Genomic DNA, 248081 nt, shown 5'->3' with positions numbered 1-248081 from the left:
GGGCAATTTTCCCGCCTTTCCAGCCTTGGATGAGGCTCCTGTTTCCGGGCCCAGTTGATGCATTATGCATCAGGGCTGCCGGCAACTGACAGCCCCTCAGCCAGCGTCTACTTGAAAAGCAATGGTGCTAATCAAAGTCGACACATTTGAATGTCCAGACACACACACAGAGAAATTTACTAATCAAAAAGTGTATTTCCTAGGGCTGTCTCCAGAGAAATCCGCAGGAAGAAATTGGAATAATTTATTAGCTTACAAGTTTTCGTTGACAGTTAGCCCAAGGCTATTTATCTCTGTAATAGAGAACGTCTCCAATGTGGCAAAATTGACCAAATCAAACAGCTTTGATCAGAAAATGAATCTGGCAAGGCTGTCTGTCTGTGGGTCCCAGGGGAAAGGTGGGAAACAAACAAAAAGATTTAACAAGTGGTCAATAGGAGAAAGAGAGAGAGAGAATTTTCAGCCTGGAAAGTCAGAAGCCTGCAAAATCTTCACACACAAACACTGATATGAATTACTGGAGAAATAAATTATGTCTCACATCATAACATCTAACGTTGTGCTTGTGCATAATCGGAGCTATGGAACCCAATGTGATTCTTGCATTAAGGTTATGATAAATAACTGCAGGAGGGGGAAAATGTCTTAACTTCTTAAAGGAAAACAAAATAGAGCTGACTCCATATCTTCACAAGAACACTGGCACCTTCACTGCAATTTACACTTACTATCCGTTACTAATACCTGCTTTGTCACCAAGAGTCAGATGTCCGATAGACCCAAGTACATTGAAAGCCACCACAAAGGTCACACTAAATTCAGCTTCAGGGGAAGAGACATGTTTCAGCTGTTTCACTGCATAATCCAGACATGAGTTTGACCATCTTCCTGCTGATCACAAAAGGCTTTTAGCTGTAAAATAATAAAAAATAAGGACTTCTAGGGATAAGATTAAAAGACAAACTTACAAGTACAGAACTTTATTTTATGTAATAAACTAGACCCGCCTTCTCCTGGAAAGAAAATCTTTACCCATCGGACATCATCTGACAATAGGGAATATGAAGGAAAAAGTTCAGGACAACAATCAGAAGCTTTTACTTTGCCACAGTTCTTCTATTTTTATAGTATTTAGTACTCTCTGTTTCTAGTCATCCATATGAAATATGGGATAATAATAGCTATGAGTGAAAAACCTCATTCTTGTTTGAAATTAAACAGCTTTGTGATCTTTAGGTATAGATGTTTCAGATGCCCATTACATTATTATGCTATATTCTCAATGCTACTGCCTCACAGAGAACAGAATGACAAAGGACCATATGCTGATTCCCTTTTGCTAGGAATTACAGCACTTGTCCCCAGGTGAGAAATGTCTTTATTTATTCAGATTCTTTGCTACTGGCTTTAAGCAGGAAAAGGTAGAAATAATGTGTGTGTCCCCCCCTAATCAATGTTTCTAAATTATGTGGAAGAAATAAAAGTGCAAGCCCATCTTAACTTAATAACAAAAGAACAGCAATTTTGTTTTGTTTGTATTGGTGAATTGAATAAGAAACCTGCAAACTGAAGCGCTCAAACAGGTTGAGATTGAAAGCACTCCAGAAAGCAACTGGGCAGCCTAGTCAGATATCCAGCAGGAAACTGAAGCCGACAGGCTACCTTTTCACATCTTTCCAGGCCATTTGATGGGACTGTAAGTCCTCACACCTGATCTATATTGTTATGTATGTTTAGAGAAATCAGTAGGGAATAGCCTCGGAATTTATTTATTTATCACTGTTTGAGGTGATAAATTTATCAATATTTGAGGAGAAAAGAGAGGCTGGCCTCTTGAACATTGTTCATCAAATTGAATTTTGAATGGTTTTGTATTGTTATATGAAATCTCCAACATGAGCTCTTTTTGTCCTTGGAAAAATGGAAACCCAGCTTATTGATAGGCTGAAGATGACTGGCATTCATATAAGGTATGCTATAAGGTATGCTTTGATGTCACTGGGCTGAATCATGAACGTCATGATTTCTTAGGCTTTTGGGAAACAAGGGGACTTTTGCCTTATTAAGAAATTGGGGGTATTTTATATTTGCTTTATAGTATGTTTCTTTTAGAGACTAAATTAATATAAAAATGGCTTAATTAGAGTTTCTATGTAATAAGACAAAGTTCAGCATTTTCATGCTGTGGCAATATAACAGGCAGGATGGTCTGAATGATAAAGCCAAACATTATGTTTCCAATCCCATCTCCTTTACTAGCTTACTGTTTTACATACAGTAAGTCTTCTAAGCTTTCTAGGACCCAAGGAACATGAATATCTGAACTGCTGAATTTTCACCATTGCAACTGAAGTCAATATAGTCTTTAGACACACAGCTTCTCCTGTGAGAAGCAGGTCTTCTATCTCAAGATCTGCATCCTGAATTTGGAGATATTTAAAAATGTATTGCCCTGTGCAACTCTTCACTTGAATTTCCCTATTTGTAAAATGGGATCATATACTTGTCCTTTAAATGGCTGCCACACATGAAAAGTATCACATGGGCCTTCACCCAGCCCCACCTAGAAAACAAGAGTTTTTCCACCAGCTTTTGCAGAGTTTAGATCAAGATCTATAACTACTAAGCATTATTTTAAAAGCTGCATTCAAGATGGTGCAGATTTTCCCCATATATATGTGGTAGGATGGAGATACATGCTAGAGGTGAATGCAATAAAATTTTTGTGATATAATATACAATGATGAACCTTATTATGCTTCAAGACATTCTGAAAGCATCATAGTATATCAGCAGCCTGGCAAAAGCCAGGAATGGGATTCATTTAGTCAACTGCAGATATCTGCTTCTGTTCTGGAGAAACAGGCACATTTTAGGTTTGAGTCATCATAAAGCAACAGTCTAAAAGATGTTGGGTGAATTGTAAAAAGAAGCTGTGTTGACTATCAGAGATACAGGTATTCAAGGAGTAGATCTTGAAAGTTAATCAAGTCCAACTGAGTGGAAATGATTTACAATGGGATCAACACAGAGTCTGCTGATGACAGCTGTATTCTCCGCCATAGTTGCAGTGAGTAGCTAGTGTAAGACTGGTTGGAATGGGATCACACCTTTTATGGTCCAGTAGGCAGAGTTCTGAAAGGTCTTGGTCTTCTATGCCCTTGCCCTTTCCATGTGCAATGTATTCAAAGCTCTTTGAGGTATCCCTGGAAGTCACACTAGAGACAGATGTTGCCCAATGCTCTAGATAGATTGGAGCATTGGGCTGTGATTAATGGGATGAAATTTATCAGGTCCAAATGCCAGATTCTGCACCTGGGACAGAGTAATGCTGGGCACAGGTGTAAATTGGGAAGGGGGTGGCTGGAGAGCAGCCCTGCAGAAAGGGATCTGGGGGTGCTGGTTTGAGGCTAAGCTCAGTATGAGTCAGCAGTGTGCCCTGGCAGCCAAGAGGGCAAACCACATCCTGGGGTGCATCCAACACAGCATAACCAGCTGGTCAAAAGAGGGGATTATCTCACTGTATTCAGTGTTGGTGCATCCTTGAGTGCTGCATGCAGTGCTGGGCCCCACAATTTAAGAAGGATGTGAAGGTCCTTGAATACGTCCAGAGGAGGGCAACAAAGCTGGTGAAAGGCCTGGAAGGCATGTCCTCTGAGGAGTGGCTGAGGACTCTGGGTTTGTCTAGTTTGGAGAAGAGGAGGCCTCATCGCTCTCTGCAGCTTCCTGAGGTGGACAAGTGGAGAGGGAGGTGCTGATCTCTTCTCCCTGGGATCCAGTAGCAGGATGCGTGGGAACGGTTCAAAGTTGTGCCAGGGGAGGTTTAGACTGGACATGAGGACACATTTCTTTACCAAGAGGGTGGTCAAACACTGGAACCAGCTTCCTAGAGAGGTGGTTGATGCCCCAAGCCTGTCAATGTTTAAGAGGTATTTGGACAATGCCCTTAATAATATGCTTTAATTTTTGGTCAGCTCTGAATTGGTCAGGCAATTGGACTAGATGATTGTTGTAGGTCCCTTCCAACTGAAATCTATTCTATTCTATTCTATTCTATTCTATTCTATTCTATTCTATTCTATTCTATTCTATTCTATTCTATTCTATTCTATTCTATTCTATTCTATTCTATTCTATTCTATTCTATTCTATTCTATTCTATTCTATTCTATTCTATCCTATATATACTGATATATACTTAAACCCTTAAAGCAGCAAGAGTCTTGTAAGACCTGTAGTTTAATTTCTGAGTGCAGTTCAAGTGCTAAAGATAATCTTTGGAGACCTGGATGGTATGAGACTCTGCTAAAGAGAGTACACATCACCACATACCCCAGTGAAAACTGTGTTGCAAGAGGATTCTGCCAGTTCATAGGCAGAACACCATCACATACAGGTTTTCCATTTCTGTACTCTTCCCTTTGCTAAGTTTGCCATACCCTTTTCTGCAAAGGATGAAAATTAATTAGAAGAAGAACTAGAAGTATCTGCTGCCTACTTATTCTCATTTATGGTGGCTCTTCAGGCTATGCGCTGTCAGTCACAGATCAGGCATCACAGCTGGGACTTCTGAAGAGGAAACTCACGCTGTTTCCAAAATGCCAATATTTTCTTTTGTAAAGCTGCTACATTATCTCCCACCACCTAACATCTTTTGCACCCTAAAAAGGCCACTGTGCAGAAGACAAAAGCACAGCTTATTTCCAAGTACACTTATACCAATTTTTGTGTGTGTGCAAGCAGAGGCAAGCCAAATATAAACTATGGTACATTTGAACAGAATTTGCTTCCAAATTATGCTGTGACCTTGAAGACTTCAGGTAACAAGTCTTCACTTTTTTGCTCCTCTTTTTTTTCTGGATAAATATCATCACTGACCACAACTCCTCTGACCTCCCACAGATTTCATGAAATGAAACTTCTGAAATGCTTTGCTCTAGGGAGGCGAGAAACTGAAGAAAAATAAAGATACCAAAAAAAAAAAAAAAGCACCATCTCTGTGTTGACACAGTTAAGAAACTTTAGAATGGGGAATGTAAGTTGAAAAGCTGGCAGCTTTCTCTTTTTCTTTCTTTCAAACTAATTTTTTTCTAGAAACAACCTCTCTTACATAATCAAGTTTCTAAGGATACTAGTAAATGGCACAGTACAAAAACCTACACAGAATTAGAGTATTTGTCCTCTGTTACTGCTGGCAGTTCTGCCCAACCCAAACTTTACCTGGCACATTCCTCTGTGCTCCTCTGGTGGAAGTGGCATGGCCAGTACAGCACTGTAAACTGCAATGTTTTTAACCTACAGAAATCCATTGCATACTTTCTATTTCTTGTCAGAACAGAAATGCACATTGTCAGATATCAGCCGGAAGTTTCCCATTTTGTCTCTTATTTCTGTTGACATCAATTATGTTAATGCTTTTTCTATTCCCTTCTGGACTGAAGAAAAAGGAGAACTGTCTATGGCTGGAAGTGTCTTCTTACTCTACATAAAAGGTTGATTTTCTTTTAACCTGACTGTGTGGAGCTTAGTGTTCCCTTTAGTTTGCAGATGAATGTTTTCTTGGCAGTGTTGTCTTTGAATTTCTTTTCTTTTATTAATATTCTTCCACCCCCCCAGATATTAATCTTCATCAGGATGCCCTTGGTACTGGGTCTTAGGCTCTGGTGCATACCAGAAAGGGTCTATGAAAACCTGAGCTAGGCAATACTAGATGATATCAAAAATAGTGGCTGTTCTGTAAAGTGCTGGGGTTAGCAGGCTATGCACAGCCTTAATATAATTTTTATTTTAGTTTACCTTGCTTTATTATTTTATTTTATTGAAGCCATTTGTAGAAAGGGCTTGCCTAAGTTTGCACTGGTTTTGAGAGAAGACAATTTTGAATGACTATCAGTTTCTCCCGTTCTGATTTTACACAGCAATATTATCTAGATAAATTGCTAAGTTATGGAAAATGTCTTAATTTATGTTTTGATCTGATCCACCTAACACTGAAAGGCTTTTAAGTACATGTTCCCTTATTATTCTAAAACAAAAATGCTGTTCTAAAAAAAGCAACTGTAAAAATTTACCTCCTGAGAAATTTTGTGACTTCTAGTAAGGGACATTCAAATAGACTTTAGCCAAAACTGTTGTGATCAAATACCATATCACTCCCAAATTAGCTGTTGTAGAATCCCACAGGCATATGGTTAGGGTTATTCCATACATCCAAATTAAACTACCAGTAACCTTGAAGAACCAAAATATTCCAGGACTGGGCCACCAATCAGATGCTGGGAGTGCAGAGAAAGCCATAATACTTCTCAGATGGCTCATAAAGGCAGACCTGTGTTCTGCAACCCCTTACAAACAGCAAAACCTTTGTATTTATCAGCTGTTATCTTCTGTCGGGTCACGCAGCAAGGCCAAGTTGTCCTTATGAGTTAAGCATACGCACAGAGAAAACGTGCATGTAACACATTTTGATATTTTTTCATGTAAGTTATGTTACACCAGATTGATACTGTGGTAGCCTGGGAACAGAGAGGATTTCTGAGGGATAGTCTTATAGTGACTTGTGAGTTAGTTCAGACTTGATGGACCTGTGGGACTCTGGAAAGTCTTTTTTCTTACAGGGGTCCGTGCTGCTTTCCCGCACTGAATACCTCTTTCTGTTTTTCCCTTGTCCCTGGCCATCCTGACATGTCTTAAGCAGGGATTCCAGATGTTTTTGGAAACACTAAAATGCAGTGCCCAACTTCCTGTGCACCTATAGGATTTCCCAGCTGAAGGCCCTTGAGATGAAAATTTCCTTCCCATCACACTTCAGTAGAGCATTAGGTCTAACATGCTTTTGGGTGTGATATAAGACACAGACCCTGTGTAGGCTCTTGTCCTTCACAGTAGAGAACAAGTTAAGCAAAACTCATTTTGAATCCAATGACACAGCCAGTCCCAAGTGGTCTCATCACTGGGACACAGGGCAGTGAGGCAGGTACAAGCATTCAGTGATAGGCAGAGCTTGTATATCTGCAGGTCTGAGTGCCCATACTGGGAAGGCATTTTTCCTCACTGGTCTTGCAGGAAGGCAATGCAGACACAGCAGAACAAGCACTCACTGCCTACTCCTCCAGTGGCATTTTACAGGAAGATAGCGAAGCCAGTTGCCTCTGCATCATTGACTCACCATGGATTCCCACCACCTCTGAGACACAGGGTGCAGAGATGTTTTGTAGGAATAGGAACAGATAAATATACACAAGAGGGGATGCTCCCTGCACTTCTCTCTACATGGCATGTGTTTCAGTAGAATGAAAATGAATTTATTTGACTAAACTTTATTTGGCCCAATTTTGGATTCTGTGTGTTTATTTGTTTACATTTGTTTCTGTCTTTCATGTTATTAATGTACTTCCACTTCATTAGCAAATGCTCAGACCTTCAGAGGCACTAATGATATATGGATCTTTTTTCTTGTACTTTTAGTCTGCTTTCCTAAGCATTCCAGGAGACATGACAGGTTTTCAGACACAGTTTATGTTGGTGTTTTCTACATGTAAACCAAAAGAGAACTGTTCTAGTGAAAGCTTTCCTTACAAAAAGGAAATAGGACTTCTGTTTCATTCTATTTTAAAATAAACTTTAAAATGTATTGTATTCACATAAGCAAGACTTCTCCCATGTCTTCCATGTACCCCTGGCAGCAGATGCTTTCCTGGCAGCGTCTTTCTCAGACCTTTGGTCATTATCCTCCAATGTCACCCAGCTAACTATCACCACAGGCTGGAAATCACTCATGAATCATGACTTCTGCGAGTCTCTAGGACCTCAGATCTCCTCTGACCTTAAGCACTCTCTTCAATGCCATTAAATAAATTAAATGTTTAAATTACCTATATTAGCTTTAATTGTATAATTATAGAGTCAACGAGAAATAAATCTATAAAGGGGAAAGTCTAATCTAAAAAAGGACTTACCCTCACTTTGAAGTGGATGAATGTGCCAGTGGAAATGATAAGAGACTGTAACCTCTGTAGGAAAGCCAGCTCATTTCAAGATTTCCTCAACTACATTCATGTAATAGAAACAATACCAGACTGCGTAGTTGAGGGCAAATGTTCTCATGTTATCTCAGAGCTTTAGAGTCATATCAAGGAGAAAACAGAAGCTTTCCAGGTATGTGTTGGGACGGGGAGATACGGAGAGCCTTTCTCTGAGACACACATAGACTGCAGGCAGAGATCAGGGGAAATGAACAAAAAATAGGAAAATTTTAATACTACTAAAAATCTCTTAAAATAAATCTGAATTGTTTTCAATGTGAACAGTGTAACTGGAAGCTTAATTTAATGTAGTTAAATTTAATTAAGTTTTATTAACTTAGCTTTAACTTAGTTTAACTATGCCCTTTCGCAATGTCAACAGCAGTCTCGCGTATCTCCACTTACCTGTAAAATGTCCCCATGAATAAAGGCAATTTTATCCAATTTCATAGTGCCTTGGCATTCACTTTTAGGAGATTGAATGTGGGCTAAAACAGACTAAAACTGTTTTCCTGTGTATAAGGCTCTAGGTGCAGGTGCATCCCAGGGAGCAATGGGGAAATTACGCTTTGGCAAAGGCAACTTGCAGAGGGTGACAGGAGCTCAGTCCTTTGCCTTTGTAATTTCCCCTCTGCGGTTCAAGACCACTTTGCAGGATGATAGGAGCTGTCAGAGGCCTGTGCCTTCGGGCAGCCTGCGGAGCACAGGATCAAGTGGGTGAGAGTGACATGCCTTGCGAGAGCCAGCGGCAATACCTCTGTAGTTTCCAAATGGTATTTGTCTTCAGTTTTCTCCTGTTATGCTAGGGACTTAGTGCAGCTGGCCTCCATGTCTGAGTGGTTAATAAAGTTGATTTACACTGCTTATTTCTGTCAGGAGTCCATCAGGCATATTTTATTTTGCCTCCAGTAAGTCCCCGATTTGTTACTCTGTAGTCTGCTTCCCGAGACTCATCGATTCCATAAAAAGAAAAACATCATTACAACATACAGCTAAACTAGCCATTCACAGAGGAAAGAAGTGTATTTATTATTAGCACCTACTAACAGTTAACTCTGTTTCTGTTGGCATTACCCTTTCATTGGTACAATATACATGGAAGGTGTGTGTAATGTACAGCCCATGCTGATTACAGCGATTTTGACTTAAAAGTCAGTGTGCGGTGCCATAGCTTGCTTTGCCACTCAGTTTAACTAAAAATTGTGTTAGGGAGGTAAAAAGGTCTCTTTCCCTTCCCCATCAAGTCTTTTCACCATTAGTTAAAATTTCTTACAAAAGGGTTTCCTTTTTTGTCTTAGCTCTGCTGCAGATTTTGGCTGATAATCTTCCCTATTGCCATACTCCCACCCGCCAGGAAGAGTGGAAAAAACACCCCCCACAGAGAAAGAGGAGAGAAGAGTTACTTCTCACACCTGCAAAGCTGGGAATCACAGTTGCCAAGACATCCTGTAGCAACAGGGGAGAAGAAACTTTCTTGCCTCCCCCTACCCTGCAGCTCCTGGGAATGAGGATCACAGTTTTATAAAGACAAACTGTTGTTGCATCACATATACTGAAAAACAAATTGCAGGGAAGCTGGGCTATGAATTGATTGTCATTGACTAAATTCTCATCTTGGTGTGCTGGAATAGTGTGGAAGATCCAAAGGATCCTGTTGCATGACAGTGCTACCTAAATTCAACAATTTATGTCAGTGCTTTATAGAGAACCTTAGAAGTATCCAGTTTTGGGTTTTCGATTTGAATATAAAACTAGGTCTGATTTTCAGAGGAAACATGAGTTAAAGCCTCAATTAAGACTCAAAATCAGTGGGGCTGTCATTACTCTTACAGAAGTCTCCCAGGTGTCCAGGGTGATGTTTTTGGCAAATAAGATAATAAATGGAATAGGGAGAGTTTTAAGAAAAAAAAAAAAAAAAGTTAGTTTAGATCTCAGAAAGCAAAATCTAGGAGATTTGTCCACATAGTTTGAATGACCTATGTGCAAAGGACACCTAAATTTTTGAGATGTGGGAGACATGTATAGGAGAGCTCACCTAAAGAATACCTTTCCACATAAATTCAGCTGCCATATCCAGCTAACTCATGGCCTCTCCACTTGAGACCAACAGACAAGCATCCAAAATAAAACATGCACATATCCGAAGACCACAACAAAGAATGCTGCAGAGATCTCCAAGTGAGCTCTGATGGAAACCAGTGAGTCCATATGACACAACACCATAAAGCCCTATCACTTTAGGTGCGGAAGAATGTAGCCCTCAGTATACTGTGCCTTCACCTCTCACATCACCTACAGCGTCATTCCTTATGGAAGTCCCTTAGCTTAAACACAGCAAGGCCAAGCTCTAAAACCTAAGTTGTATTTTTTAAAGCTAAAGGTGTATTTGTCATAGTTGTTTTTGAGGATAGCTTACTACGTTCTGTGGGAATTGTAAGATACTGATACATATCAATACCAGCAAGACTTCATCAGAGCTTTAGCCAGTGCTGCCCCTCAAGTGATGATGGACACTCACCATCCACCCTCATACTGTGCTGCACAATTCTCTTGTGCTGGGATGCCAACAAACAAACTTGACAATGTTCAAGCTACTAATGGATGAGTTGATCACCCTGATCAACACTACATGGCTCTTTTTCGTTGTCCATGGTAAAATTAATGTTTTATCTAGACTGTATTCTTCCTGGAGACCTATGCTTCTGCTTTTGTACAGGTTCTGCACACTGGAATCCTGGTGCTATATTATTACAAGGAGTGCAGATGCTACATTATAAAAAGGAATAAATATCAACAACAGTAAATAGATTCAAATGAAAAATAACTGAAAGCAGAATGAAAATTATATTCTAGAAAGCTGAAGGAGCAAATGTTAACATGGTGGAGTTGACTAAACTTAACCAACAGTGGATGATTAAATTGTATTTTTAGCAAGCCAAGGGCACATTTGTCACCGTTGTTTTTGAAGATAGTTTACTGCCTTCTGTAGGAGCTGGAAGATACTGATATATGTAAATACCAGCAAGACTTTGTCAAAACAAAGGCTGATTTTATCTATTATGGAAAAAATGTTGATTCCATTGCAATGAAAAAAACCCCAACCAAACAATAGAATGCTTGAACATTTAATGCTCTAAAAAGACACAGGATAAAGACTGCAATGCTGTCATCAACCTGTCACAGATTCAGAGGTTCTGTGATTTCTCTAGCTTCTCAAGAAAATGTCAGTCTCATATGAACTATGAATATTCTTATTTAAAAAAAGATGGACCTGGAAGAATTCCATCAGCATTTTGTCTTACACAATGAGCCATGTATCAGTTATTGGCAGTCAGAAAATCCATGGATATTTGCCACACATTTCCGTGTTTGGTGGTGGTGAAATCATTAGTGAAGAGAAAGGTTGCTTTTGTTCTGGAAAAATTACTTGATACATTAACTTTTTTGTGTTTGTGTGACAGAGAAGACACTCTACTATGTGTTGAGGTTTTGTGTTTTGAGTTCTATTGCAAACAGAACTGTGTAGTCTTGGGAAGGTTCAGTGTGTAAATTAAAGTCACTTCAGAACAGCTCTAACTTGCATGATTGCTCACTTAACCAGTCACCAAACGCCTTCCAGGTGCTGGCAGCTTCACAGAAGGTAGATTTTCCAACTCAAATTGGCTTTTCTTGAATTAGTAGGCTAATGAAGTAGACTCAAATAGGCAAAAGAAAAATCATAGACTTAAAAAATGAAGGACTAGTTAATTTTTTCAGAAAAAAAAGGAAGATGTTTTTATTTTTAATAAACATACAACTGTGTTCTATGAGAAGGTTTAAATTCTAGTTTAAAAAAATCCCACACCTGATAATTCAAACATATCAGTTCAGACATGTCACCAGTGTGCTCCATTACTGCTCAGTTGCCAAATGTCCCACCTGTTCCCTAGATTTTCTGGCCTCGGTATGTCTCCCACAGTATGTAGCACCTGGGCGTTCCCATGATACAATCCCTTCCTTTGCTTGGAAGAGAGCTCCTAGTGCATCACATTCTGTGTGAGGACAAGTTTATAAGGGGAAACACGATCAGGAAACTCCCATAGAGCATAAAATACTTGTGCTGCTTTCAGTTGGACTAATTTGGGTTTCTGATCAAAGTCTTATCTTCCATTTTTCACCAGAATTTAAATGCTGACCTGCTTTAGCAAACAAATACCTTTTGCTTAACTATCAGAAATGGATGTCTTATCTTTACCTTGTTTCTAAAAATAACATACTGACTGTAGCCAAGCCTGGATCAGCCTAACTTCTAGATCATATTTTTGATGGTAACCTTTATATAGCAGCAGTGTATAAGAATTTGTGTCACATCTTTCATTTTGACAATTTTCTTTGTGATTCCACAGTTGCAACAACTCAGACAGTATTTCTGGATCCTTTTATAAACACTTCTTTTCTTTTCCTTGGGGATGCTTGCTATTCACAGTTTAATACATAAAATTACAGAATGTGCTCATTTTATTTTGCTCGCATTCCTATATTCACACTTGTTTCATAAGATGGGACAAATTACATTGTCCAAATTTGCTATGAACAACATAGACGGTGGGTAGGATTTGGAGGTACTAGAGGGAGAGAAAAGGTGTGAGGAAGAACAGTGGCAAATGCAGCATAACTGTAGGGTAGATGGGGAGTTTGAAGACAAAAGGAACAGGACTGGAGGAGTCCGGGATGCTGAAGGAAGGACAAAAGCAAAGGAGAACTTATTTGCGCGTGGAGGGAGGTTCTATGAACAGGAAGGGGATGGAGGTAGGGGATTTCCATGGGCAAGCAAAAGATGATCACCTGAGGGAGCAAAGCTGTAGGGCAGATTAGTGTATGAACTGGCTGTGAGAAGTCTGTAAGTGAAAGGCAAAGGAAGAGGGAGAAGGAGACAGGATATTTAGGACAGTAAAACAGATTGATGACATGTACCTATCAAAACTCCTCTAGGAAAACCATTTTGATTTGCCCCTTTTTCCCAAACCACTCTACATTGCATATTGCCAGTTTAAAACTTGGGAAAATTTGCCTGGCTGACAAAGAGACTCCGGAAGATCTTTGACAGGCCAACATTAATTCTGGTTAATAGCTGCTGCTGCATAAGTGCACCATTCAACCAACCTAAAATCCAAATCACTCTCCAAAAGGCCACTTTCCCATTTCAAAAAGGAACACCTGAACAGGTTATGAGCTCTATCATCATGTCGTCTATGCATATCAAGCAGTCCAGAGAAATGCTTATATAAAATTGTGTATCTAATGAATCTTCTGAGGAAGTAAGTCGAAAAAAGTAGAAGTTGTGAGTGATTTTGGATAGATTACTTTTGGAATTCTCAGTGGAAAAGAGCTTAAAAAGAGAAGATGTTGAAAAGAAATGTTGCCAGTCAAGTCCTCTTCACAAACCAGTCAGGAAGATTTAGAAAGCTGAGGCTTAGTATCTAAAATTTGAATAATTTACAATCTCTATCTACTTCTGAAAATTCTGTCCAAAGTGTTTTCTTAAAAGTGTATTAGCTTCACCAATACAATTGGTACTTTGTGTTTTAGTATTTTTATGAAACGTTATTGACAAAGCCATAATATTCCACCCATGGTTAACATGGCAGCATATACTAAGAAAAAAACCTTAAATGGAGAGTGAGTGGTCACTGTAGTTTTTGACCCTGTGGAGGAGCAAACCCCCCTGCTCCCAACCCAAAAAATTCATAATCTGGAAGAAGATTTTTCCTTCATCTTTCTCAGAACCCCTCTGTTTTATAGTACTCCTAGTGTCTGGGCTATTGTTACAGCAATATTTAATTTCTTTCCAAAGAATGGACCTGTCTGTGAATAGAAAAAGGGAGGAATGAAGTGCCCTTGTGCTGAAGACTTTGTGGGATTGTACCACATCATATCCATGTGGTGTGGGCTCCAAGGCAGTGGTGTCAGATGATCATCCCTGCTACTGCATACTGTTTCCTGGGACAGTTGGAAGGATATGAATTGCAAATGCAGAGAACACCATTTGATCACAGTGATGAGGGGCCTGGCAAAATCTTAAACCCCCCAGTCAAAAATTAAATGTGAGCTGAATTATCTCTTTTTGTGTTGAGTCATTGTTAGAGACCTCATCCAAGGATGATAAGTCAGGGAGAAGAAACCTCAAATTTTACTAACTTCAGTGTTGGGTTAAATGTAGACATTAGTGATTCTCCACTTTCTACTAACGCTTATCATAGAAACGTTACAATATCATTCGAGTCTTTTGGATATGGACATGAAGACAGACTCATGTATATGCATGGAAACCATCACCATGATTAATGGGAAACAAATCCTCCATGGTTTGTTTATGTCATATTTGTATCCAGTGCAGTAGTATCAGAGTAGCACAGACCAATGTTTCATTTTTAAAGAGGAAGAAGTGAGAAGAGCAGCCAGCCTCTGTTTAATCAACATTGCCCAGTAATGACCACTGGTCAAACTTTTGCAATGCAGGAAGGCAAGATATGTGCCACACTGGTAATCTCACAGTCCACTCATTCAAAGCACAGGGGAACAAATGCCATAAGTTTCTGATGGACTAAACCAGGAAGCCAAAGATGAAGCGAGGAGCATTTCTGAAGTTAACTAATATGCTTTGCTTTGCTGCAGTATTCTTTATGTCTTTGGTAGGGAAAATGCACAGCAGAGTGAGGAGGGAGTTTTGTATGCCTAGTACTTGTCTGTTTTATTCAGTTATTACTTTTCTTAATCTTCTTTGTCTCTCAAAAAATGCTTGATTTATGCTTTTAGAGAAAAGGTGACAATTAGTCTATGTGGTTCACAGGTTGTAAGTAAGAAGTAAAGATACTATTATGATTTACAGTACACAAATTGTCCTGGCTACTATTTGAACAATATTTGGTCTACTTTAGGGAAATAGACTTGTCTTTGAAGAGGAACAGTGAGAAGTGTCCTTAACTTAGGAGATTTTTTAGTTTAAATAATAAGGAAGAAGTATAAAGGCAAAGAAAAATATCAAGCATAAAATCAAGTGGATGAAGACAGGTTGAAATAAGAATTTATCATTAGCAGAAATGTTTATGGCTAGATGTGACAATTATTGTGATATGAAGAAACCTGTTTTTGCTAAAGAGCAAGAAAGTAGACTACCTGATTCTCCTTGAAGCTAACATCTAAATATTTATGAAGATGCAGTCAAGGTTCTGTGAAAATATAATAAGGTAGTGGAAGTCGTTTGGGTGCCTTTGGCGAAAAGATTGTTCATTAATGTTATTGATGTACACTGGAAGACATCTGATGTGAAGTTCGTAATTGAAATGTTACAAACACTTCAGCATATGGATCCTTCACATTCACTTAATTGCCAGTTTAGTAATAATTTTATGTAATGAGGAATTATTAATAATACGTGAAATACTAAATTGACGTAATCACCAAAAAACGTAATATGACATCCACTATGCAAAGGATGTTATAATTCCAGGTGTCTTGGTTATATTTTAAACAAGGAATATAACTGGCCAAATTCATCTTTCAAAACTATTGACTCTATAAAGTTTTAATAATTCTTTATATAATTGTGTTTAAAGGTAAGGCTATTAATCAGACATTTTTTCTCCTCATTCTTAATATCCCTTATTAGCATCCAGTTATGACAAAAAACTTGACAAATGATCATTAACAAACTGCCTTACAGTTTTGTGGCACAAGTCCCACTGTGAAATATACCTTTATATGCTGTTTCTTTGATTATGTAGGCAAAACCAATACCCTGTTCAGGTAGGTAATGAAAGAAAAATTTGTCTCTTTCCTAGTTGCAGTTTAGTCATTGTGGAAGATTGTGGTATTGGGACAAGAGATCTTTTATCTCCAGCACACCAATAAAAATCTTCCCTAAGTTTGCAATTACTGAAAGTCAATAGCCTATTGGTATGAGAAATGTACTGTTTGAGGACAAATGTCCACAACACAGTTATCACACCTATTGCCACACAGAACAGATTGAGCGGGCATGGAGAATGTCAGGCACCTCCCCAGGTAATCCTTGTCACGGCAGGATCAGCGCACACTGATGTGAGGACCAGTGAAGTGTGCAAGGCCGCTCATTCTCTGGGAGCCTTGTCTAGTCTATGACTTCATTTTCCTGAGTCATTATTCTGACACATCTCATGGGCAACATCTTCAGTGAGAGAAAAGAGCCAATATGAGTTTTTACTTATACTGGTATAAATCAAGAGAAATCCTACTGAAGCCAATGACTTTCTATACAAAACCATAAAAGCAAGAGGTAAACTGAAGCTATTAATGAACAGCAAAATAGAAAACAAAGTCTTCAATTTCATTTTACCTCACTTCAGGTTTAAGTGAGAGACAACAGAATTGAAGTTCTCTGGTTCACCCGATCTGGGAGCTGGAATTGTGAGACTTAGACTTTTGCTTATAAATATATTGTGTGGCAAATGTCCAGTTACAAAATTCATATACCTGAGTGACCTTATGCAGAATTACTACACATGCTTTTAGCTCTTCTGCTACTTTTTCATAAATCTAACATCAGTGATGAGCTTCGCTTTAAATCAAAAGGATGAAGATCAGTATATTTACTGGAAGAAGGCATTTTGCAAACAACATTTAAAGAAACAAGATGAAAAACATGAAAATATAAATTAGAGGTCAATTTTGTTTCAGTTTTAGGTGGACACTGCTCTCAAGAGTTAATAATGCTTTGGTAAAGGAGATCCCAATTAGTACCTAAGGAATGGCCCATTCCAGATGTTACTCTGACTGATCAGTGAGTCTTCACAGGGCAACAGCTCTATGGAGAAAGTCTCATGACTGGAGTTTATTCATTATTTCATGCTTACCTGAACATATTTTAATCAAATCTTATCACAAAATATGAGGTTTAGTACTTCCATTACCTTTCAAAATACTAAATTATGGGATCTGAATAGTTGCTTTCTTATTTTCTTCCTGGAAGACTGTATCTGGGAATTACATAAACTATATTCAACAGCAAATAGGACTCAGCCTTTAGAGAGATCATGCACATGAGATCATGCACATTTCATATGGGAGATAAAATGAGCTATTTGTACATCATACTATAACAAGTAAAGAATTTCTCAAGCTGTGTAAAAAGTCTGTGCTCTTTGGGTGATACAACTTCAATGCCAGTACATATGCTATGACTTGATGAATTGCAATAATTACTATGTGCATTGTACTCTTCCCTTCTTGTTTTCACATTTGTAGATTTTTTTCTGTGAGGCTCACTAATGGCTTGTGTTTTAACCAATTTAATGCCTCTTTTCTTAAAGTATTTAGAAGCATTTGTTTATATAAATAAATTGTTGTTGAACAGGCAAAAAGGATCTATTTTAATATTTTAGAAATCAGCAAAATAGTACCAAAGAAAAACAAAGCATTACATATTTTGAGAAATGGTACAACAGAGTATCTTATTTCTTGTAAAACATATTAAGCAATAGCAATCATTTTAGGCAAATGTTTATTTTATATTTGATCGCTAAGCAAGAGAGAGTATCATTCATCTTCATTTTCGCATTTTTAAGTCCACATAATTTAGTTCACACTGAAGCACAATGCTGAATGTTAATAATTTTTCTTTCTGTATTGTATTAAGTGAAAGACAAATTATTTTTCTCTTGGTTTTTTTTTGGTTTTGTTTTGAGCTTTTTTTGGCTCTGTATATAGCCAGGGGAGCATGATATGCAGGAAGATGAGAAGCCCCTTACCCTACCATCTACATCAAAAGTAACAGTAGGAGATGGCAATAATGTTCTTTCTCCCCTTGTGAAAGAGGACGGGAGAACTCAGAAAGAGTAAAAGGAAGCAGCTGACAAGCTGGAAAAGGGTGGGGGGGAATTCTGAAAACTCATTTTCAGATGTGGTTTGATTCCTGGTAGTCTAGGATTACAATTAATGTGATTTATTTAGTGAAGCTCTTCTCCTTTCTAAATTCTCTGTCCTGAGCTGTAAGATTTGTATTCCAATTAAAATCAGAGGATGATACTCTTGCTTATATTAAATAATCCCTTGAACTGTAAGGAGTCCCACTGAAAGAAAACGGCAACCCATACTGAGTAATGACACCACAATCTAGCAAATTCCCTGCAGCCTTTTTTATCTTAAATACAATTCTATAGAATATAGTAATGAAGTGCATGAAGTAAAAAATATGAGCAATGAAAAACATAATTAAATGCTGTATATTTCATCCAGCTCATCAAGAAAAAACTCTAAGATGACACAAGTGGGAGAGTAGGCACAATTTTCTAAAAGTGTAACCTATAACAACTACAGGAGGAAAATCTAAACTAGCAAGAATTAGTGATTAGGGATCCAGTCCTAAGGGTACCAAGCAATCTCAAATTTTATTTAAGTCCATGGGAGCCCTAGGTGCTTGAACCTCTATGAAGCATGCCCTAGACAACAAGCTAAGAATTTCATCTCATAAGAAACCAGGAACAATGAATATTATCCTTATAGAAATGACAGTGACACTGGGAGGTTTTTTACATTAGAGCTGAGTGAACATTTTATTTGCTGAAAATTATTCTGCAGATGTTACCTTTATTTCTCTTTGTAAACCACCCACAAAGAGACAGTAACATTGTAAAATTCTCAGAAGTATTTCTTATTCAAAATTAGTCACACACTTCTCCAGTGAATTTTCTCTTCAAAATCTGCTTTTGGTGAATATTTGAGCTTGCATTCACTTTTTCATGAGTTATTCATACTAATAAAGCTTGAGCACTCAAGTGTTCCTGGAAAGCAAACGTGAAAGCATTGCAAACATGGTCTAATTGAAATCCACTTTCCACTTTGAGCAAATATTCGCGAAACATTTTTCCTACTATTCACTTCGTTTTAGTTGACATTATGGGCTAAAATCTCACTGATGTGCACTAAAGAGAGACGTCACAGCAGAACCCTCTTCAATAATACAGGTGCAATATTCCTGGAACAGGCAGTCTCTTGAACAGGCGTAGCATGATTTAACCTGCTCTGTCCTTTTGTTTTGTTCAGAGGGCAGCCTTAAAGTAGACTGTTCAATGGCTAAACAAACTCTCCTTAGTGTTTCAGCCACACATCAAAATATAAGAGCTCGTGCTGAACCTCTCCCTAAGCTCCCCTTCAGAGCTAATCAATAAAGTTATTCATCTAGCTTCTTTCATAATTACCAGTGATCAGCTTATTGCTGGTGTAAGATAGGCTTCTTCAGAACATATATTTGTTACTGACATGAGAGGTCACCATACAAGCAGTGACCAGTGGTGTAACTTCTTTTATATTTATACTATATATAGAGAGAGATAGATAAAGCTATTGCCCCTGAAACATCTTACTCTTTGGAAACTGGCAAAAGCGGTCAATCCAGATCTACCCAACCTTCCTGTAGACACTCACCTCAGACACACTTCTGTGCATGAGGAACCTCATTCCTCCTAGGAGCAACAGGAGCCTCCAGAGGGCAATTCCGGTCCTGGGTGGTCAGAACTACTTTCTGGATATGCCCATCTTTCCCCATAAAGAAGAAGGAGGCCCTACAGTGACAAAATGCCCAGTGGAAGTGCTTCAGAAAAGTGTCTGTGTTGGGAGAGACAAATCCAGACCCTGCAGTCTCCAGTGTCAGATTCATAAGAATTTCCACAGTTCTGCTATCAAACTCTTTTGTAAAAATCATCATCTTCCTTGTATTCTCCTTGAGATGTAGAAAAGTCTAGTGAGAATCACTCTTTCATGCTAACAATTCCCCGCTACTTTGATTGCCTTTTAAGCTCATCTCCTCTTATTTGCTCATTCATTACAGACTGTTAAGCAAAACACTGAAAGGACTAGGAGGTATTACAGTTCCTACAGAACCCTCAGAGGAAGAAAACTTTAAAAAGTTTGTTACAAGTTGTGCTTATATCTCTCAGTGTAAAAACTGCATTGCTAATGTCACAAAGCCTATTGGCAGGTTTTTTTTTTTCTTAAAACCAGGCTCATCAGGTTTCTCTGACAACCTGGTGAACATCATCTTTCTATTACTTCACACATGGCCCCTCCAGGTCACTGCTCAGCCACTTAGATGAGTGTCCTTATGTCTCTTCAGACTACACACAAAATCAAGCCACTGGCTGGTATGAAACAAATAAAAAGTAATTTCTCATAATTCTCAACATAGTATATACATAACCTATAGGTACAAACCAGTTAATTGTAGCATGCAGTATACACCCTTACTGTTGTACAACTTTGTGGGTACCAAAACCTTTTTTTTATTGACATGCTATCACTCCAAAACCTTTTTATTGCTATGCTATCACTCCAAATGTATCCGTTGACTACAAGCAGATAATAAAAAATCTTTACTGGAATAATTCTTCCTTCAATACGACATATCTCATTGCAAGGAATCTTCTTCAACAGGGCTGTGAGACATGAAATCGTCTCTCTCTCTAGCTGTTTTTTTCTTTTGGTTTCTGACTACTCGGTGCTTAAAAATAGTTTCCTGCATACTAAATTGTGGCACCCGGTCATTTTCATATAGTTAAAATAAAGCACTACAGCTTGGATTTTAGGTCCAATGGTCACACCATAAGAATACAATTCATTCACTAATTAAATGCCCACTACCTCCATCACTAGCGCCTGCCAACTCCAAATTTATATTGCAAAGAACTTTCATTTTATATGATGCATAGAAAAGAAGAAGGAGAAGGGGGAAAAAAAGACCAAGAATATTAATATGTAAGAAATTTCTTCCTTAAGGTCAGGAGCACCTCAAACTGTACCACAGATAGAGCCACAAGAAAGGATAAGGACACTCTTAGATTTGTAATAATATAGTAACTATATAAATAATAGCTCTGACTTTATATATTACAAATAGCTAGTTGACATGCTTTTGATGCCACTCTGCTACTACTGGTTTATTGCCCTATTGGATGGGGGCAGAAAGGCATGTCATTTTTATGTGGGTTATTGTCATAGTGTGCATAAAGCTAGATTAGGCTGTGTTCTCATTATGCTTGCTCCTCCCTTGCAGCAGAGCTACATACTATTGTTCCTAGACATAAGTGTGAAAATTAATATGAATATTTATTTTAAGACCAAACTGCAGTTTCCCTCCATCGCTACTATCTCTACATATTCATACACATACCTTATTTAGTTACCTTTTTAGAGGTTGTCTTTATATTTTTAATTGTTTGGTATACTTAGGATATGTAACAATGGATAACTGTGCAATACATTAAATACTTATGGGTATGTTGTGCCTTCTGTTATAATATAAAATCCATCTATTCTGGTTGATGGGTTTTAACCTCACACAGAATACTTTAAACTCCATTTGGACTTGTGCCTACAATCACCTTAGCAAAGTCTCTTAAGTAACTGCGCACAGCCTAATTAGTATGCATTATCAATTAACAAACTTAATAGCCAGCAGATTGATTAGATCCTCTGTTGCAGGGGCAGAGCTGAAGCGAAACAGAATGAAAAATCATTGCACGCATACACTGCTGCTTTGTTATTTTCTCAGATCCCCTCCTCCTTTTCCACATTCCTTTGATGCATACATATGGTCCTGAATATCTTGTAAACTAGAGCTTGCTCTAACTCTTCAATAAAACTCACTCATAGATGAGAGACCCATAGTCCATGCCTTATTTATTTCGGGCTGAAAACATAAACCATTCGTTTTCACCCAGGTCTTTCCCCTCTAAATGGTGCAAGTTTCAGAGATCTGCTGCTTCTAAGCTGCTTGTTTTCACAGTGACTGATAGGGAAAAACAAGTAAGTTGGAGCTCTGTGCACCACTTCAGATAACCTGCAGCTGAGAAGATGGGTTACGCATCACATGGATGGTATGTTGACACATATCACAAGGTGGATTCCACAATTATTGTTAAAAAAAAAAAGAATAGCACAAAACATGGTATATCATTTTTTATACTGTTAAATTGATGAGCTGGAAAATAAGAATAGAAGAAGAAAAATCTTCCTACTTGGAAAGCAGAAATTAGACTAAAAATGTTTGCAGTAAATTTTAGGTAAGATTTTGGTGTTAGATAGGATTTGTATCTTTAAGAGTAATTTGATGCAAACCCCTCGAAGACTACTGAAAACAACACGGAAGACTATCAGTTGCTGCCTTGCAGTGGTGGCAAGGTCTATCCCTGGGCAAAGCCTATTAGCCTTTATACACTGGGAAAGAAAGTAGTGCTTAGCATGGTGATGTGAGCACTAGCAACAAGTTGCAGAGTTAATAACTATTTAGCATTTATATATCATTTACATATGCAAATTACTAAAGAAATATTAGCTAATTAATCCACACAACAGAGTGGTGGGGCAGGTCCTGTAAAAATATCCATGGTTGTTGATATGGTTACATCCAATAAAGGCACAAAATTACTTTCCCAAAGGCATAAAATATGCTGTTGTTGAGACCTAGATCAGTGCTCAGGACCCCCTGATTTACATGTCTGCATCCCATAATGAGGGTGCACTGGCACAATTGTTAGCATTTTCATAACCACAGAATCACACAATCCAACAGTTGAGGTTGGAAGGGACCTCTGGAGGTCATCTGGTCCAAGCCCCCTACTCAGGTGACATCTGTTACCTGAAAGGAGAGTAGTGTTATCAAAATGCCATGAAGAATGATTGCTGCTCTGAGCAGTTGTATCTGAAGAAGCTGATGGTTATAGCTTCATCTTCATAAAAAGGCACTGAAGGACTGAATTCCCTAGCTGAGAAAATGGCAACAATTAAGGGTGATGTGCCAAACCACATTTTTCTTTCCCAATGAGAAGTTGAGCACGCTGATAAAAACTAAGTGAGACACTCTGCTAGTACCTTGCCAAGAGGAAAGCTCATGTTTATCACTGGATTGAGACCACTCTACTTCCAAAAAAGTAGGAATTCAGGACTTTCTCCAGGCCAGGAGATGCTGCCTTTCTCAAATTTTGACACTTAAAGAGTTCCTGCTACTCCACTGTCCCATTGCAAGCCATTCAACGTCTTTCCATAGGTGTTTTTCTCTCCAATGCCGTAGATTTCTCTAGCTCACCATTCTTTGCTTTGTAAGCATGTTCTCCTAAACAAGCAGACCAAAAGAGGCATAAAGCATGTGGAAGCAATCTCCACTCTGTACTGCCTCTATAGTCTATCACTGTGCCTTGGCATGGCTTTTTTTTCCCATGTTTAAAAGACAAACACAAAGTTATAGAAACTATTTTTACTCTGAGGTGAAAAGAAAGCTATGTGATTTAAATAAAACCAACTCAACTGAAGTTAGAGACTATCCTCCCTCCAGGTCCTGCTGATGTCACTTGTGTTTTATGAAAAGGGTCACACACAGTCTCATCCCGCTCTACTCTATTCTCAAACTCAAGTAATTCAGACTCTTTCCATTGCTATGCAGATTTTTCCTTTTTCCTTCTTTTTTTTTTTTTTTTTTTCCCCCCCATCAACTGGCCTGCTACTGCTGAAATGGAAGTGATTTTGCAAAAACACACAGAAGATACTGCTGTGTATTTTAGAATTAAAACAACCACAGAGATTCAGAAATGCAATTAAAAATATTTTACATCAAAAATAAACTTCTTTGAATTCTAAAGAAATCTGAAATACTGCTAGAGGAAACAATAATATCTGAAATATCAAGGATATAACTTCCCCCTGAAAAAGGCTTCCCTCATTTAAAAAAAAAAAATACCTTAAGTAATAAGAAGACTGAAATTCCTTTGAGTCTAGGTAAGGATGGAGCATTAATTAGCTGCCAGAATATGGTCTCTCAACACTGCAGTAAGAAATATGCCTCTAATTCTCATTATGTGACCCAAGAGAGGGGCATTAGGTCTGTAACCAGTGAAACTAAAATGTGAAAACTTTTTTTTTTAATGATTGGACTACTCAGAGACCAAGGGGTGAATAATCACCTGCTATCAAAGTATTCTCTACTCTGGATTAGCAGTGACTCCATACAGCCCGTTTCTCCTCACCTGAAACTGATTGTACTCTGTTCAAGGCAGATCACTTTATTCAACATATGATTTCTGAAAAAGTAAAAAGATCATAAAAAATACAACAGATGGGCTAATACATAAAAGTCAAAAGTCAATGCAGCAGCTTTCTATTATGTCTCTGAGTATTGTTACAGTTGTTCTGTAGTCCTACAACTGTTCTACAGCACTCTGAAGCTGTTTGAGTTACAGCTGTATTATTCAATACATATAATGTACTCTCCTTGTAACACCAGGTCCTTGAAAGATTCTCGTATTAGACTGGTATTCCTTCTTCTTCAACTCAAGTCTAACTCAGTTCTAAAATAATTAATCCCCCAAGAACTGTATATACTTTTAGGTGTTCCTTTTTTGCCAGAAATCCTCTTTCAAATAATGAAGAAATGTGTGTGATTTTTGTTGTCCTATGCTGTACTTTGCTCTTACTACCTATGCTTTTGACAGGTGTCTGAAACTGAGCACAGTATTCCAGTACTCTCTGTGCCATGCTGAAGGCATGAACTGGTAACCAATTTGATTTTAGTATCCCATTCCTTTGATCCAAAATATATTTTGCACCTTCTCTTCCAAGTGGCATTCTAGAAAACATAGCAATAAACACAAAAATATTTTAATGTTTTATCTGTCTCTTTATACTCCTTACTAGACTGATGTTAAGTGATGTATCACTTCATTGATAAGATTTGGCTCTGTTAGGGTCTGGTTGTGCTACATGTTCTTTATCTCCTTTATGCTAGTGTCTACTATGTAACACAACTTATTTTCAACTACTTTTTCCTATATGTAATGTTACTATTCATATTCCTAGGGAAAGATTACGTTGACTCATATCTTCTTATATTTTTAAGGATTTATCATGCAAAAGAAGCAACTGGACATCCTTTAATATGAACATTACCAAACTTGACAGGATAAACAACAACATGCTCTCACATATCTGAGAGCAAACACATAGCATATTGCAAAATGATTTATCTACATTTTGAAGACACTTCACTACATTTGTATTAGTTTATGTCCAATGTTTAAAAAATCACACTTGGATTACTCATCTGCCATAGACTTAATGATACTAGTATTTTAAGCATAATTTTTCAAAGTAACTACTAATTCTGGCTACTTAACATTTGGAAGGAGCCCAGATTTAAAAGGGTAGATGTTCAGCACTTTCTGAAAATCAGTCCATTTTATATGTCAAATGAAATTATTCCTGCATTTCTTGTGGAGAATTTTCTCTACCTCTTATAGCAGCAAATGGACCTTGAGAGGAAGAGTGGAAGAGGTGGTGGAACAAGGAACAGAGAAAACTAGCAAAAACCACCAACAGACAATATTATACAAACCCCACAGCTGGCTTATCATCTGTTTCTACTCCAGAAATTTTGGCTCAGTAACTTATAAAATGAGTTTCACCTGTTCTGAAAACAAGAAGCAACTTCAGGCAATCCAGTTAGACTGGCCGCATGAGAATATTTTTCCTTTCAGGGGGCACTACCAGGCAGCTGAAAGACGTTCAAGGATTGCCCTTCAGTTAAAGAAATGTCCACCTCCAAAACTGAAGAGACATGATCTGGTTTTCAACGCCGTGCTAAAACAAGACCATTTGAAGAAAACCCCACCAGCTCATTATTTAAATCACAGTTCAGAGACATGTTCATATCAATCAACATAGGCTCCAGCTACTCTTTCAACACTGACTACAACAGGAACACAAGAAATTCAACTAATTAATTGAGCAGAGGTAATTCAGTACCCAGTGTGAGAAGTGCCATTTTCTCCTCCTCTTCCCCAAGACTACAAACTGTAAACTGGCTAGAATAGGGCCTCAACATTCTCTCTACAGCTGACTTTTCAGACCTCTGAGAAGCACAGACCTCTCCCCTGATTTGGCTTTTGTCTGCTGCTGCATCAACAGGAAGCTATTTCCAATAATTGCACTGAGATAGGTCAATGAGCCACATGACTATGATGGGTAAACCATAGGACCCTGAGGGCACAGACAAGATCACAGCTGTCTTGCTCACTTTGGGGACTCCTATCTGGTACAGCTGCATTTTTTACCCCCCCGTGACAAGGCTTTAGGAAGGGGTGCTGTACAGGGACCTCAGGTGCTGCAGCGCTGGGAGACCCCAGGCTTTGAACATTCTGTGCAGACATGGTGCTGCTGTAGCAAAAGGGGAAATACAGCAGACATCTTGGGTTTTAACTACTGCTGTTACACTGAAAAAGACTTAAAAACAAACTTAAAGCTGTGGCGTATCTAATTTTAACTGGACATGAAGCCCGTATAAGTAGCTGTTCTACATTCTTCTTGTTTCCATTATTATGATGTGTAAAAAATGAGAAAATTGTATCTCAGAACTTCCCAGTCCAAAACTCCTTATGTCAGGAATGTGTTCAGGCCATATGATCATGACTGAAAAGACTACAACAAAGGGTTCCTCTGTAAATTAGATCTATCTCCTTTATAAGAATACATGATGATAGTTATTAATTACAAGATAACGTACTTATTTCTACAGGAACCAGGTCTCATTCAATGTGCTGAATGCATGGCTGTTCATTATTGCTGCTCATTATTTCTTTTATTCTCATCAGTCTGTGACTTCTTGCATTATTTACTATAAACCATTCAAAGCCAGTCCTGAATACACTATTATTAATTTCCTTCTGAGCTTGTTATACAATGCTCCTACAGTATTTTCCTTGGGATTTACAAACACAGATGAATTTACCTTCACAAAACCCCTGTGAGGTGAGAAAGTGTGCTGATTTGCATGTTATAGATAGGAAACATGCCACGGAGGTTGAAGCAAGACACGAAGTAATTTTGGGTACCTGATCTGAAAAAGGTGGGACCTAATTCTTCAGAGTAAAAAATATTTCAAAAGTACTGTATCTGTTCATAAGAAAGTTCCCATTGAGCTTGGGTTCAATTATAAATGCTGCCTGTTTCTTCAAATCAGAGGGCTTATTCTGCATACCCAGAAAGTGAAGATCATGCATATAATCCCTCCAGTCATATAACAGGAGACATGATCTCTGTTTCAGAGTATATGACCTAATGCAGTGGATGGAGCTGAGACTAGAGCCACGGTCCTCACACCCGCTTCATTTTCTTCTGTGATGTTATGAGTGGATAAATGGGAGTCAGACAACCACCTCACTCCTTCCCATTGCCCTGTATGAGGTAGATTGCTGCAGACAAAGGTGTTAAGTAGCAAAGCAACTGTAAAAATTGAAATAAATTCATACTGGACAGCCAACCTTCTTCAGATGTTTTCAGAATATTTTGTATGCTCAATTTTATAAGAATGGTAATGTATTTATTTCACAATATGTTTTTTTTTTTCACCAGACATAACAGCAGCCTTTGGTAACAGAGTTTTATTGCTGTAACCTTTTCTCTTTCCCCAGACAGATTCCACTCTTCTGTTATTTCCCTCCTGCCTCATGCAAGTTCTTTGATGCAGAATATGCTTTGCTTCCTTTTAACATAGTTGAATACGGAGCACACTTCTGAGTTGTGAATAATTCATAACAAGGAATCCCTATTAGGAAATTTGTACCCAGTATCTGCAGAAGACACAAGAAATCACATCATCTATGACCTCTTGATAGAGGAACTGCTTTAGAAATTATTGAGTTATTCTGACCATAACCTAAATGCACTGACTTTTTCCCATAAGGAACTGGGAAATGCCACCCATTTAATTTTTTTTAATACGGAGGTACAATCAATATTCTTCTCTCTCTTTCTGTGGGAGACCCTTTATTCATGATTCCAAGCCTAGCTAAATAATAGGTAGGCCAATGATTTATTTTTAATATGAAAATCTTCTTATCTATCGAATACTTTAGCCCCACAAATGTCAAGTCATTTATTCAATTGTTAAGGTGACTGCTCATTTTCCATATTTTCAATGGAATTATTTCCACTTCAGTGCTAAAATATACTAAGCTTGAAGTAAATCAATTCCCTCCTTGTGCTAAAAATTAGCATAGCACAAACTAATCAATGCTATCAAACACTAGTGCAAAAGCTGTGACAATAACCGTATCAGTGAGGAAGTAAATTGCTTATTATGCCAAACTGGGAAAAAAGCCTCATCAGTCACAAACCGTCTGATTCACAAAAATACGGGCTGTGGGTCTATTGTTCTTAGAGTGGGCAAGTTTGTTCTCCACATTATTTGAAATATGCCTCCTGTAATAACGCAGGCCCCTGCAACTTTTCGTGCAGCAGCACCTTCCCCATGCACTAGTACAAACGCTCAGAAATATTTATTGAGCAAACATTATATGGACATACAGTAGGCTGCAGCACCCATTCTCTGCTATGCACCAGCTCTTGTGTGGTGGAACCCTTGTTATCACTCGGACGAGACGGGGAGATGACATTACAGTTAGGGTTGAATCGGGAGAGCAGGACATAGTGCTCACCTTTGTCTCCAACTTCTTGCATGACTAAGTACAGCTGCTCTATACCTCTGCTCCTCCATCTGCAGACAGGGGTAAATATGTCCCTGCTGACTAGTAGTGTTGTGAGGACAGTATGACTAATATCTGTAAAGCATTCGTGTGCTTGAATGTAGGGTTATAATAGAAAACCTGTGTAATAGTTCATTAAGGCAGGGCTGCTTCCACGCCTGTCTAACAAGACTGTCAGCAAGGATGGCAATTAGTGCCAGTGACTGGACCAAGACCACCAACTCGTTTCCTCTGGGCCCCCAAGCAGCCATCTGATGATAATAATTTTGGGTCTTTACCAGGCAGGGATGGACATGAACGGATGAGCTAGAAGGGAGAGGTTCTATGTTCCATTACTAATATCCTGAGCCATCCAGTCCTACTATAAAAATTCACTTTTATTAAAAGGTTATTTCTGTCACTTGCTATAGTATCGCTATCATTCTCTGGGAGAGGAATGATGAAATATCATTTTAAATGTTATCAATGCAATATTTAAACAGCTTTTTTTACCCTTAGAGAAAGTGCTTTGAAAAGACATCCCCTCCAGCATGTGTTAGTTCTTAATGGGAGCCAACGTTTTTTAATCTCACTGTTCCTTACACGTTGTAGGGAGAAGTAAAAGAACTATTCTGCAGTATTTTCCACTAGGTTAAAGGTTGTACTTCTTGTGGTCTGAAGGGACACTTCTTTATTTATCCTTAATAAATTGTCACACACAAACAGAAGTTACTGAAGTATGTGGATATTGATTTCCAGTAATACAATGACATTGAAATAAAATGGATGTAATTTTAATAATAATACCTTACACTTATAATAATACCTTTTGTCCCAGAAGGATGTTTTTTGGGGGATCACCTCATTCCTGGCTGTTGTGAAATGGCTCTGATGTGGCTTAGCATTTGTTTCCTTCTAAAGGACAACCCTCTGTGATACTTCTTGGCCATTCACAGCTAGAAGTGACTACCATTGCCCAGATGAAGTTGTAGACAACAAGTAAATATACATGTTACAGTTTTTAAGATCCTGGAGCTGACACTCACACACTTGCCTCCCTTTTTGCCTGTGGAAGTGATGAATGCGAGCTAGCAGGACTTGGCCTTATGCTCTTCTACAGATAGGACTTCTGCTAATAACACGCATGGATTTCCATTACGTTCTGATTCAGCAGAAAATTGTATCATCAGCATCACTTGTGCAACTGAGATTATAGGAGTAATCCAGGGGATTGAAACACACAGCTTCCATTAAAATTAATTAGATACTTTAAAAATTCAGCCGAAGTGCTTCCTGGAAATGGACCTTCAAGTCACTGGCCCAGTCCAGTTCTCTGTAAGAGACAATATGTACTTCAGGGAAGAAGGTGTGGTGGAGTTCAAAGAGGACAACCATAAAACAGATTACAGCAAGTCAGGAGTTCTTTGCAAGAGAAAGGACCTTAATTTATGGCAGAATATTCCAAAACATTGTGTCTTACAAAACCACTATATTATGTAGTGTAATTACTCAGTGTCTGCCTTTGCTATATTTCACATGCTGTGGTGTGGAGTCTGTTTAATGTTCTCCATTTATGTAGAACACAAGGGTACTGATTATTTTTAGGGCTTCTGCTAAAAGACAACATAACAGCATAAAAATTAATAATGCTATTTTTTAAGAAAGGTTTAAATAGAAAGTTTCTCAGGCCAACTATAGCCATTGCTGAGGAAAGCACAGTTTTGCAATTACAAATGTTGCTAAGTAAGAGAATAAAATCCTTGAGATGTGAATCTAATTTACTACAGTGCTCTAAGATATAGTTAAATCACCCTGGTAATGAATATGCTAATCTCTGTTTTTTTAGATGAACTTAAACTGATGACTTTGATTGTGAAAGAATAAAATTGTTCTCTTCAGGAAAAATGATAGCAGCACTAAATCAAGTGTCTAATACAAAAATATAATTCTACAGATCCTTCCAATATAAATGTCTTTCGATATGATGTGCAAAGTGCAGCAGTCCCCTTAAGGCTCGCTCTTGTAATTCGCAAGGCACTGGGAGGTTTGCTATTAGCTTGGTTCAGAGTGTGGTAAGAACAGATACGAGGAAGGAAATGCTGTCTATTTGGGTGTCATGAGTATGCATGCAAATGTTTCTGCTGTTATTCACAGACTTGATCCATGGCAAAATTTCACTATTTTCAGTAATACTCGTAGCTTATCAGAGTACATATATCTAGACAGTACATCCATAAATAATTCTTTGTAGCACAAACTTTCTATCAAAAAAACCAAAACCCCATCTGCAGCAAGGTGAACTTTTTTCAACAGGATCCGCAAAAACATTTTTTTTAGTTCACATGTGAGGTGACAATATCATCAAGGCCTGGAGTGCCCCAGTAGATTTTACCTATCCTAACCATCTTAATTTGGGACCTCCAACCATGCACTCTATGGACAATGGGACCAGGGAGCTCCACTAAAGCTCAGACCTGAACACTTAGATCCTGCTTGAGCTACACCATAGCTACATCTGTGTCCAGACCTGTCTCCTGCTGTGCTGACTGACTGGCTGCTCTTCTTGCATGATCTCAGACCTACCCTGTGGTCCTGTCCCCCAGGGGGACCTCAGGTTCATGTTGTCTGGCCCGTCTCCAGCTGCTTCTGGCAGGACCCCAGAGCTGACACGCTGCCTCACCTTGCCCAAGACTGCCAAACAGCTCAGCACTGCTTGAGGGTGGTGGGATGCTGACTGTTGTCAGGGATGCTGCCTGTGCTGGGGTCACCCTCAGCTCTGGTCTGTCTTCCCTCATGGAGCAGCCCCGGCAAATACTGACATTCATCAACCTTCCAGATCTTCTTACATCAAAATAACTGACAGGGTTGCGAAGTCAAAAGAAGTAAACTCATGTTAGAGACTTATAACTGAGTACTGTGAAAATACAATTACTCAGTAAATAGTCTTAAAATGTCAGGAAATCCTCACAGGAAAAAGATTTACCCATGTGTGTAAAGACACATAAGAGCAGGCAACAGCTCATCTGTGGTCTGTTAGGTGTTATGCAGATTTACAGTCCAGGACGTGAAGCAAAATTTGATTAACCCTTTGGTTTTGCATAGGTAGCTCCCATTGTAATCAGAAAAATTAACAGAATATAACACAAGGGAGCCTGGCAGTCTCAGAGAGAGCAAGAGTGGGTGGATACTGCTCTCCATGTCATCCTTCTTCTGTGCACATGTAAAAGATACCCACTTACGGTGCTACCTGCCTGGTATCTATCACAGACCCTAAACTCACTCCCCAGCAGGGAGAGTATTAACATTTATGTGGTTATTTATGCAACAGACAAAAGTACAGTACAAGTAAGTATGACAGAAAGAGTTACCGAGTGAACATGCAGCTAATCAATGCATGTGAACAGATCTGCCATACTTATTCATAAATGTGTAAATGTTGTAAGTAATGAACACACAAAATATGAACACACTCATTTGTCTACTTATGAAGAATCAATTATTTCCTTATCATTTTCTCTATTCCAGCCCATACTGCAGAGGATCATTTTGTCTTACTTCACTGAAAATATAATAAATCTTCAATATATTCCTAAGCCTAACAAATTACTACAAATCTTTCAGCATTCTTTATTTTCTTATCTAAAAAGGACATTTGCAAGACCAAACCTCCAAAGCGACCCATCTCTTGCTTCTTAGTTCAAGTTCATTTTATAAATTCATTACTCCTTGCATGTAAAATTACTTCCCTTGATGTTTTAAAACACACTTTTTCTGATTTCACTGCATTCATTCAAATATTTCCACAGAAACAGGATACTAAACCCAAATCTGGTCCCTGTTAACTAAGAGCTAGATTTCCAATTTAATTTATTAGTAGTAAGACTTGTAGTGCTTCATGTAGTATTAGACTTGATCTCCTCTGTTTTGCCATGTTGTTTGAAGACCTTCTGTCCTGTAAATCTATCTATAAATCTAAATCACAGAAAAATCTAAATCAGAAACATACAGTAAAACTATACAAAATATGGACCCATCCTCGGCTATTTCAGGAGGATTTTAAAATATGATTCCCAAAGTTCTCTAGAAAAAGGAAATCTTGTAAGAATTTGGTACAATAAACTAATATTTCTTAATAAGAGTTGTATTTTGAAATGAATTAGGTAATAACACAAGTGACATGCCTAGCTAAATTCATCATCATCCCTTTGGTACCTGTACATCTATCTATACACCTGCTCTTATAACACAGGAAAATCTCATTATTGTTTTCTCTGTGTTTCCTTCATGTTGCAAGGACTTTTCTATTTATTTATGGTTTTGCATGCAGTATGGTTCCTGACCAGAATGACCCTGGTAGAACTCAATCAAAGAAATGGATTTCATATTTTGATCTACAAACGTTTTGGCTATCCTGATCTCTTCTACAGTCATGAGGCAGTGGCTACACCACCACTGTCTTCCACATAATGTGTTTTTCTCCTTGAAGGTGACAGTTTTAGGAGAAAGACCTTCCCAGTGGAGCTTGCAGAAGGATGCCTAGCATTGAAGCTGAGCTCACAAACATCACTATATCACGTATCACATTGCAAAATTAAATGTTATACTCAGAAGTATAGCCAGGAGGGTTGTGTCTGAGCCAGGAATAAGCTTTTTGGTCTGTTCAGAACTCATAGGGTGGCATGGATTTTGGGCAGGTAGTGTCCCATCCAGATACCAGTTTGGATGATTGCATGTGGCTGCATCTACACATGTGGAAGTGTAATCAGTTCATACCCGGAAGAGACTCTTGATTTCTGCTCTCCCATAGCACTCTTGTTTTAGCAACAAAGGCAGATTAAGAAGTGGCAACTCCTCCTGCCACTGGCTGCTTGTCACCATCTTTAATGTCACAGTTCCTCCTCCCAGCAGTTGTGCCAATACAGCTCAATAAAATAAGAAGGGAAGAAATAAATTTAAGAAGTTTAAAACACAATAAGAAATAAACTTAGAAATGTGCATTAAATTTACCTGAGCACAGAGGATTTATTCTTTCTTTTCATTTTTTCATTATCATAATTTACTCAAACATAATTTCCAAGAGTTTCTCTTTATGATTGACCTTGGGATGGCTGCTGAGTTTCTTACTGTCAAGTGTCTCTTCTCCTCTGTTGGAGCTTTGTGCCATGCTGCAAAAAATACTCAGCTTCTCATGAAGTATCTGCTGAATCTCCATAGTTTACAGTCTGCTATTCCAACAGAAACAGGCATAGGTTTTAATTTCCCTTGATATGGCAGTCTATAATTCACAGGAAGTCAGGATCTGACATACAAGCTGCAAGGTGGGTTGTGCAGACACAGAAGCAATTCCATCTACACCAGAATTAGAGTCCTTAGACACAAACTCTAGACTTGTAAAGATAAAGGCAATTATTCACCTGTTAGAGAAGCAGGTCTACCTAGGCAAATTGTAAGTCTCTTTACAGTTGAAAAAAGACCCTCTTTTTAGATGATTTAGATAATTTTCCTTCAAAATAAAGAATACATTTCTCATCCTAAAATGTATATAAATTAATATAAAATTCACTGTGTATAAATTCATAACCAAAATGGCATTTGATATTAGTATTTAATATTAATAAGAATAATCTAAAATGCAATCTGGAGGTATGTCTGCTTCTGCCTTCATGTTTGTTATATCACCAAAAGTATGACTGTATCAAGTTCTGTGCAGCCAGGCTCTACTCTCATTAATTTGAGTAAGAATAACATGAAACACAAGCCACCATAGACTTCAGCCTAAACTAGGAATTAAACAGCCTACACTAAAAACTTTGCAATGGAGTCTTCAGCGCAGCTGTTTCCTGAAATATGTAGTGCTGATATATTGACCAATATCTCAGGGTAATTAGTCATCCCATGACAATCACATAGGCATCTTCTTAAGAACAGGTAACATGTACAGTATCATGTAATATCAAAGAAATTGTGCTTGTTTGCTGAATCCAACTGTAGCTCTTGCACCATGGTTTTTTAAATTGTGTCACTAAGTGACCATCCACACAGTATTTTTGGCCAATAATAGCATCATTTCTAATACGGGAAAAAATAAGGAAGAAAATTATGAACAATTCTTGTGATAATGGTGAAAGAAGTCCAAGAACGTCATTCACGAACACAAGACAAGCATAAACTTTTTTTAAATGTCCTAACAAACTCTAAATTAACTAGATCACTGCAAAGGAAACTTAGCTTGGAACACCTTACTTCTCCTTTATGAGAACACAGAATAAATCAAGTCTGCCAATTATTCTCTTACATCCTTCTTTTTTCTTTTCCATATATGAATAGGTACATATACAAAGATACATTCTCCATCATACAATTGCTATGATTATAAACTGGCACTGTCCACTTGTACAACACATTGTACAAAGCAGCATGAACCATTAATTGGCCTGCTGCTCTCTACAATATAAACAAATGCATGAAACTCACATTTCTATGTGTTTTGTCCAAAAATATGAAGAAACAGGTATTGAAATATAATGTTTCAATAGTAATTTTCAACCACAAAACTTCTTCAGTAAATTTCTTTTCTACATGTTGCACTGGAATTTTTCCTTTACATATGAGAGTTTCTATTTGCCCTGGTGGATCTCAGTTTCTACCCTCACAGTCTGCTTCTCAGAAAATCCAAACATACAGAACAAGTAGTTCTGAAGGAAATGGAGATAAGGGAAGCAGACCCTACTTTACTTCAATCAGTTGTCACTCTCTCCTCTGGCTGAGATTATCATCATCACTAAGGACTTAACTCAGTTTGACAGCATTCGCATTTGTACATGTTGGTCTTCATCTTTTCTGGTTAAAGCCTTGAGTCTGCTTATTTTGTTTTGATACTCATAAAAGATAGAAAACTTGCAAAGAAAGCCTGGCTTCACCAGTATCTAGAGTGCCAGCGGAACACACAGTCTCTGCTGAAGATCATCTTTCAGTTGAAAGGAAGATGGTGAACATCTTCAAGAAGAGCCTAGATTTTGCACCATTCTGCTCAACAGTGCTGAATTTCATGCCAATGAGCAGATGTTAAAGGCTTCCGTTTGTGCACACTATAATATGAAGCAGATTATTTTGCATACTTAATTGGCCATTGAAAACTTTTTTTTTAAAAAAAAAACTTGCCATGAGAATGTGGCAAACTCCTTTTTCCTGTCAGGTTTAAGGAACAGAACTTCTTTACTTGCTTGACCTGTTCATTTCCGTTCAGTAATGCTGCTGTCAACTGTCATCCACAGTGTCTGAGCCCGCACTAGCTTCAGCCACTTGCATTAGTAGTGCTAGAAACCACAGACTCAGCAATAAGGATGTCATCAGCATACCTGAGATTACAACATCTCCTTCTGCCAATGTTAATACCACTATGGCAACCATCAACAGCAATACACGTTATTATTTCACTATAAATATTGAACAGATGTGACAGCCTTGTCAAACTCCTTTCCTGGTGTCCAACCACTCCGTTATACCTTTTGCTGCTTTGACTACTCTTCTCTGGCCATGAAAAGAGATGGCACAAGTTGACCATCTGTGCAGGAACACACTTTTACAACATCCACTACTGGTCCATATTTCTGTGCAACATACTAAAATAAAACTTTTAAATACAGTTGCTAAAATATAACTGCAATAGATTACCACTTTTGTTTTTTTCTATAGTAACTTTGTGATTAAAATCAATGTATATTATGCAGATTTTCACTAGTTTCACCAAGTGATCAAGATGTAACCCAGATACTATAGGGCTCCTATTATAGCCAATAACTTGCTGACTTTGTTTTCACCATTTTTGCCTGAGATTATTAACTTTCTTGAAAGATAAACAAAAAATGAAAATTGTGTCACAGTTCTTGTTTAACAATTTATGTACATTCACCGCATTAATCTTTCTGCTTAATTTTAAATACTGTAAGAATGTTCTTGCTGATTAGTCAGAAAAAATTAAGTTCACACAGACTGGGAAATTGTTACTTATTGTTCTTTTTAAGAAGGGTTTGTAGTATCTCACCTAGGGAAGATGACTGGGGACCCATAAATGAGAAGTGGGAGTTAACTTATCCCAAGAACAGGTCAGTAGGAGAATGAGAAACAGGCAGGAACAACCTAATCCAATTTTCCATCTATTTTCCTGCTCAACAACATACCATTCAAAAAAACACCAAAAGGTTATTCAACATCTAATTTTGTAGGCATTAGCCTTTAAATCAGAGCAAAGTAACTCAAAGAACCTGGGGAACGACCTGCCGAGTTCTGCTTCACCTCCACAGGCATAGGTTTTCTCTCTGAGGGCTTCAGAAGAAGCAACATAATGGCTATGTAAGAGCATGCCTTTATCCTGTAAAACTTACTCAGTATGTGTTGAAAAAGGGAGTCTGACCGTGTTCTAGGTGTGACTGTCTTGAAGAAACCAGTGTTTCATCCAGCAGTTCTGATTTGGTTTTTTTGTTCCTTTTGAGTTGACATCTGTGGCAGATGGAATTGTCACCTTATGATGAAAAGAGAGATGTGAAAACTGGGCAGACTTGATAGTGCTGGAGACAGGTAGCAGAAGGTGAGAGCTGAATCCAAGGGCTAGATATAGATGTTCTATCCTGAGCTAAGAATTATGCATTGCAGAAGCTAATATAAGTGTTTTATGTGGAAGAAGAAGTAGGCAGACTGTATACACTCTCCATTGTTAAATCAATAATGTTGTGGTGTACTGCCGAAATCCAGCTGCATGTCTGGTTTTTTTTTCACCTCTAGGTCTAATCAATAAAGAAAAGGTGAAGAGGAAAGGCACAAACAATAGTTGGAAGCTACTTTGATTCTCATTGATGATGTTCTCTTTAATTTGGGCGACGTCAGACTCTTAGAAGAAAATTCTGGAGATATTTGCTGGCAATCATAAGACAGCTCCTTTCTGAAAAGGCTTCAACCTTTGTGTGGCCTCCTCTCCACCCATAAAATCAGTGACAAAGCCTCTGATTTGATGCAAAAGCGTTATCTTTGGTTTGTTGTTATTATTACTATTAGTATTTATTATACAGGTATTTGACACATTTGAGTGTTGTTTCCCTTGAAGAAAGCTCTAAGGAATCATTTACTGGAAGTAGGAGAAACATGTGATAGCTCCAAGGCTGATGAGTCATCACATGATGATGCTCAATACAAAAGACAAAACCAAAGCGTAAGAGTACAATAGCATTTGAGCAGTCATATTCTAGCATCATCTGGATGTTGCTGAAAAGGAAATGGGACTGTTTTGCTATTTTTTAAGGATAGTCAGTGTTTTATTGCTTTGTCTTGCAATCTTTTTCCTTAAGTGACTCCTAAATACTTCACAGAACTCATTGACTTTACACTGCTTAATCTTAAATGCATTCAGAAGGACCCATTAATATATACATATAAAATGCCAATGAAGGAACAAAGCTAAAAAATTCCATCCTAAATTAAAAAATGTGCACAGCCATTTATTTTTTGGGAAAAAAGTCTCATTACAGCTCAAGAGATGATAAAGACAAGGACTTTGAACATATGTGACAATCTCAATTTGGACAAAAATCTCTAAACCTGCTACTTTAGTTATAGCTTTGTGTAACTAAAGACAAAGCAGGTATGATCGGGTTAGTTTCTGCATTTGGACAGTTCTTTGTCATAGTGCAACAGAGGAGAGTAAGGGACTTTCTGCATCTTCCCACTCTTCCATTTGAGAACAACAATAATAACTATCACTATGCTGCATACTAGCCTCCTTCAGGTCAAGATCCTCCCAGTGCTTCACAAAGACAAATTAATCATGCCTCAGAAACACACCTGAGCTGCAAGTATTTAGCACTTATTTCAGCCCAGCCCTGTTTTAAATGTCTTACAAATCCCACTCATTATATTCTTATGTGACCAGCTGTGAACAGGGACAGCATATCCAACAAACCACAGGTCCTGGTTAATTTTAAGCAAAAGTAGTTTCTCTGAAGCTAGTGAGACCCCTCACATCCTCAGAAACAATACAACAGGTGTTCTCAGTGTCGTGTTCTTTGAGGGCCCCTTAATGGCTTGGACAGTAGGCTGGGGACCACATAAAGAAATTCATTTACTATGTAACATGTTCAGAAGATATCAGATGAAGAAAAGTCCCCTTGTGAGCCATGTGCAAAAACCTTTCTAAGTTATAGGTGGCTGTGGACTGCACTATGGGAGACCTTGATATAACAGAAAGTAAACCATTTCGCTGTTGACATAGAATAATTATATACTGCAACAGAATAATGGTTCATCTATATGTAACTTCTAGGGTAATTCAAACTTGGGTTGGTTGAACCTAGTAAAGATGCAGATTTTGTGAATCTCTAAGGCTAATATTTGAGGCTAATATTCATAAAACCAGTTTGGAGTCTTTCAGACTTTCCATTCCTGATGCTTAATACTATAGGTTTTTTTCCCTCTAAATGATATTAAATTAAAGAGAAAGTACAACACCTTACTCTCCAGTCAAGAGGAAGTTTATGCTATTTATCAAGCTTAGGGAATAAAGCCACTGTTGCATTTGAATGAAAGGAAAACTCCCAGTTGTTTGCACTAGGGACCAGGATTTTACCTTCTGAAAAAATGAGTCCTCTGGTATCTTCACAGTAGTACTGATTAGGACATGTTATATAGGGTATATATCACCCTCAGGTTTTCACTACAGATAATGTCTATACCTTTTTCTTACTTTCCCTCTGAATTTTGTTTTTTCCCCATACCTTCTTTGTCCTTTTTCCTCCTTTCTCCCTCTCTCTCTCCTCCCTCCTTCTCCCCCCCACCCCTGCTTTTCTTTAGGTTTCTTCCGCTATCCCTCCTACTCCTTTCACAGCATCCCCAATGCAGAATGCAAACCCATAAAATTAACATTCCAGTTAAACTTTCAAGCTTTCAGCATCTGAATGGGTTTGAATAGAGTCAATGCCACTAAGTAACCCTTTTGGTATAAAATGGTGACAACAGTAGCAGTGGGACAATTGCCCCCAGAGCAGGGTGTTCAGGAGATTATAAAACTTACATTTGGCTTCTGCTATCTTTTTATTTTTCATTCTCTAAAATAAAATATGAGAGGAACTTCCTTAATTTTCACATCAGTGTTTGCAGCTCAGGACTCCATTAATGCACCCCTCTCCCCGCTGCTGTTCTGTGCCCTAGTTTGCAGTCAGTTCATTCTGCACTGATGTATATTTCATTGCCCAAGGCTTAATTTTGATTTATTGTCCATCCATAAATTAGAAAAATATGCTCTGGAATTCCATCCCGCTGAAAAGCTGTGCCTGATGTCAGGGGACTGGGTGATATTTAAGATGTCAGAAATACATATTGGATTAGTGTGCTTTGTTTCCCCACAACAGCAGGTGTTTAATCATAGCTGATGGCTGAAGTTAAATGCATTAGGACAGGATCAGCCAAGAAGATGGAGTTTTTCTAAACCATACAAACTCCAGATAAATAACTCAAAACTAATTGTGTGTCCACATCTTAGATACATTTTTATTTACTTTAATACATTAAACAATGAAAATAGCCCCTGGCACTTAACTCCTCATTTAAGATCTGTACAAATTCTTGATGCTAATGAGTGAGTAGTTTTTACACAGTATTACACTGTCCCTTCTTGGCCCTTCAACGGCTTAAGATATTTTCTGAAGGAAAGATAACTAAGAAAGAAATGAAAAGGAGTAAGGCAGCTATAGACATGGTACATAATTTTTTTTTGAGCTTGGGGACTTATTCCCATAGAAAATTCAAGATGTGAATGTAAAAAAAATCACTTAGTATACACAGGACCCTAAATAACACAGACCACATTCTGCATCCAAGGGTTCTCTTGAATTTTCTCTTTCTACTGCTGATTTTTGTTTGCTGCAGTTAAGCTTGCTGCTCTGTTTATGTTAATGAGAATTCTCTGTGTATAGAAAAATGATCAGGCCTGGTCTTGAGCAATTTAGCTGGAGGCCGAAGAGAAGACGCTTAGGAGAGCAAACATTTTCAAGGTCAACCGGTGAACTGTAACAAGCCAGTGAGATTCATGGCGAGAATTGTATATTTTGACACAACAGCGATTTGATTAAAAGAGAAAGTAATGGGTTTAAACAGTCGCTATGAGGATGTAGCCAGACTTTGTTAGCTTTTCGCAAATTACTTAACAGAGCAGTGATGGAACTGGAAATAGGGCTGTTTTGTGTAAGGTAAAGAAAACAGGGTTACATTTGAAACAGGAGTAATAAAGGATGCTAATGTTTAGTGTTAAAAGTATTTCACTTCATTCACCTTGCAATGATTTCTAGGAAGTTTAGAACATTATAAATGTTATAGACAGCTATAATAAAGTTGACAGGTTTTTTAAGTTTTCTGATATTCAAAACACAGTTGCTCTTACCGCATTTATAAAACCTCAGCCTTCTATGAATAAATAATTCTCTGCACGTATAGGAACCTTCTCATAGAGATATCAAATGACTGCAAAGGCAGGCAATGGGAGCTACCGTTCACTTCATATGCTGCACAGAGAAACTGAGGCAGAGAGGCTGTGACTTGTGCAAAAGGAATGAGACAGAGGGAAACGTATGATACAGGGCCCCATTTCCCAGTTTTAGATTTATGGCCTGATTGCACATGATATTTAAGCATGAGCTTGTAGCCTAATATCTAGTTACTCCAAAATACAGTTAGGCACATCTTTCAAACCTTTGCTGTATCTGCATGCCAGCAAAGAGAAAACACTAATCCAAAAAAAGAGATATTTACTATATTGACATTGTGCCTCTCTTGTCCTTCTGTTTTAAACATATTTGTAACAGAATTTTGAAACCGTGGTCCAAATAAAACACTTATCTCGCAACAAAGTGAACGATAGTTTGCACATGTTCCAGAACAGACTCTCTTTCACAGGCAGATTCCACCCTGCCTCAAAGAAGAGACTTCCCAGAGTCTAAACCTCACGCAGAACAGTAAAATTTTATGTGAAAACAGCATTACAAGCATTTCATCAGGCTGGATGTTTTGCAATTAGAGCTGCAGTGAGTGTCCACTGGAGACTCGTACTCTAACAAAAAATTATCCCTTTCCTTTTCCTATTATGTCTGCATCTACTGTTGTTGACTTTGCTTCTTTGTACACACACAGGTTATGTGATGGTTTGAGGGCAGATCTGTTTAAAAACAACTCAGTTGCTTTAAAAAAGCCCAACCAGTAAACAGAAAAATTCTTATTAATGATGAAAGACTGCTGCCTTACAAGAACAGAGTAGGAGTAAGTGCTGGAATCTTCCCTGGCATGCAGGCTGGAAGAGAAGACCATGAAAGCAGGGTATCAGAAATGATTGAACATGACCGTAAACTCCAGAATCATCATCTCTGTGGCTGCAGGTTGTATTTCATAAATAATTTGTTCAAAAAAAAGTTACGTTTTCTTGATTGGTATTGCTTAAGCTCCCAGTATTTAGGGTATATTATCAAGCTGTGAGGTGAAGTTTCATGGCTGGATTAAGGCCATCTCAGGCCACGCTGCCATCAAAAAGGGCTAGTCATGCCTTACTGAGTACCTTGTGCCAGTGCTATCTAGAGTGGGACCACACAGAGAGTCAAACCAGTTGTCTAACCTGGTTGAAATTAAATTTTCTTGGTGGTCAGCTGGGTCACTGAGTTGATCCAATTCACCATGTGATGATATGATCACTACTAGTTACCCTCAGGAAGCAGTGGGAACATGTTGTTGGGGCTTAGACAGGGGCCAGGACTGAAGAGCAGCAGGCTGACCACTGACAAACTTTTCTAAAATTACCTTTGAGTTTGGTTCTGACATTCCAGGATGACTTCAAGATTTGTCCTCCTTTGTCTTAATGCACAAGAAGAAGATGAGGAAAACCCGCTAAAGATTAAGGTTTGGATGGGAATCATCAAATAATATGGCTTCAGTTGCTCTCAAATTTTCTGTTTAGACACATGTGATGATGTAGCTGTCCTCAGCACACAGGATTTGTTAATAAATGCCCTCTGTACTAAGGCTGAATGAGGTTGAACTCGTTGCAAGGATTCCATAGCAGGAGAAGATGACTGTTATTTTGACAAAAATATAAATTCCCAATTCTGTGCCATTTATCCAGCCAAAAATCCCACTGAATTGCTACCAGTAAATAAGAGCTTGAGGATATCGCCCTAATTCAGATTTCCTGGGAGTATTAGAGAATGTAATTCACAAATTAATGCAAAAATAATTTTTAGTCTAAAGAGCTGATTGGAGACTGGGAGGCAAAGGCTGATGGGAAACCATATTTAAAAATACATAAATATTAAATCACAGCTTATCTTTAGTGGGAAAAAATCCAGTATGACCATCAACATCTTTCAAATAACTAGTTAGTTTAACCGGAAAAATATTAACAACAGTAAAACTGAATACCCATAAGAACTGACCAAGGAATATTCCAGATTATTCCTCTATGCAAAAACAAACTACATCTAGCTTCATTTGATCTTCAGATTCAATCTTTTGCAATTTAATACCAGCTGAAAGAGCTTTCGGCTAATAAGTCCTTTAACCTCTACAACCCAGAATATTCTGCCCCTTAGTATACATAGTGGATTCCTTCAGTTGTCACCAGTCTTGAGAACTATTTTACAGGGGAAGATTTTAGGTTGAGAAGGGTATTTATCAGGAGCCACAATTCCTGATTTCTTAGCTCTTCTATGGACTCCTTGTCTGACTTTGAATAAGTCACACACTTCCATTTCCATCTCTGAACAAAGGGTATCCTACTTATTTATCTCTCAGGGGCCTTGTGTGTCTTAATCAATCAATATTTTTCATGACATTTTGAGATCCACAGATAATTAGAGATTCTATGACAATAAAACTTGGGTGTTGTATACAGCTTATGAGCTGTTTTTTTCTCCCCTAGTGTCTTTTAACTCCAGTGGGACTGATGAATATCTGTACATGTTTTTAGTGTGCATTGAAAGGAGATAACTTACTAAAAAAACCCCAAACAAAAGTCACAAACATTTCTCCTATTTGATTATCCAAGATGTCCCATGAAGGAAAACAGAAATTCTGATGAGCTCTGACCTCTGACTCCACCTGTAGAGTTACAATAGCAAAAGGAAAGTGACTTATCCTTTTAAAAAGAAAGCACAGAAAGTTCGATCATGCTGGAAGTCTAATGTTAAACATAAAGTTGATTGAACAAGTTCTTAGGAGAACTGCCAGTTAAATTCTCTCAAACAGTAGTATTGTACAACATTTCTTTGGGGGGAATACACAGGGAGGGTCCCACTGTTGATGTGGTCAGACACTAGGTGTTTCAGTGAGATCTGTAATTAAATGATAAATGATATTGTGGTCTCCTATGTTTCCACTTGCTCTAGTAATAAATCATTGGGACATTGAAATGTCCTAGGTTTTGCTGCTACCAGGTCTCTTTCTTCTTTCATGTATGTGGCAGAACTTTGAACTATGAATTTTCTTATCTGCATCAGATACTTTACATTTCATATGCAAGAAAGAAGGGCAAAGTTTCATACGTAAGTTTACCCAGACACTATTTATCCTGTAGAACTGTAGTTACATACTTTATGCTGTAGGGTCAGCATGAGACAGAGGTCTTGGACAATTCACAGAAAAAACAAGCAAAATATTTCTGACTAGTCACATATTACATCACATCATAGTGCCACATTTAATTGGAACTGAAAATATGCATCAGAAACACAAACCATTATCAGAGTTTTTGCCTTTTGGAGTCCTGTCCACCTAAGAGTCTGAAACAATTATCTTTGTGTCCAAGATTAAAAAGAACCTGGATCCCAACTGAGTTGAGATGATAAAAGTAAAATTTTAGTTCTAGCCCTAAGCAAAACTATGTTCTTCATTGTTAACTTGGCAATTTCTCTATTTGGAATAGCTGAATTTAATAACGACAACAGTGATGATAATAAAGTCATACCTATTATTCCAGACTGAAGACAAAGAAATGACTGTAGATAATGAAAAGTAAGATGCGTATTTTTTCTCTATTGGTTTGAAAATTGTAGTAATAATGAGCTGTTTAAATTATCAAAGGAAGCTCATCACTTTCTGGATATGCTTCTAGTCACATTTGCAAGCTTCTAAATATTTAGTAACTAATTGGTCTTTCACATTTTCTAGTGGTGCAATCGCTACTTTAAATTTTATTTGAAGCGGTTACTGCTAATGCAGACATGACAGCACTAAGATAAGACCATTCACAAATATGCATGTCATCCATTCCAAAATGCAAGTGCCTAAAATGCACTCCTCTCAGAAAAGTCAATTAGGATAGTCAGACATCAATGGTTAATTGATTTATTCATTTAAAAATACCAAACAGACCCCAAACTTGAATGGTTTATTATTTCATTTATTATTTAATGCTCTAATTGCATATCTATAAATATGGTCATTTTGCTAGTCCCATATATTTTAAAGTAGGGCCTTTGTTCCACCAAAGTTCTGCTGACAACAGTCACAGACTAGAACTATCTCTGCAGCAGGTTAGTCATCTGTTTTCAAATCATGCAAATAGCAGAATGCATTTGGCCTGATGGATGCAAATCTTTCAAGATTTCATTTTAAATCAGATTAAATTTGACTACTTCGAGAATTTTGTCACAAGTCCAAAACTCAGATGAAATTTATGGATGTCATAAGTATTAAACTTGACCCAAAATGTGGTTTTGCATAGAAAACTCATACCATTAAGTTTTGATTGAAATCAAGCTAAACTTTCCAAGGCTGGAAGGTTTTTTTTACTAGCCAAAATTTGGCAGAATCTATCGGGTTACGGTTGAATTTTATTTGGACGTTGTTATTACTCTCTAGAACTGAGATTCAAACCATCTAAGGAAATGGGAATCCTTGCAAACAGAAATGGATAATAAATTAAAAATTTAATGTTTCACGCACCTCTGGTTTTACCTGACAGAGCATGACAATTTCAGAGGAGTATTTATAGTTCTTCAACTAAAGATTACAGAGAAAACACTGTTCTTCCCCCGCTGTGTCTCTTACTACAGCTGGAACTAGTGACACCCCCAATTATTTCCTCTACACACTGCACAAAACCATCCTTCATTTCTAAGCTTTGTGAGGGAGGAGTATGTTTTCTTTCATGGTTAGACAGCTCTATAGTAAGTTGGAAATGCAGAAGTCAGTGAGGAGCACAGATCAGTCTACAGAGTGAGAGTAGCACCTATAGCTTTTCCTTCTTCTTGGAGAATTTATTAATCAAAACCAGAACTTCTATGTTGCACAAATGTAAACATACAGCCCCCACATATCTACTTCATCATATTAGACTCATCTATTTCTGCTTAGCATATGGAGCTTATCAAAGGACCATGACTCCCTTCTGTCTTTATACTGGCTATGTTAATCTCTACAGTTTCACTTCAAGCGCATGTTTGGAAGAACCTCAAGTACCGATGAGGGCAAAGGGGGTGGTCATAGGCATGGCAAGTCTTCCACACAAAGAGATTTCAACTTGGAAAAGAGACAACTGAGGAAGGAGGTGGTGAAGACAAGTAAAATCAGGAGCTGATGAGCAGATGAATACAGAATGACAACCAGGGTCAAGCAACTAGAAGATCAGGCACTAGGTTTAAAACAAAGTACCTTTTCATGGAGCAGGAACATAACCTGTGAACAAGCTGTTGTGGAAGCACCAAGTATATATGTATTTAAAAGGAGATTAGACACATTCATGACAAGTAGAGCTACAAACGGTGAATAAATACATTGTTCCAACACAGTTCTAAATCCCTAAAGAAGAGGGATCACAATACTTTGCCTTTAAACTTTCCATAAGCAAGTGCATCTGGCCACTGTTGGAGAGTAAAATACACCAGACAGATCCTTCAAAGAGATCTTCTCATGTATTTTGCATTAGCTAATGTAGTTTGGTGTATAAACTGAAAACATCCCTAATCTGAAAAGTTTACAATCCTTGACCAAATCCAAGAAGAGCTCAGAACAAGATTTTGCAAGACGACAACAAGTCCTACAAAGTTGCTTTCACAGGACTATGATCTAACACTCTCCACCAGTCGACAGAAGTAAACAGCAGCCGAGACGTCTCATCTGGGAGTGGTTTGCTCCTGCTCTTCAGACAAACACGCTACAGGTGATCACTCTGCTGCTGCACCTTACACATAAAGTTAATGAATGGGGAAGGTAAAATAAGTCTGACCTGCATACCAGGACTTATCTTAGGACTCTTCTCCCTGTAGCCCTCCTGGATCTGCTGTAAACCTGACTTGCAGCCCTGTAAATGTGGTCCTCCTCCCACCAATCTCAGGATTATCTCTGAGGTGATCTGTACGTACCATATTTTGATGGTGTCACAGGAATAGTGAGGATTTCCATGGCATGAAAATGTGGCCCTGGGTGCTTTTTCAACTCAGTGAGCAACCTTGCACTACCAACCCACATTATGGCTTTTCACAGGAAAGAAACAAAGTGCTGGTCAGAAGAACATCTGCAGAAGTCTGATCAGAGAATAAAGAGACCTGAAAGTTATCCTACCTGAGGGAAATCCTTGTTTCTATGTGCAGTCCTGTTCTTGGCAAAATACTCTACTACTGTTTAAGGCTCTCCTTCTCCTTTTATTGTTATTAATTATCACCTCAAGAGCTGCATACATCCAGAAGGGGGAATTAACTTGACTCAGTCATGTGCCCTCCCTCAAAACTGGATGCTGTACCCCTGTGGGGTACCTCTGATGGTGCCAGGAAGGCTGAAGAGGAGGGTAACATGGGCATGGTCCCTGCAAGTCAGGGTCATCATAATGGGGCACATACGTAGTCAGAGAGCCCATGGCTCAGTGCTGCTGCTTTCTCCTTATTTATGTTTTTTATCATTACTCAGTTCAGCCACACAAGGCAAATTGTGTTTAATAAATTAGCCTAATGGATTCCGCAAGTGGTTTGTGAGCAGGGTGCTTCCTCTGGTTAAGGAAAACATTTATATTCCCTCTCCCTTTGCTTTTCACAAGGATGAGGGTAAGCAGAGGGCAGGGGACAGTGAGGAGGGGGGAGCGAGCCTGCCTGTCATCCCCGGGGCCAGCGCACCATCAGGGCCAGCCCCAGAGGAGGTGCGGTGAGCCCGGGGCGCCGGCGCTCTTTGTCTCCCCGCCGGTGGCCGGGCAGCCCGGGGCTGCGGTACCTACCACAGCTTCCTCGGCAGGCAGCTCCCTCCCCTTCCCCGTGCTGCACATTAAACTCTTCCAGAGGGGCCTCTTTAACAGCTCCCCATGAAATAATAATTCATTATGTCACTAGGAGGGAAGAAAGGGAGTGTAAGTGTCTTGATGGGATTAGCGGAAACCCCCGCAGAGATGATTTAGGAGCCGTGATAATTCATTTAATAGGGGCCTGGGGTAAATTGCTAGACAGGGAAATGTAACTGAACCAGCTTAGAAAGGGCGCATTACAGGTCTGTATATGATAACTGGCTTCATTAGCAATATTTAAGAGATTTCATTTAAGAATGAGTCATAAAATGCAGAACTATTTCATCCACCTGGTTTGGTGGCCTTTAGCTTTACCCTGTCTGAATATTAAATTGGAAATGGCACTACAGCAACACATTTTGGAAACTGTTCTTTTGGCTGTTATTTGTATGGTTGGTTTAGCTTCTCATTTGTTAACCTTTTAAAATGAGTATCATCGAAGCAGCTAACGGTACATCCAGAACTCAGAGAGATGAGGAAGGCTCCAGCGGCTGAGAACAGAGTGCTTCGAAACTTAGTAAAATCTCCAGGTTCCCACTGCTGTACACAAACGAGTCCAGAAAGTGTCAGCAAATGGCAAATGATTTCCATGAAGCTTGGTAAGCTAGCTCCTTTCCCATTGAATACATCTGATTATGCAACAGCTTGGATGGGTGGAACTACAAGCACACATACAGAAATAATCAGCTGGACTTTGGGAAGCCTACCATCCTGTACCATGGAGTTGCCTCAAATGCTATTATTAGCAAATGCTGGGTTTGGTTTTGGAACAGAACAGGTAGATATGATAGTTTTCTCCCACTTACCAACATTTTAAAATCAGTAATCCTGAAAAAATTCTGCTTTTTTTAAAACATGGTCCAAATTATTTTTTTAAGCATGGCCCAAATAACTGACTAGAGATTCCTACTCAGTGTAAATGAGTAAATACTAAAATTTATCAAATGAGATTAGAGACATAAAGAACCAAGTTCTGTACAGCCTTGCGTCTTCAGTAACTCCTCCAGGGCTATGAGATGTAAACAACGGCAGAAGTTGGCCTGGAACTTGTGTGGTGTGGATGTGTGTGTGGTGATGTTCATTATTTGTGTAAAAGGCATTGTTCAGGATAAAAGCTATTATAAAGTGTTTTATTCATCCTTAATATTGTGCTCGCATGCTTGTCAAGTAGTATTTCAGAAATACTTGTCACCAGTACTTGTGAGTTACATACTTTGGCTTTTTAAAATCATTATTTAGAACACGATTTTAATCCTTTGTCCCCTTGGATGCATTTTAGGAGACAAGACGCACTTCAAGATCTGGGCAAATATTTAACAAATACCAAGAAGTGAGTCATAAGCCTATGAGCCTTTTCAGTGTCCCCTTCTTATTTGTCAGTGGTTCATTTTTTTTATCACTGAAAACAAAGGAAATGCACTCCTAAGGAAACACCGACAAATAATTAAAGCAATTCTGTCGTAACAATGTGTGCTGCTTATTCTTCTCCTGAAATATCAAAATAGTGAGATTTTAATATCACTGTATAGGATTAGAGTAAGATTGGCTGATCGTATTTTATCGGGGGTGTTGCCAGTTGAATTGTATTGTAATTCGCTGTGCAAACTACTGTCACAGAAAAACAAATAACTGAAATCCTTTTAGCCCTCACACAAAGTGTAGATGCATTAATAAACTCTTCTAATCAAAAAAGACAAGTAATTATACATAAAATGATGTTATTACACATATAGGGTTGTACAACTAAAGGATGAACCAGATTTTCTTTAGATTACTAAAATTTAGCAAAAACTCCTGTTCTGTCTGTGTACCACAGAAAGCCCAGTGATATTATCATCAGTTTTTTTCCAGCTTTGAAATCCCACAGTAAAGAGGTTGCATTTGATATAATATTGTAAACCATTTTGAAATATGGCAAGCAGTATCTTTATCAAAGGTAGCTAAAGATATTAATAACCACGACTGTCAATTGTAGGAATAAGACAAGTGTTTTAATAAATCTTCACTAATACTCCATACAAATATAAAAGAATGACTAGCTTTCTCTCCGTCCCTTTCCCTAGTGACCACTGCCCGTTATGACTTTGAATGATTCCCTCTAATGGAAGACAGCCAATACTGTCCATTATTCCAGATGGTCAGCTTGACTGCAAAGTTCTGCTAACGCTTCTCAGCATTCAGATGTATCCCGCCAGCATTTTTTTTTTCCCTTTCCATTATAATCCAGTCCAAGATCAGCCATGTAAGAGCTGGCAGACAAAATCTGGGCTATCTTGCCGATTAGTTACAAAATCCATTTTGGTATTCATGTTAGAAAGTGCACAGTGGTTTCCTGTTCAGTTCATATTAAAAGAAAGACAAAACAGACCAACAGCTTTATAATAGCCAGTAAGTAATACATTAATCACTTGCTGCTGCACAACTAAGAGGTGACAGGAAAAAATATAAGCAGACTTTGCAGGCACATTCTGAACTGGGCTGTACCAGCACAATAATCCTGCCTGTTACCACAGTTTGCACTAAACACAGACAGGAAGGATTTGGTCCAGTATCTTCCATGTAGCAAGCATTGCTGTTTCATGTACTGTGGATATTTGATGTGCTCTGTCCTGATTTCTGTAAAAGCAATTCAAATCATGCAAATATTTCATGCTCTAATCAGCAGAATGTAGATAAGTACTGGCCTGTGCATGCAATTTACCAAAGTTCAACTAATTTTTCAGTTAGTAGATAATGGCTGGGTATTATAAAGTAATGCTCATCACTTCACATGAACAGCATTTGCTTATTGCTGTTCTCTGTTAATACAAAGAGGCATTAGCAGACACTTGTAAATTTTCCTATGTACAGCTTACATAAAAACTAATGACAACAACAACAAATGACAACAACCGCTCCCATTTAAAGGCACTGCACCTAGAATAAATATTGTAGGTGTCCTTGGGGACAAATATTTCAGATGCTTAGATATCTTTCTAGTATGCCTTCTAGCATCCTGCCATCTGCAAGAGCATGCTACAAAAAGTGGGTTTACACACTACTTACATGATTTTCTGTAATGGGAAGCTTACAATGCTGCATTTCTGGCCTGAAAATTAAAATGATTTGATTAATTTTGCAAACCCAGAATAGCTCTAGTAAAAACAGACTCGTTGTTTTGACACTGAATTACATGGACTTGCTCCAGGTTTTTACCCTTGCACAGGAATACAAATTGGGCTGATAATTGTGCATTTCATTGCAATAAAATCCATTGTTTAGTTGACATATTTTGTTTCAGGCAATCATATGTTTCAAAATATTCAGGGAACATTCAGCTAAAAGGCACCAGTATTTGATTTTTTAAATAAAATTGTTTTCAAGAGAAAACTAACTACATATTTGACGTCCCTGCTTTTTTCAGAAAAGATTATCCCTATAGCACTAGCAGTACTTTCAATAAAATCAAGTTTAACTTGTGTTTGAAACACACATTACAAATAGATGTATAGTTGGACGAGATATTGAGAAAAGGAATAGTACAGATTATGAATATTAAGATTTATATTAATCTATAAGCCTATTAAAGTACAGTAAAACCTGTCCTTCAGACCACCTTTTTAAAGATATCACCTCCCTGATGGGACCACTAAATTTCGGGCCAAATTATTTTCCCATAAAGAACAATGAAAAGAAAATGATTATATTAAGACTACTTCTACTATGGTTTCTTTTCATTGTTCCGCCAAAAATGATTCCAAACAGTAAAATAACATTGATTTTGACCTTGTTAATGAACCTGAAGAACTTCAAGGCATATTTGACCATAGATTTCCCTTTAAACAGGAAAAAACTGACATGTAGCCACCATAATTTCATTAACCTTGGCCGAAGATATGTAATTTCACTGGTATTTTGGATAGGCAGCTTGTCTTGATATTGTTAATGTTCCACAGGGACAGAAGCATGGGCTTTTTCTTCATACCAACACTCTTAAATGATTCTGTAATTTGTATAACATTGATTAGGTCTTCTGAGAGTTAGGAATATTTTAAAAGACTGTGTTGTACAGATTTATATACTATTATGGATTAATTTAATTTTTCCAAGATGTCCATCTTCCCTATGGTAGGAACTTGCCAGCGGTGTCTCACTGGGACTTCCTCACTCCCTTTAGGAGGGCTACACCTAGTCAGTGTAAAATGTAGACAGTTTCTTTTCTATTAATATGAAGGGTCCCAGACACTACAAGTCCCAAAGTACAATGTCCCACCTTGATTTGAGCAGCCTTCCCTAGGCTGTGACCTCCAAACAAGACCCATGTCTGGAGTAGGACAGTTCAAAATATCAGTTGCACAAAGCAGGTTGGTCCACAGCACACTATCATTGCTAGCTACTGCCTGTTTTACCTTGCTGTCTGTATGCACATACAAAATCTGATGTGTTCCTCACATGTCTTTGCTACGCAGTTTTTTATATGTTTGTATTAGTGTATTTACATCCTTACATCATTACTTTATGTGGAGGATCAGCATCCTAACCGCTGCTGTTACTGGGAAGCTTACACTTTGGCCTTTACAGGTATTACACTAACAGCTTGTTATGTTCTAGATGGACTTTTTCTAAGGCAGTGAAAAAACACAGCTGAAAAACAAGTAAGCAACCTCTTCCAAACTCAGAATACAGTAGAATTTTTCTTTTGCATATAACCTCAGTTTTCCTGGAAGTAAAATAAGCATTTCTAATGCTAAAAAAGCAAATCCAAATTCAGATCATTAGGACTATTATGCTAGCAGTTAGAGCACTGGATGATTTTGTTACTGTTTGGAGTCCCTGTCTTGCTGTAAAGGTACCCAGGGATTTGCTGATGCTCATAGATATAAGCAGACAGGAAAGACCTCACATGCGTTTAGAGAAGAGCTAGAGTTTGCCTTCATCAGAATTCCTTTGGCCTCCCAGTAGTGGGACATGTTCTTTCCAGGTAGCTACAGCTCTCCTACCCAGAAGGGAACACATAAGTGAATTGTTTGAGACTTGACATGGGATAATTTAAGACAAAAGGCTCTGTATACCTCAGTAGTTTCAGTAGAATAACCGGTTCATCTGAACTGGGTGTTCCCAGAGGACCTTACGCTGGTGCCCCATTCAGTCAAAACTGCTCCACTGTGGTTGGCAATACAGGGTGGTTTCTACACCTTGACTTATTTTCACTAGTCAACATGAGATTCAAATAAATTATTATTCTGCTAGATAAGGCACAGTCTACCAAGCTGTCACTTATCTTTAATCCAATGCTTTTACTGGACTTGTTTTGCCCTATTGCCTCCAATTCACAAACAACTCATTGTGAATGTTAATAGTAATTTTGCATTTGCATTGGTGGTCGTGGGGCAAGAATGCTTCAAATTGGTCTTGTCACCAGACCCTTCATACAACAAAATTACAATCCAGAGCTGCAGTTGTAGAAGTAGCTGTGCCTGTCTCCTGGTTTGCTGATTCCCAAAGAGGCAGATCTTGATCCCTCTCCCGCTAGTCCTTTCTTCTCTCCTCCTTCCTCTGCCTCTCGATCTTGGCCACATGGTCCCACAACCTGTCTTGCACCATCTCCTTTGCTCATCAGAACCTCCTTTCTTTTCTTTCAGCTCATTCACCCAGCAGAAAATCACCCCCTTTTAGCTGCATTAGTTTTCTGCAGGGTTGGCAAGCTGAATCAGCTCTCAGAGGAGCCTGGGGAGGGTTAGTGAACATGGCAAGTGGCAGAAGTGCCTGGCTGGGAGCAGGGCGAGAGGGAAAGGGGAAACGGAGTGGGAGCAGGACCTCCCCTTGCTGGTGGCCGTGGACTGGCTGGTTGATTGGCTTATCCCATCATATTGAAGCAGCCCAAAATACCAGGGCACTTTACAGGATGCAGTAATTGAATTGATAGATTTCTCACATTTCTTTTAATGGATGTTCAACCTCACTGGTAAATTCTGCTTCGTTAACTCACATTATTAACCCTTCTAATTGCAGCAGCACTTCTTTTGTTAGTAAAGAAACAGTTGCAACTTACAGTTAACAGGCTAGTGCTGTTAACAGAATGGTAAGAAAAACAAAGATTAATAAAAAAACTGATTCACTGAAATGAAACTGCAATTTAGGTCTTCCGTGCTGAGATGTTGATTTATGTCATGGCATTTTGTTGCATACAGATGCACGATAGGGCCAAGCCTGTGTTCCTGCTTCAGCACACCTTTCTGTAATAGCAGTTTTGGCAGAGTAATTTGGCAGCCTTACAGTACTCAAAAGGCTGGTTTTTTCTTGTGCTTTTTATGCAGCAGTCCCCCTTTTTGTTAAAATGAGATTTTTCTTGAAACCTGTCATAATTTAAACCAACCCTCAACTCATATTCATCCAAACACATATTTTAATGTGATGTTTAAAATGTTTGTGTAGGCATGTTAACACCCCTCATATATTTGGGCTAAAAGGCAAACCATTATTTTCATTTTGTTTCATTACTAGTATTTGATGTGTGACACAAATTCATGACTGGTTAATGAGCAAACGTTAGCATGGCACAGCTATGTCTGTTACAGAGCAATCAGTGTCTCAATAAGGGTTTGTTAAAGCCAGGGTTTTATTGTTTTTCCTTCCTCCACAGTTCAGTGAACTAAATGCAATTTATTGTCTTCTCACTTTTTTCTCATTCCTCCCGAAACTTTCCAGTGTTTTCCTTGCTGCATCTGTATTGGGAGCCATGAGCATCTCTTTATTATTATCATCCATACAGCATGATAGATGCACTTGGATGATTTATAAATAAACAAACCGAAGTCTTTGCCCAGAGGAGCCTACAATCTAGTGCCTGAATGCTGCAATCACTATCATGTGGGTGGGATTGCTGTGTCCATGTGTTATCAACTTGAAAATTGTGGCTGAAAGCTTTAATTCTGCAGTCAGCTCTGCTAGTGAGGAATAGATTCAGGCCCCAGTCCTGCAGTTGGCTGTGCTGGCCGGGAGCCCGGTGCCTGTGCGGAGCATGGCAGCAGGCTTCACCAGCAGACAGGACAATGCAGTGTGGTCCTTGACTACTGGATTTAGCTTGTTACCACTGCAAATCAACTCAATTTTTTGACTTTTCTCTTTCCACAGGAAGGGCTCTAAATTCTCAGACCTAATGTCCTATTCAGGTTTGTGGGCGAGACATGGGCATTTTCTTTTGGGCAACACTATTCAGAGCTACTTGGTGCAAAACACTCTGACTGGCATGCTTCACTGCTAATTGTGCAGTCCATGTTCAGGCACAATTCCTGTTCTCTCCAGTGGGCACTTTGCCCAAGTAAGGAAACAGGCCCCATTTTACAACAGTCTGTATAAATGAGTGTCTTCCAGCTCTAAGCTGTTTCAAATAGTTCATTGGCTACGAATGGACATACATGGATCTATATGACTGAAGGACATTAACTGGCAGATTTTATGTAATTAAAATATAAAGTATCAACATTACATACAGTTAAGAAAAACTATCCTTTGATTTATGAGTCTTTACTGATATATTGAACAGTATGGCCATTTTGTGATATATATCTGTAGTAATCATATATTACAGGGTTGTATAGCTTTTTGAAACAGCAAAATGTGAAATGTATATTTAGAGCCTTTGGTCATCTATTGGGAGTGATGTTAATTATGATTTGTGAATTATTTTCTGCATGAAATCACAATCTTTACAATAACAATATATAGATTATGAACTTCTCAGAAAGCCTAATGCCTGTGGGTGATATTTTGGTTGTTTAAGTACTGTCATTCTGGCAGAGCATTAATTTAGATTTTCATGCTCTAGTCAGCACCTTGGATGTCCTTAGAGTTTTACACTTGGATTAAAAATACATTGAATTCATCAAGCATATTGTTAATAAAATGAACTTGGGACTTCCCTGTTGCAAACCCAGTTTTATGATTTTCTGATTCTAAATAAACTAAGAGAAAACCAGAAATGTTTGCAATTTCGCAGTATAAACCTTTTCTCCCTACCCTTGTGCAGCTTTGAATCTCTGAAATAAACTGTGTGTAAATAGCTATTGGACTGGTTTCAATATTGAAAATTGATCCCATTCCTTCTCCAAATATGCCAATAGCAAGAGCACCACTTCCTGGAAATCATTAAGCAGAGTAGATCAGATATGCAGCTGGTTCAATCACAGAGATAGATATTTGAAACATTTCTAAATGAATCTACAGAAAGTTCAAAGCTCACACACCCAAGTACTGTCACGCGCAAAAAAATCCTCGCTAAAAGGCAGGGAAGATCAGGATGCAAGAGAAATAAGGAGAATTTTCACCAAAGTACATTATATTGTGGTACAAAAGAAATAAATCATATGTGTATGAAAATCATAAGCTTTAAGCTTTGGAGAGAGTTGTGCAATTGACAATCAAATGGAGCTTAAAGGAAATTACGAGGTTTTACACTAAAGTCCTGAAATAAAGAAAGTAATATTTTACAGCAAAAAATTGCAAATGTCAAGATTAAATCATAAGACTTTGCACCATTGAGCTACTAGCTAGCTCTATAGCTTCTTCAGTTCTTAACACAGGGAAAGACCAACTTTCATGGTCAATAAAACTTAAGAACTTTAGAAATACATTTAGAGACATAAATCATATATTTGTGACTTTTCCTCCTTCAATAGCTAATTAGGGAAAAAAATGATTGAATATGTGAACTCCTTGGCTGCTAATCTATTCTTGCATTTGTTTTTAGGCTTGTTTTTAATCGCTTTTGTTTGTTCCAAGGAAATGATGCTAATTTCTCAGCTTAAAAGAAGGCATCCACTGTAAATGAACAGCACGGGGGTTTTTTTGTCTGTCTTACCTCCAAAGAATTTATCAGTAGTAGTGAGATCTCAGATAGAAATACCTTTGAGCAAGCAAGCCAAACCAGATTCAGAAGTGGAAAAAACAGAGCTCAGATGCCCAAACTGCTTCCTCTGGTCCAAAGCTGGACAGGTGGCGACCCAGATTGAATCAGTTGTTGTGGGAATGGTTTGATTCACAAACAGGGTTATAAAATTTTATATGGAGATGCCAGTGAAAGTCACAAGATCATAGAGCAAAAGACCTTATTCACATAAATTACCTGGATGGCTATGAAGCATAAAGGAAATAAATTGAACAATATTGCCTGTACTTAGTTTACAGGCATATGGTATGTAGCTTCACATGATATACATACTAACAACAGGCATATTTGTGAACCCCATATAATAATGGGGATACATACCTCCTTTAATAATTTAAAGAATGAAACAGTTCTAATGCACATGAATTCACACATATGGATTATGTATTTTACTATGTAAGGAAGGGTTTCTGAGCTCAGATGCTTGTCCTTCTTTTCTCACACAGCATCAGCTGGTCTAATAAAATATATTACCTTTCCTTACAAGCCTTGCCTCTTTTATTACAGATACAGTCACACACACACACTGGGCATCTTCATAAGAGATTAATTTTTGGGAGTCTGGGGGTATTCAAAGGGGGGCATGGATTTCTGGAGGGGGAGCCTCTGCTGGTACCTGGCAGTACAACACATGCATACACATACGGTTCACACCTGGCACAAAAACTAATCTTTTTTTTTTTCTTTTTTATAGCTAGCTCCACGCTTGTACCGTATGTAAATACATACAACAGCAAAATATTCCAGCCCTGTCTACCCAGCTGATGCATTGATCTCAGCAGATTCTGAGATATAAACTTCAATTTGGCCCCCAGTCACTTAGTGGACACTGCCACCAGCAGCTCTGACACCGGGTTATTTGTTGTTGCTGTTTGCTGTCCCTGTTTGCACATTAATCCAGTGACAATTAGGTGTCAGCGAGCGTTGTTTCTGCTCGCTGATAGCCTTGGGCTCTGTGCTTGAAGCCCTAATCAGGAGTGTAAACTCTGCTATATTTCAATTTGGAGAAGCGCTCTTCCGCTAAGAGGCCCCTGGCACTGCGATAAATAAAACGCCTATTTACTCTATTGCCACACTTAGACATCTAATGCACTTACTACCAGCCCCCTAATCATGGCCCACAGTTAAATCCGCCTATAAATCACTCCATTCTCATCCTGCAGATTAGCGAGGCCATTTTCCCCAAACCCCACAATGAGCACTGTTTCCTTTTCTTGTTAGTCAAAAGCGAGATGATTTTTATTAGGTTAAAGACAAGCTCACAGATGGTAAATCGTGTGGAGGGAAATGAGTTGGAGAGTCCAGTGGCCCAGTGGGGGTGGCAGGTGGGACAGTGGGGGTAGAGACCCCCATAGGCCCCCCTGGCAGTGCATCATCCCATGGCACTGGACTCTGGTGATGACTCTCCGCACATTGCACAAAATGGCAGCGGCCCCCACAGGTGCATTGAATGTGTCTGGCCTCAGCTGCCAGCGGCACGGGTGGAGGCGAAAAGGGGGCTGTGGGGGATCTTCTCATTTTGTAACCACTGCTGGCTGAGTTTATCCACAGAGGCTTCTGGATGTGCACAACTGGAACTGGCACAGAGCAAGGTCTGGAGAAATACCACGTACCATCCATACAGTCCCATCAGGCACAAGTCCAGCTTTATCCTCTCAGCACTGCTACTCGTGGTGGGAACAAACACACACTGACACAGAGCATTTCATACAATCACACTGTGCTTAGATCTCCTTAAAAACAGGGCCCTGTCTCAAACATTGTTTATAGACCTTTGGATAAGTAGCGCTACCTTGTATACAGCTGTGTTAGCAGAGCCAGGCACATAATGTAACTATAATGAGTAATACGACATATTTTGCATTTTTATTCTCAGGAGCTGGTAAGGAAGATATTCTGATTTTTTTTTAAAGTAAGTTCATTATTCTCAACCATTCACTGAATAATTTCTGTGAACAATTCCCAGTCTTGTTCAGGTGGAGTCTGTTGGTAGTAAAGGATATTTTAAATTCTACCTGGGTTAATTGGTTACTTAGGTCACACGTTTGTCTGCATATCCTTGATTGAAGGAGCACAGTGCTGAGATATCAGATTTCCTGTGCAATAACTATAATAAATTCAAAATTCATTATCCATAAATATTCTGCAACATTTGCTTAAAATTTTGGCACAAGCTCCTGCTAGCAGATCCCTGTATTAGGAGAGCCATGGAAAGCAAACGCAAAAGAGAAGCAAAACACATCCTGATCAAAAGTCTTTAAGTGATTGAAAGAAATTATTGGGAATCTTTTTATTTTTACAGAACTAGTCCGTTATCTTTGATATGTGTCAGAATTGCATACCCTTTCTCAGTAGGGAAGCTTTCATGTTACATATGTAAAAGCCAGCCAGAGGGGTGTCAGATATTTACATCACCTATGGAACACTATTTACATCATACACGAACATGCACCCATATGGGACATTGAAGGGAAAGCAGCAGCTGTCATTGTGGTGTCATGGGAGGCCCACACCACCGTGGCCTCTGCAAATTCACCCTCCGCCACCGAATCCCTGCTGCATACCCAACGGCTGCTAGGGAAAGCTGCAGCCCCTTTTCTCAGCTTTCTCTCCCTATTCCTTACTTTTCAGACTCTAAACAGGGTGGATTACAGTGAAGAGCTCCCCGTAATCTATGTTTAACTATTTCCGTACGACAACAGCTTTGGATCTCTGCAGCCTGATGAAAAGGCCAGAAGCCCTGGCTCTGCTGGGGGGTGTCCCTCGGGAAACATATGTAAACAAAGCCCAGCTCTGTAGCCTTTTGCACCTCACTCTCTTCTCCTATTCTTGCTTGGATCTCAGGTGGAATTAAAGGGATTAAAGCTGAGCGTAAATGAGGCGAGTGTGTAAAATGACTCCTTTCTGAACCAAACGGCATGTTCCGTGCTGAGGAAATGAGATGCCCATTTAAATCTCATCCATCCACCGCCTGTGGCCACCACCATGTACCTGCCTACTTAGCCCAAGGGTTAATTAATTGAGGCTTCAATGCACTATTGCAAGAGCATTATTGCATTTGATACTCTACATCTGTGATTTAAAACTCTTTCAGTCCCTTGTCAGCAAGGGAGGGTTTTAACTAGGAAATTAGCATTCAGATAAGGGTACGCTCTATTTGCTTCTGAAAGGAAGGAAATATTAAGGATGCTGGTGCACAAACCAAGCTGTAATATCCTGTCCCATCCTAGAAAGGGCTCTTGGGCCCCACTTCCCATGGGGACACTCTGTACGAGGGGAATGGGACATAGAAAAAGGAATTACAATCTTCAGTGGAAATGCCATATAGTAGAAACCAGACAACTGAATGTGTTTTATTTTTCAGAAACTTGCCTTTATACCATGATAATTATAGGTTTCCTGTCTTGACACATGGCTCATTTTAAATACCCAATCACCCAGCCAGGTTATTTCCATACTATATTTCAGGCTTCTCATGGAGTTCAAATATTAACATTTATTCCCCATCTAGTTATGAAGATGTTAATAATCACTTTCATTTTCTCTAGATAAGCAGAAAAATAATAATTCCTTACATTCACATAATGTCCTTGCATTACACTCAATGGCATGTGTGTGTAATCCCCAATCGCTGAAATGAAACACACATTTTCCAGCAATAAAACACAATAGTTTGGGATATGAAGTGACAAAGGAAGTATCCAACTGAAACAACAGGAAGAATTAAAGGTAGAAAGAATGTGATTTCCCCAACCTTGAGCCTAGCTACCAAACCTCAAAACTGTGAGAAAAGTGGAAGCCACACATGAGCTATGCTGATTCACACAGTGGGTCACCTTGCTGCAAATTTCTCCTTGTAAGAGGACTGGTTACCTCACACAGTTTCACTCATGTCTGCCATGGAAAGGGCCACTTGCACAAGAAGGGAATTTCAGAATTAGGCATCAATGTTTTTTATCTAGAACCCCACCAAAATCACTGCATGCTCTTGCTCTGCCTCTCCAGTTGAGCTAAAAACCTAGGACTGAATTTGGCCAAGCAGGAGGCCTGCAGTGGGATGGGCAGCCACAACCACCTGCTCCAGGGGATGGTCCATAAGGCATTGCGCCTTGTATAGATTAGTTACTCATGTGGCTCAGCAGGACGTCCCACCAAATAATTGCTGCTACTGTTTGCTGGTGTTGCAACCATCAGTCTCTTTTGAAGAGTGCATTCCCTCTCCAATGTCACACAATTTGGTAGGAAATGCAGGGTACAATTGTGCTGTCTCCTCCACACTCCTTGGAGCACCAGTGTGGCCATACGCAGTTCAGTCCATCTGTATGGGCTGTCACTGGAGCAGGGCCACCCTGGGATGAAGTGCAGTGGCTGTATGTCCGAGCACAGCAACAGTTGCACAGCTACCTAAAACAGGAAGTGCAGATTAACTTGTCCAGTTGAAACTACAGAGGGAATTTAGGAAGACAGAATGCAATCAGCCAGGACACTGAGGTTAACACAGTTAATCTTGTGGAAAGTGCAATGGGACCTTTAATAACTGCAACTGGTCAAGGCCTCAGTTTTATGTCTCATCCCAAAGATGGCACTTCCCTGTGAGTGGTGGGGCTGTGTGACTGGAGGAGGGGAACAGTGCCACCTACCGCAACACTGTCACCTCTCCCAACAACTGGGATCACCTGAAAGGTGTCACCAGCATGCTGGATTGTCTGAAAAATTAGAGCGCTAGGTTTTTTCCAGGTTTTCATTTGTAGATGGTTTGTTCTTCCTCAGGACACTCCCTGTCTATTAGTTATGACGTCTGACCTTGGCAAACAGAGTTGTTATTCTGGGGAATGTCCAAGCACTCTATCTGAGGGCTAATCCATTATCCCACCAGGCATGGGGTTGGGGGCAATCAGCACTCTTTTTGACCAAGTCATGTCACTTTTATTTGGGCTTCTTGACAGACAGCTCTTGAGTATTTTTTGCAGGGCGAATTGTCATTGGCTTAGGAAGCTTGTTAGATGTTTGCACAAAGGTTTTTATCCTTTAACTATTAAACTTTGAACTACAGAGCTTAATAAGGCACTATGAACTCCACCACAGTATTTTAACAATGCATTGAGATTGCTATATGCAGTTCAGGTTTATGAACAATGACCCAGGACTTTATTTAACAGGAGGCAGTCTATCCACTGTAAATCAAATATCTCTGAGCCAGCCTCAGAACGGTGATGGGCATAAATCAATGTGTTGTCAAGTAGGCCGTATCTAGTCTCAAAGACATATGTCTGTTCCGTATCTTTCTTTGGTCCATGGGGCATTCATATTGTTTTACTACAAGGAGAATTTCATGAGCCTAAATCCCTTAGAGTAATAATTCTGTTCCTGGAATAGGTCTTCAAAGTAGAACTATCTTTTAAGCTCTGCAAATATATGCATATTTTCTGATACCAACTGGTCATTAGCAGCAGTGCAGAGGATAGATACACGAAAGCTTCAATGTGAGGAATACTGCAGAAGGCTTAAAACCAACAGGAATGTTGTATATTCACTCCCCTCAGATGCTGAGAAGACATCAACATATTTACATCACATATTTACCACAGAGGTTAAAAAGAAGACATCATGCTTGAAAACAGAGGTGTTTTAAAAAATGAGGACCTAAGGCCTGGTCCCACAAGGGCTTAAAAATGCTCTCAATTGCAACTGAAAAAGAGAGAAAATTGAAGAAGCTCAGCATGCTGTATGATTGCATTCTTAGATAAGGTATAATTAAGAGAAGAGAAACCAATAGAGGTTATCAGATAAAGATCCACATTCTGGGGCTTTATCAAGCATGGGGGACAGTGGAAAGTATCTAATACTCCAGAGATGAAATGGTTTCATGAGAGCCACACCCCCAAAGTTGCCTTTTTAGCAAGTGTAATAGGACTTTTTCAGTTTCATAAAGTATCTTGATAACTGGAAAGTGCCAGTTAATGGTACAATGTTCCAACTATGAATTTTACAAAGATTAATCTACCCCTTTAGGATCCAAAGGAGCCAATCAAAGGCCGCCCAGTCTTTGATGTTTTACAGTCTCTGTGGGCACAAAGCTCAGCTGAAACTACCGTTCAACATCCTAAACTGTCATCTTCATCTTCTTCTAGCATAAAAATACATATTTTTCCCCATAATAAAGATTTTTTATAATAGCAATAAAGTAACTCTAGAGAACATGGTTGTCTTGAGATAGCTTAACTGTGTGTGGCACCTCATAACGCCCTGGGGACCCAGACACCTCATAATAATCTCTTTCTTTACCATGCCTTGCTTAATAAGGAGTGAAGCCAAAAGGTCAATGCAGGATAAAAATGTAAATCTCAAAGTTTTCATCTGGACCCTAACGCCATATCATAAAACATATATAGTGTGCTCATCACAAAGCTTAGTACATTAGGAGATAGAAAGTGGAATATGCTTTATGTGCTCAAAATTCTCATGTTTTAGTGAGACAACAAATAAGAGCTTTAGATCCTTATGTATAAAATTGTGTCTTTCTCCTCCAAAGGATAATTACTAAGTTATTCATTTATTCCTTATGTAAGGAGTCTTCTTTAGCCTTGTTCCTCTCTTTTATAAATATGATATATATGATAAATATGATAGTTTTACAGTCTTTGGTTGGACCTAACATTTCTTTTATTTTGCCTACATATACCCAGTACTGTGCATTCTACTCTAGAGAGACAGACAATATGGTATTACAGTCTTCTCATTGTTATTCCAGGTCTCCAATGAAAGCAAACATAATTTTAATTCCAAATCTTATTACTACATTGGAATATTGATGTCATAATGGGCAACATGTTTTGGCAGCTGTTTATCTTGTTGGTTCCTCAATCATTTGCTGTGTTGCTTTCCAATCACCACCTGATGTTAAAAATACACCTGCATTCAAACTGTACATATTTCTGACACAGTTAGATATACATTTAAACTCAAGTCTCAGCTCCTAACCTGTTTTTATCATAAATGATAGTTGCAGAACAATAAATATTTATTTAACTTTGAGTAACGGAGCATTCAGATTTCATTCATGGCTTCAATAATCAATCTAACGGTGTCATTCTGTTAGGGAACCAGTTATGTGTTTTCCCCTTCTCTGATTCTAGGTAAGTAAGACGACAAGACATTGTTGTCTTGACTGACATTTGATTAGTTGATCTGGATTTATATCAGATGGACAATATAAGAAATACAATGATTTTTCTCTGCAGTGCAAATGAAGCTCTTAATCTCCCTTCTTTACAATAGCAACACTATTCTAACAAAGCTTATTTACTCTCACAACACATGAACATGCTTTGTTGGATGGATATTTAATTGTGAAACATTTGTTACTTTTATTTTTGCATGGAATCATTGCTATCAGTGACACACTTACAAATCTGTACCGGGACCCAGAAGACTTTTTATTAGGCAGTATACTGAAGTATGTACAACTGTAGCTGTTTCCTGGATTTGCTCTAAAGTAAGGGAACATACTTCCCCTCTTGGTTCAGTTCCTTCTTAGGGACTAAACAGCTACCTTTACAGTTTTTATATAGGTTTTCCTGACAGCCAAAGTTAAGTGGATGTAGCACTCTGGCTGGATGTTTATATGCTTGTTTCATCTATTATTCAGATACATCACTTATATAATGCTTTCCATAACAAGATGTGCTTGAGATGTTTGTACACCACTTTTGTACAATCAGTCAAAGTCAAAGATAATAAGGAGACTAAAGGGACAGAGAACTGATTTTTATTTATTTATTATTAAATCTTTCTTTCCTGTTTGGCCTGCAATAGATTGCCTACTGGACACCCTAGTGTTGGAAGATTTGCCTTCTCCAGTAGTTAGAGTGAGTTCACTGTGAGAATTACTACAAGGTCCATAAAGTTCAGAGCATCTTCTCACTATGTGAGGTGCTGCCAAGTTGTCCGGGAGGATTTTATGGGTTATGAAGTTACCAGATGTGCTCAGGCAAGTGCAAATTCATTCCTTATTTAAGGTAGATTTAACACTTTCTAGCATTGTCAAATCCATCCTCTTGAGATGCAGACTGTATACTAAGCAATGGAAAATATTCTAGTGAGTGTCAGAATGGGCAGTTCTAGAATCTACTTGCCAAATGTTAGCTGCCATGCTGTTATGAGTCTGCAAGTTTCTTCGATTCAAAACTTTTAGATCCTTCATGATCAAATTCCTATTCGTATTCACAAGGAGAGCAGTCTGCAATCACATAGGCGTCCTTAATGGACCTCAGCTCTGAACTGAAGGAGGCCACATTCTGTTCAGTCACTCCATATCCACGTCCTCTAAATTGCTATGCAGTATGATAATTGTTTCTTACAGAGTCGACAGCTGCTCCACTGGAAACTGAAATGATACTTCAAATGGTTTGGAAGAGGCCACCAAGCCTGTTTACCAGCTGCGGGATTGGTAGCAACAGAGAAGGCTAGAAGTTCACTGCTAGAAGGCTAGGAACTCCCCAGACTCTTTGGAGCTTTCCATTCAACACACAGAATGATTTCAGCCCTTGCCTGCAGTTTTAACGTTGAGAAATTTTAAAACTGTAAATCATGTACCCCCTGTTCTGCTGGCTTTGCGTTCTGATGTGCTGACAAGCAGAAATATTCTAGCAATGCTAGAATAGGAAGAGGTTTCAATAATTAAAGCAAGTAGGTGGAAGACAGCTAGAAAGAATTCCTTCCGTTCCCCAAACAGTAAAAGACAATAATGGTGTTGGAAAAATAAAACATCTAAAGATTTATCACAAAAAACCCAAGATACTTCAAACACACATGCACATCCAAATGCATTTCTTGAAAGAATCTTTAAAAATGGTGTGAACATCCCTCTGAATTTCAGCTCAGGGCAAACTGTTCCACCCACAAAATTATTTTTGTGTCCTTTTATACTCATCTCTTCTTTTAGAAAGACCAAACCCAACCAATAAAATTGTAAAGCAAAGCAGAAGTTAATGAAAGAAAACCCCACACCAACACCAACATCCCTCCGCCTGGACTCTATTCAGGTGTTAAATTATTTTTGTTATGCTTCCTAAGCAGATCAAAATGTAACAGAGGGATCAAAATATAACAGAGGTTATTCTTTGTGCATTTTTGCTTACAAGTACAAGATAAAGAAGGTCTGAAGCATTAGGACCAGTTAGTTTGGCACTAGCAGGGTTATCACAGATTATGATGGCACTTCTACTGGTGGATTTCACTTTTTTGGTACTGGTGAGGTGATGGTCCGTCTGCACCTCAAGTTTGCCATATTGTCCCTCAAGAAAAGCAAAGCAGAGCAAAACCTGAACTCCAAACAATTCCTAGTGATTCAGTGCATCTATCTCTAAAAGAGTCAACACACCAGCACAGTTGTATTTGTTCCCTCCTTTTCAAGGGATATGTCTTTGAAATCAAACCATTATCTTCACAACCCAAAGTATAAAGCCTATCAGATAGTTACTGTACGGTGGCAGGTCATCCTCCTAACTCCAGTCAACAGTGGCTTGTTACACATTGTTTCCCAGAAGTTAATTACTCTTAGGTGTGGTTGAGAAATTAGGATTCCAGTTGCATTTCATGGGCAATGGGAACAGTGTCTCTTGGCTAATTAAAATCCTTTTTTGTAATGCAGAACACAAGAAGAAAATAGGCCTCTGATTTGATTTGAAGGCCACTGATCTCTTGTGTGAGGATCTGATAGGGAGTTGGTATATGTTTAGAAGCATATTCATCAGGTACAGGAGATGAATTTGCATAAAACTTGCTTAAATTAAATGTGTGCACCCTGGAGTACCTACATGTTTGAGAACAAAGAGCTGAAAGAAAGTGAAAATATCCTATTAAGCCCCATTTAAGAACTGCTTTAGCATTTCTGAAGGGTAGGGCCTCATTAAAGCCACCATTCCTGGAATCCAGGCAAAACACTTTGCACAATTCAATTGTTGTTTCTACAACTAATTATTTTTATTTTCTAATAAATGCCCTGTGCCATGAGCAAAGAACAGATTTTTTTTTTCCCCTTTCATTTAGCACAGCTTCAAATGCTTACAATAAAGGTGAGTGCATTTTACTGCTCTTTGGCTTCAGCTAATTTTGTTCTATAACAAAATCAATTAGACTGGTGTAGTCCTAATTTTTTTCCGCTCATTTCCAGCTGCTGAACTTGAATCTCTCTCAAAAGTACTTTCTGCCTTAGCCACAATATTTTTTTTAATGTCATAATAAATTGATTGTTGTTTGGTTTAAATAGAAGAGATGAGAAAGCAACCAAACAGGCAGCTTCAGAACAGAAATTGGAACATGAAGAGACACTTCAAGCCTTTGCTTTTCTACTGATGAGGCATTTCTTATTTATGAAAAATAAATTAATTCCCTGCTTACATTTGCTGTTTTCCTAGTTATATGTATTTTCACCATTAATTAATGGAGAGATGAGAGACTGCAGCACAACAAGCCCTAAGCCATATGAATGGATGCTTGGGTTGACTGAATAGCTTTTCTCCTTCAAGCATTGTTTTAGGTGGTGGCTGCATCAAGGAAAAGACTCCTTCCCTTTTTTTGTGATGCATCCTGAGCAGCCGCTAGAGACCTGGCCATGCATCTGAATAAAGGGTAGGAATCTTACCAACATACAAATCATTAACAAGGCAGAGAATACAATGTTCTACATGGAAAAAGACAGCAAACCCTTTTTTTGCTTATTTAATGCAAAAAAAATTCTCTAGAGAGACTGTAAGAGAGAGGAAAGTCCTTTCTAGCTGTCCAGCTCCAGTGAGCATTTACTGCAAATGGTTATGTTTGAGTACTGGCTCAGATTATGAACTGTCTTGAAAGTCCTCCTCTGTAGGGTTTTTGTCTGGTTTAGATGTTAATTTCTTGTGCTGAGACATTGTCTTATGTTAGAAGTGCAGGGGGTCAGAGAGACAGCAACCAGCCTTTAATCATCCATGTGCATGCTTCATGCTAGTTACTTTTTATAGGATTAAACTATATTTTTGGTAGGTACCAAGTAAACTTCATCCCTCTGTTTGGTTAGGATCTGGCTAAAAGGAGTAAGGAGCTATGGCATCTTCAGATTTTCTGAGAAAACAGAGTAGAATAACTGGAGAGGGGAAAATCCTCCATACTGCTATACCTCATGCTCTCCATGCTAAAAACTTGTCAGGTTTTGAACAGTGTTCCGTATGACGAGGCCTAAATCACAATCCAGACCTTTAGGAATGATAGCATTATTTCTAAAAATCTAATATTAATAATGATAAGAGTATATTCAAGCAGTAGAACAAAGGGAGTTGCGAGCCGCTAGAGAAAGTTCCTTAAAAATGTGAGACTACTTTGATCCACACAAGCTTGTCATGGAGCTATGTAATACAGCTAAGTCATGTGAATTTGTAGTTAAAAGATTAACCAATTAGAGATTGAATAATTTGTGACATAACTGATAACAGGTCAAAGCAAGGTTGTTGCAGGAAATGGACTTGACTTTGCAAAGAACATTGGATATTTGCAGGGCTAGTGAAAACTGCTTCTCAAATTAAAGTGTTAGTAAGCAGTGAAAGAACAGAAGTGCATCTCATTAAAAATAAATATCAGGGCATACAGTCAGAATAATAGACTACAGAAAACAGCCAGTGAAACAAAAACAATATAATGAGGACTGCAATATTACATACATGATCTGAAAGAAACCATATGTTTAGTTTGCATTCAAATGTGGACTTTTCTTAAATAAAGGAAGATGTTTTCACAAACCTTTAGTATTTAAATAACACAAAAACCCAGCAGAAGTAGGCCCAAATTGTGGCTCACTCATTCACAAAACATTCAAAGCTGTCAGTGATATGAGATAGAAAGTCATACTAAATCACCTGCAGCACAAGAGCAATCTCCCATGGTGGGCTTCCAGAAGAATAGTCCTCCCCATGACAAGACAAAACTCGTCTGTGTGGTTTCTTTTGTTGTTTTTTATAAGAAGTGAACAGCAGAGCAACTCCAAAAATTATATAGACAAAGTGCTGGGTCAAAGCTTTCCTAGTCCTAAAGCAGCTCTCTGGCTGTGTCTGCCATGAGAAATGTGTGTCCATAAAAAGGGATCTCCACCTTCTTATGGAACTGATCTTCCACACATGTGGGGAAGAATCCACCATGCTTCCCCCTGCCTGTACATTTTACACACAGTTCAGGACACAAACCCTATAGCCTGTGAGATGACACAAGGGAGGTATAATATAAAAGGACCCTGTATCACATGCAAAAGGCGTGATACTTTTCACTTAAATTCCACAAAAGCACTATCAAAACCTGAAATATATATGTACATTCAAGTATGTCAAAGTACACTTAACATCCTGTCTGTAAATACAAATGGAGAAACCTTCTTTTCCCACAGCTAGGGCTGTGTCATATGAGAAACACAGAGTTCTGAAAATACACTACAGAGCTCTAAATAACACATACTATTTTTCCTTTAAAAAATAAAGTCAGTGAAGGCATTTTATTTCTGATTTAGATTTATTTAGTCACCACATTGACAATTTTTCTCACACTTTTGAGCCATTGGTCCTAGAGCTGCCTATTTTCTTTGCCACATTTGGGTACTGTGCCATCATGATATCACCTTGGTCTGTTTGGCTCTCCCTTAGCTGTACTAGCATGAATGCAGTCAAAACAACAGTTATTTCACATGGAAGAAAGCAAAGAAAACATATGAAACTACAGTGGGTGTGCAGGTGTGTGAGCAGAAGCAAGAGGTTTTCAGCCAAACTGTGTTGGGTTTACATGGCAAGGTTTTGATAGTGGGGGGGCTACAGGGGTGACTTCTGTAAGAAGATGCCAGAAGCTTCCCCCATGTCCAATAGAGCCAATGCCAGCTGGCTCCAAGATGGACCCGCCGGTGGCCAAGGCTGAGCCCATCAGCAGTGCTGGTAGCACCTCTGGGATGACATAGTTAAGAAGGGAAAAAAACTGCTGCACAACAGCAGCTGGGAGAGAGGAGTGAGAATATGAGAGGAACAACTCTGCAGTCAGTGAAGAAGGAGGGGGAGGAGGTGCTCCAGGTACTGGAGCAGAGATTCCCCTGCAGTCCCTGTGCAGCCCATGGTGAGGCAGGCTGTGCCCCTGCAGCCCATGGAGGTCCGTAGTGGAGCAGATCTCCACCTGCAGCCCCTGGAGAACCCCACGCTGGAGCAGGTGGATGCCTGAAGGAATCTGTGACCCTATGGAGAGCCCATGCTGGAGCAGGTTTTTTGGCAGGACTTGAGACCCTGTGGGAGACCCACACTGGAACAGTCTGTTCCTGAGGGACTGTACCCCGTGGAAAGGACCCACACTGGAGCAGTTTGTGATGAACAGCAGCACATGGAAAGGACCCATGTTGGAAAAGTTCATGGAGGTCTGTCTCCTATGGGAGGGAACCCATGCTGGAGCAGAGAAAGAATGTGAGTAGGAAGGAGTGGCAGAAACAATGTGTGATGAACCGACCACAACCCCCATTCTCTGTACCCCTGTGCTGTTCAGGGGCAAGGAGGTAGAGAACTCAGGGCTAAAGTTGAGTCCAGGAGGAAGGAAGGGGTGAGGGGAAGGTGTTTTAAAGATTTGTTTTATTTCTCATTGTCCTACTCTGATTTGATTGGTAAAAAAATAAAATAATTTTCCCCAAGTCAAGTCTGTTTTGCTCATGACAGTAACTGGTGACTGATCTCCCTGTCCTTATCTCGACCCACAAGCCTTTAATTATATTTTCTCTCCTCTGTGCAGCTGACGAGGGGAGTGCTAAAGGAGCTTGGTGGGCACCTGGCATCCAGCTGGTGTCAACCCACCACATAAACCCACTAACTAACTGCAGCTGAAATGAAGCACCAAATGGGAAACACCATACAGCAAATTTCCCTTCAAAGCACGTGCAGAGATAACAGTACATCTTTTCAATAATGCAACTGTGCTGTCCCCTTAGGAGGCGAACCCAGATACTGCAGCACCCTACCAGCCACACCAGTGCTCACTGTGATTTTTACGTTCAGATACTGGGAAGCACTACATTGCCAGCAAGAAGGCTGCTGGAAGCATTTCTCTAGCGACAGCTTTTCTCTTTGCCTTGTGCTCTGCCACTCAGTCAGAGAAGTTGCCTTCAGAAGCAGAGCAATGAACTGAGACTTCCTTGAAAATTCTGGTTACAGCTATTACAACTCCAGAAGGAGAAAATGGTAAGAGAAGATGGATGAATGTGCTCCACAGATTATGAAAATTGAAGGCAAGCTTGAAGTCTTGGAGGAAAATATGCAGTAAAAAACCAACAATGTTAAAGGCACACTGGAAATTCAGACCCAAACTTTCTGCATGGTTAAAAGTAGTACTTTGAAAAAGCCAACATAAATGATGTCTGCCTGACTCTTTAAAAAGAACAGGTTTTTACTTACCCTTTATTTCAAACATACCAAATCCAATGCTTGGTAAACAAACTGCAACTTTTTGAATGGAAAGATGTACAGAAAAGCTGAAACAATCAAAATGGGTGCCAAGCTATAAAGAACTGCTTTGCCAATAGGGCCCCGACAAAGGAAAGTAGCACAGACATGTTGTTGAGAAAGATATGACGGAACACAGCAACAGTGAAATACATGCACATTGGGAAAATTAGTAGCAGAGACCATGTTATGCTACTACTTCATTGTTCATTACAAAGGTTTTACACCTCCTGAAAAGCTTATAGTTGTGACCAGCAAAATAGGCAGATACTGTGCTATAGAGATCTACCACAGAATTGCTTTGTTCCTCTGAAAAGGCAGAGATGACAGCACTTAGTGGTATAAAAATCAGTAGCTGGTGGCTACCACTTAGTAGCAACTCTCTTGAGTACCTGAAAGTAGGTAATCTTATTCCAAAATATATGCAACTTCATATCTTCATAATTTTGTGTTTGACCACTTCACAGACCAGAGAATAAGAAAGGCAAAAACTTGGCCAGAAGATGAGAGCGTGGGAAAGAACAAGGCAGAAAACAACTGAGCAAAACCATTTTTTGTTCCTTAGTGACATTCTCCAACTACATAAACCTAAGCAAGGAGTGCATAGGATGAAAGGTCAACTAGATTTTAAATATTCCTTCCACATTCACAGAAAAAAAAAGGAAAAAAGGACTGGAAATCATTTCATCTGTGTTCTAAAGCTGTATCAACTGTAATATATGTCATTCCTGACAGATTATTTGCTTAACTTGTAATGATTTCTAGTTCTGGAGCCTTCACAACTTCTCCAGCCAGCCTGCTCCGTGGCTGCACTGTCCCTGGTGTCAGCTTTCTTGTGCCCAAACTGAGCCTTGATACATTACCTCCTATCCATCATGGTCATGGGAAACAAACTATCCCTTCATCTTCCTAACCGTCTTTTAGGAATTACACCAATTTGCATGTCACCTAAAGTCTCTTACATCCTCAGTGTAGGAATGATATAGCTGAACCTTTGTGATACCATATACACAGGGTAAGTATTATCTTCCTTGGAGCATACAAGCCTGGTAAGTTAAAATACTGCATGCTGACCGTGAAACTGTCCTTTAGTCCATGGTGCGCTATTGTACATGTGCTTGTGTACAGGTACATGCAGTCAGGTCTGTTCCCTAAATGACAAATCCAGAACTGTTCTTTGGCTGCCATACACAAAATTTCTAAATTGCATAGCCAAAGAGAAAATCTACCCTTGACTGGTTCAACCCCAAAGAAAATAAATTATTGACTTCTTCTCATCTCCACTTATCTATATGAGGGATAAGTAGCAAAGCACAATATGGATGGCTCCATGGCATGTCAAGGTGATACAAATGGAGCGTTCACGATCTCACCTCAAGCTGATAAAATCTGCTTGAGATAATGACATTCCTGACCAAACTTGCAGTGAGATGACTTTCTCTACCTGCAAGTCTTTGGGTACAGATGTATGCAGGCTTCCCATTTGTGTCAGCTTTTAAGGTGTCCAGCAGAGGATGGCCTAGGGACCTGCTTCTCAGAGGACTATGAATTGAACTGAGAAAATGAGGTACTGTCTACAATCTCCAGTGACATGTGATGCATTTAAAATTATTCATTGCTTCTGAAAATGTACCCCATAAACTTTTTCTACATAAATGCCTGTTCTCCATTTGTCAGTTCTTCCTCCTGATGCCACAGTAGGTACGTATCTGTCACATCTCTTAAATTACTTTTAAGAGGATGGGGGATTAATTTTAAAAGCAGAAGAGCAGCTTGATCCCTCCAGATTAGGATTTACTCCTTTTCTTAATTTGTCCCTGTTGTCCCTGATACGTATGTTGTGCAAGATGCTGTTGCAGGATGGTTGCCACACAAAACACTCTTACACTGATACCAAAGATGGTGATATTTTGGATTCTAGAACACAATGTTTCTACATATCGGTTTTGAAAATTTTCCATTTTTTCTAGGTGAGTCATTTGCCCCCTATTTTGGTTTGGATGTTGCTTGTGGCTATGACCCAAAAAGAGGGTACTTGACTTGCCATAATACCAGCCAGCTTTAATTTTAAAGTTATCAGCATATCCTTACAGCCATTTCTAGATGTATTTCTGGTGAATGAAGACTGGCCTTTGGTTGTTTGCCAATGGAAAGAGTTGAAAGGCCTTTTTTTTTTTTTTTTTTTTAAATTTGAGCTGAAGGCAGCCTGATAAAATCTAGTTTCTGCAATTTGTTGAATTATTAAACTATGCAGAAATTATTAATCATTCTAAACATGAGAAATAACTCATGGGCTTCTTCCCTTGGTCTCATTCAACTTCAACTGCCCTCTTTGAATTAATCCCTGAAGACAATTATTATTTATATCACAGCAACACCTAGAGGCTCCTACTGAAATCAGAGTGCTATTGCACAAGATACTGTATACACCCACAGAAAGGCATGATCCTGCCTTATATTCAGTAGTCCAAATTGGTCAGCAAAAGAAAGACGAGCAGAGGAAGCAGTAGGAGCCAAGGCAAGAGGATGCACACACACTCACACAGGTCATAGTGCTGGGATGCACCTTTGGCACTTAAATGTGAACGCAACCATTTCACCATCCTGCTCTCAGACATCATGTCCATGCTGCACTGATGCCAGGAACCAAGTTGCAGGAAGTGGAGTGCTGGGGCAGTTCCCTCTGTCACCTATGGAAGAAAAGCACCTATTAGGGCAAATACCCCCAAGAACCAATGCTATCGCATCCCAGGAGGATTTTTGAGTCCAGCGCAGTGGTTGGAAGGAGTTTGAGGGAGGACAGTGGTTTGGCAGTGGTATTGCTTACCAAAATGTATTGCAACAGCTCTGCTTCTGCTGTTTAGTCCTGTGGTACCTGTTTTGGAACTGACCAATGGAAAAATCTCTGGGCTTGTTTTCTCCTACGCCACTTGGGGTTAAAAAGGGCTACAAAATGTACAAGGTTTGGAAATCACCCAGATGTGTTCATTCATTATTGGCTCCAGCCTTTAATAGTGGAGAGAGCTTCAGGTTTGAGGCTAAATCACTGGTTGGAGAGGACAGAAGCAGACAAAAGGCAAGGGGTAACACATCCGACCTGCAAGTTGGATGTGTAACAAGAACGATTTGGAAATACTGCAAAGAGCAAACTGATCCTGGTGGTAGTGTCAATAGCCTCCCCTGTGAGCACTAATTATATTATTACGAAAACAGACTAACACTAAACTAAAGCAAAGAAACATACATTTAAGTTCTGGCCAGATGCCAGTGTGCTCAAGGCACATTCTTCATACCAGCTGAATTATGATACAGTGTTATTTGTTTTGCTGGAGTTCTCGGGAGCACTAATCATCAGCCTGCATCCTGCCGTGGTCCATGCCATAAAAATGTGGAAGGCCAATACACCACCTGCCCCCGAAAGAGCTCACACTGCACATGCGAGATCAGAGAGGTAGAGACAGCCTAAGATGGTGTAGCCCAGCAAGATGGGTGTTTGTCTTCAAGTATCCATGGTCCAGCTATTGTCAAGGCAGAAAATTTTGAAAGAGGGTTTTGAGAGAGAACAGTATGACTTTACTTGAGATTGTCATTAAGGAGGCATATAGAATTTTTAGTAATTTTCCCTTCTGCCTGCAATCCTCTTATTCCATACCTACCAGGTGAAATGTTCCAAAAGAAATATATTGCAACTATTACAAAGAAACAGGTCACCCAGACAAGCACCAATAGTTGCTTGGGAGCAAATAAGAACATTACAAACAATACATTGGGCCCTTGCTCAATGCTTCAAGTTTAAATAATAGCACTTTACCTTTTCTGGGTTGCAAATAGCAAGTATTTGCTAATAATACCTTAGCAATTCACAAAACAGGGAGGAAGGGTTGAGCCCCCACTTTATTTTTGGCAGATCAGATGATGTTGAAGAATATGTCTGTGTATGTGAGGGGAGTGGGAGGGGGGGCATGGGGCCAGAACCACATGGAAGGGATTTGTATGCAGTGGGAATAAATCTGTGAAAATGTGTAAGTGGAGCTGCAGAAGGAAATCTGCAGCTGCCTGAGCCAGGCGGTTGAATGGCAGAGAGGATGGAGGCTATTTGAATACTGATGTGGCCCTCACTTTCTTCCATTTCCATTAATGACATGCTCATCAAGGGCAAACAATGGGACCGGCTGCCTGCGCCTGTCACACTGTGTGGGTGCTGGGAATGCCAGGCTGTCATCCTGGGGCTGCATTTAGAGTCCTGCACGCTAATAAGAAGTGCTCTGTGCCGTCAATGCAGACAGGTGCTTCCGAGGCTGGGACATGCTCCATTCCCTTCCCCTGAAACCCTCCTTTCCCGGCCCCCTGACAGACACCATGAAATGCACAAATTAACAGCCCCATCATGTTGGGCTGCTGCTGCCTGCGGTGAAAGCAGAAAATCAAGTTGTCACCCAGGGTGCAGTGATAAAGCCACAGCCTCATTTCTCTGTTGGTGCCCTATAATAGCAAACGCCAGACAGCTGGATGGATTGGGAGGTTTTAGATTAGGGTCCTGATGCACTTTGGCCACTGAATTAGCAGTTGCTGTTTTCATGCAGATTATTTGTGTGCAAAGCAAACATCTGGAGAAAGCAAAGGCTCTAGGGTCAGATATTTGATGCTTCTTTCCTCTAATGAAGCAGAAATAACAGAAATTATGCAGTGCTTTTGAAAAAAATCACACCCACACCCCCCTGAAATGAAAAAGCAAAAACCCTCCTGGATTTGCCTTTAGAGACCTTCTCAGCAAAAGACTGTGTTTGCAAGCATTTGCCCATAGCCAAACTGAACAAGCCTCTCAAACCAAGACGAGCTCATAATTTTACAATGAAGGTGGCTGGAGAAAAGTCACAGCAAGTCTTTCTGGGAAGGCAAAGAGGAGGGTGAACTCTCCAAAGGCATTTTATTCCATAGCGCAGCATTCCTCTTTGGCAGCGGGCTCTTCCCAGAGCCACCCAAGACCCACTGCAACAAGAAGGTTTAGCATTTTCATGCGTGAGAACTGATGTCCAGAGTTCAGAATCCAAAGCAGGGCTAAAGCCACCCTGAAACTCCCATTGCCTCCTCACAAAGGCAGGTACCTGCGCTTCTGAATGAAAAACAGAGCCAGAATGGAGCTGAAGAGAGTCATTGACAAGGAAGGTGATGGTGACAGAGACTGACCACACAGCTATTTGCCCCACAGCAGTTGCCACACCAGCGATAAGGAACAGAGGGGCCTTGAGCCCTTCAGACTCCAAGGAGTTTAATGACATAACGGCCTGAGAACTTCAACATAAAACAGGAAGAGCAACTAACGAAACTTACAACATAAAACCCCCCTCCTGTCATTTTTATAGTAATAGTAAAACACTTTATTGAATTTATGAGCTACATAATGACTATGAAGAATGTAACTTGAATTAGAACCAACTCAGAAGTATAATATCAACTATAAACCCTTTTCTATTACCCCATCCCTTTATCATCATCCTATCCAGCTCTTTTTAAATGAAGGAATATTGCATTCTTCAAAATTTAGTTGGAGATCCATCTCCTAAATTCTCAGTAAATCAAGAAAACCCCAAGCATCTGTAATGGACATGGGGCCAAAAAACCGAGGCATGACCCAGAAATAGATTTTATAGCTAGAGTTAAGAAATCATTGACAAACCCAAAAGCAAACAACATTTCTGTGAAGGTTGCACCTGGGAAGGCATGGGGGAATATCCTGAGAGTTTAGGTTGTGAAGCTGTGTAGCAAGGCGAAGCACAGCACTATTAGATGGTTCAGATGCCAAAATGCAAGTCATCAGCACAGACCTTCAAAACAAAAGCACAACTCCATGACACACCCCTGTGCAGGTGGGAAGTCCATTTAGGAGCAGATGCATTAGCAGGACTTTGAAGCACCCTCTCCAGAGCCCTTTCAGTCCCAGGGTTTTGACATGAGCGATAAAATCTGTGCAAAGCCAGAGAATGCATTGAGGGGCTGTTTATATCCAGATCCATTATTTTTGTGGAGGAGTTTGTAAATGAATGATTGCGGGGGAGGGAAATGTACATAACACAGCTAAAGCAGCATGTTTTACTGTGTTTTCTGATTCCATTTTACTCCCTTAGACTCTCTGGTCCCCAAGGATTTTTCTGAAGGGGCGATAAAATAAAATGGGTGAAACAAAGCCATAAGCCAGTTAAGTCTGAAAGACATGTCATCTCATCTAAAAAGAAGAAACGGACCATTTCCATGCCTAGGGCTGACAGCAACGCCTGAGCTAGCAATAGCGCTATTCCATTTGATTTATAGAATAATGGGGTGACAAATGATGACAAAAATAAACTTTTACTGCACTGAACTGCTCCTTTATTTATGAAATTTGGCCAAGTAGTGAAATCTTTTATCTGCAAGTTGTAACATGGAGTGGAAACGAGCGATTATGGTGTGGTAATAGTAATCCAGTGATGGAGGCCGAGTCAGTTGGAAATGGATTGAGGTAAAATAACTACCGCACCATGATAAATGTGAACAGCGCTTTGCTGACAGATGATCTAACAGGTGTTCATAACAACTATATAAGAGGATTTATTTATGACTAGCCACAGCCGCAGCACTGTAAATCAACTCCAGCAGCTGCACACCACTGAAACCAAGTCCCTGATGGAGAAACAGTGCAAGAACCCAAAAGAACACAATTCACTCCAGAATCTTAATCATCAAATAACGTGTGTTTTTAAGCAATTACACCACAGTGCAGAAATCAGAATGACTTTCAATTATGTGAAGCTGAGCCACCAACTAACTCTGCCTAAACCCAGGCATTGGCAAAGGCCTGCAGATCTGGCTGGAGCAGAACAGCTTCTTTTGGACCCAGTGTCAAAGAGGTGCCCTTGTTTTTTTTTTTTTTTTCCTGATAAACGAAGCTACTTTGGTGCTGTTCTGGCATGGTGCCAAGACAGTAAGGGCAAGAGGAATGGAAGGGACTCCTCTCTGCCTCACCAGGGTGTACTCCCTCTTAGCCGTGCTGAACCCAAATGTCTGGAGGGCTGCGCTCTCAGCCCCATCGGTGAAATGATCTGATCACCAAAACCAACCCCAAATCTCACCAAAACGCTGCAGCCTCACAGAAAAGGTTATGAGGTCTCTAAACCCAAATTATTCTGCTGATTTGCTTTAGAGCATGGATCTACAAACATTTGAAGAAAGACAACTGAAAGAGGAATCAACAATACCAAGTGGGACAGATACTTGCTCTTTGCCACGATTGGAAAAAAGAGTCCAAAAAACCCCTGAATTGATAATTCTTTTATCTCTTCTACCTCCCTCACAACTGATGTTTTAGAGTCATATGGAATACCACTTGCTTTCCAAACAGGATTCAGCAAGTGCTAGTACGCTGTGCATTCCTGGTGCACATGCAGAGTGCAACTAAATGCCTAAATATCCTCACGCAAATATACAAAATCAGGGCAAACCAAAATGAAAATGATAGGAAATAATAAATACTGAGGGATCAAAGTATTCTGTGTGTGAAACACCATCTGCAAAGAGAGGGAAATGTCCCTTGTGGTGAGGCAAGTTACGTACAAGCCTCCAGGCAGTGTTTAGGAGAAGATTAAGAGGTCTGCAGTGTCCCAGCGCAGAGCCAGCCACTCCTTGTGAAGCTGCAGCTCTGCTGTGCACTCACATGAGTCTGCTTAGGGTTGCTGGAGCGGAGGCTGTCACTACAGAGAGGCCTCGCACCCAGGCAAAGCCTCCTGGTGACGACTGTGGGCTGCTCAGCTCACACCTTCCCCCTGCTTAGGATTTAACTAAAAACCTCCTAAAAGCTGCAGCCTTTCCTGGAGGCCAGCATCCCACCTGGACTCCTGCCTCTGCAGCCCGCTGAAGGGGGCTCGCTGCCTCTCCTCTGGCACATCTGCCTCCCTCCTTGGCCCAGGCAGGCTGCCGGCACCAGGGGGCCTCTCTGGCACCCTGGTTGTGGACGCAGGCCTAGGCTGAGCACGGGGGAGTGGCTGCAAGGTGAGCAGAGGCTGCTCCACCTGCCCTGTGAAGCTACCAGGCTTCAACTCCAGGGATGCCTGTCACTACTGCTACCTGCCAGCCTCCCTGGCTGCCTAGGCCTCAGAGCTTTGTGAACACGGACGGTCTGTGGCTCATGGTGGTGCTTGGGATCCTGGTGATGAGGGGCAGCTGTGTTGGTCAGATGTGATATGTTGCAGAGAAGAGTCAACGCTGCCTCTCCCAGGGCTCCTGCCCTCTCTGTGTCTCCCTTGCTTGCTCTGCTCCAGCTGCCAGACTTGGGCTGTTGCTGTGAGCCCAAGCTGTCCAAGGCAAGGCTGAAGCTCTGCAGGGCAGCTGGAAGCACCAGGGTGCTCCCTGACTTTTACTGGCCATCTCGTTCACCCACTGCCATTTGCCATGGCTAGCAGCCAAAGGGCTGCTAGTTGTGGCTGGTACAAGCAGAGGCCTTTCACCACCTTTCCACCACCTGTCCAGAGCCCACCAGCATTTTTACAGGTTGGGGGGGTGAGAAGGACTGAAGCACTCTGACAGCTCTTGCTCTTTCTTGAAGGAGCAGGGTGATTTGTCATCTGTTTTTACAAGGCTTAGTCTAAATCCTTTCCATCAAGGAGAAAAAACAGGTCTGGGTTGAGCCAGGGAGGGGCATGGAGAAGTGGATGGTGACTCACAATGTATATGCTCCATCAGATGGTGCTAAGGGCAGAGTTGCTGTCCCCCTCCCTCTCCTCTGAAAGCCACAACTGGGAAGGTGGGCAGAGGAGGCAAGTTGCCAGGAGCAGGGTGAGAGCAGGCTGGGACCTGGAGAGGACTGGAAAAGCAGTGGTAGAAGCCAGCAAAACTCATTTTGCTCTCTCTCTTATACACGCACAATGGGAAAAAGGACTTTAGAATAAGCTTATTAGAATAAGCTATTTGTAAAGATATGTATGTGTACCAGACTGTACACAGGGATTTAAGTGGAGTAGGATTTGGGACAGTACAGTCACACCATGTGCTCAGAGCTACCAGCCACTGAAGAGTAGTTTACTTTGCACCTTCTGAAGCAAAACCAGTTAGCTGTGGCACTGGAAATGCAGCGGTGTTCACCATCTCTTTCTCTTCCAAAGAGGTTCACTGGACTGTGCTACACAAAGCACAACAAGTATACCAGGTAAGAGGAAAATAACCTGAACAGAAGCATTGCTTTTATCAGGATTGTGCACAAAGGGTCCTATCAGCAATGAAACTACACTATGCAAACACAGCAAAGCCTGGTGTCTGCACCACAAAACATTTAATATAACACATGTGTTATAAAAACACACACTTTATGATAAAACAATCAAAAATATGGGGAAGGGGAGGAACACAAACTGTCAGAAAATGAAGGGAACAGAGTCTGATCCTTATATGCTTGTTTCAGGTACACAGGTACACACTGAAAGTCAGATGAGGGCGTGGGAGGATTCAACTTACCAGAATCCTTGTTGGGGCATTTCAGTGCCAAGTTAAAACTGATTCATGTAAGATACTGTATGCAAAACTAGACAGATCAGTAATTGAATATTTTAAAAAAAGAATTAATACTAATTATGGTAATGGATCATTGCAAAACTAAGGGTGCAAATGGGTATCATCCTCTCACCAAATATCAGTAACTAGCCTATGCCTCAGATCAAGAGGATTTATGTTCTTCTGTATCCTATCCAGTACATATCTGCATATTCCTTTGCTAATGTACATTTCCAGTTTTGCTCCACTTTTAGTAAACATCATATTATCTTGTGACAGCAGAAGACCAGAGCTTAAGCACATGTTGTGTTTAAAAACAGGGGGAAAAAGTTAATTCCTTCCTCTAATTTACATATATTGCTTTAGAAATGTTTCAGAATGCCACCTTGTTCCTGAGTTAGTAGAAAAGATTATGAGGAAAGCCCAATTTATCTTTTCTATGCCATTCATTATTTCATATACTCTATCATGTCCCTGCTCTAAAAACACTTCCATTATTTCCACTATCCTTTCACACAGTATTCTATTTATATCTTCCATTATTTTGTTCCTAGCTCTAGACCCATTTCTATTTCTGCTATTTTTCTTCAGAAATTAGTTACTAGAATTAAAGCAGGGTATGCAGGAGAAAAATATATTGTCCTTTTATACAACATCATAAAATGTGAAAGGAAAATAATAAGAAAAAAAGATTATGTTATTTGACTGTCAGGTATCAAGCCTATGTTTATATTCTGCCATCCACAGTAACATAACAACTCTTCACCCTACCCTTTTCTTTCCAAATGATTTATTTTGGAAAAACTGAATTTGAAAATTCAGTTATTTTAAAAAAAAAAACCACCTTCCTCTTCACAAGGGGGAATATGTGTGTGTGGAAACAACCAGGAAGCAAAGAAGAGGTAAACTGTCAATCTCTCACTATGCAGAATCCTTCTCATCTGTCCTTGTTCTTGTTCCATAATTCTTCAATTCATAATTACCAGCATCAGTTTTAAAGTTTGGACTAGATCACAATAATCTTGGAGCCTCTTCGAGTTTTACTCACCTTGGGCATGAGTGAATTAAACAGTTAATAAAATTATATCCAAATTTCCTACTTATGATAATTCAGTTTGTAGTTGTTACTGGTTTTCCTATGCTTCTGCAGGTTCTGTGGCATTTGAACCCTTCACAATTTAAGTAATTAACACTGACCTCCCGCTCCCTAAACTAGATCTCGATAACTACCTACCATCTTAACAAAACCCACCTCACCATTCCTCCAATAGAATGCCTTAGCCTTGCCTGGCTATTTAAAATAGCCTAGCTTTAGCCTGAGTCGCACATGCAGGTCCATTCGAAGGCTGTTCAGGTCTCAATTTTGGCCAAAGCCAAGTGGTTCTCAGTGCGCAGCTCCTGGCTGAAAAGCCTGCCCACAGAGGTAGGAGCTGCTGCTACCTGGTACAAGCAAATCACTCTGAAGTGAATTCGAGATTGCAATTTAGACTACTCACCTACTTCATACCCTAATAACCTTTAATATGTCTCTATAAATAATGAAAAGTATAGAAGAAAGTGAATAAAAATGTTATATAGCAAAACCAAGAAACTATTGTTAACTACTGCTAACTGGCTGAATCATGACTGAATGCAACTTCCACTACTGATGTAAGACATGTACATGTGGTCATGTTTAGATTCCTGAAGAGCTGAGCTTTATTGCATGCAGATATATTTTACTATTTAAATATCTATCTTTAAGAAAGTTTCTCTCCAAATTACTATTTGGGGAAGGCAGCATAAATTTTTAAATCACACCATCAGCCCAGACACCTGTATCAAGAGTTATTGAACCACTGGACTAAGTCATAAAGTGTTGAAAAATGTAAATTAACACCAGAAACTCCCCTAATGTCCTTACTATACATGTTTCTGGGCTTCATTATTAAAGTGTATAAAGTATTCCAGGAAAGCAGAAATTACTCAGCAATGTGTGTGACTTACATAGCATCAATATGCTTTCCTTTGATTTATACTGTGGTACAAGAAATAATTCTTGTTTGTTTTCCCCTTTACAAACATGGCTAAAGGTTTTGCAGTTCAGTCTTTTTTCAGAAAGCATGGTTCTGCACTTTTTGCTCACCACCTTCTTACTGAGTCTTAAAATCAAATAGCATCTTGGCCAACTGGCATTTTCTCTGAGATGATGGTATTTTCTACAGTGAATAATTTTTAATCTGTTTGAATAACTTTTACACCACACTTTAAAACCGTAATTCAAGAAAAAAAACTTACTGCAGGATTAGGACTTCAGAAAATAACATATATGTTGATTAAGAACATGTACATTTCTATTGAGGGCACGAGATTCTTGTTTCTTTGTCTGAGAAATACCAGTATATTTTGGGTGCTAGCAAAACCTAGAACTGCATTTCTTACAGAAGTGCAACTTAAATACATAAAAAAGCCTAACCCTCTTTAGAATTTGCCAACAAACTCTGCTACATATTGGAGCTACCTTTTAGTTCTACCAAATTTTAGTAGAAAATTTTAGAATTTTCCAGTGTGCAGTAATGCAATATTTCTGATGAAGCAGTATTTCCTATCATCCAGAAAGCTAAACCAAAACAGCACCACTTAATCAGCATCAAAGGACCATGCAAGAGTCCTGCTGACCAAGCAAGGGTACAGTTATCTAAACTTCTTTTCTGTGTCATGAAAACACCTGTAGCAGAGCCATAAGTTACTAGGAAAAGCCATGTTGGAAGTAAGGAGAACTGATATGAAATGACAAAGCTCAGCATCTTCAGTCCTACCATGTAACCAGATTGTGAAGGGAAGGTCAAGATCAGTGATACCCAGGCTACAGGTAGAAAACTGCGTGCAACAAAGGTTGCACGGCTGGTGGTCTTCTCAGCCCTGGTTCAGTAGATATGGCTATGAATTTCTCTTTGCCTCGAGCCCTGGTTTATGCACAGGTGGGAGACGTTTCAATCTCAGTTTACAAAATAAATTTGAAGCAAAGATCTAAATACTTTATTAAGCTAGATGACAGTATTTGCCACAATAGTCTAATAATCAGTATTTCATATAATACTAATTTCTAATAATTCAATCAGTAGTTTATGAATGGGCCAATTTGAAAATAGGCAGTTACTAGCTTTGTTTGTTAATAAAAATGAAACTGTGTAGCAGAAAATTATGACAGGACCACAAACACTGGCTACTTTCACAAGGCCAGTTTGCTGATGCATATGTAGTGTCCAAACCTGTTAGTATTTACTTTAATTAACCAGTAATATACAATACTGGTGATCATTGTTATCAGTTCTTTACCAAAGCAAGAAAGAGGAAGCCTCTGCTCATAGCACTACTTTATTGGCATTTTAACAGAAATATTTGAGAAAATGGCAGTTGGTGGGAACATTGTTCTTAATAGACGAGTTCAGGTTTACAAGCGTTTCCAGAAAGCAAACACCATTTTGCTGTACCTATTGTATTTTCACACTTATGCAACAAAATCTCTCTGAATCACATAGTTGTATATGTTGCTGGAACCTACCTGCCATTTTAACTCAGTGATTTCCCTTGAACTTTATTATCTAGTATTTATCCACTACAGTGGGGAAAAGTGGTGAGGAAGAAAGGTCACAGGGGAAGGGAGCTTAGAGGGAAGGACTAGGGTACAACAAATGGGAAATACATCTAAAAGCACAGATAACTGACAGTAAAATATATGTTCTTTGGTTAGCAAGCAGAAAAAAAGGAAAGGACTTGCATACATGATAGATACCCACTAGCATTCTAAAGCAGAAGACAAGAATGTCAAGAGTGTATTCTTCCCCCACTGCCAGATGGAAGGGCTATTATTATAAATGAAAGGCAGCAGTAGTGGATGCCAGGCACTTTTGTTGTGTGCCAGATTCTGAAGTCCAGATGTAAGCAGGTTACCCCTGGGACAAGACAGGCTTCAGCTCCCGCAGCAGAACAGAACCAATCACGGTTTTCTCAGTGTTTATGACGAGCTGTGCTGTAGAGCTCTCCTTCAGCTCCACTGTGACTAGCATCAGTGACCCACTGTGCACAGTCTTCGCTGCAAACCTGGAGGGGGAAGAAAAAATAAAAAATAAAAATAAAAATCACTGAGGATCTTACGGTCAAAGACTGCTAATATTTCTTTCTGAAAAAGTTAAATGAGCTCAAATATAATAAAATGCCTTCAATTTCATTAATGCATTTCAGGGGATAAACCATAAAAACCACCATAAATTCTTCAGACAGAATTTGTTCGACATTGTGTAAATACTATTGCATTTAAGAAAGACAAAAAACTATAATGTGAAATTCTGTATTTAATAGTACAAACTAAACTCTTAAATAAAATTTTTATGTAAATTCTGATTCTTCAGTTCATCTACAATACTCATGCACACTGGTAACTTGAATTCAGCTGTATGGAGTTTTCCATGGATAACTATCATTATTTGGTGCCTCAAAGAAAATGCAACTATGTTAAACATAGTAGAACGCTTCCAAAAAGCCAAATTGTTCTATTTTCAGAAAAGTGCATCCTCCTGCCATCTCAGCAATTAACTAAAACTAAAAATAGTCAAAGTTATACACAGCCAGCACAATCATTTGAAATAATGGTAACACATAAGACACCAAATAATTTGATCTGTGAATTTATGTTCAGAATATTTAATCATAAAAATGTGACCAATATTTCTAAATATTTTATAATTATTAAAAAACCTACAAAACAAAAAAACCCATCCCCAACCAATTAGATAAACAAAAGTTAGGACTAATGCACCATTACTAAATTCCAGGACATGAAGAACCCACTAATTACATGGAATTAAAAGCAAAACTAGCCTTTTAAGCACCACAATTGACTGAAAAGCCATTTTAGGCACAATGAACTTCTGTCAATCCTGTTAATTCATTCTGCATGCACGGCCAGGCCCAAGAGATGGGAAGGAAGAGGATGGCAACAGAAGAGGATGGCAACAGCCTCACCTTCCATCTTCCACAAGGAGCACACCATGCTTTTTTTTTTGTCTTTTTTTTTTTTTTCTTCTTCCCCTTGGTTACTTGACAACAACAAAGTTGCTGCACATGGGCTTTTGAAAACACTAACAAGTGTGGAGCAGGTCTGTGACCCAGTCTGACCCCACTTTGCAGGGCCAATCTCCTCTCCTCTTTCTGAATGACACGTGTCTGAATCAGAGCCATCTGCCTCAATTTGCGCAACATCTTCAGCCACAATAGGACCCAGTTAGCCCTGACAACAGCTCACAATACAGAAAAATCAAACTGCTGTGCTGACAGCACACTGTGGACTATTCAAGAGCAAACCAACTGGTCAGTGTCTCATGTCTGACAATTAGCATGGGCCTTGCAAAGGCCTATCCAAGCCCTTGGGGATCTGTTTAATTACCATCAACATAAAGGAGGGAGTTTATCAGGAGATACTCAAAAAACTTCACTCCAGACTTAATTAAAATATTAGCCACTTAAGCAGGAAGCAGGTTCTCTTTAAACGAGAAGTAATTTCTGTCTTTTTTCTTTTTAAACTAAGCATATCAAAATCTCATAACACATTATACTAATTAAGGGAACATGAGGCACTTCTCTAATGTCACCCATCACAGGTCAATCTATTTCTTTTGTCCGGATTATAGGTTCATTGAAAGACCTCTCCCTTTAATAGGAGGTTCTAAAACGTTACCACTATAAAAATTATCTACTTAGCTAGTTGTATCAATGATTTCATCTATTTGCACTGCGATGTAGAAGATCACTATTTCTCTTGTTGATTTTGACAGGGGGATAATTATAGAAACAATAGTCTTATTAGTCACTTTATTTACTTAACAGTTGTGTCTTGGGACAACACAGAAGCAGATTATGTCTGACTATGCACATAAATAGGTTGGTAGTTGGCACTCCTGCTGTGTTTCACAGCCCCGAGGCTTGATTTTACCCTTTTTTATTAAAACATGAAAGTGATACAAAGTCAGCATTCTTCGAAAGTCAAGGTAGCCCAAAGCATCAGAGACGAGTTTTGCACTGATATTTTCACATGTGGATTTGGAAAATCACATAGGGGATCAATAGTACTTTTCTATACCTCTGAACAAAACATGTAAGATCAATAAAATGTGAGTTTATATGTGGTTTGCATAGGGTCTGATAATCGGATAATTTTAAACGAAGTGTTAGTATGCATAACTAGCAGTGGCTAACTGGTTTGTACAATGGTCACCGATCTGGAATTGCTAAGTGAAAAAAGAATTGGAACAGAACGGGATGACTTATTTCACCATTAAAAAAGGGTGTATAGAAGAACAACCACACAACGGGTTTACCACTGCTTTTGAACTCCAGAAATTGAAATCTGTTTCTTAAAACAGGGAATATAATTTAGTTTCTGAAGAGAGTTATAACATAAACATGCTTATATGATCTATGAAACTGAATACAGCTATAAAAGGATGAAGCAGTTGACTTTTGATTAGAAGACACTAGCAGCAAAACTGATTTGCCGATTATTTAGATGTTTTAAATATACCATCATTGAAGAATGTGGTTAATAGCTGTTTTTTTAACTAAGTACATGTTGTTGCATTTATATGCTTACTCTTAACATAAGACCATGTGGATTTTCCTAAATGTCTGTTGTGCTCAACTAAATACTTAGACCAGAAAGCCATTAAAAAAAAAATCTTTCAGCAGCAAAAATTATTCACTTTATATAGTAGGTATTTATTCTTTGTGAGAAACTTTCCTTTTTTCCCCCAAGGTCAGTAATTATTTATTAATTTTTCTGAAAGTTGATACTGCCTTAAAGGTTAGAATTTGAATTAAAAAAAATTGAAAAAAGATAATAAAACCAATCAGAATTCATAGACTGAAATAAACCTTGGAAATTGCACTGTCATACAGTAAAATCTAGCTTGTAAATTGGTTGTTTGTAGGTACAAAAGAAAGAATTTTCCTATGGACAACTCTTAACATAAGACATTATATTATGAGCATGGTTCTGTTGCAATAAAGGATGCATCAATGAATATGAAAAAAAAGAAAGTAAATGAGAATACCTTTCAGAAAACAGAACCAAATATTTACTAATAGTTTCAAGATGGCTGTTTCTGCTATACTGCAGTTATTCTGTAGTTTTCTTCCTGTGATAGTATCAATTCTAAACCTGATTTCACATCATTAAAAATATTCAGGAAGATTTGCAGCTGTTAATACTTTTCCCATTTAAAAAAAATCAAGACAGATTAGAAACATAACAATGTGAGATATATTTGCATATTATGAGTTTTCCCAAACATCTTTTCTTTAAAAAGAATGTTAATATTCTGAGGCTATGTGACATGCAAAAAAAAGAGGAGTTCTTAGATTATTTTTACATAAATACAGTACCTGTCAGTAGGTAAGGAAATATATATTAAGAATCAAATTCTAAATCAATATTAATAAAGTACTGTATATTTTTAGAAAGTCATTCAGTCTTTCAAGAGCTAAAAATCAAGTACATATTCTTGGTCACTTTCCATGAAAATAAGACTTGTTAATGATTATCACAGAAATATCTGAGTTATAGTCACGGAGTATCAGATACTACAATGTGACAGCATTTGCCAAACACTGGCTTTGTAATGATGACTACTCTTAACTACAGACTAGCAGTTACTTTTCCTTTATTTGTAGACAGAAGATAGCTACAATATACAGGAGAGGCATTTTTATGGGGAAATGTTATGAAAATTCCATGCCAGTGAATAGACAGCAACAGAGTAATTCACTCAAAATCTGCTCTTTAAAATTCAACATTTGAGAAAGTAAATTTACACCTAAACACTGACTCTCAGGACATTTGTTTACAGCAGAACAGGGTTTGTTATGCATAATTCAACAAGCACTAAAACATACATTCTCACCAGTCGAGAACTCTTCTTCCTTTTTGATTTTTCTGTTCAAGCTGAATTTTCTTCTTTTTCTGTTCTACTGCTTACCAGAAACAGTGACAATGGCCCATGGAGGCTAAAACTTTTTTTCCTCTGCCCTTTCTTTAAATCTTGTACATAAAGCCTTCAATTACTGCCTGCTGAAGCAGACAGAATCCTATTAGTAAGAAAGACGATCAGAAGATGCAATGCCCTGCCCTAGCTATAGAAAAATAATTAGTCCAAAGTTGACAAATGTGTAATCAAGTTATGCAATTAATATATTCAAAGGGGAAAAAATATTGCTGTGAATTAGTCTTCAATTAAATATAAGAATGAACAACTATGAAGTACCTTCCAGTGTATCAGCTGGACAACAAAAATACTTATACTTTAAGTACTTTGAATCTTCACCTTACTCTGATAAATTCTATCTATGTACAGGTTTGACTTTATAATTAACATTTTATCTAAAAATTGGCTAAATTACTAATTACTTGTATTTGTTCTATGAGTAAACCTTAGAAGATGAAAAAGTATTCAGAATAACATGACCATATATTAGTTCTGACCTGGGGATAGGATAAGCTTAATACTAAAACATAAGCAGAAATATACTGACAAAAAGAAGGATCTTTTTCTTAACCTGGTGATTTTAACCTCTCAGAAAAAAACCTTGTGTAACATTGGTTATTAATAATAAAATTAGATTAATATTTACCTTAAAAACCATATTACGATAATCTGATGTTTTCTTTTTTCCATTACATTGCATGCTATTTTAACACTATCTTAGAATAAATATTTCAAAGCACCTAGTTAATTACCATAATGTAATTATTTCCAATATTAACTACTTAAAAAAATTGTAAAATAAATTGCAATCAAATCTGTACTATATTTTTACAATTTTTAGTTCAATACCAAAACAGATTTTGAGTTTGTTCTCAGTTGCCAGTGAGCAGCTGCACTGTACATCTAACAGAAATGCAGGAATGCAAGTGAGTCTTCTGAACTTACTGTCCACTACATAGCACTACTCCACACATTCAAAAAGATGCTGCATGAACTTTTTATCATCTTCCAAATTTACCTTTAGTTCAAAAATTTTAGCATTTTTCTATGTAGGTATTTATACATCCTCCCCAAAACTTCAATAAGCTAAAAGCTTGAATCAAAATATTTGGTCCTCACACCTAGAAAATTATAATTTTAATACTCAATCTATTTTGTCTTCTCATCTAGTCTATTCTTTTTATTTTTGTAAAGAATCAGGCATTTGATATGATAAGTGTCTGAGAATTACATACAGTCCATTTTTAAAACAGGCTATAAATTTTAATTTGCAGAAAAATTATTTAATTCCAAGAAAGTAAGTTACCTTACAGTAAAATATGAAAACATTAAACTTGCTCAGAGATATTTCAAGTCAAAGATATTCATCTGTTTGGTTAGTTCTTTAAGTCGAAAAATGTTTTCTGTTTAAACAACTGGCTGAGAAGGTTCCTGTTTGTTTTTCAAAGAAAATGCTGCACATATTTTTCACTTTACAGCATTCAGATACAAAAGCAGTGCTGTCCTCTAGTGGACAGCAAATAAGGTAGGCTAGAACAATCCATTTTGATTAACCTCATATCTAAAATGACTCACTCATATACTTTTAATGTTAAGCTCAAATTTAATTTCTTTAAGTTATTTTTAAATTTTGCAATCCACATGCAAGACCCTTAAATACAATAATATATTTAAAACATTAAGGCCACAAAATGATGTTGTAGAAAGGCATTCTCTTGATCAAGTAATTTGTATCAGTTAATCGAAATATTCGCATGTGGATAATACGAGTATGAATACATACAGGGTCCTTTTGTTAGCAGGGAAAAAATGTCAAGGTTTTAGAACATTAGGATTTGATTGAGAAATTAAGGAATATCTAGTAGAAACTACTGGATGAGTACTTTCATATTTTAAAATTTCAGTTTTCATTTATTCTAGGAATAAAAAATATTTACCTAAGAATAGTGACTAACCAGAAAGACTTTTAATCCTGGCTGACAAAAGAAATACAAATGGTTAGTCTAGCTGGGCTTTTTTTTTTTTTTTTTTTTTTAAAGCTGGAATTACTTCTATCACAAATCAAGAAAACATTAAGTTTACAAGTTCTGGCTACAATGAAGGCTGAAATACTGTGGACATGGATATACTATTCCATTTAAAATTCTGTCTCCTACAGGTAACCGTTTTGCCTAGGGTATTTAGCTCTCTAATTAATTCCTACTTGAGAAATTAGGAAGCAAAATCAAGGTTGCATGTCTATTACAAGTTTATTTACTCAGCTACCCATTGCAGCTCTCTAGAAGAGCAGAAAAAGACGACTGAGCCCCACAGCTAAGAAACCACAGAAGCAGAACAGTCCACATAACTGCATCAAAGGAGCTACTACTGCCAGAGGTAGATTTCACTTCATTTGAGCTCTCCGACAGGCCACTTGCTTAGTAAAAAATCTTAGGAAAGATTTCTGCATACACACAGAGCAGAAAAGGTCTTTTAAAAAGTCTTCCTGGATTTGTTAAGGCCTGTTTCTCAGTTGCTGAGAACATATGTGTGGACTCAAATGGAATAACTATAAACAATTTCTATTTCTCAGAAATTTCTATACTGTGTTTATACCGAATAGATGGGTGATAGCCCCTCCTTTCTGACATGCTGGAAGCAGATGCAGTTGTTAGTTATGGTAAACTGATGGGGCCAGATCACCAACTTTCTGCCTGAGAATTCTTCCAAATTTAGTACAACTTGGAAGATGCCATACACAGAGAAATTTTCCAGGTGGACCCCTTTAAATGAGGTTTTGTTCAATACAAACCTGCCTACCTACATGAACATCCGCATACGTTTTCTCCACACACTAAGTGTTCCTGGATTAAAAAGATGTGGGAACGATTACTAAACACGCCATTCTCGGATAATCAAAATTGTCTGTAAACAAAACCCTCTTTCCTTTGAGAATCAGTCTGCCAATATACTATAAATGGGACATGACAGGTTGCAAAATGATAAAAAGGGGTGAATACAACCAGACTGTCAGGCTGATGCATGGGGTGGGGAATAAAGGCTAGTGAAAAACAAGTGTTGATCCTTGGATTTCTGTTTTTTAAGCATCTTATGCAAGTTTCTATACTGGGTCTAGTTGCTTTCATGTTCTTCAGGATTTCAATGCTCCATCATTGTAGTGTGCTTACTGTCATATTACATAATGTACACAGAATTATTTTTTTGATTTTGCTAAAGGATAGTAACACAAGCCTCCAAAAGACAGGTGGAAGATATTTTACATCTTGTTCAATAGTCAATCACATAGGTCATGGGTATGTTAAACAATGATAGCACACACAGCAAGCTCTGAACAAACTGGCATATCCATATGGTGCAGTCAAGTGTCCTTAAAAATACAGATCCCAGAAGCAGCATAGTCACTGCATGCAATGCTGTGCTTGAGCTAGTTAGACCTGCCCCATCAATGAGCAGAAGTGCTGTTTTGTGCTTCTTGTTTAAAAGCTAGTTTGTTCGCTGCTAACAGAGGTGTCTACTATGACAACATGATGACATGAGAATTCTCCCTCTGCAAGTTCTGGTGATCTCTAAAAAGAAGAGATGGCTACTAGAATGACCATTTCCGTGATTGTAATGGAGAAGGATATTAAACTCAATACTTCAGAATGTGAAATAGCTGTTCTGAAGCAGATTAAAGCTTCAGTGTTGAAAGAAGCTGAGGTTTGGTTTTCTCCAAAACCTCAGATTGTCCCGTATTGGGTTGCTGAAATTACAGACTGGACCATCTCAAACTAGAAGACTGAAGTTAACGCTGTCATATGTCTCAGAGCTGGTCAATGGTTATGGCCATCCTGATAACTGCAGAATAGAGATAAATAGACGACACCATGCTCACTTTCCGTCCAAACTACAACAGCAGCAACAGACTAGTTCAGTAAACTACTAACAAGTTGAGGTTGACTAAAATTAATTCTTTGTATCCACCCTGATGGGATCTGAGTAGGCAACATGCACGTAAAGTCTTCAAGAATGAAAAACATGGAAAAGGTGGTCTAGCCTGGATTATTTTGTAGAGCTATGGTCATTGAGGGAAATAATCTACTAGAGTACAATGTATCCTGTTTAAGAAATGCTTCAGAAGGTGGAAGGCAGAGAGGTACGCAGTTCAAGATGGCCTGATTCTCCATCCCATTACACAGTATATTCTGACATCAATAAAATCACACAAGCATAAAACAAAGTGCAATAGTGAAGAAGCGAATTCCAGTTTGTGATCCCAGCTCTGAATGGACTTTTCTGCTGTATGCTACTGCCAACACATTAAAAGCTTTTGCACCATATTTCATAGGTAGTGTAAAGAAATGCTTTTTATGTGTATTTCCATTATTTTCTTTCTAAGCCAATTTACCCTGAAATGCCTTTCCTTCATGCAGAGGGCTTGATGTAATAGGAGATAGTTTTTTGACACTTCCAAGAGGATCATAAGACCATTCCAGTCTTTCTAAGATTAAAGTCTGCAACTAGTCTTTTCATTCTATCACCATCTGTTGTCTTTTGTTATATTCAAAGTGAAGAAAATTAAGATTATATATCCTGGTAGGAGGTTATGGAGCTGAAAATGAATAAAGGAGGAAGAGACCTGAGGAACTTTTAGAATATTCATCTGAGTGGAATAAGCAACATATCTTGAAAGTAACACTAGCATGAAGGGCATTTCTGGATAAATAAGGCTCGTGTTGGTTTAAAAGAAAATTACTGAAAATCTTGAGTTGAACAATGTCTTCATCTCATCATATTTTGAAATAGAAGAGAACAGCCTAGAATTATTTATTTTTGATATATAAAGCAATGAATGTTATTGCCCAAGTAGAGACAGGGAACAGAAGTGATGTCCATGGAAGAATCAACTCTGAGGGCATAAATGTCCTCAATTATGTATCATCTTATCTCGAAGATGGAAAAATTCCTGGTAGACTTTCCACTGACAACAAGCAGCAGACATACTTCAAGTGAAAAGTACTTGGTCACTAAATGTAGTTATTCAGACTGATTTAATTCCCTGCAGGAGCAAATATTTTTCTTTAAACATCTTTGTCTTTAGATATTCAAATGATGCCCACAGATGTGGTCTGAATCATAAGACAGAAGCTTGGTGCCTTAGCTGATTCTTTTCGAAATCACTCTGTCAACATCTATGCACTCCTCAACCCACTTCCAACCCTTCATTTCTTAAAATATTTTTAACAAATACAGTTCTCAGAACATTGAAAGAGCTATGTATATTGCAACAATTACCCTAATGACTCATGAAATATTTTAAGAAAAATAATACACCTTTTTTTCTGAAGTTTTCATATTTAAGGAGACATTATACTTCCTGCTCTAAAAAAAATTCTAATTTGAAATGCATTTCACATTTTTGCTTTTAGTAGAAGCCTTTAAAATTGAAGTAACGTTGCCCCTTGAAAACAAAAGCAAGAGATCAACACATAAAATAGTTAAATCCTATTAAGAACATGAGAAGGCACAGTATGTGGCCTTACAAGGCCCAGGAATCTAATAGCCTGTATAAACTCATTTGAAAAGCAGGTAACTACACTTAAGGAAGTGAAATAATACAGCAAATTTATTTTGCAAATATAGGAATATAAATCTGCACCTTTGTGTTCTGATATATATAAATGGGTTATTGAGTTTAAAATTTTTGCAGCCGTGACTTCAAATAAAATAGGTCAGAAAAGAAAAGTCTAAACTATAATCAACTATTATCTGGCATTTTGTTCTACACTCAGTTAACAGTTAAATTATTACATACTAAGGAAATATAAAAATTCAGAAGCCATATGGTAAAAAGAGGAAAAAAAAGCACTTAAGAAAGTGTTGCTATACTGTCATATGGACTGATATATAGCTGATGTATTTGACAGGTTTACATTTATTTCATTTTTCATTGGTGACTACATGCTATTCTGTTGATATTTGTTTCAAGTTATTTATTTTCAAATCTTCATTATATTTGCTCTAAATGTTTTTACTTGGTGCAAAAATACAATCCTAAATAGGGTTATCAATTTAAGGAGCAGTAATTGGGTCCCACCAGCATGACAACATCTTTGTCATGAGTGCAAATATGGTTAGACTGAAAAAAAACAAGAAACACGCACCTGTTCATGTCCATTAGATACACTTGTATTAAACTATACAATTTCATTTTGAATGAGTATATTGCACTACCAGGCAATATAAATTTCTTGGCATTAGCTGTCATTAAGTAGTAATACTCAAGTTGGGGATGACCAACTGAGAGGTTAATATAATTCATGCTGCACAGTGCAGAACATCAGTTTAAAAATATTACTTATTTTCCTTTGTAAAAGGGTATGTACTAAGCACTTCCAAGAAGTGAACTCAAGTAGTCCTCACATGACAAGCTGAAGCAAGTTCTTGTATAAAAATTTTTTCCCCAAATACCATTTGCAATAAAACAAACAAGACAAACTACAATAGTATAGAAAAAGAAAAAAATTAATTTTTAACATATTTTTACTGAATCCATAACTGCTTTGTCAAGGTTAAAGGTGACCATTTATTTTATCATCCTGAAATGGTATATGTGTCACATAAATAAAACATGGCACACTTCCTGCATCCATGAAATTTTCAAGAGGAAACTCCATTTTTGTTTACTCTCATGACAGAGTTGATTTAAACCAAACATCTGTGTACTTTAAAAAAAAAATTATATAAAAATACTTCAGTCATTTGATTCAGAGTTTTGAAAGTATTCATTATCTAATCCGTATCTCAAATATTCATTCATCTAAATCTAGGATTTACTTTAATGATAATGTAGTGCTGTTTAAAAAATGAATAGGTTCATCAGAGTATCAATTATTTAATGTTCCCGTTCCTGTTCTTGGTAAAAACTAGGTGCAATTATGACTACATAATATCTGTGAACTCGAGTTACTTATGGTGAAGCAAATGAAGGGCTATTTTCTAAAAGCTTATCATTGTTGGGCATTTCTGCTAGGCCATTTAAGTTGTTATAAACAATTTTTTTTTGCCTGATGGATGTTATAAATGCAAACTATTCTATAACTACTGTGGCAGACTGAATACATTCTATTCTGAATCAAAAAAAGAAAAGAAGATTTCAGGATGCTCTAAAGCACCCTGAATACTTGTCCAACCAGAACATGCCTTCCACCACTGTCTCTAAACAGTGTGTACCTAACAGGAAGTACATCTTCCATTTATTTACTGTTGGTCACAGACCACTTTGTGGATAACCTCCTTTAAAAAAAAAAAGAGCAACAGAAAGCAAGATCAAATTAGAAACTTGCCTACCATCAGGAAACCTGTGGTTGAGCTAGGAACTAAGCTATTACTTTAGGGAGCCTTTTTGAGACTCAATCACAAAACAATCCATCCCTATGTGATAAGTCTCATGTGATGGATATGGTAATGATGAAGAACACCTGTATACTACAGACACTTCAGTCTCTCTTGATTGATACCTCTCACCTAGCCTATGAACACAGGCTGTATAGATCCCTCAGGGATGCAACAAATGAGGACTCTTTCATGGAGGAGCAGTTGTCAATAGAGACAATCATTTCAGTGCAATTGCACTAGCTGTACCATGTTTTTATGGTGAACCAAAATTTTAACACTGACCATATCAAATACATAGGAAAATCTAGCTGGGTTAATGTTAATGCAATGCAATACAAATGCCCAATGATGTAAAAAAGACTAAATCCAACAATGAGAAATATCAGGCTGTGTAGGCTACAGGTTTCTCACCATTTCAAACGACCATCTCAGTCAGCAAAATTTCAAAGAAAAACATTGTTCTTTGCTTTGAAAGACGACATTTTGCTCTTATTGAAATAGCAAAATTCAGGGGGCTAACCAGATAATTCAGACTCTGGCACAGTTCTAGTACATGCTAGGAGAGAAGTGTGCATTTTCTTATTCCAAGATCAGGTTAACAGCTTTTAATTACGTCTCGCTGTTATTATTTGTGTCCACTCAGTTTTCCACACATGGAAACTTTCCTGTAGCCTTCATGGGACTAAATATTTTGAGTCAATCACATTAAAAGCTGTCGTTAACCAACAGTCACATCAATTCCACTGACATTCTGAACCACAGCTTTTGGATGAAATGGATTAATCTACAAGTAACATCTGGAATTTACACAGGGCCAGTGACTTTCTTGGCTGATCCCTGTTTTTCCTTGCATATATATAAGAAGGACAAGGAAATGTTCAATTTAATGTTCAACCTGCATTTAAAAAGATCTTCAACTGAAAAAGAAAATTGGTTTCTAGGTTTAACTAGCTGGATATCATAGGTCAAAAATTAATGTGGGAAAAACAAGCTGCTTCTCACAGATGATATACCTGAATAAGGCCCCTTACTTTCAGAAACAGAAACAAAAGTCAAATAAACATATAGATACTCTTGAAAGTACCATGTGTTAAATGGCTACCTTTTCCCTCTGCAACAAAACCAGGAAAGGACAACTCCCCCTAACTCTGTACAGTAAAGTCTACATATTTGATTGTCCTATATACATTCAAATAAAGAGCTTAGGCTCAAGTTAGCATCTGCTTAGGATTCTATATTACAGTGTAACTGGGAACCTTATGCATTAAGTGTGGGTAGTAAAATTTTCCCTAATATTATCGAATGCTGATGAATTCTGAACAAATTCATATTAGAAGATGAGTCCACTATGAATGACATGTAATCTTACCTGTGTATGTTATCTTGACCAGAAGGGACTACACCCAGGTTTGCTGCCTTCACTACCTTTTCAATTATTACAAGTCTAGTAGAGTTCTGCGGAGCAACGGCTATTGTGGCAGATGTCTCATTCATTCCTGTCAGCATCCCTGAAATAAGAAATATTTCATTGTGAATACTTTCAGATTTGCTTGCTTATTAAGCATAAAACCAAAATAAGAATCTTTTAAACAAAAAACCACATTTGCATTAAAATTAGATCAATAAAAAATTACATAATTACACTAGTTTAATGTATTACTTGCAATGTCCTATTATTAGAAACAAATTACTAACAACTGAACAATGGCATGTGTGATACTAATGCAACTGTGGAACCAAGACGGTTCTTTTTCACAAAAAGCATAACTTAAAAAAAATAATGTAAACACAGAAATGAAATATCAAGGAAGACTGACTTGGAAATGTCCAGCTTAAGTAAGACCATATACAAAGACACCATCTAATCTTTCAATCATAAAACCATTGCATTTAATTATAATTTCATATACAATTGCTAAAAATAATCTTGAAATTCAGATAGTAGTCATTGGTTCAATTTCATTCTTGAAGGTAAAGTCATCACATTAGAAACTGGGAAATTCAGTTAGTATCCATTTCTCTAAAAATGTCATGATAAATTATTTCATTAAAATAATTTGAATATCACTACAAAATGGAACAGAAATGTCAAGATTATATCCAAACATATGACAAAAAAAAGTAAAGAAGGAAATGTTGTTCAAGGACATTTGAACACCCCCTCCCCATCTTTTCTCTTCTATCAACATCCATTGTTAAGGAGAACGATTTGCCAGATGCTTGTGTTGATTAAAACCCAACAGTAACTACAACCTAACATTGTGTGTGCATTTTTATACCATGTTCAGAAGCTGAAAACATAGACAAACAATGGAGCACAGTGCTTTAGGCAGAAATATGAAGCATCTAAAATCTACAATAACACTAACGATGAAAACAATGCAAAAGTCTCAAAAGACTAATATTTTAGGGCTGCATATACAGTTCTAACACAGAGCAAATGGCACTAAGATGCTTAATAGAGCAATTAAAAAATAAATCCAACATTTTAATGCACTAGAATGTGCATTAGCTGCTGTCACAAAATAAGAAATATCAAAGTAGAAATGGAACGGCTCGTAAGTAAATAACAGGGTATTTTTGAATATGATCTGCTCTTGAAAAGAACAAAAATGAGCATACAACTTCTATAAAGATCAGCTTTATCTTGGGAATAGAACATTTTGTTTCAAATTGTTTAACTTCACTATTAGGCAAAAGCTTTAAAAACTACATATGCAGACTAAAACTGCTTTTAAGCAGAGCACAGGGACTGACATAACACTGCTGAGAGATGTGTGTACTCATTTAGGATTTAAACCTTCTCCATTAAGCTCTATTGAAGAGCAAATGCTGAATAAATGAATGCAACTATGTTTATGTTAAAAGCCTGTTTCCCCCAGCATATAATTAAAGGAAATGTTGTACAAAGCCAGTACTTTTGTCAAGCTCCTGTAAATGGAAAGATGGATAGCACTCAGAGAAGTGAATGCATTGCTTCATATTTAACCTTAACACTCTTGTCATTAATGGTTTGTCTAACTTGTTCTGTAAAAGACAAGGTACTGCTCCATTGAAGTAAAATTAAAAAAATCAACTAAACCATGCTTTTCAGAACAGAAGATTCATTATCGTCGACTAATGTATTGGCATAAAGCAAAGTAACATCCTATCAAGTAAGGCACACATTCAATCTGCCTTTTCACCCCCCTTTATTTTTAACTCATGCTGTTTTATTGTTATAGGCAATTTGTACCACTCAGCATGACAGTGTAAACTGAATCAAGATTAATTTACATGCAAAAGAACACTTAGGAGAGCAGCATGGTAAGCAAATGTATTGTCTCGATTGCTGAGGTGGAAAAGAACCTGGAAAGAAAAAAGGGTGCTCTAATTAAGGGGCATCAAATATGATTGCTTGTGGTAGTCAAGGGCCAGAAAATACTAAATGTCCAACCATTTAAAGAATTAGCATCTTGCTTGTTAGGAAGACAAGTTGGATATATAAATCTTAATAAAATTAGGTAAACAATTTGTTTACTTAACCAAGGTGTTTGGTTTTTGCTTGTTTGTTTGTTTTTTCCTAAATGTGAATCAGGTATACACTTTTCAAAAAAATTTGACAAAATATTTTAAAACATGTCTGTAGGGGGAAAAAATAGTCTTTATACTTTAAGTATAAAGACCGGCTCTTTTAAAATATTTAACCGGCTATTTTAAAAACACCTTCATAAAAATTCTGATTAATATCCAGCTGTAACAATTGCATGCCACCTTTAATATTGCCTGAAACAGGAGAAGCTAAGAAAACTCTAGTCAGTGCACAGAGCAGCAATTAATCTGGGTTAACTAACTGATACAATGGAATAACTGTACACATTTTTAATAATAAAAGGAAATTAAATTGGAAAAATTACACTCGTAGGTAACAAGGTATGTTAGCTACCAGACTAGTGCTATTCTGGCAAGGGGAGTTTTGCTACTAATTTTTAAAAACAGCAGACAAGTAAAAATTTGCATACAGAGTTCCCAACAGTACATGTATCACTCATGTAGAATTCCTGTTACAGAAACTGGACTTTTCACGGAGATGTGATGTAAAACAGTGTATAAAATCCTGAAGCCTGAAGATCAGTAAAAATATTTAACCAGAAAGGTAAAGAGCAGTTTGGCAATACCATTTTTATCCATTGCTTCCAAACTGTCAATCACAACATCAACTGCTAACTCAGCTGCTGCTCTGGGGAATTACCTCACCCGAGGATTCCCCAGCTCAGGAGGGAAGGTAATGGAAGGGAAGACAGTGTAGCAAGGCTAAGCGTATCATGCGCAGCATGTGGATAAATCCAGATTTCGAGGTTCTGCTGCTACCACTAGATAAACCTTCACAGTCATGAATATTCAATAACTTGTCTGTTCTCTCCTTATACCATCAGGAAGAAAATGGACATATACAAATGTAACACACAATGCAAAACAGCAGAGTGTAATTGAGTAAAGATGTGTAGCAATGAATTGTCTTCTACAGAACAGTATAATACCAGCTATTTCCTCTTCAGCATTCTTATTAGGTTACACATGCAATTTAGATGTAAAAATCCTTAAAACCCATACATATTCTCATTCTCCCCCAATATAATCTTGCATGTCTAATATTCTCCTCAGTCCTTCACTATTTTTTACCTATTTGTTTTGGTTGCAAATAAAATAAGGCATCTCCAGGTACAAGACTTGAAACATCTTATGTCCAAAAACAAAAAAAAAGGAAAAAGAAAAAGCATGACAAGTGGAAAACAAGATATATAAATCAGATTCATTTGGAAAATACAGAAAAATTGAAGTTAAACACAAAATAGAATAACATATACCAACTTCTAAATTGCCCCGCATTTATTATTATAATTTGGATTTTTCATTTAGCAAGATCACATAGTAATTCTCCCTGAATGCTAGCTGCTCCTAGATCTTTGTAATAAATACTTCTGTAAAATTTAGAACTGAGACCTCTATTACCACAAATATTCTGAAACAGCTGATATCTATAAGAAAAAAGATGCAATAGAAAAGGTTTTTAAACCTGTGGTAAATTTGCCAACATCAAGTCCTGCATCAAAGAATGAATTCAGGAAGACAGAGAGAGCGATACAGAAATGCCAAGAGACCTTCATGGATTTACAAATACTTCATATAAACAAATTTTCAAATAGCTTTATTCAGAGTAGCCTTTCTGCTCTATTAAACATAGCAAACAGCTGCCAGATTTATTCAGACAAATAATCAACAACCATAGAAGTAAAATGGCAGAAGAAAAAGGAATTTTGGCAACAACTCCACAGAGGACCACAGCTATTCTCCAAGTACACTTCTATGTGCTCATGGTTCTGTATGGCCAGTCAGGAGGAAAAAAAGCCCTCAGTCACAGTAAAATATACAAAAACTCTATAAAAATATCACAAAGCAAGCAAATATAAAAACAGGGAGGGGAAAAAGCAGAGCAACCTGCCTTCCTTTCACTACAACCTCAGCTACAGTTTTTAGAAGGGAACAGTTTAAAATAAATGTGCCACAGCCTCGTTCAATCACTCACCTTGGTTTGCTGAGCAGGTATAAAGCAGAGAGGCAGGCTTTAGTCAGCAAAGGGTAAGAACAGCAAATAAGTATCAATTGGTTAAGAAAACAAAGCACAATCCTAACTTTTCACTGCAGCCATAAGCTTAACTGAAAATGATCTAGGCAATATTTAAACTACTTTCTTAATCATTCAAAAATACAAAAGCAAGGAATGTTCAAAAGCAATAATTAATAATACACAGCATTACTCATTGGTGTTCTTGACTGTTTGATGGATATACCGAGTTTCTGAGCCTTACACAGCAATAAGACAGGATCCCATGGGTATATTCTCATCTCAGTGTGAAGAGATTTACACATGTAAATCCCCATATATTGAGATAGATGAGTAAACACTATTACATTTGAATGCATCCAAAATGTAATAATTTATATTTTAAAATATCCAAGAATCATATCCTAATTAAGGGTAGAAGTATGGACTATTCCATTTAACACATGGTCAAAGCCAAGTACAATTTTCTCTAATTACTTTGTATAAAATATTCAAGTCACTAAGAGATCTTATGGAGGTTTATGTCTGGACCAGCATCAGAAACTTACATTCTTTAAAGACACAACATTAGAAGAACGCAGAAGTATATAAAATATGTCACCTTTCTAAACCAGTATTCCAACAAGAACATTTTTTTATATGAAGTATGTGAAAGCATAAAGATTAAAATCATCTTCAGAGTAGCTGAGGAAAAGGTATACTATAAAAGTAGCCTTGGAATAAAGACTAGTAAAAACAGACACCGTATCAATGTATATTTGGTTTATTTCCTTGAGCTGGGGTTCCAACTTTCTGCTTTACTGCTAGTGAGAAAGACATTCACACTTCATGAAAGAAAGTCAAAACTCTCAGAGCCAAAAGACTGTTTCAGGGTAACGGGTGGGCTTTGCGCTTTTAAAGGCACACTAAAAACCTGCCAGATACCACTGCACATCCTTTTTGAGATATTTTAAAATTAAATCATTAGTATCAGACTGACTACTAACAGAGGCTAACACAAACAGCTACATTGGAAGCACTTGCTGTACACTTGAAAACTGAAGGGCACATAGCCTTCTCATCCAAATATGTTTATTGAAGTTGCTGACATATTTCTCACCTTGCTCCTTCTTAAAGTCTTTCTCTGACATAGTGACAGGCAAAAGCAGTTCTCCAACAGGGGGTTGAATGTTAACATTGAAATGATCATCCTTTGTGCTGGGAAAAGAGAAATTACAGAGAATCAACCAAGTGCTTCAACATAGACTAATATAAACTTATCAGTTCCAAATTTACTATGGAATCTATAAACAGTGCAAGAACTACCTGCATGATTTTTACCTTGTTAATCTAAAAGCCCGCTAATTTCTTACATCAGTAAAACTGGTCCATTTTCTCTAGTACAAATGTAGTATTAATATAGTATGCATGCTCTTGTATTTTGAAAATGTAACCTTTACTCTATATTAATGTTTATTTGCGATCTATAAGTCATCACACTCAAACTAAATGCTTTCAAAGGACAAATTACTATGCATTTCACAATTCCTTTAAAAGAACTGTTATTCACAAATTCTGTCATCACCAACAGCTGTCCCAGAAACAGGGTTAAACCTAGGAAAGGTATAATTTCAGACAAAAAGGATATTATTGTCTGAAAAAAACCCAAACAAATTAAACAATAAATGTGGGAGTAAAAAAGAAGTATCTTTGATCGCTTCAATTTTGCAACATTTTGTATATTTAAAGAACCCCACATGGCATACTGGTTGATGTAAAAGGACACTGGAAAATTGCAGAATTTGAGGCAGTTTCCATAATGACAGAGTTACAAAAATTACTATCAGTAGTGGCATACTACTGTCAAATGCTATACATTCTTCCTTAAGAAATAAATACCATACAGTGAACTTGCACTCTCTATCCATTCAATTCTCTGAGTTTTCAACTATCTTGTCTTTGAGTTCTCCAAGTCTACAGAAACTCAAGACATATTCTATGTTCAATTGACTAACTATACCGTAAGGGATTCAGCTAGCAATTCAAGATCAGTACCTGCAGTCAGAATCTTTGTTAATGCCTTGATGCACGAGAGATTTTTAGAAAAGAACACTTTTTTTTCCTGATGTACCAAATAGTCAATACATATTGATTGCTGATATGCCTCAGATATTCTACTTACATATAATGATACAATTGTTAGAATATAAAATACATTTCATCAATTAATATCCATGGTATTTAAATTAACCTCAAATGTGTTACTGATTTTTTATAACTCTGCAACCTCAAAATTCTGAAATAAGATAGACTGATGGAAAAAACAGCACTAGATCAATAACATAGGAAACCTATGTCTCTTTCTTAAAGATGCAAGATAAGTCACCTGAAAGCATTTTATGGTCCTATTACTTAACATTTTAATATTTACCATAATTACCCAATTTCACAAGCAAATGCTTACGAACTAGTACTTTCTTACTTCTGACTTCTGATGTGTTGTAATTATGCTTATGGATGTGATCTCAAGTATGGGCTTTTCAAATAAAACTAACCATTACTAACTTTGAAAAGTTGAAAATTATTATTTAGAAAACAGAGTGAAACAATCCCTTCAAACCTGGCTAGCATTTCCTTTACAAAGAATCATTTATGAAGTGCTGCTTTAAAAAATTTGCTTAGCTAACAAATTCTCAAATTTTTTTCCTATACTACTTTAAATACTGTCCATCTCTAAAGTCATTAGTATAGACTGAAAAAGCAAGGATTGTTTGACTGGCTGGCTTGATCAAGTGCACTGTAAAATAAGAAACTAATTTTTTTTCTTTAATTTTTCCTTTGAAAACTGATCAAGAACTCCATCAGCTTAAGAGCTGAAAGAAGGATCTTTAATCAACTGCCTCATAACTTTTTACTGTTTATATATACTACTTGGACGATGACTAAAACTTCTATCTTTACTGGTATTTTCAACTGATCGTTCAACCAATGTCATCTTTCATATTTAAGCAAGATGTGTACTACATAATTCAGTGTAAAACAGATAAACAGTTTTGTGTACAATGATTCATGTCCTACATTGACTGGACATGCCATTTGTACATAAACTTGACTTTTAACATCAATGATTAGATTGCTTTGAGATGCTTGTAACAATCCTTTTACAATAAGAAGGAATAAAAGCAACAGCATAGCTTGGGTTTCTTATTTCTCTAACTGCTCAAGAGGACCACTCGACACCTCTACTGTTAAGAAAAATTTTACTTCCCTTTCCCTTAGTGATTAAAAAGCTAATACATGTTCTTTGATAAACCATGAACTCTTCATAGTCTGCAAGCAGGAATTCTGATTGTTAGTTGTTCTTCAAAACAACTTTGTTCTTAATTTCACTTTAGCCAGCATCTGGTTTACTTTGCATTACTTTAATTTTAGCACACTTTAGTAAATTTATTTTTCAGCCAGAGAAAATCATCTTCCCTTTTATCATTCTCTATCACACACTTTATAGGATACAAAAGTAATTTCATAGTTCCACAGAACAATTCAGGTTGGAAGGGACATCTGGAAATCACCTGGTCCTCCTCCTGCTCCACCCAGTGCCACCTTAGTTGACATTGCTCAGAGCCTTGTCCATTTGAGCTCTGAGTATCTCCAAAGATGAAGATTTCATCAGATATCCAATGGATAAGTTTAATAATAAAATTGAATCTTGCAGTTCAGCTACATAATTTCCCCCAATACTTAGTAAACTAATTTCCAGTGTATTTAACTTATTTATTTATATTTTGAATACTATAATTAGTATAAATGATGTTTAAACAAAAAACTGCAGAAGTGGTTTAAAGCTTGAACACTAACATTTAAGAATCTGGCAGAAAATTGGTTCAAGCTGCACTGAAACATTTCTCAGGTGGTGTTGCTCTAATTTTCCTGGAAGATCAAGCTGAAGAAGCTTATCAGAAAAAAAGCAAAGTTTCTGAAGCCAACCAAACATAACTGTTTTAGATTTCAAAAATTAAAGATGCATCTTCTGGTATTAGCAAGTGCAACTGGTAAGTTACATCCTTAGTGGAACATGCATGTTTAATGAGAAGTCTGCAGAAGGAAGCTCTAAAACAATCAAAATCAGGATGTCCAAGAACAGTACCTCACCACCAGTTTGCAAAATCTGGTTTGTATTTAGTTGCAAACTTAGGGGCAAATAATGTTAGACATCATTACTCTTACTGTTGCTTTAATAACTGTTAAACTGTACATACTGTATTTTTAAAAGACTTACACCACTTTCATGATGTATTTCCAAGCATCACATGAATTTATCTTCTGATGTACCCAATTAAGATGAACAAATGAGAGATGATAATGCTTCCACAGCAACACAGGGAGACTTACCATCTCACGATAAATGACACTGCAAAACTAACATTCAGTCCTTTAGAAGATGCAGAGTTTTAACTTTTCTTCAGATGGCTGCAGTGGGAGCAGCTAGCATTTGTCACTTTAAACCAGTGTCCATTTTCCTTATTCCCTCTCTCTTCCCTCTTTTTTTTTTTTTTTATACGATTGGCTCCAAAGTGTTCCTCACAAAGAACTTCTCTGCCATAACAAAAGACTTGAGGACGACGGCAACATCTTCTTTAAAACTAATACAAATAATATTATCACTTGTGAATGAGTTTTTCTAAGATTCCACAATGGCAGTCTTTAAAGTCTTCATTTTCAAAGCTTTTTAAAAATTATTATTCTAATAAGAGGTTAGGGAATATTCTTCTTACTATTTATATTACTATTTTTTGTTTCACTCCTAGTAGCTGCTTGACCCAGAATACGTCTATCCAAAACCAGCTCACTATTTTTGTCTTATATTCAAAAAATCTGCAGAGATGATAAAAAAAAAATGAAAGAGGAAAAGCAACACACTAAGTTCCTGCAAAACATGGAATGGAGAAGTCTAGGAGACTCTGCTCATAGTCTTCCTGAAGAAAGGAAGAAACTGCATCCTGCTTTTACAAGAAAAAAGGCCAGCATGATAGAAGAAATAAGACTAGTTGTTCCTGCCCAGCCTTGCTTTTTCCAGGTCAGTTATCTATCTCGATATAATTTCTTTCTGGAACTGGGCCAACTGACTACTTTAGAGTAATGAAGTAAAGTGAAGACTACCAGATTGCTTGTCTTAATATCCTACATCTGTAAACAACTTGGTGATCTGCTGACAAAGCACTAGGGAAGGAAAGAGCAAGAAACATGTGAAAATTCAAGTGACAGTGATGTGAAGACAGTCCTGCATCTCTTAACATCAGCTTTTAATATATTCCATAACATATCCATAATTTTAATCAGATACTTTTGTGCAAGCATCTACACCTGAATGCATGCTTGCACTCAGTACAAATACTGACTGCTCCCCACGTGATCCTCTTCATTTACAGCAGGTAGAATTTCTGCTTCGGAAGATTCCTACATCTATGCAGAGTGAGGTAAGGGAATTTCATGCTACAAAAAATCTTTTACTTGGAAAACTAAATGTAGAACAAAAGCTTTTATGATAAGGTAGAACCTGCAGTCAGCAGATTGAACAAGGTTTTCAAATCTCATTCACGGAAATTACTTAATTTAAGAAAATGCTAGATTCTTACTGCTACACCAATCTCTTCTGGAGTAATCAGCAAAATGCTCTCTTTATACAGTCCAGGACAGATGAGGTGAACAGTCAGCTTTCTTTTCTATCAGCATAAAACAGCAGAAGAGTATGTACAGGCTCACAGCTCTTCTAAAAACACTGGGATTTACAAAATGCCAGTATAAGGTAACCAGTCCATGCTTGTAAAAACCTCTGTCATATGTCACACTATTTTCCCATGATCTCATTATTCTGAGCAAGAATGGAAGGCATAGAAGTTGTTGCTTTCATTCCATTTCTCTTTCTTCTTGGGAGCTCTGTTTGTACTCTTTGCACTTAAACCTTGAGAAAACTAGAGGAAGAGATGCATAGCATGGACACATTCCCTATGCCAGTCATTTCAGAGAGCTAAACAACATCCTACGTACTTTTCAAAAGAATGGGGAGAAGAAAATGGGTTCTCTGTAAATTAATTTAATCTTCAAAGATGTGGTTCTTTCACGGCTTTGGGAACAGCTAAGAGATTTTGGAAGGAGGGGATGAAAAGGATAGGGAAGAAGAGGTAGGGACAGGCTTCCTTCTCCAGCTCTCTATGTTTTAAAGAGGACATCTCCCCTTCACCTTTAGTCACTCACCAGACACCTACAAAAAGCTGCAGATTTTCCTACTGGGTTTAATAATGCAGACAGGAATCTGAAATGCTAAATACACGTACACAAAATAGGATAAGGGCATGTATATGTTGTAACCCTCTGCTTCTGTAACCTTCCTTGCCTTTCTTCTCTAGGGATTCGAATGTCTTCATTCCAAGGATCCAAGGCCAAATTCTGACATGGCAAAGCTTCCAAATCTTTGCTCAGACACCTAAGGAAACTAGTAAGCTGTGAGAAAGACCTGAGAATATCTGAAAAGACATGCAAGATAATAAAGATAAAATAAGAAACAGTGGTAGGATTGTTAAGATGGTGATTACTAGGAGCTCAGGGATTCCAGAGAAAACACACCAATGTGCAAATATATAAAGGAAAAAAAATAGAATTCCAAAGTTAGTGGAGTACTGCTGTCAGTCTGTAACAGCAAGGATCCATTCCAACCTTTCTTCTCCTCACTGATGGCTACCTGCCTAGCAAAGACTGAGGTCTCTTACTGGGACAGTGAATATCCTAACGCTTAACTAGGATTCAAGAAGCTACCAGACTACCTTGGTGTGAGTTAGCCAATGACAAATTGCTTTATACTTCTAAGTTGTGTATATCCTGCTTGCAGAATCTGAACAAAGTAACCCAAAAAGAAACAGTAATGCTCACAAAAATCTTTTAAAACACTAAGTTCCTCCATTTATTCCTCTTTAACTTTCTGCTTGAAAGGCACTATTGCACAGAACATCAGTGTGGCTGAAGTAGGGTGCCTCTGCAAGGAGATGACACAAGAAAAATAGCAATGAAGAGATGTTCTCTTTACAAGTACATAGTGTGAGCATCCTAATACACATTCTAAATAAATGCATTAGGCAGAGTTTTCAAGTTAAGGTGTTTCAAGTCTTTTTAATTAGATGTGTGATCTTGGTAAGCTTTGCTTAATAAAAATAACATTTATGAGGGAGGTCTTTCAAAGCTTAGCCCTCTGAACCTCTTTCTATAACCCAGTTTCTCCTTCATTGTCCTTGATTTGTACAACAAATTCAGAAAGAGATTAAATATTTTATTACTCGTTAGTTTTTTTCTTTATACAGTTTGTATTTATTGAACCACTAGTACCACAGCACATCCCCAAGCAGAAAGGTAGTGTTTGCTATGCAAAACACACAGTCTATGATTGGCATCTAAGACCAATTGATCTACCCATTACCACTATCTCCCTACCCCCACAAGCTTTACTACAAAGCTATTGATTTAAACACTGCCGATCGGTTTCCATTTTCTGATTTTGGGCAGGCCAATTAAGAAAGTGAGTAATTGTGATTACACTGCTTCAGGATCAATTACATTTGATGCAAGACAAAGCGCTCCTCTTAGAACAACGTAAAGAAAATGATTATGATCAGGAACACTTTACTGCTGAACATGTTTCTAACAAAAATGCAAAATAACTGACAGTGTCTTTCATAAAGATATGTTAGCAGGAAATTCAAGAATATCGACACCTTTGTGTGCACAGTATTTCAACTATATTTTGACAAACTTCTACAAGTCTTTCTGCCTTTTGGATAGAAGCTTTTTAAGAAGTATGACAAGTTAAAAAGGCTGAAGCTGAGTTCTCTCAGACATCGTCCCAAAAACATCACACTGCACAATTTCTTCAATGATATTTAAGATCAGTAGGATTTTGAACTCATGTTTTTAACAGTAAAATAGCAAATTTAATGCAAAGAACATTTTACCTATTTTTATACTATTTTCTAAGAACTAGTGTCAAAGAGACAAGGCCCTATCAATTAGCAAAGGAACAAAATAAGCAATTCATATTCTTAATTTAATTTTAAACTTAGCTTGAGCTTTGTCATTGGACTCACATTGTCCAAATCATTAAAATGAATACACCACTGAGGTCTGAGGCAAATCTATTTACAGTGATGTTACTCATAGTCTGGTCGGTGTTCAGGAATATTGATCTGTCTTGTTTGTCTAATAGGAAAATAATAAACAATTACTAGGCAATGTTGGAGAAAGTAATCAGTTTTTATATATCACTAATACAGCAGACCTCCCAAAACATAAAGGCGATGATCTGCATAAAATCAATGTGTTATGCTACATTGCTTATCCTCATCACTGCTAAGATTCTTAGCAATAAATGGTGTAATTTTGGAATCAAATCATTAGTTTACTGAAAATATGTACTTGATAAAAAATCTGCTCTGTTTAAAAAAGAATGTTCCTGCTTGATAGGTGGTTGGAACTAGACGATCTTTAAGGTCCCTTCCAACCCAAACCATTCTATGATAAACTGAGCATATTTTATTTACAAAAACCCCGAAATATACTTAATGAAAGACAGCCTATCACTTTGAAGGAATTATGAAACTGCATTGCCTAGAAGGGAACTTCCCTTCCCAGACAAAACTAGCAACAAGCAACAGCCGAAAACTGTTTCCAAATTCCAGCAAAGAGCATACAGACGAGCTACAACGTGATACCCATAAACTACATGCTGCACACATTTTGCTGGAGGTACTAATATCTTTAAAATGACTATGCATGAGCATCCATTGTACAGGAAAAGGTTTGAGGAGTGGGAAAAAAAATTCAATAGGAAAACCTCCTTGCCCCAAGAATGAGAAATCTTATTTTAGCAGTGGTTATTTTGGAGTCACTTGGGTACATCTCCATTATTAAGATTTTCCCACTATCTTTAATAACCTGTAAATTGCACAAGCTGTGCTTAGTACACTAAAATTTCTACAGTATTCAAGGAAGGGCTACAGAACTTTCTCAAAGTGCTTTCTTTAAACTGGAATGCTGCAATGTGAATGTCTAATATCCTTTTTTGTACAGAATATAGGAAGTAGTGCTTATTGCAACATAATATGTCAAAAAACATTATTTAAAAATATGTAAAAAAAAAAAGGTCATGCAGATCTATTTAGTGCCCTTGCATAGTTTCAAAGACTATATAAACCCAAAGAGCTTTTAAAAGACGGTGTCTAGATTTCCCCCATCCATTCATTCCTAATGTTTGCACACTGCTACTATAAATTTTCCCTGGTTTCAAATGCTAGTTTATAACAGAGTTCTCACTGGGTGACCAGGTTCCCTGATAGCCTAGAATGCAATGGGAACTTATACAAAGGAAGATCTTGAATGTGCCAATAATGAGCACAAAAAGTGTAAATCAAGTATATAAGACAAAATCTAGTTGGCCAGTCAGTTACTTGTTTTCATTCTCACAGTAATAATTTGAAAGAATCTACAGCATGAAGAATAAGCTTCTTTGGCCAGCAAATCTTGGGGTTGGTTTCACGCACTCACGTAACATAGATCACAAACAGCCATAATAAGCACTTGAAGTAGTAAAACTGCTCACACAATGTGCTTTTTTGTGATTTCTTACAAGGAAGAGCACACACACAACACTGCAGCAGACTAGTCAGACCTGACTCCTCCCTTCAAGGTGGTGTTATTAAGAAGAATCTCAAGAAGAGGGGGAAAAAATAAAACTAAAGCTCAGGAACAGGGAAGTAATTCTAAATCAGAAGAAGAGTTCACACTTTTGCTTGGTACCATTTACACCAAGGGAAAAGCAGGAACTCCCAAACTCAATCTGTCGAAGAGTTTTTAGAGGTACACATGTGATTTCAAACCTAGATTTCAAACCATCAAAGAAGCAAGTGTTAAAAAATTTTGGAAGACTAAACAAACTGATAATCCTTGTAAAACAGAACACGAATTAGGTCTTATTTCTCTAAAAACATCTTGGGTATACATCACGTTGTGAACTGTTGTTCAATTTTTTATTATTTCATAAACAGCAAGTCTGCTACTGCCAAATAAACTTCCAATATACACCACTTTTGCCTTCCAAGAACAAAAAATTACCCTCCCTCCCCATGAACTCACCATAAGTGGAAACTGGCCATCTGAGTAGAATCACAGAAGTCAATACCCATTGAAACGGTAATGGATTCTGCAGGCTCAAGGCATTCTACATGAAAACATTTTGAACAGGTAAAGTACACATGCAAAGTAACAGAAGACCCCAGATTCAAATCCCCAAACTTCATATAATTAGAAAAATATTTAAAAAAGAAAAAGGTCCATAAAAAAGAGACATTACTTCTAGTTTTATTTCAGGTAGGTATCACCCATGTGTCACACTTGCATGTTTAAGTGTCTTGGATCCCTGCTCCTGACAGTCAGTGTACTAGAGCCCCATCATCAGCAAAATAAGGATGTATTAGAAAAGCTATGAAAAATATTTACAGAAAAAAAATATATTGAAGTTACATCCTTTTACTTGTGTACAGATCCAGCACTGAGATTTCATTTTCAGTAACACCAGTTTGCAAATTTAGTTAATAAATAGTAAAAGACAACAAATATTAATAAAATGTACAGTACTACACATAGTAATGGAAAAAGAGCAAAACTTAAAATATTTCATAATTAGTGTGGTTTACTTATTTCTCAATATTCTGCTTGCATTAGTTATGGAAGGAAATAGAAAGATTATGAACCCAGAATGGAAGATAATTTTGTGCTTTACAAGCTGTGCGGACTGAGGCACTTTTCAAATTAAGGTACCAAGAGACATGTTCATTCTTAGTTTCTTGGCTATATCACTATATTATTTCCTCAGTGTCATAAAGATAAGGCTTTGTTTTGGTAGGAAGAAAAGCTGCTTCTTTATGTGAGTAGATGTATTAGAAACAAGCATTGAAGCAGAGTCTGACTTGTCAAAATTACAAGAAAGAAAACCTAAAAGAGAGGAATTCAAATAAAAATGACGGGGCAGGCAGAAAAATGTCTAATTCCCAGTTTTATTTATTCATGTGTCTGACGCTTTTCGGGAACTGAAGAGTAGGAAGCTGCTCCGTGACAAAAGGAAACAAAATTTAACTCTGTCAAGATTAAGTTCTGAAAAATATGGAGAACATGGATGGGAGGTAGTTAGGCAAAGACTAAACTAATGCTAGGGAATGAATAGAAAATGAAGTATGTCAAGAAGTCTGTGTAAAGCATCGTAAGATTACAGGCTCCAGCTCAATTTCAGATTAAACTTTACCAAAGTCTTTGAGCTTAATTTTTTCAAACTGGGTTTCAAAGGCACCTAGCCACAAGAAAAGACTATGCACAGGGACTTAGGTGAAATAATTTGGACCATTTCTACTGGCAAAATCAGGACAATTGCCAACAATAACTGCAGTGATGGAGGCAAATCCAGTAAGAATACCTGTCTACACTGACACTTATTCTTTTGGTTCTGCTGGACAAATTGGATGTGTTTTCCAAAAGCTGGAAACACAAAAGGTAGTAAGAAGAACAGGGCATACAAACCGAGTCCTAGAGAAAGGAACAAAGGATACAGAAAATTTTCATTCAAGCAAGAAAAGCAACACTTTTGGAAGGAACTACAGATGATATACAGCTTATTTTCTGCAGAAGAAACTAACAGCTTAACAGGACAGATACCACAGTAATGTCTGTCTTGGGGAAAAAAAATACTTTAAAGGGTAGGATTGTCTTGTGAACCCAAGAAACATGAATTGGATAACTTATTAATTTCAGATTTTCTCATGTTTTTTACATGAGAGAAGTGAATTCTAACCTTCACTGACTGTTACTGTGAGTACAGTATCTCCTGATCTGATTTATAGTATTACTAGTTTTCTACTTGTAAGCCTTTGTGACTTTATTTCTTTAAATGTGTAAAGGGAGGGATATAAAATTAGGCTGATGGTCAAAACTAACTTGAAATCAGAACTCTGCACTGTAGTTCTTAACTTGAGGAATAAACACCAAACAGTTCACTTAACACAAAAATTAATATATTTTCTAAAAGTAACTGTCTTGAACAAGTATGTACCATTATCAAAATGCAAATCGTTCCAAAATTTAAACTCTGAAATAAACTGTAGCATTGTACAATTGCTTTTGTAGCTATTCGTTGTAAATAAGTAGTCTTTTCAATGCTAAAAAAGTATTTCAATAGCATAAAGCAATTTAATATCAAACATAATTTTAACTACTGAAAACAAAGAATACTCCTTACTTCACTATTGTGCATTAAGAACTTGTTTCTGTGTTCTTCTAATGTGATATGGATTCACATAATAATGTAGCTCACTGAAGAAGAAACACGTCTAAAGTACAGGAGCTTGTGTCAAAAAGGAGCGTGTCTGTCCTTTCCACTGATATTAAGAGACACTTTTGTTCCTTCTGCCTACACCACAATGTCCTAAAGCAAATAACTGCTGAGAAGAGAAAGCCGGTTGCGTACACACGTACCACATTTGAATAAAAGTTGCTATGATCTGTGTTCTTTCTCAGGTTTTCTACTCTTTTCCACTAACAGAGATTTAGCAAAAAACCATTCCTATCAGGACACAGAAAGTGAAACGATTTAGGTTAAGGCTGACTACAGCATTGCTTTCTACCTAGTCTAAGAAGCCACACTTCGTGGAAGTATGGTAGATGCAAATTAGACTAAAACATACACTTCCACTCCACCACCAAAAGCTCACAAGGGAAAAAATGAAAATGCTGTAAGCCACCAAAATAAATAATACATCTACAAATGCTCTTTAAAGCTTGTGAGGAAAATAATTATGAATATATAAACCAAAACCTGATTCTTAATACTAGCCTGTTACAGCTGTTCTGGACTAAGGCAGTAAGAGAATCAAAGTTTATGGGGAGACCAAATTTTATTATATCAACTGGACATAATATAACTGATACTTGAACAAGCAGGTAAGCTTTCAGGCATGGAAGTTCTGATCTAAGAGTTATTTTCAAAGTCAAATGTTCAGGAAAGTTCAGGAAAGCTGAATTAAATTTTTGTTAAAATCAGATTATCTAAGAAAAGACAGTTGCATGAGTGTGTGTGTATACATACATACGTACGTATACATACATATATATGTGTATACATATTACCACGCAAAATCACTTTCCTATATTTGAAATTTTGCAAAAGATTAAGATTCCGTATTTTTAAAGATAGATTACGATTACCTATTGGATTAAACTCATGCACCCTCATGCCTGGAGGTAATTTCTTCTCCTTGATGTGAATATTCTCTATCTTCTGATCAGTTGTATTTGTTACTGTCACTTGCACAGATACCATATGATCACCAAAAATGCCTGGCTGTCTTGAGAAGTGATAATGAGCTGCTAATCCTTTTCCACTCATTCGATGAAGCAGCTCATGTGTTTCTGTTGGCACAGAGACCTGGGTAGTGACCTGTTAAGTACAAAACAACAGTTGGTGAATGTTGTAAGGAAAGAACAGATAAAACAACAATTAAACACTGCGTTTTCCACTCAGCTAGAGCGTCTGTTTTCTAGTCAGGATTTTAGTGAACTAGAAACATGTAAGGACATATTCAAATCCACAAACAAATTGCAGTAATAGATATCAGATAACAGAGCCTAAAAATAACATTTCTGGTGCTGAAAAATAGCAGCTGTAATGGTTGTATTTGCTTCACTTTCCATTACAAATCTGTTTTCAATATTTTAACTCTATAGTTACCCATTAAATTATTGGAAGTCTTTTTAAGAATAACAGTTAAAATAATCCTGTTGTTTCCAACAAGAAGTCTCCTTCCATTCTGTGCATCAGGACTCAAGGGTAGACCCAAGACCACTGCGTACTTGAAAGTACAATGAGAAATTGTCTTCTCCTTCTCTTGTTAAAACCACAAAAAATGTTGCCTAACAATTACACCAGTCAAATATTAAAAACACAGCTGTACAGAGAAGGATGCTGCCATTTTTTCAACAGTCTTGCTGCCACAAGCAATGAGAAAAATCCCAAGGATGTTTGGGTCCATTTTGTCCTGAAAAAGTAGCATGAATAAAAGAACAAATTCTCAGATGATACTGCTGATAAGGAAATCTGTAATCATGAGCTGAAAAGTGTAAAAGTAAGGAATATACAGAAAACTGCAGAAAAGTGAATTTGAATTCTTTAAACAATTTTTAAGGAAAAGCTAGGAAATTACATGAAAAGTAACACCATGCAAACAGAATACAGAGGTTGAAAAAGCCAAATGCTTAGCACAAAAATCCCATTTGTATGGTCAATGCACTATGAGCTACTGAACGTTATAATCTATCTGTTAGATATATCTGTTTATCTGTTTCCACTGATGAGTGTCCATCTTCTCTTGCCCTACCCATAGCCCTAAATGTGTAACTAAGTGAAAGAGACAACTGCAAATAGCAGGACGTTCAAGACTCCAAGCAGCTAAGCGAGGAGAATGGGTTTTTATCTTGCCTTCCCTACAAACTCTTTTAGGTTGATAGATTTTCCTGACTGCCACATTTAACACTGAGGGGCTGATCTGAAGACTCAGTGAACACTTCCAGTAATATCAGAAGCTGGTAAGACCTGGGATTTAAACCCAAAATGTGTTACAGAAATGGGAGAGTATCTGGAAGACATAAGGCTGTAAAGAATTCTGTTGAAAAACTTTAGAAGTTAGAGAGCACATAACAAACTTGATCTTCATTTCTGAGCACCAGTTTCTGAACTGGAAAGCCAGACTAGTAATATCCATCACCTCAGATGAATATCTGTAAAGATCAACTAAGTGTGAGCACTACATTGATGAAAGCTGAAGAAAACTGTATGAAGAACTGAGTGTGTATTCAGAGATGGCTTTGGAAGGTACATTAATTTTCACACATATACTGGATGAGGAACAAATAATGAAGGAAAAAAGGCAGGAAGGTTTCCCATCCCCTCAAAACTCAATCGCTGTGTGACTAATTAGAACAACACATACAGGATGTGATCAAGCAAACACCTCTACAAAAAACTTCCATATCAGATTTCACTTTCAACTTTTACCTAGTATTTCTTTCTCTAATACACAAAACCTCTGGTACCAGTTACCAGTAACCTTCAGTGTGAAGACCAAAGGCAATTTTAGAATACGTCTGAAATAAGGAAACTCCACAACCCCAACTCTGAATCTGTACAATTTAATACTTTTAAAGTAAATTGATTAAGTTCAGGCATTTTCCTCATCCTAAAAAGACAATGTAATGTTCTCAGGGACAACATTTTTAGCTTTTCTCTATGATCAGAAGAAAACACAGCTGTTTACAATAGAGTACATAGCCAAATATTTAAATTTCTGTCCATCTTCAAGTAATAGTAGCAACACCACTTGAAGAATAGATTTTTAAAGAGTCCTTTTTTTTCAGTCCAATTACTGATCTGTGACAAACATGAAAATATCTAATAGTTTTGTCCAATAACACAATTCAGTGAAATTTTACAAAACCCATAATGACCAGGCATGTTTTTACTCCACTGCCATGTTATGTGCATAAATATACGATAAGATTAGGGTTACTTTTATGTGGCTTATCTTTAAATTGTATTTATAAAATAATAACTCCTCTGACATCACATGACCAGATTTCCAGCTAATGCAAAATGAATGGTAAAAGTATGAGTTGTTTGGACCTTCACAGTTCCTCAAAATTCAAAACACCTTTGAATACAAGAAGCAAACTTTAATAGATTAATAGTCTACTTAGATTTCTAGAAATAATTGACAAGGTCAAACTCTCAAAAAACAACTCAGTTGTCAGGAAATAAAAAGGAGGTACTTCAAATAATAAATAGAGAACATAAGAGACAATAGCAGTAAGAGGTTATTAGCAGACTCACACTAGCACCTGCTACTTAAACCTCTGCTGAAATAGCGAATAAAGCTTAAGTTTTAAGATGTAATTTAAATCTTATTTTTAAGTTCAAGCTTAGCCTTTAACCTTTAATATTTAATTTGAGCTGAACATGCATAATGGAAAAGTTATTTCATGAAATGGTTCACCCATTTTTCATTAACAAGCTTAGGAAGTAAGTTTTATTCATGTAAAACAAGTATTTTGAAATACACTAACTTCTCAGTGTTAACATATAGCTGGTTTTACTATTTACTACTAGGTATGAAAACACAAAGTTAACAGTCAAAAGTCCAACATGTAGCTACATATGCATACACATACAGCAAAAATCCCTCACTATGCTTAAATTGTAACACTGACTCAAATTTTACTGACAGCTTCCTGTGATTTTTAGAGATTTTGATCTATGCCCCTTTCAGCATTACTGCTCGTGTTTCAGTCATAATCTCACTCGTGAGCTCATTCACTTTTATTTTCAGTATCATAATATACAGAGCAACAAACATGCAAAGGACAGTCCGAATAATGACATTATGTTTAAACCATCTTCCTTCCCGTAGAACATTAATTTTCAGTTGCATTTAATATAGCAGTATTAGAAATAAATAAACCGTATATATGTTGAACAAAGGAATTTAGTTCTTGAAAATGAGAATTCTCAAGCCCTCTACTAGCTAGCAAGACTTTTGAGCTGGCAAACGTTGGTGTGTCTGTAATGCAGTCTATTTAACAGTTTGGTTAATAGAGTTTGGTAAATAGAGTCGTCTTCTTTTAGTTCTATAATTTTTAATGCATACAATTGCAAAACTTAAACCCATAGCGTAGATACCTGCAATCACTCTGGGGTTAAAATAATCCTCCACGGAGTTTATAGAACAAGAAGCATCTAGTAACCAGGAGATAATCCCCTACAAATCTTACACAGCATGTGTTTAAATAATAGAAGTCGTTTGTGTACCTTTGGATGGTTTATGAAAATAACCAATCAATTCTGCAGACACAACATTATTTCTAAAGGAAATCTATGGGACTCATGATGCCTGCAGATACACAGAGACAAACCACACATATTTTATCAGTTTATTACAGTAAGCAAATAAGCGTGGAATGAGAGTGCACATAACTGTCTACTTAACGCTTACTGAAACATTTATAAGAGCTGTTATCTCCCTAATAACAGACAGACAGTGTGCAATTTTAGAGAGGAGAAAAGCTTCATATTTTTTAACACTTCACTAAAAAGTAACTGAAGAGTGTAAAATGAAAAATACTCTGTGCAGTTAGCTGGTAATGGACCATATTATCAACTCAAGTTAGATTTATAGGATACAAACTAGTCACTAATAGTTATTTTATGACATAGCGTGTCTGCTTTTTTTAGGTGAAGATTATTAAGATTAAACTTGCAAAACTTTTTTTTTTTTGTACATACAGCTGTTTAGAATGACAGAAATAAAAAAAAATTAAAATATACAGACTGTCCTCCCACCCCATTTTGACTGAAAGACACCATGAATTAAAAGTCAGCGTAGGGACTCCACAGTGACATCATATGGGAACACTATTGGTACAAGTCAGACTGGCCCCCACGCTAACTGCACATGTTGAAAGATGATCCATCAACCTAAAACAAGCTGCAAATATTTTTAAACTACTTATATAAGAACAAGAAAGGCAACATTAGGATTTTGCCTTAAAAGTCCCCTACTCATTAACCACGTCAAGCGAAAAGTGTAAGATCACTTTTTGGCCTTCTTTATCACAACAGAGCTGACTAGTTACAAATCACTGAATCCTCTGCACCTGAACATGCTTCTTTTTGCCAGCTCAATAAGTCCTCAATAACTAAGCTTAAGTTAATGCAAAAAACTGTTTCCCATAATTATTTAAAATAAAAAGCACTACAGGGTTTATTAAACCTACAACAGAAAACCGAGCTGGAAAGACTTTCCTGCATGAAGTAAGTATTATTAAGCACAAAATTATGTTTGTTGTCTTTTTTCTTTTGTATTTGTTCCTCAGCTTAATAATGCTGTAATAATAAACATATGATTAATTTTTGATCCTGATTCAGAAAGGTATGTGTTTGGATAAAACATATTATTGGAAAAAGATATTTGCTTCCAAGAATGATGATAATTATAGTTCTATTCCTCTAAATTACAGTCTGTTAAAGCAGTGGACTGAATCATTTAATCTAAGTAGCCCTTCTACTGCCCTCCTATTGGCAATACCCATGACATAATCCAAGAATTACCTACTGAGCTGTGAGAGCTATATCCTCTCTTACACTCACTGTAAGGCTATGCTCCAGTAATTCCGCAACAGCTAAAAGGAGAAGGGCTATCACGTAGCCCAGCCACATTTACATGATCTTTCAACTGAAGCTATGAGAGCAACTTAACTATAATTTTACAGTATTAGGAGAAAGATGGAAAACCAGGCAAACTGGCAGGAAACAGTATATTCATGATCTTTTGCTCCATTACCAGTTACATATTACTCATAGTCACAAGGCAACGTATTCCTTATACAGCTTGTGCAAAAAAAAAGAATTAATAATTCATAAAAAGATATAATAAAAATCAAACAAGGAACTGCAGAAAGTCAACATCCTACTCTGCATTATTTCAAGAGGCTGTAGCAAATACCAAAATTAGAGCATACTTAAGTCACGCTAATATGGATTGCCAAACTAAGGACAGCATCCCTCTGACAGGGGACAGGGAAAACAAACAAGCAAGCAAGCTAGCTCACACCTTCTACAGTCTACAAAAGCAACAGGATACCATGATTCAATCTGGCCTAATTTATCTAGACATACAGATACTTGAGGACATCATGTCAAATTCTGGAAAATACTTAAAATAAACTTTCCACCAAAGGCACATTTAACTGCTCTACATCTACTAAGCACCTTCTAAAAGCCACGTCTGGTAGGAAGTCCTTCAATTTCTAATACATCCTAACTCCTTTTTGCATAGTCACCAACTTTTAGGCTCTACACTTCCTTAAATGATTAATATGTCAATGAGGCTAATTGAAAATTAGCATATTAAATGTTCATATCTTCTAAACCAGTATTGGTTTCAGACGATTTCAGACATTAGAAAGCGAGTTCTGAAAATTCTTACTGACTTTCAACATTGATAGAATAATACTTTTATCTCTAAAAACTTGCAAGGAAAATAAAAATCAAAAAACCCCAAATAACTCCCATTGATTTTGAAATGAGGCAAACCTTAAACAAAAGAGCACTCTTATTGTACTGCCCATAGTCTGTCCCTGTAAGGCTGCCAAAATTAATCCTTTTCTCTGCCTTTTTTTTTTCACTCTAATATTTGTATGGTCTCAAATAGGTATAAGATAACCCTTTCAGAGTAGTGTGTTCAAGGTAATCTGTAAATCTAGACATGATCAAAATCTCCCGCAATATTAAATTATCCCTTTTCCAATATTTTTATGTCCCTTAGATTCTCCTATTGTTCTCTTAAAATATAACCAAGTAGACAGCTTTCCAGTAACCCTGTATCAATAAAAAGTATTGCTCTTAGAGCATAACAATGACTACATGATATAAAGGAACCAGAATTAGGCCTTAACTTGGAGTTCATGAACTGCAGAAAACTCTATTAGTCCCATACCAGATTAATCAAGCACTTTTAAAACTAAGCGTGCACTTGTTTTGTATTTTATGTGTACTGGGGGCCAGTGAGACAGATTGCATTTCGCATGTATAATAGAGCTTAAAGCTTTATATTACAACACATGGTTTTGTTTCAAATTTGGCATCTTTACCTTTTCCTTCTGCTGAGCACAACAAATCACATGAATAATCCAATGAAAATATTAGTGCAATCTTCTAAAACGCCACAAAAGAAAGAATTTCTGTAGCAACAAAATGGGAATATTCTTATGATTAAGTCAGGGTTATTACACAAACATGAAGGAAAGGGTTGAACTCAGTCTCATATTTATGGGCCACAAACCTTGGTGTAAATTCAGAAGTGCACATTCTTCCCCATAGGGTACTCTGGGATCACCAGTGGACTATGAAATGGTCTTAAACAGATACTATGGGAGAATTTTCTTTTAACTGCATTTGCAGAAAATTCCTACACTCAAGGGCTTAAACTGTATCCCAATCCAAGTTTCAAATTCTAAAATAATGGCAACCAAATCAAATTGTCAAATTCATATCTGTGCATGGGAAACCTCAAACTTTACTGTCATTTTGTCTTATGTACGCTTCTACCAAACGAAAAGCAGACAGTCTGGTGGCTGATGCAAGTGTGTGACTTCCATCAAGCAGCATGGTATTTTAAACTCCTTTGCAAGAGTCATTAGGTGTTTCAAGGAAAAGGCATTCTCCCAATATACAAACAAGTCATTTACTTCAATTTAGTGATTTGGCCCTTCCACTGACCACCTGAATAGAAAGTCTGAGGATTACCTGAAGTAGTTTAAGAATTACAAAAACAGAATAAGTTGGCAGCCTCACTTTGCATCCTAATTATGAATTTGAACTAGTGGACACCACCAAGGAATTAATATAGATTTTGGCATTGAGTCTAACAAAGAAGTTCCTACAAATGATTTCTAATATATTATTTTGGCTTTCGCAAACAGCCAGTACTCTAGAGACCTCTAAAGTGAAAACATACTGAACTCTACTGGCTATAATGTATAATTTTACAGTTAGGGTTATACTATAACAACCCCTGCATATTGGTTTCTTCCAGCAGAAGTACCTAGATCAAACTTTCCCCCAGAAAAGGCCCTCTTGTGTCAGAGTGTGTAAGTTGAAACGCTTACACTTACTAAACAGTATTACCTACAAGCCGAAGTGAACTCAGCCTGTTAATAGATTTGAAATCTAGCAGATATTTATGAATGCTAAAATGTAAATTACATCTTTGCCAGCTTAGTACAATTGTATTTGAATCTTGGTCACTACATTTTTGTTCAACAATGTAACATGTTATTTTGATTTCTATCAGGATGGTCTTAATGCACAGTAACCCACCTGCAAGGACAAAAATCCGAAATCAGAACTGAACCCACTGCACATATACATCTGTATTAGCACTTCTTCAATGTGCATGTAGAGTCTCTGCATGTACTGGAATACATCTCTTATACATCATATCAATGTGCTCATTCCCCCCAATTTTTACTTAATTTTACACATAATATTTTAACCTGAAAAAATCCGTATTCCTTAGTTTGTGAAAATTATAGTTCACCTGAGACAATTGCTAAAATACAGCTTTTCTGTGTTTAGTTTTCCTTAAGCTTCACTTTTTGGCCTTAAAAAGAAAGAAAAAAAAAATCTGATACAGTTCGTAGTCTGTAGACAAAGAAGTCTATTTATAACCAGTTACCTTCAGTTTCTTTGTTTAAATTCAAAAGCACACTTCTTTTTTTTTGGACTTGGAAACAAAATTTGTGGCATCAAATGACTTATTCAGCCTCCATGAGGACACTTCTTTTCACACTCATTAAGAAGAAATGCCACTCAATACCATCTACACACAGCTCCGAGAGTTGTAAGCAACAACATGCACAGCATACTGCAAACAAAAACCCTCACCCTGTGGGTATCTCTAATAGAGGTTCTACTGTACAGACACAGATCCCGAATGTAAGCACACAGCTTCACACAGTAGCTGTGGCCATAGTTAAGACTCTCAGTTGATGACTGAAGGCAAATTAGGTAAGTAATTTTTTCTCATCTACTTTTGAAATTACCTTGGTACTAACCAATATAGAGTATTTCTGCTACTATCGCTTAAATTCTCCAAAGACTGTTAGTCAACTGAGCACAAACATATTTAACAATAGTTGAAATTTATGATTTATGTGGTAAGGATATGTTCTAATGCTGTTCTAATGTTACAAAGCTCCTTCAGCGGAAACAGTAGAATGATTTTTAAACATTTTTCATAAAAACATTCCAAACTAATAAGAGTAAAAATTTGTACACAAACTTTCTTTTACAGCCATGAATTCCTAAACTTCACTATACAATTAAAAGATCTATTTTACAGCTCTTACAAATGTACCTTTCTCCAATTCTTCTGGTATCTTCAAATCAAGAACACAGATTCTAGGGACTAGAAATACCAAGTGACACTGTATGCAGCCATATAAAGACAGAAATGTTTCCTAATCCAAGTGAACAAACGTTCAAAATGAAAACTTCCATCAGCTGCACAGCAACCAAAATTAATTCAAGAAGATGCTAGAAAGGCTTTTTTTAGTCTCAGTACGTCAAGGTACTCTTCACCAAGTCATTAGGAGAAAAGCATGCAAAAATAAGGTGAAAGTCTGCCACTAAAGTGAGCTTTTAAAAACTAATCTCTCTGATGATACTATATTTAATCACAGCATCATTCAACAGACTATAAAAGAGTCATCTCTCTCTCCAATATCCTCTAGCATCTATGGCATAAGAGCACTGAAAACATTTCTAAATGATTCTGGTGTGAGAAAACAGCGACACATCACTTACCAACTTTTTAAAAAACAACCTTAACATGAGTTTGAAGGTGGGCAGTGGAGCATATCCCAACTTCCTGCAACTGTTAGCAAGAACATTTAGAGTACATTAAAATACATCTGTATTGACATAATTTAAAAGATTCCAAGTCACCTTATTTTAACAATTGTAATGTCATTGTCTTTCACTTATTTTGTACTGCTAGCCTACAAGTCATGTAGCAACACACTACCGGTCTGTGGAAGGAATGATACTCCCTAACAGCAGCAACACCTCTCAACAAGTTGAGTTAGCCCATGCATAGCTTTTACTTTCAATGACAAAATATTTATTTTCCCAAATAAGTTTTAAGTTATTTTAAACATTTTGGGACAAAATCTCAATATTATAATTTGAACATCAAGTGTTTCATTCCATGTGGTGATGACTCTTCAAGTAACAGTGACAAGATGGAGTCTTACATGGATCAGCCATGACCTAGCTATTTAAATTATTTTTAAAGTATGTCAAGCTAAAAAACGATCACTAACAAACTTCCAGAAATCAAATTATGTTAGTTACAAAACATTTACTCCTGTTTTCATGTATATTTAACAAGTAATTTCAAGGTTTACAGACCCTTAGGACGGTTAGATATATGTATAAATAAGTTATAGGGCAAATTTTGATCCTGATCAGCAAAGTATCTTCCAGTGAAATCTTAGGCTTCCCTTCATATTGCTCTAAATTCTGCTTTTTGTGCAATCCAAGCTTCAGTTATGCACAGCCCAATCAAGAAAAAAGGTGAACAAAAGTAATTTATGTCCATCACAACATCCTTATATGTGAAATAATTACCTGTATTCACAAGCAGTGATTCATATACTTAGAACAGCTTTGAGATCTCACCATCACTGCATATTGAAATCCATAAACTGTCCCCCCACTGAGAAAGAAAGGGAACTTCAATATGGAGCTTTCAGCAGATTCTCTATAAATTCTGAGTGAAGAAATAAAAAAGTCTGTTTCTTCATTTGCAGTTAGCAGAGTATGCCAATAAACATGCTGATAAAGATATGAAATGATGTAATTTAAAATTTTAAAGGACCTTTAAGGTTTTTGACTGTCATTCCTAAGTACAAAAATACAAAAAAACCCCGAACTATAATCAGTCATACAAAAAATCCTGTGCACAATCTGTAGATGCAGCTGAAGGAAGGAGGCTTCTAAAAAATATATGCTACAATAGCATGAATCTTCGAATGCAAAGAATATGAAAAGTTGTATTTTATTAATTTCTAGCTAAGAGCTTTAAATTTTTCTTCCTACTATGACGTACAGCCCTCAGAATATTCACCATAGTCTCACAATGCTGTGCTGCAGATGACACGCAAAAGTCTTAACATCAGGAAACTCAGTTTTCTATTTTATCAGTTTTATATATAATACTGGGCAAACAAATATGAAATATTATAACTTGTTAAACAGCTATCTCATAGGTAGGTTTAAAAAAAGATTCTTGCTTCATCCTAAAAAAAAAGTAATGTATTACGTATACAGTTGTAATGAAGTTGAACTGAGTGTTACATATAGTTAATATATGTTATGCAAGAAAATGGTATGGACAGCCTTCTGGGTGTGGTATAAATTTACATTCTATTTCTATTATAATTCTGCTTTTGCAGTTAAACAAACTTTGTCATTGGATCATCATTTACTGTGACCCTCTGAAAATAAAGAGAACACTGATTAGCACATTTTCTGGCACATGTCGCGTCTCTGTCACTAAACAATGTCTTAATTTTAAATTCTTGTTCAGAATCACTGCTTTGACAACTACTGTCACTGTTCAAGGTCTGCACGAAGCTTCAAACTGCATATTATCACCCATTGACAAACTCGACATTTTATGAAGAGCCCCTTCTCACACTGACTTATCCTCCTTACCCTGTGTAAATAAGTAACAATTCATTTTATAACCTTGACTTTAAAGTCCAGCCCTTCCACCCTCTTTTTTCTTCTTCCTAAACAACTGACAAAGAACAAGGAAGCTGATTGAAGGGGTCCATTATGTATCAACTTAAAGAAAGGCAAAGTGATTGATGAAACTAGCAGTCACCTTCACTGCTAGCTACTGCACCTGTATCCTTTTTGTCAAATGACCTGAAAATCCTGCTGACAGTTTAACATTCACCACAAGGATACACTCTCTAGTACTGTAGTTTTGAATATTTGTATTTGCTCAGAAATTCAGGAGAACATTTTTTAAGATGGACGTGCATATTTAAAATTAGTAGCAATTAGTGTTTTCTTCCCACATATCTTGTGCTTTCTAACAGTTTACTTGACAAAACTATTAAATAATACTTGCCAGTAAGCTGGCAAACCACAGCTCCTCTGCAGGCATCACAGAGTTAAATCATTCACATTATGATCACCATTTCAGTAAAATTTGCCAATAGCGATAAGAGAATCTCAGTTAATTTCTTTATCACAGAAGAAAAGCAGTTGTCAGGTTTCAGACTAAGTTTCAGAGCTTTTCAGCAACAATTGTTTAAAAACAAAACCATACTTTTTTTTTGTTATTATTTTCAGTTTTAAAATAATATCTGGCTACTTTAATACAATTCTGGGTTAGCAGATCAAGTAGAAATTTCTTTTAGCCTCAAAAAGATGATTAAAAATGTCAACCCCAAACCATTCCTATGGTACTGCAGCTGGTCTACTACTCTCTGTGTGAAATAAAATTTTCACTGGGAAAATGACAATTGAGAGGCAGGAAAATCTCAAAAATAATAATAAAAAAAGCTGCTTTACTCTGTCTGGGACACAGCACCATTTCCTTTGGGCATTTATTACCTGTTAAAAACCAATCTTTTGGTGAGTGGCAGTTCAGGGTTTTTGAGAGCAAGCTGCAATATTTCTTCGGGTCTGCAGAGTCATAATTAAAGCTGAACTGAGTGGAATTGGAGAGGGAAGGTCAGTGAGGTGCCGTATGAGAGATGAGGCTGGGCTGATGGGCACCAAATGAACAAATTATGATGGGCCCCACTCAATGTGATGAGGTCAAATGCTTGTTTCTACCCACTGACAGTTCAATTTCCCTGAAATGTCTCTCGGTTCTCTATGAGCTAATTATGAATGAAAAGTTATCAACTGTCCTCACCAAAAAGAGCTTTCTTGGAGCTTTTAATGTCAAAATATTGTTAGAAATGTATGCTGGCCCAACTTTTTAGCCAAACAATACCCAGAATAATCTAAATACCAGTGTTATACTATATACTTTTTACCTGCAATACAGACGTAAAACATTCTTCAACTGCTATTAGATAAAACACATACATAAATTTTATAAAGCAAACCCATATTAATATTATAATTTATTATTAAAAGGTACCATGCTTATAGCTTTGTATAACATAAACCACATAATTTTCAAATATTTCCATATTAATTTCCAATAAAATATTGTTGGATTTTTAGTTTTAAAGTACCAATGTTCAGCTGTATTCCAGCAACAAGATGATACTTCTGCACAACTCTAAAGCAACTCATAAAAATGCATAGTTCTTTCATGGAGCCTCAGTTTTCAGGGCAGTCTCCTGATTGACTTTGTGAAATAAATCTTTTGAAAATTCAAGCACATATGGTTGCATATACTTCCAAAGTTTTAGACAAGCAGTAAACATAGAAATTTTTAAATAGACCAGTACAGAAGCTGGATCTTTGAAGTTAAAAGAGAACAGGAAAGTGAATAGACTTTAAAACTAACAATTGAGGAGTGTCTGAGAAATTCCAGACTACTTATTTGCATAGACAGATAATTTTGAAGACTTTTTTTGCCACAGTTATTCACGACTTCAAAGTTAAGAAATGACAGTAGTCTAATGCTTCGATTTAGAATGTTACCTGGCTTCCTTTCATTACAAAGCTGTTTCTATTTGATATGTTTACTTATAAGTCAGAAATTTTAAAGAAAACACCTTAGAAGAGGTGATCAGAACTTTCCTTTGCAGTGTACTTTTACATTTATACATGTACTACCCATGTACTTGGCACTGCACAAGATGTGACTGCGTGAAATACCAACTTTTAAATTATACCAGTTGATACAACTGCAGCACACACATAGTTACCGTAGGATTTAAAGTCAGAGTGTATCTGATATATATTGATTTATAAACTAGAAGTATTTTTCAGATGTTAAGAATACAACAAAATGAGTGGTGATAATGTGAAGGGAAACTTTTAAGTCAGTGTTTTCTAAAAATTTAATATAAGATTAAGGTTGTTTAAAGAAACTGGCTAAAATATGCAACTGCAAAAGAGTAACACAAATTAATCACAAAGTTCGAAGCAGCCATTTATGTGGCTAGCATATGTAGCTATAATATAAATGTAAGCCTGAAGGTTTTCAGTACAGCACAGTGTTAAATTTATCAATGTAACAGTTGCTGTCATTGTAGTTGGCATACTATCTTATTAGACACACTGTTGATCAAGTGTTATTACAACAACAAAAAAACCCACAACTGTGCTGCACAGGGTCTTCATGTTTAAGTACCACAATTAAAAACAGAGAAGTGCAGTTCATTCATTACAGAACCTTTTCAGGAAGTTGATTTTTTCTAATTCTTATTGTAATTGCATTGTTCTAATCCTGTATTATAAAGGCAGCTGCTTGCCTATCATTTGTACTTTCCTCATTAATCCTGACTCAGTGAATTAACCTTTAATTACAGCCGTTAAAATTGAAATGAGCCTCTTGTCTGGCTGGGGCTGCCCCCTTCCAGTGCATGAGACTGATGAAAATTTTTAGGGTCAATGAATATGTCCCATGTCATGTCTGATAGATGCTAAAAATGTGAGGAGGTAAATGTTACCTTAGAAAGATGTGGTTGAAATTTTTAAGAGCTAGGTTTTATTGACAAAATAAAACAAAAATACAGCTTAGGCTACCTTTCTCTTCTGTCTGAGTTACACAGCATAACACACATACACGACATTCTGTTTTACATACATTACTACACTACATATTTAAAGAATAACTTATGGAATCATCATCATGCATTACACATACTTGTTTTTAAACACTTAGCACCAAATCTGTTTCCAACAGTCTTATTTTGAGAAGCATAATATATGTATTTTTCATGTGGGAAAGAAAAAGAAGCATTACTTTAAATTGTCTCATAGATCTAAGCACTTAATTCTCAAAAAAGTTGGATTAGTTTTAAGGACAGTACTGACTTCTAACAGAAGGCAAAAAAAGATCAAGGGTCTCCTCACAGTAACTTATCTAAAGGAGTTTATTTTTTGAAAGTAACACCCCCTCAATTTACTTTCTATTTTATAAATAGGATTTTAAAATTGTAATTGCACTTTCTTTGCAATTTTACCACTTTTATTTTTAAATTCAGTATTTGAATATTGGTTTAATCTTTTTCACTCCAACATAACAAAACAGCAAAATAGCAGTGAATCATGAGCACTACTGTTAATCAAAGACCTGGTTACTCAGAATAAAATTTAATTAATGTACAAATTGCTAACTAATTAAGTTATATAATTATACATTGCATACAATTTGTAACATACATGTAAATTATATTATGTATACATTATATATAAAAGCATAAACAAAAGACCTAATCTGGAGAACATCTAGTACTAAAATACACAGCAGTCAACTAAATAAATGAGATTATACATAGTAATAATATAATATACCTCTCAGACTGGGCATACTATTATTTGGGCCAATGTCTTGTATTAGAAACTTGTTTCTGACTCAGAAGAAAGATCATGTTTGAGCTTCCAAATTAAATTCTTGGATTTATATAAAAGAAAAGAAGTTGAAGGTTCTTAATTCTTAAGTGTAGAACTTTTTAAGTATTAATGCATTTAATAATCATAAGATGGGTATTTTTAAGGCTTGAACACTAATAATCATCACAAATATTAATAAATGGATTTCTAATGAAAGAATAAAGGTGAAATGACACTTTAAAAAATAGTGTCATAGAAGTGGGTTTTTTTAAAGCTATCATTTTTAAGGGTATGTGGAAGCAGTTTCTGAAAGGACATTATAACTTTCAAATATTTGAGGTAACACATATACTATGTTATCAATTTAAAAACACCCTCTTATGCAGCAAATTTATATAAACACAGAAAAATAAAATTAAGTATGCAGGTCTGTTTCATTCCTTATTCTGTCTTGGCAATGGTTAATATCTGCTGATGAGCAGCTACATTCATTTGCAGATCTCCAAGAGCTTTCCCAAGGTGAGTAAGCATCATTATCCCCATTTTTCAGATGGAAAACTAAAAGATTAACTTACTCCCTCCAGATCACACAGCAAGTAGTAAGCCAAAAATAGAACTCATTTTCCATATGTAACACCCAGTTCTGTATCCACTGGACCACGCTGCTTTCCCACAAGCATCAGTCACACCTAATCAGCTGCATAGCTGAATTTTGGGTGGCACTAGGAGAAAGTTGCTATTTAACTCTTAAATTAAGACTACACCTTTTCACTTGCTTCATAAGTATAAACTTTCCCAGGCACCCTACAAACATACAATATTTCTAAAAAGTGGTTTCAATTAAGCCTTATATTAGTTAAAAATATTGTAGAGCACAGAGTAGGGGAAAATGGAGACAACACAGATACTTTGAACTGCTCCACATGGAAAAGCCACCATCCTAAGCTGGAGAGCAAACAACGCAGAACTCCAAAAACATCTCTGCTCGATGTACAGGTGTGGTCAACAATGCAAACAAGTTATAAGCACACACAGGGACAGGATACATGTAGTCTATCTCGTGGCACACTTCCCCTTTCACCTCCCCCCGCCCCCCAAACCTTCCAATTTCAATCTTTATATAAAAAGGTGGGCTTTAGAAGTATAATGGCAACATTTAACACATAGGTGTTGGAAGTGTGGGAAAAGCAAACCAGCGAAAAATCAGCAAACCACACATTTCCTTAACACATGGTGCCCAGAACAAACACAGGACAGGATGGAGATCCACTGATTTGTGTTGCCATGGCACCACGGAGGAATGCGAAGCGACGTGGAGACCGCGTGGTCCCATTCTTCCACTTTTCTCAGGGAACATTTGACATGACTATGCAGATTTATCTCCTGCTCTTCCCCTTCTCTCAAGGACTGTTTTAGAGTACTCTGTGGACCTTATCTCTCATTCTTCCTCTTTTCCCACAAAAACAGTGCACACCTTGCAGCAAGGAATGCGCAGTGTTGTTACTCAAGAAACAATGGCTTGACCACAGTCCCACCCACTCACACATACACACTTAGATAAATACTACCCTGAGTTTGTATCTAACTTGGAGGGACAATAATCTGACACGACATCGGAGGGACAGATCGATGGGTTTGTGCTTCTCGCCCCACCCCAGAAAGGCCATCTTTTGGTAAGATTTGAGCCCTCGGCTATGCTGATTACCCAGGAACTGTGTGTGATTGCAATTGGTTTTTTGTGTGTAGTGCTATATAGCCAACCTGCAGTTTGTTCATTTATCGTAGGCAATCTTAAAGAATCTGTAGATGTTGCATAAGAATAAACTGTACTATTAGTGAAACTGACTGCTTCTCTTGAATGCAGCTGGACCTACAGCATACAGGCTGTTCGTGCATCTGGTGTCAGGCCTATAGTTACGGCTTCAACTGGCATACCTATGAAGAGATAAGTCCAGCCGCCCCTAGCCCTTCTAATCTCTGAGGACCAGCTAGAACACAAGGGGATTAATCTCTTACCAAATTAATTCATTATCTTAAATGCAACAACAGGAAAAAGCTTTCCTGTGACAAGACACCAAAAGATGAGACATTTCCTACAGGAAACTGAAAAACAGGAGGGCAAATGGTGAACTATAAAAAATAATAAAATGATATTAAGGATACCATAAGCCTGTGTTAGGATAACACAAAACCACAAAAACATCTGATAGAAGAGATGTGTCTAACACTGAAAACCAACTTAAAAGAAACATCTTTTGTCTGAATAAAAAATTTTAGAAGCATCCTAAGAGGGACTGGATATATTTACAGAAATATAAAACTATTTATTTAAAAACCAATGGTAATTGATCAAAATCTCTCTGAGCAACACTGGGCAGAAGAGTATCAAGAATCTAGTTGAACAATCGCATGCAGTCTGTTGCTATCACAAGTGATTGCACTACATCTCTTTCATGACATTAACAAGTTAATGTTTCTTCTCATACAACCATTACTGAGTAAGAACTCAGACCAGAGCTTATATGAATGACAAATGCATCTAGTTAAGTAATAATTATTACTTAAAAAGCTCTGAAAAAATAAAATGCATGAAGTTGAGTGCATACCAACACCTCTTTGGAAGAACTACTATTCATTTCTCTACTGTAGGATTTTGCAAATTTTTAAGCACTCATGCTAACCTTTCCTGCAAGCTGCATACCAGACTAGAGCCATGATATAATCCATTATTGCAGTCCTTGTGTTTCTGGTACTTCTAAGAAGAGAACCTTCACACAGGACAAGAATATACTTCAGAGTCAATCTTAACACTTGCTATAACGGAATCAGAAACAGCCTAAATGGGCAAAGCAACCCAAATGATAAGAAAGTCTTCCCCTGGAAAGGCTACCTCAACAACTTAGAAATTAAAATACCATTTAAGGTGTTCTCCTATTCTGAAAACATCTCTAGTTGAATATTGAGGGAATTCACATTTACTATTTCTCAAGGAATTCTGTAAGGGTGCTCAATTTGGAATTAAATGTATTTATCACCTGGTTTGACAGGTCTGCAGCTCGACCTTGACTTTTGTCAAAAGCTATTATTTCTGCTCCATGCATCACCACTCTAAAGTTCTCAAAGTGGATCTCAGTCAAAAGTTCTGTAGAAGACATGAGACAGAAAACATGATGATTTACTCCTCCCTTCCTAAACAGTTTCTGTGGAACTCCGAGTAGGAGGAAACAATAAAAACGTGTATTGCCAGTAATAACTACTATCAAGAGAATACACTGAACATGTTGAATAAAACCATAGTAAGTAAAGCGGTACCACTTCTACAATTATACCATAATTCCACATGCACAACAATTAATGGCAACACTAAACTGTTGCATCAAATATTTTTATAAGTACCTCCTCACTAAAACAAGTTTTCCCCTCTTCTGCTACACACTTTTATCATGAACTTCTCTTATTCACCTTTGACTTTTTCCCCAAATTATCCTCTATTTGGGGCAGGGGAAACAATCTTCTCCCCTCAAAATATACTCAGCTCAGCCCATACTTCCACACACTTTTTGCCCCATCCAACTGCTGCTACCATCAGAGCTCATATCCAGCTGTCAATTCTTCCTTGTACTAACACTGTTCTAAATCATAACAAACTTCTTGCTACCAAAGCAGTATTTCCTTCTCACTAATTTTATTTTTAAAATTATGTGTCATTTTTACCAGTTAATTGTCATATGCAGCATACTCAGGGCTCTACACATACAGGAGAGCAGTCACCTGTACATCTTTACCATCTAAAATCCTCATGAGAAAAGAACAGGTGGTTTAGATTTTTTTCTCATCAGCTGTGTGATGGGTAGGAACATCTGATCACTCCTGTCTCCTGCTCCTCTCTGATATGATAGCTCTCTCCTCTTCCTCCTCAAAATATTATTTCCTGCAGCACGTTATAACCCTTTCTGTCCTTATGTCATCCATGAGTGTTGCTTTCAATTCTCTCTTCTCTCACTTTATGACCTCTCTTTAGAGGACAACACCTATTTACACTGTTTTCAGAAAACCACTTTACACTGACAGCTTGCAGCTTTCTCTCATGTAGGTTTTCATTGGCACCACATCTTTAAGCCTGCAAATGTATCCATCTAAAACTCAATTGACTCCAAATGCAGAGTTTCCCCAAGCACTTAGGTCTCACTTCCCTTGCATCTACACCCTGAAAAGCCCCACAGCAGCCTCTGGTGACCTCAGTTACCTGGTTTGGTTGAGCCACCTGAAGATGGACTACATGTACCAGGGCAGAAGCGTACACAAGGCTTTACTATGTTGTGCATTCAGTTGGAAAAAAGTTACCCATAAATCACCAGAGAATTTTGTTTTTCCTGGAACAAACTATAATATGCACGTGTAGGTTTATATGAGGGGGAAATGTGCTATATATAAACATGAATCACAAAAACAAATGAGCTGCAGGACAAAGCATCAGGTTGTGCACTGTAGTTTCTATTCAAGGATATTTTGGTTTTGTAGGTTTAAAGAGACCCATACCATTACTGTAAAACCATTCTTGTAGTTATGCTTTCATAATGTTCAGCAGCTAAGAATTTGGAGTTCTAAGTTTTCTAAAAGCTGTATCCAATTACAGTGCTGAATGATTTGAATAATAGACCGCCTGACACATTCAAAATAAGTGGCTGCTACATTTCTTTGATATTAGGGTCATATACTGTACTTATCTATTTTTACTCCATGCTCTCCATTGCCTAGTAATAAATTAATTTCTCACTGTTAGTTTGGCATGTGCCCTACACTTAAATTCATTTTCTTTCCCACTGAAGGAAGAAAAAGTTTTCTGAAGTATGACAACTATGTTCCTTATTTTTAGAATTAGTCACCACAGATTAAACTCAAAATACTATTTTAAGAGGGATATTCCCACATAAAGTCTTAAGATGTTTTTGTATTTTCATTTTTAGAAAATTACCTGATGGTGCTGAACAACATGTGACAATAGTTATCTAACTACTTGCATGCAAGACTTTTTACAATATATGGATATAATTTGAAAGCACAGTTTTTAACCTTAGTGTTTAATTTTTGTTGTTTCCTGGTACACAAAACTCAGCAAAGGACCTCATGTACATTTGCAGTTATCAACAGCAATGAGAGTTGACCTTACATCTGAAAACTGAATACAGCCCAAAACATGTAATCACTATCCAGGCAGCAACAATTAGTCCTTACGTGATTTGGGTTGTTTCCAGAGCAGGGAGTATGAGTAAATGTTCCAGCTTCTTTGCTGGTTACATGTTTTACCAGGAACTCAGCAGCAGCAAGAACAACGCATTTTGCAGAATCAACCCTTTCATCCAGGAACTACTTCTGCTCTTTAGACTACACCTTCTAGCTCTTTCTAATTTTCTAGAATTAATACTAATACTCTATTTCATTGCAGCTACCTTCTGAAGAATGGGGAGCCGCAATTTAACAAATGAATAGTGGCAATTATGAGGAAAGCAAGCATGAACGTGGGAGTGGAACATGTGTTCAGGTACAGCAGATGATTAAAGGACTAAAGACATTGTCAACAGGGGTGTAAAGCTTCTGACGTTAGCAATTGCTATCTTTAACTTACCCTCAAAGATGACAATTCTGAAGTAAAGCAAAGACACCAGAGTAATTCTTAAGCTAACCCAGAGTCAGGAAAACAGATGTTTGCCTGTGTTTTGAGCTGTCAAAGCCATAAAGGATGGCAAAGAAACCGTTGTGGGATTGCAATCACAGGAATAACAACACAGTTATAGTTAAACTCAGGCTTGTCACTAACGCTGCATACTGCACTGAAAAATAACACAGAAGAGAGTTTCTGGCATTTTCAGACTGCGTGACACGTGAACAACTACGCATCAGGTAAAGTTACACGGATTGTTACTGCTCTGCTGGAAATTTAAATTGCATCACAATTTTCTTAGATAAGGCTGATATCCAACACATTATCTGAAAGTCTACCTTTTCAACACCAAATTTTAAAGCCTGTAAATATGAAACTGAATCAACAGCTAAAATCTTTTATTTCTTGAGTCAAATCATTCATGCAACTCCTTTACGTAAGAAGTATTTGATTTTGCAAATGTATTGCTCCCAAAGCCAGAACAAAGTACTTTATCAGCAATTATTAAAGTTGCAGTGTAGGTTCTATATACCAGTCTCATTAGAAACAAGGCTAGGCTAAAAAAATGCCTGTGCCTCTGGTATTTTTTCTGGTCACTCCCACCCACTTTCACAAGGATAAGTATCCTATGTTATACTGCTGCAATTCCTTACTAAATTGCAAATTTAAATTGGGCACACAAAATGACTGAAAAAAAACCCCAAAACCAAAAAAGAACACAAGCTACTATCCCTTTGCCCAACACAGCAATGCCCTCTACCTCCATGACTTTGCTAACCGTAATTATACCTATAGTTTTGAGATTCCCTAATGGAAAGTGCTACAGAGCAGGAAGTACAAACAGAATAAATTATGACACATACTGATACATCACTGATTGTAAATCTATACCCTTTTTATTTGCACCCAGGGGCTCTGCTTCATATACTCATGAAAAAATATTTCCAAGTAGCAAAATGTCATAATTGGAGCCATGTACAGAAAACAAACAGGCTGAGGATTAATGGGGATGTGATTTTCTTGTAGTTTTATTTTTGATAGTGTAGCAACTAAATGATTTGAAAGATTTGTATAGTTCAGATACTTATTTTACTTATTTCGTGAATTAAAGTTTCCACGAGGCAGAGAAAAAGACAAAATTGAAAAAGAAAGTTGAAAATCCTTGAAGGCATCCTTCTCAGACATGCAATATTCATACTTTTCTCCACATTTCAGAATGTAATTAGTACAGATAAGAAAAGCTGTCAGACTTGCATGTAAACCAGAATTTCATACAAGACCTTTATAGATGAAAATACTTTTAAAAAAATCACGTTAATGACTGCCTCAAAAACATGTGAAATGTTTAAATTAAGACACACCCCCCACTTCCCACCTCCTTTTTAAAGGCTACTTACATCTATGACTGATGAACTTGACAGACTTAATCCCTCTAGGTCTGCTGTTGAACTTGGGGACAAAACAGCTGCTATAGGAACTGCCACTGTAGGAACTGCCACAGGAGTTGTCACAGGACAGACTAGAAGTAAAAGGCAATTGATTTAAAAAAAACCCCAAAACCACTAGGAAGGACAATGAGCTATTTTTATTAAGTGTAAAAAGGTTTTACATCTTGATCTAATTATTTTATCCTTCTATATATGTTTCTTAATAGCAGAAGATTATTTTTCATACATATGACCCCAATACTCAAACAATGAAAATATAAATAAAACTGATATGTATAGACCATGTTATTTACATTAGAAATATTTTGTCCTCCTCTCCCATTTCTTCCTCTATTTTATCCTTCAGTCTGATCCATAATATGCAGCACATTTTCAATTACAAGCTATGTGCAAAGTACATATTAATGCAACTGTAACATGTGTTGCACCTATAGAAGTAAACTTGAAGAATGGCACTACAAAGCATAGCCAAAAACCAGTCCCAGCTCTACCCTACCCTTCCAAGATTATGTTTTAATCCGTTCTTCAAAACTGTGATTTTTAGTATCTAATTATAGCACCACAGTTGGTTCATAGGTTGCACAGATGTTGTACAAGTAACATCCATTGACAACTGAGAAAATAAGCCCGCTTTAAGAGAAAACAAGTCAAGACATACAAAACTTTCCAAAATAAATGTTTTACATACCAATACATTCTAAACTTTGAAACTTTTTCTCAGTTCTAAAATAAACAAAATCACGAATTGTAAAACTTATGCTTAAAAATAAGTTCATAGTCTAAGCAATTTTTTTTTTTTTGGTCAGGAAGCTGGTACGATAAATTATCATCATCAACGTTTCAGACATTTAAAATTCATTGAATTAACTGAATTGAGTTTATGCCATGGGAAAAATGAGGCTTTAATCAAGATACTTACAATCATCTAGATCTAAGAGAAACACATCTTGTTTATTTGGAGCTTTTCTATCTTGTACTGGTTTGTCTTCTTTCTGTCAAAATATATGAATATTTTTTCTTTTACCACATCAGCAAAAGAAAAGTCTTTAATACTTTTATAAAGCAAAGTGTATCTTCTCTGCTGTTCAGGGCTCAGCATTCAGAGAATTTACCTAGTGAGAGAGATTTCTTTATACAGGTAAGCTGAACCTAAACTCCACATTTGAGTTACATCTACTCCTCTGAAGCTCATGTTTTTGTTTAGTATTAATAATAGTTGCTACTCAAAGAAAACTTTTGGACACTTCTGTTGAGACCATTAAAATAGAGATAGAAGCATTTTTTTTGAAGACAAAAGATTTGGTACTAACATTTCTGTTTCCATATGAAAAACAGGACAAAATCCATTCAATAAGAAAGCAGTGTTATCTGCACTTACCTAGTAGCACGGAATCCCAATCATCTACTGGGATTTTACTTAACTGCTGGACAAATAACAAAACGTTGATTTTTGTCACAAAAAAGTTACAATTTTAAGCCTTAAGATGAGTTCCAGTAATGATTGGTAGTACTTTAAGTAGAGCAGTAATTGCATAATCCTGGTTACTTGGCAAACAGAGTATGTCAACAAAATTTGTTTCAGTACAGCTAAATAAAAGTTCCAAACAAATTTAGTGAGTGTCGGTCATACCTATAGAACATGTCTAAACAGTGATGATCCAGGACAGAATTTAATATGTCACAGCTCAATAGGAGCTCCCAGTAGGGTGGTTTAGTGAAAAGGATTCATCTTTGGATGTAGCCAGAACCTGGACATGTTACCCGCTGGATGCTCATCAGACATCCTTTTTGTCTGGACCAGTTGAAGAACTCCCTCTGCCTTTGCTCTCTCTGGCTCACTCACAAAAGAGAAGACTTTGTCATTCTTGCAGAGAATTTGTCAACTGCCTTTAGACCTTAAGACACTGATGACTATCCAAGGTATTGCAAGTAAATGAAAAACAGCCCTTCCAGGAGTCAAATTCTGTAAACCTTCTAGTTTAGCAGTTTCCTCCCCAACAGCATGTGACAGCTAAATGCATATACATGTATTAATCTTTTACCTTTTCTAATAAATGAATAGGTCTAAATAAATTAGTAAAAATCCGTATGACCATCAGGGCCTCCATTTCTTGAGCATTTCTTGCAAGCTGTCACAGTCTCTTTAGGCACTCAGGATAGGAATTCCTAGAGGAGCTTTGAGTCCTTTCAGAAACTCAACACCTAGAATCACTTTGACAATCACCAGAGAGTAAGATTACCCTTCTTTTCTAAAGGTGCATTCCCTTTCTTCTAGTCTCTCAACCTTATGGTCAGTTGCAAACTAACAATAAAGCTGAGTCTATTTTTTCCCAATTTCCAGTTCCCTCCAGAGAACATGGAAGAAACTAGCTAATGTTCTCATTATTGGCAGCTGTTGATGTTAATGACTATCAGGCTTGACCTGAGCCAAAATGACATTGCTCATCATTCTTTCAATAAGCCCATGGCTCATATAGACAGTAGTCACTTATGTGATCATTACAGATGTGCTTTAGATACTCTGGGAGTAGAAGACTCTTGTGGACAGAGAAGAATGGAAGCCACTATTTTAAAAATGATTTTTAAATCAACATACTTCAGTGATCCTTATCACTATGGTATTTGAGTGTTTTACTGTCGCTTATTTATCTGAAACACAAAACTCCTCTGGACAAAGGAAATATTACAAAATATCTTTAAAACAGTGCTAATGCTGTTCCATTCCTTATATGCCTTGCCCAGAATTAGTGAGGGACTCTGCTGCAGAACACGGTCTCTTGAGTACCATTCTGCTCACAACTATCAGACTTCATCTTTCTCTTCCAGTGTGATTATTGGCAAGTCATTAAGCTTGTTCTGGCTATTTTTAAAAAAAATCTGTGAAATAAGGATAAATAGTAATCCTCATAAGATACAGGTTCTACTTGAATTACTCATGTCTATGGAGTGTGAGAGAAACAATTTCATGACAATTCTTTTAATGAATTCCAAGTCTTTTTATAGCACCATTTGGTGAATATTTAGCCCTGAATAAGGGGTTTAGCTGTTATGTGAAGCACCTTTACTATAAACTATGTATCACAACTTTATTTGCTAAACCACAAACTCTTCAGACACTGGAACATACTAAAAGAGAACATGGTTAAACAAAATGCAAATATATTTAAAAAAAACAAACCTCAATTTCCGCACTCTTTCACTCCCTACACCTCACTTATCCATAAGATATAGTTCTATCTTCAACTATGATTAAGGTTCAAAGGTTATTTTTAGCTAGAGTTCTATATTTGCTAATTATTCCAGCAGAGATGGGATTTCTCCATTCCCTTTTATTATGCAGCCAATTAAAGTCTATAAAAAGTGGCTCACCCACATGAGAGGCTATAGCACAACTATGAGAATTTTGAATATGCTTCAGTTCTGCCAATGGCAGCATTGCTAGGTCAAGAGGTTTAAAAAAATTAGGAGTCAGAGTCAAGAAATCCTCTTACTGTTAATCTGTTTACTGAAGACAATTAAGACAGAACATCCTGTGTCACAAAAAACACCAACAGTATGCTTCAATTTGTTTCTTCTATTACTTATTTTGTCATTCTTAAGTAGTTACTAAGTACATATCACAAAGCTTGGTATGTAATTTTATCTTATAAAATGCATTTCTGCACTGATATTATTTTGAATCTACTACGTAATATGTCTTTAAAAATGGGGAAAAAAATCCTTCAAGAGAATTTATTTCTTACACTTTAAAATAAAATGGTCATAAGATAAAAGTACAGAATCATTACATCAAGGTAATGCATGGTAAGAAAAACTTCTACTGCACACTTTGTCAGAATACTGTACTTAAGTACATCAGTTTGCTGTAAAAAAAACCAACTCAAAAGCAGAAACAAAAAAAAACCCCAACAACCCTACCATCTGGGAAATGTAAAATCAGAAGCTAACTAAATCAAGATAAAGCTAATGTTCAAATTTGATCACGTCTTATTTTCTACTTCAGCCAAGTGTGTCAAGCTTAAGTAAATACTCAGTTACTTATATGTGTGTGCATGCATGCTATATATACACATAAACACACAGGCATTTTCATATTTATACGCATATTACTATATATGGGTATATATATTAATTGTGTGCTATTCTGTACAAAAGATCAAAGAAATCTATTTACATGGGTCTTGCCTATTGCAAACATGGTTATTTTTTAATTTGGTTTTTCCAAGAAAAGAAAATTGATTGGCTTTCTAGGAATAATAAATAGCCAATGACTCCAACAGACACTACCAACAGGTATTTCTATTGAGGGAAAAAGCTTTGCATTCCAAATCAAGAAAATAAAAAGGCTCTGACGTGTCTGGCATTTCTCTGTAACATAATTTTTTATCTTTTTTCTTAAAACTAAGTCTACAATATAACCCAGTTTCCTACCAAGAGAGCCCACTGTGGGAAAAGCAGAATACTAGGCAAAGAAGTTAAGCTATATTCCATCAAACATTTATCCGTTTGCAATTCATCTTGGTAATAGAGATAGAACCTGGTAAATGCATATAGGACTTGAAGCAGGAGATTTCTCTTGCTCAATGCATAATTCATGTGCTCCGCCTGCAAAGTGTGTAAAATGAGAATTTCACACCGCAGCATAAGCCATGGAGCTGCAGAGAAAAGGCAGATGAAATAATATTTTGCTGTGCGAATTTTATTTCTTATCCTCCCAATATTTATACAAAACCATCATTGACAATCCAAATGCATTGACAGATCACCCACTGTTTCCATTGTGTTAGCACTTGAAAAGAGATCAGGCAGAAAGATAGACAATTTGTTTTTGTATATTTTTTAAATAGTGGATCAGGTTTTTAACAGCTGAGTGACTGTATTATACTTGTATAAGGAGGTCACCAATAGCTGATTTTAAAATCCCACTGTAGAGACACCTACTTATATATGCATCATCCTCAAATCCGCATTTTAGCTCTATAGTGTTTATGCTTAACATAAAGTATGTATCCGAACACCTCAAACTATCCATATTTCAAAATTATATAAAAGACTGCAGTACAAGAGGGTAACTTTTCTATTCACTGCAGCTTCATTACAGTGAACACAACAGCTTTTCCAAAATGATTCTTCAAGAGAAAAAATATGAAAGCATTAATAATATATTCAGGAAAAATAACCTGAAGTTTTTGTAACCTATTTTAATGTTAGTAAATGCACGGATGTATGCACAAATTAAGCTCCCATGTGAGTGTAATCAAATCTATCTTATTATGAAAATTCTGTTGAACATGGCAATGGTGCCCAACAAAACATATAAAATGCTAAACACCACCCAAAACATCAGCTATGTAACATACTTCATGTGTGGCAAACCGAGAAACTATAAAAGTCAAGCTTACTAACTACTCCTCTTATCAATATGTATTTCAGAAAATCTTTTCTTTTTTTTTTTAAAAGGAAAGGAAATCCTAATGAATAATCTCCCCATACACACTGACCAAATCAGGAGTACCCTGTAGCAGAATAATATAAGCAATGTCTTTTCCAAAAAGATCTATCAGAATAAAACCACACATTTCTGAGACCCTGGCTGAAACTGTCTGCTTCCTGGGTGGCCTGAAAAGAAGTCAGGTAGGAAGCAGAAAAAATAAAAGATTTTCCTGGAAATAAAATTAACATGGGTGGTTTTTGTAAAATGTACCTCCTCACAAGGGCTCTATCCAAGACTTTATCTATAATGTTCTTTAATGTTTGTTAACAATTGCTTTCTTTTCCAGCTTGGAAGGGCTTATCTAGGTTATCATCAGTTAGTTCCACCTATCATCACAGTGCTCAAAACAGGTCTCCAAAAAATCTATTAAGCTAGTTAGCATAACAATCACCTTTGGCACAAAATACCTCTGATTCTCCCCATCACCCCCTCATCCAACTACACTTCTGAATATAAGCTATTATCAGAAACACCTCAGGTATAAATGCAGGCATCCAACATGGCTTATGGAAACTTCATGGTCCTAGAGATTAACATAGTACACTGAAATAGTCCTCTATCTTCAAGAGCATTAAATTAACTTCCCCTCTGCCTCCTTCATATATGACCACTATTGATACAGTCCATCAGCCATAGCTTGTTACCCTTACATTAAATGTGCTAATTTCTTAATGAAAATGAATTTAAGGAACATAGACACTTAGCTTTTGCATACTGAGCTCTATGCTATCTTTTCAAGAAGCTCTTCGCTTTTTTTCTTGCTGCCTTTAAACCCATGCATATAAATAAACCCATTGCTATTTTTTGTGATGTTTGAAAGTTTTGCAGTTTTTCAGTTCTACCCTTTGACGCTGATCAAGTCTTCTGTCAACTGCTTATAAATACTTTTTGTTTCTAACACATTTCTTTTTAGGTACTTCTTAACCAAGTAAGACTTCAGGACTACTGCAATATTTTTTGTCTTCTCTTAAAATCCAAGGTCTTGAAAATTTTCCATTGACTTCACAAAACAAACCCAAGCTTCCTGGACACTCTGGTTCTCATATTTTCCAGTATGTTTGACTTCACACATTCTCAACTGCTGTTTCAAAATACAAAAAGCTTCTTTATGCTAGTAGTCCTCACATATCCTGGGAAATAACCAGAACAGTTTAGATAACTGTAGTGAAAGGAATCATGAACAACAGCATCAATATCCTGAGAAAAAGGACAAATTTTTCAAAAAGAGAGAAGACACTATTGTGCAAACACGGTTTTGCAGTGGCTGCTCAGAACTAAGGAGGTCAGAGTACCTATTACTTTCTGGTGACAAAATGCTGTGCTAATATGAGAAGCTGCAAACTGTTAGAATTAATTCATGTCCCATCTAGCATCAAAGGAGTTTATTCTGAGAGGATTTAGGTTACATTTGTTGCGCTACCATTTTTTGGCAAGATCTAGTTTGGCTGCTCTACTAGAAGAAACTTTGACATAAGTGTGTCACCCAGTGTGGTATTTGGGCAGGAAACAATGATCAGACCATGGAAACAACCATGGAAACACACCTCTATTTCTCAAATGCTACAGTCCCACTTCATCTTTTGTTCTACTTGGTAGAAGAAGGGAATAGATTAAAAGTTAAGGTTACAACTCAGAGTTCCTAGGCAGACCTATAAAGTTACAAAACAAGGACCATGTACAAACCAAGTTCAACATTTAGAGAAATAGACAGCCTTACCCCTTCAATTAAAGGAAATGCACACCGAAACAGCTTAATAAAGTTACAGCCTTCCCTCTCAACTGTTCAAAACACATCTGTCCACCAGCTTCTACCATTGCATCAAATGCAACAAATGATGACTGTTTTGACTATTCAGCACCTATACAGGAGTCCTGACCGAAATGTCTGGGCTTAATTTAAAATGCATCGGAACATCACACAATTTTCAAAACTTCTGAGCTACAATTTTACCCTTCAAATTTTTTATAAAATGCATAGAAATAAATGCACAGGAAATAATTGATAACAGAAAAATAAGTTTCAGAAATTCTTTCACTTTACTACCTTAACAGATTTAGCATAAAATTTTTAAAAGAAAGGTAGGTATACAGAAACCAATTCATGTTATTAACATTAGTTCTATAATGCTAGCTTGACTATAATGAACTTTTAACCTCTTTTTCTTCACTAAGGTAAGCAATTAAGATTTAACTGACACATGAATGGCTCTGTTGAATAGTTTTCCATCTTCACACATTTCCAAATGCAATTTAAAAAAGACATATTTGAAAGTTTGCTACTCCATAAATGTTGCAAAAAACCTAACACAATTTGAAGTAACAGAATTCTTTATAAGCTTTATTCCTATGAAACAGAGACCAATAAAAAGTTGATTACTCATTAAGAATATTAATTTTACTAATCTATGTATACACCTCAAGTATACATGCATTAACTGCACTATTCTCAATTTTAACAGGAAATTTTAAAACTAAGTGAGTGGTTCTACTAGAATGTCTTCAAACTCTTAAGAAACAATGTATTAACATTTGCTTCTTGGTTTTGCTTCCTGTTAGACTCAGTTCCTGTAGTAGTTATACTTTTAAGATACTTTTAATATAATTATTTCAATATTATTTTAATATAATAATCATCAGGATATTATTTTTGCAAACTATCCATGTACTATGCTTTCACCAGTTCAACAGTAATCTGAAAAATCAATTAGGTTTTATTCTTCATCTATCTGGAGTAAAAATATAATAGAATTAAAACTGAAATATGCTTTTAGTTATAAAATGTTCTTACTTGCTTGAATTATCAAACTACTTTGGGATTGATTTTTTTATGAAAGCTCAAAAATTTTTTTCAGAAATTGTTTTTTTAGGTATCTATAAAATCACTACCCATCTCCATTCCTGCAGAAAGAAACACGTATAGATGGTTAGATGCATCATCTTTTATAGAGCTTTTTTAAAAACATATTTTACCTTACTAGAGGTAGCACTTCCAGATTTTCCAGACTCAGAGTCACTTTTAGAGTCTGATTCTGACTTGGAGTCTGGAGAACTTTCTTCTGATGAAGTGGACTCTGTATCAGAGGAACTGGATGTGCTTCTCTTTTTGAAGATCCCCTTTGCTTTCTTTTTAATGTCCTCTGAAACACTACATATTGAAAAAAAAATGTTAAGGGACATGTAAAACCACCAAAGGAATCTGCTTAGTTAATACCCTGCATTAACATTTCAAAGTTTTATTAAATGAGCTTTATGTCAGTATTTCTTCATGATACACAACTCAGCTAAGTTGGCAGAAGTAGTAGCTTATTTAAGGGTACACAAAATTGTTGTATCACATTACAGAATAATTCATCACATATAGTCTAAACCAATGAAACAGCCAAACAAAAAATATGAACATATTAAGTATTTAAAATATTATTTCCATGCATCCAGCTTGTGACATTTCAGAAAGAAGTGTAGACACCCTTTTATATAAAGGAACTTTCAGACTCCACCTTTGATTAACATAATCTTGATTGGTTATAAGATAATTTGCAAAGTAATTTTGCTTTAAAAAAAAAAGCAATGCATTGAATTTACTTCTTCGTTAACTCTTCTAAATCAAACCACCTAGAAATAAGACCTACAATATCTACAAATATTTTAACCCATTAAAGAGTTTATACAAAAGAGCCATTACATGCTGACATTTTTGGTCATATGGAGTATCTTACAGCTAATGGACTTCAGAGACATTATTCTCCACACAGTAAAGTTCTGCTCACCCTGGCAATGTTGGATTATGTTGCTCTGTGCTAACAGCCTCTGAATATTATTAAAATCTGAATTGTTTGCTTCTAATACTACTATACCAATTAGGAGATCACCCTTTTGTCTTAGAGGGAGTTACTACCTAGAAATATGGCAGCAAATGAAATTTGTTTTCTAATAGTTATCATGGAGCAGATAAATTAGTATTGGCACAGAGAAAAAGAACCTTTGCTCTTGGATCTGCAGGCAACCATTTTATACTTCCAAATCAGGTGTTTCATATACCACCTGAATCAGCTTCCTCCCCAAGACAATAAATTGGCTACTAAAGTGCTTGAAGGATAACAAGGTTAACAATAATTAAACAAATCCAGACCACTCAACTATTAAGAGTCCCTTTGGGCTCAAATTAAGCTGTTATACATTTTTGCTTAGCTTCAGGAGCAGTACAAAAGAATGTACCATGCTGCATTAATGTTTGAGATAGCAATGTTTTTAGAAGGGAAAAATACAGAGAAGGGGAATTGAAAAAATCTAGCATGACAGAAAGGAAAATAGGGCAATGACATCTTCCTCCCAAGAACTTCACAGGACTGAATTTAATCAAATTTAATTAAAATTATTAAAAATCAGTGCTAACATTTAAGCCATGCTAATAATTCCTACCCATGTAACAGAAGTTGAAATCAACCCCACAAATTTTAGCCAAACATTTTTTTTCTGAAAGCAGCAAACCTGAAGCTTGCAAAGCTAAACATGAAACAAGAGTACACATGACAAAACCAGTCTAATACAGCATATCTGATTGTTAAAATCATGGTGAAAAATAAGGTACTATAAAAATTACATTTCAACATGACATTTAAAAACTTGTTTGAGGTCAATCAGCTAAACAAAAATTCACTAGCGTATACTGTTTAAAGTTTCTTCTTCATGATGTGTAACACAGGTACTGACAAAATTATCTACATTTTCTTCATTGCCATTGAACAGAAGCTGTAGTTGCATCAACAAATAAGTTACTGTGAACCCATTATATAAATGAAGTTGTTTTTCAACCATTTAGCCTATCTCTAAAACTAGATTTAAAGATTAAAAGTGTTACTTTATTGTGTATCTGCCAGTTTTGATAGGTAATCATTGTTTACCTTACTGCTTAAAATTTCAGATGTTATTCTAATGAAAAGAATTTACTGGTAACTAGCTTTTTAACTTTGTGATGATGAAAAGCCTGTATTAATTTAACCTACAGATTTCATTTGTTCTGAACAGGAAAAACAATATAAATCACTTTTAAAATCATTAAATTCTGACTTAAATTAATAAAGTCATAATTAGGGCATTATGCTGTGTTTGTTATGGAAGTGGCAAGGCGAGCTGCTTTAATTACTGTCTGTAATAAAAGGAGCAGAGTGCGTACTGCGCCCCAATCAGTGCTGTCAGCCACGACTGAGCTGAGCTGCAAACTCATCAAGTGAGCTGGCAGCAGACTACAGAGTAAAGGGCGATCATGTCTGCAGAGGCCACTTGCTGACAGCAGTGGAAGAAACAGATTCATACAATCCAAGGTATTAGCCCCAATTACTCAAAATTTTAATGATACTTTAATACACGATAATGCTGTTGATAATGGGCAATCTTAAAAAGCGCTAACACTTAAATATCTTATGACCGTTTCCCTTCACAGCCCTTGCCTCTAATATTTGGATCATAATCTTTTTAATATAACATTATTTAGAAAAATCAATTGTCTTAGTTACATAATGGAAAAATGTTGAAGGACTTAATTTTAGCTCTCAGCAAAATTGCTGCAAAAGGTAATTAAGTGTTTCACACAACTGTTTGATCACTTATACAGCCTCCCAAGGTTACATCAATTTTCAAAAAGCCACCCAAGATTTTACTGAAGTCAGAAATTAATTCCAAACATAAGAGTAGTTTGATTAATGAAAATATGTTTCATCAAAATTCCGTTCATACACTGAATATTACTGGCATACACTGAAACAGGAGACAGCACTCCTTGGCCAAAATACCCCAAAAAAAAGCCTAATTAAAGGCTTAGCAGACTGTTTACAGGAAGATTGCCTTAACAGGTAGTATCACGAAAAACTAAAAACCATAAAAATGCATATCCACCTTTCAGCAGCAGCTCTAGATGTTTTGTTTGCAGTACTTTCCTTGCTGTCTGATTCACTGTCACTCGATTCTTCACTGGAAGAGGAACTCCCACTACTCTCATCACTGCTGCTTTCCTCCTTATCTTCCTTCTCATTTTCACTGCCAGACTCGCTCTCTGAAATAAAAACAACTCTTACATTTTTTTTCTAAATATCTTACATAATTAGTATTTTCGGAATCCAAGTTTGTCCTAAATAAAAAAATGTTTTAGTATTTTAAGATCCAACTGCAGGCTTTAGCATTATTTACCCTTTGTCAAAAGCGGGCAATATCACTTTCCCCTAACATTTACAAAATTTTGTTGGTTAAAGACTAGTCCTCTTCAGCCCACAGTATTATACTTTATCAAATTAGAAAGACTAATAGTAAAATAATTACATGTGGATTCTTCAGAATTACATAACCTTATCATGAGTTGGAGATGACCTCAAATTCTCTAATCTATACATTCACTTAACTGCAAGATTATCTTTTCAACCAATTGCTTAATTAGATAATCTGTTCTTATCCTGATAGTGATGATGATTGAATCACTGCTTTAAACAAATTATTCATCCTCTAATTAATCATATAGCTACCAAATATTCAAATATCTGAAGTGAATAGATTCTTTTCTTGCTTCAAAGATCATTAATTTCAGTGATACAACTCCTAAGCACTTCTGCATATTTCCTCAGTGTAGGAATGAGATGAAAGAAGCTCCATATTCAGATTTTAAGGTGCTCCTCTTCCATTCAACTACATGCTGATAATTCTTTTAAGTCTCTAATGACAAACATTTTCTGTGTCTAAAGCCTGGACCTGGGAGAATGATGTTCTTCACTACACCTGAACTATATTAACATCTGCTGAAACAGCTGTCTTGGGGAACTGCCTATCTGGCATTAAGTAGGAGACTGTTCTAAAGAACCTTTGCTCACTGAACTTGACAGGCAGCTGTCAGTTATCTTCTCCATAATCACCCCCATCAGAATAAATAGAAAACATTGTGTAGAACTTAAGAGCAATACTACAACATAATTTACTGAATAGACACCATGAAAGACTACACAGCTAAACAAGTTTGGCCATTTATCAACACAGCAGCACATGCTATCAAAATCGTACTTCACTGACAGTGAATTACAAAAAACATTCAAGACTTATGGTTCCCAACAACCAAGCATATGGGCATTCTTCCCTCAAAAAGTTAGGTGCCTTTAGTTTTAATTGAAGTTACAAACTGTCACTACTCTTAGTAGACTCAAAACAGGATGAAAATAGCACGCCAGCTTTTTTAACTGAGAAACAAAGCAATGTCTAACTCATTTATTAAACATACAAGCCATATCTGTAAAATTAGCAGTTACTGCACAACTACAGTGAATGTAAAACTTTCCCCCGATTTCCTGACTTTATACGTGGCTCTGTCTTTTTTTGAAATTTTTTCCAATTCTTTTTAAGTAGCCACCAGTTCTGAAGATACAGTTCTCCAGGCAGTGGAGATGCAAGTTGCTTTCCAAACACCTACTTGATGAACTGGTATTGGTAGACTCATCTTCCTCCTCTTCTGATTCAGAGTAGAACTTTTCTGTAGGTTTCTCTTTCTTAGTTATACCTAGAATTCCAGTCCATTCCTTTGTCTGTAAATAAATTTCAACTTAAATTTACTTTTACAACCAGCAACCCAACACAGCAAAGAAAAATCACTTGCAGTAGTAGTATTAACCAGTTTCTAAATAAATCCTCTAAGCAAGTCAAGAGAAACTATTAAATTTCTCTTATTTTACACAATTAGGAGAACTAAAAGTTTTGTACATACCTATAAAATGTGAGATATGTCTGTTAGAGAGTCTAGAAAAAGATTTACTAAGGCAGATTAAAAGCATCAGTAACCATAAATAAATTTCTATGCCAAAAGAACCTGAAGTCTAAGAGTTTTATCTCTAGATCCAGCTGTATTTAGCCTATGACTAGAATGAAGGGTAAATATGGCTAGTCACCACCTTTATCATTCGAAGTTTTAAGGGGAAAACAGATGTGGACCCAGTAGGCAGCAGAAGTTCCAGCAGCCACAAAGGAATTGTTACTACCAAGAGAACACCAGAATGTGACAATATTTTGGCCAGACTTTCTTTCTTCCCATACCCCCTATACTACTAGAGAAGCAGAAGAAAAACTCAGGCCTGTAAATATCAAATAGGCAGACAACTATATAAACAGAGTGGTACAGGTCTGCCTCGGTGACTGCGCTGATCTGGACTAAGACTAACTTTTGAAACAGCTCTAACAGTGACTTGCAATGGTGTACAGCTCTAGAGATGCACTGGATTCCTCTTAAACACCAAAAGTTGCTAAAGCCTTGTAATGCTCCAACCAGCAACTGGTGTTTTAAAAAGCCAGTATGCTTTTGCATATAAATGCCAATTTAATTGTGGATTGCAGCTTAACAACTCAGCTTCACTCACGTACATTGTGTAGGCACAAGCAGTATTAGAGGAACCACAAAATTAATGACAATGAGATGACCGTTCTCCAAAGAAAATACTTCCAAAAAATCATGGGAAAAGGATTTTCATGTTTGTTTTAAGGTTTAAATGGTTGGAGGGAGATATTTTCTGTTATATTGTAGATGGATGTTACTCCATTTGATCAATTTCCTGCAATATGTTTTGTTTTTATGGATGCTGGCACCTTTACACATTCTTTCATGCCAACCCTATCATTTACAATCCCCTGTTTGAGCTGATTGCCTTCAGATTCTCCCCATAAAAGCTTTCAAAAGTTTGTACACAAATACCTCTTTTCCTGAAATGTATAAAGAAGGTAGACAAGTAATATTAAAGTATTAAGGAGAAATGCCTGTACTACCACATTGCTGTTCACTGGTTTCTGCAAGTCATACCTATTTTTTACAATTTTCTCTACCCATTCTATGCCTAACATCTAATAGGCAAATTAATTCATGTGCAATTTACTGTAGAAGTTGGCTCATGGCAAGGACCATGGGTATACCTGTTACAACGACATACCTCCAGGAGCACCATCAGCACACTATATTCCAATAAATTTACATTTCTGTTACTGTTCAATAGCTTTCACTGACATTTAGTAGGACTCTGGTACCTGATGCATAAATCACAACTCCGATACCAGAACATGACTTTGCCTCAAAGTTTACAATCCAGTAACAAAAAGCTATTGGTAGTAGACAACCAGCCCTGTAATGTCAACAAAAGACTAGTGCACTAACAGATTATGTTTTCCTGTTATAAACTTCCCTAATTCTCTCCAGATGATCTGAAATGTAAACCCTGGTCTCTTCCAAACTTTACACTTCGAAACATACATCATTTTTCCCCCTGCCACTGCCTTTTGTTTATATTACCTATTTTTTTCTGTTTAGACTTGGATTTGTACATGAACAAACCTCCGCTCACCTCCTACTTTGGTAGTCCAGCTACTCTCATCATTAACAGCAATTAACATACTGCAGCACAGCAAATGTAACAGCTATGAAATCGGATGTGAGATGGAGGGGGAAAAAAGCCCATTTAATCCACAAGTGAAGCAGAAGTGGCCTACAGCTGATCCGCTCCTCTCATTGAAAAGAAATGAACAAGAATCATGCAGGTTTCCAAATGTTCCGTTTCCAAGCTAAAATAAGCAACATGCATGTTCACATGCATCGATGTTTTTCAGCACAGCATACAGATAGTACCTAAATACTTGTATTTTTAGGTTAATATTCTATATTGACAAGTGCCTTCAGCAAAGTTTCTTTTAAAGATGCTGACGTACCAACTCAGCTACGTCAACATTTCTGACAGAAGGGTCAGGGGCCACCTCTGGCCAGTTGGACAGCTCCAGGTAGCCGGTGGCTCGGCTGTTCAGTGTGTGAGACAAGGTGCCAAGCTGGAAATGATCCCGATCTATGAAAAAAAAGGAGGGAGGGGAGAAATACACAAACACCATGAGCTCTACCACAAAGAGCAATCTTAATCAGGACTAAAGGTAATTGCCATTATATTACCTCAAATGTCATGGAATAAATATAAACTAGGAAGCTCTTCATAGGTCAGAAAACTGATTTCAGTCCATAGATTACAATAATCTCCCCCATAATGGTCAATAAAAAAGCTAATCAGTCAGTGTGTTTAGAGGTGTTGCTCTGAAATGTAGCTTCTCTAAAAATTACTTTACTGTGAATATTAAGAATGACAGCAGAGTTAAACAATCCATATACATGTCTTGGCACAAACACATCCAGAATTTTAATAGTTTTTCTTCAAAATGGAGCTCCTTTTAGAGCTTCAAAACTGGGACTAAGTAAGTATGAAAATTAAAATCGCAAATCGTCTCAATAACAGAGCATTTTTAATTAAGATAAACCTGATAACCTTTTAACTTGAGAAAAGAGACAATGGTTCTTACCTGTAAAAGGACCGGGAAAACACACAGGGTAAATTATGACTTCGGAGAAAAATAATAAAAACCTGATCTATTGATATTCAATTTATTTCAGATTCATAAAACATTTACAATACTCAAATTAGCAATCTTCTATTAAAATCCAGATAAAAGACTATAGCTGTTTTCCTAAACTGAAGAATAGTTTTCCTCAAAAGACACACCTTCTGTTATTTAAATCAAATTTAAAATCCACATGAATAGAAATGAATCAGTTTGTCAGGGTTTATCATCAGAGAAATGCACTGTGTTTGCACCATGCAAACCTTGCTTCCTGAAAAGCAAATAAGCAGAGCAAATACCCTTGCATATTAATCATTTGTATTTGCTAAGTGACACAATTTGTGAGCATATTTGAAATAGAATAGGCTGCCACATTCCTTTACACAATGAACATTTCCCAAATGATTTTGGCAGTTATACCTTTAAAAGGAGACTCAAGCAATGGGGCAGGTTTCTGTGCCAGAAATATTTTTTTGGCATATTTGCTTAAAGCTCCACTCTTCTCATTCGGAACAATAAGCTGCCTAATAAATCTTGTACGGTCTCTGATGTCGTAGCTTTGATCATACTTGCCGAGATTTAATACATACTGGGTAAGCAATTTTGTCTGTGGAAAAAAACAGGACAAGAACAGAATACAAGTTATTTATGATTATTGATAACTCTGGATAAACATATTTAAAGAGGTAATAAAAATGAATGGTTATGTCAAACAAATGTTGTTCCACAGGGAATATGCATTTCTAAAGCTGCAAATGGAATTCTGCAGCCAAAGCACATGTCCTCTTCTGTATTGGGGAGGTGAATGCTGAGTACTGAGAAGCAGCCATGTGCTAGATTATTAAACTGCTGAAGTGGAAAGAAAGGCATCATTAAAAAAATAATCATATATGGCAAACCCGCTGAAGGGTCTACGTGAGGATAATGAATGTGGAAATACAACTAAAAACATGGCACTCAAAACTTAATCGGAAAAATATGCAGGACATCAAAACATCAGAGGGTATTAGGGGGCTGGCAAACTGCTTCTGCTGAGGTGTGTTTTATGAAGAGATACTGTCCCTGGCATAAGCAGTGTCTGCACTCTGACTGCACTCAGTTACTTTATCCTGAATTATGACCCATTAAAGCAGACACATGAATCACTGAACTGGATTACTGCAAATTATTTGCAGTGCATTTAGCTGTTACTTTTTCATAAAAGCAAGCTGCTGATGCCCTCTAAAAACCAGGATAAAAGACTTCTTCCATTTTTTTCTTGAAGCTTAAAGCCTCCAGTAATATCAGTCATTTATTTATTTATGTAAGAGAGCAACTTATATTATCACAGCTTTTTACAGCATAATAGGACTTCCTAATTTGATGTCTGAGAATATGAATGTGTATTAAATAATTTTAATAATTCAGTTAAATTTTTAAAATTAAAAAGAGAATATAAAAAACCAGGAAGACTTTTCCAGTATCTTAGCAATAACACAGTGTAACCAGAACAATAGTGCTGAACTGACTTGTATCCATTAGATACATTTGAAAGGAGTATGCCACTTTCTTTATATATAAGCAAACAGGAAAAAGAGCAAAAATAATATACCATCATAAGGAAATAAATTTTTAGTATTTCAACTCAGAATGGATGAATAACACAGGGTTAAAAATGTGTTGTCAAGGAGGATTTCTTTTATTTCTACAAAGAAGCAACCTTGCATATATATCTTGTTCATCATGCTATTGTTGTAACCGTAACATAGATTCAAACATGTGAATGAAAAAATACATTAAAAAAAAAGTCAATTTTGTTATGTGCAATCTAAAGATGTAAAAATACTTTTTCAGAATATTGATTAACTCCTGTAAGTGAAATAAACAACAAAAAACGGTTTGAATTTTAACCACATAAGCGCAATGTATGCAAGCATTTCACAAAATACCCTACACTCCCAAAGATTTGAAGAAATTAGTCACATTACATAAGAATAATAGTAAAAGCATAGTTAAAAAACACCTTTCAGCGAAACATTTTTCATTTCTTTTTTCCCTGTCATACCCAAGTATGATTGTGTGAAAAGATATTTTTTCCCCCAAGGTACTGTTTTAGCTCTGGGAAAGGTAAAACTTTCCCATATGTATTTCACAGCTTATTGGCAGCTATTTCTATATCAGGGTATAAAATTTTAAACAACTGCATCAGTCAAAGCATACGTAATCTGCGCTCATGCAGGACTTATGCTGTTCAATCTAAATGGAATTGGAAGGGAGGGTTCCCAGGTAGCATGAATTAAATTAAATGAGGGATACCTCCTGCAGCCTTTGCCATCACTTCTCCTCTGTAAAACAAAACAAGAGTCCTTGCTGTCATGGCAGAAAGCTCAGCGAAACAGATCACAAAGCACAGTGGTCTTTGCTTGTGAATTGCTACAGGGATGGGAAAAAGTTGAGGGCCTTGCTATCATGGTGGGCACTTTTTCCGGGAGAGTGGATGGAATTAGATAAAGAGTTGATCCTGAGAGACGGCATTTTCTTTAATGGCATTGTTTTCTCCATGATCCTTTTCCTTTTCCTCCTCCCTTTCCTTTCCCCTAAAATTTCTTTTCCATATCATCCAATACAGATAAAGACACAACAAATGTATATGGAAGAATGCTCCATATCTGCAAGAAATTTCCTTGCAAGCATCATATATAGTATAAATAGTTTTCATGAAAACACCAAGAAAACACTCTGGTTTTTTTCTTGTCTTATGGCAATGCAACCAAACAGGTAGTGAAACTTTTCCTCATGGAGGTAGTTAATAGAAAGAATTAATTTTAATTACAAAACAAAAAATAAACTAATGAATACACATCAGTTTTTCCAACAAAGGAATGTCCATAAGAAGCCAAAAATTATTTGAGCAAGCACACTAATTCGGTGAAATATAACAGAATCTGCACACCATGACTGCTTCATAGAACAGTAACACAAAGTATTCTGATATATGATATAATGCATTTATTACCATATGTCAACATCGCCTGTTATCTGGACATGCTGATTACATAGGCATAATATAATTTCTTTTATCCCCACACTGTTAGAATCTATTACTATTTTTTGTACATTTTGGTTTGGCAAATATGAAAAGTATACTTCAAGTCATCCTTCAGCAACATTTCTAGAATTTTCTAGTGGCAATAGTTCTATTTAAGGATTAAATGCCTACCCTCTGTTAGCAGCAATTAACCTTTTGGTAGATACTCACTTGAAAAATTTTATAATAAAAGTATCACCAACAGAGGAGGTTCTATAATGGGAGAGAGAAGCTATCTGTCCTCTCTGATATCATTAGCTTGCAGTAACTTGATTCTTTAGATACATAAGATAAGCCTATTGTGCTAAACCACTTTTGACATATCTACGTACACATTAGGACTACTAAAGACTTTTTCTGGTGGGACTCCTACTGTGTTACACAACAGAAGCCCATCAAAATCTCTTTATTCTTCCTGCTATATGCAAGAAACAGCTAAAGCAATTAGATGATATTTTCTGCATCACGCATTCTCCTATATGAGTTCCATTTAGACAGCTATCTAGCACATTCATAAGGATTTTTATGTCCCTAAGTGATGAAAAAAGGAAGCAAGTTTACCAAACGACATAGACGACCAGAGGAAAGCCTGTTCTTACTACATATTCATCCAGGTAGGATTGAACCTGAAACTCTTCCTTAAATTATATACAGCCTTTGAAAATTCATGGGGTGATCATAGGCTTTAAAGGAAAATGGAAATTCTTATAGAAAATCCTGAATCTTAAGGAAAATATCAGCAAATAAAATATTTACAGAAAGGGAAAAAATAACAAAGTCTTACTTCCTCCAGAATTTTGTGCTTTTCTCCAAACAAGATTTAACAAATGAGTTTTACCTGTCTGTCCCTCACTTGGGGAAAGAGCTCTTTTCATCTGTTTGGGTGGTGTGGAGTCTCTCCTGGCTAACCTACCACTACTTTTCAATAAAGTGACATTGTATCTTTGAGATTTTCACAACTCATTGACCTTGGATGAAGCTGATTAAGGATTCAAAAAGTATTATGTGGTGGGTTAGGACAGGAGGGAGAAAACATGGGGATGAGAAGAGGTGGACAGACTGACAACGGAGCAGTCAAGCGTACAAGATTTGCTTTCAAGTTTTGAGAAATTAGACTGAAAAATGGCTGGACTTTTTAGGAACTGAATTAATTCCAGAAAGAAACGTTCTAATACTGAGTGAGTAAAGAAGAGTTACTCCTGAGAATAAGGAAGTACATACAGGAAAAGTGTTGCCAGGTCCTAAAGGCAAAACCATCATATTCTAGTTTGGAAGGAGCTTTGAATCAAGCCAAGTCATCAACCTACTCTGTTAGAATTTTGTATATGAATGGCTTGACCACTTGAGAAGACAATTTACTTTTCCACAACCTAAAACTAAAAGAGAAAAACACCCTTTGATGAAACCCATCATTTAGTAGGCATCTCAGAAGACAGTTTCTTCTGCTTTATCATCATTACTGTATTTGAATAAAGGGTTATGCAACACTTATAATGACAGTTTAAAACGTATTAAGACGTGAAACTGGAAAAAGAGCATCACAGAAATCATCACCTCCTTGTAGGCAATGGATTTTTGGCCAAATATGGTGTAGAAAAGTGAGTATAAAATGACCAAAATTATATGGAAAATTAGTGAATATTATGTAATGGGCCAAAAGAAAAAACTTTAGATAACCAAACCAATCTTGCCTTAGCTCAATCAGTATTTTCATTAAGATGATCACTGACAGAAAGAAGTCACCTTTGTTACTGCTCCATTTTAGACTGTATAAGCAAAGGACAAGTATTCATTAGCTAAATGCATGGCAAGACAGTTCACCTCCCACACACCCTACAGAATAAAGCCTCAGACAGATCAAGTTTGCAGTTGGATATAGCTATCAAGGAACCAGAGGTCACCACAGTTGCAGAGGTACAAGATCTTGTGCTGTCCAAGCTGTTGTAAAACAAAGAGGTCCAGCTGACCAGAAAAGTGTATACATCTCAGACATTATATTTCTCCTACATTTGGGGAAAAAAAAAAATCTTTGATTTTACAACCTTTTACACTAACTGTTGGAATTACAGTGAAAAATTAGTGTCAAGATTCCAGAAAGTGACGAAGTTCACAGTGCTGTCATTGAGAAGAAGAGAGAAGAGAAGAGAGGCAGCTGGCACTTCTCACAGCTATTGTTGTAAGCTTCCTGGAGATCTAAGTTACCTTTTTGTACTATGTGACATTTTTAGATTAGCTTTATTACTAGAGATGATCAAACCACAAGATAAATTGAAATAGTAAGAAATACAGAAAAAGTGGAAGTAGTTACTATCTTTAAGATGTGCAGTCGGTGGATATGACGGAGACACACTGAGGCCTTCTGCTGGCACCTCATTTTAGATATCCTGAACAAAAAATAAGCAGGTTCTTGTTCAAATTGACAATACTCCCTTGAAAATTATGGTCTTGGATCCAGATAACAGCAAATCACATCTGGAAAATCTCCTATCTGATACTAGTAATACAATTTACAAATCTTCCCTATTTATGTGAATTAAAAAATCCACGTTTTCCCCAAGAAAGAAAGAGGCAAAAAAGAGTGATTTCATCACTACATTCACATTTACAATCCAGTACATACTCAAAGACTCATGGTTAGATTTAGTTTCTTAGATTTCTTGAAAACTGATGCTCAGCTTTTCTTCATAGAATAATATGGACTAGTTTTGGTTACTTACATAAAAAATCACCACTGATCTATACAGACATACAAAACTACTATGACTCTAAATACATCCACTTCTGAGTTTAAGCTTACCTGCTTTGAGTTTGTTAAATAGAGTTTTGCGCCCAAATTTAAGATCTGCAACTTTACAAGGTCGTCTTCAGTAGTGAAGCTCTTGGCTGTTTTTCTCAAAACATCAGGTGCGATCTTTGGAACCCGTTCACAGTACTCACCGATGAGCCAGAGAATGCTGGCTCTGGCAACCGGAACCTGAGAAAACATTGCGCACTCTAAGTTAACATGTTCACAAAGACTATTTGCATACTTGTACGTGGCTGTGTTCAGTAACAAGTTAAACGAAATACTGTTTAAAGACAATTGTCGTGCAAGAAATACAGACCTGATACTAAATACTGTTCAATACAGCCACTCTGGTAGACTGAATAGTCGTATAAATGTAAGATACAGATTCTGTTCCAAAAACAATACGTTACAAGTTGACAAGACAAACAGAGCAGGAATGGAAACAGAGGAACACGGAAGTGATGTGTTCATGTTCACAGTACAAGCTGGTGGCAGTTGGGAAGAGAATCCAAGCCTTCGAAGTGTGATTAGGAATTCCTGCCACCAGGTTACACTAAACACCATGCTGAAACAAAACAGTGGGTTTTTTGTGACTATATTCATATAGAAATGGTTTCCAACAATACAGCTTCCTCAAATCCTGCCTATCTACTTTAGAAGCACAAGAATTTCTTTAAGACTACTGCTACCCTTCATTTTTATTTAAAATTTTATGACAGTAAGATTCATATTTTTGCATAAGTCCAAGGCCACCTGAACACTGAATTTTGGAGACACAGGAGTTCAAATTCAGGATTCTCAATTTCTGAACAGGATCTAACGCCTTAACTGAAACCAGTCTGATGAGAAACTTCACACAGGTCTTATTGTTTTGGAACTATTTGACTGTTTCACTGAAATAACTGGCAGTAGCAGTTTTTAGATGAAATCCCAGTGTATGGTGCTGACTTCAAAAGCACAGCACTGTCAGAATGGAAAAGCACAGAAGGAAACAGAAGCTCATGCTCCACGCAGAGTTTAGCTAGAAGTAGTTATTGAGTTAAATGAAATATTACATGCACACTGTTCTCAAAGGTGAACTAGCCTATATTACCTGGTGGTCAAATTAAAAATTGCACCTGTGTTAGATACCTCCCTAAAAACATTGTTCTCTTTCCTTAAGAGGAAGGAAGAAAGTATGCGATGAGAAAACTCTTCTAGACAGAAGCATGTCTTGCATACCATCTACAGACTGTGGTGCTCTCATGTGCTGTACAGACTCTTGTTCAACAGATGTTGAAATAATATGGAAAAAACATAACTGTTCTATCCTATCAAATGACTGACTGTAGTTTAGAAAAAAAAAAGAAAGCTTCCAACTGTAACTGCAATTTCAGCTAATTTTGCTGTTTTTATAAAAAAGTAAAAATTATTTGTACTAACACCTTCCGTTACTCCCTACACTACATAGTGATCTTTTTTAATAAGCTTACACTTAAGCCAGCGCGAGTTCTGTCTTAAGTAAGATTCACAGGAGAAACTTCAGCATTGTGGTTCTCAAAGCACTCATTCTTAGCATCTTTTACATGTTTTAATTATTTTTCCAGCATATGTCAGTTATTCATATATGAATATCTATTTTTCAGAATTACAGTGGGAACAAACTATTAAGTATCCTACCCTGTATACACATAAAATTTGAAAGTACCACTTTCCAGTTACACTCATAAAATGTAGCAGATGCAAGTAAATACCAAGGTTCAGGATAGCAATTCCCAAACTACAGTCCCTAGTCCCTAATAAATAGCCCACTAAGCCATACTAAAGACATACTAAGTGTGTTCACAAGAAATTTTAACGATTAAACATGTTTTACTGCTCAAAAAAGTCTGGGAATAGCTTTGAATAAAATTCTGACAATACCTTCCTCTATACTTCACACTGTTGCAAATACACATACCAACAAAAATATAAACAGGAATATCATCATGGGGAAAACAGTGGACTGCCTCTGCTGAAAGAGAAAACAACCAGATCATGGCAAGACAGAATACAGGAGTCCAACAACAACAAAAACATCCTATCAAGAGATAAATGCCAGTTCTAAACATGGAAAACGCATTTAAGGTAGAGTTAACATAATGTTGTGGGAGTGACATAATACAGTGATTTTACATAAATATATGTAAATGCTGAATGAGATACAGATTTTTTTTTATGAATTGACAAAAAATGTAAATGGTCTTGGAACTTGCAGTGTGAGAGAGGGGAACAAGCTACTGAACAACTGCGCTAAATATAAAAACTTTAAATGCAGTCAGAATATCTTCGCCTGTGAAACGGTAAGACTGATGCCATTACTGTACACTGATTTCAGAAGGGAAAGAGGTTATTTCTAATGTTCCGAAGGTTACACTGCATTAAGACCTCACTCCCAATCTATTATTTTAAATTGGGCTAAAGAATAGTAATTGAGTGGTACATTAAATTTTCCAGTATTGGAGCAGTTCAAGTTGCCTGCTGTACAGATAGATACCTCTAAATAAGAATATATAGGCAACTTCAGATTTCAGTTATGCTAGATTTATTTTTCTAAAATATTTCATTACAGACTTGTTAAAATACTAGAATTCTACAACAGATCACCAAGTGCCACAGTTTGGGCTATAGCCTATTAGAAACATCCCTTTTCCTATTATTGTCTTTTCATAAAGCAAAAATAGCTCACAGAGCAGGCCAATTTCAGTAATAGTATTAATTAAGAAAGACAAACATCAGTATTGTACTCTTCCTAGTCAAACCCAGGACTACACTTTAAAACCACAACGACATATATTTAAATATAGTTAAATAGTGTGTATTTAAGTACAGTGGTTTACTCCTTAAAGCTTTTTCCCAGTTTGTAAAATGTTATTATTAGAGCAATAAACTAGTTTTAGAATGTAAAATAAATAGACTAAACAAAGCATGATTTGAAAAATAGCAACATTGGAAGACAGATGAAATTTCTCATGAGACTCTGCCTTTTAACCAGGTGTTTACCTTACTATGTAAATACTGTATATATTAAATACAATTTTGTGCAACAAGAATCAATATTAATTAGAGACTTTTGAATCAAATCCTGAGTGGAAGCCATTTTAATGAAAAGTGTATGTGTAACTGATGAACCCAATGTTTCTGTGTCACTAGATTCCTTTGGGGTCAAAACCACACAATATTTTCAGATTTCTTTTTCCTTGCTTAAGTCTTCCAGTCCTCAAGCATGTAACACCAAGTGCATGATCCTGCAGCCGTTATTTCCAGGGCATTCAAAACAGCAAACAAGAAATGAAGCTACTTCTAGACCTTCATTGCCTTTTTCCAGTATAGCTGAAATAGGGACCTTGAATTGACAAAAACGCAGGAAATAATACTTTCATTATTCAGCCCTGGTCTGCATTATCCTCAAAGGCAAACAGGACTGTAAATTACTTTGCCTGATGTTTTATTCCATATGCCCTGAGCAAGTGGTTAAGTGCAGTTTTTAAGCCTTAGTACCAGAAGGCAGTTTCTACTGCCACTTTAACCCATTACCTGTCTGGAGGAAAATAAATAAATGGTTAAAACATAAAAAATAAACCAAACAAAAAACCAGCCAGACCCTCTCCCCTCAAAGCAAGACTCTGGTTACTTACAGACGTTAGAGAAAGACACTATAAAGATTTTATAGATCACTCTAAGCAGCACAGTTAAAAAACTATTGTAGTTCAGCTCTAATATTATTACACAACATACTAAAGTACAACTTAAAATCACGAATTCTGGTTATTCACATTTGTCACAAAACAAGGAGATACTCAAATTGCATTTGAAGTCTAATTCTCTGCATCCAGAAGAAAATTTGCATAGCTAGCATTTTTTCACATTTTACTTGGAATCAGAAACGGAAAGAGGAGTAAAGTTGATCTGAAATGTCAGACTGGCAGCAAGAAGAAAAGGTACACAGGGCATAGGAGTAAAATACAAGTGTTGGGCTTTTGTTTTCAAATGGTAGACTTTCAAGGACTCCTCCATTATTTGAACCTCTACACATAAAATTGGTTTTAAAAAGGATCTCCACTGATGACTGCTACCTCTTATATAGTGTACAGGTTTTGTTTAAATTGTGTTTTGTTCAAGTTGAGTATTTGTTTCAAGTTCAGTGTACAGTGTCCCTGGACACAATGTCCTGAAGGCCATGTATTCCTCTCAAATTCTGAATTATTACATAGATATTAGAGCAAGCAAAAAAAAAAGAAAATTGTCCATTAAGGTGTTACATAAAGGTTTAAAAATACATTATTAAAGTGTATCCTAGGGAAAAGAATGTAGCTAGAATCTGAAGCTTGCAGAACTGAAATACATATGAACATATCAATGTCATACCTTGTGATACCTTCCCAACATTGAAGGAAAGTTAAAAAAAGCAAGTCACATCTGCTGTGAAGCCGTATTGGAAGCACATCAATAAGCAGTATTTACACAGGAATACTGCAGAAGAACTTAAGTTTGTTATTGTTGGATGAATGGACAGAGCAGTGACAAAAACTCCCAGTCACCTACTCTAGTAATAAGAAACCAGTAATTAGTAATTCTTAATTGCTTCTATAAGTGACGTGTTTTTCCCCACATATTAAGCTCTTCAAAGTTACATACATCTATCTCATTTTTCCTCCAAATCTGCAACTCCTTATCCTGTCTTTATCCCACCAACAAGTGTTCCTCCACATCTCTAGATCAGAAAACATTTCAGACTTCTCTCATATTCTCATTCATATTCTAGAAGGAACTAGGAATAAGTCTGTAATGCAAATCAAGAATGTCAGAATTCACCAGCTATCAAAAGAAAAAAAACCCTGTCTTAGTAGTACTGCAAGAAAAAATCTGGAGCAAAATCACACCAGAACTACAAGATTCCTATCACCCAGAAAGCAATCACTACTGGGTACAATGTACCATCATAAATTATTTTTCTAAAAATAAAAATGCAGAAACTAATTTGGACACTAGTGCAGTTTGTTTATATGAGGAAATACACAAATGTAGAACACCACTGAGACATTGCCCAGAGAGGTTGTAGGTGCCCCATCCCTGGAAGTGTTCAAGGCCAGGCTGGAGGGGGCTTTGAGTAACTTGGTCTAATGGAAGGTGTCTGGGCCCATGGTTGAAACTAGGTGATCTTTAAGGTCCCTTCCAACCTAAACCATTCTATGACTCTATGATTCTTACTCAGAGCTAGTTCTTGCTAGGTTGATTTAAATTCATTAATTGCTAAAATGAATTAAGATAAATGAAAAGCGGCACACTTTGGATTTAAACAAAAGTCTCTTGTGTTAATCCAGGTTAATCAATGCAGTGCAACCAATCCACTTTAATTTAATTCAGATTAAATCAGCAACTATTTGCACTTAGACAAATTCTGGACCACAGGTGTTTTGAAGGAAAGATTTTCCAAGAGTAGACTATTCCACACATATTTGATAACATTCTAAAAACTTTTGAAAAAGCCCCTCAACATCTTTGAAAATGTCATCCTTTACAGGGTGGAAAGGCACTCTCATTAATAAAAAAGGACTAGATAATAGAAAAGACAAAAACGCAGTTACAATGGAAGGCAATCATCAGATGTCCCACAGAGACCTATAGGTGAAAACATGCTGTTCAACAGATTTCCAAGTAACCTAGAAGAGGTCTATCTAGTGAGGAGACAGTCTGCTGAGACAAAATTATTCTAGGCAATCGAAACTAAACCAGAGTCTGAAGAGTTGAAGATGAGTCATCAGTGATACTTGAAAATTCATCAGAAGTGGTGCAGCTGGCCTTGAAACATTAATAACAGGACTTGAAAAAAAAAATTCTATATACACTGATGGGCCCCTAACTGAACATTTTCAGAGAATTGTAGAATTGTTAAGTCAATGTTCTGCAGAAGTCAAAAGGCACAAAACCCCAGGAAAGTGAGATAAAAAATACAAAGCAAGTAACATCATGTCACTGCATAAAATTTTTCCTTCATACTATGACTACTGTGTGCACTTATGGTCACCCCACTTCAAAAACCAGACAAGTATCAGGCAAGACAAAGAGAAGGGGGAAAGGCTGATCAGAGATATGGAATATGAGGAGAGATTAGAATTTTTAGATTAGTAAGCATGATGATGTGGATAGCAAACTCAAGCTTCCAGTAAGCAGCTGAGAAGATACATTGAAAATGCATCACAATGAACTTGCTCTTATCTTTAAATCCCTCTCCCTAAAGCACCAGTTTTTGGTGCTGTTGAAGATGAGACTACGCTATTAAGAGGACTTTTGAACTGAATCGGTATCTCCTTCTTTAAATGGTCCTTTCTCACATGCATATTTCTTAAACTGTCACTCTAAAAATTATACACACAAAACTAATTCAGCCAACCTCACGGTGAACAGCTAGCACAAACTAGCACTGCCTAGATCTCTGGCCCACAGCTTACCAAGTGATTAAACTGTAAAGCATGATGACATTATTAACACATTAACAACCAAATGGAAACATTTTTATATTTTAAAAATCAGAGTTTAAAGAGATCAAATTATTCTCGTTTTATATCTTTATATCAGAACACCACCAGAGATGCATTCCTCAGTTACAACTTTTGAAGTGTGTGCAGGAAAGCAGCTGGAATACAGCTAGATTGAGCTGTACTATGCAAAAGTCTAGGTACTCAACAAATATCAGACACAAAATAGACCTCATAGATCTTTGCCTGGGCACACTTGAGATAAAAGTTTAAGGTACAAATGGTAACATATAAAAGCAAAAGAAGGAAAATAAGCACTCTTTTCAGATATGTAAGAAAACATCAATTAAAGGGCAAACTGAAATGGACCTAATCCTAAACTTTACTGTAAATGAGTTGGTGGTGTACCTGAGCTCAGTAGTTCTTAACTGAACTTCCTAGTATTTCTTACAGTTTGTCAGATACATTTAGCTTACTATCCATCATATCACCTTCTAAATGGCTTCTGTAGATGAAGATGAAGACAAGAATGGTGACCAGATGAAGACAAGAATAAGTAAATTTCAGACTGGATTACCTGAAAGAAACGTTGCTACAGAAGGTTTTTAAGCACCTCATCACTGACAATCACAATCTCAGGCTAACACAAGTGAAATTTATAACAATATGAATAAAACTAATTCAGGCACCAACCCAAAAATGTATTCCATCTAGTTTACACCAATTTTATTTTAGTGGCTAAGTGTTTATGATTTACCTAAACTAAATCATGACAGAACAATCAAAAAGTTTATTACCTTAAGTGCTTTTCTGTTTAATTGTATTTAATTCTGTTCCTGCTTTTGGTTGTGTTTTAATTTCAATTGTATTAATTTCAACTCTAAGAAGCACCACAGAATTTCTTTGCCCACAGCCCCCACCCTCCTGTTACTTTCAAGTTCTTTCAAGACTGTATCATTTGGCTGCTTCTAGTATCTCCAAATGCAAGAGTCCTTTAAAGACACAGAGGAATACGGTAGGTTCCTTAAGTTTCAATCCCAATTTAAAAAGAGCCCTGAAATACTTTTCCCAACAGAAGAGGTCAGGGGGAAAAAAAAAAATCTGTGTAAAATATGTGTGTACAAAAGTGTGTGTGTATGTATGTATATTGTATGTCAGCGTAACAGAAGGAATCTTTCCTTTGTGCCTCTCCGTCTTACAGCAGACAAAAAACAAGGTAACTGTGTTTTGTCTACTCACAGCCACCCTTGCCATAGTAAGATCAATGTTTAAAATACACATGCAGATCTTGGGAATTCCAGTAATGCTTTATTAAATGTTGAAATTTCAAACTCAGATCTTCAGTAACTATATAATCCAAACACCACTTTCCTTAATGTGTAAAAATATGCTTATCCTTTTCAGAAGTGTCTGAATGGGTTGGGGGGTTGGACTAGATGACCTTTAAAGGTCCCTTACAACCTAAACCATTCTATGATTCTGTGAAGGAATACATCTTTTTCAAACATAATAGGTGCAAGTTATTTCAGGATAATGATATGGCATTCAAATGATAAATATGAACTTCTTCCAAATTTATTCTTTACTCCAAAGTCCTAAATATACTGAAAAAGATAAATTTCTGGAAGTTATTATTAAAAAATTACAGGGAAAAATGTAAAACAAGATGTACAACAATTATCGTGGAGAGCCTACAACACCATTGTCACTGCTTCCTTCTTGAATAAGAAGCATGATTCAGATACAGATTTTAATTTTTAGTTTATTTCCATGACTGCTCTGTTCCACAGACTGTTCTCCTACTACTTACCTTTTTCTGACGTTCTGTACAACCTCATTATTTGCAAACACGAGTACCTCAAAGTAGTTCAAGTACTGCATGGGTGTTTTTTTCCCTTATCCAACTTACAAAAGGATTTTTTTCCCAAAAAAATTCCTTGTATTTAAAACTTGAAATATTTACTCAAAAGTATTAACTGTATAAAATAGTCACAAAACTCTTTTAAGTTAAACAGAATATTTAGAAAACAACTACCTTCTCTTGTACAATATGTGGAAATAAAATGACAAACTCATTTGAGGAAGTGCCAGAAGATGTGTATAACAAGATTATACACAATTCATGAGACTGTAATTATCAATCAAAATATTGCACAAATTTTCTGAACACAGGTGATTATTATAAAATAGGTAATACTTATTTGATATGTAATTAGCAGGAGTATCTTATAGCCTCTTCTGATTCTGGATATGGGCAATGCAGTAGAATTGTATTTTCTTTACATCAGTTACGAAGTTTGATCATCAACTCTTAGAGGCCAAAGATTTATTTGTTTAATCTGTTCAGTAAGCATGAACTGAGAAGACCACATTTCCATTTTTTTTTTTAATATTCTAAACTTTGCCAAATTCAACTATGGAAAATAGAAGATTCACTGATTTAGAAACTATTTACTGCTCCATCATCAATAAATGTGTAATTATATGACACTGAACAGTCCTATTTATAGCATTTACAGAAAAATTATTACAGACAGATTAAAGTCTGTCACCTTTGGACTATGATGCAATAGGTAGTTAATAGTCTTCAAGCCCTATACTATAATTTAGGATAGACCACTAAATGTTTTATCAATAACTGGGACTGTGAGAAGAATTTGGGAAGTAAATATTGACATACCTAAACGTCAATTTAATCTAAGGATAGATAATAGGCAATAATACAAATTTTACTGTTAAATGTCACAGAATCTTAAAACCTGGAAGATAAAAATGCAACTTTAAGAATCACTGCAACACACTCACAGCAGTTTGTCTGGTACCAGGGAAAGGTCAAGTGATTTGTGGGTAGGGAAGAAGATTTAGAACAAAATTTTTTAAACTTCACCCCAGATCAGTAAGACAACACGCTGAAAATTTGCCTGATGCTTTGCCTTATTTTCATTTCAACATACCCAATCCATGTTCTAAACCTGCTATTCATCTTGGCATAATGATACTAACAATATTCAACATTTCAAGGGATCTCTTTCAAAATAGCTTCTCAGATCGAAGGCACAAATTGAGCCATCTGATAGCTTCCATTTCTTCTTCCTTAAGATCATGAAAAATTATATTTTACGTCAAAAATAAAAAATTAAGTTGTATTTCTCTAATATATCTATATCCATTTATGGCCCAAATTCAAAGGAGATGGTATGATTTCTATCAGTCAACAAGAAAAATAAGACACTATGCACAAATACTCACTGTAATGTTATCCAAGAGTTTGGCCATATGCTTAATAATTTCACCATGGTGTGCTGGCTGGGTTTGCAGCAGTTTCTTAATGACAACAACACTTTCAGCAACTACAATTTCTGTTTAAGACAAAACAAATTATTAATATTAAAAGCATTTATGGCAGAGAAAAAGCCATAAATAATTGATTGTAAAAGATGTTATCAGCTTTCAAAATATGCTTTGCAGAACTGAATTCTGTTTACTTGGTAACAAAGATGTAAACCACTCTACTAAGTAATACAAGTTCAGCTGCCAGAATCGAGTTATAAGCAGCAAAGAGAGGACAGAGAAATGTTCTAAATGTAAAAATATCATCCCATTACATAGTTTTTTTGAAATTGCTTTTTAGTAAAGATGCACTTTGTATTCTTCCTTTTCAAATTGAGAAACAGCATGAAAAAAAAGTTTTCCATTGAAATTATGCATATTCATAAGTAATTTGCTGTCTGCATTAAAAATACAAACACTTGTTTAATTTTCAAAGAAATATACAATGTTAAAAGTACCAGCTCATTCATAAAGAAGAGAAATATCTAAAGATTTTCTTTGCAGTTTTTCTCCTTCTGAATGGTCTCTCTCAGGTCTGTAACCTAATCTCTAGTACATTCAAATGAAGCTTCTAAATAGCAAGCTATTTTAAGATTTATGCCGAAGGCATGTATTGGAGTGCTTAAGTACAGTAACAAGTAGCATTCACAGCCTGATCAACTTGTATAAAATCTACAGTTTTTGAAGCTGAAAAAAACCCACTGGTGCAGAGCTAAGCTTCTATGCAAGAGTAAACTCAGGATGTAAGGGAAACGAAGGAAAGTCAAACATGGCCAAAGCTGAAACCAAAATAAAGACTACTGCAAGAGTTCAACATAATCCTAATTTTCATTTACACTACAAAAAGGGAGTAACTATTTCTCCTAGACTATCAATGTTTAAAACAAAGAAAAAGCCTAACTACCATTCGTTAAACATCACAGAGGTATTCCTACATTTCAAGAATTAATCTGACACATGGACCATTCATTCAGCAATCAAGCAAGCTGAAGTTTCAAAAGAATGGTATGGGGAAGAGATCTCTAAACTTTTCAGTATTTTTTTTTTAGAAAGCAAACTTCTTTATGGGGAAAGCCTTTTCAGAAGCTCCGAGTATGTATCATTATGCCATAAGCCTCTGAAATGCTTAAATTTTAGCTTGCAGCTTTCTGTGTCAACCTTTATTTGATACGGCATCTCAGTCATTTTTTTAGACTAATTTCTTGAAGCAAGGTTAACATATCCACTTCTCATATCTCAAGGTCTTGCACAATCCTAAAGATAAGTTAATTTAGACTGTGTTTTGCCAGATATTCAAATAAGAAGACAATTCTGAAAACTTTAAAATTGCAATCTGGAATATTTAGAGTGGGAAACATTGTAATGACAACCTTCACCATTGAGTGTTTTGTGATACTACTTAGCAAGGAGAATGGTTAAGCAAAATAAAACTGAACTCCAACAAATGAGTGGACAGGAAGTCATTATTAAAAACACCTGCTGGCAATGTAGAACTGATCGTGATAAAATGAAGCGCAGTAGATGGTGTGTCACCAAAGCAACTACTTTCATGCAAACCGAGGCAGCAAATTTGAAGAACTGAACCAGAATTGTAAGCAAGTAAACTAGTATGGTTCCTTTTACATGAGTCTAGATACCAAAAAAAGAAAGTACAAACAAAACCAAAATTAATTTCTATTAGAATAAGGACTGACACAGTCCAGAAAAAAAAGAGAGGCTCTTTGAGGCTTGCTTTGTGCACATGAAAAATCAAAAACCACACATTTAGGTTCAAAGACAAAAAAACCCAAAACAAAAGGGGGAAATAAAAGTGGCATTCTAAATGACCAGTAAGAAAATTCAAAAATTTAACTCTGCTAGAATTATCAAAGAAAAAATGCATACAAGGCAATGATAAATGCAAGAATGCAAGAATTTCAAAACAAGAGTGTAAATCATATTACATCTAAGTGGTCATAGAAAGTAAATCAAATTCTTAAAATAAAGACTAAATATCACAGATAATCTGATCAGGAATGCCTTTACCAATAAAGGAGACTACAAGAGGTATCAGCAACTTCAATTTTCACGAGTCATAGTAAAAATCTTAGTATAGTGTTCACTGCTAGCTTTCTTCAAACAATTTTGAAGCAATATGGAAATGACTATTCTGAGTAGGATAATCTCTGAAGACCCCAGAGCATGACAACTCCTCAAAAACCTAAAATATATTCAGTCATACAATGTTCCATTTTGCCAAATAATAATGTACATAAGAAACCAATGTAGTGGACCTGTGGGGACCAAATTATATACTTTTTCATAATTGAGAATTTGGCCACATTGTAACGAAAACTCAGAAAAAGACCTTAGCAAGGAGTGTATTACGAAAGAACATTCAAAAGCTGCATTCTGAAATACTACATTTGATACCATTGATACCAATTTTCTTCCACTTACATTAACTGATACTTGCAGTAACTGAAGACTAATTTATCCACAGTCTATAATTTGTATAATTACTATTTCTAAAAGCAGCAAAACTGCATCAACTGTTTTTGGAAGGAATGTACCGGCTGAATCTCACAGCAAGTCTGTACAAGTGATCGAGTGCACCCTCAGCAAGTTTGAAGACAACACCAAGCTGAGTGGTGCAGTTGACACCCCTGAGAGATGAGATGCCATTCAGAGGGATCCGGACAAGCTCCAGAAGTGGGTCGATGTGAACCTCATGAGGTTCAACAAAGCCAAGTACAAGGTCCTGCACCTAGGTCGGGGCAATCCCCAGTATCAATATAGGCTGGGGGATGAAGGGATTGAGAGCAGCCTTGTGGAAAAGGACAGGGGACCAGTGGATGAAAAGCTGGATGTGAGCCATCAATGTGCCTCACAGCCCAGAAAGCCAACTGCATCCTGGGTGTCATAAAAGAAACGTGGCCAGCAGGTTGAGGAAAGTGATTCTGCCCCTCTACGCTGCTCAAGTGAGACCCCACCTGGAGTACTGCATCCACCTCTGGGGTCCTCAGCACAGGAAAGACATGGACCTGTGCTGGAGCAGTTCCAGAGGAGGGCCACAAAAATGATCAGAGGGATGGAACACCTCTCCTATGAAGAAAGGCTGAGAGAGTTGGGGTTATTTAGCCTGTAGGAGAGAAGGCTCCAGAGAGACCTTATAGCAGCTTTCCAGTACCTGAAGTGGGCCTACAAGAAAGCTGGAGAGGGACTTTTTACAAGGGCATGCAGTGACAGGACAAGGGCTAATGGTTTTAAACTAAAAGGGGGTAGATTTAGACTAAATCGAAAGAAGAAATTTCTTACAATAAGAGTGGTGAAACACTGAAACATATTGCCCAGAGAGGCTGTAGATGCCTCATCCCTGGAAACATTCAGGGTCAGGCTGGACAGGGCTCTCAGCAACCTGATCTAGTTGAAGATGTCCCTGCTCATTGCAAGGAGGTTGGACTAGATGATCTTGGAAGGTCTCTTCCAACCCAAACCATTCTATGATATTTGGGTTATTAGAAAGTAATGCAAATAGTTAAAACGAAAGTTAGAAGGCAATTATTAGGGCTCAGTATCCAGACAAACATTAAGTTTCTGCTTTTCAGAACTGCCTGAAATCTAAGTTTTTTTACTTGGCTAATTTTTCCACCCTTATAACATAAATAACAGAACTCTGAAACCACATTAATGTATATAAACTGAAAGTTACAAGGAGTTGGGGTTTTTTTTAACGTTATTCTAACAGTAATTCTAATAGCTAGGTAGCAGTTGCCTGATGTATTAACGGTACCAGTGATTCTACAACTTGCCTCTTCAAATTTGTGCAGATCGGTAGGAAAAAAATTGTTTTATCTACACATCCTACAATTACGTTTACATTCTCTATTATCCATAACCTGCAACTTTCAACAGAAAATGAACGTCAGCCATCTGAGAAGAATCTGCAGGATCACTAGTATATGCAGTACAGAGAGACAAAAGAGTCTTCCTGTAATCCCATCTGCCTCTTACATCTAAAATGACTTTTAAGTCACAGTGGCACTAGCGGTCAGCTGAAATTATCAAGGCAATTGCTTAAAGGAAAGGTATCAGTCAAATGCCAAACATCACACTGAAGAGCCAAAGTACTTCCTTCCTTCTTTGTACTTCCTTCAGCAGACGATGAAGGAAAATAATTCTCAGCCCTCAACATGGCTTCTAGAAACAATGCTCTGGGGAGGCTGAGAACTGCTCTTGAAATTTTCTTTGTGTATTTATGACTGTCTTGTTTAAATTCCAATTTCCCCTACTCAGGGAATCTGGGGGCTATGGTAAATAAAACTATTTGAATCACAGAACCATACACAGAATCTAGAAAGTTCAGTGATAAGACACTCAAAGAGCTCTGTGAAGAGTTATTCCAGCTTGACCTGACTGACTTCTGAAGAGATTTGTTTTATGTAATGACACTCCGCCTCTCAGCACCCAAGTTCCAGAACGATTAATGGCACAGCTCCTGTGCCAGATATAGCCAAGATATCTTGGCTGTTGGGTTGTACCTATAGCAAAGGCCTTTCCAGAACAAGAGCACAGAATTAGAATGTGATTTTGCCACAAGCTCTTTCTTCAGGATTCTATTTTGATTTGGTTGATTTGGTCACCTCTCTTCCACACTCAAGTGAATTCCCCATAATAAGAAAACAGTTCAGAGGAAGTAGAGCTGACCCTGCTTTCAGGGACCTCAGAACCTGCTGGACTTACCAGCTTGGGCTTCACGCTACACAAAGGCAGCAGAACTGCTTCCAGGCTTCAAACAGCCATGGAAGAAGTAGCACAGCAAAAAGATTGCTTGCACACTTTAAGGATGAAAGTTGGAGGAAAGCAAGATTAACCAAAACTCTTAAATCTAGTCTGCTACTCATGCTAAATGTCTTTCTTCTCCCTTACCATGCCCAAAACTGTTATGTTCAGTAAGTTGTGACTATTGGTAATTTCCTGCCACCTGAGGAACGGTACCATGTCAATTATGCCATTCTATTCATTCCTTAAAAGAAGGAATAAAGACACTGCAGCTATGGTAAAGCAATTTGCCAGCTGCCAGGTTTAAAAGATCCTCAATATATCCTTTGCAGTCTTTCAGAACAGTAAGCAGAAGAAGATAATTTTATTTGCTAGACAACTACTTAGAAACAGTCAAGAAAACTAATCTTGTTGAGACAGACCTTTGTATACAGGCACATGCATGCGTGTGTGTGTATATATATATATATGGAATTACTCTGAAGAAAGTATTAAATTGAGAAGCTATGATAAAAGAAAAAAAGCCTTTTCTTCTTATCTCGGTTCATTCTTAGCAAAAAGAAAAACAAAACAAGAAAACAGGAAGAAGGATTATTAAGTAACAAACTCAGTATTCTGAAGTTTTATTACATTATTTAAGACAGACAAAAAGTGGGGATTTGTACATGCTGAAAGGAGCCTACTGACCTAGAGAAAGATTGCTAGTAGAATTAAGCAGAATCAAGAACAAGCTTTGAAGCTTGTACTTTTAATATGGTCATTGCTGAATGTAACACGAAAAGGTGCATTTTGCAGACACAGCCCTGTAACACAATATAGGAAGATATTTTAAACACAGCTGATAACCAGAAAAGCATAAAGGAACATAAGGTCTGGAGCACCAGGAAATTAAAGTTACATATACTAAACCTACCAAGCTGTACACTGAGCCATCTCAGGAATTTCTGATACAAGGTGAAGTGGAAGAGAAGGAAGACTCATAGTTCATAATCAAAGAAAAAGCTGTGAGTGTATCAATGGGTTACAGGATGATGATGTGCTGCCAAAGTGATGTCCCTAATAAAGGCCTTCTTAGGATTACCATGAAAAATAAGTCCAGTAGGTATGGAGGGGAATTAATGTTGCTTTTCAAAACGTACAGTAGATCTCACTCATGTTCTCTAAACAATTCTAATTACTCCAGGCCACCCCAAAGCCATGCTTTACCTCCTTCCTGACATTATTATTTTTAAGTACATCTTTCTTAACTCTGTTTCCAATATCTAACTATATTCATGTAGACTGTACATTTTGTAATAATCTGATTCTCTTATTGACTTCTTTTGTGCAATATCCATTGGTAACTGGTAGAATATACAGTATTATCAGGTATTGAATTACAGTGCTGCTATATCCTATTTGACTTTATCTGCTCCTTAGTGACTTACAACTCTGTTTCACTATATAAAAATAACAGAAGGCTAGATTACAAAATCAAGCCAAATTTGGGGCCATTTACCCTAAAACTATTTAATACATTTTTTCAGTTAGGCATTGATGCACTGAAAAAAAACCATTCCAAGCTTTTAGCACCCTCTACAGGCTAACTGTTTTGATGCAACTAAACATTTAACAGTAAAACTACTGTCATCTATGATAATCACAACAGCACACTTTAATAATTATGGCATTTTGACAATAAGATAGGTAAACATGTAATTGAAGGCCACAAGGAATTAGTTTCACTAACAAAAGAGGAAATAAGTACCCAGTGATTATGAGAGCCTATTGAAGTTCTTCAAACAAGAAGCAACAGAACCACTATTTTTATCCAGTCATGTCAGTTAAATTCTTATAAAAGTCAACTCCTATGTACTTTTTAATGTCATCTGCTCTGTGTGGTTCTCATTAAGAAAATGTTTCATGACACTGCTACTCAGAAAACAAACAGAACATTTGTCTTACCATCCCTGTTGGACAGCAAACATACGAGGCCGTTAAGGCATGTGTCAGTCACTTCGGTGATGTTAGTTGCGCATCTGCCTATAGCCTGAATTGTAGCTGCAGCAAACTGTTTATCTTGGCTTTTCACATAAGTCTAAGGAAACAGGATTTTCATTAGTCAATACATAAGTCTTGTCAACCAAAGACTTACCATATTATCCTCATAAGAGAGACATCTGTATAATAAATTAAATCTAGAAAGCTACATTGTACATTAGAAGTTACACTTTTTTCAACTCATTGTCACTTTCAGAAGACATTTTCTTGCCAGCTTTGGTCACCCATGGCCATGCAAACCTCTGATTTCAAGAAAGCTTGGGGCAGGGGGCAATTACCCAAAACCAGCAATTAGTTTGTGTGCAAGGTTGGAGGAGTTGATGAGCTCTCTCTGGAGAGGTTTCAGTTCATTTAACCGGGAGCGTCTGTGAAACTGAATAACCTACCTGCCTGAGAACCAGTACCTTTCAGAGAAATCCAGCCAGAGAACTGAAGTAATGGAAATAGACGTCATAAGCAAAGCGGAAAGAAAGGACAGACACTGTTTCACAACATAAGCAGAACATCTTGCTGACACATATACAGATATTGGAGATAATACTATTTCATCAAATGACTTGAAATGAGGTTTGGGAATAAATGATAATGGGAAAATATTGCTAAAATTAAGACCTATAATCCAGTGACTTACAGGGTCAGTCAAGTTGCTAGAATTTGGTTTAAAGAATTTGGAATGGTTGAGTTTTTCTCATCACTTTTTTTTTTTTTTTTTTTTTTTGGTAGCTGGAAGGAGAGTGAGAAACAAAACATTGAAACTCCTTTCCACATATAAAAAGCTCCATTATCCATTATGATATGAGACAGTTTGATTTTCATTCTGAGAATATTTTATCCTGGAAAAGACTTTAACTTGAAAAATTTAAGACTAAGAATCTAGATGAAACCAATAACGGCAATTGGCCAAGAGAGAGTATTTCATATAAAAAGAATACCCTTTTGCACAAACCTGAAATTCTCGAAGCAGAGTTGATATGTTGGCTTCATTTGCTAAATTTGTCAAGATTTCAAGCTACAAGAAAAAAACAGAACAGATATTTTATCGAAAGTAAAATATTATAAATAGTACCACATAAACACTATACTTTCATTGTATATGAAAAAAAGACACTACTACTAAAAATACCACTTAGAATTCAATAAAGTATACCAGATTTCAGTATAAACTGGTAGCAGCATTGCACTTAGGAGGAACTCTCCTTGCAAGTACACGCAAGGTTTTCAAAGAAGGACTCTAGGGTTCGGTGATTCATTTTCTAAGAGCTCTAGCTTTAGTGTTGCATTGCATATTATATGGCCATGAAATACTTCTGGCAGCATGGTTTCCAATGTTATACAACAGGCCTTAGTGTATAAGAACTATGTGACACTGTAAGAAGAAATAATGGAAATCACAACTGCAGCTGGGGAGAAATAAAGTGTCCATTATATTCAGATGAACTGCAATAAAAGAATTTTAAACTCAGGAGAGAAACAGTTGCATCTATGAGACTCCTCAAATCTTAACATCAATAACATCAGAGCCTGAAAGGCCTCCTCTTTGCTCCTGGTGAACAAGAGGATGATATACAACACTTGGTATATATTGTTAAGATGCTATGCTTACAGTTTGTTTTAACTTTGAAGAAGAAAGGATTCCAATACAATTTGAATGAGGTAAACTGAAGAAAAAGACAACTCTTGTCTCTGTAAAGGAATTCATGCCTCAGAAATCTGTTGGTATTTTTTGAGTTGGATGCACACATACAAGTACACTTAATTGATACAGTCCAGCAGTTACTTCAGAAGCAATTTGGTAAGACCTGGCATCAACGACTCTTAAAGCTACATACCTAGCATAGCATACAAAGCAAGTGGATAAATGAAAGAGAGAAATAGGCAGAAAAAAAGAAGATACTATTTTACAGTACAGGAAGGTCATCAGTGGAATCCCACAAATATATTTGTTCGTCTTTTGCTTTTCAGCATATTTCTGCATATTCAGATATTCAGCATATCAACAAAGGCTGACTAAGAAAAGCTGCATGAAAACTCTCAATATTAGGTGACTGGTTGATAAAATGGCAAAAAAAATTCAACACAGATAAAGGTAAAGTAACGTTCATAATTGGGGAAAAACCTTAACTTTACAGAACATGATAGGCTCTGAGCTGATTACTACTAATTATAACTGAGAATTTGTGGCTAAAATGGGTAACCCCATGAAAATATAAGCTCAATGCTAAGCAGTGACCAAAAAAGCAAACTTTGTGCTGGTAAAGAAACACAGAACAAAACAGAAATCTAAACAATGCAGCAGATGAATTCCAGGGTGCTCCTACAATTTAAATACTGCAGTAGGTCTCATCCTCCTATTTTAAAGCAGACAGGATGGAACTACATGTATAGGAGGTAGAGAAAAGCACAAGTTTTTCTAATGTATGTAACAGTGTAAGTTGTCCTACATTTTTCAGACATCAAGAAAGAACTGAGACAATGAAAGGAAAACCCACAATTTCTCCTTCTCCACCTCTTCACCACTGTATTACCAATTGATATGGCAGTTTAAATATATCAACTTTCACCTGCTTCAGAAGTGACTTTTCCTGCGTAACACTATGTCTTACTAGTATTCCTGACAGTTTTCATAACCATTAAATGTGGGGAAGATCTTTTTGCCTCCAACTGCCTCAAATTTACTTAGATTTAATGTTGGACTAATAAAAATGGGTTGGGCACAGCCATCTTGGACTGCATCACTCTGCACATGTAAATGACGGTGCAACATGAATGTAAAATGAAAATACAGAAACAATAATGTATCTTTAAGAAACCTTTACCTTCCTCTCCTAAACCGAAGTGCCTATGACAATCTAAAGCAAAATATGAGAAAAGGCACATAACAGTAGACAGTTTTTTAGCTGTTGTTTTGTCAAGGATTTCACATCCGCTAAAGAATAGAGAAAACAGGAAGACAGCCTAAAACACGCATTGAGATGTGGCCTTGAGGAAAGCCTAAAGTACTTCTCATGTCAAATGCTGACTTCAAAGGGAATTTGGGACTCTAACACTGTCCCCTTTCATTCAGTGAAACAGATTTAAACTCTTTTTAAGCTAAATGTATCAAAATCTGAGATTTCATTTCTCTTCATTTAAGAGATTCTTCCTCCCACGAAAACAGCCTAACTCTAAATGTTTGAATGGCCGGTTAGATTAAAACAGTAATGATCTATATCACTGACAGGTACCAAAAACTGAGGTGGAAAAAATAGCCCATCTGCCATCTACATCACAGTAACAAGAGAACTCTCAGATAGCCTGAAAACCCTGAAGAACACTTGTGGACTTAACTAAAAGCCACAACTCTACACTTTTTAGTGAAAAAAAGGAACAATACAGAATGATGTGTGTCATATCAGTGCAAGAAAATTCTACCTTCCTGTTGCAAACAGATTTGTCCAGCAGTATATAGATGAATTTGCTTTTAAGCTCACCTTCAGTGTTTTGATCATTGTTGGGTCAGTTGATCTAACATAGAAACTCTTCAGATAAGGTTCAAACATGCCCTGAAAAGCAGAACATATTTAAGTAGCTCGCTTGTGTATCATGTAAAATGTGATTTAGAAAATTCTAAATAGGGTATACCTTTCTCTGAATTGACATAGTGGCAATATTCTGCAGAACAATATACTGCACCTCCCTAGAATTTGAAAAGAAAAAACAAGAGTTATTCTGCAAAATTACAGATACATAGAATAATGCAATATGGCAAAGAAATTCCAATTCTATTTGAATCCAAAGTTAGTTATACATTTGACTTGGCACAAACATAGACAGAAAAAGCTTATTGCCAACTGCTACAAGTTCATCATCTGCTTCACAGGAAGATGCATGATGAAACCAGGCTCTCATTTTTAAAAACTTCAATATGCAAAAAAATCACTGACATCAGTGCAATGGTGCAATTCTTCTTGTATGCCTTGGGTCTTTGTTTAAGGCAAAAATTCATTTAAAACATCAACATTCTGGCATGTCCAGAAATAGCTCATAAAAACCTTAACATTTTTTCGACCATCTTGAAACTTGAACGTTTCAGGATGACACAGCTGAGAACAAAAACGCATGGGCTTTATCTGTAGTGTGGAAATAACTGCATTAGTTACAAGAACAGCTAATCCTTGCACAACTAGCAGGAATTGTTATGACTTTTTTGGTCTTAAAAAAATTTCCTAAAAATCCTTAAAAAGACCAAAGTCTCCTGTGACATGAGTATACACTAGAAGGCATAAACATCTATCAAAAAGCAGTACTTTAACATAGTAGACTTCGGCAAGGTACAGACAACAGAATTATGTAATACTCTAAACACAAAAACATTAAACATGTTTGGAGGACATTCTCATCATTAATATGTTAGTTTAAAAGCCTCGGCAGGAGTGAGCAAAAAGAAATCTGTGTACTAGTCTAAAGCTTTTAAACTACAGAGTTTCTGTCACCAATTGCTTAAAAACTAAGAAATCATTTACACACAATTTTTCTGAACCATGAGTGCTCAAATTCTTTCATGATGCAAATCACATCCTAATAGAGAAATCATCACATCCATTATCTCCTCTTATTCAAAACTGTCTAATAGCCCTCTGGTAATTACAGCTGTTGCTTGCTAAGAAAAGTAATAATAGAGAAGTACTTAGTATCTTTTAAACCTATTTTTATGTAATTCTTACAATGGTACACGGAAACAGTCAGCTACACATGATGAAGCAAGACTGGAAATTGCTATGAACTGCTCTTCCAGGCACTCTCACCCTAACTAGATTATACTGTATTTGACATTAATTTAAAGGCCATAGGCACATAACTTCAAGGGCAAACAGCAAAAGCTTATTTCAAACTGGCTGTAATAGCAAAAGTGTTTCACACAGATTGGTAACAGAGAATAGACAAACCATTCAACATAAGAAAATCAGAAGCCTAGTGTCATTTTAGGAAGTACTTGAGGTACAGGAAGGATGTGACTTCTCTTTTGATGAAATTTGAGTATAAATGAGCAGTAAAGTAATATGCAAAAATAATCCTTTCAACCTGTGAGTATAAGTTTAGTTCTCTATATTACCTGTGCGTATGCCAAACTGCTTTAGCCATTTTACTTGTCTTTGTATAAAGAGAATGGGAAGCATATTGTACTATAAAACCAAACACAAATATAACAGTGATTCATTTTTACCTGAAATAAAAGCATGAATACTCTACCAAGCCTGATTTTAGTTCTTTACTAACTTTTAAATGATAGAGACATTAGCCATGGGTGAGCTGCAGAAGTTTACAGAGAAAGAGCTCTATGGTGACTGGGCTTAGAAAAGTTAAAGCCTATCTAAGATGAGTAATCTTGTCAGACACAACAAAAGTGATTTTTTTAAAAAAGCTTTTGTGTTTGGTGTGATAAACTTCAAAAATTAAACCATTTTCACAACAAAGTTTTAGCCGAAAATACCATGTTCAGTTACAAGTTATTCTGAAAACATCTTAATATTGTGTCTCCTATCACCCCTTTAAGGCTTTTCACACAGATACATGGAAGTTCAAAATCTAAAAGCTGAGGGGAAAAAACTCCACTTTTATGCAGCAAATATTGGCATAATATGCCAAAACTATCAAACACAAAGAAAAAAATAGTATTATCAATCTTATGAAACATGTGGCCAGTGAGACCCTTCATAGGAAAGTCGACAAGGTTACACTGAAGATGATAAAGTCAGAATTAGATCTCCTGAATGAAACATAAACTTGGTTCTTAAAAGCAGTCCAAGGATTAAGGAAACATAAGGGATTCAGCAGTATCAAGTGGTATTTTAACAAATATGTTGCTTAGTTTCTCTGACAACAAGAAGTCTTCAGTATAAAGTGCAGAAAAAGAAAATACACATCTGAAGACTTTAGTGCCTAGTGTGACAGTAAGAAACTCCAATATAATTAAATGTCCAATAACTTCCAAAAATGAAAAATATCAAGAAACTAAACAAACTAGTTAGTACTGCCTCTATTTGTATGCTATCTAGGCAGCCATGACTCTTCTCAGAATGAAAGTAATAATTATGAATGGAACACAATACTGAATGATCACTGGATGTGATACTGAAAATGATGGAATTACTTTTAATGATCCTCATTTATTGAGCAAAAATTATTACAGAACAATTTTTAAATGAAACTCTAAAAGTGCAATAGTTATATTCTCATAATTATGGCTAAAGAAATATGTACAAAAAACTGTCACAAAAAGGTAGACATAGCAACGTACAGTCTTGACTTACCTATTACTATGGAGTAAACGCACCAATGACTTAGAAACAATATTAGCTTCAGATTTTGGTGCCAAATGCCAGTAAAGCTGTGCAACTGCCATTACCACCTAACAGAACATTCAGAACAGCATGTTAACTTTAAATTGTCATACATATCTATCACATTTGCTTCAGACCTGCAGAACTACCAAGTCACTCTTCTTCAGAAAGCAAAATGCATACCCACGTTCTTTGAAATCAACAGTGCAGATTGGGGGAAAAACATCAGAAAAAAGACAATTTTGTTTCTAAAATCCGAGCTAATTAAGTACCTCTCCTTCCTCCTGGATTTACTGTACACTATAATATATAGAAAGACAGAGGAAGAGGACAAAGAGAGGAAAAAATGTAGGTAATTCAAGTTGTAAACATGCTGATATCATCCTTCGTAACTCAGTATTGCTAGCATCAGCTGTACAAAGCATTGAGGAAATACTGTTTAAAACTTCTGCAAATTTTGTGCTTTTATTTTTATTAAATACAGGTTTAATATTACCTATTATTTGGTTTCCACTTAAAATCTTTCATTCCATTATTCTATTATGCAATTTATAAAATGACAGCTGCCTTTACTAGCAAATTCTAAAGCCTCAAATGTAACAGAAAGTAAAAACCACAGGGCTGCACACCAACATCCTGGCTAGCAAAAAGCAGAAGACTGAGACAGAAGCAACTTAAAAAACATACTTTCTTTTTTTTCTTTTCAAGCTTTCTCGTGAATAAAAGGCAAATGCTGAACTTTATGGTAATGAATAAGTCATTATAATACTGTCATGGTCAACTTTCTGTTCAAAACAAAACAAATCACAGAAAGGAGAGTCCAAGTAAAGCCATCATTATGACACTTGACTTGGTACCTTAAATCTCAGGACCAACAAAACAAAAATTATTATTCAACAATAAAAAGTGATTTAAAACATCTGAAAACTGGAAATAACTAGAGGATTTTTAGCAATATACTACAGGGATCTTTTATTACTGACAAAAATCTAAAGTCAAAGAGAAAGCAATTTAATTGCTGGTAAATTTTGTGAATGGTACAAAAATTGGTGTAATAGCAGTTCAAAAAAGTGTGATTTCACTTGACAAACTGCACTTAAACATCTCAGTTTAGTATCATAAAGTTAAAGATCATAAACATGAGAATCAATACCATATTTAACAGATATAAAGAAAATTACCTACTGAATGTGGAAAATAAGCAACGGAACCTGTTCTCAGTGCAGTGTGATGGCAAACATATCTAACACACTTGTTCTTTTCATGAGATGGTTAATATCGTATAGACACTGAACATTGATTTTAGCAAAAGGCTGTGTTCTAACAGAATTATCATTGTAAAACTGTATTCAATTAGTTTCCAAAGTCTGCTGGCAGATTATAAGTGGTCTTGAAAAGAGGAAGACATTAGTCAGAATCTACAAATACGTTCCACAGAGAAACAAAAACCTGGTCTGTTTAGCTTAACAAGAACAGGTTAGGAGGTGACTTAATCATGGTGCAGTAATTATTTTTGCAATGATATAAATATTCATTATCACTCGAAGTCTCTTCCCAAAGACATCTAGTCTTGATTAACAGGACAAACTGAGGGTAGAAATAAAGTTCTGTGATCTGAGTAATGTCACAATGATTCACCATCAGTGTGGCTTTTTCCAGTTCTAAGAAGTTACTGGCATCTTAATCATGGAAATACTGCAAAGCATACTACACTTATGATGTCGTATCTATCCTTGAACGCTGCCAAGGTACCAATACTAAAAATCTGACTTGGATTGACAAAAAATTTAGGCATACAATTGTCTCCTTTTAAAATGTGAGACTCAAACGAAAGCACAACTTAATGATTCAGTAAAAACTATGATTTCCTTTGTGAATCTGTACCACCAACACTGACAGTTTGTGCCATCCTAGTTGCTGAGAACTTAAGCATTAAAAGCTAGCTATGGTATAGTCATCACATGCAACTGAAGCTGGATTCGAATGTTCTCATATTTTCTCTAGTATTTTGTTTGTCTTTCATATGGAGCACATATCACATTCAGTTCAGATGTTTTACTTAGAAGCTAAATTAATTTCAAAAAAGAAAGAACCACCGTACTTCTCCTGTAAGTTACTAGAGAGTATTATCACCACTTTTATGAGGTGTAGATTTTACTTTTCAATCTTAAATTTTCTAGAAGTATAGTTATTTAGTAGTTTAGCATTTTAATGAAAAAGGAATTTGTCATACAGCAGCATTTCGGCTTTGAAGCAAGGGCTTTGTATTTCGTAACAGCAGCCTGTGGTCTGGGTCCATAGTATAGATGTTTTTCACTTTCCGATCCTTTTCTTTCTGTTCTTCGTCAGATTCATAGAAATTATTTTCACTATACTCTTCCACCACCTCATCATCCTACCAAAAGACAAAATGACAAAAACATACACAAAATATTTGAATCAGCTGGTTTTACTCATTAAGGAAGTAACATACACCACCCCAATTTCATGCAAGATTTATACACTATTTTAAAAATAGCTATTGACTATTCTACCACAGTTTGCTCAAAGCAGTAAATGTACCTACATGAAAAACAGCTTAACAATATATTCAAAATTTCTTTAGAAATAGGATGAACTTCCAAATGAAATATCTTCATTAATATTATATAAACTAGATTAGGTAAGAATATTGGTATTTTTTGAACTTTATGATTTAAAATTGACATTTCTGAAAAGTCAGTTGTCTAAATTTTCCTCTTTTTTGAAATCTTAATGCAAATCACATGCATTCTTCTATCTCTAGCAATATATAAATTATCTGAAAATAGCAAATCTCAGAAGAAGGGATTTCTTAAGAAATTAGATGGTAAAATGTTATGTATTCTGAGCCTGGCCTTCTCTGATGAAGTACAAATCCTTGACCTGTTCAAATAAAGTTACAAATTATCAGCATAACATCACTAAAAGAAACAACACACCACACTGAAAGAGTTCATTACAGTTTGAGATATTAGTAAATTAGGTCTTTCTTTTACTTCAGAAGGCTAAATAAAAGAATATAAAGGAATATATCTGATTATGTATACAAGATAAACTAAAACAAACCTTAAGATTTTTGATGTGGATCAAAAAATGAATAAAGAATAGATTTTAAGTGTTTCATTATGCTTATATTTAATTAGCATTAAAAAGTCCACAAACTTCAAGAAAAATAAGATGGAAACCATCAGAATTAGATCAAAACAGAATGTCAGATCTTAGAAGCCATGGTCTGGATCATCAATATTGAGAGTACTCAACATTACAAAACTTTTTTTAAAAAATAAGCTATTGACTTCTGCAACTTGTTATATCCAAGTATGTGTCCTTGCTCTCCTAAATTCTTCCATCTCACTTTGTCACCATAACACCCAACTAAGACAAAGAGCATTACTGAGGCTAGCTGGAGCTATTCAAATAAAAATGGGCTGGCTGGTACCAAACAGCAACCTTAACCAATAACTCTGCTTGTCTTTCTCTCAAGTCTCTGTCCAACTATTTTAAGGAATATCCAACTCTACACAACGGTTTTAAGAGGATTATTTAAGTCATGCACCCAATTGCTGATTTTTTAAAGAGACAATTACTTTTGAGAAAAATGTATCTTTTTAATTTTAGCTGGCAGTAGCAAAGCGATCAAAAGTAAATGGAAGAATATCTAGATATGAAAATAAAGACTTTTTTAATAGGTCTTCAGAAAACTAGGCAAGGGTAACTTCAAACCCTTGTTTCATGCCTTGGTCAAAACTCATGTGTAGTGAAAGAGCCCATAAAAGTGTCTTCAGTAGAGACAGAGGGAGGGGGAAGGGAGGAAAGAAGTGACAATAAATCAAAGTTGTCATTTCATTCTGGGTTTATCACCATTTGAAAGTACACTGAAAATAAAACTCCCCTTCACATTTCTTCTCATTTTTATTACTTCATCCCAACAGTGCTCTCAGTGTTCTACAGAATCCCTAACAAGCTCTTAGATTTCTTATGCAACAGCAACCAAAGTGATTTAGTTTGTTTACTTCTCTGTCTATACATCTTTGTGGCAGTCACCCTTCTAAACTAAAAACTGAGAATGCTAAATCAAGAGTACTGGTAACTGAATTCCTCCCCTTGTCTACAGGACAACTTGAAAGCAGAATCCCTGATTTCAGTGTATCTCAACCCTGCACTGAAGAAACTTCCTCTAACAGAAAAAGGATAATTCAATCTTCATTGATTCAGTCTTCAGTATCTCTGCCTCGACTGTTAACAGGCACGCACATCAGTACTATCGAACTCAACAGGAATACAGAGTTGGAAATTGTATTTAACTCATTAATCACTGTTGCAAAGACATAGCTTGAGCTCCCACATTTCTGACCCTTTTTTTTTTAAAAAAAAAGAATTGTTGGTTACAAAGATACTTGGAGCAGAGTCCCAAATAATCATAAAGAAACATGCCTCTTATGAAAACATTTTTGATTTAAATCCCGTTAGAGTCTTTATATTGAATCACTTTCTTCATACTCCCATAGCAGAAGTATTAATGTTGCCTTTTTTCATAGTCATGTATTTTATTGCAATCTTACAATATTCCTCTTCTCTCAAATCTGTTGAGATCCGGTACGAAACAATTATGTTCCAGACAAAGGATGATGATGACACACAGGGAAATAAGTTTAATGAACAGAAATTCATTAAAATCAAGTTGATGAAGTCCCAATTAGTCAGAATTTGTAGTCACAAGGGCCTTACTAAGACAAAGAGAATATATAAAACTGCAAGATTTGCACATTAGCATGGAAAGGAAAGCAAAGTACTATGTAAAAGAGACAGAAAATTGAAAGATAAAAACCTGCAGGCTTCTTGGTGTGCAAGAACTGTTGTTTCAAATTCTATTCATCATCCCAGACATGGAGCACAGTTACCACAAAATGTGAAAACATTCAATCACTCACAGCCCCGTAAGCCTCAACCTGAACTGCTGACTATACTCACTGCCAAAGAGAGACAACTGTACATTTAGAATCATAAAGCCATTTAGGTTGGAAAAGGCCCTTAAGATCATCTAGTCTAACCATTTACCTAACACTGCCAAGTCCACCACTAAACCACGTCCCTAAGCACCACATCTACAAGTCTTTTAAACACCTCCAGGGATGGTGATTCAATCACTTCCCTGGACAACCTCTTCCAATGCTTGATAACGAGTTGTGGCAAGCAATACAGTATGCCTTGCATTTCTTAATGGTAGTGAAGGAAAAGGGGAAAAAGGAAAGGAGGGAGATGGAGGGAATAGCAGAATAGAGATCACCGGTCTGGGTTCCTGCGTCGATCCCGCCAGCGAGGGTTCCAGGAGGCAGCCGTCTTCTTCGCTTCACTTCACTCCCTGGACACCCCCCCGCCCCGCTTTGCCCCCCCTTGATTTATACACACTTTACTTGGGTCCATCCCCTAGGTCGACCCACACACCTACGTATCCCATGGATGGGGAGGGGTAAGGTGTTTCATGGAATGATGTAATTAGCATGATCTTGTCAGTCTTCATTAGCATATTGAGGGGTGTTAACTTTAATATGCATTTTGTGGATAATGAAGCAAAGGTCATTCACTGGACAGATGGCCCTTGAAACTTGACCAGGTGCCCCAGAGACGAACCGTCCTGTCTCCACAGGGCTCCCCTCTCCAGCTGCATCTTGTGTTACTGGGGCAGCCTTATCAGCTTTGACCTCCACACTACCCACCCCATGACTATAGTTTTGTTACTTGTGAGTGTTTGAGACATTCCTTAGCTCAGAAAGCCCCTACTCCCCCCGGCAACCTTTATCTCTTTTTCACGCTGTTTTTCTCAGTCCTTGTTTCCCGCAGGCCTGTTTCTTTCACAACCTGTTTTTACAAGTCATCTCTCACACATGCCCTTTATACAAGGTCTACGGCTTGGACTCCAAGCAGGAAAGAAAAGTATGAATGGGGTATAATGGAGAAAGCAGAACTGTTAACACTTAATTTACTGCCTTTGGGAGATGAAAGTCTTCCTGTTTTAACTATTAATGTTGAATTAACAACTGTCAGCTTCCACAGATAATTTCCTGCACACTTATTCTCCAATCCTCAGTATCTATATTGTACCTACAATAAGCTGTGGGAGATGCTTCTTCACATGTCCTTGAAAAAATGCCAGACATTGGTGGCACTCAAATTTTACTTTCCCAGACTTCTAATTAGAGCTCAAACTGATGATAACTAGTACATATGAGCAGCTCTATCAGAAAAATCCCCTGATCCTTTTTGACAGGGGAGAGATAGCATGAGAGTTCAGGCAGTAGATGCAAATGTTCCCATGCTTTCTCTTGTCTTTTCCATCACTTTAGATGCATTTTCACAGTTGATTTAAGACTAAACATGTTATTAAAACTTTGTTGTTATTTTGTTTGTTTATTTTTTAAAAGCATGTTTTATTTTCACCAGGACCAGTAAAATGATATAGCTCACTTTCTGGTCATAGGATCACTAAAACTACTGAAATTTCAAGAGCAGTAGGTGGTAAAGAGAGGACAGAACAGAGGCATTCCCTTTAGTTAAACTGTATTAAGTACACTTACCAGTTTGTAGTAGCACATGATTTAATTGTGCAGTTAATAGCTTCTCTAAATTGTGAAATCACTAAAAAGTTCAGAACTCTGGAATAATGAAGTGATTAAAAACTGAGAGACACCACTAGCATTCCAGGCTAGGAATTGCAAATGGACTCCTTGCATTTGCCATCTTCTGTGATTTATTTGATCCAATAGAGAAGTGAGTATTTTAGTGTGAAAGAACATGCGTAATTCTTTTTTACGTTATTCCAGACATACAGTTTAGGGACATCTTCATAAAGCATTAACAGCTTAAATGAAGAAACTGCCAGATAACAAGTTCCATTAGCCTGTTTTTAAAGTCACTAAGTAAATGAGCTAGCATTTAACTGAGATCTTGCTTGAAATTACATTTAATATGGCATTAAAGTTGAGAATGTGCCTTCCATTTAGGGTAAAGCACATTATGTGAATGCTACAATTACATCAAAACAGAGCTTCACATATCCACAAGCTCAGAGTTAAAGTAAAACTTCACTGAAATCCAAAGCATGAACACACACTATTTTCCCACTCTATTGGCCTTAACTCCATCTTCCCTTCAAAATATTTGTATTCCTAGGTTAGGTATAACTGATCTTAAAGCTACAGACTTCAGTTTCTCTCCTCAGATTCATAAGGAAATACACTCACAGCTTTTTATCATTCCTGCAGCAGAATCTTTGGGAGATAAGATTTTAGCTATCTTCCAGAGTCCTTTCTAATATTTCTAAGAACTGCACTCAAAATAATTTTAGATAAGCTAACTTTAGAAGGTAAGAACAGTTTTGGGATGATTCACTAGTTGGCGAATCTGACTGCAATATCAAAACCACCTTAGTCAACAAAGATCAGCAGTCCACTTGCTGTATCATGAACAGTATCCTTGGAAAAGGGAAATGGCAGAAAATGTACGGAACAGTTTAATACTTAAAGAATTAATGATGTATCCAAGATAGATTTGAAATTTTGATCCTGTGTGTGAAGATGTCTACCTCAATCCTTCTGCGTGTTTCACAGATGTGTTTCAGAACACTAAAGAGACCTATCTTTGATCTATCAGAGCAAACCAAAAGTTTTCCTCAAGACTGCTCAAAAAGCCAAGGAGATGAGATGTGACATGTTTCTGACAGATGAGCAGACCTCAACCAATCACACTTGTTAATACCCACATGTTGGCAGAAGTATCCATCCTCTCCACGACAGGAAGTCCTTGAATAAGATACAGGTATGTCAGTATAGGTAAAGCTTGACATGAATAATTGCGAGTGGTCTAAAAAAGGGCACAATCTCACATGGTAAAAGTATCTGAGAAATTACAGTGTAACCGACATAATCTGTAGCCTGGCTGGAGAAAGGTGTTAGAAGACACAAAGCCAAGTTTGTCACACAGATCTTCAGGTACTAACTGAATGAGAGCAAGTTATAACTTTTGTCTTATTAAGCCAAAGGGAGTTGAAGAGTCAAAGAATAAAGAGACCAGATCATCCACTTCATAAATAATGGCTTCCTTTCAACTACTAATCAGCCATCAAAGTATACTCACCCTTTCTTAGGGTGTGATAAAGACTTGTGCTACTGTGGATGAACTAACTGGACCTAGTAATGATCTGTTGAGATGCTCTGATGGCCATGTGAAAGTAGGGGAGTATTTCAAGTGCCTAAGTGTCTAGTGCCACTTTATACTCCCTCAAGTATGACAAGTATCTGCATGGATCTCAAAGATCCTGAAGGTATGGAGCCTATAGGAGACCCATAACAACTGAAGACTAGGCAAGGCATCTTGTGGCATTTAGAACAACACTAGACCCTCAGATAAATGAATCATTTCCCAGTTTCTCTGAAGGTTAAAAGCTTCATATACTTCCCCTCTGTAGGAAAAAAATTAATGAAGCAAACTATCAAACTCTTTTCCTATTTGAAAATAGCTACTGAATCTTTGTTACATTGAAAGAAAACAAGTTTCCAGCATCTAACAAACTCCTGCTGATGCTCTTGCGTGCAGAGTCATTGGAAAGGAACGGGGCTGGGGATTACAAGACAGCTGAGAAACAAATCGGATCACAGTACCAGGATGCATGTTACAGTAATGGTTACAAACCATAGGTATTCCTGAATGGACAGAAAGCAGGAGGTGACTTTGCTGTCACCAGACCAGACAGCCTGTTGTGTGTGGTCTCAGACACAATGTATTTACAACTTTTGGGAACATAGTTACTAAAAAACTAGTGAGAATTTTAGAAACTTAATTCCTCCCTTCTACCACACATACAATATAAACAGATTCTGCTAATGAAGTAGTGGCCTGGGATATGTATTCTACCAGGAAAGAATCTGTAAGGAGGCTTTCTGAAGAAATGTCCAGTCATAGGACCAAAAGGCATAAGTCCATTACTCCCTTCTAAATTAAGTCAAAATAGACCCAACACATTCAGTCCAAAAGTCAGCAAATACAAAATGCAATGATATATAAATAATGATATATAGCCTATATTATTTATATGAAATATTCATACAAAATTATCACACTACCAAACATTGCATTCTATCACTCCACCAGGGACCAGACCTGTTGCTCCTACACAAATCAAAACGTACATACACATTATCAGTTAAGTGAACCACAATGGAATAAAGAACCAGTAAAGATCACAAGATCATCATGACATTACTCTAATAAGTTCCAATATTATAATTTTTACTTCAATTATAACAACTGTCTATTCATCATTATTGGGACAGAGAGGTCATAAAGAAAACATGAGGTTTTGGTTAGATTTGCAGATCTGAAGCCACTGAAACAAACTTGGACTCCTACAGTAACCTCTTCTGAGGATCATTTTTCAGATTACAACTCTATTCAAATGAGTCTGCTGGAATGATACTGAAAATGTAATCTATTAAAACACTTATATAAAAGATATTACATAATTCCAATAAATTACAATGGAAACTGGTACTTTAAGTTTTAGATAAAAGCTATCATGTTCTGGTCAAATGAGATTTCACAGTTCCTTGCGCAAAATTATATTCGTGGGTTTTTAAAGTTTATTTATCTAAACAGATAAACATGCTTTCAGCTAACAGAAATTGAAGTGAGCATTAATGGAAATGGTAGTTGCAACAAACTGAAGAAATATTTGGGTCACACTGTGAATTATGTTTTCTGATTCTAATCCTCACTCTATAATCTTCATATTGGACTAATAGTCACATGATGTTGAAAACCAATCTATTTTTCAAATGCAAACATCTGCCAGGAAGGGTTGACAACGTGAGTGCCACTGAAATTTTTACCTGAGCTTAATTCAATGGCCAGTACAGTCTCACCCATCTTTTAATACAAAAAGCCAACAGACACAAGAAAGAGGCAAGTTGAGAATCCATGATCTAAAAATGTAGGAAAAGAACGGGAGATGAAGTTTTCAAAGACGAAGACTCCTCCCTTCTTTTCTGCCTTCACTGTGTTCGTACATGTAGACACTCTTTCTAGTTTTCAGGGTACTGACCAAAAAGAGGGCATTTTCACACAAGAGGTATCACACTCAGGAATAATTGTTTTCCCTACAGATTTCATCTCATTGAGACACAGAAGTTCTGAGGTGTGTTTGATCTCAGTTAATCCCTTCACTAAAAGGGCTTTGAATTTTCTTTTACCACCAGGTTGTTTCAAAGAGGCTCAACAGTTGAGGGAAAGGAGGAGTACAACTTCTAGGGTTGTATTTCATAAGGGCTCAAGATTGTGGCAACGGTCTCGTGGTCTAAAGATCAGTTGCACAGTTCCATGACTTAAATCATTTGGAGTTTAGTATCACCCAGACCCAGGTGATCTCATGACAATTATGCATTAGTAGTAAAAAAGGACTGTGTTAGCATCTGACAATAGCTCAAAGCTGCAAGAAATAAGATTCAAATTAGGTTAGATTACCAACAGTATCTATTCTTTGGCTTTAAAACATTAGCTTTAGTCTCAGTTCAGTTCCAACAAATAAGAAAGCCATTGCACAAAATCCTCCAGTATTTTGTGGTACTCCGAGCAGTTTACTGACTCTGATGTTGTAATATCCCTATAAACAGCTATCCTAGGACAAATTTGAGACATCATTCTGTAAAAGGATTTGTCTTCCAAGCCAGCTTACCCTTGGTATCAAGTAGCCTCTGGTGTTGCATGTTTCACACTCACCAAAACATTTTCACATTTCTTTAGAAAAGCAAAATTTCAATGTGGCTAAGGAATCCACAATAAAATTCTACTAGTTTGGGGAGATTTTATAAACAACTCAAAAAAGCTTTCTATATCAAAAGCTTCTAATTTGTAAATATAGTGAGCTTCAGCCAGAAGACAGGGACTGGGAGAACGACCCCCCCACAATCCAGGAGGAGACAGTCAGTGACCTGCTGCATCACATAGACACACACAAGTCTATGGGACCAGACGGGATACACCTGAGGATGCTGAAGGAGCTGGCTGGGGTGCTCGCCAAGGTGCTTTCCATCATTTACCAGCAGTCCTGGCTAACCAGGGAGGTCCCGACAAATTGGAGACTGGCCAATGTGACACCCATATATAAGAAGGGTCAGAAGGATGATCTGGGAAATTACAGGCCTGTCAGCTTGACTTCAGTGCCCAGGAAGCTGATGGAGCAGCTCATCCTGAGTACCATCATACTACACATGCAGGACAACCAGATGATCAAGCCCAGTCAGCATGGGTTTATGAAAGGCAGGTGCTGCTTGACAAACCTGATCTCCTTCTATGACAGGGCAACCTGCATATTGGATGAGGGAAAGGCTGTGGGTGTTGTCTACCTTGACTTCAGTAAGGCCTTTGACACCATTTCCCACAGCATTCTCCTGGCAAAACTGGCTGCTCGTGGCTTGGATGGGCACACGCTTTGCTGGGTAAAAAACTGGCTGGATGGCCGGGCCCAAAGAGTTGTGGTGAACGGAGTTAAATCCAGTTGGTGGCCGGTCACGAGTGGTGTCCCCCAGGGCTCGGTTTTGGGGCCACTCCTGTTTAACGTCTTTATTGATGATCTGGATGAGGGGATCGAGTGCACCCTCAGTAAGTTTGCGGATGACACTAAGTTGGGTGGGAGTGTTGATCTGCTTGAGGGTAGGGAGGCTCTACAAAGGGACCTGGACAGGCTGGAGCGTTGGGCTGAGGCCAACTGTAGGAGTTTCAATAAGGCCAAATGCCGGGTGCTGCACTTGGGCCACAACAACCCCCAGCAGCGCTACAGGCTTGGGGAGGAGTGGCTGGAGAGCTGCCAGTCAGAGAGGGACCTGGGGGTGTTGATTGACAGCCGGCTGAACATGAGCCAGCAGTGTGCCCAGGTGGCCATGAAGGCCAATGGCATCCTGGCTTGTGTCAGAAATAGTGTGGCCAGCAGGGACAGGGAAGGGATCTTACCCCTGGACTCGGCACTGGTGAGGCCGCACCTCGATGACTGTGTTCAGTTTTGGGCCCCTCACTACAAAAAGGACATTGAATTACTCGAGTGTGTCCAGAGAAGGGCAACGAAGCTGGTGAAGGGTCTGGAGCACATGTCGTACAAGGAGAGGCTGAGGGAACTGGGGTTGTTTAGTCTGGAGAAGAGGAGGCTGAGGGGAGACCTCATCAACCTCTACAACTACCTGAAAGGAGGTTGCAGAGAACTGGGGATGAGTCTCTTTAGCCAAGTAACAAGTGATAGGACAAGAGGGAATGGCCTCAAGTTGCACCAGGGAAGGTTTAGGCTGGATATTAGGAAGCATTTCTTTACAGACCAGGTTGTTAGGTGTTGGAATGGGCTGCCCAGGGAGGTGGTGGAGTCCCCATCCCTGGAGGTGTTTAAGAGTTGGGTCGACATAGTGCTGGGGGACATGGTGTAGTTGGGAACTGTCAATGCTAGGTTAATGGTTGGACTAGATATCTTCAAGGTCTTTTCCTACCTAGACGATTCTGTGATTCTGTGATACCTAAGCTACACAAAGGTACTAAGACACTTACTCAAGCTTGAAAACCAGACTGTGGCAAGTGAAATCTAACATTAAGGCATTTTCAGTCACAACATTGTTCTTAGCTTAACTTCTGGCACATATAAAAGTTACATGATAAACTATAAATAAATCAAGCTTCATTTGTGGTTTACTAGATCTTTTCCTCTCATATACATATTCTAAACTATATTCCTGCATATTCTCATTTATATAATAACCTCTGTAATCCTAGTGCAAATGTACATGTTTACTTAATTCTAAAAAAAAAAATAATTTTCCCATATAGTATGAGTATGTAAACTCATTTGTTACATGACTCTTCAAAAACTCTTCAATCCTGCCTTATAATGGCTTTTAAAAACTCGTTTAACCAATAACACAGTTTTGAATACAAACTCAAAATTATGTAATGACTTAGTGCAAAACTAAAGAAAAATAAAAATCCCCAAATGTTCCTCAGAAAGCCCATAATCTTATAAAAGTTTTATACTACAGCTCTGAGACAAAAGCATCGCACAGGTGGTAGTATGAGTTTGAGGACCACTGAGCATTAGATTTTTCCCAATATATCACAATTACAAGAACATCTGTGCTAAGTAACTTCATACTGAACTAATGTGAAAACTCAAGAACTGTTCAAACCTCATTCTCATTTCTGTAAGAAGAAGCAACTAAGTCTAGGACTGCTGCCTAAAAGTAAGGGCTAAGGGTTAAATATGCTGCAGTAATTAACACCTTTATGCAACAAACCCATATTCCTGATTATTGTTGTAACAAAGTCTCACAATACTTGCAGCTAGAATTAAAACAATCAATTATGATTTTTAAATCAATTTAATTTATTCAAAACAGTTCCATTCTCCTCAGAATGGAAGTGGGACATAAAATAGCTCTCTTACCACAAAAACACCCTCATTTCAATAGTGTGAGGAAAAAGTACGATAACAAGAGTGAAAAGACAAGACAGGTTTGCAAACCAAGGAACAGGAAACATGTTTAGAGCATAACAGAGGAATAACAGAGAATACAAGCAAGAACAAGAAGGGATAATATAAACATTGCAGAAATAAAATTGAGAAGGAGCAAAGGTGAGGGGATAAATTAAAGGGAAAAGATACCATCTGCTTCTGGCTAAAAGCTCCCCATTTTTTTTCCCTCACATCCAAAAATTAAAGTGGAATTTGGAACATGCATTCAGAAGTTTGGTTAAATGCTTGAGTAGTTTTTAGGCTTTTTAGGACGGCTAAGGTTTAATCTCAGTTTAAATGTAATCTCTGAAATATCTGAAGAGACAGTATAAGCCATCCTATGAAAATAGCAAGCACTTATGAACCAACTGCCAAGCAAAAGTATTCTTCCATAGGGTTGCACAATAAGTGAACCATGAAAAAAAACAGGTAATTGTTAGTTACCTTGGGGCTGCAACCAAGAGAAGCGTACTACAAGCTCTAGAAATAGTGGTCACCACCTGTCATGAATTATAAACAAGGCATGGAGGAACAGGGGTCTCACAGATCTTCCGCCTGTACAGAACTGTAATGGTTCACAGTGCCCATCCTTCTCTAGTGTTCCTAATATACACCCTCTAGTTACACCAAATCATGTATACTTACTCCTTAAAACAACTCAACTCCTTTCTCTCTGGAAAAAATGTAGCTGATTTTAAAAGTAAAGTAAAAGAGAACAAAGGGATCTTCCCCGTTTCCCACACATGCAAACACACTCATACCTTAATTTTCAGTTTTTTGTTTATATAGATCTAGGATTGTTTACAATTACTAAAATGTTTATCCAACATTTAAACCATATTTGGACTACAGCCCTAGCTCTAGATGTTAGTTAGGAGCCTCAAATTTTCAAGACACAAAAGGACTTGAAATCTTAGAATGCTAACTGTACCTATACTTAGATTGGCAGTCTGAAAGATGAAAGTCTGCTATCCTCACCAGAAAGTCTGCCCTACTAATCTAAACATCATTGATGGACATTAAATCCTGTATTACACAATATTTTTCCTTCATCCTAATGTATAAGTAGGCAAAGGAGCTGAAAGCATCTTAAAACATCTGTTGATTCACTTCAGTGATAATTCTCATACCAACAACTGGTGGGATATTTATTTTGATGGTAAAAGCCATGATGGAAAAGGACGTGTTGCTATCATTCAGGCCTAAATCACCCCCGGTCTTCTTGTCTGGCATTTTTCCAGCCATAAACTGGAACAAGCTTGTGGATACACTGTTAAAGAGATGGGTGATCCAAGATACTTGGAGATTTTTTATATTTACTCTTCCCCATGATTCTTTAGAGATATGCTACAACCAATCAAGAATTCTACCTGATATTGCAAACAGGAGTGTACAGACTCAGGAGACTAAAACTTCCTCAGGGCAGAGGTCAGACCTCACACAGGTCTTCTTCAACCAAAGAAAAAATTAAACAAAGGTTAGTTTTGCAAAGAAGGAGCTAAGGAAGCTTATTTGCAACTCTTCTAATTATCCAGAGAAAATCCTGGTATAATAATGAAAAGGCCACACAAGTTACTAGACAAATACCCCGCAGATAGATGCCCAGAAAAGAATTTATGGATATTTTAGCATCCAGGAAGGTCCCAAAGCACTCTAAGGCAGCATTCATTTAGTACTGTTCACACAATTTTCTATGATTAAATATCACTGAAATGGCCAAAACTAAAGCTAGAGACTTTGGTATCTCATGGGCTGATGGGGGTCTGGTACATCTGATATTTAAATTAAAAATTATTAGTAGTTAGACAGTTGATATTTAGATTTCTATAAAAATATTGAAGTGTTTCCTTCCAATGAATTTTCATGTCTGTAAGTCAAGATCTAGACAGAGGTAAAAACAATTTTCACAACTTATCTGCAACAGGTTAGAATGCCTCTTATCCTTTACATAAATAATAAAAAAACCTCTCATCCTGAGTCAAGAATGTAAGACAACAGCATTGGATGAAGTACATAGAACTTTGCTGGTCAAATTTATGAGAAAAGCAGGGGTGGCTTTCTTAATTTGAGTTGATACAAATGTCCTAGAGAACTTGCCTACACTGATTCTACCCAGTGCTGCTATTCCACTGCAAGTCTGTCATGGGACTAACAGAAACCACTTTGCTGCAAAGATAAATGGCATTTTTATCTACAGACTGTACTTCTCTTTCGCCAGCAATAAGTGCTTGGCAGACACAAAGCAAACCAAATCAGGAAATTCATGTGGCTGAAATTTAACCCTCCCTGTCCTTTTAGTTATTCTCCTGCTGGATTCCTTTATCCAGATTGCCTTAGAAACACTAGCCTTACACAAATGAAGGGAGGGAGAAGATGGAGGGAAGGTAGAATGACAGTAATATTCCCTTTCAGTAAGAAAAGAGACTATTATACAGAGACCATGAAAACAGTCTCAGATTATATCCATAACGACCAGAAAGTTTGTTTAGAATTTCAAGTAATCAACTTTCCACAATGAACTTGAGGCCATTTTTTGTTATAAATCTATGCTCTAAGTTATTCTCGTCTTAATAAATATTACACATGGTAGGGAACAATAAAACTGGTGTTACAGTAAAATAGCTAGCCAGTCCATTTAATGCCCCAAATGCTTTACTAAATATCTTCAAATAAGTGAATTTTATATTACACATTAACCCCTCCTCGTGTATATCTAAAAGAACCTGGTCAGAAATTATTGCACTCTGACTAAAAGGGAAATAGTAACTGAATCCAGAATCCTCCAATTCAGACTGAAGATTCTGACAGTAATACAAAGAATGGAAAAATTAAGGAGTATAACACATAACTTCACTGTACACTAGTTTTCCTAAATTTAATCTTTTGATCTTATCAGTCAAATCAGGCTCAAGTAAATCTACCGATCTATGTATGTGGTTTCACACTTGCATCTGAAGAGGACAGCTTAATGGAAGCTGAAAATGAGATGACTGCTTTTGGTCTCTGGGGAAGAAAAGTCTCTGGCCTCATAATCTTTTAGGGCAGGGGAAAAAAATTTAATTTTTTTTTTTAAATATTCAAAACTATCATCTGGTAGAACCACACAGCACAAATATCTAGAATGAAACTTCAGTAAGGTCTATAATGTACTAACACATAACATATCTTGATTAATTTTAACCTAAAAGATTGAATGCTATTCTCAATATTTCTTAAATATGTTTGACTATCTATGTCTCCTTACTCATCTTCTTATTGCAGGAGAGCATAACACAATTTCTAAATCTTCTACTGAGAGGATGAGAACAGTTGAAGGGAAAGTTCAGGTTGATAGTCTCCTGTTAACTAGGTGAATTACCTAGATAAAGTGATAAAACTGAAACAAGCTGAAGTACTTTAAAAATATTTTGTCTGTAAATCATTCATTTAATAATGAATCAACCTGAATACACCTTTCCCTTCTGTTCTCAGTCTCTCAGTAGAGGATTTAGAAGTTGTATTATGCTCTCCTGCAATAAACCAGCAGAACTGACTCAGAATACTCGTTACAGAGCTAACAAGTTCTACAAAAGTTAAGGACAGACAGTATTCCCTGTATGCTGCATTTGAAGCTTTATCATTTACAATTACAGCTCACTCAATATGCAGCCCAACAAAGGGAATGGAAAAAAAATATTTAGAGCAGGACTAGACACTGTTGAGCTGTCTTAAGTAGCCATCAGACACTGGATTCCATGACACATAACCATGACTTTTATGGAATACACTAAGAATTCATAACTATAAGATACTAAGAAAACACTGCAGGAGCAGGAGACATTTTAAAGCATTTAACAAAAGACTATAGATCACAGAATGGTTGAGGTCAGAAGTGACCTCACAATAGTTTGTCAGGGCTAGCAAGTAAAATAAATATTTTCAAGCTGTTTCTTCCTGTAATTCCTTGAGAGTCAGGCTACTTTCCATGATCCGTTTTTCTCCTAAAAGCCCTTATTCTTTTAGATCATTTTCTTTATGATTAACTTCTGCCCCCCCATCAGTTATGTCAAATTCTGAGCACTTTAAATTAAGCAATACTTCAATAATTAATCCTAAAAGTCTAAGCTTGAGACATGCTTCTCATAAGTACTTGTTTATAAATAACTTTGTTACAACTGAAGCTCATGATCAATCTGAATTCACTGTTCTTTTCCAATCTTAACTGAACACCAAGAAAGCTTATTTCTGTAACCTGCAATTGTCCAAAACAAAACAGCAGTCCCGAGTCACTGTTTTTTTGCAAGACTACAGCTTCCAGCTCCATTTTGCCCTCTACAATGACCACTGAAGCTTCTGACCAAGTCATCTGTTTTTAGAAAACACCCTCCCAGATAGCACACACGTTTGGTGGTGGACCTATATACCAGAACAGCTGAAGCACTCACTACCTCCTGTGATCCTCATCTCCCTGCAGAGGTGACGATGGTTGAACAGCTTGAAAATCAGTTCCTGAACTGTCAGACTGCGACACAATGCAGTCACAGAAACCAACAGCAACTTTATTTTAAACATCTTCATGTATTACGCTGCAAGCTGTAATGGTTCAGGAGCTGTTTTGCAAATAACCTGGCAGTCCCAACAAATTCTGTGGCAAGGGCAGGGCAAAACATTTAATCTGGCATGCATTACAGTGTTATCTCCATCAGGTATGTTACTTCCCAGAAAACTTGGAATTGTTCTTCCCAGTTAGTCCGGACCAGTTTTTTTTAATGAAGAGTATGAGTGTCTTCCTCTCATTCTAGTTAATATGTGTTAAAGATGAACACAGTTCATACGGAAAAAAGGTTATTCCGAAACTGCTACTCACAGGTAACTACTTAAAAAAACACCCTTTAAGTATTGCAAGACAAATAGGATAAACCAAGGACAACCTTCCTCACACCATTCATGATCGAAATTAAAAATTCTACCCTTCAGAGAAGCTAGAAATAGGAATACAAAACTAAGTATTGGTTAATGGGTAATTTGATTAAAGTTTTGCAACAATTTTAAGCATATTGCTCAAAAAAGGATTTTTCTCCGTAACTGCTAAATACTCCAAGTTTTTCTTTAGGTTTCTAAATGCACAAGAGATCAGTTCAAAACATTACATAATTACTTGTTGGGAATTAGCTCAACTTGAAAAAAGCAGCATATGTTTCTCAAAAAGTAAGGTAAATTTTAGTGAATAAAAATGCAAATATGCATTTTAGCAGCCTTGAATTTATTAATCTGATAGGTTTAATTTCCATTTTCCTGCATCAGCTTTATTTATAAAGTGTCCTGCCCTATAAATATGCTGTTATTTTCTATAGTCAAGCATCCTCTTAACAAATCTTCTCATTAATATGTAAATTTAAAGTCAATCGGTCTTCTCCCTGACAGCACCATGAATTCCTAGTGCACTGTATAATCGGCTTTGACTTGGCATCCACTATTTATCATCAAAGATGTCAGTTAGAAAAATTATGGAAAATGCACTGCAATTGATATGACTGCAATCTACTTTGTCAACACTTAATTGTTCCTCAAATCATACATTTACATATAAACAGCCTAAATACTGATCCATAATGATGCAAATAAACTAAATTAAAAATCTCTTCTACTGCACAAGATGCCCTGTTGTATGATGAGTTCATTTATGAACCTATTGAGAAAGGCATGCATTTCCACTAGACCCAGGAAAAAAATTCTGCTAATTTAATTGCTGAGTAGGTAGACAAACTAAATTTTGCACTGAAGCTCATGAAAGTGAAACAAAGTGTTATTAATACTATACTGCTGATGACCCATTTTAGGTTGACACAGGCAGTATTGTTACATAAACCTTTTACATTCCTAGAGCAGAAGCCACAGCAACAATTGTCATCCATCCGGTTTCAGTGAAAAAGGTACATTAGAGTCTTAAAGAAACCTAATCCCATCAAGACCTCCAACCTCTCAGCCCAAAACAGGAGGTCATCCTCTTCTTCTGCTCTTACTTTGTCCAATCATGGACTAAAACTGGTTTAAACCAATTGTGAAACTGTAGCTTTAGGCAAAGCAAATCACCAATTTTGATTCTTTCTAAAGGTAAGAGAGAAGAATGCAAGCTACATACTTTCAATAAGCAACATGTAATAAATGCCTCAAGAACATTAGGAACATATACTATTTAAGTGTTTCATTCTCTAAAAATACTTATTTTAAACAATGTTCTGGAAAGATCTGTTCTTATAAACAATTAAATTTTCATCTGAAATGAAAAAGGATGTTCCAGAACCCAACTCAGTGCAAAAATATGATTCTACTTCAGATACTTTTGTTATGTTTCTAGTTTTCTAATAGTTATAACCCCTGCTTATTTCAGAAGTGAATACAACAGTAAACTACATCAGGCTGAAATTAACTGTTTGTCCAAATGCATCTCCTTGTAACTGTTTTCACATAATAAATTCTACATATATTAACATAGAATCCCACTGCATTTCAGTCTGATTCCCAGGCAAAGGGTATAAACAGACAAAGTTTGAAATAATTCATCAATAGCTGGTGCCATTCTGTATTCCAATGCTGAAAAAAAAGGAAACCTTTAAAAAAATTGTCAATATGCTGATTACCAACCACAATAATCTGCATTGAAATAACAATACCTGAACAGCAGTGTTAAGACACATTAGCTGAGCTATGGCAGAACTACTTCAGTCTAAAGAACTACAAAAAAATTTAAAAAAAGATCAAATGAGAAAACTTTCTCTAAGGTTCTGGGATCACCTTATAGTCATTACAAGTAGGTATCCCAAAACATCGTTTTATGCAACTATACAAAGTCCATCTCCAGATATCGCTGTAAAACAGTATATATATCAATGAATATGTAAATCTTTAAACACGAATTAGTTTCAAACTAAATGGTCAAACTTAACAGTAGCAACACCCCCAAGCCTGTAATAAACACAACCAACCAGAGCTGTGGAGCAATTTCATACAATTCTTTTCAGAAGTATTACATCTTTTAATTTAAACTGTTACTCAGAGTTAAATCCCTATTGAAACCAATGTTATTAGCATGAATTTCTTGAGCTGTCTACTTTTTTGTTCTTATAAGTGATAGGATTTTTATTTTGAATATTCAATTTTATAACTTTCAAGTAAAAATATACTCATATTTACATCATATAAATGAAAAGACAACATTTTTTACATTGCACATTTCAAAAACATATATTCAAGTCTCCACACAGTCCCTCAGCACACTGACAAAGCCTAGACAAGTAATGTAATGTTCACCATACTGTGTGGGTATTCCTATCTACAAAGTAAGTAGATTCTACCCAGTTTCAGGACAGAATGGCAAACCTTTCTAGCTCTGACTCACATAAATCTCCCGGAGCAAAGAGCCATGTTGCTCAAAGAACCACTGAAAAAGGACTCTGCTGCCCTTGGGATGTGCCTGAGGTAAATCAAAACAGGTTATAGCCTGGAAAGAGAATTCTCATGCTCTGAAGAGGGTGGATGCCTTGTGTTAGTGAAGCCTTAGAGAGACGTATGTATTTAATTTCTATTTTTATAAAATAAAAAATAAGATGCATAAAAATGCATCTTAAAAAACTAAGTGTATTCAACATTGGAAATAATTCGGAATGCAAGCACACAATAGTAATTTAAAAAGTCACAAACTTACCTTCCATGGGCTTACAAACTGTGTACGTGCATATCGAGTTAACATGTGGATTATAACAACTTGACCCCACTCTTCCACATCAACCAACAAGTTGCAAAGCTTTCGGTAGTTCTTGTGAATCAGATCTATTCTATCTGGACACACTTCCTCAAATGCCATCACAACGCTCCCAGCTACCAGCTAGAAAACAAAATATAAACCAGAAGGTCAGTTCATCCACAAGTGAGAATCAGAATTAATACTAGCAATTCTTAGCAATTTCAAATTGTTTCTATTAAATGAAAAGAAACATCAACAACAAAAAAAACCTAAGCCCACAGAAATGGTATCTTATTTAAAATAGAATTAGGGTAAGTTTATTAGAACGCAGAAAACATTTGCTCTTTCTATTACACACATAAATCTTAGCTCTCAGCCCTGAAGACACAGTGCAATGTAAGCATAATTTTTTTTTCTTAAGAGTTATAGTTTCCAAATAAATTATTACAGAACTTGCAATTAATTCAGAAATAACAGGGAAGAACAAGAAGTCTAATACAGCGCAATGCCCTATAAGATCTATTGGGATTCTCTTATCAAGACTGGCATGATCAAACTAAAGAGGAGCTGGGTAAGTTTCCCAGCATTACTGGGATTCAAACTTCTCTCTTGATATGGCCAAATTAACTGTTATATGAAATTTTATATTTAGAGCTTCATGAATTCACTTTGGAAAAAAAAAAGGTATAAAAATCAGCAATACAATACAGAGATATATTAATAATTTTCCTCAAAGAACACAAGCAGAATTCCTGCATGTTGTTCAGCACTTCCCTACCAGTTCCAAAATTACAGAAATGGATCATTTATGCCCCATTTTGCCTCCATAAGAAATGAATCTTTATATAAAGATCACACAGATCCTCATACTATACACAAAGATCCTCATACTGACTATGATTATAAAAATAGCTTTGTTTTCATGAGAAAATAAAATTCTCACAAAAATTCCCAACATTCTAACACTTCAAGGGTTATTGAAGCCTTCTTTTAAAAATAAAGATAGGAAACATATTGGGGTTCCTGTGAAAATTCTGGCATGTTATTTTAATGGTGGGAAAACCTCAAAAGCTGACTGTACCTTATAAGGGCATGTCATTGTGTGCCTGAAATTACTGTTCTTTCTCTTCTAATTGCTTTAATTAAGATTTGTTTTGTGTCAGAGTACATGTTAAGTCAAATAACTAAAATGATGGGACTTTATATGAAGCAGCTGATATGTATGCAGTTAGCATGCACGCAGTATAGCCTTCTGGCAGCAAATTAATGTCATATTCTATCTGAGCACTGGGGATCTGCATTTCAACCTCTAAAATTTCCCCAATGACTTAAAGTAAGCAATTAAATAGAAGTGCAGTATATTGAAATGGTACTTTTTGAGAAATATTAAATACAATGATATTCATATGTTACATTTTTCTCCCTGTATTTGGCTGACATTTGGTTTATTAGTATGCGCCCAACATTACAATTGAAAGAAAACAGCTCAGAATATAGTCTTGCTATTATGCTAAACAAGTTTCAGGCACTGTGGGGATTTTATGAATTACCAATAAGAATAAACGTGAAGTTGCATTTATTGTCTCCAGCCCCATCCACATACTGGTACCTGCTGGTCCCAGCAAGTATACAATTCATTCCAGGGAGCAAAATTTGATTATTTGATAGAGCTAACTAAAATACACTTTACATCTAAAATAATTTGCTATTTTTTGGCCTATCACAAAAATAATAGCACTTTTTTTGTTTTATGTTGTTGTACTAAACTTAAACTTTATTCTTAATAATGTACTGAAATAAGCTATTCTGTAATTAAAAACTGCTGCAAATAGATGGTTAGGTATGGGTTCAAAGCTCAGCAGAAGACAGTGGTTAACTCCAAGCAAATCACTATTGGCCAGATAAGCTGAGGATGAAAGAGAGTAAGGGTGGGAAGAGTTGTATGTTAGAACTCGCTTGCAGCAGAGCAATTTTATCAGGATGCAAAACTCTGAACTACAGTTAAGGCCAACTTGCAGAGGACACTGTGATGGACCTGAAGTTTTAGGAGAAAGCACTGACGCTTTTAGATCACAGAGAATGTGTTTTAGGTCACTGTCCCATAGACTTATTATGGATATTCTACTCCTCCACACTACAAGACAGTGTAGGTTTCTTCACAGGCTTGACATACAAGGGGAGAAAAGAAGGGAGGAAAGGGGAAGAGAGAGAGACTGACACACAGATCAATTTATAAGAACAGTCACAGCCTAATATTTAAAAATACCCTTTTAGGTTCATAGGTGAAGGATGACACAGATGCTGGTGCTGGAATGGATACACTTGACTTCTGCAACTAGTACTGCACACACATTTTGCTGTATTTCTCTTTCATTTGGTTATGTTATAGTTTGAAAGCTGACATAAAATAACACATATAACACTAGTTTAGATCTTTTAAAACTGAGCACATATCCCATGAACAGCACTGGCTTTTTAAAAGTTCCGTTACTGTGAGTAAAACACAACACTTTGATACAAAGAAATAGTCATACTGAAATAAATGATTTCTAAATAATTACTTATTTCAATTCACATCAGTCACCAACTCAAGTTTACAATAAGAATCCTGTCACTTATGAATGCTTAAAAGATATACATAAAAATTTGAACATACACTATGAAAGAGGTTCACTGAATGAACAAGCATTTTATTCCCGTGGCAAGTCCCTAGATTTACAAGTTAATACAGGAATTGCCATATATCATGATACTGTTTAAGATCATGCCCCTCTCCCTATTACTGAATTTTCCAAAATCAGGCTTTTCATTTGAAAGGGGGGAAAAAAGGTGAGAATGTGAGACAGATTGAAAATGTACTGGTAACAAGAGGATTTATCTGAGAAAATTTCCTAATGCTTTCTTAATAAGACATTATTTTCTAGTTGACACTGTTTCCCCTATAGTATGATCCTACTATACATCTAAACATCAGAGGAACAGCTAATAATCTTTGTTTATTAAATGCTCAACATTCCATAAAAATATTTAGAATTAAAACAAAATGATCCAATCAGAATATAAAACCAAAAAATATTGGTTTCCAAAAAACAGCCAGTTAATTTCCATCTCACTGTGTCAATAGTAGCTTTTTGTATAAGGAGAAAACATAAATCACTCCAACAAAACTAGCAATGAGCTCATCAAATTCAAATGCTGCTTTCCATTTATGTATTTTTTATATTAAAGCAATAAACATGGTTCATTTGTCTTCCACTGGTTGCCACGTTTTTCTATGCTGTTGCTATGAACTTCAGCCATTAGCTGTGCTCCAAGGTAAACTATATGAACCATCAACAAAAATGACACCCAATCTATGGAGTTCATATTTTCTCTAGATTATCTATGCTAGTTGACAAGCTGGTAATGAAAAAAATCACACTAAGCAAATGGTTCCTCTAATAACAATAAATTTTCTATAAAATTATGAAGGGTACAAAACGTTTCCTTGCATCTATTTTGTCATGAATTCTAATTAACGCTGCAAAAACCTGAGAGTGCTGGGTCATCACAAGAAGTGCATCGAGGTTTGATTGATAATACAGTGCAAGTTGGCCTATGCTGCCAAGATCCCTCTCTCTTAAATTAATGGCCACCCCACCTGCCCTAATCATATAGCCCAAATGATATTCCCCTTCTTATTTCAATTTTCTGGAGGCAAGAAAACTGGAAAAGATCAGTCATTTATCTTCTAATAGCTGGATAATAGATCTATCACAATAAAACATCTGCACAAACTCTAATTTTTTTCCACAAAACTGAAGCTTTTACCAGCATTAAATCAATAAGTTAAGAAAACATTGTCTTATCCACACATTTGGGTTCTAAACTAAAATATTAACTTATTAACAAAAGCCTACTGTTAAAAAGTAGGGAGCCCAGCTTTCTTTGCCATTATCCCCATATACACTGCTTTAGTTTAAAAGATCAAGATCTTCATTGCAAAGCCACCACCAATTCCTAGGATCATTTTTTACTCTAAGGGGTCTCATTTCACAAGAATCTGCTCTTCATCTAGTAACCATGCAGTCTGCAAAAGAAATCTCACTACTCACACATTTGTATGGTTGCTTCACCCCAAAAATAGAATTAATACTAAGTTGCACCTGTTATAAGTAAATTATCACACCAGAATAGAATAATAAATTTATTTAAATATGAGAAGTAGTTTAATGTGATTAAAATATTCTCATTAAAGGAAAAATATTTAAGCAGAGGGTAAAGGAAAATTTAGCCTTTAGAAAAGAGTGTAAATCTTAATTAGCAATAAAGAGATTCCATAAGCTAATTTACTGTCACTCTTCACCCAGAACATGCTTTTATCCCTTCCCATATTACATGATGTCAGAGGTTTCTGGGGACACAACATCAGGAGGACATACTTAGGAATCAATGAGCATCCACAAGTCTGACCAACACGGTTTGATATTTCTCTCTAACATTCTACTGTCTTAGAAGAGTTCAAAAGCAATGCTGCACTCTGTATAGTACCTGGTCCCAGAACAGGAGCTATAATAACAACAGCTATGATATAGGAAGAATTATATGTGGCCACATACTAATGCAGATCTGTGGATGGGGCTGAAAAAATTCATTTTATCATGCAGCACATGCATTTATATTTCCACACAAACATCATAAACCTTCCTTGTAACAGAGGTATCTTTCCAAACAAAATAAAATCAGATTGAAGTTAAAGACAGAAACCTGCAATAAATTCAGACATTTTTAGTAAGCCCAGCATCCATACAACTACATCCCAGCTACGGGTCTACATTTTGCCTTTTCTTTTTAGATGTAGCTTTAGATACACTTTGGGATACTACAGTTTGGACTGAGGAATGCAAGTCATAACTTCTTTTTCCTTTTCAGGTTTGGACAACAGCAACAATTCCATTGCAGCATCAGCATGGAATTTTTTTTAAACTATTGTAATACAGGTATCATTAATGAACTTGATTTTTCTTGTTGTTTACATAGAGTTGTAAAATACACAGGCTACAAACCCAATGCTGTTCTACAGTCCTTTGCAGTATGCCAAAAGCAACTTAAGCAACAAATCCTGCCTTAAACCCTATGCCCTGAAGCTAGATCATCAGGCTTGTTAAGTGAATGGAAAAAATAGAATTAGAGTGAAGTGATACAGAATCAACCAAAAAGAAAAAGGGAAATAGTTTTCTCTAAAATACCCAATTATTCACACATGACTATGTGACTAGCTGTATTACTTTCTGAGAAAATCATTTTAGCATAAAATACACACATGCTCTTATCTTCCTTTCTACATAAAATCACATTAGCTGCTCAATTATCTAGCATTACTAGAAAAATAAAAGGAGCAGGCATTCATGCTCTTGTACCTGCTTTTCAAAGTATGAGATACTTTTTTTCTGTAAAGCAAGGGTAAACACATAACTAGGAGTCTCTTAAGTCTCAGTAATAAAAATACTTGTAAACATCTTATCTGTTTAAAAATTAAATACACTGGCACAAAATCACAGCTTTGTTTATACACTGTAATAGCCAGTTAGCTACCCTTGAGGGTATGTTAACGATGGTTTGCACTTGATAATTTTGTATCTTAGATTAACTGAGAGCCTGGCTTTTAATTGAATCTTCGTGTTAAAGTCACTTAAGGAGTAGAGTGATCTTTCACTTATCTCACCAGAAATTTTAATGAAGTACTGTCTTAAGGTTAGATCTCATCTTATTTTAAATTTTGCTTACCTCAGCTTCTATTAAAATTTACCACAGATTGAGACCTAAAAAATGAACACTTTATGTACAGTCTGATAAAATGGAGTAATTTTACTGTAGCAAAATACCCATCCAGACAGTTTCTTGCTACTTCAAATGTAAAATGACTCTGACTAATTTAAATACATTGTGCCTTTTCTGTGCAACATAAACTGCATTAATAATCCACAATAGCATGTTGTCCCTGAAAAAAAAATTCTCATTTACATAAATTTAGAGGCATTTATGTTTAGTAGTTATTCTAGCTCACTTTAGTGTAGAGATTATGTCACTTTCAAAAACCATGCTTGAGGTCAAACGGTTATAGAAAATAAATTATAAGTAAAAATTTACTTTTTATTAAAGCGAAGTCTCTAACATCACTTGAAGAACATTCAACTCTTACATATGTCATTAATGTTAATAATTACACTCTCCCTCCAAATACGTCTAAACCAAATGGAATAAGAACAAAAAGCCAAACAAAAAAATCACATGGTGGACTTTCCTGTATCCAGGTATTATATACGATGCATTATGGCTTGCCTGAGGATTATCAGCTCTTAAGTACACAGGAATGCCAAAAGTAACCTGACATTTCCATCAGGGGAAAAAAAGGTGGAGAACTACTGATGTTCAATAATTCCCAAAGTCAGTAAGATTCTCCTGCTCTGGTTTCATTATTTAACGAAAACATCACCACTTTCCCAGCAAACTGATCTGCTGACATTAGGTTAAAGCTATCACAAGATGACAACTAATGTTGATATAAGGGAACAGCTTCTGTGCACTTAAATTGAAGGAATCCAAACATTAGTTTCAAGTAAACACTTGTGGTTCAAGTTCCACATTATCAGCCTACAAATTACAGCACATCTGACTGTCAAACAGGCAATGGAAGCTGCAAAAACCTAAGAAATGCCATTAATCAAACACCTGCACTTCATAAGGCTATGACAAAATGTTGTTCTACAGCTCGGACCCATTTCTAGAATTCCTATGGTAACAAACCTGACTTAACTTTCTTCACACAGACTGTAAAATACTGTCTAAAAGCTTTTGTCTTTATGTATGTAGAAGGAGCTTTTTCTGTTATGCTAAGTGTATAAAATTAACTCAAATTTCCCAAGAGGAGCTTAAATAAGACTTAAAAAGTAGCCAGCCTAAGGCTATATAGGCTACATATGTACACACCTGTACATAAGGACCACCACCCATAAACTGCTGCATCTCCTCCAACTTTGAAAGCTAGAAGTAGCTACAAGTGGCACTGTTTCCTCCACTGTGAGCAAACTGCTATGTTCTCCAATTAAGAGGCGAAGAACAAGCTTGTTCAGATTGCGGTTACCTGCTAATAAAACACTTGGGCACTATATGCTTTCTGTTAGTAAATGTGGAGGTTTTATGGGAACATTCAGTGGAACAAAACAAAAGATTACTTAAGGTGAAGCTTTTCCGTGCTAGACTGGTCTTCCCAAAGCTATCAAGGATTAAAGAGAGACCAATCCACTTTAGATCATAATCTGTGGAGTCTGGGATGAAAGAGCACATATTAATACTTGGTTTTGATTCAGAGAGTCTTGAAGAGAGATTTGTATGGTTCCTTTCTGGAATAATAACTCTTCGTATCATTTCCTGAAAAAAGTAAAACTTCTGAAGCTGAGATGTCACAGCCCAGGCAGGAATCGGGTCTTGCTAGGGAACAGAACAAGAGGAATCAGAGGGAGGAAAAAGTTACAACACTTAACCATTTTATGATTCCAGAGAGGTCTAGAAGACAGAATTCTAGACCATCATTCTTAGCTTCTTGAATGTGCTTACAAAATAGCAGAAATTTGATTATTGCTTCAGCTGGTATCTTCATAAATACAGTGTCCATTATTCAGTGTCACAGAGATGTCAGAACTGTGGCATATACTAAGCAATGAGCATTAATCCCCTGGTAAGTAACTCTACGTGCCAGGATCACTGTGCTGAGGAAAAAGAAGATTCAAACCTACACTATACTTATTTCCTCTAACATTTTGTTAAAGTAAATGTGTAAATGACTAGTTGTTGGATAACTTGCCATTTACCATAAGCAATAAGGACTAGGAAACAGAGTGAAAACTCCGGCATTTTATTTTCCTGCCATCAGCAATAAAAAGAAACAAAGATGGCTTCTCAGCCCTTTATGCCTCCACAGGTATAAAGAATCTAATCTCACATTCACAGATTGCATGCACACCAAGAGCATGAACCACGAAAAGAAAATACACAAAGAACCACTGGGGGGGTAACTCCACAGAAGCACAAAGGCCTCTGACAAATGAGTACAGGTCAAGCACAGATGCAGTCAGGAGAACTAACTGATTTACTGTCTGCTGAGCCATTAAGCTCTGACACTCTCCTTCAGTAACCCTTCAGTGGAAGTTGCAAGATGTCTTTTAGAGAACAGCACCATTTAGGTCCTGAACAGCTGGACTGTGCTAGAACAACAGATGATATATTCCTGTGTGTTACAAAACCACTTGGCAAATAGAAGATGAAGCAACACACTATCTGGTACCTAGTAATACTTTAATTTACTCAAAAAGGATTACATTCACTAAATTAGTAATCTGAACAAGAACACAAGAATATTTTAATTTACAACTCCACTTTTTATTTGCAGTCTATCTTTGATCCTTGCTTAACTACCTTTCTGGCTTAGACATGGGAAGCTTATTTGTAGGGTACAGAAAGAAAAATAAAGTGTGTAACCATTGTGAGACATCCAGAAGTTCATACAGAAAACCTGCACCTATACAGAGCAGGCAAAACATAACAGGAGTGTTAAATTTACAGAAATTGTCCCAGGACATCAGTTTTATTTACCACGGATATTTCTAATAACAAACAAGTGCACAGCAAGTATCATTGTTTAACAGTTGTACACACTACAAGGCAGACTGATGTCAACAGGTATACTGTGCATAGTACAGAAGTAATTTATTCTTACAGTATCACAAACAAATTGAAATTACCTAATTTCCCAATGAAAAATTGTTTATACATAGACACTTGTACACTGCTTCATATCACTATATAACTTTCATTGTCAAAATTCAGTTTAAAGAAGCATACATAAACAACATGATAACAAAACCAGATTAAGAATACCCATGCTGCAAGTAAAATTATCAGTCTTTATTAAAGATGGTCACTATTACAGTCATAGTGTAATGCATAAATACACAATGGTAGTTCTATCTAAAAACATATAAAACCACATAAGCAAGGGTTAGAGAATTATATTATGTAGTGCTGAATGACAACCTCAGGAGTAAACTCTTTGAAAATATTTAATAGCATAACATTTCTTACCGTACTTCTATCCTTCAAAAGCTTTTCTATCACTTCAATTAACATTTCCTTTTGCTCTGGATCAAGACTAGAAGGAAAAATAAAAATCCTTTTTACTCATTTGGTCAGACATGTCCAAAATTAAAAGAGGTTAGGTTTATTGACCTTTAGACACAAGCTGGGAACCAAAAACATTGAAGAAACCACTTTCAGAAAAATCAGTTATTCCAAAGAACTGATTGTAAAAGAGCTTGACTGAAAATAAAGTTAATCAGGGAATAGAGAACTGAATTGAAGGAGTATAAAATTGAATTATGAGAATTACCTTTATGTTAATGTAAAGTATGAAGATTACCACTTATGTGTGTTCTATAATAATCTTAAACTCATAGAAATTTTAGGATAAAAGAAACATTAAGTCAGGCTAGCCTATTAGGGAGAACCTGACAGAGCTTCAGATGTTAAGTCACAAGGATGTCACTAGTTTTGCAGAAGAGAATTTCAGCATGAATGAATTCAGCAGTGAATGTACATCAAGACAAAAGCAAAATCACCCCTTTATTATCTAATTATCAATCTAATGCTTAAAGTAAGACACTTTGTTAACTTCACTAATTTTAGTCAGTAGTATTGGAACTCAGAAATTTGGACATTGTATTCAAGTGTACCTATGCAAAGTTGGGTGTGCAAGCTGATGAAAAATAAACTGCTTAAAGTCCTATATAAATAGTAAAAACAGAGGAAAAACAAAAAGTTGCAAACAACAACCTTTGTACCATCATTTTCATATTCAAAGAGCAGAGAAAAATTTGCCAGAAACATCAATTATTGTCAAACTTGCTTCTTAGGTAGGTAAGGACCAACTTTTCACTCTGCTTCTTCATCATGGATCTATAGAGCATGGAAGAATCGAAGCCAAGGCAGAAGAAAATACAAAGAGAAAGCAGGTACCAAGTGCCATACAGATGAGTAGTTCTATGCCTTTGAAAAGTCATTTCAACATGGATACAACTACAGATAAGTAAGGAAGTATTTGGTCATTACTGTACACTTCAGTTTTAATGCTGAGTGATAAACTGCCCTAATGCACAGTATACCCTTCTCAGCTACAGATTCACAAAGGAAGTATCTAGCTGCATACTACTTCACTAAGGCTCTAACACCTAGCAATACCAGAACATGCTAAATGGGTAACAAAACTTTGTTAGAAGCCACAATCATCATAAGCAAAGCAACAGCACATTGTGCCATAGGTACTTCTATGATCACCTTTTGTTTCAATTTTTATTTTTGTCAAAAAAGGTTTACTGGATCTTCTGCCAAGGACCAAAACCTTCAGAGGAAAAGCCAGAAGTCTTTCTAATAGGCCTTATTTCAAATTTTCAAAATTGGTAAAAATTTAAAGAGAGAAAGAAGTAAGTGCTTATTACTAAGAAACTTTGAAAATTACCGATTTTGTTATATGATCAGAAAAACTTCAGTAAGGACTCTTTAACTGAATTCACATTCGTCCCCCTCTTTCCTGATGTTTTAGATAAGGAAGGCAGCATTCCTGGAGACAAAAGAACAGGCTAAAGAGTTCAGAGTGATCTGCTCCCATTATGGTATCTACTAGCAATTGTATGGAATCTATTAATACTAGCAATGGGACTTTTAAAAGTTCTTTTCCAAAACTCACTGCAAGTAGGTGCAAGTACGCAGAAGAGCTTTCTATTGATAGACGTAAGATACTAATAGCTTTGAAATGCACTCTAAGTGAAATAAGCAAGAGGTCTGACATTTTCAATGATAAAATTACCCCAATGTACCTGGCAATGTTGACTGCATTGGGCACAAATGTTGCTGTTCACACAATGCCTGAAATCTTTTCTGTTTGATATGTAAGCTTCCTGCTGCTAAGATTGATTGAACCACTAATGAACAAGCTCTTCTAGGTCAGACATCCATCCAAACACCATGACACTAAATGCAAGGAAGATTGGAGTATCGAACCTGAATCCAGAAGCCCGACTGGAGCACTAACAGAACTACAGGACTATCAAACAGGTAGCGAAGTCATGGAAACCAAAAAGTCAATGGAGCATACAGGCACTATTAGAATAAACTGTTACTTCTTCTTACTCAAATGCTCACAAAAGATGGAGTAATTAGAGGTAGGACAGTATATAAAATGTGGACTGATCTTCACACCAAAAATCCATCCAGAATTCTGATTTTGACCAACTTCAGAATGAATCTTCTGAAAGTACCTGCTTGTTCCAAATAGGCCAAAAGACAGCCTTGTCACCAGTATGATCTCTATCGCTGAAATGAGGAGCTACAGTAGTGATTTTTGCTGAAACATCTGCTGGGCCTGCCTGTTAAAGACTCCTACTTGCAGGCAAGCCAACCAGGCCTGCCTGTGGACTGGTTAATTTGACAGCCTCTTCACCAGTTCCCAATACTGCTGCTTCTTCAAGTGATCCAGAAAACTACACTCTCTCCCTTGGTCCTGCGGTAAATCAGTGCTATCAGATACACCATTTGTATAAGTAAATTTTGAAAATGTGACAATAAAAGTTCATGTGCTTTCTATAAGCAGTTCCCAAATTCTACTACCAAGAACACAAATGTTAGTTACAACTCCACTCACAAGTTACCATGAAGATTACTGCAGCCCAGGAGTTTGCAGCTACATCAATTTGAAAACTTGCATTATGATGCCTAGGATGTTTGCATGAAGTGAAAACTTGTGAAGGATGTACAGGCCCTCTAAACCATTAAGGAAATCTTTATAGAACATTAGTTTCAATAAGTCTTCCTTTGCTATGTGAGCTAGACATCCATTTTACTACCAGTCAGGAATTCACGAAAACTAGAAGGGAGTGAGACCAGTTTCTCTCGATTGTACTGCTGTATTTTTTACCATGTGCTCTATTTTTTACCATAAAAAATACCGTTTTATGGTATTTGCAAGGATGATTTCAAAATCTCGCCATATAAGCATAGGATACCATATGAACCAGATATAAATAAAAAATACAAGTTATATTTGAAGATGCAATCATATCATATCTGGTTGGATGAAAGATGGATAAAAGGTCTTTTAGTAACCAAGCTAGGTTTCAGCATCTTCCAGTTTTGCACCAATCACCAATAAGCTCTTTAATCTGGACTAGTAAACTTTGCCTGTCATGAAGAGAAGAAATGGAAGCATCAATTAAAGACAAAATAACAATACCATCCAGACTGCTGTCCAGACACTGCTGTGCCTTGCTGGCACTAACAATTACTGCTGAACTCCTCCAAATAGTTTTGATACTATCAGGAAATCAAAGTACGTTCTGTATATAGAGAATAATTCAGACCACAAAGTCTTTTGTGTGCTGGAACCGAATGCTAACGAAAAATAAACTACTCAAAGGACTTAAAATCCATTCCCTCTTGTTAGGTTATGTGATAAAAGGCTTGTCTGCACACAGAGGAGTACAAAGGTGGGGGAAACTCCAGTAACATCTTGACCCAGCTATTCCCAAGGCCATCCCATGATAGCACTTGGCTCATAAGAAAAAAAAAAAAAAAAATCACCAGAAGGAAGGAGCCCCTGTCCAGGTTCTTCGGAGAGCTGCCACAGAAAAGTCATCAGCCTTATGGTCCTGAAATGAACCTATCATCACTGAGAGAAGCTCTCCAGAAAACCTTGCAGACTTAGGGGTGTAAGACTTACTACACAAAGCCAGAAAGAGCATTTTGGGACTGTACAAGACTTACTACGGGATGTTTATGGGAGAAGTGAAAGGGAAGAATCTAGATGATTTCAGGAAGAACAAGTGTAGGAAAATAAGAAGGACAGGTGCATAAAAGGAGCCAGTTGGATATAAACACTTTGCTGCTCAGCACTTGTCTGGCCATGTTCTGTACCTGATGACTACTCTGTTCTGTCTTCTCATTAAACTCTGTTTCTAACTATTGCCCTGGGTGAGGCAGTCTCTATTCTGTGTGCATCTGTGATATGGAGGTCTAAGCTCCAGAAACTGGAGTCAGGCCATGGGTTATAGGGACTTGTATAACTGCAGAACGAGCAGCTGGAGCAAGTACATATGTCACTGATTGCTAGAGAATATCAAGCCAGACTAGGTGGCTTGGGAAGCCAGGTATTAAAGTAGAGTCATAGGTCTGGGCTGGACATGTCTGCATGTCTCTGAGTGAGACAACTGGAGATTCTGGCTACCACAGGAACCAGGGCACCCAGGCCAACTGCTGGAGAGACTATAAGGTCTGGAGGTTGACTGAGATACCCATTTGTGTGTCTCAGTCCCTCTGTTTCTCTCCCTTCTTCACCTTCACCCAGTGGGACACATCTGGAGAAGAGGGGATATAAGAGCCAGTTACTGCATAGTCTGAGTGTCTAAATCCAGCTATTGTGGGATTCACAGTGTCTGAGTGAAAGGGTGGGGGCATGTGTGTGTCTGATTGAGGAGGTCTGTAACAGAAAATGCAGCGGGGTTGCAAGCATTGCGTGCTTGTATACGCCAGTGCCAGCGACTGGGGAGACTGGAGATCCAAAGCCAGTTACTGGAAAGCTTAAGCATCTAGGATCATTACTGGGGGATCCATATTGCACATATATAGGTCTGCTAATTGGCCTGCATCCTGTTCAGCCAGAGAATGCAACAGGATAAGGCTGTTGGTGCTGGTTTTGTTTGCATGAGTGCTGTTTTCTGTCTGTACTCATCTGTATAGCTGGCTGCGTCCATGTGTGCTGTATATGTGTGTGTATGTGTCCATTAGGAATATGTGCTCAGCCTTGCTACTGGTTGGTCTGAGGGGGCATGGAACTGCAGAAGCCTCAGGCTATCTGATTCGGAAACCCTAACACCTCTCACTCTCCTCTTTTTGGCATAGGCGAAATAAAAGGGAAATAAGTAATAGAATAAATGCCTGCCCTTTTTTTGGAAAGGTATAGATTCTGTTGTCCCCACCTGTGTAAACCAGCACCCACCTCTTCATAAGAACTCTTCCACAACAAGAATTTCTGAAGAGGGAAGAGGAAGATTTGGAACATTTAGATTTGCACAGATCCAATCTCTACAAGTTAGTATTCGTTTGTCACCTGTACCGCAAACTACAGCAAATGCCTTCAGGATGAAAGATGCAGATGCTAAACACAGAAATCTTCAATTCTGAGAGTAACCATCAAAATAGTTGCTACACAGATAACAATACCTGATATATTAAAAACAAAAGATAGTGTATCAGTTTCTTTTTGTATCTCTGCATAGTTATCCTGTCATTCCAGCAAGCAAGAAACTTGCCTGAATTTCAACCAAATCAGTTGAGTGACAGAATGTCTACACACACTTTACACTTTCTAAGAAACGGATCTGATATATCTGACACATGCCAACCCCACCAGTAGTCTTAATAAACAGCCCACAACTATCTTAAAATTGCTTTTCAGGATTTGTCAGAATCACTTACCTGTACAGTTTTTGGATTGCATGGGCTGCATTCTTCCTCACATAAGGAGATAAATCAGAAGAGGCCTCCTTAATAGCAAGCATCATAATAGGAACAATAATTGGGACACGGATACTGGATAGAACTCTCAAAGCACTTGCGCGGATTAACTGATTAGGATCCTAAAGAATGGGAGAGGAGGGGAGAAATAAGCTAGTGCAGAAAAGCATCATTAAATTCGGTGCAGTGTTTACACTAATTAGTGACCACACATTAAAACATGTATATCTATCTATCAGTCAGGATTGCAAGCTAAGGTCACAGTAATAATAAAATGTACCAAAATTCACAGAAGAAACTTTTAACAACCAACAAAAGTAGAAGAAGGTAAGAAAGAAAACATTGAAACATTATGAAAATCTGGAAATCTGGCAAAGGAAAACATTAACACAATTCATTTTCCCAAGCAAAATATAGGAATGATGGATAAAACAGACTAATATTTTCTTTAATGGTCTGAAACCTTTTCTGCAATCCAAGTGGAATTCAGATATTCTGAAAAACACACCTAGCCCAGTTTTATTACTTAAATGTAAGAACTGTGAAATGAAAATATGGTTCTCAGTTGTGATACTCCCACCCAAGTTCTTGACAGCAGATCCATTTTATGCTTTTCTGCAAGATATAAACTGAAGCCTGTAACAAAATGAATTTTCTTAAGAACATGTCAAAATATTAAGCTAAGTGTTTTGAGGCTTTCCTCTATTTCTTACCCTCCCTTCTTTTGTCCCAGTACTTGCTGCCCTTTTATAATGCTAGGGTTAGCTTGGAGATCCAACAATAGCACAAAACGTCTGTATTTGGAGGAACTATTATGTAAACCTTGTCCCTTGATCATGGGCTTGGGACATACAGGAAATGTGTTGCTTAATCAAGTACTAAATCCTCTAAAATCTAGCAAACTGAAACTGCAGCAGCATTATTTCCGTGTAATGCCTGCTAGAAGGGCACTACCCAAAGATCATTTGTCCCAAGGACTGAGAGTTGGCAACATGGGTTTTCAGACTGGTATTACTTAATGATCAGTTCATCTAAGCTCTTAAAATTCCTACATCTTAGCAGCTTCTGATTAGTAAGTATCTGGATGGTGAAAGCACTTAATTTGACAGTTTTTGGAAAAACAACAGGATCTTATCAGAGTTTGCAAAGCTCATTTCCAATCATACAAGTTTAAAATACTCTAAAAAGTTCTTTCTAAAGAGGAAGGAAAAATCTCTACACGCAAAGCCAAATTATAATCTTCATAACAAAACCAGAAACAAAATGTTAGAAAAAATGAAGAGAGAATTAATTACATTTGCCTATCTTCCATAGCAGGCTTAGTAATTTCCTTAGTTGCTGAAAATCTCAGCTAGCTCTGTCTACCTCCTTGCCACACCATCACTTCTTTCTGAGTTACTCACAGCCACAACATTTGAGTTATCCTCTCTCCTTTTGTTCCCACTATGCACAGCTTTTTAAAAAGTTATGGCATGAGAAGTATTTACTGTATACACATCTCATTAAAAACACAGGACACACAGTCATTTGAATTTTAGTTTTTCATGGCAGTCACAGATAGTAAAGGTAGTACGTAGTCCCAGAGGGGGAAAAGGATTCTGGGGCAGGAGTTAGCAGGGCTTATTGACAGGGCTTTAAAGTAGATATGAGGGTAGAGGGGGAGATAACTGGGCCTGTTGGGAATAAGCTCAAGGGAAGCATACCAAGGCTTGAAGGATGGTGAACTGGTGAGGGCTCTCCCTCTGCCATTTCATTTGAGAGAAGGGAAAGATGTTTAGAAATCATGGAAGCACCTGAGAAGGGTCTGGTAGGAAATGGGGCCCACACTCACAAAAAGGTGTTGGATTCATTAGCTCATCTCAAGTGCCTCTATACCAATGCACGCAGTATGAGCAACAAACAGGGGGAGCTTGAAGCCATGATGCAGTATGAGAACTATATGAGAGCTCAGAAATCAAGTATAGTGATAACGGGGTTGAGAGTGTTTGGATTAGGTTAAGGGCCAATAAAGCAGATCTTGCTGTGGGAGTCTGCTATAGACCTCCCAACCAAAGTGGTGAGGTGGATGAAGCTTTCTATAAACAGTTGGGAGAAATCTCACAGTCACTTGCCGTTGTTCTTGTGGGGGACTTTAACTTCCCAGATATCTGCCGGGATCACAGCACAGCAGAGAGGGAACAATCCAGGACGTCCCTGGAATGTATGGAGGATAATTCCTCACACAGGTGGTGAGTGAGCCGACCAGGGAAGGTGCCCTCCTGGACCTGCTTCTTGTGAACAGGGAAGAGCTTGTGGGGGAAGTAAAGGTTGGAGGCTGTCTAGGGTGCAGTGATCATGAGATGATTGAGTTTTCATTCCTTGGAGAAACAAAGAGAGGGGTTAGTAAAACTGACGCCTTAGACTTCCAGAGGGCAAACTATGACCTGTTCAAAAGACTGATTGACAAAATCCCTTGGGAGGCTGCCCTGAAGGATATGGGAGTCCAGGAAGGCTGGACATACTTCAAGAGAGAAGTCTTAAAGGCACAGGAGCAGGCTGTTCCCGCGTGCCCAAACACAAGTAGGTGGGGAAGGAGACCGGCCTGGCTAAACAGGGACCTTTGGCTGGATCTCAAGAACAAAAGGAGAATCTATGACCTTTGGAAGACAGGCCATGTCTCTGATGAAGACTATAAAGATGTAGTGAAGTTATGCAGGGAGAACATTAGGAGAGCCAAAGCGCAGCTAGAGCTCAACTTGGTTACAGCTGTTAAGGATAATAAAAAATGTTTCTATAAATTCATTAACAACAAAAGGAGGATTAGGGAAAATCTCCCTCCTTTATTGGATGCAGAGGGAAACATGGTAACAAAGGATGAGGAAAAGGTTGAGGTGCTCAATGCCTACTTCGCCTCAGTCTTTAGCAGTGGAACTGGATGTTCCCTGGACACCCAGCCTCATGAGCTGGGAGATGGGGAGGGGAAGCAGAATGAGGTCAGCACAATTAAAGAGGAAGTGGTCAGAGACCTGCTACTCCACTTGGATGCACACAAGTCTGGGACCAGATGGGTTACACTCAAGGGTGCTGAGAGTTGGCAGATGTGCTCACCAAGCCACTTTCCATGATTTACCTGAAGTCATGGCTAACTGGGGAGGTCCCACTGGACTGGAGGGTGGCAAATGTAACAGAAGAGGCAGAAAGGAGGATCCAGGAAACTACAGACCTATCAGTCTGACCTCAGTGCCAGGGAAGGTCATGCAGCAGGTCAACTCGAGTGCCATTAAAAGTCATATAATGGACAACCAGGGGATCAGGCCTAGTCAGCATGGGTTTATGAAAGGCAGGTCTGCCTGACAAACCTGATCTCTTTCTATGACAAGATGATCCAACTATTGCACAAGAGAAAAGCTGTGGATATTGTCTACCTGGATTTTTGAAAAGCATTCGACACAGTTCCCCATAGCATTCTCATAGAAAAACTGGCTGCCCATGGCCTGGATGAGCGAACGGTCTGATGGGTCAAGCACTGGCTGGATGGACGGTCCCAGAGAGTGGTGGTCAATGGAGCTAAATCCAGCTGGCGGCCGGTCACAAGTGGTGTTCCTCAGGGCTTGGTGTTGGGACCATTTCTGTTCAACATCTTTATTGATGATCTTGATAAGGACATAGAGTGTATCATCAGTAAGTTCGCAGATGACACCAAGTTAAGCGGGAGTGTCGATCTGCATGAGGATAGGGAGGCTCTACAGAGCGACTTGGATAGATTGGATTGGTGGGCCAACGTCAACGGGATGAGCTTCAACAAGGCCAAGTGCCAAGTCCTGCACTTGGGCCACAACAACCCCCTGCATCGCTACAGACTTGGGGAGGTGTGGCTGGAGAGCTGTCTGGAGGAGAAGGATCTGGGGGTTCTAATTGACAAGCAGCTGAACATGAGCCAGCAGTGTGCCCAGGCGGCCAAGAAAGCCAACGGCATCCTGGCTTGTATTAGAAATAGAGTGACCAGCAGAAGTAGGGAGGTGATAGTCCCCCTGTACTCTGCACCGGTGAGGCCACACCTGGAGTATTGTGTCCAGTTCTGGGCACCTCAATACGAGAGAGATATTGAGGTGCTGGAGCGAGTGCAGAGGAGGGCAATGAAGCTGGTGAAGGGCCTGGAGAACAAATGCTATGAGGAGCGATTGAAGGAGCTGGGACTGTTTAGTTTGAGGAAGAGAAGGCTGAGGGGAGACCTCATCACTCTCTACAACTACCTGAAAGGACATTGTAGAGAGGTTGGTGCTGGTCTCTTCTCACAGGTGATTAGTGACGGAACAAGGGGTAACAGCTTTAAACTCCAACAAGGGAGGTTCAGACTGGACATTAGGAAAAAATTTTTCACAGAAAGAGTGGTCAGACAGTGGAATAGGCTGCCCAGGGAGGTGGTGGAGTCACCATCCCTGGATGTGTTTAAGGGTCGTTTAGATGAGATGCTGGGGGATATGGTGTAGGGGAGAACTTGTAGAGTAGGGCTGATGGTTGGACTCGATGATCCCAAGGGTCTTTTCCAACCTGAATGACTCTGTGATTCTGTGATATGTCATTGAGATAAAAACTAGAAGGAAAGGGGCAGAAAGCTCTCTAGTCAGTTGTGAGATGCTCCTACAGTTGCACACTTGGTGCTCTAATTGCAACATTTTCCAACAAGATGCAAGGTCTGGATCAGTGACATGACAGAAATTAATTATGAACCTAGAGTAGCCTTAAAAGAAGAGTACAAGAAAAAAATCCAACTTTCTCTTATTACAAAAACTGGCCAAACTTAAGAACAGAGACTTAATAAATCTTTCTTTTCTCCATGGTCACACTTCAAAGGCAATCCTAATCTTTGTTCTTTAATCCCATTCCCCATTGTGATCTGAATTTGAAATAAAACAGTATAAAATACTATTTCTTCAGTGTTTTTAATAAAAAAGAAGCACGTGCAACACATTGAATATTTTAATTTAGGTACTACAATCTTCCTTTTGTTCCAATTATCTGTTGTACACAAAGATCTTTTACACAAACTAAAAGGAACACAGGTGGTTCAGGGTAGTAACAAGGTCTTCTTTCTACCTGCATAAACTACCTTGGAAAGAGAAAGGCATTCCAGAAATTAAATGCTGGACAGGTGAATTTGAGAGCACCAATAGGCTGCTTTTCTTTAGTGAAGTAATTTTATTTCATGCAGGCTTAGCTGCTTGATGAGGTTTGAGGTAGCACAAAAAACTCTGTCAATGACATAACTTGAAACTACTCTATCCGATGCAGGTATTTACATGCTTTAGTTTACCAGACTACCCTACACAGATATTTTTATTTTTGTGATACCAGCTCAGAATTCTCTATGAAATGTTGTTTAGTAGTCACTCACTTTTAAAGCACGCTGGAAAGTACTGATGGACAGTAATGCTAGATCTTGCTGTTCCTCCGCGTAACGCATCAGATAAACATATACAAGCTTTTTTATCTGAAAAGAAAAACACCGTGAACATCATTATCAGAAAGTTCTAGAATTCTATAAAACGAAGTTCTAGATTGCACATTTTCATCAACATTTTTTTCTCTGAAGAGTTAATATATCACTCACATGCTTCTCAAAAGTCTTATGATTTAGTGTAATGCTTTTAAAAGAAACTCCCTGAGCTTTTGCAATATTACCTAATTAATAATACAGTCAGATGAAGGCTAACAACACATACTACTGCTTTATATTATCACCTAGTAAATAAAGACTTGAATAATCTAAGAAGTTGACATGTGGTAACTGACCACCTGAGCACTCCTGTTTTTTTCTTATGGAAAATAGGTTGAACTGCAATAGCCAAGGATTTCAACAAGCCCATTTTACTTTACCCTGACACTCAAAATCAATTACTTTAACACATTTGAAAGATAATATAATTTCCAAATGAAGTGTGTTAACTTACACTCTTTAAATCTGCTTAAAAGAGCACTTCTGACTATGTCTTGGACAAAAGCGAAGGGTATTAGATTCACCTTTGCCTGACTACAAGCATTCAAAAGATGTAGCCAATATAAGCATACCACAAAGGATGCAATGTTCAAAGATTAAGAAAACCTCAGTATGATCTTGGGGGAGGAGGGTATTCAATTTAGTTCACTTTACCCCCTCATGGCCACTGTATGCCCAGGAAGCAGTGAAAACATTTTTTACATTTGAGTTGTAAACTGACTATTGGGGTTTATAATGGAAAATTCTGAAAGACCCTCAACTACAGCTGTGCTATAATTACTGTCACTATCAGAAGATGTATGTTTGTGCCAATTCTGGCAAAAAGCATAATATTAAATCACAGAAGGTTACAACATACAAAATTATTTGTTGTTCAGCTATAGACAAGCAGCAATCAACATTGACCACAAGAGGCCTATGCATTGAATGACTGCAGGTGTGCAAAGAAAGCCTCCTTTCCTTGAAACCACTCTGTGACTAGAAATGGAAGCACTTAGAGCTTCGTGACTACACTATTCTTTTACTATTTACCTTCATTCAATGTTAAAATGCTCCTTTCTGTAAAACTAATCATAACAGGGGCACATTAGGCTTCAGGAACACAGGCAGATTTGTTTAATTAGTTTATCAATATAAGCACATCAAACTCCATGAGTTATTGACCAAGACTTATTTTTGTTCTATACCACCAATTGTTTATTAGGTCACTTTTTGTATCCTTACCATCCATGACATGATGCACATAATCAAGTTGAGATCAGCGTGTACTTATAAAAACAAAAATCACAAGGCACTTCTGTAAACAATAAAATGCCCTTTGCTTCTTTTAAAATAAATGAACGTGTTCTACTGCTTCTTCACCTCCATTTCACCCTATCAGAGCATCCACCCCCAGAGGAAAAAAAAAAAAACAGCAGCCATTTCTGGGCAGGAAAGTCACTCAGATGAACTAATGTATTTTATACTACTGCATTGTAGCAATTTGTATGGACAGATTTGTGTAAGAATTCTTAAGGACAGGAAGAATTTGGCAAAACATTTTCAGAAAACACTATCAGGATCAATGTACTAAGAATCTGCCTTAACCCAGTAATATCTCATTAGGATTTCAAAAGCATCCTAAAAATTGGAACATGGTAAAGGTTTCTGAGACCTAGAAGTGCTAATCAGGTAGCTCTAAGTATAGCTACATTATGGCCTAAACTTGTCATCTAACTAACATTGATAAAGAAATTAGTCAGCTGGTTTTACTGAATGCCCTGATCTCTTTTCAGTTTAACAAACCTTCCACACAAATATGTTAGCGCTAAATGGTGGAAAAATAAGTAATGAGGGAACTTTAACTACAGCATAGAGGAAGACATGTGAATTCACAACTAGTTGTTTTAAAATATAAGAAAAGGCCCATAAAATATAAACAGTGAAAGGCTTCTGCTAATTAATGTTAGCTTATGTGATAAAACCTTTGCCTGCACACCCACACAGGTTTAGCTTCTCCCTAGGCTCTCACAGGAACCATCAGCCCAGAGGTGCAGAGAGACACAGCAGTAGGAGGCAATCCAAATTTAGGACTCAAAGGAAAGCACATCCTGTCAGGTCCCTCCCCAGGACCACCTCAGGAGAGCTTCAGCTCCCATGTCAAGGTGTAAAACCCATCAAGAGTCAACACCAGAGCACCTTTCAGACCAAGGGGCTTTTCTGTGTAGAGGTACAGGATGTAGATGAAGAGTATCTTAGGATTGCACAAGATTTATCATGGGGTGTTTTGGGCAGGAACCAAAGTGAAGGAGAAGAGAGGGAAATCTATGTGACCTGGGAGGAACAAGTCAGGGAAAATAGAGGCGTAAGCAGACAAAAATGGCTGGACACATCTAAACAGTTTGCTGGTTGGTACATCTACCCTTTTGTGCCCTGCACCTGATCAGCACTGACTTGTATTTTCTCATTAAATTCCATTTTGAACTATTTGTCTTGGTGAGATACTCTCGATTCAGTGTGAAGGTGCATGTATGTGCCAGCAACTACGGTCAGGCCACAGGCTGGAGGGCCCATCTGTCCATGGGCACCAGCAACGAGGGAGACCAGAGTGAGGGGACTTAAGTGCAACTCCAGCAAGTGGAATGGGACCTCAAGTCATAGGGGCCCTTACACCCATGGTGGCCAGTACCTGGAACAAGTGAGGGTCTGGCTGCCAGCACGTGGGCTGGGGCCACATGCCAGAGGGCCCATGAGCATGGGTGCAAGCAACTGAAGAGACTGGAGTATGTAAAACCAAGCACAAGTCCATGTGTCTGTGGTGCCAGTGACTGGAATAGGTACAGTTGTACCAGTGGATCAAGCTGCACTAGCTGTCGAGTAGGTGAAGTGGCCTGGGAAGAAGGCAGGTAAGCGTGTGGGCATCTAAGGGTGAGACCACCACAGGAGGTGGCTATGGCATAGACCAGGGGAGTCCCATCCTGCTGTCAGAGAAACCAGATGGTCTGTAGGTCTCTAGGGGCAAGAACCGTGTATTTGTGTGCAATTTTTCTAAGTGCATAATGACAGGGGGTTGGCTAGCAGAGGACCAGGGGATTTCTGGACAAGGTCCATTTGTGTGGTTAAGGGCAAGACCATTAAGGGGTAGCTACTGGGGGACAAGGGGAGTCCTGGTTTACATGTGTACAGCAGTTTGTACCAGCAACTCATGGGCTCATATGTCCTGGTGCCAGCAACAGCAGTGACTGGGATCCAGGGCCAGCCACTGGGCAAACCATATCTGAGTCCAGCTCTTGGACGGATCCATCCTGTATATATGTATGTATACATACATTCCCACCAGCAGACCTTCACCTTGAACTGTCGAGCTGCTGGTGCTGTTTGTGTTCATGTGAGTACCCTACATCAATTTATGTGGCTGTCTCTGTATGTATGTATTTCTTGTGTGTGTGTGTATATAGACACAGGTGTGTGTATATGTGTGTATGTACATACTTACTAGGAATACACTCCCAGCCTCACTACTGGTTGGGCTGAAAGCCTGGAGCTGGGGCAGTCTTGCCTTTGTTGGGCTAGCAGTTCCAGCCCTAACAGTTATAAGCTCTCAAGATGAATAATACTGTTCAAGGGACTCCTCTTTCATGTAAGGTCTCTCTATTCAAAACTGGACTTATGAGTACTCATAACTTACAAACAGAAGTTAAAGAGGAAGAGAACATTTAACTCATCTGATTCCTTGCCACATTTCCTTTTATCATCAATTAATAAAAGTACAGCTACAATTTCTAAAATTATTTTAATACAGTACGTTCTGAAAGACACTGCATTGTCAGCTTTGCACGCTTATGCCTCCTTGACTTACCAAAGCTCAGTATTTGGCCTCACCCAAATATATGCATTCTTTCAAAGAATGGAAAAAAACATTGTTAATGCAGTACCTAAAGCTAAAATTAGACTCAAATTTGACTATCACTATCCATCCACGTAAAATAAGGAAGAAAACAGACATATATCGCAGCACATTAGAGAGACACAGGAGTTTGCTGAAGTCATTATTGCAGGAAATAAAATATTCAGGTGTCATAAGTCAGGGAAAAAGCAACTTTTTGTTGCTGTTAATAACAAAGGCTGAAGGACATATTTCCAGGTGAGGAGGGAAGAATTGGAGCATGCATTCAATTGACTTCTCTTCTTAAAACCCAGTGTTTCAAACAACAATCTCCAGCATTTTTCCAAAATTATGATCCTGTACAGTAGGAAGTAACTAGTATCATTGCATGTTTGCTCTGCTTTCCTCAAACTGATGCTTATTGGTCACTACGTGGTCTGGAACGACAAACTTACAGATGTTACTTTCATCCAAATCTCATTTTTCAAGTGAAATATAACTCTGACATCTCTGCACTGGAGCTCAGAGCATATGTACAGTACTGGTAGTGAGCATTAAAGCAATATTTTCTTTATAAAACCTCTGGTTGTACAACTTTCTAATGCAGGTGCTGCTTTAGATTACCTCAAGGCACACAGTAAGCCTGTGGATTTAAACTCATCATAGTTGAACACAATCTCCATTTTTTTAACTTCCTGGAAATTTGATTTTTCACTAGTCCAAGATGGGGTTTTTTGCTTGCTTTCTTATGAGAAAAAAGAAAAAAAAGATACAGAAGCATGATAGTTTGTGTGTCCAACACCCAAAATTGGGGCAAGAGCTGACACATATGCTGCTAAAATAACATGGATGGTGAACAGCCTGAAAAGAAAACTTATATTTCTGCTATTGTTTTTATCTATGGAAATCCTGAAAACAATTATTAAACATGTTGTCTTTTAATTAAGTCACACAGTTTAGTGAAAGTTGAATAAATTTAGTCAAGCAAATTGTCTCAAGAAATTAACTCCTATCACAGATTATTCTGACTCAGGTTCTTGATCAGCTGCTTTTATAGGAAGTTTATAATATTCTTGTCTGCCCCCTCATATACTCCTTTCATAATTCTTCATACAAAATAAATTAAGAAGGTCTTATTCCTAAAATGCATGTATGACTTTGCTCTAAAGTCTCCACGCCTTGCAAAACAAAAATAACCCAAAAATTTGAGATTACACTGCATATTAGCAAAAATTTCTTCTCTGCTCAAGATGTGACCTATCTATCCTCCCCCTAAATAGTCACATTTCTCCAAAAGACTCTGAGATTTGAAAGCTACTTTTCTGTAATCTTCTGGAATTACAGACATTCACATTAACAAAGCATTAAACAAATTCTCTCAACTAAATTATCAAAAGAACCAACGTTTAAGTATTGTGAAATAAAAAATTATTTTAAATACACTCCATTAGTAATATCACATTTTGTCTAACAATGAATTCATACAAAGACTTGTTTAACTGAGTTAAAGTGATCTCACACTGCAATCCTAACACTGAGAGATTTCTTTTATAAATATACTACATGATTGGAATGGTGAAAACTTTTTTATCCAACCCTTACTTCAGCCTTGATCTGCAATACAAGTTTTCAAATACAACGTAGCACAACCCATACTCAGTCTTTGCAAGCAGCACCACACCTCAAAACAGACTATAGTACCTTTTCTCAGAATTACCACCACACACTTCCACAAACTTTCTCTAATCAATCAATTTTTTAAAATGTAAATAGTTATTATTCCTCTCTCCAAATCACCCAGCAGGTTTCCTTTATTTACACATTAAACTACTACTACAATGCTGTCATTGAAATTAAACTCCAAGTAATTTTATTAAAAAAAATACTAGAGATTTTATGTTTTATCCCAAAGTCAGATACAATTAAACTGTCATAAACATATCTTCCATAACAGTATGCTTAATGAGCTATAGGAATACCTCAATATTTTTACTCGCAACATTCTTCACAACAGCAGGAAACAGCTCAGAAGCATTTTTCCCCTTCGCAATCATCTGAAAAAAAAAAAAGCGGGGGGGTGGGGGGGAGAAATTTTAGTAATGTAATAATATTAGAGTGGGGTTTTTTGGTTGGGTTTTTTTGGTTCTTTGGGTTTTTTTAAAAAGAGATAGGCATTTATTCCAAATCTGTATTTCAAACCTGATTTCTATGAAGTTGAGGATAAATGAGATTAACTGTTACACTGTATGAGGAAAATGAGGTTAACTATTAGACTTTACAGGATACTATTTACACAACTAAACTCCTGAGTGCTAGCTGGTTACAAGTTTGGGGGGTGGAATCAATGAACTGGAATTTACCACGTGAGACTGCAAATCATTTCTTCTGCTTTAAAAATTACTTATAACAATTATCTCAGTAACCTGAAACGCTTTACAGAATTACCTTTCAGGAGCTGTAATCAAAAAAAAAAAAAAAAATCAAAACAAAAAAGCAATGACAAAAAAAATCAGGAAAAGTTACACAAGTTAAAGTCCTGTTCCTTTTCCCTGGAACAATCTTGCTATGCAACAGAACTAAGGAGAAATAAAAACAAAACCCAACATAGTACCTTAAAAATAAAGCAAAGTTGTTTCCACAGCAAGTTAAACACACAAGGTTTTAAAGTGTTTATACAGAACAAAAAAACAAGGTAAAAGCAAGATCAGTCAACCCAGTGTGATTTTATTTTTAAAAAGGACGAAAGTTTTCCTATTTGATCTCAGAGAAATCTGAAACTATGGCATATAGTAAGCAATAAAATTGTCTCAATAAAGAGCACAAACAACAAAACCCCAGTTTAGCTTCCATCCTTGTATGAACAATTAATGAAGAATTTATTTATAAGAAACATTTTATTAGCTATTTGTAAATTACACTTACAGTAACATTTAGTTATTTATAAGAAACAAGAAGTATATTAGTAAGAATAAAATACTTCAGTATACACTAGAGCTGCACAATTATCTTATTTCTCAGATCTAATTCCCACAGAATGTCTGCCAGTTCTTCACGTCCAAGCTGCAAACCCTGGAATTTCATGAATCATAGAATGGTTTGAGTTGGAAGGGATCATCTAGTTCCAACCCCCTGCCATGGGCAGGGACACCTTCCACTAGACCAGGTTGCTCAAAGCCCCGTCCAACCTGGCCTTGAACACTTCCAGGGAAGGGGCATCCACAACTTTTCTGGACAACCTCTTCCAGGGTCTCACCACCCTCAAAGGAAAGAATTTATTCCTAATATCTAATCTAAATCTACCCTCTTTCAGTTTAAAACCATTATGTGTAATCCCATCACTACACTCCCTGATAAAGAGTCCCAACCCCATCTTTCCTGCAGGCCCCTAATCAGTGCTGGAAGGCTGCTATAATGTCTTGCCGCAGCCTTCTCTTTGCCACGCTGAACAATCCCAACTCTCTCAGCCTGTCCTCATAGGGGAGGTGCTCCAGTCCCCTGATCATCCTTGTGGCCTCCCCTGGACCTACTCAAGCAGGTCCATGTCTTTCTTATGTTGGGGGCCACAGAGCTGGACACAGTACTCCAGGTGGGGTCTCATGAGACCAGACTAGAGGGAGAGAGTCACCTCCCTCGACCTGCTGGCCACACTTCTCTTGATGCAGCCCAGGATGCAGCTGGCTTTCTGGGCTGTGAGTGCACATTGTTGGCTCATAGTCAGTTGTCCATCCACTAACACCCCCAAGTCCTTCTCTGCAGGGCTGCTCTCGATCCACTCATCAACCAGCCTGTATTTGTGCTTGGGATTGCCTCAATCCATGTGCAGGTCCTTGCACTTGGCCTTGTTGAACTTCATGAGGTTTGCACAGGCCCACCTCTCAAGCCTGTCCAGGTCCCTCTGGATGCCATCCCTTCCCTCCAGCGTGTCGACCGCACCACACAGCTTGGTGTCGTTGGCATACTTGCTGAGGGTGCACTCAATGAACATGTTATATCAAGTTACAGTGCTGCTGAATACAGACTCAGAGCACCCCCAGCTATGGTCAAGGGCAGAATCCAGTCAGTGAAACATCAAGCTAATCAGAAAGGACAAGAACTCATTAAGACAAGCAAATATGCAGGAATCCAACAGAGGAACATGAGTTTTGTGACTGCTGTTACTGCTGTTCATAACCATCTCATATTCCCACCATTACCCAACATTATACAGCTGATTAAACTCCATATTCTTAACTCACAGGTCTGTTTGTGTATTTCATTGATAAAACATATTAAAGGCATAAAGAACTAGGATCTTATGCAACAAAAGCAAGAAAATGCAAAACCATGTTCTGAGGTTAGAACAAAGATGCTAGAAGAAGAAAGAAGGTAGTTGTAGTTCAAATTAATACTGAGTGAGCCTTTCAAAAGGGTTTAGGAGCAGCTGTCCAGCATGACATTTCAACTTAGCCAATTTAACATCGTAAACTATCTCTTGCAGCTATAATAAAGCACAGGAAGCGACAAACTAAGAAGCAAGCACACTGTATGATTTTCAAGAGGTTTTAACTAAGAATCTAAATTAAACCCCTGTTGTCAGGACTGGGGACAGGGGCTGTCTTCCATAAATGGCAGATTCAGAACAACCAGAATCAAGTAGAACTTAGTAGCAAAATGCACTGCAGAGAAGTATCACAGAATAAAACGTTATCAATCATCTCATCTTGATGCAACAGAAGTTATGTAATTCAAAAATAGGGATGAACCTTAGACTTCCCTGATAGGTTGTAATGGTATGACTCTATGCATTACTTGCATTATTTAACTGATCAACCATAATAGCTCAAGCGTACCATGTAAATATGTATTTAGGGTCTTTTAAAAGAGTGTATTTTGACTCATTAAATCATAATGATTAGCGTAAATCCTCCTTAGCCCACAGATCATTAATCTGAAAGAAAATAGTGGTTCTTTCCAAGACTAAGGTCTATCATGTCATTTTTGTTGCTGTGCCTATTTGTTTTGGCTTATATACCTGGCATTCCTGCAAAGACAGAAACTTTTATTCTACAATAAGTGCTATGTAATGTCAGGGTGTATTAAACTGGTTTTTTTAATGAGAGACACTCAGACATGGATATAATTCTCTGTGGGAAATCAGGCATGTGAATTTGGTTCCTAAATTTCTGCTCTGAAATCTTCAGGAGTGAAATTCCACTGAGACTTTTTTCCCAGATAACATGTTCAAACAGGTTTCAAGACCTGGTAACAAGAATATTGTGGTTATTGTAATATCAGTGTACATTTTAAAAGAAATACCAGCTATTGTGCTTTCATGCATATAGTAAAATAAATTTGGCTCTGTATACACTTTGAATTTACTTCTAAACCAGCACTGCTGCTTGTAATCTTCCAAAGATTGTAATTATTTATGGCATGCATGTAAAGAAGAAACATGAAAAATAACATACTGGCTGAAAAAAAAAAAAAGGCATCATCAATCATTAAAATCACACATATGTATTTTAGCTGAAGATATGCTTAGACACCTTCATGTAAGAGGAGGAGTTGAAAGATCAAAACTCCTATGCTTAAAATTACATTAAAAGTCACTCTCTGCAAGACAGATTTAGTTATTTGTAATGAATCTCCTTCTCCCCAGCAGACAACTCAAACACCACCTTAAAGGAGGAAGAAGCAGCAAAAGGAGCCACAAGCAGTGTTCTCCTGGTACTTTTCCATTACACCTATATGGACAAATGAAGGTTCAGCCTCTTGAAGTCTACTAAAAGAATAAGAAAACTGTTGGAAAATCCCCTACCTAAAAGTAGTGAAAACGAGCATTCCAGTGAGACACGTTAAACAATATTCTGACAACAAAGTTCCTTTTTCCTTTAATAATAAGGCTAGAGGAAGCCTTTCATCTCTGGAAAACAAACCTCATCCCCAAGAACTCCCTAAATGTAAGCACACAACTAGTAACATAAAAGCATCTTTGTGCCAAGCAAGAACATTATCACCACTGCACAACTAGAATAAGACCTTGTAGCAAAGTTCCAGTCCTGGCCTGTAAAGCTCATTGTTGCAGTTCATTATGTGAACCGGAGGTTGGTATCAGGTGTTTGTTATGAAATACATTTTAAACACAGGGTAACCGCAAATACCTTGAAAATATGCAAGAGACTGAAAACCAAGGATCCAGTAATTCAAACAACTCACTTGTGGTCAAGTAATGGTCAACCTTACAAGCTAGAAGGCTGCTTCTGCTTTAAGAAAAGAAGCAGCAGTTGAGCAAGGGAAAAATATCCAAGAAACAGAAGGTGCCTGGTGACATCTGGAAAAGTAGTGCTCTTCCAGGGCTTAGAACAGGGACAGCAACCAAGGACTGGGAACTTATAAAAGGACAAAAATCTGGAATTGGGAAATGGAGGAGCAAAAGAAAGAATGTGCTCAATGCACTTCTGCCTTCCCTTGCTAAGGAGCTGTTGAGCCTGATCACCTCAGCCTAAGACCATCAAGGACCACAGCAATCGGTGCTAACTAAATGTCTCCAGCTTCATGGTATTATACTTCTAGGAAATTAAAGAAACAGTTGTTAAGAACTGCTTCGAATATGTAGCAGCAGCAGGTATTTGAGTGCATTTGCTCATTGCACGCTCATTCATAATAAGAGCATTGTTTGTAGGAAAAAAAATGAAAAAAAAAAATCAGTTTAGTAAAGCATTGGTTTAAAATATAAAGCTGACCCAATCTAATAGTTTCTAATTCCTCCATATACATGAAGGACACAGATGCAAACACTGAGGTCAATGGAAGGAAGGTGGAGGAAGAGGGGGAGATGTGCCAGAGCAGAGAACCCCCCTGTATCCTGTGGTGAGAGGGCAAGGCCACACTCTCTGCCACCCATGGAGGTCACTGAAGAACCAGAGATTTGCCTGAGGCCTGTGGAGGACCCCGGACTCTGTGGGAAGAAGCAGCCCCCGCTGTTGCAGTTCGGCGCTGGGAGGACTGCACACGTGGAGGTGACCCACACCAGAGCATCTTGAGAAGAATGCATCCCGTGGGGAGGACTCACAGTGGGGAGAGTTTGTGGAGGACTGTCTCCTGTGAGAGGGACACCACGTGGAGTAGGAGGAAGAATGCAGAAGAGTGCTTGCCCACACCCCCCTTTCAGGAAGAAATGTCAGACTGACTGCACCCCCCATCCCCTGCCCCTGTGCTGCTGGAGGAGGAGGTAGAGATATCGGGAACAAAGCTGAGCCTGGGAAGAAGGGAGGGGTAGGAGGAGGTGTTTTATGATATGATATTACTTGTCACTGTCCCATTCTGTCTGTTCAGTTTGGTTTTCTTAGTGTTTGAACTAAAGTGATGTTCTTGTTTTCTTCCCCTAGCGAGCCTGTCTTTTACCTGTGACCATAATGGGGCAGCCACCCCTTTCTGTCCTTACCTTCATTCCTGAGCCTTTTGATTCATTTTCTCCTTCCCAACACTGGGGGGGAAGGGGTGAGGGAATGGCTGCGTGGTGCTCAGTTGCCCTCTGGGGTCAAACCAGAATATCTTCTAATACTTTTAAGAAGAAATAAAGGGGCTTTACCAACTTCATGATGTTTAGTTTACGGAGTTTACACACACAACAGTGTTAAACACTATTTAATCACCTCTGTGGGTACACAGTTCCCCTGAAATAGTCAAATATATATGCAGCATGCTCAATTAAAAAAATCCTTATACAATCTAAAAAAGTAAATATAGTAAATGCAATTTGTCATTTTACTCCTGCAAATTTATGCTGAATTAACACAGCAATTGAAGTTTCTCTGAAGGAACCATTTCATATTTAAAATCTCACCTCCCTACTGAAAATAGTTATTTACAGGCACATTGGCACTGTTACATAAATATTTTAAAAGTATATGACTGTATATATTTTGATGTAACAATTTCTACACAAAATTCCAAATTAAAGACTTTACAGCAGTTTTTAAACACCACTTAGATTCAAATGCTGTCTTGGTACAGGATCTGTAAAGCAAAACCAGAATTCACATCTAATAAATAAAATTCACATACCCCAACAATCCTTTTCATAGCATCCAGCTTTGCAGAATCTTTACTGCTTTCCAACATTTGTTTTAGGTCTTCATTTCTATGGTAAAAACACAGTAAAGCATCCATTAGAAAAAGTGAAAAATAAAACTAGAATACCATTTTTATATTCTGGCATCAGTTCAGCAACTTAAGGTGAAGCACTGCTCCTTCTTGCCCACTTTTAAATTGTATTTGTTAACATGCTGGCCTAGTATAATGGAGTGTTTATTAAAAGAAGCTATCAGATAACAACAATAAAACAAGTCCATGCAACTGCTGTTATGTGAACTTTGGCTGGAAAGCTGAAGACCTGAGGCATGGGGAATGTTGGAGAGACAGTCTTGATATTGTGTGAGCACTGCTCAGCAGTGGCCAAAACTAGTGTCTATTAACACCCTTCTAGCTACCAATACAAAGCAAAGCACTATGAGGGCTGCCACGGGGAAAATTAACTCCGTCTCAGCCAGACCCGATACATCCACAGAGGATTTAAAAAGTGAATGTGAAATATATATATATATAGAGAGAGAGATAGATATATTCTGATTTATCACTGCCTTCAGAATTTCAGATGGGGAGGAAAAAGAGGTTTAAGTCAAAGCCAGAATTAGTTACAGTGAGACAAAACATTGTCATCCATTCCTTCATAAACCTTTAAATAGCATTTTTCCTACTTGCAAGGCATAGAGACACTCTAACAGAGATTTTCCTCATATTTTCACGTCCAGCACAGCATCCCATCCATCAGAAATCCACATTGCCCACACACTTCAGTATACAACCACAAAACTAAGAACCACAACCAAGGGGAAAAAAACCCTTTTTTTCCTAACAAGCCAGAAGAAAAACATGCAAAATTCAGGATGCAGATACCTACATGGAACTTCCAGCTGAAGTCTAACTCCTTTTTTGAAACCAACTATTTCCTGAACTACGGAAGCAATCTAATACAGATGGTCTGTTGTAAATACTGGCTTCACTTGACAGCTTAATATTTAAGTGTTATCTTTAAAACAAAAAAAGTAGAAGCATTCAATTTCATTGACTGCTTCAGCACCATTTCCTAAATATCACTGGGAACTCATTTTTTTCTGCATCACACTCAAAGGTTTTGATTTTTTTTTTTTTTTCAGTTACTCCTGGAAGTGTTCAAAGAACTGTATCATCAGTCTTCTATTGCTACATTTATTTAGCTGTTTACTTCAGTCCTTTGAATTTTACTTCCTGTTCAACTTCGTTCTGTAGTTTTGCATACTATTGAGATCAGTTTAATATGTCTATAGATGGCCACCTTCTCCATGGCCAGTGGTAACATTCAGTGGACCTTCTTGTAACACCACTCCAAGTTGACAGATCTGTTAAAAATAACTAATGCTGCCATTTCACAGATCTTTTCCTTCTGCCTTCCTCCAAACTCCCTGCTATAAAGTCACACCTCCCTCTACATTAAGCTCTTTGGTTTTCTAATTTCACTTCAAGCATGCTAGTGTTCACCTCTATATCCTCACACTCCTTTTAGCCACTCCGTATTTTCCCCTCAGCTCTATATCCTTATTTTTGATATCAGAAATCAAATATTTGTTGGTTTAGGGTTGTACTTAAAATACATTCAATAATTTGCTTTTTTAACCTTTTAATCTCTCTGTACAGTTCCACTTGTAATTAACTCTTTAGGAAGGCTAGCTTGATTTAACTTTTGTGAGCTCTCTTTATTCCCATCATTCTTGGCCACAGAAACAGCTCATTTTGCTGATCATTCCTGTCCTCCTATTCCTCATATGATATCACAGGATATTAAGTCTCAGTTCTTTTAGATCAGCTTGAAGCACCCTGCCTGAGACTTTGCTCTAGTTGGATACAGAAATTTCCAAGACTTCTAATTCCTTCTGCTTAAGTCTTAATCCTTACCTTTTAAACTTAGCTTGTGAAAGCATCTATATGGCACAGTTACCAAAGTTATATAGCAGAAGACTGGACTTGATTTAGAAAGTTGCTTTTAGTCTGATGCTCCTGCTTCTAGTTTCCTACTGCTATTTCACATAATTATGCACAAATTGAGAGAGACATCAGTAAAAGCTAAAGTACAGGATAATATTAGTAAATTATGATCATCTAGTTCTCATATAATTGGTAGGAGGATGCTCTGGTTCCTTGGCACAACCAACAAAGCAACTACTTTTCAAAAAAATTAGTATCTGACTAAAGAATCAAGAAGTGTTGCATGAATAAGACATTGTAGCAACTGCTTAAGATTCAAGTCTAGGAATACATCTACAAAATTAAAAAATTAACAAAAAAAACCCCATGAAAAAATAAGAATATGACAACAAAATCTGAAAGTAAGAAAGTAGAAAATGAGAAAACAATAATTTGAACTTGAGGATCAAGTAGCAAAAACGCGGGAAGTCACAAAGCACAAGATTCAAGTACATGCTGAAGACTACCTCCCAGAAGTTGGGAATGACAAAAGCAGGCAGTAATCACAGGATGAGTATGAGTTACCAGTGTAACAAATACAAAGAAAAAAGACAAAAGGTGAATTTAAGATGTGAAGACAAAAGAAAGAAGTATTTAATGATGAAATGTACTTCTAACTGCTTATAGAAAATATTCTATCATACACTTCAAATTAAAACATTTTGAAATGTTAACCCAGAAGATATAAATGAGAGAGATTAAGACATGAAGACCTGGTTACAGCCAGCCTTGCTTTCCTAAGAGAAAAGCAGCAGGAAGAAAAAAAACAAAATAGAAAAAACCCACAAGTTCTTGACGAATCCATTTGGAAATTAATTGCTACATGAACTGATGTATTTTTTGTAATCTTTTCTAACAAATTATAATCTAGGATTAGCAAGCATTAGATACTTACAGAGTAAAGTATTGCTCCATATATTCATATGGATCAGCAGCAGCAAGCCTTTTTTCTTCTACAGTTAAATATGGTTGCAGTGTAACCTCAAAGTTTTGCCCTTTAAGAGCAGATTTAATAGTGCAAGACACCTCAATTATTTTACCCAGCATTGCAGAATTTTGTTCCATTCTTTTAAGTACAGTATAAAAAAAAAAAAAAAAAAGAGATGACTGCACTCAACCAAGTTTGCCTGAGGAGACTGAGGTCTACTAAGAAAAAAAAGAAAATCATATTAAGTAACAGGATACCCACTCCCTTGCTGTTTTAACTTCTAGAAACAAATATCCTACGCAGATTTCAAAGGTCATTTCCCTCCAAAAACAACTCTTATCAGCAGCCTCAATGAACAATGGAAAAGACAAATGCATTTCAGTCTTTCTGTATAATACAAAAATATTTTAAGCTTCCAAGCATTAAGATGATTTAAGGGAATTTCAATCCTTAAGTAAAATCCCTCAAAACAGAAAGCATAAATGCAAGCCTCCCACTGCTGTTCATGTTTCTATACTCATTAATTATTCTGAAGTGACAGTTCTTCAGTATACAATGTTAGACAAATAATTTCTTTATCACTTATGTCCACCTGCCAGGAGCTCAGGAAAATGCAAGCAACCTCTGAGCTGCATCAATATCTTTGCCTCTCCTTGCTAAAGCTTCTGGAGTAATTCTAGCCTTACAGAGTAAGGTACATATTACAGATGGCTGAAAAATAAGCTTTATTACTTCAGCAGCAAAACCAGGTTTAAAGAAGACTAATCTGACAGTTTACAAACAATAAGGAGCTATATGAATGAAGCAAGACAGTAATGGTCCCAACAGTAGGTATACAAAATTCTTTGTAAGAGTAAATACATTGTTGCTGAGCCCATTTTCGCTACAGTAAGAAGTGAAACAACTTTCTGAGGGGAGAAAAAGGAAAACCAGAAAGACTCCCACCCGTCTGCCCCTTCCATATCCAGGAGCGTAACAGGATTTGCCTGAGTTCCTGAGCTGTAATCTAGTGTCTTAACTTCTATATAATATGGTCCCACTGTTCTAAAAAGTTGCCAGTTAAAAGCACTGGTATGGACTATAATTAGAAATATTATACCCATATACAACATGAACAGGTCATGAAATACGATCTTTATTATTTGCATAGCATCTACCAAAAAAGGCAATGAGACAATTACTAATATATTAAGGAATCAGTACTCAGATGCCTTTGGGATCTTTACCACCACAGGCTTCTATTCCTCAATATAAGAACTTGAAAGCTAGTGAGTGTAAGTTAGGAATGCAAATTCATTGCCTAACTTTATTTTTTTATGCCAGAAAGGACCCTGACCATTACTCTCCATGCTGATTATGGCCAACAGCAACTAAAGAACAACTCTGAGTATGCCATACTCTTGTTAGCACTCACTAAAACTGGCATCTTGCTTAGATTAAGACTAGGATTTCAGATACTGTTGAGCAACATTACCCACTTTTGCAGAAAACAAAAGAGGGTATGCAAAACTGTACGTCACTGAGGTTTCAACCAGCTATGTCAGTGATAAATCTGGGCCTCTGTTACTTTGTCTTCTCATAGTAACTATCACAAACCTTTAATTGCACTAAAGTACTAATCCATAAAATACGGCATATCATTTGCCACTGCACCTACATATTCTGAAAAACTGTTAAGAGAACATTTACTCCACCCTGATAAATTTATTATATCTCCTATTCTTTTTAGCAACACCATATGACAAAACCCATAAATTGTCAGCATTTGCTACAGTTCTAATATACCTAGTTACTGAAAGAAGTCACCCATGAGGCTTTCTTCATCAAAAGCAGTATCAAAATATCAAAAAAATATCATAAGTATCAAAACTGCAACTGAAGCCCAGCTGGCAATGCAGCAATAATTCTTTAGCTACAAAATCTTTACTCCTGGAGGTTTATCAGCCTGTTGTTTTATAAAATAAGAATTTAATTATGATTTGCCATGCCATCTGTACGCCTAAAAATCTGGGAACTGTTTTAATCACCTCTAAGAAAGGGGAAGGAATTTTAAACAAATAAACTCGTGGCAAGACAGAGGCTCTTCATATACAAGGACAGCATTGTGTTACTGCAAGATCAGATACAGGAAACGGCAAACAAATCCACCACAAGGGAGAAAGCAAGCTTCACCAGTTCTAATATTATGGAACCACCTATTATAGAACAAGAACAGAAGTTACAAAAGTCGCATTCAACAGTTTTAATAATGCACTTCTTGTTTTAAGTTCTCCATCCACTGTACGCCTTCAGTCACATGGTATCAACTGCATTGTTCTTGCGTTCAAAGTCTTTAGGAGACTTCAGTCTGGATGACATACTTTTAACCACAGCATACTAAGATTTTTTTTTTTGCCTGCAGCACAGCAAAATGTTCCAATATGAAGTTTGAAGTACTGTAAATGTTACTAGGTTTAAAGCAGAAAATCCACACTTGACAGAGCAGCTCAATCTCTGGTCTTGGCACCTGAGTAGTAATGAAGCCCTATGGAAGGTCCCGTATCCATCCCCACAAATTAAAAAATAAATAAATAAATTTTAAAATCAGGTTTTTTTACAGTTTACTGGCACTGCAAAATCCTTAAAATAAATTGGCTTATTCTAGCTCAGGCTATTGAGCAAACTCTAAACAAGTGTAACACTTAAAGAGCAACTGTAAATTGATTTCAGAGCCATGTAACATGGACGCTAAAATGGCACTAAATACATGTTGCAATTTGAGTTTATTTTGCTGTTGCTTTGGGATGTTCCTCTAGCACAAAATCAAGAAATCTGAGTTTCACTCTACACCACACACTGTTTGAATGACATCTTGTGGTGATATTCAGTATTACCACCCTCTTCCATTGTAACACTATATTTTATTGCCAATTCACAACACCAACATAGAATTCAACTGTTATTTCAAGAGAGACTCAAAACATTTGGCTATGTATGCCACCACTATACTGTGGTTTAAAGAGCAAATGAGATAAGAAATAATCTATTTCTTTTACAGTCACCCTTAATTTTTCAATCTGAAACACAAACATACCACCCAAAAAGCAAACTTGATAGTTTTAAAGGATATATAGCAGAGATGTGAGGAAAATCAGGGTAACTATAGTATCCTGCAAGGCTCAGAGCCACAGAGAAGACGACCAGTTATAGTCTGACCAGCAACATAATTTAACTCATTTAATGATTGCTTTGTCACTAGTTTCTGAAAGCCCTTGCCATCTGGATAGTAAAGTCTCATCCTTCTCAGCGAGGAAATACATAGAAAAGTCTAAAGTCAAAACTGAATAAAGCATCTTCCCAGTTCCCTGTCATGAAACTGTAATACCTGAACAATGCTTGAGCAACTCAGTGCACGAACACGTGTATCTCACTGCTACCCCCATCATCAATGCACTTACATTTCAAAAGCTGTAACCAGATGGCAACTAGTATGACAAAGCAGTCTGAAACACTTTCTGGAGAGGACTGTGATTTAATCTATCTGTTGTCAGTAGAGTAGTTATAGACACTTCACCCCACAACAAGAAAGGTTGTCTGAAAGGATGGAAAGTACAATCTTTCAACCCCACTGCATGTGACCTCTCCTGATAGCGCCCACACCTCCGATGTTGCAGGGAAGCTTCTGCGAGAAAAAAAATCTTACTTGGTGGCAGAGATCAGTTTCCTGAGGGCTGAAAAAGTGGCATGTGAGGTGGTGCTGCCACTTACGTGGTTGTGTCAATTTACAGCCTGTCTTGAGGCCAGTGATCAGAATTTTCAGACATCTGCAGATCACTTTGCAGCATTTGATAGTTGTGAAGGAGAGCGAGAGGCAGTAAGTATTTCCAGCTTTCCTGAAAATGGTGGGAAGAGGCTTCTTTTAAAGATACCACCACGAATGTGGTGCTGTCACTGCCAGAACCTACAACAGTGTTAGTATATTTACATATATGTCCACAACATTTCAGAAACACTGTTAAAGAACATTACAATGCTGTTCATCTTCTAGCAGGATGCCAAAAAATCCTTATAGGCCAAAAGAATTCTGTTTTTCTCAAAGTAAGAAAACTACCGCAGGGTAGCATAGACAATAGTCTTCAGAAAAGCAGATCTAAGAAAATCTGGAATTTCTTGCGTCAGCCTTATATTATAATAGTGTTAGAGAAATGCATTTTTAATGCCATTCAGGACGCAGATCACAGCAAGCACTTAAGGCAAATATATGACAACATAAATATGCAGGAACCACAGTGAAGACCTTAAAACTATGAGACTTGCCTTTCAAAGGAAATTAAAAAAGCCTCAAAAACTTTTTAATGACTGTTACAGAGAATCACAGCACAGAATCACAGTTCATTGTTCGCATCCTCATAATGCGTCAAATGCACAGCACTAAGAATATATTCATTGTGTGCTACTCCCCATCAGATCTGACCAATTTCAGCTGGAGAAGTGCTCCGCAATAGCATGCCCACGTTCATACACTGCATTTAGTTCCTATCCTGGTACTGACTACAGGGTTCAGATTTTATCTTGTAGAGTCATCAGTTCATCCAAACCATTCATCTTTGCTGGCTTGTACATCCTACCAAAACTGGCATATCACCATATTAGTGGGCATAGCGCCATTATAACAGATGGGGAAAGAAAGTAGCTATGCCAATGAGCTAACGGATGCATCAAGTTTGAATATTAGGGCTGGAGTCTCCTCCAAGAATTTCACAAATGGCAGTCTATGTACATGCTTTCTATGACTGTTAACAGGATATGCCAAGACAAAACTAGATCAATTTAAGACTCCAAGAACATCTCTGGCATCTGTTGAAAGTTAGCTTTTAGCTCTGATGAATTTGGAAAAGTCTCCTGCACAGAGAATTGGGGAATGAGTATCTTAATGAAATCACCACCTCAGATTTCTCTGCAAAACAGGCTTGCAAATCTCAGCAAAAAAAAAAAAAAAAAAAAAATGGGTTTGCAGCCCTGCCGAGTTTTCTGATGAATAGCTCAACAGAATGCATAAGCCAGATCTGCAGGAAAAAAGGTCTAATAAATTACAAATGTATTTTGCTTGGCAGGAATACAGTTTAAAGATGCAAATCAGTAAAGTTGAAAATGCATGTTATAAATTTTGCCATCTGTTTCAATACTGTATTTATCAATTGGTATCTGCTGACGTTACTCATGTGGTTCACCTGTAAGTTTTTACATTTGGTTTAGAGAACTGAAACTGTATCACTTCCAAGAACCAAACATTATTATATTTTAATATTACATGCAGGTAAATTTTGTTTAAAATGCACTTAATACAGATGAAAATCCTCTGTCCACCTGCGATTAACTGTAGGCAGTAATAGCTGCATCCTAATGTATACAGTTAACATGGATTCTGTTATTAATTATCTCTCCAGGTTTTCTTAAAAGTTGGAAGGTGGTTAGAGTTTTCATCCTTCAACACAGAGCAATAGTACATAATGTAACTATAAAAATACTCTATTCATTTAGGTGATGTGCATCAAATGGTATGTTTCTACACTATACAGATGATTTTAACAGTCTTCCTCATAGGCAATGCTTATTTCATGGATTTCAACAATCTAGACCATGGAGTAATAGCTCCAGGTCCAGCTCAGGCTGCATTCAGCTTGCCCGTAAGATTTACATGACCACTCGGCTCTTACCAATTTTCTGCTGAAAACTCCTGTTATGGGCAAAGACTTGTCTGCAGACCATGCCATTATTCTGGTGGCCCACAACCTGACCCTTTCTCTTCTTTTTCAAACATGTGGGGCATGTGAATGATGTACATCTGGAACACCTGGAGTGACCTATGTCTAGAACACAACCAGTTCACAGACAAAGTATCAGACCACCTACCTGGACACACAAATAAATTCCTAAGATAGCTGTATAAAGGAATACCATAAATGTCAGCTCCTGTGACAAGCCTGGAGGAAGGAGAGGGAAAGAAGAACAACAGGCACCTTCAGCCATGCAGTGGGAATCATTCCACAGAAGATTTAGACTGACTCATCTTGGGTACGTAAGATCTTTTAATTACTCAGTTATTGAGATATTTAACAGAACAAACACAAAGTCTGCATCCTCTGAACACGAGATCCACCTCTGACATATCTGAAGCAATTTAACTAACCAAAAAGCTTTTTAAAAGCAATACATACTAAACAGGCAAGTTATATCTGTCTCTTTAGTCAGGATTCAATATGCAGAGTCTCATATACTTGTTGTGAAATCTCTTATTCAAGAAGAGTTTCACTTTAGTCAAACATGGTAAGAAAACAGCTTCTTAGGTACATGTTGTACTTAGTAATAATTTATAGAATAGAGTTTAGAAAAACCTCTTTTCCTCACTTCCTTTGTTCTGAACATTTACACAGTTACTTAATAGAAGTAAACCAAAGTTGTATTTTTGCAATCTTTTTTTTTGTTTTTCCACTGCACTGGATACATATAATATATTAACTAATGAGAAACATGTTATTTGCAAATGGTGTACCTTGTTTGTATTAAGATAACTGTGTATTTCAATGATTGTTTCATCTTTATCGATCTAACAGTCAAACTTTCCACTTACATTTAAGATGTTACCACAACAAAAGTTTTGAGGCACTAAGATATTTTCAATACCGATAGCATGTGTCTCAATGAAACGAAAACACTAACATGTTGAGAAAATACTGTGTTCATTAACTGAAGATTCTATTTGTAATTGAAAGCTAATGAATAAATCATATAATTGCTAAAGGTAAAAAAGGCAGTTTTAGCAGGAGAATAAGACACATCGGCTTTTGACACCAAGAGATGCTCAGAACTTTTAGGTAAGTACTTCACCTGAGTATTTCTACTGAAATGCTAAAACCAAAAGAGTTAGGACAAATCATTTACATTAGGTCAACTTTAGACTTCAGATTTAAGTCTACTGATACTCCTTTGTGCCCCCGTGTGAAACCTGTCATAGGCCATTCTATCTAACAAATGCTTCAAGACTGAAGACAGCCTATCCTAATAAATAATTTATTTCAGAAGCATTTTGGCTTACTTCTTCATGACAAACAGGAGAAGACAGACAACATAAGGAAAAGAGACTGGGATTTTTTAAATAAAGTGTTTACAGTAATATTTTGACATTTATACTGTAACCACATGATATTGTTCAGATTAACTGGCAACAGGCAAGTGCAGGCCTCTGGTTGAACAGTTACTGCAGCAACATTCTAGGCCATACATTATACATCTGCCCCTCTACCGAGAAGGAGTACTTCTTGCATGATCAGTAGGTCTAAGGAAGAATCCCCCTTCCTCAGCAATAAAACATTTGCCAAGCACTAAAAAAACCACAGTGATATGGAACATAAGCATATATAAGATCATATTCAGCAGTGCTGAGTGACAATCAAGAGAGATCAGCAAACAAACTCTGAAAAGCCAGTAACTGAAAATTTTATTTTCACCAGCAGAATACCCCACTATCCCCAGACTTTAATATGCAAGAGGCAGAGTCACATCTTGCACTTCTCTGTATGCCCAGTAGGGAGGGATCAGGTCTGACCAGTTTAAGGAACACAAAGCCAAACCACCAAAAGATGCAATGTCCTCCATCTGGGCTACAGTTCCTGTTCTAAGATTTCCATTTCAGCTCTATTACCACAGCGGACTATAAGACATACATGATATATGTTTGATAAATGACTACTGCATTTTCCAAACAGACTGCAACACAGTCTGCTTTTCTAACAATAACTCTCACTTGCAGTCCAGTGGCTTCTTCACACTACACAAATTTCATAATCTTCCCTGCATGCTGTATGTTCCGCAACTATCCGATCCATACTCACAGCTTACCCATACAGGTCTGAATAATGGATATCTTTCTATTTGAACAACAATGTGTCAGCTGCAAAAGACCACAGAGATCAATGCCTGCTTTCCTTTAGAAGATGGATCTTCTCTCCCCTCCTGTAAGTGTAAGAACAAGCCTGGAGAAGCAATTAATAAGGTATACATACATATCACAAGCTATTCTAGTTCTTCCATACTGAAAGGCAACCATATACATATATGTGTACAAGACATCTCAGGACTTCAGAGCTATATTTCCCCCTGACCACTGGGCAGCCACAGGTAGAATCAGTCACTTCAGCTTCTGCATCTGATAAAACAGAGAGCTATACTTCACCTGCAAAACAGTTTGAAGTCTAGGATTAAATGGGTTATGTAGAGAATTATGGCCATGACCAATGATCAAGGTACCCCCCCCTGTGGAAAGGCAGCAGCAAAACAATGGTTAAGAAATAAAGTGTAAAGTTGCTTCTATGGAAGGGGACAGGAAAAGAGAGTGCAAACAACATAAATCAGCTACAACGTACAGGTCAGCAGAGGGTCATTCATGCTAGAGCAGCAAAAATTTTAACTGGAGCAGAATGAACAAAGTTATTCAGTGGAATAGCAGGGGAAGAGAAATGTGACTTGTCTGGCAAACTGAGGAGGCCTATCAGCTGCTGTCTCACAGAGCTAAGCACCAGAGTGTCAGCAGCTTCACGTTGTGATTTACTTTGGTGTGGCACAAAAATAAACACATCAGTCGAGGTTTCTAGAGCATGGATGCTCTCTTTGTGCAGAACAATCAAACTGAAGAAGTGATTGATTTTCTAATGTACCTGAGACCTTAGTTTATGGTGCTTTTTATTGGTTGCTCTCAGAATAGATTTCCAATTTGTTATAGGATACAATTCCAGCTTAGCAAACCTCTTGATCTTTCCATTTAGACACTTTTTTTTTTTTCCTCCCCAATTCACTTTTCCTTTAAAGAGTTGAAAGCCTTTTGTACTAGTGCACTTCGGCCGGTTTTTCTTCCTCCTCCATTTCCTCATTTTGACTTCTGACCAAGACACAACACCCACTTCAAGTTGGCCACCTCGCCATAATCAACTACATTTCCAACTACAACTCCCACAAATACTTCGAAGCACTTTTTTTTTTTTTAAATACACTTGAAGGCAAAATTAAACTAATGCCAGTGTGGGTAGCTATCAAAATAGAGGAAAAGTAATAAGCAGTTTTTCAAACAAATCAACAAAGAAAACTTTATAGATCACTCATTCTGCTATGAACACCTTAAAGGCAAGCAAGCGAACTTTTCGACGGAGTCACGAGGTAGTAAAACCGGGCAACCGAGGCACGCCTTCTCCGCCACGGCCACCCGGAGCTGTCCATAACCGGGGGAAGACCTGAGGCCGCAGTCCTCCCCGCCCCCGCCGCCCGGCCCCCCCGCCTGAGGGCAGGGTCCCGCCGGCCCAGCACCGCCCCAAGGCCCACGGAACCGGTCACCGCTCGCCCGCCCAACACAAGCCCGAGCGGCGCGGAGCGGGGCCCAGCCCGGCCCGGCCCGACCCCCTTACTTCTTAGTGTCGCTGCTGAAGAGCCCGAAGGCCGCGGGAGCCGAAGGGGTCGTGGTTGGCACCGCCTCCTGAGCCAGCTCGGGCGCCGCCTCTCCCCCCTGCTCGCTGTAGCTGAGCCCGTTGCCGGACATGCCGATGCCGATGCCGATGCCGCCGCTCCCCGCCCGCTCCGACAAACTTACCGGCGCGACAGAACCCGAGCGCTCCCCCCGGAAGCGGCGGGCACGCGCCAGCACGGCGGGGCGGGCAGGTCACGTGGCGAGAGGCGGGGCCAGCCGGCCGGGGCAGAACTCGCCCTGCCCCGACAGGCTGCCGTTGCTACGGCAACGCGGCCCGGTGGTGACGCGAGAGGTGCGCGAGGAGAGGGCAGAGCCCGGCCGTTGCCGCTTCCCTCCGCTGCTCTCCCGGCCTCTGGCGGCGCCCGGGCCGGTGTCTCGGTACAGCGGGCTTTGCCGCCCGGCCCCGGAGCGAGGAGAGCCGCGGCGCCCGCAGGAGGCAGACGGTTGCCTCCCCGGCGCGGAGGGCCGCCTCGGGACGGCTGCTGTTCCCAGCCTCGCCTCTTAACGGCCCCGTCCTCCCTCCCTTCCCATCCGGCGGCCCCGCAGGCCCCGAGACCGGGCGAGCGGGCCCCGCGGAGGCCAGCCTCGCTCAGCGTCCCTCCGGGGAGCTCCGGGAGAAGCTGTGGCTCCG

At 37.3% G+C, this 248081-nt stretch overlaps 1 protein-coding gene across 3 annotated transcripts; it reads right to left on the bottom strand.

Moving 5' to 3' along the window:
* Positions 1-84103: 84103 nt before the first annotated feature.
* On the bottom strand, positions 84104-247624 carry AP3B1 (adaptor related protein complex 3 subunit beta 1). Of its 3 annotated transcripts, XR_012621587.1 has the most exons (28): positions 237925-238274; positions 235035-235110; positions 228968-229042; positions 223022-223117; positions 217609-217769; positions 212170-212236; positions 203011-203190; positions 184002-184163; positions 181739-181836; positions 179070-179124; positions 178919-178990; positions 176395-176457; positions 175353-175485; positions 168567-168676; positions 158830-159006; positions 153386-153572; positions 152294-152424; positions 150024-150135; positions 148472-148628; positions 145550-145724; positions 138005-138077; positions 137035-137156; positions 115032-115263; positions 111915-111999; positions 102859-102956; positions 101721-101757; positions 97524-97662; positions 84705-84842 (listed from the first exon to the last, which is right to left on the bottom strand). XR_012621587.1 is itself a non-coding variant. In XM_074812298.1 (27 exons), exons 1-27 carry the CDS (start codon positions 247520-247522, stop codon positions 84689-84691), a joined length of 3321 nt encoding a protein of 1106 aa, XP_074668399.1. In that variant the 5' UTR covers positions 247523-247624; the 3' UTR covers positions 84104-84688. The 3 variants fall into 3 exon arrangements, 2 of the variants coding, with proteins under 2 accessions (XP_074668399.1, XP_074668398.1); XM_074812298.1 differs by lacking the exons at positions 101721-101757; positions 237925-238274 and adding an exon at positions 247392-247624 and having other exon boundaries at positions 84104-84842; XM_074812297.1 differs by lacking the exon at positions 101721-101757 and having other exon boundaries at positions 84104-84842; positions 237925-238273.
* Positions 247625-248081: the final 457 nt, after the last annotated feature.

Source organism: Strix aluco, chromosome Z, assembly GCF_031877795.1.
Source record: "Strix aluco isolate bStrAlu1 chromosome Z, bStrAlu1.hap1, whole genome shotgun sequence".
Classification (NCBI taxonomy): Eukaryota; Metazoa; Chordata; class Aves; order Strigiformes; family Strigidae; genus Strix; species Strix aluco.
Note: the sequence above shows the minus strand (reverse complement) of the source record. Positions and strands in the feature narration are given on the sequence as shown.

Excerpts from the sequence above, each read along its gene's own strand:
- AP3B1 (XM_074812297.1), bottom strand. The coding sequence starts at position 238,094 with ATGGAACAAAATTCTGCAATGCTGGGTAAAATAATTGAGGTGTCTTGC. Across the intron at positions 145,725-148,471 it reads TCTAGAGCTGCTGCTGAAAG|TGTTTCAGAGGACATTAAAA; the intron begins GTGGATATGCAT and ends TTCAATATGTAG. Across the intron at positions 115,264-137,034 it reads CAAGTTCATCAGTCATAGAT|GTCACTACCCAGGTCTCTGT; the intron begins GTAAGTAGCCTT and ends TGTACTTAACAG.